Here is a 288,358-nt window from a genome sequence, read left to right as displayed (position 1 = left end):
AATATATCTGTGATGGTGGGGTCCATTTGTAGATGGTTGAAATGGCAGATATAAATGCATTGTATCTGGAGATTAGTGGGGTGGAAAGTGAGGACTGGGAGGGTTCTATCCATCTTGTGGTTGGAGGGGTGGGGTTTAAGGGCGGTGGTGCTGGAAGTGGAGGAGATGTGCTGGAGGACATTGATGACAACATGGGAGGGGGAAATGACTATCCTTCGAATAGGAGGCCATTTGGGATGTTCTGGAGTGGAATGGCTCCTCCTGGGATCAGATACAGCGGAGGCGAAGGAATTGAGAGTAAGGGAGAGTGGTTTTACAGAAGGTGGGGGTGGGAGGAGATGTAGTTCAGGTAGCTGTGAGAATTGGTGGGTTTGAAGTAGATGCCTGTGCTAAGTCGGTTACTGGAGATGGAGACAGAGAGGTCCAGGAAGGGAAGGGACGTGTCTGAAATGGTCCAGGTGGAAGGTGTTTGTGAAGTTGATGAACTGTTCAACTTCCTCGTGGGAGCACGAGATTTTAATATACATAACATACAGTAAGGGTACCAGCACTGATCCCTGTGGTGCTCCACTGGTCACATGCTTCCAATCTCCACCATTACCCTTTGCCTCACATCTGTAAGTCAGTTTTACTAACTTGCCTTGGATCCTGTGGGCTCTTATCTTTTGAACTAGCCTTCAATATGGGACTTTACCAAAGGCCTTACCAAAGTCCAGGTAAATCACATGAACTGCACTAACCCCATGAATATATTCAATCACCTTTTTGAAAAACACAACTAAATTAATCAGACAGGCCCTCTCTCAAACAAATCCGTGCTGTCTATTCCTGATCAATCCCTGCCTTTCCAAGTATTGATCACTCCTGCCCTTCAGAATTGTTTCCAAGAATTTCCCTCCCACTGATGTCAGACGAACTGCTCTGTAATTAACTGGCCTATCCCTGCTGCCCTTCTCAAACAAAGAAGCTCCATTAGCTATCCTCTAGTCATCTGGCACCTCACCTGCAGCCAGCAAAGTATTAAATACATCCATCACGACTCCAACAATCTCCTCCCTCGCCTCACTTAACAGCCTGCAATCCATCTTATCACCACCTGGGAGTTATGTACCTTTATGCTTGCATTAACAGCTACAATGTTTTTCTTGTCCGTGAATACAATGAGATAAATTCATTTAAGATTTCATCCACATTCACTGACTCCATGTACAGGTCGACCCTTTGATCAGTGGTTAGCTCTGCTGCCTCACAGCGCCAGAGACCCGGGTCCAATTCCCGCCTCAGGCGACTGACTGTGTGGAGTTTGCACGTTCTCCCCGTGTCTGCGTGGGTTTCCTCCGGGTGCTCCGGTTTCCTCCCACAGTCCAAAGATGTGCAGGTCAGGTGAATTGGCCATGCTAAATTGCCCGTAGTGTTAGGTAAGGGGTAAACGTAGGGGTATGGGTGGGTTGCGCTTCGGCGGGACGGTGTGGACTTGTTGGGCCGAAGGGCCTGTTTCCACACTGTAAGTAATCTAATCTAATCTAATCTAAAACGTCCCACTCTTGTCCTGGTAATCCTCTTACTCTTCATATACTTAGAAAAGGTCTTGGAACGTTTCTTAATCTGATCTGCCAAAGATATTTTGTGCCCCCCCTCCCCCCCAGCTTTGTCCTCCTAATGCCCTTTTTAAACAATCTCCTACACACGCTACAACCTTAAAGGGCTCCCCTGTTTTTAATGCTCATTTCTTCCTTCTTTATTTTTACCAAACTCTTGACCTCACTTAGCATCCAGGGTTCTCCAGACTTGCTGCTCTTGCCCTTCACTGTCAGAGGAGTATGCTGGCCCTGAATTCTCACTACGTCACTTTTAAAACACTCCCAACTTTCGAGATGTAGACTCCACCTGCAGGGAGCTGCTCTCCGTCTCAGTTTGCCAGATCCTGTCTAATGATATTGAAATTGTCACTCCCCAGTTTAGACCCTTAACCTCGGCACTATCTTTTGCACAAGGACTTGCACACTTACAAAGTTATGGTCATTATCACTGAAATGCTTGTTCATTGAAACTTCAACCAGCTTAATTTTCGAGAATCAGCTCTAGCACTGCCCCATCTGATATTGGCACAGAGTTCTCCTGGGTGTACCTTAAAAATTCCACCCTGTATAGTCCAACTAAGGCAATCCCAGTTATTATTAGCAAAGAAATCCCCTACAACTATAACCCAGTTTCTCTCACATATTTCTATGATTTTCTTATATGTCTGCTCTACTATCTCCCTCTGGCTGCTGGGAAGCCTGTGGTATAACCCCAGCAACGTAATCACCTCGTTTTTTTTTTATTTCTAAGCTCTACCTGGTTGGCCTCATGTGAAGACCCTTCTCAGATATCCTTCCTCATTACTGCAGCAATGGTTTCCTTCATCAATAATGCAATGCGCTACCTCTGTTACTCTCTGACTTACCTCAGGGTCATTGTTACCCTGAGCTTCCAGTTGGCTGCCACTTCAAACACCCCACCCTGTTCCCTGGCCAACATCCCTGTCTTGGGCTCGCTGCAGTGCTCCTGTGGAGTTCAGCACAAGCTGGGGAAAAAAAAACAGCACCTCATTTTCCACTCGGGAACTCTGTAGGCCTTATAGAGTTCAACCATTTTAGGGTTTGAGGCACCTTCTCCCATGTCCTTACCCCAAACCTCAAATACAGCTCTTGTCATCAGATGGGCTGCTACCATAAACAGTCTCTTGTCAGAAACTAATTTTTTCTTCTAGGCTGACCGTTATCCATCCATTGTTGGTCCAACTATGTCTTTCTCTTTTTTGGCTCTATCTCCACCTTTTAGTTATTCCACTCCCAGCCCACCCACTCCACCTTCAGCATATATGCCAACATCTTGCTAGCTGCCATCAGTTCTGAAGAAGGGTCACTGAACCAAAACATTAAGTCTGATTTCTCTCCACAGATGCCACCAGATTTGATGAGCTTCCTCAGCAATCTCTGTTTTTGTTCCTGATTTCCAGCATCCTCACTTCTTTCGGTTTTTCGGAAGCCCACAGAATCGAGGGCAAGCCACTGACGTAGATCGGAAAATTGGTGGAGTGACAGGAAACAGAGTCGGAATGATGAGTAAGTACTCAAATCAGCAGGATCTGACTGGTATACCACAGGGATCTGTGCTGGGGCCTCAATCATTCACAGTATTCATCAACAGCTTGGATAATAGCATAATAAGTCAAATTGGCTGGTGGGACGATTGGGCAACGTTGTAGACAGTGTTGATGACAGCATAAAATTACGGCAGGACATTAGTAGATTAGGTGATTGGGCAAAACTATGGCAGGTAGATTTTTAATATAAGCAAATGTGAGATTATCTATTTCAAACCAAAAGAATAGATTAGTGTACCTTTTTAGAAGGGACAGTGGATGTCCAGCGGATTTTGGGGATTCAGATGCACAGCTCTTTAAAATGCCATGAATTGCTGCAGAAAATAGTCCAGAAGTCCAACAGAATGCTGGGTTCATCTTTAAAGGGTTGAATTACAGGATCGCGACATTATGCCGCAGTTGTACAAAATGCTAGTTAGATCCCACTTCGCATACTGTGAGCAGATCAGGGCTTCAGGAAGTGATGTGGAGGGAGTTCAAAGCAGATTTATATGGATGATATCGGGACTTCGGTGGTCGATTTATTAGGAGAGATTAGACTACAGTTATTTACGTCTTTATTCTCAATAATCTAGATTAGGTTAGATTCCCTACAGTGTGAAAACAGGCCCAACCAGTCCACGCCGACCCTCCGAAGAGTAACCTATCCAGACCTATTTACCCCACACTAATGCACCTAATACTACGGGCAATTTAGCATGGCCAATTCACCTGACCTGCGCATCTTTGGACTGTGGGAGGAAACCTGCGCGGACACAGGAAGAGTGTGCAAACTCCACACAGACAGTTGCTCAAGGCTGGAATTGAACCTGGAACCCTAGTGCTGTGAGGCAGCAGTGCTAACCACTGAGCCACCATGCCACCCAGCATTTAGAAGGTTAAGGATGATCTAATCAAGGGTTTTAGGCTATTAAAGAAGTTGAACAGTTCATCAACTTCCACCCCGACCTTAAATTCACCTGGACCATCTCAGACACCTCCCTCTCCTTCCTGGACCTCTCCATCTCCATCAATGGTGATCGACTCAACACTGATGTTTTTTACAAACCCACTGTCTCCCACAGCGACCTGGACTACTCCTCTTCTGAACCTGCCTCCCGCAAAAATGCTATCCCTTCTTCCCAACTCCTCCGCCTCTCCCGCATCTGCTCCCAGGAGGACCTGTTCCACCACAGACCACACCAGATGGCCTCCTTCTTTATGGACCGCAATTTCCCCTCCCACATGGTTTTTGATGCCTCCAGCATATCTCATCCACTCCCTGTCCCTCCGCCCTCGAACTCCACCCGTCCAACCACAACAAGGACAGAGTCCCCCCACCCCCTGGTCCTCACCTTCCACCCCACCAACCTCCGCATAAATTACATCATCTGCTGACATTTCCGCCACCTACAAACAGACCCCACCACCAGAGAAATATTTCCCTCCCCACCCCTATCCGCTTTTGGAAAAAGCCGTTCCCTCCGCGACTACCTCTTCAGCACCACACCCCCCCAACAACCCACCCTCCCCTTCTGGCACCTTCCCCAGGAATTGCAAAACCTGTGCCCACACCTCCTCCCTCACCTCCTTCCAAGGCCCCAAAAGGAGCCTTCCACATCCATCAATGTTTCACCTGCGCTTCCACACATGTCATTTCCTGTCCCTGTTGCTCCTTTACACTGGGGACCCAGGACACCCACCCGCAGAGCGCTTCAGCGAACATCTCTGAGACACCTGCGCTAACTAACCCCACCGCCCCGTGGCCGAACGCTTCAACTCCCCCTCCCACTCTGCCAAGGACATGCAGGTCCTGGGCCTCCTCCATCACCACTCCCTACCACCTGGAGGAAGAACGCCTCATCTTCCACCTCAGGACCCTCCAACCCCATAGCATCAAGTTGAACTTCACCAGTTTCCTCATTTCCCCTCTCCCAACTTATCCCAGTTCCAACCTTCCAGCTCAGCACCGCCCTCATGACCTGTCCCACCTGTCCATCTTCCTTCCCACCTATCCACTCCACCCTCCCCTCCGACCTATCACCTTTACCCCCACCTCCATCCACCTATTGCACACTCAGCTACCTTCCCTCCAGACCCACCCTCCTCCCATCTATCTCTCCACCCCCTAGGCTCCCAGCCTCATTCCTGACGAAGGGCTTTTGCCCAAATCTTCGATTTTCCTGCTTTTCAGATGTTTTCAGATCTGCTGTGCTTTTCTCGACTCTAATCTCCAGCATCTGCAATATTCACTTTCGCCCAGTAGATAAAGGCAAACTACTTCCACTGGTTGAAGATTCTTGTACAAGAGGTCAATGAACATCTGGATTTGTAAGGGATAGGATTTATGAACATCTGGATAGGAATATTGTGATCAAGGATAGTCAGCATGGTTTTGTGAAGGGCAGGTCGTGCCTCACAAACCTTATTAAATTCTTTGAGAAGGTGAGGTCATGTTGCAGTTGTATAAGACTCTGGTGCGGCCGCATCTGGAGTACTGTGTGCAGTTTTGGTCGCCATACTATAGGAAGGATGTGGAGGCACTGGAACGGGTGCAGAGGAGGTTTACCAGGATGTTGCCTGGTATGGTAGGAAGATCGTATGAGGAAAGGCTGAGGCACTTGGGGCTGTTTTCATTGGAGAAAAGAAGGTTTAGGGGTGACTTGATTGAGGTGTACAAGATGATTAGGGGTTTAGATAGGGTTGACCATGAGAACCTTTTTCCACGTATGGAGTCAGCTATTACGAGGGGGCATAGCTTTAAATTAAGGTATAGGACAGATGTTAGGGGTAGGTTCTTTACTCAGCGAGTCGTGAGTTCATGGAATGCCCTGCCAGTAGCAGTGGTGGACTCTCCCTCATTATGGGCATTTAAACGGGCATTGGATAGGCATATGGAGGATAGTGGGCTAGTGTAGGTTAGGTGGGCTTGGATCGGCGCAACATCGAGGGCCAAAGGGCCTGTACTGCGCTGTATTCTTCTATGTTCTATGTTCTAATGTAGAGGAATTCGGGCCAGGCTATTCAGGAGAGATGTTAAAAAGCATTTCCAATGTGCAAGGAGTAGTGGAGGCTTGGAACGTTTTCTGATGCTAATTCAATTGCGACATTTAAATCTGAGATAGACAAAGCTTTATTCAGCGAGGATTATGTGCCTCATCTCAGGATACTCCAGAGGTAGCTGGGCCCACCCCTGTAAGTCTTGGAAATTCGAGCCGAGTCAAGTCTGCTTTCCCTCGAGCAGGAAGACCCGCAGCAGAAGGGTCACTGGACCTGAACAAATATAGAATCCCTACAATATGGAAACAGGCCGTTCAGCCCAACACGTCCACACCGACCCTCCAAAGAGTAACCCACCCAGACCCATTCCCTTACCCAATTGCTCTGTATTTACCTCTGACTACTCACATAACCTACACATCCCTGAACACTGTGGACAATTTAGCGTGGCCAATTCACCTGACCTGCACATCTTTGGACTGTGGGAGGAAACCGGAGCACCCGGAGGAAACCCACGCAGACACGGGGAGAATGTGCAAACTCTACATAGACGGTCGCCCAAGGCATGAATCGAACCGGGTGCTAACCTCTGAGCCACTGTGCCGCCCTGAAACATTAACTCTGCTTTCTCTCCACAGAGGGTGAACATGAGGATTGCAGATGCTGGAGATTAGAGTCAAGATTAGAGTGGTGCTGGAAAAGCACAGCAGGTCAGACAGCATCCGAGGAGCAGGAAAATCAATGTTTCAGGCAGGAGCTCTTCATCAGGAATCATCCTGATGAAGGGCTCCTGCCCTAACCGTCAATCTTCCTGCTCCTCCATTGCTGCCTGGCCTGCTGTGCTCTTTGTCTCCACAGATGCTGCTGGATCTGCTGAGTTCGCTCCAGCAATTTCAGCTTTTGTTTCAGAATGCACCATTGATCCATGTCTATGTTGAGATGTTGCTGCACAATGTCAAAGCAAGATGAACCAGGCAGATATTGGGTAATGGGTGCTGTTGGTACCATTACTCCTCAGGGCCGTGTCTTACACCCTGTCAAATAGCATTTTGGTGAATGAAGTGGTCAACAGTGTTTGGATGGGAAGGTGGACAGTGTACAGGAGTTAATGTATTAGGATCTCCAGGAGTCACAGACACCTCCGTGTCACCTGTTATCATCCACACCCCTCCAGACTGCCTGTTACCGCACCCTCACCTCCACACTGCCTGTTATCGCCCCCTCACCTCCACACTGCCTGTTATCGCCCCCTCACCTCCACACTGCCTGTTATCGCCCACATATCTCCACACTGCCTGTTATCGCCCACACACCTCCACACTGCCTGTTATCCCCCTCACCTCCACACTGCCTGTTATCGCCCACACACCTCCACACTGCCTGTTATCGCCCCCTCACCTCCACACTGCCTGTTATCGCCCACACGCCTCCACACTGCCTGTTATCACCCCCTCACCTCCACACTGCCAGTTATCGCCTCCTCACCTCCACACTGCCTGTTATCGCCCACTTGCCTCCACACTGCCTGTTATCGCCCACACGCCTCCACACTGCCTGTTATCACCCCCTCACCTCCACACTGCCTGTTATCGCCTCCTCACCTCAACACTGCCTGTTATCGCCCACTCGCCTCCACACTGCCTGTTATCGCCCCCTCACCTCAACACAGCCTGTTATCGCCCACTCGCCTCCACATTGCCTGTTATCGCCCACACGCCTCCACATTGCCTGTTATCGCCCACTTGCCTCCACACTGCCTGTTATCGCCCACTCGCCTCCACACTGCCTGTTATCGCCCCCTCACCTCAACACTGCCTGTTATCGCCCACACGCCTCCACACTGCCTGTTATCGCCCACACGCCTCCACACTGCCTGTTATCGCCCTCTCACCTCCACACTGCCTGTTATCGCCCCCTCACCTCAACACTGCCTGTTGTCGCCCACTCGCCTCCACACTGCCTGTTATCGCCCACTCGACTCCACACTGCCTGTTATCGCCCACTCGCCTCCACATTGCCTGTTATCGCCCAAACGCCTCCACACTGCCTGTTATCGCCCACACGCCTCCACACTGCCTGTTATCGCCCACACACCTCCACACTGCCTGTTATCGCCCTCTCACCTCCACACTGCCTGTTATCTCCCACACGCCTCCACACTGCCTGTTATCGCCCTCTCACCTCCACACTGCCTGTTATCGCCCCCTCACCTCAACACTGCCTGTTATCGCCCACTCGACTCCACACTGCCTGTTATCGCCCACACGCCTCCACACTGCCTGTTATCGCTGACACGCCTCCACACTGCCTGTTATCGCCCACACGCCTCCACACTGCCTGTTATCGCCCACATGCCTCCACATTGCCTGTTATCGCCCACACGCCTCCACACTGCCTGTTATCGCCCACACGCCTCCACACTGCCTGTTATCGCCCACATGCCTCCACATTGCCTGTTATCGCTGACATGCCTCCACACTGCCTGTTATCGCTGACACGCCTCCACACTGTCTGTTATCGCCCACACACCTCCACACTGCCTGTTATTGCCCACATGCCTCCACATGGCCTGTTATCGCTGACACGCCTCCACACTGCCTGTTATCGCCCACACGCCTCCACATTGCCTGTTATCGCTGACACGCCTCCACACTGTCTGTTATCGCCCACATGCCTCCACACTGCCTGTTATCGCTGACACGCCTCCACACTGCCTGTTATCACTGACACGCCTCCACACTGTCTGTTATTGACCCCTCACCTCCACACTGCCTGTTATCGCTGACACGCCTCCACACTGCCTGTTATCGCCCACACGCCTCCACACTGCCTGTTATCGCCCACTCGCCTCCACATTGCCTGTTATCTCCCACACGCCTCCACACTGCCTGTTATCGCCCACACGCCTCCACACTGCCTGTTATCACCCACACAACTCCACACTGCCTGTTATCGCCCTCTCACCTCCACACTGCCTGTTATCTCCCACACGCCTCCACACTGCCTGTTATCTCCCACACGCCTCCACACTGCCTGTTATCGCCCACACGCCTCCACACTGCCTGTTATCGCCCACACGCCTCCACACTGCCTGTCATCGCCCACATGCCTCCACATTGCCTGTTATCGCCCACATGCCTCCACATTGCCTGTTATCGCTGACACGCCTCCACACTGCCTGTTATCGCCCACACGCCTCCACACTGCCTGTTATCGCCCACATGCCTCCACATTGCCTGTTATCGCTGACACGCCTCCACACTGCCTGTTATCGCTGACACGCCTCCACACTGTCTGTTATCGCCCACACACCTCCACACTGCCTGTTATCGCCCACACGCCTCCACATTGCCTGTTATCGCTGACACGCCTCCACACTGCCTGTTATCGCCCACATGCCTCCACACTGCCTGTTATCGCTGACACGACGCCACACTGCCTGTTATCACTGACACGCCTCCACACTGTCTGTTATTGCCCCCTCACCTCCACACTGCCTGTTATCGCTGACACGCCTCCACATTGCCTGTTATCGCTGACACGCCTCCACACTGCCTGTTATTGCCCACACACCTCCACACTGCCTGTTATCGCCCCCTCACCTCCACACTGCCTGTTATCGCCTCCTCACCTCCACACTGCCTGTTATCGCCCACTTGCCTCCACACTGCCTGTTATCGCCCACACGCCTCCACACTGCCTGTTATCGCCCCCTCACCTCCACACTGCCTGTTATCGCCTCCTCACCTCCACACTGCCTGTTATCGCCCACTCGCCTCCACACTGCCTGTTATCGCCCCCTCAACTCAACACTGCCTGTTATCGCCCACTCGCCTCCACATTGCCTGTTATCGCCCACACGCCTCCACATTGCCTGTTATCGCCCACTTGCCTCCACACTGCCTGTTATCGCCCACTCGCCTCCACACTGCCTGTTATCGCCCCCTCACCTCAACACTGCCTCTTATCGCCCACACGCCTCCACACTGCCTGTTATCGCCCACACGCCTCCACACTGCCTGTTATCGCCCCCTCACCTCAACACTGCCTGTTGTCGCCCACTCGCCTCCACACTGCCTGTTATCGCCCACTCGACTCCACACTGCCTGTTATCGCCCACTCGCCTCCACATTGCCTGTTATCGCCCACACGCCTCCACACTGCCTGTTATCGCCCACACGCCTCCACACTGCCTGTTATCGCCCACACACCTCCACACTGCCTGTTATCGCCCTCTCACCTCCACACTGCCTGTTATCTCCCACACGCCTCCACACTGCCTGTTATCGCCCTCTCACCTCCACACTGCCTGTTATCGCCCCCTCACCTCAACACTGCCTGTTGTCGCCAACTCGCCTCCACACTGCCTGTTATCGCCCACTCGACTCCACACTGCCTGTTATCGCCCACACGCCTCCACATTGCCTGTTATCGCTGACACGCCTCCACACTGCCTGTTATCGCCCACACGCCTCCACACTGCCTGTTATCGCCCACATGCCTCCACATTGCCTGTTATCGCCCACACGCCTCCACACTGCCTGTTATCGCCCACACGCCTCCACACTGCCTGTTATCGCCCACATGCCTCCACATTGCCTGTTATCGCTGACATGCCTCCACACTGCCTGTTATCGCTGACACGCCTCCACACTGTCTGTTATCGCCCACACACCTCCACACTGCCTGTTATTGCCCACATGCCTCCACATTGCCTGTTATCGCTGACACGCCTCCACGCTGTCTGTTATCGCCCACATGCCTCCACACTGCCTGTTATCGCTGACACGCCTCCACACTGCCTGTTATCACTGACACGCCTCCACACTGTCTGTTATTGACCCCTCGCCTCCACACTGCCTGTTATCGCCCCCTCACCTCAACACTGCCTGTTATCGCCCACACGCCTCCACACTGCCTGTTATCGCCCACACGCCTCCACACTGCCTGTTATCGCCCTCTCACCTCCACACTGCCTGTTATCGCCCCCTCACCTCAACACTGCCTGTTGTCGCCCACTCGCCTCCACACTGCCTGTTATCGCCCACTCGACTCCACACTGCCTGTTATCGCCCACTCGCCTCCACATTGCCTGTTATCGCCCACACGCCTCCACACTGCCTGTTATCGCCCACACGCCTCCACACTGCCTGTTATCGCCCACACACCTCCACACTGCCTGTTATCGCCCTCTCACCTCCACACTGCCTGTTATCTCCCACACGCCTCCACACTGCCTGTTATCGCCCTCTCACCTCCACACTGCCTGTTATCGCCCCCTCACCTCCACACTGCCTGTTGTCGCCAACTCGCCTCCACACTGCCTGTTATCGCCCACTCGACTCCACACTGCCTGTTATCGCCCACACGCCTCCACATTGCCTGTTATCACTGACACGCCTCCACACTGCCTGTTATTGCCCACACGCCTCCACACTGCCTGTTATCGCCCACATGCCTCCACATTGCCTGTTATCGCCCACACGCCTCCACACTGCCTGTTATCGCCCACACGCCTCCACACTGCCTGTTATCGCCCACATGCCTCCACATTGCCTGTTATCGCTGACATGCCTCCACACTGCCTGTTATCGCTGACACGCCTCCACACTGTCTGTTATCGCCCACACACCTCCACACTGCCTGTTATTGCCCACATGCCTCCACATTGCCTGTTATCGCTGACACGCCTCCAGACTGTCTGTTATCGCCCACATGCCTCCACACTGCCTGTTATCGCTGACACGCCTCCACACTGCCTGTTATCACTGACACGCCTCCACACTGTCTGTTATTGACCCCTCACCTCCACACTGCCTGTTATCGCTGACACGCCTCCACATTGCCTGTTATCGCTGACACGCCTCCACACTGCCTGTTATCGCCCCCTCACCTCAACACTGCCTGTTGTCGCCAACTCGCCTCCACACTGCCTGTTATCGCCCACTCGACTCCACACTGCCTGTTATCGCCCACACGCCTCCACACTGCCTGTTATCGCTGACACGCCTCCACATTGCCTGTTATCGCTGACACGCCTCCACACTGCCTGTTATCGCCCCCTCACCTCAACACTGCCTGTTGTCGCCAACTCGCCTCCACACTGCCTGTTATCGCCCACTCGACTCCACACTGCCTGTTATCGCCCACACGCCTCCACATTGCCTGTTATCGCTGACACGCCTCCACACTGCCTGTTATCGCCCACACGCCTCCACACTGCCTGTTATCGCCCACATGCCTCCACATTGCCTGTTATCGCCCACACGCCTCCACACTGCCTGTTATCGCCCACACGCCTCCACACTGCCTGTTATCGCCCACATGCCTCCACATTGCCTGTTATCGCTGACATGCCTCCACACTGCCTGTTATCGCTGACACGCCTCCACACTGTCTGTTATCGCCCACACACCTCCACACTGCCTGTTATTGCCCACATGCCTCCACATTGCCTGTTATCGCTGACACGCCTCCACACTGTCTGTTATCGCCCACATGCCTCCACACTGCCTGTTATCGCTGACACGCCTCCACACTGCCTGTTATCACTGACACGCCTCCACACTGTCTGTTATTGACCCCTCACCTCCACACTGCCTGTTATCGCTGACACGCCTCCACATTGCCTGTTATCGCTGACACGCCTCCACACTGCCTGTTATCGCCCACACGCCTCCACACTGCCTGTTATCGCCCACTCGCCTCCACATTGCCTGTTATCTCCCACACGCCTCCACACTGCCTGTTATCGCCCACACGCCTCCACACTGCCTGTTATCGCCCACACGCCTCCACACTGCCTGTTATCGCCCTCTCACCTCCACACTGCCTGTTATCTCCCACACGCCTCCACACTGCCTGTTATCGCCCACACGCCTCCACACTGCCTGTTATCGCCCACACGCCTCCACACTGCCTGTCATCGCCCACATGCCTCCACATTGCCTGTTATCGCCCACATGCCTCCACATTGCCTGTTATCGCTGACACGCCTCCACACTGCCTGTTATCGCCCACCCGCCTCCACACTGCCTGTTATCGCCCACATGCCTCCACATTGCCTGTTATCGCTGACATGCCTCCACACTGCCTGTTATCGCCCACACGCCTCCACACTGCCTGTTATCGCCCACATGCCTCCACATTGCCTGTTATCGCTGACACGCCTCCACACTGTCTGTTATCGCCCACACACCTCCACACTGCCTGTTATCGCCCACACGCCTCCACATTGCCTGTTATCGCTGACACGCCTCCACACTGCCTGTTATCGCCCACATGCCTCCACACTGCCTGTTATCGCTGACATGCCTCCACACTGCCTGTTATCACTGACACGCCTCCACACTGTCTGTTATTGCCCCCTCACCTCCACACTGCCTGTTATCGCTGACACGCCTCCACATTGCCTGTTATCGCTGACACGCCTCCACACTGCCTGTTATCGCCCACACACCTCCACACTGCCTGTTATCGCCCCCTCACCTCCACACTGCCTGTTATCGCCCACACACCTCCACACTGCCTGTTATCGCCCACATGCCTCCACATTGCCTGTTATCGCTGACACGCCTCCACACTGCCTGTTATCGCCCACACGCCTCCCCACTGCCTGTTATCGCTGACACGCCTCCACACTGCCTGTTATCGCCCCCTCACCTCCACACTGCCTGTTATCGCCCCTTCACATTCACACTGCCTGTTATCACCCCCTCACCTCCACACTGCCTGTTATCGCCCCCTCACCTCCACACTGCCTGTTATCGCCCACACACCTCCACACTGCCTGTTATGGCCCACACGCCTCCACATTGCCTGTTATCGCTGACACGCCTCCACACTGCCTGTTATCGCCCACACGCCTCCACACTGCCTGTTATCGCCCACACGCCTCCACATTGCCTGTTATCGCTGACACGCCTCCACACTGCCTGTTATCGCTGACACGCCTCCACACTGCCTGTTATCGCCCACACGCCTCCACACTGCCTGTTATCGCCCACACACCTCCACACTGCCTGTTATCGCCCACACACCTCCACATTGCCTGTTATCACCCCCTCACCTCCACACTGCCTGTTATCGCCCACACACCTCCACACTGTCTGTTATGGCCCACACGCCTCCACATTGCCTGTTATCGCTGACACGCCTCCACACTGCCTGTTATCGCCCACACGCCTCCACACTGCCTGTTATCGCCCCCTCACCTCCACACTGCCTGTTATCACCCACACACCTCCACACTGCCTGTTATCGCCCGCACGCCGCCACACTGCCTGTTATCGTCCACACGCCTCTACACTGCCTGTTATCGCCCCCTCACCTCCACACTGCCTGTTATCGCCCACACACCTCCACACTGCCTGTTATCGCCCCCTCACCTCCACACTGCTTGTTATCACCCCCTCACCTCCACACTGCCTGTTATCGCCCCCTCACCTCCACACTGCCTGTTATCGCCCACACACCTCCACATCGCCTGTTATCATCCCCCTCACCTCCACACTGCCTGTTATCACCCACACACCTCCACACCGCCTGATATCGTCCACACACCTCCACACTGCCTGTTATCGCCCACACGCCTCTACACTGCCTGTTATCGTCCACACACCTCCACACCGCCTGATATCGCCCACACACCTCCACACTGCCTGTTATCGCCCACACACCTCCACACTGCCTGTTATCGCCCGCACGCCTCCACACTGCCTGTTATCGCCCACACGCCTCTACACTGCCTGTTATCGCCCCCTCACCTCCACACTGCCTGTTATCGCCCACACACCTCCACACTGCCTGTTATCGCCCCCTCACCTCCACACTGCCTGTTATCACCCCTCACCTCCACACTGTCTGTTATCGCCCCCTCACCTCCACACTGCCTGTTATTGCCCACACACCTCCACACTGCCTGTTATCGCCCCCTCGCCTCCACACTGCCTGTTATCCCCCTCACCTCCACACCGCCTGTTATCACCCACACACTTCCACACTGCCTGTTATCGCCCCCTCACCTCCACACTGCCTGTTATCGCCCACACACCTCCACACTGCCTGTTATCGCCCCCTCACCTCCACACTGCCTGTTATCACCCCCTCACCTCCACACTGTCTGTTATCGCCCCCTCACCTCCACACTGCCTGTTATTGCCCACACACCTCCACACTGCCTGTTATCGCCCCCTCGCCTCCACACTGCCTGTTATCCCCCTCACCTCCACACCGCCTGTTATCGCCCACACACTTCCACACTGCCTGTTATCCCCCCTCACCTCCACACTGCCTGTTATCCCCCCTCACCTCCACGCCACCTCTTATTGCCCACACACCTCCAGACAGCATGTTATCCCCCACACCTCCACACTGCCTGTTATCCTCCCTCACCTCCAAACCACCTGTTTTCCCCTCACCTCCACACTGCCTGTTATCGCCCACACACTTCCACACTGCCTGTTATCCCCCTCACCTCCACACTGCCTGTTATCACTCCTCACCTCCACACCGCCTGTTATCGCCCACACACCTCCACACTGCCTGTTATCGCCCACACGCCTCCACACTGCCTGTTATCGCCCACATATCTCCACACTGCCTGTTATTGCCCCCTCACCTCCACACTGCCTGTTATCGCCCACACACCTCCACACTGCCTGTTATCCCCCTCACCTCCACACTGCCTGTTATCACTCCTCACCTCCACACCGCCTGTTATCGCCCACACACCTCCACACTGCCTGTTATCGCCCACACACCTCCACACTGCCTGTTATCGCCCACATATCTCCACACTGCCTGTTATCGCCCCCTCACCTCCACACTGTCTGTTATCACCCACACACCTCCACACTGCCTGTTATCGCCCACACGCCTCAACACTGCCTGTTATCACCCACACACCTCCACACTGCCTGTTATCGCCCACACGCCTCCACATTGCCTCTTATCGCCCACACGCCTCCACACTGTCTGTTATCGCCCCCTCACCTCCACACTGCCTGTTATCGCCCACATACCTCCACACTGCCTGTTATCGCCCACACACCTCCACATTGCCTGTTATCGCCCACATATCTCCACACTGCCTGTTGTCGCCCTCTCACCTCCACACTGCCTGTTATCACCCACACACCTCCACACTGCCTGTTATCGCCCACACACCTCAACACTGCCTGTTATCACCCACACACCTCCACACTGCCTGTTATCGCCAACACGCCTCCACACTGCCTGTTATCGCCCACACGCCTCCACACTGTCTGTTATCGCCCCCTCCCATTCACACTGCCTGTTACCACCCACACAATTCCACACTGCCTGTTATCACCCACACACCTCCACACTGCATGTTATCGCCCACACACCTCCACACTGCCTGTTATCGCCCACACGCCTCTACACTGCCTGTTATTGCCCGCTCACCTCCACACTGCCTGTTATCGCCCACACACCTCCACACTGCCTGTTATCGCCCCCTCACCTCCACACTGCCTGTTATCGCCCCCTTGCCTCCACACTGCCTGTTATCACCCACACACCTCCACACTGCCTGATATCCCCCCTCACCTCCACACTGCCTATTATCGCCCACACACCTTCACACTGCCTGTTATCATCCCCCTCACCCCTACACTGCCTGTTATCCCCCTCACCGCCACACTGCCTGTTATCGCCCACACACCTCCGCACCGCCTGTTATCATCCCTTTCACCTCTACACTGCCTGTTATCCCCTTCACCTCCACACTGCCTGTTATCACCCACACACCTCCAGGCTGCCTGTTATCCCCCCTCTCCTCCACACTGCCTGTTATCCCCCCTCACCTTCACGCCACCTGTTATCCCCTCACCTCCACACTGCCTGTTATCGCTGACACACACCTCTACACTGCCTGTTATCACCCCCTACCTCCACACTGCCTGTTATCACCCCTCACCTCCACACTGCCTGTTATCACCCCTCACCTCCACACTGCCTGTTATCGCTGACACACACCTCTACACTGCATGTTATCATCCCCCTCACCTCCACACTGCCTGTTATCGCCCAGACACCTCCACACTGCCTGTTATCGCCCCCTCACCTCCACACTGCCTGTTATCGCCCACATGCCTCCACACTGCCTGTTATTGCCCTCTCACCTCCACACTGCCTGTTATCTCCCACACGCCTCCACACTGCCTGTTATCTCCCACACGCCTCCACACTGCCTGTTATCGCCCACACGCCTCCACACTGCCTGTTATCGCTGACACGCCTCCACACTGCCTGTTATCGCCCACACGCCTCCACACTGCCTGTTATCGCCCACATGCCTCCACATTGCCTGTTATCGCCCACACGCCTCCACACTGCCTGTTATCGCCCACACGCCTCCACACTGCCTGTTATCGCCCACATGCCTACACATTGCCTGTTATCGCTGACACGCCTCCACACTGCCTGTTATCGCTGACACGCCTCCACACTGTCTGTTATCGCCCACACACCTCCACACTGCCTGTTATTGCCCACATGCCTCCACATTGCCTGTTATCGCTGACACGCCTCCACACTGTCTGTTATCGCCCACATGCCTCCACACTGCCTGTTATCGCTGACACGCCTCCACACTGCCTGTTATCACTGACACGCCTCCACACTGTCTGTTATTGACCCCTCACCTCCACACTGCCTGTTATCGCCCACACGCCTCCAAATTGCCTGTTATCGCTGACACGCCTCCACACTGCCTGTTATCGCCCACACGCCTCCACACTGCCTGTTATCGCCCACTCGCCTCCACATTGCCTGTTATCTCCCACACGCCTCCACACTGCCTGTTATCGCCCACACGCCTCCACACTGCCTGATATCGCCCACACAACTCCACACTGCCTGTTATCGCCCTCTCACCTCCACACTGCCTGTTATCTCCCACACGCCTCCACACTGCCTGTTATCGCCCACACGCCTCCACATTGCCTGTTATCGCTGACACGCCTCCACACTGCCTGTTATCGCCCACACGCCTCCACACTGCCTGTCATCGCCCACATGCCTCCACATTGCCTGTTATCGCCCACATGCCTCCACATTGCCTGTTATCGCTGACACGCCTCCACACTGCCTGTTATCGCCCACATGCCTCCACATTGCCTGTTATCGCTGACATGCCTCCACACTGCCTGTTATCGCCCACACGCCTCCACACTGCCTGTTATCGCCCACATGCCTCCACACTGCCTGTTATCGCCCACTCGACTCCACACTGCCTGTTATCGCCCACACGCCTCCACACTGCCTGTTATCGCTGACACGCCTCCACATTGCCTGTTATCGCTGACACGCCTCCACACTGCCTGTTATCGCCCCCTCACCTCAACACTGCCTGTTGTCGCCAACTCGCCTCCACACTGCCTGTTATCGCCCACTCGACTCCACACTGCCTGTTATCGCCCACACGCCTCCACATTGCCTGTTATCGCTGACACGCCTCCACACTGCCTGTTATCGCCCACACGCCTCCACACTGCCTGTTATCGCCCACATGCCTCCACATTGCCTGTTATCGCCCACACGCCTCCACACTGCCTGTTATCGCCCACACGCCTCCACACTGCCTGTTATCGCCCACATGCCTCCACATTGCCTGTTATCGCTGACATGCCTCCACACTGCCTGTTATCGCTGACACGCCTCCACACTGTCTGTTATCGCCCACACACCTCCACACTGCCTGTTATTGCCCACATGCCTCCACATTGCCTGTTATCGCTGACACGCCTCCACACTGTCTGTTATCGCCCACATGCCTCCACACTGCCTGTTATCGCTGACACGCCTCCACACTGCCTGTTATCACTGACACGCCTCCACACTGTCTGTTATTGACCCCTCACCTCCACACTGCCTGTTATCGCTGACACGCCTCCACATTGCCTGTTATCGCTGACACGCCTCCACACTGCCTGTTATCGCCCACACGCCTCCACACTGCCTGTTATCGCCCACTCGCCTCCACATTGCCTGTTATCTCCCACACGCCTCCACACTGCCTGTTATCGCCCACACGCCTCCACACTGCCTGTTATCGCCCACACGCCTCCACACTGCCTGTTATCGCCCTCTCACCTCCACACTGCCTGTTATCTCCCACACGCCTCCACACTGCCTGTTATCGCCCACACGCCTCCACACTGCCTGTTATCGCCCACACGCCTCCACACTGCCTGTCATCGCCCACATGCCTCCACATTGCCTGTTATCGCCCACATGCCTCCACATTGCCTGTTATCGCTGACACGCCTCCACACTGCCTGTTATCGCCCACCCGCCTCCACACTGCCTGTTATCGCCCACATGCCTCCACATTGCCTGTTATCGCTGACATGCCTCCACACTGCCTGTTATCGCCCACACGCCTCCACACTGCCTGTTATCGCCCACATGCCTCCACATTGCCTGTTATCGCTGACACGCCTCCACACTGTCTGTTATCGCCCACACACCTCCACACTGCCTGTTATCGCCCACACGCCTCCACATTGCCTGTTATCGCTGACACGCCTCCACACTGCCTGTTATCGCCCACATGCCTCCACACTGCCTGTTATCGCTGACATGCCTCCACACTGCCTGTTATCACTGACACGCCTCCACACTGTCTGTTATTGCCCCCTCACCTCCACACTGCCTGTTATCGCTGACACGCCTCCACATTGCCTGTTATCGCTGACACGCCTCCACACTGCCTGTTATCGCCCACACACCTCCACACTGCCTGTTATCGCCCCCTCACCTCCACACTGCCTGTTATCGCCCACACACCTCCACACTGCCTGTTATCGCCCACATGCCTCCACATTGCCTGTTATCGCTGACACGCCTCCACACTGCCTGTTATCGCCCACACGCCTCCCCACTGCCTGTTATCGCTGACACGCCTCCACACTGCCTGTTATCGCCCCCTCACCTCCACACTGCCTGTTATCGCCCCTTCACATTCACACTGCCTGTTATCACCCCCTCACCTCCACACTGCCTGTTATCGCCCCCTCACCTCCACACTGCCTGTTATCGCCCACACACCTCCACACTGCCTGTTATGGCCCACACGCCTCCACATTGCCTGTTATCGCTGACACGCCTCCACACTGCCTGTTATCGCCCACACGCCTCCACACTGCCTGTTATCGCCCACACGCCTCCACATTGCCTGTTATCGCTGACACGCCTCCACACTGCCTGTTATCGCTGACACGCCTCCACACTGCCTGTTATCGCCCACACGCCTCCACACTGCCTGTTATCGCCCACACACCTCCACACTGCCTGTTATCGCCCACACACCTCCACATTGCCTGTTATCACCCCCTCACCTCCACACTGCCTGTTATCGCCCACACACCTCCACACTGTCTGTTATGGCCCACACGCCTCCACATTGCCTGTTATCGCTGACACGCCTCCACACTGCCTGTTATCGCCCACACGCCTCCACACTGCCTGTTATCGCCCCCTCACCTCCACACTGCCTGTTATCACCCACACACCTCCACACTGCCTGTTATCGCCCGCACGCCGCCACACTGCCTGTTATCGTCCACACGCCTCTACACTGCCTGTTATCGCCCCCTCACCTCCACACTGCCTGTTATCGCCCACACACCTCCACACTGCCTGTTATCGCCCCCTCACCTCCACACTGCTTGTTATCACCCCCTCACCTCCACACTGCCTGTTATCGCCCCCTCACCTCCACACTGCCTGTTATCGCCCACACACCTCCACATCGCCTGTTATCATCCCCCTCACCTCCACACTGCCTGTTATCACCCACACACCTCCACACCGCCTGATATCGTCCACACACCTCCACACTGCCTGTTATCGCCCACACGCCTCTACACTGCCTGTTATCGTCCACACACCTCCACACCGCCTGATATCGCCCACACACCTCCACACTGCCTGTTATCGCCCACACACCTCCACACTGCCTGTTATCGCCCGCACGCCTCCACACTGCCTGTTATCGCCCACACGCCTCTACACTGCCTGTTATCGCCCCCTCACCTCCACACTGCCTGTTATCGCCCACACACCTCCACACTGCCTGTTATCGCCCCCTCACCTCCACACTGCCTGTTATCACCCCTCACCTCCACACTGTCTGTTATCGCCCCCTCACCTCCACACTGCCTGTTATTGCCCACACACCTCCACACTGCCTGTTATCGCCCCCTCGCCTCCACACTGCCTGTTATCCCCCTCACCTCCACACCGCCTGTTATCACCCACACACTTCCACACTGCCTGTTATCGCCCCCTCACCTCCACACTGCCTGTTATCGCCCACACACCTCCACACTGCCTGTTATCGCCCCCTCACCTCCACACTGCCTGTTATCACCCCCTCACCTCCACACTGTCTGTTATCGCCCCCTCACCTCCACACTGCCTGTTATTGCCCACACACCTCCACACTGCCTGTTATCGCCCCCTCGCCTCCACACTGCCTGTTATCCCCCTCACCTCCACACCGCCTGTTATCGCCCACACACTTCCACACTGCCTGTTATCCCCCCTCACCTCCACACTGCCTGTTATCCCCCCTCACCTCCACGCCACCTCTTATTGCCCACACACCTCCAGACAGCATGTTATCCCCCACACCTCCACACTGCCTGTTATCCTCCCTCACCTCCAAACCACCTGTTTTCCCCTCACCTCCACACTGCCTGTTATCGCCCACACACTTCCACACTGCCTGTTATCCCCCTCACCTCCACACTGCCTGTTATCACTCCTCACCTCCACACCGCCTGTTATCGCCCACACACCTCCACACTGCCTGTTATCGCCCACACGCCTCCACACTGCCTGTTATCGCCCACATATCTCCACACTGCCTGTTATTGCCCCCTCACCTCCACACTGCCTGTTATCGCCCACACACCTCCACACTGCCTGTTATCCCCCTCACCTCCACACTGCCTGTTATCACTCCTCACCTCCACACCGCCTGTTATCGCCCACACACCTCCACACTGCCTGTTATCGCCCACACACCTCCACACTGCCTGTTATCGCCCACATATCTCCACACTGCCTGTTATCGCCCCCTCACCTCCACACTGTCTGTTATCACCCACACACCTCCACACTGCCTGTTATCGCCCACACGCCTCAACACTGCCTGTTATCACCCACACACCTCCACACTGCCTGTTATCGCCCACACGCCTCCACATTGCCTCTTATCGCCCACACGCCTCCACACTGTCTGTTATCGCCCCCTCACCTCCACACTGCCTGTTATCGCCCACATACCTCCACACTGCCTGTTATCGCCCACACACCTCCACATTGCCTGTTATCGCCCACATATCTCCACACTGCCTGTTGTCGCCCTCTCACCTCCACACTGCCTGTTATCACCCACACACCTCCACACTGCCTGTTATCGCCCACACACCTCAACACTGCCTGTTATCACCCACACACCTCCACACTGCCTGTTATCGCCAACACGCCTCCACACTGCCTGTTATCGCCCACACGCCTCCACACTGTCTGTTATCGCCCCCTCCCATTCACACTGCCTGTTACCACCCACACAATTCCACACTGCCTGTTATCACCCACACACCTCCACACTGCATGTTATCGCCCACACACCTCCACACTGCCTGTTATCGCCCACACGCCTCTACACTGCCTGTTATTGCCCGCTCACCTCCACACTGCCTGTTATCGCCCACACACCTCCACACTGCCTGTTATCGCCCCCTCACCTCCACACTGCCTGTTATCGCCCCTTTGCCTCCACACTGCCTGTTATCACCCACACACCTCCACACTGCCTGATATCCCCCCTCACCTCCACACTGCCTATTATCGCCCACACACCTTCACACTGCCTGTTATCATCCCCCTCACCCCTACACTGCCTGTTATCCCCCTCACCGCCACACTGCCTGTTATCGCCCACACACCTCCGCACCGCCTGTTATCATCCCTTTCACCTCTACACTGCCTGTTATCCCCTTCACCTCCACACTGCCTGTTATCACCCACACACCTCCAGGCTGCCTGTTATCCCCCCTCTCCTCCACACTGCCTGTTATCCCCCCTCACCTTCACGCCACCTGTTATCCCCTCACCTCCACACTGCCTGTTATCGCTGACACACACCTCTACACTGCCTGTTATCACCCCCTACCTCCACACTGCCTGTTATCACCCCTCACCTCCACACTGCCTGTTATCACCCCTCACCTCCACACTGCCTGTTATCGCTGACACACACCTCTACACTGCATGTTATCATCCCCCTCACCTCCACACTGCCTGTTATCGCCCAGACACCTCCACACTGCCTGTTATCGCCCCCTCACCTCCACACTGCCTGTTATCGCCCACATGCCTCCACACTGCCTGTTATTGCCCTCTCACCTCCACACTGCCTGTTATCTCCCACACGCCTCCACACTGCCTGTTATCTCCCACACGCCTCCACACTGCCTGTTATCGCCCACACGCCTCCACACTGCCTGTTATCGCTGACACGCCTCCACACTGCCTGTTATCGCCCACACGCCTCCACACTGCCTGTTATCGCCCACATGCCTCCACATTGCCTGTTATCGCCCACACGCCTCCACACTGCCTGTTATCGCCCACACGCCTCCACACTGCCTGTTATCGCCCACATGCCTACACATTGCCTGTTATCGCTGACACGCCTCCACACTGCCTGTTATCGCTGACACGCCTCCACACTGTCTGTTATCGCCCACACACCTCCACACTGCCTGTTATTGCCCACATGCCTCCACATTGCCTGTTATCGCTGACACGCCTCCACACTGTCTGTTATCGCCCACATGCCTCCACACTGCCTGTTATCGCTGACACGCCTCCACACTGCCTGTTATCACTGACACGCCTCCACACTGTCTGTTATTGACCCCTCACCTCCACACTGCCTGTTATCGCCCACACGCCTCCAAATTGCCTGTTATCGCTGACACGCCTCCACACTGCCTGTTATCGCCCACACGCCTCCACACTGCCTGTTATCGCCCACTCGCCTCCACATTGCCTGTTATCTCCCACACGCCTCCACACTGCCTGTTATCGCCCACACGCCTCCACACTGCCTGATATCGCCCACACAACTCCACACTGCCTGTTATCGCCCTCTCACCTCCACACTGCCTGTTATCTCCCACACGCCTCCACACTGCCTGTTATCGCCCACACGCCTCCACATTGCCTGTTATCGCTGACACGCCTCCACACTGCCTGTTATCGCCCACACGCCTCCACACTGCCTGTCATCGCCCACATGCCTCCACATTGCCTGTTATCGCCCACATGCCTCCACATTGCCTGTTATCGCTGACACGCCTCCACACTGCCTGTTATCGCCCACATGCCTCCACATTGCCTGTTATCGCTGACATGCCTCCACACTGCCTGTTATCGCCCACACGCCTCCACACTGCCTGTTATCGCCCACATGCCTCCACATTGCCTGTTATCGCTGACACGCCTCCACACTGCCTGTTATCGCTGACACGCCTCCACACTGTCTGTTATCGCCCACACACCTCCACACTGCCTGTTATCGCCCACACGCCTCCACATTGCCTGTTATCGCTGACACGCCTCCACACTGCCTGTTATCGCCCACACACCTCCACACTGCCTGTTATTGCCCACATGCCTCCACATTGCCTGTTATCGCTGACACGCCTCCACACTGTCTGTTATCGCCCACATGCCTCCACACTGCCTGTTATCGCTGACACGCCTCCACACTGTCTGTTATTGACCCCTCACCTCCACACTGCCTGTTATCGCCCACACGCCTCCACACTGCCTGTTATCGCCCACACGCCTCCACATTGCCTGTTATCGCTGACACGCCTCCACACTGCCTGTTATCGCCCACACGCCTCCACACTGCCTGTCATCGCCCACATGCCTCCACATTGCCTGTTATCGCCCACATGCCTCCACATTGCCTGTTATCGCTGACATGCCTCCACACTGCCTGTTATCGCCCACATGCCTCCACATTGCCTGTTATCGCTGACATGCCTCCACACTGCCTGTTATCGCCCACACGCCTCCACACTGCCTGTTATCGCCCACATGCCTCCACATTGCCTGTTATCGCTGACACGCCTCCACACTGCCTGTTATCGCTGACACGCCTCCACACTGTCTGTTATCGCCCACACACCTCCACACTGCCTGTTATCGCCCACACGCCTCCACATTGCCTGTTATCGCTGACACGCCTCCACACTGTCTGTTATCACCCACATGCCTCCACACTGCCTGTTATCGCTGACACGCCTCCACACTGCCTGTTATCACTGACACGCCTCCACACTGTCTGTTATTGCCCCCTCACCTCCACACTGCCTGTTATCGCTGACACGCCTCCACATTGCCTGTTATCGCTGACACGCCTCCACACTGCCTGTTATCGCCCACACACCTCCACACTGCCTGTTATCGCCCCCTCACCTCCACACTGCCTGTTATCGCCCACACACCTCCACACTGCCTGTTATCGCCCACATGCCTCCACATTGCCTGCTATCGCTGACACGCCTCCACACTGCCTGTTATCGCCCACACGCCTCCACATTGCCTGCTATCGCTGACACGCCTCCACACTGCCTGTTATCGCCCACACGCCTCCACACTGCCTGTTATCGCTGACACGCCTCCACACTGCCTGTTATCGCCCCCTCACCTCCACACTGCCTGTTATCGCCCCTTCACATTCACACTGCCTGTTATCACCCCCTCACCTCCACACTGCCTGTTATCGCCCCCTCACCTCCACACTGCCTGTTATCGCCCACACACCTCCACACTGCCTGTTATGGCCCACACGCCTCCACATTGCCTGTTATCGCTGACACGCCTCCACACTGCCTGTTATCGCCCACACGCCTCCACACTGCCTGTTATCGCCCACACGCCTCCACATTGCCTGTTATCGCTGACACGCCTCCACACTGCCTGTTATCGCTGACACGCCTCCACACTGCCTGTTATCGCCCACACGCCTCCACACTGCCTGTTATCGCCCACACACCTCCACACTGCCTGTTATCGCCCACACACCTCCACATTGCCTGTTATCACCCCCTCACCTCCACACTGCCTGTTATCGCCCCCTCACCTCCACACTGCCTGTTATTGCCCACACACCTCCACACTGCCTGTTATCGCCCCCTCGCCTCCACACTGCCTGTTATCCCCCTCACCTCCACACCGCCTGTTATCGCTTTCACACTTCCACACTGCCTGTTATCCCCCCTCACCTCCACACTGCCTGTTATCGCCCACACACCTCCACATCGCCTATTATCATCCCCCTCATCTCTACACTGCCTGTTATCCCCCCTCACCTCCACACTGCCTGTTATCCCCCCTCACCTCCACGCCATCTCTTATTGCCCACACACCTCCAGACAGCATGTTATCCCCCACACCTCCACACTGCCTGTTATCCTCCCTCACCTCCAAACCACCTGTTATCCCCTCACCTCCACACTGCCTGTTATCGCCCACACACCTCCACACTGCCTGTTATCCCCCTCACCTCCACACTGCCTTTTATCACTCCTCACCTCCACACCGCCTGATATCGCCCACACACCTCCACACTGCCTGTTATCGCCCCCTCACCTCCACACTGCCTGTTATCGCCCACACACCTCCACACTGCCTTTTATCCCCCTCACCTCCACACTGCCTGTTATCACTCCTCACCTCCACACCGCCTGTTAACGCCCACACACCTCCACACTGCCTGTTATCGCCCACACACCTCCACACTGCCTGTTATCGCCCACATATCTCCACACTGCCTGTTATTGCCCCCTCACCTCCACACTGCCTGTTATCACCCACACACCTCCACACTGCCTGTTATCGCCCACACGCCTCAACACTGCCTGTTATCACCCACATACCTCCACACTGCCTGTTATCGCCCACACGCCTCCACATTGCCTCTTATCGCCCACACGCCTCCACACTGTCTGTTATTGCCCCCTCACCTCCACACTGCCTGTTATCGCCCACATACCTCCACACTGCCTGTTATCGCCCACACACCTCCACATTGCCTGTTATCGCCCACATATCTCCACACTGCCTGTTGTTGCCCCCTCACCTCCACACTGCCTGTTATCACCCACACACCTCCACACTGCCTGTTATCGCCCACACGCCTCAACACTGCCTGTTATCACCCACACACCTCCACACTGCCTGTTATCGCCAACACGCCTCCACACTGCCTGTTATCGCCCACACGCCTCCACACTGTCTGTTATCGCCCCCTCCCATTCACACTGCCTGTTACCACCCACACACCTCCACACTGCATGTTATCGCCCACACACCTCCACACTGCCTGTTATCGCCCACACGCCTCTACACTGCCTGTTATTGCCCCCTCACCTCCACACTGCCTGTTATCGCCCCCTCACCTCCACACCGCCTGTTATCGCCCACACACCTCCACACTGCCTGTTATCGCCCACACGCCTCTACACTGCCTGTTATCGCCCCCTCACCTCCACACTGCCTGTTATCACCCCCTCACCTCCACACTGCCTGTTATCGCTCACACACCACCACACTGCCTGTTATCGCCCCCTTGCCTCCACACTGCCTGTTATCACCCACACACCTCCACACTGCCTGATATCCCCCCTCACCTCCACACTGCCTATTATCGCCCACACACCTTCACACTGCCTGTTATCATCCCCCTCACCCCTACACTGCCTGTTATCCCCCTCACCGCCACACTGCCTGTTATCGCCCACACACCTCCGCACCGCCTGTTATCATCCCTCTCACCTCTACACTGCCTGTTATCCCCTTCACCTCCACACTGCCTGTTATCGCCCACACACCTCCAGGCTGCCTGTTATCCCCCCTCTCCTCCACACTGCCTGTTATCCCCCCTCACCTTCACGCTACCTGTTATCCCCTCACCTCCACACTGCCTGTTATCGCTGACACACACCTCCACACTGCCTGTTATCACCCCTACCTCCACACTGCCTGTTATCACCCCTCACCTCCACACTGCCTGTTATCGCCCACACACCTCCACATCGCCTGTTATCATCCCCCTCATCTCTACACTGCCTGTTATCCCCCTCACCTCCACACCGCCTGTTATCGCCCACACACTTCCACACTGCCTGTTATCCCCCCTCACCTCCACACTGCCTGTTATCCCCCCTCACCTCCACGCCACCTCTTATTGCCCACACACCTCCAGACAGCATGTTATCCCCTGCACCTCCACACTGCCTGTTATCCTCCCTCACCTCCAAACCACCTGTTATCCCCTCACCTCCACACCGCCTGATATCGCCCACACACCTCCACACTGCCTGTTATCGCCCCCTCACCTCCACACTGCCTGTTATCGCCCACACACCTCCACACTGCCTGTTATCGCCCACATGACTCCACATTGCCTGTTATCGCTGACACGCCTCCACACTGCCTGTTATCACTCCTCACCTCCACACTGCCTGTTATCGCCCCCTCACCTCCACACTGCCTGTTATCACCCACACACCTTCACATTGCTTGTTATCGCCCACATGCCTCCACACTGCCTGTTATTGCCCCCTCACCTCCACACTGCCTGTTATCACCCACACACCTCCACACTGCCTGTTATCGCCCACACGCCTCAACACTGCCTGTTATCACCCACACACCTCCACATTGCCTGTTATCGCCCACATATCTCCACACTGCCTGTTATCACCCCCTCACCTCCACACTGCCTGTTATCACCCACACACCTCCACACTGCCTGTTATCGCCCACACGCCTCAACACTGCCTGTTATCACCCACACACCTCCACACTGCCTGTTATCGCCGACACGCCTCCACACTGCCTGTTATCGCCCACACGCCTCCACACTGTCTGTTATCGCCCCCTCACCTTCACACTGCCTGTTACCACCCACACAACTCCACACTGCCTGTTATCACCCACACACCTCCACACTGCATGTTATCGCCCACACACCTCCACACTGCCTGTTATCGTCCACACGCCTCTACACTGCCTGTTATCGCCCCCTCACCTCCACACCGCCTGTTATCGCCCACACACCTCCACACTGCCTGTTATCACCCCCACGCCTCCACACTGCCTGCTATCGCCCACACACATCCACACTGCCTGTTATCGCCCACACACCTCCACACTGCCTGTTATCACCCCCTCACCTCCACACTGCCTGTTATCGCCCCCTCACCTCCACACTGCCTGTTATCGCCCACACACCTCCACACTGCCTGTTATCGCCCACACGCCTCTACACTGCCTGTTATCGCCCCCTCACCTCCACACTGCCTGTTATCACCCCCTCACCTCCACATTGCCTGTTATCGCTCACACACCACCACACTGCCTGTTATCGCCCCCTTGCCTCCACACTGCCTGTTATCACCCACACACCTCCACACTGCCTGATATCCCCCCTCACCTCCACACTGCCTATTATCGCCCACACGCCTTCACACTGCCTGTTATCATCCCCCTCACCCCTACACTGCCTGTTATCCCCCTCACCGCCACACTGCCTGTTATCGCCCACACACCTCCGCACCGCCTGTTATCATCCCTCTCACCTCTACACTGCCTGTTATCGCCCACACACCTCCAGACTGCCTGTTATCCCCCCTCACCTCCACACTGCCTGTTATCCCCCCTCACCTTCACGCCACCTGTTATCCCCTCACCTCCACACTGCCTGTTATCGCTGACACACACCTCTACACTGCCTGTTATCACCCCCTACCTCCACACTGCCTGTTATCACCCCTCACCTCCACACTGCCTGTTATCACTCCTCACCTCCACACTGCCTGTTATCGCCCCTCACCTCCACACTGCCTGTTACCTCCCCCTCACCTCCACACTGCCTGTTATCACCAACACACCTCCACACTGCCTGTTATCGCCCACACACCTCTACACTGCCTGTTTTCCCCCCTCACCTCCACACTGCCTGTTATCACCCACACACCTCCACACTGCCTGTTATCGCCTCATCGCCTCCACACCGCCTGTTATCGCCCACACACCTCCACACCGCCTGTTATCATCCCCCTCACCTCTACACTGCCTGTTATGCCCCTCACCTCCACACCGCCTGTTATCACCCACACACCTCCACACTGCCTGTTATCGCCCCCTCACCTCCACACCACCTGTTATCCCCTCACCTCCACACTGCCTGTTATCGCCCACACACCTCCACACCGCCTGTTATCACCCCCTCACCTCCACACTGCCTGTTATCCCCCCTCACCTCCACACTGCCTGTTATCACTCCTCACCTCCACACCGCCTGTTATCGCCCACACACCTCCACACTGCCTGTTATCCATCCACGCCCCCGTTAACACCCACATGCTTCCTGTTATCGCCCCATCGCCTCCACACCGCCTGTTATCGCCCACACACCTCCACACCGCCTGTTATCATCCCCCTCACCTCTACACTGCCTGTTATGCCCCTCACCTCCACACCGCCTGTTATCACCCACACACCTCCACACTGCCTGTTATCGCCCCCTCACCTCCACACCACCTGTTATCCCCTCACCTCCACACTGCCTGTTATCGCCCACACACCTCCACACCGCCTGTTATCACCCCCTACCTCCATACTGCCTGTTATCCCCCCTCACCTCCACACTGCCTGTTATCGCCCACACCCCCTACACCGCCTGTTATCACCCACACGCCTCCACACTGCCTGTTATCGCCCACACACCTCCACACCGCCTGTTATCACCCCCTACCTCCACACTGCCTGTTATCCCCCCTCACCCCTACACCGCCTGTTATCACCCACATGCCTCCACACTGCCTGTTATCACCCACACCCCCTACACCGACTGTTATCACCCACACGCCTCCACACTGCCTGTCATCACCCACATCCCTCCACACCACCTGTAATCTCCCACTCCCCTCCTCTCCGCCTGTTATCACCCACACCGCCAGTTATCACCCACACCCCTCCAGACTGCCTGTTGTCACCCACACCCGTCCATATCGCCTGTTTTCGCACACACCACCTATTATCACTCACACCCCTCCACGCCGCCTGTTATCACCCACACTGCCTGTTATCTCCCACACTGCTCCAGACTGCCTGTAATCACCCACAATCCTCCACACATCCTGTTATCACCCACACCCCTCTTGACTGCCTATTATCACCCTCAGCCCTCCAGACTGCCTGTTATCACCCACACACCTCCTCATGCCTGTAATCTCCCACACCACTCCATACTGCCTGTTATCACCCGTGCACCTCCACATTGCCTGTTATCACTCACACCCCTCCACACCACCTGTTATCACCCGCACCGCCTGTTATCGCACACACACCTCCACACCACATGTTATCACACAGCACTCCTCACCGCCTGTTATCCCCATACCCCCCTACACCGCCTGTTATCACCCACACCTCCACACTGCCTGTTATCACCCACACCCCTCCTCACCGCCTGTTATCACCCACACCCCTCTACACTGCCTGTTATCACCCACATCCCCTACACAGCCTGTTATCACATGCCTACCTCCACACCGCCTGTTATTACCCACATCCCTCCTCACCGCCTGTTATCTCCCACACCCCTCCAGACTGCTGTTATCATCCACACCTCTCCACATGGCCTGTAATCACCCACACCCCTCCAGACTGCCTGTAATCACCCACACTCCTCCACACCACATGTCATCATCCACACTGCCTGTTATCACTCACACCCCTCCAGACTGCCTGTTATCACTCACACCCCTCCAGTCTGCCTGTTATCACTCACACCCCTCCAGTCTGCCTGTTATCACACACACCCCTCCACACGGCCTGTTATCACCCACACCCCTCCAGACCGCCTGTTATCACCCACACCCCTCCAGACCATCTGTTATCACCCACACCCCAATCACTGCCTGTTATCACCCACACCTTTCCAGATTGCCTGTTATCACCCACACCCCTCCAGACCATCTGTTATCACCCACACCCCAATCACTGCCTGTTATCACCCACACCTTTCCAGATTGCCTGTTATCACTCACACTGCCTGTTATCATCCACACCCCTCCACACTGCCTGTTATCACTCACACCCCTCCACACAGCCTGTTATCACCCACACCCCTCCACACTGCCTGTTATCACCTGCACACCTCCACACTGCCTGTTATCACCCACACCACCTGTTATCACCCACACCCCACCAGACTGCCTGATATCACCCACACCCCTCCACACTGCCTGTTATCACCCACACCACCTGTTATCACCCACACGCCACCAGACTGCCTGTTATCACCCACACCCCTCCAGACTGCCTGTAATCACCCACACCCCTCCAGACTGCGTGATATCACCCACACCCCTCCAAACTGCCTGTTATCACCTGCACACCTCCACACCGCCTGTTATCACCCACACCACCTGTTATCACCCACACCCCAATCACTGCCTGTTATCACCCACACCTCTCCAGACTGCCTGTTATCACCCACACCTCTCCAAACAGCCTGTAATCACCCATACCCCTCCAGGCTGCCTGTAATCGCCCACACCCCTCCACACTGCCTGTAATCACCCACACCCCTCCAGACTGTGTGATATCACCCACACCCCTCCAAACTGCCTGTTATCACCTGCACACCTCCACACCGCCTGTTATCACCCACACCACCTGTTATCACCCACACCCCAATCACTGCCTGTTATCACCCACACCTCTGCAGACTGCCTGTTATCACCCACACCTCTCCAAACAGCCTGTAATCACCCATACCCCTCCAGGCTTCCTGTAATCACCCACACTCCTCCACACTGCCTGTTATCACCCACACCCCTCCCCACCACATGTTATCATCCACTTCCCTCCACACCACCTGTTATCACCCACACCGCCTGTTATCACCCACACCGCCTGTTATCACCCACACCCCTCCAGACTGCGTGATATCACCCACACACCCCCATACTGCCTGTTATCACCCGCACACCTCCACACCTCCTGTTATCACCCACACCGCCTGTTATCACCCTCACCTCTCCAGACTGCCTGTTATCACCCACATCCCTCCATACTGCCTGTCATCATCCACACCCCTCCACACTGCCTGTTATCACCCACACCGACTGTTATTACCCACACCGCCTGTTATCACCCACACCCCTCCCCACCACATGTTATCATCTACATCCCTCCACACCACCTGTTATCACCCATACCGCCTGTTATTACCCACACCGCCTGTTATCACCCACACCCTTCCAGACTGCGTGATATCACCCACACACCCCCATACTGCCTGTTATCACCCGCATACCTCCACACCTCCTGTTATCACCCACACCGCCTGTTATCAGCCTCACCTCTTCAGACTGCCTGTTATCACCCACATCCCTCCATACTGCCTGTCATCATCCACACCCCTCCACACCACCTGTTATCACCCACACCGCCTGTTATCACCCACACCCCTCCAGACTGCGTGATATCACCCACACACCCCCATACTGCCTGTTATCACCCGCACACCTCCACACCTCCTGTTATCACCCACACCGCCTGTTATCACCCTCACCTCTCCAGACTGCCTGTTATCACCCACATCCCTCCATACTGCCTGTCATCATCCACACCCCTCCACACTGCCTGTTATCACCCACACCGCCTGTTTTCTACCACACCCCTCCACACCGCCTGTTATCACCCACACCCCTCTACACTGCCTGTTATCACCCACATCCCCTACACAGCCTGTTATCACATGCCTACCTCCACACCGCCTGTTATTACCCACATCCCTCCTCACCGCCTGTTATCTCCCACACCCCTCCAGACTGCTGTTATCATCCACACCTCTCCACATGGCCTGTAATCACCCACACCCCTCCAGACTGCCTGTAATCACTCACACCCCTCCAGACTGCCTGTAATCACTCACACCCCTCCAGTCTGCCTATTATCACTCACACCCCTCCACGCCGCCTGTTATCACCCACACTGCCTGTTATCTCCCACACTGCTCCAGACTGCCTGTAATCACCCACAATCCTCCACACATCCTGTTATCACCCACACCCCTCTTGACTGCCTATTATCACCCTCAGCCCTCCAGACTGCCTGTTATCACCCACACACCTCCTCATGCCTGTAATCTCCCACACCACTCCATACTGCCTGTTATCACCCGTGCACCTCCACATTGCCTGTTATCACTCACACCCCTCCACACCACCTGTTATCACCCGCACCGCCTGTTATCGCACACACACCTCCACACCACATGTTATCACACAGCACTCCTCACCGCCTGTTATCCCCATACCCCCCTACACCGCCTGTTATCACCCACACCTCCACACTGCCTGTTATCACCCACACCCCTCCTCACCGCCTGTTATCACCCACACCCCTCTACACTGCCTGTTATCACCCACATCCCCTACACAGCCTGTTATCACATGCCTACCTCCACACCGCCTGTTATTACCCACATCCCTCCTCACCGCCTGTTATCTCCCACACCCCTCCAGACTGCTGTTATCATCCACACCTCTCCACATGGCCTGTAATCACCCACACCCCTCCAGACTGCCTGTAATCACTCACACCCCTCCAGTCTGCCTGTTATCACTCACACCCCTCCAGTCTGCCTGTTATCACCCACACCCCTCCACAAGGCCTGTTATCACCCACACCCCTCCAGACCGCCTGTTATCACCCACACCCCTCCAGACCATCTGTTATCACCCACACCCCAATCACTGCCTGTTATCACCCACACCTTTCCAGATTGCCTGTTATCACTCACACTGCCTGTTATCATCCACACCCCTCCACACTGCCTGTTATCACTCACACCCCTCCACACAGCCTGTTATCACCCACACCCCTCCACACTGCCTGTTATCACCTGCACACCTCCACACTGCCTGTTATCACCCACACCACCTGTTATCACCCACACCCCACCAGACTGCCTGATATCACCCACACCCCTCCACACTGCCTGTTATCACCCGCACCACCTGTTATCACCCACACGCCACCAGACTGCCTGTTATCACCCACACCCCTCCAGACTGCCTGTAATCACCCACACCCCTCCAGACTGCGTGATATCACCCACACACCCCCATACTGCTTGTTATCACCCGCACACCTCCACACCTCCTGTTATCACCCACACCGCCTGTTATCACCCTCACCTCTCCGGACTGCCTGTTATCACCCACATCCCTCCATACTGCCTGTCATCATCCACACCCCTCCACACTGCCTGTTATCACCCACACCGACTGTTATTACCCACACCGCCTGTTATCACCCACACCCCTCCCCACCACATGTTATCATCTACATCCCTCCACACCGCCTGTTATCACCCATACCGCCTGTTATTACCCACACCGCCTGTTATCACCCACACCCTTCCAGACTGCGTGATATCACCCACACACCCCCATACTGCCTGTTATCACCCGCACACCTCCACACCTCCTGTTATCACCCACACCGCCTGTTATCACCCTCACCTCTCCAGACTGCCTGTTATCACCCACATCCCTCCATACTGCCTGTCATCATCCACACCCCTCCACACTGCCTGTTATCACCCACACCGACTGTTATTACCCACACCGCCTGTTATCACCCACACCCCTCCCCACCACATGTTATCATCTACATCCCTCCACACCACCTGTTATCACCCATACCGCCTGTTATTACCCACACCGCCTGTTATCACCCACACCCTTCCAGACTGCGTGATATCACCCACACACCCCCATACTGCCTGTTATCACCCGCATACCTCCACACCTCCTGTTATCACCCACACCGCCTGTTATCAGCCTCACCTCTTCAGACTGCCTGTTATCACCCACATCCCTCCATACTGCCTGTCATCATCCACACCCCTCCACACCACCTGTTATCACCCACACCGCCTGTTATCACCCACACCCCTCCAGACTGCGTGATATCACCCACACACCCCCATACTGCCTGTTATCACCCGCACACCTCCACACCTCCTGTTATCACCCACACCGCCTGTTATCACCCTCACCTCTCCAGACTGCCTGTTATCACCCACATCCCTCCATACTGCCTGTCATCATCCACACCCCTCCACACTGCCTGTTATCACCCACACCGCCTGTTTTCTACCACACCCCTCCACACCGCCTGTTATCACCCACACCCCTCTACACTGCCTGTTATCACCCACATCCCCTACACAGCCTGTTATCACATGCCTACCTCCACACCGCCTGTTATTACCCACATCCCTCCTCACCGCCTGTTATCTCCCACACCCCTCCAGACTGCTGTTATCATCCACACCTCTCCACATGGCCTGTAATCACCCACACCCCTCCAGACTGCCTGTAATCACTCACACCCCTCCAGTCTGCCTGTTATCACTCACACCCCTCCAGTCTGCCTGTTATCACCCACACCCCTCCACAAGGCCTGTTATCACCCACACCCCTCCAGACCGCCTGTTATCACCCACACCCCTCCAGACCATCTGTTATCACCCACACCCCAATCACTGCCTGTTATCACCCACACCTTTCCAGATTGCCTGTTATCACTCACACTGCCTGTTATCATCCACACCCCTCCACACTGCCTGTTATCACTCACACCCCTCCACACAGCCTGTTATCACCCACACCCCTCCACACTGCCTGTTATCACCTGCACACCTCCACACTGCCTGTTATCACCCACACCACCTGTTATCACCCACACCCCACCAGACTGCCTGATATCACCCACACCCCTCCACACTGCCTGTTATCACCCGCACCACCTGTTATCACCCACACGCCACCAGACTGCCTGTTATCACCCACACCCCTCCAGACTGCCTGTAATCACCCACACCCCTCCAGACTGCGTGATATCACCCACACCCCTCCAAACTGCCTGTTATCACCTGCACACCTCCACACCGCCTGTTATCACCCACACCACCTGTTATCACCCACACCTCTCCAGACTGCCTGTTATCACCCACACCTCTCCAGACTGCCTGTAATCACCCATACCCCTCCAGGCTGCCTGTAATCGCCCACACCCCTCCACACGGCCTGTAATCACCCACACCCCTCCAGACTGCGTGATATCACCCACACCCCTCCAAACTGCCTGTTATCACCTGCACACCTCCACACCGCCTGTTATCACCCACACCACCTGTTATCACCCACACCCCAATCACTGCCTGTTATCACCCACACCTCTCCAGACTGCCTGTTATCACCCACACCTCTCCAAACAGCCTGTAATCACCCATACCCCTCCAGGCTGCCTGTAATCACCCACACTCCTCCACACTGCCTGTTATCACCCACACCCCTCCCCACCACATGTTATCATCCACTTCCCTCCACACCACCTGTTATCACCCACACCGCCTGTTATCACCCACACCGCCTGTTATCACCCACACCCCTCCAGACTGCGTGATATCACCCACACACCCCCATACTGCTTGTTATCACCCGCACACCTCCACACCTCCTGTTATCACCCACACCGCCTGTTATCACCCTCACCTCTCCGGACTGCCTGTTATCACCCACATCCCTCCATACTGCCTGTCATCATCCACACCCCTCCACACTGCCTGTTATCACCCACACCGACTGTTATTACCCACACCGCCTGTTATCACCCACACCCCTCCCCACCACATGTTATCATCTACATCCCTCCACACCGCCTGTTATCACCCATACCGCCTGTTATTACCCACACCGCCTGTTATCACCCACACCCTTCCAGACTGCGTGATATCACCCACACACCCCCATACTGCCTGTTATCACCCGCATACCTCCACACCTCCTGTTATCACCCACACCGCCTGTTATCAGCCTCACCTCTTCAGACTGCCTGTTATCACCCACATCCCTCCATACTGCCTGTCATCATCCACACCCCTCCACACTGCCTGTTATCACCCACACCGCCTGTTTTCTACCACACCCCTCCACACCGCCTGTTCTCGCCCACACCCCTCCAGACTGCCTGTTATCACCCATACCCCTCCACAACGTCTGTTATCACCCACACCACTCCTGACTGCCTGTTTCACCTATCTCTCCACACTGCCTGTTCTCACCCACACACATCCATACTGCCTGTTATCACCCACACCCCTCCACAATGCCTGTTATCACCCACACTGCCTGTTTTCTACCACACCCCTCCGCGCCGCCTGTTATCACCCACACCCCTCCACACCGTCTGTTATCACCCACACCGCCTGTTATCGCCCACACCCCTCCAGACTGCCTGTTATCGCCCAAAGGCCTCCACATTGCCTGTTATCCCCCTTACCTCCACGCTGCCTGTTATCACCCTCACCTCCACACTCCCTGTATTCCCCCCACCTGTCCAGACTGCCTGTTATTATCCATACCCCTCCTCACTGCCTGTTATCACTCACACCTGCTACACCACCTGTTATCACCCATATTCCTCCACACCATCTGTTATCACCCACACCCCTCCTCACGGCCTGTTTCACCTATCCCTCCAGACTGCCTGTAATCATCCACACCCCTCCTGACTGCCTGTTTCACTGATCTCTCCACACCGCCTGTTATCACCCACACCCCTCATGACTGCCTGTTTCACCTATCTCTCCACACCGCCTGTTATCACCCACACCCCTCCTGACTGCCAGTTTCACCTATCCCTCCACACTGCCTGTTATCGCCCACACCCCTCCACAATGCCTGTTATCACCCACACCCCTCCACACTGCCTGTTATTACCCACACCTCTCCTCACTGCCTGTTTCACCTATCCCTCCAGACTGCCTGTTATCACCCACACCTCTCCCCACTGCCTGTTATCACTCACACCTCTCCTCACTGTCTGTTTCACCTATCCCTCCACAACGCCTGTTATCACCCACACCCTTCCTGACTGCCTGTTTCACCTATCCCTCCACACTGCCTGTTATCACCTGCACACCTCCACACCACCTGTTATCACCCACACTGCCTGTTATCACCCACACCCCTCCTCACTGCCTGTTATTACCCACACCCCTCCAGACTGCCTGTTATCACCCACACCCCTCCAGATTGCCTGTTATCACCCACACCTCTCTACCCGACCTGTTATCACCTACACCCTATTACACAACCTGTTATCCACCCTCACCTCCACACTGCCTGTTATCCCCCCTCACCTCCACACTGCCTGTTATCCCCCTCACCTCCCCACCGTCTGTTATCACCCACACACCTCCACACTGCCTGTTATCCCCCCTCACCTCCACACTGCCTGTTATCCCCCTCACCTCCCCACCGTCTGTTATCACCCACACACCTCCACACTGCCTGTTATCCCCCCACACCTCCACACCACCTGTTATCCCCCTCACCTCCCCACCGTCTGTTATCACCCACACCTGCTACACCACCTGTTATCACCCATATTCCTCCACACCATCTGTTATCACCCACACCCCTCCTCACGGCCTGTTTCACCTATCCCTCCAGACTGCCTGTAATCATCCACACCCCTCCTGACTGCCTGTTTCACTGATCTCTCCACACCGCCTGTTATCACCCACACCCCTCATGACTGCCTGTTTCACCTATCTCTCCACACCGCCTGTTATCACCCACACCCCTCCTGACTGCCAGTTTCACCTATCCCTCCACACTGCCTGTTATCGCCCACACCCCTCCACAATGCCTGTTATCACCCACACCCCTCCACAATGCCTGTTATTACCCACACCTCTCCTCACTGCCTGTTTCACCTATCCCTCCAGACTGCCTGTTATCACCCACACCTCTCCCCACTGCCTGTTATCACTCACACCTCTCCTCACTGTCTGTTTCACCTATCCCTCCACAACGCCTGTTATCACCCACACCCTTCCTGACTGCCTGTTTCACCTATCCCTCCACACTGCCTGTTATCACCTGCACACCTCCACACCACCTGTTATCACCCACACTGCCTGTTATCACCCACACCCCTCCTCACTGCCTGTTATTACCCACACCCCTCCAGACTGCCTGTTATCACCCACACCCCTCCAGATTGCCTGTTATCACCCACACCTCTCTACCCTTCCTGTTATCACCTACACCCTATTACACAACCTGTTATCCCCCCTCACCTCCACACTGCCTGTTATCCCCCCTCACCTCCACACTGCCTGTTATCCCCCTCACCTCCCCACCGTCTGTATCACCCACACACCTCCACACTGCCTGTTATCCCCCCTCACCTCCACACTGCCTGTTATCCCCCTCACCTCCCCACTGTCTGTTATCACCCACACACCTCCACACTGCCTGTTATCCCCCCACACCTCCACACCACCTGTTATCCCCCTCACCTCCCCACCGTCTGTTATCACCCACACCCCTCCACACTGCCTGTTATCACCCACATCCCTCCTCACTGCCTGTTTCACCTATCCCTCCACACTGCCTGTTATTACCCACACCCCTCCACACTGCCTGTTATTACCCACACCCCTCCAGACTGCCTGTTATCACCCACACCCCTCCAGACTGCCTGTTATCACCCATACCTCTCCTCACTGCCTGTTTCACCTATCCCTCCACACAGCCTGTTATCACCCACACCCTTCCTGACTGCCTGTTTCACCTATCCCTCCACACCGCCTGTTATCACCCACACCCTTCCTGACTGATTGTTTCACCTATCCCTCCACACCACCTGTTATCACCCACACCCCTCCAGACTGCCTGTTATCACCCACACCTCTCCTCACTGCCTGTTTCACCTATCCCTCCATACCGCCTGTTATCACCCACACCCTTCCTGACTGCCTGTTTCACCTATTTCCTCCACACTGCCTGTTATCACCCACACCCCTCCAGACTGCCTGTTATCACCCACACCTCTGCCCATTGCCTGTTATCACCCACACCCCTCCTCACTGTCTGTTTCACCTATCCCTCCACACCGCCTGTTATCACCCACAACCTTCCTGACTGCCTGTTTCACCTATTCCCTCCACACTGCCTGTTATCACCCACAAACTTCAACACTGCCGGCTATTACTCACACCCACTACACCGCCTGTTATCACCCATATCCCTCCACACCACCTGTTATCACCCACACCCTTCCTGACTGCCTGTTTCAGCTATCCCTCCACACTGCCTGTTATCACCCGCACCCCCCAGACTGCCTGTTATCACCCACACCTCTCCCCATTGCCTGTTATCACCCACACCCCTCCTCACTGTCTGTTTCACCTATCCCTCCACACCGCCTGTTATCACCCACACCCTTCCTGACTGCCTGTTTCACCTATTCCCTCCACACTGCCTGTTATCACCCACACACTTCCACACTGCCGGTTATTACTCACACCCACTACACCGCCTGTTATCACCCATATCCCTCCACACCACCTGTTATCACCCACACCCTTCCTGACTGCCTGTTTCACCTATCCCTCCATACTGCCTGTTATCACCCACACCCCTCCAGACTGCCTGTTATCACCCACACCTCTCCACACTGCCTGTTATCACCCACACCCCTCCTCACTGTCTGTTTCACCTATCCCTCCACACCACCTGTTATCACCCACACCCTTCCTGACTGCCTGTTTCACCTATCCCTCCACACTGCCTGTTATCACCCACACCATCCAGACTGGCTGTTATGACCCACACCTCTCCACACTGCCTGTTATCACCTGCACACCCCTCCTCACTGTCTGTTTCTCCTATCCCTCCACACCACCTGTTATCACCCACACCCTTCCTGACTGCCTGTTTCACCTATCCCTCCACACTGCCTGTTATCACCCACACACTTCCACACTGCCTGTTATCACCCACACACTTCCACACTGCCTGTTATCACCCACACCTCTCCACACTGCCTGTTATCACCCACACCCTTCCTGACTGCCTGTTTCACCTATCCCTCCATACTGCCTGTTATCACCCACACACTTCCACACTGCCGGTTATTACCCACACCCACTACACCGCCTGTTATTACCCATATTCCTCCACACCGCCTGTTATCACCCACACCCCTCTACATTGCCTGTTATTATCCACACCCCTCCATACTGCCTGTTACCCCTTGCGCTGGAGACAGTGTAGCCGATAAGGGTCTGCCTGTTTCAGGGCAGTTCATTCTTCACATGTCCAGGCCCTCTAACCAGAAATGCCCCTGGGCCTGTCTGTCCAAGTTTTCCAGGCCAATGGAGTCCAGTATAGAACATGCTGCCTTTACCCCAACTGTGGACCCTGGGACAGCTCCCAGGTGTCGTGAGAGGATAAGGAAAATAAATACTCTGAGGACACATGAGTGACTCTTCATTGTAAACAAACCTTCTCTTCTGTCACCATGCCTGCACTTTTAACCAGCTCCTGTCTGATGGACTGCCACTTTGTGGGCGGACCACATTACCTAGTTACCATCTCAGAGTTAGCAGCCCCCTTGACTCCTCCCAAAGAGTCAGGGGAGGGATCGCTCATCTCTGAGATAGATCCTGAAGATCAGTAGGTTTCAGACTTCCTTCGTCCTTGAGTGTGGTCTAGATTGAACTGAGGAGATCACCGAGTATGAAGTTCTTCTGAGTGTCGCTGGCTGTGCTCATACCCCACATTTGTCTTGTTTTGTGAGATGATGCGATCATTCAAGACCCAAGGGTTCATTCTATTCAAGTGTTTTATAAGTGAGCACACACTTTGTCAGGCCATAAGCTGGAGGAACAGCACGAGGCTATTCAGCCCATCTAGTCAGCTCCAACATTCAAACAGATCTTGACATGTCCAATAAGCCTCCACTCCACTTTCCTGATTTTGTTTTCATAACTCTGGATTCCCATACATCTATCTCAGCCTTAAATGTACTGACTCAACCTTGACAGTTCTCTGTAGTAAAAAAAAAGCCTCTAGGAGAGGATATTCTTCCTCATCTGTCTTAAATGGTTGACCCCTTATTCTGAGATGGTGTCCTCTGGCCCTAGACTGTGGAAACAACAACCTTTCCATATCTACCCTGTCAAATCCCCTAAAATTCTTGACTGTTTCAATAAGATTGCCTCTCATTTCTGTAAACCTCAATGATTACAAACCCCGTCTGTTCAACTTCTACTAAGAAGACAGGCCCTCCAATACCTAGGATGAGCTGGGTGAACATTCTCTAAACTGACTCTAATAACATGACGTTTTTCCCTACATAATAAGCCCATGTCACGGACTGATGTCCCCACGGTTTTCCATCTTCTGCAGCCGTAATCCCTGGACTGTTTGAGGTCGATCTGGAGTCTAGGCCACATCTGTTTGCAGTTGAGGTCACCGCACTGTCAGAAGGATGTGTTTGCACTGGAGAGGATGCAGAGGAGATTCACCTGGATATTACCTGGGACGGAAAAGTTTCAGATGTGAGGAGAGACTGGATAAGCTGGGTCTGTTTTCCCTGGAGCAGAGGCGGCTGAGGGATGATCTGACAACACATATCAGCAAGGTTATCACAAGACTTTGCAACAGTAATTGCAATGCTCAGTATTCAGACTGTTTGTACCAGATAACTGGTGCAGCCTTTGAAACCCTGAGTCCAATATTTAAATTTTGACTGACAGTCACCCTTCTCAGAAGAAGAATATGATGTGATTGAAGAAAAGGGACACACCGAGTGGTTTTGTATATGAGGAAGCAACTAGGGAAGGAATTGTTAACATGAGAATGATTAGATTAGATTACCTACAGTGTCCACACCGACCCGCTGAAGCGCAACTCACCCATACCCATACACTCACCCCTTCACCTAACACTACGGGCAATTTAGCATGGCCAATTCACCTGACCTGCACATCTTTGGACTGTGGGAGGAAACCGGAGCACCCGGAGGAAACCCACGCAGACACGGGGAGAATGTGCAAACTCCACACAGTCAGTCAGTCGCCTGAGGCAGGAATTGAACCCGGGTCCCTGGTGCTGTGAGGCAGCAGTGCTAACCACTGTGCCACCATGCCACCCATGGTGGAAATAATATGAACTGCCAATATATCAATGTCACCATGGTGAAAACTGTGGTTAAAGAGCACTAGAACAGATTGTCAATTGACTTAAAGCTGGAAAACAATTTTGTACGAGAATGAATGTTTAAAGAAAAAGATTACGAAACTCACAAAAAGCAGAGGTGACGATCTCAATTGTTGGAACTAACATCAAAAAAATGGGAGATGTTTCTGCATTTGGCCACACCCTCATGGAAGCTGCTAAATTTGAAGAATTAATGTTCCAACAGAATGGATTTACTTCTGATAACAATGTGGACACTTATTATTCTCTGGGACTGGGACTGCACGGATCAGCCAAGCAAAAGAGTGAAACGAGAGCACACGGAAGTTTTATAATATTCTGGAGAGTGTCTGAGGGCGAGAGAAGACCAGATAGGTATTATCAATAGCCAGGATGGTCATCGGATACAGTTCAATAATTACACACTGAACAAGAGAAATAAAAACAAAAGGCAGAAATAAAAACAAAAAGCCTCCTTGATCAGTAACATCAAGGATTGAGCAAATGTAGCCTATCAGAAGAGAGTGAGGAAAGCTTAAACTGGATATTATCCCCCATCCCACCTCCAGCTAGTGATAAGGTCCTGGGAGGAGGATGTAGGGACAGCAGGGATTGTTGATTGAGCTTAGAGGTAGAATTCTGACTGTCTCAATAGCTCTCAAGTTGAGAGCATGAGAAGACTTCATTTGAGAACTTAAGGCTCGGAGCAGGAGAGGCCATTCAACCCCTCGAGCTTGTTCCACCATTTAATATGATCATAATTGATCTCATTTTGGCCTCAACTCCACTTTCCCGTTCACTCTCTATAACCCTTCAACCCATTACTAATGAAAAATCTTTCCATCTCCTCCTTAAATATACTTAATGCCCCAGCGTTCACTGCACTCTGGGATAGGGAATTCCACAGATTCACCATCCTTTGATTGAGGTGATTTCTCCTCATCCCTGTTTTCGATGTTATCCCTTATTGACCTTGCGTTCTAGTTTGCCTCACAAGAGGAAGCACCCTTTCTACACCTACTTCATCAATCCCTTTTAACTCCTTATATCCCTCAATTAGATCTCCTCTCATTCCTTTAAACTCCAGAGTGTATAGGCCTGAACTGCTCAATCTCTCCTCATAGGATAGGCCAAGTGCGGGGTACACTTTGAGGCTAGAAGCTCCCTGATGGGTGCAGACAAAAATGGGGTTATAGAGTCATATAGAGTCACGTAGCACGTCAACAGACCTTGTGGTCCAACTCATCCGTGCTGACCAGATATCCTACATTGATCTAGTCCCATTTGCCAGCATTTGGCCCATGCCCCTCTGAACCCATCCTATTCATATACCAATCCAGACGCCTTTAGAACCCTTTTCACATGCATCCAAGTCTTAGGGATGCTTGGGCTTCCTCAACTGTGAAGTGAGTGAGGGGGCAGAAAAGAAGATCACTCAAGATTGACAGTTCTTGGAGGAGATGGAGTGAAATGAAAACCAGAAGGCAGATTATTTGCAATGTGCTCTTTATTAATTTGAATTGATACTACATTAGCTAAATCAAACCTGTACAGGGTAATTACATTGGAGCATCGCCAAAGGGACGGCTTGTTTTAGAAAGGGTCTGAGCTTTAAAAATAATTGGGGAAGGTTGGGGGGGGGTGTGCGGGTGAGGTACTAGACAGCCGGGTGGATTTTAGAGTGTACGATGCCCTGATAACCTGACAGTGTGGGAGACGTACTGTCACTCTTGTTATTGTCACAAAGCTCAAGATGGAAGGATTCATTCTGTTCAAATCTTCACCATGCAGATGAAAAGTTCCACTATTTTAGAACGCTTGGACTTGTTTGGAAATCGCGGTCCTTTGAATCTCAACGAGACAGATTTTTATTTTGGAAATTTCAGCTTCAACACCGCATGCCAACCTGGGCCTGGCTTGAGTTGGACAAGCTGGCGCGTTACGCAGGCGCGACCTGACTGGACGAAACTGATGAAGCCTCAGTCTTACTGGCACTAGCTGAGGCGGACTCGTCCTCTTCGAATGGATTCTTGCCACAGCAGAGGGTGGTGATCATACAGTTACGGAACTGGGAAAGAGCGAGAGTGAGGGAGAGAGAGAGAAGAACACAATCGAGTCACTCTGGGCTTGCACAAGTCTAACGACACACACCCTGAGCCACCCATCATCCTCCGCACTACCTACCAGAGAGTGAAACCTGCAAGTCCCAGAGCCTTCCCTTTTGAGACTATAATGATGTAGCCTATGATGGTATATACAGACACTCGCAGGACATTACAAGGATTCAACATCTGGACTGTAGTCATTCAGAAGGAGGCAGAGAGAGAGAGAGAGAGAGAGAAAGACAGAGAGAGACAAAGAGACAGACAGATAGACAGACAGAGAAAGACAAGTAGAGACAGAGACAAACAGACAGAGAGACAGACAGAGAAACAGAGAGGCAGAAACTTTCAGACAAACGAGGGACAGAGAGAGAGAGAGGCAGAGAAATAGAGGGAGAGAAAGAGAGGCAGAGAAATAGAGGGAGAGACAGGGAGAGAGGGAGAGAGGGAGAGAGACAGAGGGAGAGAATGAGAGAGAGAGAGATACAGAAGGAGATAAAGAGATAGAGAGGGAGAAACAGAGGGAGAGAACAGCATTGTGAAGGTGTAAACGTCTTTATACACATTATTTGCCTGATTAAAAAGCTCTTCTGCAGGGTGCACTATTGAAATCAAGATCTGATGGTGTGAAATATGCTCATTGCTTTCACTTCCTTCCTCACAGACACACACACTCACTCACACGCACACTCTCACTCAATGTATTCTATCACTCACACTGTCTGGCAAATGCAGAATCTTTCATTCAATCTCACACTCACGCTCACTGTCTCTCCATCTCACACACACACGACGCACATGCCTGTGTACATACATGCATAAATACAGACAGTGACTGAGAAACCTTCACATACACATTCATGCTTATACAGACACACATACAGATTGAGAGACAGCAACACCTACAAATAAACAGTGAGACATAGAAAGAGAGACTGTGAAACTGAGACACCTTCACTAATGTATACACTCACATACAGACACACACACACTCACCACACATAGATAGACACACAGACTGAGAGATAGCAACACCCAAAATACAGAAAGATGTGGACAGAGAGACTAAGCGACTGAGACAAGCACAGTCAGATGTACATCCACACTCAGACAAACACCCACACACAGCCAGAGAGACTGAGGTACAATAAAACACGTATCCAGATTTTAAGAGAGAGAGAGATAAATGAGACAGACACAAAGAGAGATAGAGAAAGAGACAGAGAGACGGAGTGTTTGAGTGAGAGCGAGTGTTTAAAGACTGAGGGACAGTCGGCCTTACCTGTTTGTTCATCAGAATGTAAATGAGAGGGTTGTACAGAGCTGAGCTTTTGGCAAAGAAAGCTGGGATGGTCATGAAGACCGGCCCAAATTCACTGCCTTGATTGGTGAAGATGTAGAACGCCACAGAGGCATACGGCAACCAACAAATGAGGAAAGCAAACACCATGATGACGACCATTCGAGTGACCTCCCGCTCAGCTCTCTGGGTAGTTTCTGATTCCTGTTGCTGAGCTGCAGCCTGGGGACAAGAAGGGAGTATTAGTGAGTGAGGATCAATGTCAGTTGAGGAACAAACATCGAATGATGGTCAAATTTACAAAGCTACAAACTGCAGGTGACAGGCTGCTGGGTTATAGTATCCTCAAGCCCAGAATTGTGGATAAACAACATGACCGAACTTCCATGCTGGCAAGCAAGAAAACAGAACTTAGCAAACCGGGGAATTTACAGGTTAACAGCAGGCCAGAGAAACCCAGAGAACTGCAGCTGGTATAAGTCAAAAATTAAAACAGAAATTGCAAGAAAAACTCAGCAGCTCTAGCAGCATCTGTGAAGAGAAATCAGGGTTAACTTTTTGGGTTGACTTCTAACTCTGATTTCTCTCCACAGATGCTGCCAGACCTGCTGAGGTTTTCGAGCAATTTCTGTTTCTGTGTTAGAGAAACCCTCTGGTACCCACATATCCTTCAAAACACAAGGAGGGGATGATGTCTTTCATGGAATGTAGGTGGAAAACGTGGGTAAGAGGGTAAGTGGGAATGTGGAGTAATCAGATCAAGTTTTGTTGAATGGAAGAGCAGGTTTAAGGACCAAATAGCCTACTGCTGATCTTGCTTTGTATGTTCATATGTCCCCATGAGTCAATGCTAGTGACAATGACCTGGCTAAATTGCCCATAGTGTTAGGTGAAGGGGTAAATGTAGGGGAATGGGTCTGGGTGGGTTGCGCTTCGGTGGGTCGGTGTGGACTTGTTGGGCTGAAGGGCCTGTTTCCACACTGTAAGTAATCTAAATTGCTTATTTTGGTTTGGATCTTGGATGGAATTTAACCCTGATAAACATGAGGCAATGTACTTAGGAAGAAGGAACAAAACAAGGGAGTACTCAATGAATGGCAACACTCTAAGAAGCTCAAAGGAACTGAGGGAACTGGGGTGCTTGTGAAGGCAGTAGGACAGGTTAATAGTTGTTAAGAAGGCATGTAGGCCACTTACCTTAATTAGTCGAGACATAGCTTATAACAGCAGGGAGGTCATGTTGGAACTGTAGTGTTTTAGGCGAACCCACAACTGGGTGCAGTTCTGGTCTCCGCACTACAGCAAGGATGTGATTGTACAGGAGGGGGTGCAGAGGAGATTCACCAGGATGTTGCCTGGGATGGAGTGTTTTAGCGATGGAGAGGGGCTGGATAAGCTTAAGTTGTGTTCTTTGGAGCAGAGAAGATTGAGGTGGCACCTGCCAGAGGTGTATAAGAATGTGAGGGGCGTGGACAGTATGAATAGAAAGCAGTTTCCCGTAGTTGAAGGGTCAATAGCAAGGGGGCGTCATTTTAAAATGAAAGAGGGGATTTAAAGAAAAACCTTTTCACCCAGAGGGTGGTATGTGCCTGGAATGCACTGCCTAGGAGGGTAGTTGAAGCAGAACATGTAAAAGGTATCTGGATGACTATTCAAAGTGTCATAACCATTTAAGGCTATGGGTCTCATACTAGAAAGTGGGACTGGTGGAGGAAATCGTGTGTCTTTGGCAGTACTGGTTTGATGGGCTGAGGGCCCTCTTCCGGGGCTCTGCTGTATGGGGTTATGACAGATTTAGATATGGCAGCCAAGAGAGAAAAAAAACACCCTTCATATTCGTTGATGAGACAAGGATTTGGGGATAAGATTGAAGGTTTCGGACAAGAAATAAAGGGAGGGAGTGAGAAAGATCTTACTCAGTGAGCGAGAGTGATCCAGAATTTATTGCCCAAGAAATTCGAGATGATCAATGACTTCAAAGGAACTCAAATTGCTGGGACCACGGAGATAGAGGGGGAGGCATGAGACTGACCAGATTTCTCGATGGCCATTGACTTAATGGACTTAGCCTCCTCTGTGCCATGAATGACTTTTGATGATGCTGCTCTTTTAACAAGGTTATGTTCTCCTTAGTTTTTTTTGGGGGGAGGGAGGGGGCGGGCAGGCATTTAAAACATAGGTTCCGAAAAGTCTGGGTTTGGGTGGGTTTTAGGGCCAATTTGATTATAGCTAGCAGATACTACCTCAGACAAAAGGCAGCTTTGCTCTGGTTTGATTTGGTTTGAGCAGTCTGGCTATTCACTGAAAGCTGTCAGGTAGTGTTTGAGGTTGCTGATGCAAGAAACAGCTCTTTGGAAGAGGGTGTTCCATGCTGCCATATCTCTGTCTCCGGTAAGACCCTGTGTTTGATTTTACCTTTTGTGCCAAGGGGAGTGTATGGAGATTGCTGCAAGTATTTGGAACAGCATCATTAAGTTGGGATAATCTGTTGTGTTTTCGGATAGGTTACGTTTTCTTGTATTCTGTTCTCTTCTGTTTGTGTTTCATTCGGTAATCTTGTAAATAAACCCTGTTTTGTTTAAAACTAAGTGGTTTGACCAGCTGCATCACTCCTGGAATATCCACTTTACACCTGCTTAAAACAACTAGCAAAGTTAGGGTCGGGGCTGCTTTCATGAAATTTGTGGAGGCCTGGCCTAGTCCATAACATACAATGGAACATGGCATTATATGGCTCCAGCCTTCGTTATTTCATAAAATTAGGGGGAGGCAACTTCATCAGCGTTATTTGTATTCAGAAAGGTATCTTAGAAAAGTATGTGACTCCAATGCGACACAACATCAACTTAGAAATAAAAAACATTGGGTGCACTCAGCAGGATGAGAAGAGAAAGTAATGGCTCAGGCTCAGACCTTTTAACAGAACTGGGAAAAGTGAGAAAACGAACAGACTGAAGCAAGTGAAAGGAGGAGGGTATTAAAAAAAAAGAAAAGTCTAACAGGGAGAGAGAAAGGCAGGAGGCGTTTCGTGACAAACAGAAAGAGCTGGTGGAGAAGTGCTGAGGGAATGATATGGGGACAGACAGAGATGTTCCATAAAGTGGTTACCAAGTCTGTGTTTGGTTGAGGGATATGCAAAAGGGCTCCATCTCTTTCGCAACACAATCAAGGTCTCCAATTTGTCTGCCATTTGACTTCATTTGCACCTCTTCTGTGCACATATACCTCGAGCTTCCATTTACCTCAACCTGTTGTGTTCTGACATCTTCCTAGCACGGTTTCTCATCCCCACAGCCACTACCCGACCTGCTGAGGGGGGTAAGTGCCGAGCAATTCCCCATACTGCTCTTCTTTTATTCTGGACATGCCCTACCAACCCCCCACAGTACTTTCCGCTTTTTAGAAATGACACAAAATGTACTTTCAAAATTACCTCTTTGACTGTGCAGACGAGGCGGCCATAGCAAAAGAAGATAACAGTCAGGGGGATGGAAAAATGTACGGTGAACATGTAGATGACAAAGGATTCATTGTTCACTTCAGGCTTCAGGGTATAGTAATCGATCCCACATGAGCACTGCATTCCCTCAGGGATGTATCTGCAAAGATAAAGAAACCTTCAAGATGAAAAAGGACCAAGGGATTTCATCAATGGAATGCCATTGGCAAACGCCATGCAAAAATGTGTTGCATTTTCCACTCTCCATTTCCCACTTGCTTCTAATCGCAACTCTTTATTAGAGTCCATCGAGCCCTCAGCCCTCTCTTCAGTCTCCTAATCCACCTTCCCCACTTTTCCAAAACGTTAAACCTACCACCTTGTCAATTCCTTCCATATTGTAAACCAGGACCTTTTGCCACCCTACACTTTGGCCTCCCTGGGGCCAAACTTTACCTTGCCTCCTTCCCCTTGTCACATTTGTCTACAACTTTCAGTCCCAGCCTTCCAGTCACCATCACCTCCCATAGGCCACCATTCTCCTGGGAGCTCAGTAAGGAAAGCCATAGAGACTTCAAACAATTGTGAATATGGTACCACAGGATTCTTGTGTGCTCCATGACTTTATCTTGAGTGAGGGATGAGATTTTCAAAGACTTTTGAAGCTATTCAGGGCATCAGGTAGGCCTCAGGCTCTATCGTACCATGGACTCACTTCTGTCTTCATCAACATTCCAGTTCATACCTCACTTGGGCATCGTCACGTTTCATAGAAACCCAAAGTGCAGAAAGAGGCTATTTGGCCCATCAAGTCTGTACCAATCCTCCAAAGAGCACCACCCCTTAACCCTGCATTTCCCATTGCTAATCCGTCTAGCCTACACATCCTGGGTGGGGCAATTTAGCATGGCCAATCCACATCTTTGGACTGTGGAAGGAAACTGGATCACCCTGTTGACATGAGGACATGACAGACACGAGGAGAATGTACAAATTCCACGCACAGAGTCACCCACGACTGGAATCGAACCTGGGTCCCTGGCGCTATAAGGCATCATACCGCAAGATAACTCAGAAATAAAAAATGGTGCACTTAGCAGTATCCGCAGGAAAGAAATACCTCGCACTTGGAGCTTTAACAGCCTGCAAAACACACCCCACCCCCTTTATGCACACACGTGTACACAAACACACACACACAAACACACACCAAATTTATACTCCAGTAATAATATTTAATTGATTTTGACTGGTAGTTGCAGGTCTGGACTGGTTTTTCATCCAGGCTCTGGGATTTAAGGCAAATCCCCATGAGAGTTGGTACATGTTGAAGTGTGACTTCTCTGAAGGTGAAGGTGTCATTTGCATTGATCAGTGAAGGAAGGGTGGGGTGGATTGCAAATGTGATTACCTGGACCATCCGACTAGTGGGGGGAAGGCACAAGCCAATGCCATGATCCACGTGAAGGCTACACCCATAAAGGCATGTTGACTGCCAAATCGGAAGTTGCTCATGGGCTTACAGACAACCACATATCGTTCAATTGCAAGAACCACAAGTGACCAGAGAGAGACTTCACCTGGTGGAGAGAAAGGGAGAGTCAATTCCCCTGACACAGCAAGATCCCAATCAGTCACAATATCAATTGGAACAAGGTCAGTTCAAAACAAAATCCGCAAAAGATTCCCAATGAAAAGGTCACATCCGGCAAATTTAGTCTCACATTAATATCCAAAGAACAAGCATCCCATACAAACACAGTGGATGGACTACTTGGAGCAAGGTCAATGGTAACGTCAACATAAATCCAACTGAAACGTTCCTTCCAAAAAATGTTAGTATGTATCAAATTCAACAAAATGAATCAGGACACTAAATACGAATAACTTAATAAATCCAGCGCTTCAAAAGAAATGACCTCATTGCAGTCAGCAAACTGAATAACATTCATACATTATCTAATTTAAGTAACTTGTATGTAATTTAAGCTATGTTTGTAGTTTAGTTTTAGTTAAGTAGATAGGTTTGTTTTGGTTGAATAGTAACAATGGTACTATGTTATGGCCTTGTTCTTTGCACTTTTGTTTCCTGTTTTGATGGGTTTTTTATATATAAATGTTTTGTAAAAGATTTTAAAAAGCTTTTCAATAAAAACATTTATTAAAAAAAATTCATGGTTTCCAAAGAACCCAACGACATTATCATGGAAAACTCAATGACAATTTGAGATCAGCAACTCCACGAACTTCCCTTCCTAAAAGTCCTAGGACATCCTCTGCATCAAACCTAGTGATATCATCAGCATTGAACAGAAAGACATCAGCAATTAATGTATTCACATCATCACTGCCAACAAATTCAGTGACATCATCAGTCTCCAGCAGGCCAAAAATAATGTCACAATAAACACAACAACCTCATTGGCAACAAAGTGATATTACTGCCTCCATTTCCAATCACGTCATTATTTCCATCAAAGACATCTGAATGTTGGTTTCATGATTGTCAAATGTGGACGTTTTTCTTGTTCTTCTCTCTGTCTCTTACCCACACTATGAAATGGAGTAACTTGGACAAAGTTCCAAAAACGGGCAAGGATTTTTTAAATCAATCTATTCAGGAATGTTTTCCCACTCTCCTGGAGGAGGCGGGACTTGAACCTGGGGCTGTTGATTCAAGCAATAGGGAGACCACCAAGAGCCTCCATTATCTCCATCAAACACATTCACATCATTATCCCCATAAACTCGAGCACATATTATCCTCATCAAAACCAAACAAATCATTATCTCCCTCAAATCCAATAACATCGTTATTCCCATTAAACTCAATGACATCATTATCCCCACCAAACTGAATGATTTGGAGATGCCAGTGTTGGGCTAGGACGTACAAAGTTAAAAAAAAATCACACAACACCAGGTTTATTTGGAAGCACTAGCTTTCAGAGCGCTGCTGGTTCATCAGGTGGTTGTGGAGAATAAGATTGTAAGACACAGAATTTATAGCAAACGTTTACAGTGTGATGTAACTGAAATTATATATTGAAAAAGACCAGGATTGTTTGTTAAGTCTCTCATCTTTTAGAATTCTAAGAGATGACATCATTATCTCCATCAAATCCAATCACAGTATGATCCTCATCAAAACTAAAGAAATCATTATCTCCCTCAACCCAATCACATCATTATCTCCATCAAATCTAAACACACCATTATCGCCATCAAACCCAATCACATCATTTTCTCCATCAAACACAATCACATCATTGTCACCATCAAATCCAATCACATCATATCTCCATAAAACCCAATCATATCATTACCCCAATCAAATCCAATCACATCATTATCTTCATCAAATCCAATCTCCATTAAATCCAATCACATCATTATCTCCATCCAGCTCAATCACATCATTATCACTGTCAAACTCAAACACATCATTAGTCTCAACAAACCCAATCACAGTATTATCCTCATCAAAACGAAACAAATTATCTTCATCAAACCTAATCACACCATTACTCCATCCAATGTAATGACATCATTATTGCCATCAAACACTATGATATCATTATCACTAACAAACCCAATGACATAATTTTTCCCAACATACCCAATCACATCATTATCCCCATCAAACCCTATGACATCATTATCCCATTCAAACCTAATGACATAATTATCCCCAACAAACTCAATGACATCATTATTGCCATCAAACCCAATCACATCATTATCCCTATCAAACCCTATGACATCATTATCCCCATCATACCCAATCACATTTATATCTCCATCAAATCCAATCACGTCATTATCCCCATCATGCTCAAACTCTTCATTATCCCCATCAGGCCCAATCACATCAACATCTCCAACAAACTCAATCACATTACTATCCCCATCAAACTCAATCACATTATTATTACCAACAAACGCAAGGCAGTAAAGCAACATGATCATTAATTTAAAAATAATACAATTACATTACAATCTCCAAAAACAATGACGGCATCTGAGACAAAACAAGAAATCCTAACACATCACCATCAACTAATCAATTTACACCATCAAATATCATTACTATAAAAAATCCAATTACACCAATTCTCATTACTTCAATAAATCAAATTACACCATAAAATGGTGCATCCAATTACATCATTATATTACTTTTAAGAGATTCCAGTTATATGATCAAATACCATGACTTCAACAGATCCAATTGCAACATCAAATATTATTACTGTGATCACTTTAATTATACCCCGATTCAATTATACCCTGAAATACAATTACTTCAACAGATCTAATCACACCATCAAATATCATCACTGCAACAGATCCAATTATGGTAAGTCCCATTACTGCACTCACTCCAATTACACCATCAAAAATGATGATTTAAACTGATCCAATTACACCCTAATGTGCAATTACTTCAATATCCTGTTGTGCCATCAAATATCATTTTAGTAGATCCAATTACACCATCAAATACCTCACGTCAATTAGATCAAATACATCACCAAATATCATTACACCAGTAAATACCATTATTTCACTTATCCAATTATAGCTAACACCATTAATTCAATACACCTAATTACACCATCAAATACCATTTCTTCAACAGATATGATTACACCATTACTTAGTAGATCGAAGTGCACCATCATTAACCTTTACCGCAACGGATCAAATTATACCATCAAGTACAATTGTACCAACAGATCCAATTTTCTCAAACACCATTAATTCAATTACTTCAGTATATCCAATACAAGTACCATCAAATAGTAGTAATTCATTGAGCCATTCATACCATGAAATATAATTACTTGAACAAATCCAGTTGCATGAACAAATGCTATGACTTCAATAAGTCCCAGTCACATTCCATTGTAGACCCGATTATGCCATCATAAGTCATTACTTCAGTCAATCCAATTGCATCATCAATTACCATTACTTCAACACATCTATTCACACTTCAAATGCTATAATTTTTGCCGATCCAATTAAACTATCAAATACTGTTACTGCATTTGATCAAATCACACTATCAAAAACCATTATACCAGTACTTCAACACATCCAAATACATGGCAGAATCATTTCTTCAACAGATTCAATTACACTATCAAATGCCATTACTTCAACAGATCCTATTAAACTAAAAACAATTATTTCAGTTGAACCAATCTGTGACCTGTAACAAGGTTATTCTGTCCTAGGTTTCTTTCAAGCGGCGTCGTAAAGGCAGAAGTTCTGATATATCTGGAAATATTTATTTTGAAAGTCTTTTAAGTATTTTATAAAACACTTGTACAATGAAGGGGAGGTGGCCAGTTCTCCCAGTTAATGGGTTTTGTTTCTAGTTTTGGGTTTAGTTTTTAGCTGGGGACCCAAAAGAACAGCTCCACTCTGTTTCTATCTCTCTGCAATCTCTCTCCCGTAAGAACCTATGTTTGAATTAACATTTTTGCCAAAGGGTGTGTTATGGGATGTTGCAGGAAATCAGAACAGCTCTTTGTTAAGTTGCGTTTTCACATCAGTTGGGCTTTCAAATAGTTATGTTATTCTAAGTTCAGTTTTCTTTTGTTTGTGTGTGAATAAATTCTGTTTGTTTAAAACCGCGTGGTTTGACCAGCTGCTTCGCTTCTGGAATTAATGCAGGTTAAAACAACTAGAAAAGTTAGGGTCTGGGCTACTTTCATAAAATATTTTGAGGGGTCTGGCCTGGTCCATAATAGATGACACCATAAAATTCTGTTACTTCAACAGATCCAATTACACCATCAAATGCCATTACTTCTAAAGATCCAGTTAAGTCATCAAATATAGTTACATCAACAGATCCAAATACACCAAATATAATTACTTGAGTAGATCCAATTACACCATCAAATACCATTACATCAATACATCTAATAACACAAAGTCCCATTATTTCAGTAGGTTCAACGACACCATAAATAAAATTACTTCAAAAGATCCAATTACGCTAAATGTGACTACCTCAATAGATCCAAGTACATCATCAACTACTATTAGTTCAATAGATCTAATTAGACCATGAAAACAGGAATTGCTGTCATATTATCACCATTAAAACTCCAATACCATCTTCAACAAAGACCATTCAATCCAACAAACTCAATACCTTCATCACAAGTAACCCCAATGAGATCATTCAATCCAACAAGCTCAACAACACCTTCAACTCAGATCAACCCAACAAGGTGAATAACTCCAAGAAGTTCAACCACATTTTTCATCTCAAACTACACCCACAAGGTCACTAAAATAAACAAATTTAAAAACATTGTCACATCAATCAATGCTAATGTTGTTATTAACTTACAAAGAACAAGATCTCCTCATCTCAACACACTCAGAAAGATCACTAACAAACTCAGTAACCTCCTCATTTCAAAAAGCACCAGCAAAATCACTAACCTCAAACACTAGAGTTTTATTTGCTCTCAGGAATTCATTAATAGAGCATATGTTGTCATAATTTTCAGTTCTGATATGCCGTAACTGGCATTGGGTCTACTTTGTGTCCACAACCACTGTAACTGTCCAATCAAACTTTTTAACTGCTCTTGATCTTTTTTGGATACAAAATCACTATTTTATAAGGGCTAAGCCATCAGAAAGCCATTAATTGCTCTAAGTATGAAAGTTGTCCAAAGTAATTCCTGACCTTTTCTGTTTAATTTCTTACACCAAATGTTTAAAGGTCGATAAGTCTGATTTCTAATCTTAAATTTCCTTTTCACCTTATCCATCACAAATCCCTCAAATTCTGAAGTATCTCTCCATAAATAAAATCAACATGCATCATAAAGGTGCCTTAGATGAAACCTCCCAGGTCACCTTTAAACTTAATACTGCCTATTCCAACTGGAGGTGCCTGACTGAGCAATATATTCTTGATGCAATAAGCAACCCATAAACACATGCAAAACTATCATAGTTTCCCTTCTATATTACTTTCTTGAAATTCCTTTTGACATTTTGCAATCTGCATAAATGTAACTTTGTTATTAATCGGATTTTATACTAGGCGGATAGTGCTAAAAGACCTGAGAAAATGTTCAAAATTGTTTTTCCTGTAGGTAAGGTCATTTTACTCCAGGAGGAAAAAGGTCCACAAGAGGGTAGAAAGAGTCAAGACAAATATTCAAGACCTGATATTTGGTTCCTAAACCCCTATAAGGAGAGGACCCTTGCTGTGAGTGGCAACTGACCATGCGAAAAGCCCTGGACTGATATTGGACAATGCCCTTGACTTACTATGTCTGGATGGCACTGTGGCTTAGCACTGTTGTCTCACAGCACCAGGGACTCAGCTTTGATTCCAGTCTTGAGAGATGGTCTGTATGGAGTTTGCATGTTCTCCCTCTGTCTGTGTGGGTTTCATTCGGGTGCTCGTTTCCTCCCACAGTCCAAAAGTACGTAGGTTAGATTAGATTACATTACAGTGTGGAAACAGGCCCTTCAGCCCAACAAGTCCACACCGACCCGCCGAAGCGCAACCCACCCATACCCCAACATTTACCCCTTACCTAACACTACGGGCAATTTAGCATGGCCAATTCACCTGACCTGCACATCTTTGGACTGTGGGAGGAAACCGGAGCACCCGGAGGAAACCCAAGCAGACACGGGGAGAACGTGCAAACTCCACACAGTCGCCTGAGACGGGAATTGAACCCGGGTCTCTGGCGATGTGAGGCAGCAGTGCTAACCACTGTGCCACCATCTCACCACTATGATTTAGTTATGATTCTCATTTGATCTCGACATTTTCAGCCTATATCTGGGCAATCTTGCATTGCGGCTACATTTGAATCCTCCATTTCTTTTTGGATTTGTGCTGAATGTTCCATTTCAACCACGAAGGCTGTTCAGAATTAATGCTTTCCCAAGAATTTATTTAAGGCTTGGACATGTATTCCAAAAAAATGTGGTTCTTTTGAAAAACCTAACTCTATACTAAGAGCCTACCAGCCCCCAGCCCCATGTGCAATGCTTTAGTAGCGCCCAACAACTTAAAGGCAAACGCTCAATTTTGGAATCGCAAAGTAGAAATTTTGAAATGTTTAATACAGTCCATTAAATTCCATTTATTGTTTAGAAACATTAGAAAGATAGACAACAGTAGCACAAGAAGGCCATTCTGCCCATCAAACCCAGTTTACAATTCTATATGATCATGGCTGATCCTCTATCTCGACATTGCACATTCATGCTTGCACTATACTTATTGACATCTTTAGATTACAGTCATAGATTCATACAGCATGGAAACACACTCTTCAGTCCAACTTGTCCATATCGACCAAGATTACCAAACTAAGCTAGTCCCATTCACCTGAATCTGGTCCATATCCATTTAAACCTTCTCTGTCCCATGTCTCTGTCTCGCATTGTCTTTTAAATGTTGTAATTGTACTCACCTCTACCACTTCTCCTGGCAGCTCATCCCATACACGGACCACCCTCTGTGTGAAACAGTTGCCACTCAGGTCCCTTTTCGACCTTTCCCCTCTCACCTTAAACCCATACCCTCTAGTTTTGGACTCCCCTACTCTGGGTAAAAGACCTTGTCAATCACCTTATCTATGCCCCTCATGATTTTATAATGCTCTATAAAGTCACACCTCAGCCTCCTATGCTCCAGAGAAAGACATCTCAGCCTATCCAGCCTATCCTTACAACTCAAACCTTCCAGTCTTGGTAACATCCTTGGAAATCTTATCCCCTTTCAAGTTTAAAAACATTCTTCCTAATGCAGGGCAACCAGAATTGTATGCAGTATTCCAAAAAAGGCCTTGCAAGTCTATCTATTTATTTCTGAAATATATACAGTGACTTGGCCTCCACCTGATGTCTGTAGTAGAGAATTAAGCAAATCTAAAACACTTTATTCCACTTTCTAAATTTATCAAAGTCTGCTCATGGTTGATTTGTTTTTAATAGACCATTTTTAGTTTTACTTATAAGGTTTTGCCCATCAACTTTAATAGAATTTCCAAGCCTTTCTTGGTGTCTAGTTGCTGGGGCAGTTTCCCCTTGCTGACCATCTTGCTGTTTGGCAGTGTATTTCAATCTCACATTGCACTATGTGCTAGCAGCTAATATAGCAAACACCCTGCACAAGCAGGAAGTCTAAAGTGAGTAGTCTCAGTGAAGTCTGCATGAGGAGTTAGGGGAGTCCTAGCACAATAAGTCAAAGACAGCCTCCGTTCCCAGTCCAGGGGATTGGCCATAACTCAGTTGTAGGGTCTGTGCCTCTTCAAGTCTGTGGAAATGGTTACAGATTCCATACATGATTCCATACTGGCCCATCCTGAGGAGTAGGACAAGCACCATTGAGGAGACCAGTCAGAGGTTTTGGGTTCTTACTGGATGGGGCTGCTCGGTTAGGTTGCTCGAGGGATGGGTCAGTTCATCAGGTTTGTCAGGAACCCAAGGGGAAAGGGGAAATGTGGGTGAATGAGGGGGACCACTGCTGTGGAAATGAGATTCAGGAACAGAGTCTTCGGGATTGAGGCTGCAGGTTGGGCGTGCGGGGAATAGGAATTAAAGGGCGGCATGGCAAAAACATTTAAAAGGGAGATACATAGGTGGGCTGGGGTCATGCAGGAAGGAGCATGTCCACAAGAATGACCTCTCCTGGCACACTAGAAATAATATTCAAGCAATAATATTCAGATAAATTATTATTATTATTATTATTATTACCATCCTCTGGATATAGGTCAGATTTGAATATGGGCCTATTGACCCAGAGATAAGAACGCTACCACCGTGCCACAAAATTACCACACCTGCCTTAGTAACCCTGTATGCCAGGACTGGGATGGGGATGGGGGTGGAAATGGGCCGATGCAGGCTCATTTGTAAAAGTTGGTGGGATCTTGGTGAGGTTCACTGGAATAGCTACCAGACAAGGACCATGGACACTTGGGACCTCACTGATATTAGAAGATAGAAGCTGCAAACCAATAGCCAACGTCTCGTGTCATTTTCAATTGTGCTGGAAATCGTAAGTCATAGAGTCATAGAGATGTACAGCATCTTAATGCACTCACTCCCTGTTTGCTATGCACCTCCCTGTCCCAGCCATCACTTTATTCATATCATCTCATTCACACCAATACTTTTGGATACAGAGACCAGGGAAAGAAGAGGGATAAGGGCTAACGGTATCCTGTATACACCATGTTCATCTTGCAACCCCCTTTTGCAGCAGACTCTCAACTCAGATATCATATCTTGTGCATCCATGAGTCAGGATTAGAGTTAATTTCTCACACCAGATGCTTAAAGACCCAGAATTCTAATTTCTAATCCTAAATTCCCTTGCTATTTTATTGATCACATAACCTTCATGTTCTGCAGAATCTCTCCACAAAACCATCAAGATACATCATAAAGATGCCTGCCAGTTTCTCTCTGTGGTATTGGGAGAAGGTTTCTGGGTCTGCTTTAAACTGAATGCAGCCCACTTTCAGCTAGAGGTACCTAAGTGAGCAATATCATATTCTTGCAACAGGCAACCCATAAACTTACTTGTATAACTTTCATAACTTTCTTTCTATATCACCTGGCAGTTACATTTGGGAGTTCAGAGACTCAAACATAAAGGTACAAAGTCAAAACAGTGAGATTTATATAAATGTAACAAATAACATCCAGTGCACTGTCACCTGGCCCCCAAAGTGCCCTCAAAATGTTTTCTTCTTTCTCTCTTTCCCATTACAACTTATTGTAGTGCCTTGTTCCACAGCTGGGGGAAGAAGCCTGCTCAGCAATGAAGTCCATATTCCCTAAGCGTTTGACTGGGCAATTCCCGGGTATTTGTGCTTGGATGGCCCAAATGTACCAAGAGTCCTCTTGCCAGAGGCAAGTGAATCCTCTCCCCCTTCACCTTCCGAATGTGGGAAAGGGACAAGCAGGGTGGAGACTGAGGGCTCGGCTACCTCTGTAATGTCCTCAGCGGAGACTTCCAAGGATAGTGCTAGTGATTCGCCAGCTTCTGGGCAATGAGGATCAATAAAGAGCAGAATGGGCACCTTGCCTCTGGCAGGTCCTCCCAGCTACAGCGTTCTCTCTTGGTCAGCTGCAGAACTGTCACCAGATCATGTTCCCAACCCTTTCTAATGTAATTAATTGATTGATAAATGCAAGACCAAAACTGGACACAATATTCCAGATATAGTTGCACCATGCTGTGTCCAACAAATTCAATTTATATCACATTTGATTTGCACCAAATTTTATGTGCACTCTGACTGATTAACATCAAACAATATTCACACTGAGTTTGATTGACGCTATCATCGACTGGCCTGTCCTGCTTAATATACATCAAATTGGATACACTTCTTGCACTGTTTGCACCAGATATCTAGTTAACAAAGAAACTGGTCATCGACTTCAGGAAATGGAGTAGAGGTCACGTCCTTGTCTGTATTAATGGTGCTGAGCTGGAAGTGGTTGAGAGCTTCAGGTTCCTAGCAGTGAATATCACCAACAATCTATTCTGATCCATCCATGTTGATGTTATGGTCAAGAATGCCTCTACTTCCTCAGAGGACTAAGAAAATTCAATATGTCCACAATGACCCTTCCCCAGTTATATAGATGCACCATAGAAAGCATTTTATCTGAATGCATCGCAGCTTGATATGGCAACTGCTCTGCCCAAGACCCGCAAGAAATTACAGAGAGTTGTGAAGAGCCCAATCCCTCCCAAACACCAGCCTCCTTTCCATTGACTCCCTGTATACTTCTTTCTGAGTTGGGAAAACAGCCAACATAATCAAAGACCCCTCCCACCCCAGTGATACGTTCCTGCAGAGAGCAGAACATATAAAAGTTTGTTGTACCAACAGATTCAAGAACAGCTTCTTCCTTGCTGTTATCAGACTTATGAACAGACCTATATTTTAAAGATGATCTTTCTCTGCATCTTCTCTGTTTTTTTTAATTTAATATATTGTCACTTGTGCCTAGGTACATTTAAAAGTGGATAATGTTGCCATGTCTTGGCAGCATCTTGGATCGCAGAATAAATTACTGAATAAATTACTAAGTGGTAAAATACTAAATAAATTAATACTAAATTGATATCACTAAATACTGAAACATCTTCAAAAGTTCATCTTTCTTCCTTCATAGAGTTCACCCTCAGAGTTCCTCCAGCCGCCACCATCCAACATTGTTGCTGAGGTCTTGGCAATGTGCTCCTTTATTGCCACCATTGCCACCCGGCGCTTCTGCAATCGCCACTTTCGAGCTGGAGATGGTCACCCCGCATGGGTACCATGCCTCCTCCAATGCTAGGTGTCAACTGCTGGGCTCCAAGGCAATCAATGGGGTCCTGGCTTGTTTTCCGATGCCTCCACCCAAGATGGAACAGGGATGGAGATACACGGGGCCCCAAACTCCCACAGGAGGACACCCCAGGGCAACAAAACAAAAAATAAGAACTCCCGACCTGGAAAGACAATGATGAGGCTGTGTGGAGGTGGCAGAGCCTGCCACAGAAGCCATGAACAGTCGGGCCTCTCGTTCAGGAGCCAAGCGCTGCCAACCCCACTGCCACCATTTAGTAATTTTCACCACCCTGCTGTCAGGGGGCTTTCACACTGAAAATAGCTGTAACACTATATTCTGCATTCTGTTATATTTCCATGATGTACTAACATCAGGTATGACTTATTTGGTTAGCATGTGAAACAATATTTTTCACTGTATTTTGGCACGTGACAATAATAAATCAAATCAAATCAAATGCTGCATGCAACATGAAGTGTACAGCAAATTCAATTATCATCCAATTCAATTCCCACCATATTTGACATCCTCTCAAGGCTTTGCTCTACCTGAAATTACATTTTGAGCAAATTTGATTTGCAATTTATTTGATCTGTACCCACTTCAATCAATACCACATTTAATTAATGTCATTTCCCATTTACATTCGGCTCCACGTCCACCTTCCTCCACCAGCATGAAGCATGATTTACACTAGTATTTACTCCCTGCCTCATCACTAAATCACAGTTTGCACTATTTACATGTCCCACTGCATGTATGGAATTTACTGCTCAGCAGGAATTTCACCAGGTTCCTTTATATGCTCTCATGATTTATTCCATCCCTTGTTTATAGCCTGTCTAACATTGCACCCATTTAGTGAAACCACATTTACATTACTGTCACAGGATCTGCCCCAAGGTCCCCAAAATTATGTTATGCATATTAGGAAACTTGATCTTATTAAAATCATGGATGAAAAATCGTCACGTCATATTCATGTGTACAGATCTTCAAAATATCCTGTCCCTGCTTATTCCCTTTCTTGATCACCAATTATCCAAGCATTTCCAGTATAGCTGTTTTAAATTTATAAGGTTCTTTTATTATCTTTGGTCCCTTTGAGGAAAATTTATGCATCTTCAGGGTGGAAATGGGATAAGTTCATTCACACATTGTTCTCTCACCAGGCTTTTAACATTGTTTTTTCTGGTTGACTTGTCTCAAATCCCTCAGCAAACAGATTTCTTCACACGACCCATTTCTGCTCCTGAGATTTTACTTCTGATGGTGTCCCTATCTCTTCTTTCATTTGGTTATTGTGAGAAGAATGTTTCTTATCGTCTTTTTTACTGGCTTCCGATCTCTCCAGTTGCCTTCACTCTAGAATATTGTGTTCAATATTTTTACTACTGGACTTCCAATATCATATCAGAGTATGAAATGCAGTTGAAAACAAAGAACATGGACAAAAGGAGCAGGAGTTGGCCATTCTGTCCTTTGAGACTTGCTCTGCTATTCAATATGATCACATTTGATCATCCAATCCCGTTTCCTACTTTCTCCCCATTTGATCCCTTTAGCCCCAAGAACTATTTCTAACTCCTTCTGGAAAAAAAAATAACGTGACCTCAACTACTTCCTGCAGCAGAGAATTCCACCACTCTCTGGGTGAAGACATTTCTCCTCATCTTAGTCCTAAATGGCCTACCCCATATCCTTAAACTCTGGACCCTGTTTCTGGACTCCCCACATTAGGAACAGCCTTCCTGCGTTTACTCTATCTAGACAAGGATAGATTTCCCGACCTTAAATCAGGGACTCTGAACACACTGTTTCAATGATTTCGTCATTTCCCCCTTTTTGATTTTAAGATTGTACAGAGATTTCTCTCCCCCAGGATTAAAGGATTGAAGTTTGCGTTGGATGCCAACTTCCATTGTTTTACCCTTGTTGATATCCAGGAACGTTGATCTTCAAAGGTGTTGAGGATCCAATACAGTACAACTCGATGCATGATTTTGTACCTTTAGTGTAGTGGTTATCACATTCTGCCCAGCACACAAAAGCATCCTACTTCAAAATAGGCAGAAACATCACTAAAACTCACTCTCCTCCTGTGCGGCCAGTCTGACTTGCTCCCGCTTGCTTAAATGCTAACAGCACTTATGTTAAGCGTCTTGTGACACAATCGTAGTTTTAGTGCCTCTGGGGCAGAAGGTCTGAGTTTAGCACACTCTTAAAAGGAATAAGAAAGACCAGGGCACGGACTTAAAGTGATGTCCAAATGAGAAAAGCCTTTTCCACACTGCAAGTAGTTAGGGTCTGGAATGTATTGCATAGAAATGTGATGGAGACAGGTTCAATTGAGGCATTCCAGTTGGTGTTGGAAATGGTGCGCAGGGATATGGGGATAAGGCAGAAAATTGGCACGAGGTAATAGAACCAGCACAGGCAGAATAGACTGAATGGCCTCCTTCTGCACCATTACTATTATGGAATTCTGTGGAAGTCCCAAACACGGCTGGGAAATGTACCCATACCTTATCTGATTATAATATCTGTAACTCAATATTCTAGCCCCAAGGTTTTGATGCCAGCTCGTGAGCAACGTTTGCATTAAATAACGTAAATGGCCGATCAAGCCACACATCTTAACTTACGCTTTATCAAATCTACAGTAGAAAATTAACTTCAAGCCTTGTTACTATCTATCCTTGGAATGTCCCATCGAATTTTTCCCACAGACGCTTCTGAGCAAACAAGGGCTTGGACTGGTAATAAAATCACGTCGCCTAGCCTCCTGACACATGGAGTTGGACCAAGCATTGAACCAGTGGCTGAAAACATATCCAGAACTTACCTCCAAGTGTGGCGAAGAAACCTTCAAAGTTACAACCGGTCGGTCCGAAGATGAAATAGCCATTCATTGAGGTGATGATGGTGGTAGTGAATCCACCAAAAACCATGAAGAGATCAGAGATTGCCAGGTTGAGGAGGATGTAGTTAAGGGGTTGCCGAAGTTTCTTGTGCTGGATGGTGACATACAGGGTGAGGAAATTGACGGGGAACCCTGTTATAATGAGGAAGAACATGTAGGCTGCCAGCACTGAGAATTTCCAAGGATCAGCCAGGTAGTACTGCGGGTACTCGAATGGGCTCCTGACTATGCCCGTCTTATTGGACATGGGCACATAGAAGTTCTCTCCTTCTGTGCCATTCATGGTTGCAGCTTGTCGTGCAGGTCAGTCGAAGCAAACCCCCTTTCCCTTCCTTTCCCTCGATGATGATCCTCTCTGAACCAGACCCGACCCAGCACAGGAACTGACTGACTTGAGCAATGACTGGCCAGAATCAAACCCCCCCACCCCAGGTCTCTGAGCCCCCTTATAAAGCCTTGGATTAATCTGGCCCTGCCTGTCAGCAGAAAGCAATTAAGCCACGGTGAAAGCATAATAATCCAGGCTGGAGCTGAGACGGTATCGTGAACTCATCCAGTTATTAACACTCACACTGCTGGAGTGGATGGTCAGGCCTTTGCTGAGAAAGCTCATTCAGAAATTGGAAGGAATAAAAGCACAAGGTCAACAGAGGTCAGGATCAGTGGACATGGTGTGCAACTGTATCCATATTTAAACATCATTCCATCTGGATGGACCAGTACATCTATGGATACAGGGAACTGAGCCAGGTCTATTGAACGGATCTTTAGAACCTCAGAATTGCTTGCATTATTTTACAGGCTAGAACATGTATAATAGCGAGCATTAGATGCTGTATGATAGGACTGTGCTTGCAGTTTACATAGAAACATAAAATAGGTGCGGGGTAGGCCATTTCACCCTTCTAAAAATATTTTAGAAGGCTGATCATGTAATCTCAGGATCCCACTTTCTCTTCATGCCCCTTGATCCCTTTAGCCACAAGGACCACGTCCAGCTCTCCCTTGAATATTTCTAATGAACTGGCCCCGAAAGCTTTCTGTGGGAGAGAATTCCACACATTCACAACTCTCTGCGTGAAGAAATTCTTCCTCATCTCAGTCCTGAATGACTTACCCCTTATTTTTAGACTGTGACCCCTAGATCTGGACTTTCCCAACATTGGGAACATTCTTCCTGCATCTAGCCTGTCCAGTCTCCTTAGGATTTCATACGTTTCAATGGGATTGCCCCCCTCATTCTTCTAAATTCCAATGAGTACAAGCCCAGTCAATCCAACTTTTCTTCATATATCAGTCCTACCATCCCAGGAATCAGTCTCGTGAACCTTCGCTGGACTCCCTCAATAGCAAGAATGCCCTTCCTCAGGCTTGGAGGCCAAAACTGCGCACAATACTCAAGGTGTGGCCTCACCAAGGCCCTGTATAACTGCAGCAAGGCATCCCTATTCCTCTACTCAGACCCTCTTGCTATGAAGGCCAGCATTTCATTAGCTTTCCTCATCGCCTTATGTACCTGCATGCCAACCTCCATCATGACACCTGGGATTCATTGCACATCACCTTTTCCTAAACTGCCACCATTGCGATAATAATCTGCTTTCTTGTTTTTGCGACGAAAGTAGATAATTTCACATTTATCCACCTAATATTGAATTTGCCAAGTATTTGGCACTCAGCTGCCCAAGTCATCCTCCAGCCTCTTAGCACTCTCACAGCACACACTGCCACCCAGCTTAGTGTCGCGCAAATTTGCAGATATTGCATTCTATTTCTTTGTCCAAATCATTAAATTTATATTGTGAACAGCTGGGGTCCCAGCACTGAACCCTATGGTGTCCCATTCATCACTGTCTGCCTCGCTGAAAAGGACCTGTTTATTCCAATTCTCTGCTTCCTGTTTGCCAATCAGATCGCTACCCACGGCAATACATTACCTCCAATACCATGAGCTTTAATCTTGCTTACTAATCTCTTGGCTTGGACCTTGTCAAAAGTCTTTTCAAAATCCAAAAACACAACATTCACTGATTCATCCTTGTCCACTCCACTGGTTACATCCTCAGAGAATTCCAGAAGATTTGTCAAGCATGATTTCCCTTTAGTGAATCCATAGTGATTGGGCTGATCCTGTCACCGCTTTCCAAATGTTCAGTTATTACATCCTTAACAACTGACTCCAGCATTTTTCCCAGCATTGATGTCAGGCCAACTGGCCTATAAATCCCTTTTTTCTCTGTCCCTCCTTTTTTTTTTGCAAGAACAGGGGTCATGTGAGCAACGGGAGTGAATTTCTGTGAGGAACTATCATGGTTCTGCATGAACTGTCCTTGAGTATCGCATGCCCCATGCAGAGCCAGGCACCGCTGAATCAATATCTCTGACATTCGACTCTATTGTGTCAGCCAAGGCCCCTGGATTGGTACAGATTCACAGCCCTAAACAGGAAATCAAGTCCAGCTTGCTGACCATGTAACAGCCACAACAGGAACAGTGTGTGTTTCAGCAAGGGCCTGTTTCCACACTGTAGGGAATTTCATCTAATGGGAGTGAATCTCTGTGAGGAACAGTGTGAGTGTGAGCAATCAGAGTGAATTGTCGTGAGAACAGTATGTTTAGAACCAAAGAACATAGAACCCCTGCAGTGTGAGGCAGCCATTCAGCCCATTGAGTCCATGCTGACCCTCTGAAGAACATCCTATCCAGACCCACCCCCACCCTATCCCTGTAACTTTGCATTTCCCATGGCTAATCCACCCAGTCGGCACATCCTGGCAATTTAGCATGGCCAATCTACCTGACCTGTACATGTTGGAAGAAACCGGAGCACGCAGAGGAAGCCCACACGGACATGGGGAGAATGTGCAAACTCCACACAGACAGACCGCCTGAGGCTGGAATTGAACCCGCGTGCCTGGTGCTGTGAGGCAGCAGTGCTAACCACTGAGCCAGTGTCCAAAAACAAAACACAATTTATTCAAACACTATGGTTAAAATACAACAAAAGAAAGAATAACTTGGTATAACTTAACTCGATTAGAAAATTTAACAGAATAATATATTTAAGATGCATTACTAATTAACTGTTCCAAAGACACCCTTGGCAAAAAGACAAATTCAGAAAACAGATAGTCTCACATGTAGTTCTGTAATCCAGGAGGAAAGAACATCAAAAGGCATTTCTGAGAGGCAGAGAGTAGTAGCTGGGAGATATTCATTGTCCTCCAACCCTGCTGAGACCCCAGCAACTGCTGCTGAAAACTTAAAACTAAAAAAACATGGTTCTGTGGGCGGGAGTTTGACCACCCATTCAGGCTGCTTCTATTGTTCCAGCTTTTAAAAATTACCCAAGGCTACACAAGATTTTTCTCTTCTCATAGACTTCTCATCATTTATTCCCCAATCTCTCTCTTTTATAAAACAAAACAGGACAAATAATCTCTTAAAGTCACAAAACCACCATACCTAGGTGTACAGCTGATCTGTGGGGTACACCAGGAGGTTTGTTTGCTCCTGTTTCTTCTGCTTTTGAATGCAATTTTTTTAAAATACTGTTCACTTTCTCAGCCATTTCAGAGGGCAGCTGCTTTAACCAGATTGGTGCGGGTTTGGCATCTCAGATGGGAGAATATGGCACAAGCAAAAGCAGTGTTGGAAGAATGTATGAAGAAAAATAGAGAAATTACATCGATGTTAATTAATTTCTCAGTGTTTGTTATCGCTGAAGTAGTGTTTTTCATTCAATCACAAGATGAGGGGATTGTCCACTGGGCCAGTATTTATTACCCATCCCTAATTGCCTAGAGGGCAGTTAAGAGTCAACCATATTGCTATAGATCTGGAGTCACATGAAGGCCAGACCAGATAAGAATGGCAATTTCCTTGCCTGAAGGTCATTAGTGAACCAAATGGGTTTTTCCAACAATCAATAGTGGTTTCACAGGCATCATTAGGCTTTTCCAGATTTTTATTGAATTCTGCCACAGGTCCCCAGAACACTACAGGGTCTCTGGATTAGCATTCCAATGATAATACCACTAGGCCACTACCTCCCCCATTTACAAGAAATTTCCCAAAACTAGAGATCGAAATGACTGCCAAAAATGAGGCATTGTAGGAAATTAGTCTTAGTAGGAAGATTGTAATGCAGAAATGAATGGGGCTGACAGTTGATAAATCCCCAGGACTGATGGCTATGGATATACCCAAGGTATTGCTGATCTTCCAAAATTCTACAGATTCTGGAACGATTGCTGCAGATTGGGAGGTAGCAAGTGTCACCCCACTATTTAAGAAGGGCATGAGAGAAAAACCAACAAAGTACAGACCTGTTTGCATTATGTCAATAGTAAGAATATGCTAGAATCTAACATAAAGGACACTCAGATAACAATGATCTAATTTGGCATTTGTTGGTGTGGATTTAAAAATGGGAATACATGCTTACTGACGTTGCTAACGCAATTGATAAAGAAGAGCTGATGGATGTAGTACACTTAGATTTTCAGAAGATCTTTCATGAAGTCCCCATTGAGGTGAAGTAGAAAAATTAAAAACATGGAACAGAAGATGATGTACTCTGTGCTTTGCAGACATGGCATGGATTAATGATTCACTAACAGATAGAAAACAGAGAGTAGGAATAAATGGGTCATTCTCTCACTGGCAGCTTGTGACAAGTGGGGTACCATAAGAATCAGTACTTGGGGCCTCAGCTGCTCACAATATATTTTAATAATTTGGAGCTGCGAACAAAATGCAATACTTTCAAATTTGCACATGACACAAAGTAAAGAATGTGTAACAAGAATGTTGTGTCTGTTTGGAATTCTCTACCATAGCGGGCTGTAGAGGCTCAACCTTTGAGAATGCTAAAGTAGAGGTTAAGAGATGTCTGATTGTAAGAGGGGTACAGGGTTTTGGGGGTAGGGTGAGTAAAAGACATTGAAATATTTGGTCACCCATTAGCATATTGAATGGCGGGGCAGACTCACTGAATTGAATGCCTACTCCTATTTATATATGCCTATGTTCCTGTGTCCCTATGTAGTTGTGTACCACAATCTCCAACAGTTTGCCCTCCACCTGCTGAATACCCCACAGCAATTCAGTGATATCCTTGACCCTGGCCCTAGGGAGCCAACACTTTGTCCTGGAGACATGTCTCAGGCCGCAGTATTGCCTGGTCTGTAGCCCTCGTTATTGAATCACTGACCATACAAAGTGCATTAGGGTAATAGAACAGAGCAAAAAGTACAATGTTAAAGTTGCAGGCAAAGTGCACAAAGAGCAAGATCAACATTAGTTGCAGCCTGATTGCCGTCCGTGGGTCAGGAAGTCAAGGATCCAGTTGCAGAGGGCAGAGTAGAGACATCAGTCACGGAGTTTGGAGATTAGTTTGGTTGGAATTATGGTGTTGAAGGCAGACCATAATTAGTCAATAAGTAGGAGCCTGACATAGGTATCCTTGTTATCCAGATGTTCCAAGGATGACTGTAAGGCCAGGGAGATGGCATCCACCATGACCCTGTTGCAATGGTAGGCAAATTGCAAGGGGATCAAGGCAGGCTCTCAGGCTAGACTTGATGTGAGCTATGATTAAACTCTCAAAGTACTTCATAACTATGGAGGTCAGAGCCATCTGGTCGTCATTAAGGCATGCTGCAGAGTTTACTTTGGCATGTGGATAATGGTGGTTTTCTTGAAGCAGGTGGGGATTAAGAATTTAGTAAAGAGAGGTTAGATTAGATTAGATTCGATTCCCTGTAGTGTGGAAACAGGCCCTTCGGCCAAACAAGTCCACACCGAACAGTAACTTACCCAGACCCATTTCCCTCTGACTAATGCACTTAACACAATGGGCGATTTAACATGGCCAGTTTTGGACTGCGGGAGGAAACCGCTTCCCTCAAGGTTGGGTGCCGTTCCTGAGGTGGTTGGTCCTCTTTTGGGATCAGGGGGGGCCTCCCCAGGATCAGGTTACTGCGGGTCAGGTTTTGGTCCTGGGCTGGTTAGACCTTGGTTCCCAATTTCCTCAAGGTCAGGAAAATCAGGCCTGAGGGAAGCCAGTAGGTTTCTGTTCACTCTGTGCTTTGCAGACATGGTAATTGGGCCTCATCAATGATAGAATCTTCAAACCTGTAAGTAGCTTTAAAACAACATCGTTAATAATTATAACAGACTTAGAATTGAGTTTTAAAAGAACGGAACAACTGTAAGTTACGTAAGACTAAGATCTGCTGTAAGAGATTGTAAAGAGTTGCCATGCTTAGGTGCCATCTTGGAATTCTTTAGAGGGGCATTAGGATGGCAACCTGTAACTAGTGGTGTGCCACAGGGATCAGTGCTAGGCCCACAATTATTTACAAAATATATTAACGACTTGGGTGAGGAAAGTGCATGTACTATAGCCAAAAATAGGTGGGAAGGTAATTGAAATTGTAAAAATGAAAATAAGTCTGCATAGAGATATAGATAGGTTAAGTGAGTGGGCAAAAACTTGGCAAATAGAATATAATGAGGGAAAATGTGAGGTCATGTACTTGGGTTGGAAGAATCAGAGAGCCAAATATTATTAAGTGGAGAATGGCTGCAGAAAACTGCAGCACTGAGGGAGTTTGGAGTCCTCATGCATAAATCACAGTAAGCAAGGATCCACGTTCATGGGTAATAGGGAATGCAAATGGAATGCTTCTTTCAACAAGAATGGAGTGTAAAAGTAGGGGATTTTGCTAAAACTACACAAGGCACTGGTTAGACCACAGCTGGAATTCTCTGAGTTTTGGTCCCCTTATCTGATGAAAGATACTGGAGTCAGTCGAGAGAAGGTTCACTGGGTATGGAGTGATTTTCTTATGAGAAGAGGTTGAGTAGTTTTGGTCTGTACTTATTACAGAAGAACAAAAGGAGGCCTTTTCGAAACATACAAGTTTCTTTGAGGGGTTTGACAGGGTAGATGTGGAGAACTAGTTTACGCTTGTAAAGCCTCGGACCATAGGGCATAGTCTTGGAACAAGGGGGTCGCACATTTATGACAAAGATGAGGGGGAATTTCTTCTCTCAGAGGGTAGTAGACCTGTGGAAATTTTAAGAAAGAGTCAGGATAAATGGGTCATTTTTGGCATGGCAGACTGTAACAAGTGTGGTAGCACTGGGATTAATTATTCATGACCCATGTTAATTAATTGGTAAAAATGCCAGACTGTATTGTACCCACAATTATTGATGACATAAAAAAGGGGCAGAAAAGGAAATGGTTGGAGGAGGATACGTTGAGGGTGCAAAGTGGTACAGACAGGATAAGAGTATCGCAAACAATTGGCGAATGGAGTCCAATGTGTAGAAATGTGAGGACGTCGACTCTGGCAGGACAGAAACAATATTATTGAGATGGCTAAAATACAGAGGAATCCAGGTGTCCTTGTGCATGAATCATGAAATTCCAGTACCATGCCCAGTAACAACACATTCTACTCATGAACATAAACTGTTGTGTGGGATCTTCTGGAACAGGCTTTTCCTTTTACAATTAGACAAAAGATAGCTGACAAAAAACCAGCCAACATGATCTGTTGGCTCAAAACTGCCCATACTATCTCAAAATGGCAAAAAGGTTCCTTTAAGATTCCAGGTGTCACCGCCCATCTCCCAACAGCATTTCCTGACTGGAATAGATTGCTCTGAAGCCAAGATGAAGATCCTCTCAAGCCTCCAGGATGAATGTTTACAAACAATGAACAAGTGTGGGGTCAAGTTCACCATATTTAGAAAGAGTACTGATATCGTGAGGAGTTGGTTTGACCGTACCATCAGGACCTGAGGAAGCAGAGGCCATAACTTCACAAGGTTTCCAAGTTGGTTCCAATTTGAGGCCATTGATACAACAGGCAAATCTCAAGGAAAGAAACAATTTTGTGATTTGCAGAAATTCCATTGCTCTGAGAATCCTGCAACCACCTATCGATTTCTCCTTATTACTCTTCATCCTCAGCCCAGCTTCCAAAACAAGACAACCCCATGAATTACAAAACAATTCTCCATCAATGAAAATGTGTTATTTTCTCAAGTGTACTTTCCACTGATGTGTGTGTGTCTATATGTGTGTATCTGTGTGTATATGTTTACTTGCATGTGTGCATGCGTGTGTATATGTTTATTTGCATGTATGCATGTATGTGTATATGTTTACTTGCATGTATGCATGTGTGTGTATACGTTTACTTGCATGTGTGCATGCATGTGTGTGTGTATATGTTTACTTGCATGTGTGCATGTATGTGTGTGTATATGCGTGTGCAATGTATGTGCATGTCTTTTTTGAGATGGATGTATGACTGAATAATTCTCTTGATTTAAACCAACAAATAATTTGCTGCTGATCTGTCAAATAGTTCACACAAATCTTCCTTCTTGAAACCTCGCTGATTGTATACAGTGGGCAAGGGAAACAGGGGCTTCAGCTTTTTCTCATCCATGTAGCAAGTGACTAGGAAGGCAAATGGAATGCAGGCCTTTAATGAAAAGGGCTGAAAATGTGTTGCTGGAAAAGCGCAGCAGGTCAGGCAGCGTCTAAGGAGCAGGAGAATCGACGTTTCGGGCATGAGCCCTTCTTCAGGAATGAGGAAAGTGTGTCCAGCAGGCTAAGATAAAAGGTAGGGAGGAGGGATTTGGGGGAGGGGCATTGAAAAGGTGGAAGGAGGTCAAGGTGAGAGTGATAGGCCAGAGTGGGGGTGGGGGCGGAGAGGTCAGGAAGAAGATTGCAGGTTAGGAAGGCAGTGCTCAGTTCGAGGGATTTGACTGAGACAAGGTGGGGGGAGGGGAAATGAAGAAACTGGAGAAAGTTGAGTTCATCCCTTGTGGTTGGAGGGTTCCTAGGCGGAAAATGAGGCGCTCTTCCTCCAGCCATCGTGTTGCTATGATCTGGTGATGGAGGAGTCCAAGGACCTGCATGTCCTTGGTGGAGTGGGAGGGGGAGTTGAAATGTTGAGCCACGGGGTGGTTGGGTTGTTTGGTGCGGGTGTCCCAGAGGTGTTCTCTGAAACGTTGCGCAAGTAGGCGGCCTGTCTCCCCAATATAGAGGAGGCCACATCAGGTGCAGCGGATGCAATAAATGATGTGTGTGGAGGTGCAGGTGAAATTGACCTCCACTCCCGGCACCTTCCCCTGCAACCGCAAGTCCCCTATCAGCGTACCGAAAAGACCACTCCCTCCGTGACTCCCTCGTCAGGTCCACACCCCCCACCAACCCAACCTCCACTCCCGGCACATTCCCCTGCAACCACAAGAAATGCAAAACTTGCGCTCACACCTCCCCCCTTACTTCCCTCCAAGGCCCCAAGGGATCCTTCCATCTCGGCCACAAATTCACCTGCACCTCCACACACATCATCTATTGCATCCGCACACATCATCTATTGCATCCGATGTGGCCTCCTCTATATTGGGGAGACAGGCCGCCTACTTGCGGAACGTTTCAGAGAACACCTTTGGGACACCCGCACCAACCAACCCAACCACCCCATGGCTCAACACTTCAACTCCCCCTCCCACTCCACCAAGGACATGCAGGTCCTTGGACTCCTCCATTGCCAGACCATAGCAACACGACGGTTGGAGGAAGAGCGCCTCATCTTCCGCCTAGGAACCCTCCAACCACAAGGGATGAACTCAGATTTCTCCAGTTTCCTCATTTCCCCTCCCCCCACCTTGTCTCAGTCAAATCCCTCGAACTCAGCACCGCCTTCCTAACCTGCAATCTTCTTCCTGACCTCTCCGCCCCCACCCCCACTCCGGCCTATCATCCTCACTTGACCTCCTTCCACCTATCGCATTTCCAATGCCCCTCCCCCAAGTCCCTCCTCCCTGCCTTTTATCTTAGCCTGCTTGGCACACTTTCCTCATTCCTGAAGAAGGGCTCATGCCCGAAACGTCAATTCTCGTGTTCCTTGGATGCTGCCTGACCTGCTGCGCTTTTCCAGCATCTCTAATTTAGCCACTGGTCAGGGAGAGGAGGGTGTGGCTGTGAGTGAGGGAGGTTGAGGGATCCAGGAGGTAGAGTTGCAGGAGCCTCAGCCCCTTGTCCAACAAATTCAAGAGTTTTGCTCCCTGTGTGGACAGGAATGGGGACTGCAGGGAGGATGAGCTGACTGACCACAGCACTGTGGTGCAGGGAGCCATTCAAATGGGGGGGAATGAGAAGAGAAATGTTGTTGTATTTGGGGATTGTATAATTAGGGGCAGAGACAGTGTTCTCTGTGTCCAGGATCGAGAGTCCCGAAGATTGTGTTGCCAGCCTGGTGCTCAGATTCAGGATATCTCATCTGGGCTGCAGAGGTACTTGGAATGGGAGGGTAAATATCCAGTGGTTGTGGTCCATGCAGGTACCAAAACATAAATAAAACCAGGACAGAGGCTCTGCTAAGGGAATATGTACAGCTGGGAGCTAAGTTAGGAAGCAGAACCAAACAGGTAATAATCTCTGGATTCCTACCTGAGCCACGCGTTAATTGGCACAGGGTCAATAAGATTAAGCAGGTAAATGCTTGGCTTAAAGATTGGTGTGGAAGGAATGGGTTTGAATTCATGGGACATAGGCATCAGTACTGGGGAAGAAGGGACCTGTTGTGATGGGACGGTCTTCATCTGAACCGTGCTGGGACCAGAGTCCCAGTGAATCGCATACCCAGGGATGTAGACAGGGCTTTAAACAAAATTGGTGGAGGGTAAGGGGAAATTCAGTTATAGGGGAAATTAGAAAACCCAAATTAAACGATGAGGTAAGAGTCCAGGTTAACGATGTGGTGGATGTTTACCAGACAATAAAGATGAGGGACAGAACAGGTGAATATCTTTATGCAACAAGGAATTATAAAAAAAAGGGAAATTTACCAGTTGAACAAATTTAAAAGCTTTAAATGCACGAAGCATTCCAAATAAAGTGGATGAACTAATTGCGCAGATAGATGTAAGTGAGCACAATATAATTGGGATTACGGAGATATGGCTGCAGGGTGACCAGGGATGTCTCAGATTATTCAGTATTTGGGAAGGACAGACAAAAAGGAAAAGGTGGTGGAGTGGCATTGCTGATTAAAGAGGAAATTAACACAATAGTGACAAAAGATATTAGTTCTGGCAATGTGGAGACTGAATGGGTTTTGTTGAGAAATAGCAAGGAGCAAAAAACATTAGTGCATGTCATATATAGATCGCCCCCCCACCCCGCAAACTGCAGAGGTGATGTTGGGAATGGCATTGAGCAGGAAATTAGAGATGTGTGTGATAAGGGAAAATCGGTGATCACGGGTGATTTTAACCTGCACATAGATTGGGCAAATCAAATTAGCCACAAGGCTGTTGAGGAGGAATTTCTGGGATGTATATGGGATGGTTTTCTTGATCAATATGTGGAGGAACCAACTAGACAGCAGGCCATCTCAGACTGGGTACTGTGAAATGAGAAGGGAATCATTGCCAATCTAGCCGTGCGAGACCCCTTGGGGATGAGCAACCATAACATGATAGAATTGTTTTATCTAGATGGGGAATGACATAGTTGAGTCAGAGACTAGGGTGCTGAATCTTAATAAAGGAAAATTTGAAGATATAAGGTGTGAGTTGGCCTTGATAGATTGAGGAGGGTTACTTAAAGGGATGACAGGGGATAGGCAAAGGCAAACATTCAAGGAATGATGTGGGAACTGCAATAACTGTTTATTCCTGTTTGACACAAAAGCAAAATGGTTAAGAGGGTCAATCCATGGATTACAAAGGAAATTAGAGATAGTATCTGATTTAAGTAAGAAGCATACAGATTGGCCAAGAAAAATACAAAAATACTAGGTCTTAGGATTGGGAACAGTGTAGAATTCAGCAAAGAAGGACCAAGGGATTGATAAAGAAGGGGAAAATGCATTGCGAAAGTAAGCTTGCAGGAACATAAAGACTGACACTATAGGTACACAAAGAGAATGAGATTACTGCCCCCTCCACACAAATGGGGGAATGTATAATAGGAGATAAGGAAATGACTGAGCAACTGAATACATACTTTGGTTCTGGCTTCACAAAAGAGGACACAAATCAGCTACCAGAAATGTTAGGGAATGCAAGATTTAGTGAGAGCGAAGAACTGAGGGAGATCAATATTTGTACAGGAAAGGTGCTGGGAAAATTGAGGGGACTGAAGGCGGATAAATCCCCACAGCCTAATAATCTACATCCCTGAGTACTTAAGGAAGTGGCTCTAGAAATAGTGAATGCATTAGTGGTCATCTGCAATCTTTGAGATGTTACATTTTTTTCTCTGTGGCATCCCACTAGCTAGACTCTGTAGACTCTGGAAGAGTCTCTCCAGATTGGAGGGTAGCTGATATTACTCCAATACTCAAAAAGGAAGATAGAAAGAAACCAGGGAATTGTAGACCAGTAAGCTTAACATCGGTAGTGGGGAAAATTCTCGAGTCCATTATCAAGGACTTTATAGAGGAGCATTTAGAAAGGATTGGCAAAATCAGATCGAGTCAGCACGAAGACATAGAGTTAACGAGGGGAAATCAGTTGATGTGGTATATTTGGATTTTCAGAAAGTGTTTGACAAAGTCTTGCATAAGAGATTATTGTGCAAGATTAAAGCACATGGGATTATGGGAAGTCTATTTAGATGGTTATAAACTTGGTTGGCAGAGAGGAAACAAACAGTGAGGATTCATGGGTCCTACTCAACTTGACAGGCAGTAACTAGTGGGATGCCACAGGGATTAGTATGAGGACCCCAGCTATTCTGAATACATATTAATGATTTGGATGAGGGAAAAAAATGTAACATCTCAAAGGTTGCAGGTGATGCCAAGTTGGATGGGAGGGTGAAATGTGATGAAGATGCAGAGATCCTTCAGCATGATCTGGACAGGTTGGGTGAGTGGGCAAATTAATGGCAGATACAATACAATTTGGTTAAATGCGAGGTTATTCACTTTGGAAGCAAAATCAAGGCAGATTACTATCTGAATGGCAGTAAATTGGGAGAGGGAAGTGTGCAGTGGGACCTGAGTGTCCTTGTGCATCAGTCGCTGAAGGTAAATATGCAGGTGCAGCTGCATGTGGTAAATGGTATATTGACCTTCATTGCAAGAGGTTTCCAGGAGCAGGGATGTGTTGTTGCAGTTATACAGGGCCTTGGTGAGGCCACACCTAGAATATTATGTGCAGTTTTGGTTTCCTTTTCTGAGAAGGATGTTCTTGCTCTCTTGAGAGTGCAGTGAAGGCTTCCCAGGCTGATTCCGGGGATGGCGGGACTGACGTATGAGGAGAGATTGACTAGGTTAGGATTGTTTTCGCTGGAGCTCAGACGAGTGAGGGGGGCAGGGATCTTCTAGAGATTTAAAAAATTGTAATAGGACTAGACAGGGTAGATACAGGGAGGATGTTCCTGATGGTAGGTGCTTCCATGTTATGGGCAAAACAGTGGCTCAGTGGTTAGCACTGCTGCCTCACAGTGCCAGGGACCCAGGTTCGATTCCGGCCTCGGGCGACTGTCTATGTGGAGTTTGCACATTCTCCCCGTGTCTACGTGGGTTTCCTCCGGGCAGCGCCGATACAGTATCCGCTATATCGATAACATTAACCGCCTCAACTTCTCCACCCCTCTCACCCACTCCAACCTCTCACCCTCGGAACGTGCAGCCCTCCACTCCCTCCGTTCCAACCCCAACCTCACTATCAAACCAGCAGACAAGGGATGCGCGGTAGTAGTTTAGCGCACCGACCTTTACACCGCTGAGGCTAAACGCCAGCTCGCAGATTCCTCCTCCTACTGCCCCCTTGACCATGACCCCAGCTCCCACCACCAAAACATCATCTCCCAGACCATCCAGAACCTCATCACCTCAGGTGATCTCCCATCCACCGCCTCCAACCTCATAGTCCCACAACCCCGCTCCGCCCGTTTCTACCTCCTGCCCAAAATCCACAAACCTGACTGCCCCGGCCGACCTTTTGTCTCAGCCTGCTCCTGCCCCACCGAACTCATCTCTGCATACCTTGACACGGTCCTGTCCCCCTTAGTCCAAGAACTCCCCACCTATGTTCGGGACACCACCCACGCCCTCCACCTCCTCCATGATTTTCGCTTCTCCGGTCCCCAACTCCTTATCTTCACCATGGACATCCAGTCCCTGTACACCTCCATCCCCCATCACGAAGGACTTAAAGCCCTCCGCTTCTTCCTTTCCCGCCATACCAACCAGTACCCTTCCACTGACACCCTCCTTTGACTGACTGAACTGGTCCTCACCCAGAACAACTTCTCTTTCCAATCCTCCCACTTCCTCCAAACCAAAGGAGTAGTCATGGGCACCCGCATGGGCCCCAGCTATGCCTGCCTCTTCGTAGGATATGTGGAACAGTCCATCTTCCGCAGCTACACTGGCACCACCCCCCACCTTTTCCTCTGCTACATCGATGACTGTATCGCTGCTGCCTCGTGCTCCCACGAGGAGGTTGAACAGTTCATCCACTTTACCAACACCTTCCACCCCAACCTCAAATTCACCTGGACCGTCTCAGACTCCTCCCTCCCCTTCCTAGACCTTTCCATTTCTATCTCAGGTGACCGAATCGACACGGACATTTACTATAAACCGACTGACTCCCACAGCTACCTAGACTACACCTCCTCCCACCCTGCCCCCTGTAAAAACGCCATCCCATATTCCCAATTCCTTCGTCTCCGCAGCATCTGCTCCCAGGAGGACCAGTTCCAAAACCGTACAACCCAGATGGCCTCCTTCTTCAAGGACCGCAATTTCCCGCCAGACGTAGTCAACGATGCCCTCCACTGCATCTCTTCCAATTCCCGCTCCTCCGCCCATGAGCCCCGCCCCTCCAACTGCCACCAGGACAGAACCCCACTGGTCCTCACCTACCACCCCACCAACCTCCATGTACAACGTATCATCCGCCGTAATTTCCGCCACCTCCAAACGGACCCCACCACCAGGGATATATTTCCCTCCCCTCCCCTATCAGCGTTCCGAAAAGACCACACCCTCCGTGACTCCCTCGTCAGGTCCACACCCCCCACCAACCCAACCTCCACTCCCAGCATCTTCCCCTGCAACCGCAAGAAATGCAAAACTTGCGCCCACACCTCCCCCCTTACTTCTCTCCAAGGCCCCAAGGGACACTTCCATATCCGCCACAAATTCACCTGCACCTCCACACACATCATCTATTGCATCCGCTGCACCCGAAGTGGCCTCCTCTATATTGGGGAGACAGGCCGCCTACTTGTGGAACGTTTCAGAGAACACCTCTGGGACACCCGGACCAACCAACCCAACCACCCCGTAGACCAACACTTTAACTCCTCCTCCCACTCCACCAAGGACATGCAGGTCCTTGGACTCCTCCATTGACAGACGATGGCAACACGACGGTTAGAGGAAGAGCGCCTCATCTTCTGCCTGGGAACCCTCCAACCACAAGGGATGAACTCAGATTTCTCCAGTTTCCTCATTTCCCCTCCCCCCACCTTGTCTCAGTCAAATCCCTCGAACTCAGCACCGCCTTCCTAACCTGCAATCTTCTTCCTGACCTCTCCGCTCCCACCCCATTCCGGCCTATCACCCTCACCTTGATCTCCCTCCACCTATTGCATTTCCAACGCCCCTCCCCCAAATCCCTCCTCCCTACCTTTTATCTTAGCCTGCTGGACACACTTTCCTCATTCCTGAAGAAGGGCTTATGCCCGAAACATCGATTCTCCTGCTCCTTGGATGCTGCCTGACCTGCTGCGCTTTTCCAGCAACACATTTTCAGCTCTGATCTCCAGCATCTGCAGTCCTCACTTTCTCCTCCTAAATTAGAGTTAGTAATTCTAAGGGGTGTGACTGTCTCCTGAAACACAGCATCCAGGTAACTCTCCCCCTCCCTGATGTGTTACAATATTTGAATCTCAGACTCGAGTTCATCGACTCTGAGCCGGAGCTCCTTGAACAAACAACATTTGCTACAGACGTGGTCACTGAGAACCACAATGGGGTCCACCAGCTCCCACATCATGCAGGATGTGGAAGTGGTCATGGGTTTTGAAGGTGAATGTTGGGAGGTGGACACAAAAGAGACAGATATTTTTAATATAACACACTTCTGGAGTAGGTGGGACTTGAACCCAGATCTTCTAGCTCAGAAGCAGAGACACTATGGGTGGAGTACAGGAGCCTATTGCAAAGAGATCTAAGTCGGTTAAGTGAGGTGAAAATTTGGCAGATGGTCTATATTGTGATGTAGCCAGTGAAAGAGGAATTACATCTCATCTTTCAATGAATCACTTCACAGCCTTTGGAACTCAACTTTGAGGTAACAACTTCAGAGCTTGAACTTTGTCCTCCATTTTGATGGATTTTTTTTCCTCCCCCCCAAGGGCTGTTCTGAATCTTGTCATCATGTTTTTACTGTCAGATGGTGCTGTGCATCATTCTGCCATTAACACTTGCTCCGGAACCAATACTTTGTGTTTTGCTACAACTTTTACCACTCCCTTTGTCGTTAGCTCCAGGTCATCCATTATTTAATAGTCATACAGCAGAGAAACAGGCATTCAGCCCATACTGTCTATTCTGACCCACAAACACCAAGCTACAGTAATCCCACTCCCTTACACTTGGTCCATAGCCTACTATGCCCTGGCATTTTAAATACTCACCCAGATGTTTCTTAAGTGTTGTGAGAGTCCCTGCCTCCATCACCCTCTCAGGCACCACCTTCCATATTTCTACCAACCTCTTGGGTGAATAAATATTTCCTCAAAACCCCTTTGAACCCCATTTTCTCCTCAGCATAGACATGTGCCCTCTAGTCTTAGATGCATCTGCCATGGCGAAAATATTTTGCCAATCCCCTCTGTCTGTGCCTCTCACGTACCTCAATCAGATTCCTCCCTCAGCCCCCTCTTCTCCCAGGAGAATAAATCCAGTCTATCCAGACTCTCCTTACAACTGAGACTTTCCATTTTAGATTAGATTACATTACAGTGTGGAAACAGGCCCTTCGGCCCAACAAGTCCACACCGACCCGCCGAAGCGAAATCCACCCATACCCCTATATTTATCCCTTACCTAATACTACGGGCAATTTAGCATGGCCAATTCACCTGACCCTGCACATCTTTTGGACTGTGGGAGGAAACTGGAGCACCCGGAGGAAACCCACGCAGACACGGGGAGAACGTGCAAACTCCACACAGTCAGTCGCCTGAGGCAGAAAATTGAACCCGGGTCTCAGGCGCTGTGAGGCAGCAGTGCTAACCACTGTGCCACCGTGCCGCCCACGGTAATGTCCATCCCAGGTAATGTCTCCTACCTCTTCCTGACTTTTCCTTTTGTTCTCCCTCCCACGCCCATCATCAACATAAAATCCACCACAACTCCAACCCCCTTCAGTTTTGGAGTCATACCTGACTCAAATCATTCACTCTGTTTCTCTGTCCATAGCTGCTGCCAGACCTGCTGAGTTTCTGTGGCATTTTCTGATTTTTACCCATAGTATTTGATCCACAGTATCTGATGCGTATGCATACAGTCACCCCCCATTGTAGCAGCCGATCCCAGAATTAATAAAAGCATAGATTGATGGTGTTGGAGGGAGATTGTGTTGGTTAGGGAATGTGATACTGAGCTCCAGTTTAGGAAGAGGCTTCTTCAGCCTGAGATAATGGTCAGAGAGGAGAATGGAGCCAGTGTCTACAGAATGGAGATTGGTGGATGAAATTGTCAGACATTTTGTCTCATTAACTCTGACCTGAAGATCATGTTGGCATTGGAAATCAAAATTACTGTCTTAAAATTCTCCTGGACTCATCTGTGGTGTATTGAGGAGGTTGAATTGTTACTGAGAGTTTAATTCCTTGAGAAAGCAAAGTACATTTTAACCATGACTGTCAAAAGTTTAGGAGTAGAAATAAGCCGCAAGTATTGTAGCTTACTGGTTTCCATGGGATTGATGACAGAGGAGATTCATTATGCTCTCTAGTGAGAGTAAATTTTGCTGTCCCAGTTTTCACATGTTCAGCTGCACGGGAGCATTACTAACACTCTGATTATGGTCTTACTGCAAAGCAGTTTCCAAAGTAATCCCATGCTGAGAGTTAAGTGGTAATTAATTGAGACAATTCTGTAGCTGATTGCTGACTTAGCAGCAGGCAACCAAAGCTGAGATTTGGGATCTGGCTGGGTTAGCAATGGACACCAGAGACAGAATTCTGTGCGTGTTCGAATCTTCAAGCAATTATTTGGCAAGGCACCCAACATGTTGTTTTGTTGTTAATTAATCAGACAGGTGATTTAACTGATAAATCTGCTTGACTGCTTTTGAATGTTTGAGGAGGTCAGAGAAGCAGGGCACTTCTTCTATACTTGGCCCTAGGCTTTTCACTTTTTAAAAATCTTTCCCAGAATATTCAGTGTGTGTGATGATGGGTGCATAGTGGGATCAGGGAATGAGGAAGTATCTTATTATAATCCTCCAGACCTCCCAGAATGAAAGACAAGCTTGATGGCTGTTCACTTCCCATCAACGCACTCTCGTGTACTGTTTGGAACATAGAAAATAGGAGCTGGAATAGGCCATTCAGCCCTTCAAACATGCTCCACTAATCATTATGATCATAGCTGTGGATCCAATTCGGATACTCTTCCTGATTTCTTTGATGCCTTTAGTCCTAAGAAAGATAGTGGGCGGCACGGTGGCACAGTGGTTAGCACTGCTGCCTCACAGCGCCCGAGACTCGGGTTCAATTCCCACCTCAGGCGACTGACTATGTGGAGTTTGCATGTTCTCCCCGTGTCTGCGTGGGTTTCCTCCGGGTGCTCCGGTTTCCTCCCACAGTCCAAAGATGTGCAGGTCAGGTGAATTGGCCATGCTAAATTGCCCGCAGTGTTAGGTAAGGGGTAAATGTAGGGGCATGGGTGGGTTGCGCTTCGGCGGGTCGGTGTGGACTTGTTGGGCCGAAGGGCCTGTTTCCATGCTGTAATGTAATCTAATCTAATATCTATTCAGATGTTTTCTGTGGCAGAGAGAGTTCCATAGGTTCACCATTTTTCTGGGTGAAGAAATTTCTCTTCTATCCTAAATGGCATACCCTGTATGCTTACACTTGAGTCTGGGCCCCTGGTCATCAGGAAAATCCTTCCTGCGTTTACCCTATATAGCCCTGTTAGAATTTTCTACATTTGTATGAGAACCCCTCTCATTTTGTCTATACTCCAGTGAATATAGTCCCAGCTCTCTTCTCACATCAGTCAAAATCCCTTTGAAGGCCAAAGTTTGAAGAACTGAGTGCCAGTGTGAACATCAAACTTCCTTCTACATTCTCTACCCCTGTCCCCAACAAAGTGCTGATGGCCCTCCTCACCTGGTCTTCACTCTAAGACCCACCTCCTGCCGCATGAATCCAGCGACCCAAATTCTGAACATTTACAGCCCATCAGAGCAATGATCTCTCAGACCCGGTTCTAACTGACCGCAAAATTGTTGCATCTCCCTCTTATTCCTTTACAGTCTTGGTTCAAACCCAGACAATAGAGCTGAGTAACAGAGGTGAGATGAGAGTGAATGCCCTTGACATCAAGGTCATTTTGACCAGGAGTGGCATCAAGAAATCACATATAGTCCAAATTGTTAAAACAACAGCTCCCTTTCTCTAAATGCTTTAATTGAATGAGTTATGTGGTTTTTTAAGGAGAGACAGAGGCAAAGAGAATGCTCAATGATGATTATCCATTTACCCGTCCCATTTAAAGGTAGTAAAACACTTTGAGATGATCTACTGAGCCATTTGAAACAATGTCAGTAAGAACATGTTGAGGAAGCCATTCAGACATTTGAAAAAAAGGATGAAAATTTTTAAATCATGACATTGCTTGACTGGGAACTGATGTAAGTCAATGAGCACGGGGGTTATGGAACAGGACTTAATGTGATTTTGATAAAATAAAATTCTCAGAGGGTAGAATGTGGGATCCCCCGGTAACAACTTCCTGGAGGTTATCATTGACTAGGAACTGGACTAGCCATGCAAGTCCATAGCTCCCTGAAAGTGGAAACACTAAGTGATAAAGTAGTAAAGCAGGCACAAGCATGATTGCCTTCATTGGTTGGGGCATTGAGTATAAAAGTTGACCAGTCATGATGCAACTGTAAAAAACTTTAGTTAAGAGTATTGTCTGCAGTTCTGGTCACAACATTACAGAATGATGTGAAGGCTTTGGAGATGGTGCAAAGGAGGTTTACCAGGATTCAGAGTTGTTTGGAGTGTATTAGCTTTAAGGAGAGGTTGGACAAATTTGGATTGATTTCACAAGTGCATCATAAGCTAAAGGGCAACCTGATAGAAGGATATAAAATGATGAGAGGCATGGATAGGGCGGATAGTCTTATTTCCGAAGATAGAAATGTCAAATACTAGGGAGCATAGAGTCATAGAGATGTACAGCACAGAAACAGACCCTTCGGTCCAACTCGTCCATGCTGACCAGACATCCCAACCCAATCTAGTCTCTCAGTCAGCACCCAGTCCATATCCCTCTAAACTCTTCCTATTCATATATCCATCCAGATGCCTTTTAAATGTTGCAATTGTACCAGCCTCCACCACTTTCTCTGGCAGCTCATTCCATAGACGTACCACCCACTGTGTGAAAAAGTTGCCCCTTACATCCCTTTTATATCTTTCCCCTCTCACCCTGAACCTATGCTCTCTAGTTCTACACTCCCCCACCCCAGACTTTATCTATTTATCCTATCCATGCCCCTCATGATTTTATAAACCTCTATAAGGTCACCCCTCAGCCTCTGATGCTCCAGGGAAAACAGCCCCAGCCTGTTCAGCCTCTCCCTGTAGCTCAAATCCTCCAACCCTGGCAACATCCTTGTAAATCTTGTCTGAACCCTTTCAAGTTTCACAACATCCTTCCGATAGGAAGGAGACCAGAATTGCACGCAGTATTCCAATAGTAGCCTAACCAATGTCCTGCACAGCCGCAACATTTTTAAGATGAGAGGGGGGAAAAGTTTAATGGAGATGTGTGAGGCAAGTCTTTTTACACAGAGGGTGGTAGGTGCCTGGAACGCACTGCCAGGGCAGATGGCAGAAGCAGATATGACAGCAATATTCATTTTGACACATGAATAGGCAATGAATAGAGGGATATGGACCATATCCAGGCAGATGGGTTTAGTTTAGAATGGTATCATAACCAGGACAGGCACGATGGGCCAAAGGGCTTGTTCCGGTGCTGTAATGTTTTACATTCTATGTAAACACAGAGCAAGTCAGAGGCTAGGAATCCTCATTTCTGACTCCTCAAAGCTTATCCACCATCTATAAGACACAAGCTGGGAGTGTGGTGGAATACTCTTTACTTACCTGGATGAGTAAAAGACACCATCCAGGACAAAGCAGCCCACTTGATTGGCACCACATGCACAAACATTCACTCCCTCGATGCTCAGTAATAGTAGTGTGCTCTATCTACGAGATGCATTGCAGGAATTCACAAAGATTTCACTCAAAGGAACGTTAGAGAGCCATTTGACCCATTGCGCTCTCTCCCAAGATCCCTGCACTTGCTGCTTCTTCAGAGAGAACACTTAGAAAATAGAGAAGGATTGATGGTACAGAAAGAAGCTATTCTGCTCATAATGTCTGTGCTAAATGAGAAACCAGCCATGCAATCTAACCCTATTCTCCAGCACTCGTCCTAATTTCTGTAAGTCATTGGACTTCTGATGCAGGTCCTTTTGAGCGAGTCATGGGCTTCTGCCTACACGCTCCTTTCACGCACTGAGCTCCAGACCCCTGCCACCATCTGCAGGGGGAGGAAAAAATCTTCCTCTCCGCTTTAAGCCTTTGATGAATCTCTTTAACTCTATGACCTCTATTAACTGACCCCTGTGCTAAGAAAAATATTTCCTTCCCATCCACTTTATCCGCTTCCCTCTCAACTTTATACATTCCATCATGCCAGTTTCCTGTGTTCAAAGGAAATTAATTTCAGTCTATTGGATCTTTCATCATTGTTGCAATTTCTTAAGGTCTGGCAACATCCTCAGAAATCTCCCTGATACCCTCTCCAGTGCAATTACATCCTAATGGTAATGAGGAGACCACAACTCCTCACAGATTCAGTCCAACTAATTTTTTAATGCAGTACAGCATAACGTCCTTGTTGTATGTTCAATGCATTCCCAATATGTGAGTGGAGATAGTTTTTGCTCACCCAGTACTGGATGGTTTATCCGCTGCCTGACAATATAGCTACAAGTGAAGTCTTTAAGACAGGTGGTGCTGAGGTAGAGCTGCAAGACGTCATAGTACATGTGAAAATAACTCTGCTTTTGGAAGGAGGCAAGGGCAGCACAGACATGAGAAAGCAAGGGAGTTTTCCTATGAGAGGTGATTGAGTTGGTTCAGTCTGAACGCTTTGGGATTTAAAAGAATGAACAGAGATTGCGTTGAGACAGGTAAGATCTTTCGTGAGTTTGGCAGCATAGGGGTCATTAAGTATATTCAAGGTTGAGATAGATTTTTAGAACACAGAAGATTAGAGTGCAGTACAGGCCCTTCGGCCCCCGATGTTGCGCCAACCTGTGAACCTAATCTGAAGCCCATCTAACCTACACTATTCCATTCTCAACCATATGCCTGTCCAATGACCATTTAAATGCCCTTAAAGTTGGCGAGTCTACTACTGTTGCAGACAGTGCATTCCACACCCTTACTACTCAGAGTAAAGACCCTACCTCTGACATCTGTCCGATATCTATCACCCCTCAATTTAAAGCTATGTCCCCCAGCCATCACCATCCAATATGTCCCCCATCATCACCATAAGATAACCCTCTGATTATCTTATGTGTCTCAATTAAATCACCTCTCCACCTTCTTCTAACGAAAACAGCCTCAAGTCTCTCAGCCTTTCCTCGTAAGATCTTTCATCCATACCAGGCAACATCCTAGTATATCTCCTCTGAGTCCTTTCAAAAGTTTACACATCCTTCCTATAATGCTGCTGTCTGCAATACTCCAAGTGCGGCCGCACCAGAGCTTTGTATAGCTGCAGCATGACCTCATGGTTCCAAAACTCAATCCCTCTACCAATGAAAGCTAACACACTGTATGTCTTCTTAACAACTGTATCAACCTGGGTGGTAACTTCCAAGGATCTATGTACCTGGACAAAGAGATCTCTCTGCTCATCTACACTACCAAGGATCTTGTCATTAGCCCAATACTCTGCATTCCTGTTACTCCTTCCAAAGTGAATCACCTCACACTTTTCCACATTAAACTCTATTTGCCCCCTCTCAGCCCAGCTCTCCAGCTTATCTACGTCCCTCTGGAACCGGCAACATCCTTCGTCACTATCCACAACATACACAACCACTTGATGAAGAAGCAGCGCTCTGAAAGCTAGTGCTTCCAAATAAACCCATTGGACTATAACCTTGGTGTTGTGTGATTTTTAACTTTGTACACCCCAGTCTAACACCAGCACCTCCAAATCACAACTCCACTGACCTTAGTGACATCCACAAATTTACTAACCCATCCTTCTCTGCCCTCATCCAGGTAATTTATAAATATGACAAACAGCAGTTGGCCCCAAAACAGATCCTTGCAGTCCCCACTAGTAACTGAACTCCAGGATAAATATTTCTTTCAGCTAGCCAATTTCTGATCCAGCAAGGATCAGCTAGGAAATCAAAGATTATGGAGAAAAGTCAGGAAGGTGGAGTTAAGGATTATTGGGTATAGAGCGCTGTTGCTTCATCAGGTGAAATGAAGAATAGACAGGTACAGGATTTATAATCAAAGAGATCAGAAGGTCAAATAAATGGTGTTCGTGGAGTTCAGCAGATTGAATAGAATGTGCAGGTGATCAAGAGTGTCAGACAGGTGTGAGAAAGTGTCAAAGTGTGGCGCTGGAAAAGCACTTTAGGTCAGGCAGCATTGGAGGAACAGGAGAGTCGACATTTCAGGCATAAGCTCTTCATCAGCAATGTGAGTAAAGTGTAATAGCAAGTGAAGGAATGACCTATAATTTGATTAATTGAGGCAGAGAGATAATTACAAAAAATTAAAACAAGGTGGTGCTGGAGACAAATCAAATGACTGGAATAACATGATAGGTATAAGAAGCTCAAGAAATCCAAAACTGTGCAAACTAATTAAGGTAGATCATAACAAGTTCTCAAGGTGATGGTGTCAAAACAGGACAGTGAGGAAGATTTTGCAGAAACAGAATAATATGGTGTCTTTCTTGGATACATACATTTCCATCAAGGACACTCACCTCAGTACCTCACCCTACCACAAGCGCACAGATAACCTTGTGATGCTGCACATCTTTCGCTTCCACCCATGCTAAAGAAGTCATCCCTTACAGACAAGCCCTGCACATACACAGGATCTGATCAGATTAGGAGGGACGCGACAAAAACCTAAACATGTTAAAAGATGCCCTCGTAAGAATAGGATACAATGCTCAACTCATCAACTGCCAGTTCTGATGTGCCACAGCGAAAAACTGCAGCAGCCTCCTCAGAAGGCAGACACAAGACACGACCAACACAGTACCCTTCGGTCATCCAGTACTTCCCCTGAGTGGAGAAACTACACCATGTTCTTCACAGCCTTCAACATGTTATCGATGATGACGAACATCTTGCCAAGATCATCCTTACTCCTCCACTTCTCACCTCCAAACAACCTCCAAACCTTAAACAGACGATCGTTCACTGCAAACTGCACAGCCTTTAGGCCAACATTGACCACAACACCACAAAAGCCTGCCACAGCAATCTCTGCAAGATCATCGACATGGATACTACCATAACACGTGGCAATGCTACCCATGACATACATGGCAGATACTCATGTGACTTGGTCTATGCTGCCTGCCTGATACGCTGCAGGCACGGATGCCCTGAGGCATGGTGTGTTAGTGAGACCATGCAGACACAGCAATGGATGAATGGACACTATGCAACAATCGCCAGACAGGAATATTCCCTCCCAGTCGGAGAACACTCCAGCCATCAAGGACATTGGGTAAAAGCATCCTCCAAGGCGGCCTCTGAGATACGCAACAACATAGAACCACTGAGCCGAAACTGATAGTGAAGTTCCATACCCACGAACCGTGATCTTGAGTTCATGTCATGCTGCATGTGACCCTACCATACTGTTCTGTTTCTGTAAAATTTTCCTCACTGTCTTGTTTTGACACCATCACCTTGAGAACTTGTTACGATCTCTCTACCTTAATTAGTTTGTACAGTTTTGGATTACTTGTTACTTTGGTTAGACCCTGGCATGCGACTCTTATACCTATTGTATTACTCCAGTCATTTGGTTTGTCTCCAGCACTACCTTAATTTTAACCTTTTGTAATTAACTCTCTGCCTCAATTAATTGGACTATAGGTCATCCCTGCACTTGCTATTCAGCCTGTCGATACTCCACTCGGACCATTTGTTTGATATTTTGATTATAAATGTTGTGCTTGTGTGCTTCTCTTCACTTCACCTGACAAAGCAGCAGCACTTGAAAAGCTCATGATTTCAAATAAACCTGTTGAACTATTATCTGGTATCGTGTGACTTCTGACCTTGAGGATTATCACCTCAGCAATGATCTCACTGAATCGCAAGGGAAACTTGCTGGGCTGAATGGCCTACTCCTGCTCCTAATTCTGACGATCTATAAGGGTAGTTTTGTGGGGGTGCAGGGATACCTGTGCAGGAGCAGAAAGACAAGCCATTTTTAGGTGATTGTCTGGGTACGAAGAATTAGATAAGAATTGAACCATGTGAGAGCAGTCCAACCTAGATGGACAATAGGAGAGAGCTGTCGGAAGAGAATGGTGTAGTCAAATGTGCCAAAGGCTGCAGTCAGTTGACAGCATCAGAAAGCAAAAGCTTACCTTTGCCTCACTTTCACAGGATAGATCTTGTGACTTCAGTAAGACCTATATGTTCACTGTGACCTGATTCAAGTGGTTCAAACATACGGGCCTGGTCAGAGCAACTTTGGGAAGTGACAACACCTTCAAGGGTTATGGAACTGAAAAGAGGTTGGAGGTGTGATGGTAGTTTGCAAGAATGGTAGGGTCAAGGTTAGATTTTTTTTTAAAGGTGGTGATGAATGGCAGATTAAAATAACAGAGGGGTTTGCAGCCAAGCAAATAAGCTGAGGATGTCTTTGCATTTTGAAGCGATCTAGGAAAAGTGAAAAGCTTTAGTAAACAAAGAGTGGGACCTGATAGTATGGCCAGATCTTATTGTGGACATCTAAACATGTTCGCTGCCATATCCTTCCAAGCCTGTATTCAATGGACTTGAGGAATTGGACACGAAAGCCAGTACATGAAAGTAGGATGACCAGAGTTAGGCACAATCATGGTAGATGTGGAGACGCAGTTGAAAAAAAAAATCAGTAAGTGGTGGAATTGTTGTGATGAACATAGGGCCAGGAGCTGGAGATTTTGTAAGTGATTTGAGGTCTTTTTTGATCCCCAGGGACTGATATAAGAAATAGAGTTGGGATCAATCTTCTCTCCAAGCTGGGGAGCTCTGCATGCATTGATCAATGCATCAATGGATAACTCCCACTTTCAGGTGTGGCTGCCACATATGGACCTCACAGGGCGGCACGGCAACAAAATAAAACTACAATGAATATTGGTTGGGTTATGGAAGTGGGCAGATGCCATTGGAGACTGAGATAAGGAAGTGATCAGAGATAGTCTCATAATTTTGAGGTTATCAAGACCACATTAGATGATAAGGTCAAGATGAGGTGATATAAACTATTTAATATCATTCATTTTGGGTTCGTAATGTAAGGGTTCTCTGTGTGCCTGAAGTTAATAATTGACTTGTATGTAGTTCTATCGCCATGGTGATTTTCAACTATTTGAGAAAGCTTCTTTCACAGCCTAATGGATTGTTGTTTACTTTCGGATTTTATGACTTAACATGGCAGAAGAATTCTGAGAGAACTTTCTGGACTTGGGGTTTTTGCTAAGCTTAAGGGAAACACCCAGATTAGAGAGACTGACTTTTATTTCAGTTTTACTTTGGTTTTGGCAGTTCTGTGAAATTCTTACACATGATCCTGAGAAGGGAATTGTACAGTAAACTCTCTTAGATTACCTTAGACTAAGAACTCCCTAGAGGTGTTTGGTTAAAACCCTGACGAGTACTGGAAACGGAGTTGGTTTAAACTTAGGTGTACAATAAATACATGAATAAGCTATCACAGTGTCTCCAAACTTGGAGATAAAGTCACATCTAGCTTAAATTTATTGAGGTGTTAGATAAGAGGATTCTACTCTGAATACTGTTACAAGGCTTGCTATTGTGTATTGTATAAGGAATTTCTTTTTACACTTGCAAAAGTGTGTTTTGAGATTAATGGAATTGTGCTTTTACTGTGTTGAAAACTTTAACTTATAAGTTTTCTTTACTATTTCTTCCCAAATTCACTCAACCCTCTGAATGAGGAAGAAAACAAATTCTTCATCTCTGTCTTCCCTGGCAATCCCTTAATTTTAATTACCAAATTCTTATTAAGTTGTTTTATTCTTGAAACAAAACCTGTAACATCACGTGTTTCTGTCTCAATGACAGTGGGCCTTGTTGAAAAACAAAACAAAACAAATTATGACCTATCAAGCCAGATTTCTGTCTGGGATCTGACTTGTCCAATAATAACATCAGGAGGAGATCATAATGGGGTGGACACAGGCTGGGGAGTTTTGCAAATGGTAGGATTTATGGAGGACGAGAGAGGCAGCCACTCATTCAGTCGATAGAGAGAGGGCCTGAAGCTGTTTCCATTTTGCTGGGTGAATGCTGGACATTAGACCAGCTGCCGTGTCCAGGGGCCTAGTGCTACAGAAGTGGACCATCAGCTTGGGATTGCAATGAGGGAAAGATCTCTGCCAGAGCCATCAGGTACCCTCAGCATTAAAACCCGTGCTGTACAAGCCACGCTTTGTTCCCTCCCCATCAAGATCTGGCCAGTTAACTGCAAATGAGTCCAGCAACTCCACTTCCACAGGTGAACTGATCCAGCACCAGAAATACAACAAGGCTGTTTATACCCCAGGAAAAACAAGGGCTTTGATTTGGATGAAATTGAACTTTAACACATTCCCACAGCCGACAAACATACTAAGTTCATGTAATTATGAGTAAAATTAATTGTGTTTGAACTTTCCATACACAGAAATATTTTCAAGGAAACCATATTGTACAAACATTTTTAGTAATGTATATATGAATTTACATCAACACAAAAAACAGGGAGAGAAGACTTTCAGAATCCATTTGTAGTGAAATTAAACACTTCCTTGACAGTTTTAATTTTGTAACAATAAACATAGAAGAAAAGTGTGTTCACTTCTGGCAACATTCTAACAAACTCCTTCCATCAAAGAACTAAGCTGCCCCTGTACATTTCGCATGATGTCATTTACCTTCAGAGGCCAAACCTTAAATCAGTTTATTGGACAATGAAAGGAGCACTCTTCGAACTGTATACCCAAGGCATAGCTACTGCCATTACACAGCTGCCCCTCCGCAGTGTCCCTCTATTCAATGAGCTGTGATAAAAGGAAATCACAAGAATAACAATAAAACCTAAACCTTTAGTCTCACATATTTACATTTGCACATATTTGTACCGAGCGCAATCTGCTTCATGTGGGTCCAATTAAAACCTGATTGTCATCTTAGAAAGCAAATGTTGGTCATCACTATATTATTGGTCTGACATCCTCTCAACTTCTAGATCTCCTTGCATACAAGGTCAAAAAAATAATTCTTATAATCCTTCTTAACATTGTGAACATAATGCTCAACACTTTAGCCGGGGGAGGGGTAGGGCAAACACTTTTCCGTAAATGAGGTCAGGTGGTGCTGCCATTGGAAAATTATTGCAGTCAGTAACAAAATCAGTGTTTCAGATACATTGTTGACACTATTCCCCTCAAACACTCAGTGACAGCTGCAGCATGGTGTTAGGTATAGTGCAAAATGCCGTCTAAACTTTAGAAACTGAAATTAAAGAAACAGTCTCCATTAAACACTCTGGATAGGTGCAGCACAGGCTTAGATACAGGGTAACCTTTTGCACTTAAAGTAAACCTCCCCACACTGTCCACAACCCAAACACTCCCAAGACAGGGACAGCAGGAAGTTACAGAGCAAAGATTCATCTCCACTCTCCCCATCAAACACTCCCAGGACAGGGATAGCATGGAGTTCGATACTGAGTAAAGCTCTCTCTACACTGTCCCTATCAAATACTCCCAGGACAGGGATAGTCTGGAATAGGCCAATCCCAGAGTCAAATTCCCTATACACTGTTCAGGCAATTATGCCCTAATCCAAAAGTCCCACTGCATCAGCCTGAGATATTTAATATCTACTAAAATCCAATTGGAATCAGACTGACTAGTTAAAAATATGATCCCACTTGGTAATATTCTTAGTACAAAGCTCAGGTCAGCAGGAAGTATCAGGATGAGCTTTCTTATTTTGTACTTATGTTGTATGATCTCCTGCTGTGCTACTCTGGTAGATGATGCTCAGTGTTAGAAGTATGCAACCAAAAAATTGACCCCATAATTAAATAGTGGCGGTTGTTATAAACTTGTGTTCTCTGAAAAGTGGGTTGTGATCGTCCAAAGCTTATTTCATTCACCGAAAAGAGACTATTACCCCAGTGGTCTGACCCAAACCACTGGTATGCTGCGGGGAATATCATCATCTGTCAGATGGACTCCTGTAATGTTTAGGTACAACTACAATATCATTACAAAGCTACCTCTCAGCACAGACTGTAAGACCATCAAACACTGTACATAAATGAAAAGATCATGTTAGGCCTGTGACGTTCTATGATCTATGTGCATGTTTGATGTGAAAAGGAAAACCATTCTAGGCATCATTTAATAATCAAGCTTCAAACCTGCTAATTAAATTTACTGAGAATATAAATTCCATCTTCACTCCACACACATTACTTTGTTCCTCAACCGATGTAAACATGGGGCCTTGTTTTTAGGATAATTTTTTGAAAATATTTTAGTAATTCTTCTTATATACTGTAGGTAGGTTTCAAATTGGGTGGATGTGATCTCATTTTGGTTCACGTGGAATGTTTTAATTTATCTTTGAGGTAACTGGATGTAAATTGGCAAACACAACGGAAATGCATACTATGGGAAGTGGGGGAGTGCTGTAAATCTATTCTGGTTCTGCAATATACTTCAAATCAATGGGAGGAATATTGCTCCCCAAAGTCGAAGCTCTTTACCAGTGGTGCATACTTACTTAGTTAGCCCACAAACACGTATCAATTGTGATGTATGCAGTTATAGTCCAATGAGATTTTCCAACATGTCTCCTGGAAAACCATCTACTCAAGGGAGGCAGCTGGAGTTGGGAATGGGACCAAACTCTTAATACTGAGGCTAATTGAAACAATTGGGGATAATGAATGAACCAGTATCACTCATCTGTATCATATACCATGGGGGGGGGGGGGGCGGGGGAAGAAGAGGGGCAGGATTGTAGTTAAAGAACTGGTCACATCATAAATGTGTCACCCATGAGAGTTTTTAAGTTAATATCCACATTTCTTATATCGTGTACAGTCCTCAATAGTTTCATTTTCTGTTCACTCAAGAACTGAATGCTAGAACTGCAGATTAAGATAGTGACTATTTCAGGTACTTTTATGTTCAGTGTTCTAAATGAAGGTATTTGTCTCCAGGACACCACAATACAACCAGCCTGGGCTGGAAGGTCAGCATGAAGTAGACCAAGGTACAACAGATGATGCCACTAACATTAGTAGCAGCTGTAAAGTTCTTCAGCTCGATATTTCCATACCCCAGGAATGGCATGTGGTGATCAGACACTGGGTTCATCTATTGGGCGACGACAGTATGGGCAGCAATTGTGCTGGAGAACAAGCAGCTCATAGTCTTCACTGTGAAACATCTGTTGGTGAAGGAGAACTGTGTTAACATAGCGCTGAGCAAAGTTAGCTCTGCCAGGTAAGAGTCAAGGAAACTACTAAATCTGGAGAAATCCAAGATACATCTGTGGGCAAACATGAATGTAGCCATCAGAAATATTAAAGAGTGTGAATGAACAGAGACAGGGGGATTCAGGCATCTAATTCCCTGACAGTACAAGAGCTAGTGGATATTTTTGGGAGTTACATAAGTCAAGGCATAAAGCACAAAGGTGGAGAGACAGTTGATATTGGAGAAAATAAGCCGACGGTTTATTGTAAATGATTATGAAGTAATATACATTTGCAGCAGACTACAGTGAGGTACCAAATGATTTGCTATAGTCCGAGGGGATCAGAGTCATTGAGGTTTGCTTATATTTGTCTGGAGACAGTGAAGATGAGGCCAGGAAGGCTGAACAAAATAGAAATCAGGTCTACAGTTGGCTCTGCTATAACAGTAGTTCCACTATCCCCTGTGTTATGAAAAAATTGTGTAATAGCAGCACCATTTAAACTAATGGGGCCAGAATCGTATTATAACCAATAAATGCTTTAAAAGTTTATGCTTCAGAAACAGTGTCCCCAATGCGTCAATCATGTTATAGCAAATTTGCTTTAACGAATTGTGTGTTAAAGCAGAACGACCTTCGTGGGCGGCACGGTGGTACAGTGGTTAGCACTGCTGCCTCACAGCGCCAGAGACCCGGGTTCAATTCCCGCCTCAGGCGACTGACTGTGTGGAGTTTGCACATTCTCCACGTGTCTGCGTGGGTTTCCTCCGGGTGCTCTGGTTTCCTCTCACAGACCAAAAATGTGCAGGTTAGGTGAATTGGCCATGCTAAATTGCCGGTAGTGTTAGGTGAAGGGATAAATGTAGGGGAATGGGTCTGGGTGGGTTGCGCTTCGGCGGGTCAGTGTGGGTTTGTTGGGCCGAAGGGCCTGTTTCCACATTGTAAGTAATCTAATCTAATTGTGGGCGGCACGGTGGTTAGCACTGTTGCCTCACAGCGCCAGAGACCCGGGTTCAATTCCCGCCTCAGGCGACTGACTGTGTGGAGTTTGCACGTTCTTCCCGTGTCTGCGTGGGTTTCCTCCAGGTGCTCCAGTTTCCTGCCACAGTCCAAAGATGTGCAGGGTCAGGTGAATTGGCCATACTAAATTGCCCGTAGTGTTAGGTAAGGGGTAAATGTAGGGGTATGGGTGGGTTCGCTTCGGCGGGTCGGTGTGGACTTGTTGGGCTGAAGAGCCTGTTTCCACACTGTAATGTAATCTGTAATCTGACCTTAGGCAAGAACTTTCGAAAGCTGATTGGGGGCAGATGTTCACAGGTAAAGGGATGGCTGGAAAATGGGAAGCCTTCAGAAATGAGATAACAAGAATCCAGAGAAAGTATATTCCTGTTAGGATGAAAGGGAAGGCTGGTACGTATAGGGAATGCTGGATGATTAAAGAAATTGAGGGTTTGGTTAAGAAAAAGAAGGAAGCTTATGTCAGGTATAGACAGGATAGATCGAGTGAATCCTTAGAAGAGTATAAAGAAAGTAGGAGTATACTTAAGAGGGAAATCAGGAGGGCAAAACAGGGACATGAGATAGCTCTGGCAAATAGAATTAAGGAGAATCCAAAGGGTTTTTACAAATATGTTAAGGACAAACGGGTAACTAGGGAGAGAATAGGGCCCCTCAAAGATCAGCAAGGCGGCCTTTGTGTGGAGCCATAGAAAATGGGGGTGATACTAAATGAATATTTTGCATCAGTATTTACTGTGGAAAAGGATATGGAAGATATAGACTGTAGGGAAATAGATGATGACATCTTGCAAAATGTCCAGATTACAGAAGAGGAAGTGCTGGATGTCTTGAAATGGTTAAAAGTGGATAAATCCCCAGGACCTGATCAGGTGTACCAGAGAACTCTGTGGGAAGCTGGATATTTGTATCATCAATAGTCACTGGAGGTTGGCAAATGTGGTGCCACTGTTTAAGAAGGGCGGTAAAGACAAGCCAGGGAACTAAAGACCAGTGAGCCTGACCTCGGTGGTGGGCAAGTTGTTGGAGGGAATCCTGAGGGACAGGATATACATGTATTTGGAAAGGCAAGGACTGATTCGGGATAGTCAACATGGCATTGTGCATGGGAAATCATGTCTCGCAAACTTGATTGAGTTTTGTGAAGAAGTAACAAAGATGATTGATGAGGGCAGAGCAGTAGATGTGATCTATATGGACTTCAGTAAGGCGCTCGACAAGGTTCCCCATGGGAGACTGATTAGCAAGGTTAGATCTCATGGAATACAGGGAGAACTAGCCATTTGGATACAGAACTGGCTCAAAGGTAGAAGACAGAGGGTGGTGGTGGAGGGTTGTTTTTCAGACTGGAAGCCTGTGACCAGTGGAGTGCCACAAGGATCAGCGCTGGGTCCTCTACTTTTTGTCATTTACATAAATGATTTGGATGCGAGTGTAAGAGGTGCAGTTAGTAAGTTGGCAGATGACACCAAAATTTGGAGGTGTAGTGGACAGCGAAGAGGGTTACCTCAAATTACAACAGGATCTTGACCAGATGGGCCAATGGGCTGAGAAGTGGCAGATGGAGTTTAATTCAGATAAATGTGAGGTGCTGCATTTTGTGAAAGCAAATCTAAACAGGACTTATACACTTAATGGTAAGGTCCTAGGGAGTGTTGCTGAACAAAGAGACCTTGGAGTATAGGTTCATAGCTCCTTGAAAGTAAAGTCGCAGGTAGATAGGATAGTGAAGAAGGTATTTGGTATGCTTTCCTTTATTGGTCAGAGTATTGAGTATAGGAGTTGGGAGGTCATGTTGTGGCTGTACAGGACATTGGTTTGGCCACTGTTGGAATATTGCGTGCAATTCTGGTCTCCTTCCTATCGGAAAGATGTTGTGAAACTTGAAAGGGTTCAGAAAAGATTTACAAGGATGTTGTCAGGGTTGGAGGATCTGAGCTACAGGGAGAGGCTGAACAGGCTGGGGCTGTTTTCCCTGAGCGTCGGAGGCTGAGGGGTGACTTTATAGAGGTTTACAAAATTATGAGGGGCATGGATAGGGTAAATAGACAAAGTCTTTTCCCTGGGATCAGGGAGTCCAGAACTAGAGGACATAGGTTTAGGGTGAGAGGGGAAAGATATAAAAGAGACCTAAGGGGCAACTTTTTCATGCAGAGGGTGGTACGTGTCTGGAATGTGCTGCCAGAGGATGTGGTGGAGGCTGGTACAATTGCACCATTTAAGAGGCATTTGGATATGTATATGAATAGGAAGGGTTTGGAGTGATATGGGCCAGGTGCTGGCAGGTGGGACTAGATTGGGTTGGGATATCTGGTCGGCATGGACGGGTTGGACTGAAGGGTCTGTTTCCATGCTGTACATCTCTATGACTCTATGACCTGTAGTGCAAATCTGGCATTAGATCTGAACCATTCCTGTTCCTGTCAGGTGGGTGTCATTAAAATCAGTATTTAAGAAGTTAGATTTTATTAATTTAGCTGTAAATTACTTGGGGAACATCTTGTATTTCTTTGAGCTGATGCAGAAGGAGGCAATGGGTTTTGGGTGTGAGAGTTATAAGCATGTGATTAGAAGTGCATTTTCCAGTAAGTGAGGTATAGGAATCATGGGAGGAGAGAAAGGAAAGGAGATGAGAAGCCCAAGGGAAGAGGGTGTGAATATAAAAGCTGATATACAGGTAGAACAGCAGGGAATTGAAAATCTTAGGAGAATTGTCAAGAGAAGGTGATAAACTGGGAAATAACTGGGAATAGAGAGTCACTCAGGGCACAGAATAGCAGAGGAGAGAGGGAATCTCTGGAAGAAACTTGATTAAGACTTGAGGAGACAGAGAGTGGAGAACAGGATTATAAAGGAGTGTATAATGACATTCTCACCTGGAAACATGTCGGGCACATTGTGATGGAGACATCAGGTAACAGTGATCGATAGTAGTGCCACTTTAATGGCTTTGGCCAGCGTTTAATCAGAACATCCCTCCTGCTCATTGACTGCAGAACCTCCCTGTTCACAACCACAGGAACAAAATCTGAGCCACCTTGCTGCAAAAAGTGAAGGGAACAGAAGTTTGTCATCATTGGACTGGTCTGCAGATTTTTGCAAGACTTAGAAGTAATGCTTATTTGATTTCCAGACTGTGACTGCCCCAGTTCTGCAATCTGTAGAAAGTGCTACAGGAAAAGGTAAGCAGAATGCGGAAATCACTGTCAAACATTGCAGCAGTGTGTACTATCTACAAGATGCACTGCAGAAATTTACCAAAGATCCTCAGACAGCACCTTCCAAACCCATATCCAGTATCATCTAAAAGGACAAGGGCAGCAGATACATACCACCACCTTCAAGTTCCCCTCCGGAAATATATTGCTGTTCCTTCACTGTCATTGGGTCAAAACTCTGGAATTTTCTCCCTAATGGTATTGTGAGTAATCCACAGCAGGTGAACTGCAGGAGTTCAAGAAGGCGGCTCACCACCACCTTCTCTGGGGCAACTAGGGACAGGCAATAAATGCTGGCCTGCCAGCAACCCCCACATCCCACAAATGAATAAAATTTTTATAAACAGGCAAAGGTATAAGGAGATTTGATATTGTAAGTGTACAAAGTTATGACCCGTTTCAGAAAGACAAACGGAAGCTGTTCCAACAAACAAATAGTACAAGGACTCAGGTATAGCTTTACAGTCATGGGACATAGCTGCAGGGGTGCAAGGAAGAACAATTTTACACAGCAGACAACAATTACTCAGAACTCACTGCCTAATGGATGGTGGTAATAGAGACTCCAGAGCAGTGAGACTGACTGGATTGCTCTACAGAAAGTCAAAAATTGACTTGATACAGCGAATGGAGAAAGTGAGGACTGCAGATGCTGGAGATCAGAGCTGAAAATGTGTTGTTGGAAAAGCGCAGCAGGTCAGGCAGCATCCAAGGAACAGGAGAATCGACGTTTCGGGCATAAATCCTGAAGAAGGGCTTATGCCTGAAACGTCAATTCTCCTGTTCCTTGGATGCTGCCTGACCTGCTGTGCTTTTCCAGCAACACATTTTCAGCTTTGATACAGCAAATGGCCTCCTTCTGTGCTGTAAAAACTCTAACTATTCAGTAAGTAGTCTTAAAATGAATGACAACAATTAGACCTTACTGAGTTGGTAACACCATCAAATCTACAGGCAATCATAAATTAAGACTGCGGTTTTGTATTAGGCGTTTAGATTTCATTGTCATCACGTGTACTCAAGTACAGGAGTACAGTGAAAAGTGCATAATTTTGCCACACATGGCGCCATATTAGGTACTAAAGTACTTAGGTACAAAAAAAGCTTAGGTACACAGTAGTAAGAGAAATGAGAGTTAAAAAGTCAAGCACTATTTCATCGAAAAATAAAGAAATAGATCATAGCTCACAATAAAGTATTTTGTAGTTTAAACTAGGAAAATAAAGGATTAAGCTAAAAGTTCAAAATTCTTTGATGAATCCTCTGCTTATCTTGCTCTGCTGTCTGATCTCAAAGCCTCCAAGAAACTGGTCTCAGTGCTGTTGAAACTGCTGCCACTCCGATCTCAGGAATATACCCAGGAAGGATCTACTCATATGCCAAGCCGAGACACCACCACAAGCTGCCAAGAGACTGACTGACATACACCATCAATAGACCAGGCTGAGTGATGCCAAGCCACAGAGAGACAGGATCCTGGACTTGTCACAAGCCACCGGGAGACTGGGCCTTGACCCACCGAAAGATCAAAGTGAGGGAGAAAAGAGAAAGAAACAGAAGGAGTGGAGGAACTCCAGTTGGAGCATCCTATTCCAGAATCTTGACCGGAAGATTAAAGTTTTGGCTAAATTCCAAATTGATGTTTTAATAAAAGGGACAGCGTACTTGAGAAGTATACTTAACCTGTGGCTGCAAGGATACAATTCGTCATTCACCATGCTATTGAAGACTGAACATTGGTTTTGTTTCCTACACATGCTGCAGCATTCTCTGACTATGAAAACTGCTCTTACAATCTTGTTCTTGCTCAATTGCTTGGAAATATGCTACTTTGAATTCAGTCTGTGACACATCCTTCACAATAGGTTCAATAAACTAGACAGTGAAGCTGCAGACTCTGATCTGTTTCCTCTCACGCTCAGTGGGGAAGCTCCTTCACTCATAAGATAACACACTGAGGTGAGGAACCTGACAAATGCTGAAATTGCATGCAGTCTTCAGAAATGTCACAACGAGATGGTTGATCCAATCAAACTGTCTTTCTAAAACAGTGTTGGCTATCACTTAAGACATATTTTCATGTCGATGTCCCAGAGCTTTGCACCTAGAGATGGGTTCTATTATTTTGATTATTGCTAATGTAAGACTAATAATATGATCTTTTTTGAAAATACCATATTGGTATCAAAGGGTTTTCACTTGTCCTCATAGACATACATTTTCATTCCACCCACTGTGTAACACTAAGCTGGAGTGCCAGGACTCGAGTATCCGAGCTATATCGGAGCACATTTGGTAGACAGGGCAGCAGAACCGCCATGATGTACATTTGTATCCTCAACATATGCTGTGCTTAAAGATTTTTCAATATTTTTGTAAACCCAGCAACAGATACTTGCAAATTTAAATTTTCCACAGAAAAACGCCACCAACAACGACCCTTTCAACAGACCGAGAAGTTCATGAGATGTGCTGAAAGGAGTTGTGCCGATACGAGACTGACACTCCACATGAAGCCTGGATGGTATTTTATGAGATGTAGTTTCATTCTACACTGGCACAATTCTCAGGAGATGAAAAATCAGTCAAAAAGCACTTTGCATAATTTTTCCTATTTGTTTGAAAACAAGTAGTGCCCAAGCAAACATTGGTTATACAATATCTAATATAAATAGGAAGGATCACTCAATCTCTACAACCTGCTGCAACAGTTAATTTGATTATCATTATTGTTACTTCAACTTCATTGATACATTTAATGCTCTCATCCAATTACAATATACACATTTAGTTTCAGAAGTTTCAATCAATATCCAGCATCCAAAGGCTCCAAGGGAACAGTTTCAGATCACAATCCCCATCAGTATCAGAATTTAAATAAAATGGATGGAAGCTAAGTAACATAAAAATAAACTGGCTTCTATAACAAAGTGAAAAAGAAAAGATTAACAAAGACAAATCTGGGTCCATTACAGGCAGAGACAGAAGAATTTATAACAGAAAATTTCCAAACAGCAGAGAATTAAATAATTGCTTAGTGCCTGTCTTCATGGAGGGAGAATGAGAAATCTCCACAAAATACAGATCCAAGAGACAAGTGAGAACAAGGAACTGAAAGAAATTAACATCTGTAAAAAAAGTAGGAACTGGAAAAATTAATGGGACTGAAAGTTGATAAATCCTTGGATCTGTTGAACAACATGAGGCTTCAAAGAGCTGGCTATAGAGATAGTGGATGGATTGGTGGTTACCTGAAATGGAGGTTTCATATTAGAAGGTTGCAAATGTAAGCCCACAATTTAAGAAAGGAGGAAGTGAATAAAAACAGGGGATTACAAACCTGTCAGCCTGACATCAGTAGTAGGGAAAATACTACAAACTATAAAAAAGGATGCGATTTTTGGATACTTCAAAAATAATGATCTGACTATGAAGACACAACAGAGACTCAAGATTAGAGCATGTTAGTAATCCACTGTAAAGAAAACAGACTATAGGAACACAGGCTGGTGACTCTCGGGTTGGTGGCCCGTGACTGGTGCAGTACTGCAAGAATGTTGAATTGTTACAGTGTAGGAGGATATTTGGCTCATTGTGTCTGCTCTGGATGGCACAAAACAGGTTTGAATATGAGTTGTGAGGAGGACGCAAAGAGGCTTCAAGCGGATTTACACTGGCCAATGGGCAAGAACATGACCGATTAAACATAAAGTGGTTAAGTGTGAGGCCATCCAGTTTGTTGGGCAGAATGAAAGTGCAGAGTATTCAGAAGCTTTCACATCCAGTGGTTGATAAGCCACTGAAAATTAGCTTGCAGGTTCAGTGCAGAAGCAAAGAACTCTTTGTTTCAACTGTATAGAACCTAGGTGAGACTGAACCTAGAGTATGTTGTGCATACTGATTCCTTTTCCAAAGGGAGGGGGGAGACTCATTGGAGGGAATGTAGTAGTGGTTCACCAATCTGATTCCTGGGATTGTGGGACTATCCTGTAAGGAGAGTTTGAGGAGACCAGATCTGTGGATTTTAGAAGAATGAAAGGTGCTCTCAGAAAACTTCTCTGAAATCCTCAACCATCAATCTAACCCCATGACTTTGGGCACCTTCCTACCAACACTGTTCTTTATACACCCCGACCTGGGCAGAACAGGAATGGAAGGAGTGTGAGCAATGTTGGGGCTCAGAGGAACAGAGCTTGGGCATGGAGTCTGGGTTTGTTGGGGAGGAGTAGTGTCTGAATGTGACTAGGGAATGAACAGCCTAAGGAGGTGAGTGGTCAATTTCACTGTTGGCGGACAACTTTGACACTCTCCTTGATTTAAAGGGCTAAACTGAGCAAACTTTACTAATGTTGTGAACAGTAGTAGAAAACAGGAGGACTGTCCACACAATCTCTGATTTGTGCTGAAGCAAGAGGTCCAGTGTAAATCAGCTGTTCAGCTCAGAGCTCACTGTTATTGTGATGGGAAGATTTGGGTTGTAATTTTAAAACATTGAATCACAGGTTTCTATTGTCTCATCTAAATTATTGAAGTGGTGAAAAGGACACTGCACAGTTTTCTGCGGTCCACCACTTGTCACTTCTTTGACAAAGATTATTCCAACATTCTGTTTCCAACCATTTCCAACCCATGTGGCACAGCTGCTCCAATTTTGTTGTCTTTCATGTCTTTTTTTGTGCAGAATCTTGCATATCCACATAGGTATCATCTATAGACAATTCCTAACCTATGCCACTGGCCTCTGGAAGTCAGACATAACCTATCGTTAGTAGATCTATTCTGGCTTTGAGGCCAAGCCAAGTACTCATTCACCTTCCATTGCACTAATGATGTCATTTCTTCCCAACTACTAACATGAAATTGACAGATCTTCCCATCTATAATAAAAAAAGTGAACACTGCAAGTCTCCAATGCAATGGTATAATTCCTGAATCAAGAGAACTTTGGAAGATAATGGACAGCACCCCTGCAATTACCTCAGCTGCATCCTTTAACGCTTAGAGCAAATCCACAAAACCTTTTGGAGATTTGTCTCATCACTTTCACTAGCGTCATTTTTTTATATAAAGAAAAGTTTTAATAAATTCAGTTAGATCTTTCCTTGGATTTATTTTTAGTTTCCCAAAGTTATTTTGCACTCTTCCTCCATTGTAAAGTCATATGGAAATTGTTGTATTGCTGTATGTGAATTTAACAACATAAAATTACCTCAAAGCTCAGTTTTGCAGTGAATGGGTCTGTCTCAATCTTGGTCACACTGTCATCAAGCTGTAGAGTTTGTATATCTACAAAAATGGTAAAGAAATACTTCAAGGTTTGTTGGAAAATACAACAAGTTCAAAAACACAAGTGATTTAGTTCAGCAGCCTCCACAAGTATCCACTCTCTTTATCACTAACACTCAGTATCAGCAGTATGAAATATTGACAAGACGCACTGCAGAATATCACCAAAGATCCTTAGACAGCACCTTCCAAACCCATGATTACATCTAGAAGGACAAGAGTGGCAGATACATGGAAACACTACTACTTGCAAGTTCCCCTCCAAACCACTCATCATCCAGATATGGGAATATATTTCTATTCCTTCACAGTCACTCTAAAATGGGTACTGCCAAAATCCTGAAATTCCCTCCCTAACAGCATTGTGGGTCAATCTACAGCACATGGACTGCAGTGGTTACCCTTCTCAAGGGTAACTAGAGATAGGCAATTAAGGCTGGCCACTCAACAATGTCCACATCCCACGAGTGAATAAAAATCTATCAGTCACAGCACCAGGATGTGGTTTAACATCTTATCCAAAAGTTGACCCCTCAGTAGTGCAGCACTTACTTAATACTTAGTGCTGCACTAAGTAAATCAACCTAGATCATATACTTAACTCTCTGGAGTATAGCTTGAACCAGCAATCTTCTGGTCTAGATATGAGAGAGCTCCAACTGAGCCAATGTCCTTCATTGCTACCTATGGATGACCTTTGATTACATACACCTAAAATGAATTCACTGGATGTGAGCTGCAATGGGTTGGAGCTTACATCTGCAGAAGTTGCAGTTGTGAGCCTTGTTGTCAATGTAACCGGTTGAAGGTAAACTGCATATAAGCCAATTCATGTTTTTGACAACAGTAATAAAGTGGTGAACTTTCCTGGCATCTGCGACTGTGCCTTGAAAATTTCCAATGACAGTGATCACAATGTTTTTGCCATGATTAATTGTGCCAATGAGCCCAACAGCATCAACAGACTGCATTATAATTAGTGCCACACGCCTAGGTGGCATAGGGTTGGATTTGCGCCAGCAGAAGGCACAACACACATTGGCAAAGGCCAATTTTTCTTATTAGCAACACAGGTTTTTAAAACTCCAAAAGTACAGAAATTAAGTCAATAGCATACTTATAATTTCTCTTCTTCTTCCACTAAAAAGTTACCTGATCCTCATGCTCTGGACAACATATACACATAACCAACATAATCCTCATTCTAACTGAAGGTGCATAAGTCAGAGGGGCACATGATGTACAGAGGTGACTTTCCCACTCATTTTTTGGTCTGATCTTGTCATTGTCCTATTGCAGTGTAATCAGGTGGGTGGCCACATTCTGTTATGGTATACATTAGTGTATCAATGTGCCACTCTATTCACATTATTAGTAATACAATAAAATGGGTACCGCCAATATTCTTTTCCTGCCATCCATCCTTTTTCAGTTCAATGCTGGGCACTTCACGATCAATTAGGGCCACTGCTTCTTCATCCGTGATCCCTTCTTCCAAATAGAACTGAACAAGCGGCAGCACCTCTAAAAACACAGTAAAAGAGAGCTCATAAGATGAAAGCCCTGTGGAACTCAGCGTGTAGCTCATCTGATTCAAATCTTTCTGAATTTAGATCTAAATCTGGTAATTGCTTGTGAAGCTCAGTTTAATAATGAATAATGACTTCCCTGCTCTATCCTTAAACAATATTTTGCCAAGCCCAATGAAATCAGAATTTTTTAATATTATAGGCCTTTTGAAACAAGTAGTTTAAGGAAAGACTGCATCGTTGTAACAATTCTTACTCTTTTCCCAACTTTCGCCTTCCCTTCTGTCTAGCAGGGTTTCAGAACATTATTTAATTGTCATTCTTCCTTTCTATTTCTGGACTGCGATTTTTTGAATAAGATCCTGCATTTACTACAGCTTGCCTCAGAGCCTTCAGAGAAAGATGAGAATAGGATTTCATCATCTACCCAAACTCCAATCCTGGTTTATGCATGTGCTTGGCGTTGGAGAACAAAGGAAGTGGGGGATGTGGGGAAGACTTCCAATGTCTGCTTCTCAACAAACATAACAAGCTGACAAAATCTAGGGCAATAAAATAATCATACATCCTCAGAAGACAACCAACAGAAACATATGAGAAATGCAGCACAAAGAGCCCATAGGCCAATTATGTTTGGGTCAACTTTTGTTCAGTCACTCCATTTCAATATTAATCTCATTATTCCAACTTCTTCTGCTAAGTTTGTATTAAACTAAACCAATCCCAATATCTAGATCATTCTCCTGTTTCAACCTTTTTTGTGGGATTTTCTTTCAGAAGAGGCAAGAAGCTCTGCTTTATGCATTCCAATGGTAGAATATTTCATATTCCAAAACCAGTTTTTGTAAAGAAATTCTTCATTAGCTCTTTTACTGATAATTATAAGTGAAAGCTAACATCACAACTCCCTTGAAGTTGACCTTCACAATTTTAAAACAAGCTACTATTTTTTTCTTATTATTCATGGGACATGTATGCTACTGGCTATTATTATCATAATTGCCCAAGAGCCAACGACATTGCCACTGAGTCTGGAGTCACATGTAGGCCAGATGTAAGGATGGTAGATTTCATTCCAGAAAGGACATTAGTGAACGAACTGGGTTTTATTTTAACAACAAATCAACATGGTCGCCATTAAGCACACTTTTTATTGAATTCAAATAATACCATTCGCCATAGTGGGATTTGAATCTATGCCCTTAGAACATTAGTCCTGGATTCTATACTATTAGTCCAGGAACATTATTCTCTAGAACACGCCTCCCAAAAAAAACTGTTCGCACAGCCTTCTCTGTTGCTGTGGTAACAGTCCTTCATAAGTATACCCGTAATCATAATTCTTAATCATTTACGTCATACTCACTATGGCTTTAATATTCTTCCCTTAATCGGACTCCCAATACTCTAACTGCCTTGATCCACATTTCTCATAAATTTATCCTTGTTTTTACCTTTGTCTTCTGTGTCCTTACTTATATAACCTAAATGCAGGCAGCCTTTTTACATGGCTATATCTACCTGCCATCTATTTTGAACCTAGGTCTCTGTACATTCGCATCTTTCTAATGTCTGTAAATTCAGGTACACATTCCTCCCAAAATACATTGTATCCATTTGTCTAATACATTGCATCTACCACTGTTTATCCAAGCTAAGTTGTGCCAATTGAAGTACACACATACATACATTAAATTATGTATGACAGGATCCTATGTTATCATGGGATTTTAATAAACCAAATTTCTCAAGGGCTCCACAACTGGCCTCTACATTCCTGGATCAGAGAAAGGTGAAAAAAACCATAACCCACTTTCCTGTTCCTAAGCAATAGTCCCATTCATATGTGTATGGACCAAGGGCAAGGCCAAGACCTGATGCGGTTGTGATGGTAGCTATCATATGACAGGATGATCAAAGTCTCAGCACTGTTCCCAATTCACACATGATGCGTTAAGCAGGTCACCCCAATTGCTGTGTAAATGCCATTTAAGAAAGGCAATCATTCTAAATGACCATGACATGTTTTCTGTTCCTCAAGCACAGCGTCTTCTGGATGATACACTAAGGTCATTCAGTTCAATCACAAAATGAAATAGCTCAAAGAGAGGTACAAATCCCCAGCAAGGGAAAGATATATTGTACATAGAGTTGAGAATCTTCATATAATCTAGGTTACTCCAGGGCACAGATGCATGCTGGATCAATGCTTGGCAGCAGACTACATCTGTAAGCAAAATGTTGAATTGTATGTGAACTTTATAACACAAAGTGATTTCTCTCTAGAATGGGTGTTTCAAGTGTGGATTTTGCCTTAAGATGTATGTTTAAAATATGCGCCCATAGACATTCACAAACAAATCCCAGATACATATATGTCAGACTCTTCAAATGGTCAAGTAGATCTGCTAGAAACAATGTTAGATCTCCTTATGTTCTTAAAAGATCTGTATCCTAGCAACTAACAGGATCTGACACTTTACAATAAGTCTAAGGTCGATTACATGAAGGGCTCCTGATTCAGCAGAACTTTGCGATAACACAAGGATACAAGATTCCTTACAAAATAATGTAATACAAATTCTAAAACAAGAAGGCTAAGACTGAAAGTAAATTATAGTTGAGATCTGAGATCCATCAAGTCCTCACTTTTGGAAATACAGTCTTGGACAGAGATGAATTAGGCGAAAATGAAATTGTTTAATTTTTAAAGTTTTTGAAGAATTATTGTTTGAAAATGAGAGAGGAACTAAGTTCTTAAGATCAATTACACAAGAATCCATCTGATTAATCACCTCCAACAGGATAAAATGGGAATGAAAAACTAAATGTACATTCACGCTTGGAAGAGACTTCACTTCAGCATTTCTTTACCAATGTGAAACTAAAATAGTTTGGCTAAAAGCATTAAAATTAGCCAATGTTATGATCATCTTCATTATTCTGTAAATGATAGACTGGGAAAAGCAAAATCACAGTTTAAGCATAAAAAGGGAAAACCCAATGTCAATGTAACCTGGATTAAAGTCTTTAATCTGTTAGATCCGGTTAACAGTTTATCTTCGGTTGATAGTGGATATATTGAGTAAGATTATGTTTCACTATATTGTTCCTTACATTAAAAGAAAACCAGTCCAGGAGGTGTAAGTTGCAGCAATAAATTGGGTTAAAAGACAAGATACTTCAAATGATAAACTTGCATTTACATGGCACCTTTCAAGACCTCAGGATGTATCAAAGCACTTACAAACAATGCTATTATGTAATCACAGCTAATAATACAAAGTGCAGGAGCTAAACTGTGCCGTGCAAGTTTCTGCAAACAGCAAGGAAACAAGCACCAGCCTCAAAATCAAAACACTTCTTGTCATAGTTCAAATAGTACCACGGGATTTTCAGTTCACATGACAGGTGACTAGAGCCACAGTTTTAACGTTTCTGTTTGCGGATGTTGATAAACTTATTATTACCGTTCAAGAATATTCCCTCAGTACTGCTGTGAAATATAAGCCTGGATCATGCATTGTATTTCTGGAGTGAACTACAACTCCAGAAATACTTGACTCAGAGATTAATGAGTTCCCACTCATACAAGCTGACATTATCGTTGAATCAATAGAACTGAAGAAACAGTCAAAGCTGTAAAAGATTGCATTAGGATGTGGGTAGAATAAAAATTTACAAACATATGAACAGCTCTTCTTGCAGGTCAAAATAAGTGAGATAAAATGGCTGAGCTAGTCAATGCTGTGAATAATGGAGTCTGAGACCACGAAGATCTCAGAGTCTGTGGCCAGTCTGTTCTGATCTTAAGCAGAATCATCACAAATGAACTCAGGTCCTATTAGTTAAAGATCATTAAAGATTGTTTGAGCAAGTTCCTACTTGTGCAGAGATTCTGAAAGTACAATGGGCTTTGGATGTGAAGCTGGGCAACTCACTGTGTAGGCTCACAAATGAATGGTCACTTGGGTAAAGTATGGGACAGTGCGTACATCGATAAGAGCCAATACTTTTGATTGGGGAATGGCAAGGAGAGATTAAAAAGGATAGAAGAAGCAAGGAGAAATAAAAAAACCAATGACCATTGGTCAACCCAAGCACTAAATGCTTAATAGGCAGTATACTATATTACGTTACAAAGCCTCTTTGGAGCAAGGCAGCTTTTCATAGGCTATTAATTCAGTAAGTAAACATGTATGAAGTCAATAGGAGAGGTCATCCAACCTGAATCTGAAATGTTAACTCAGTTTTATCTGGCTTCACCGAGTTTACTGATGATTTACAGATAATTCTGATACTTGTCGTTACTAAATTCATTTCCCAACTCATTACAAAGTTCACCTGCCCAAAGTTCCAGCACTCAACAACTTCAGAGCTGTTTACTGTAACAAGGAGCTCCAATATTTCAGGATTTACATGGCATGCTTGATGCATTGCAACATATGCAGTAACTATGCATGACTAGAAACTGTAGTTTTGGTTACCTTATTTAGGAAAGGATGTATCTTCATTGGAGGAGGTTTACTAGATTAATACTTGGATGCCTTATGAAGACATGTTGTACAGGCTGGGCTTGTTTGCACTAGAGTTTTGAAGATGAAGGATAACTTGTTTGAAGGTGCAAGATCCTGAAAGGTCTTGACAAGATAGAATATTAAAATGTGTGTCCTCTTCGGGGTCAATTCATACCCAAGAGGCATGGTTTTAAAATTAGAGATCACCCTTTCAGGCCAGAGATGAGGATTTTTTTCTCTCTCAGAGTTCACAACTTTGAAACTTGGCCTCTGAAAGTAGTATTGGCAGTGTCATTTTGAATTGTTTCAAAAAAACTTGGATAGATTCTTGTTAGGCAAGGAAATTAAAGGTTATTGGGGATAGATGACGATGTGGAATTCTAAACTGAAACAGATTAACCACGATCCTACTGAATGGAGAAGAAGGTTTGAGGGACCAAATCGTCTACTTCTGCTCCTGTTTTGGATGTAGAAGAAAGCAGCTCAACAAGGGGTGTAAGCTATTTGGCAGAAGTGTTTCCAAAGAGAGGCTCCAGTTAGAACCATAAATAATCAGCTGAACTGTTTTCTACTATCTTTCATGCTTCCCCGTTGCCTGTGTACTCCTTACCCCTTTAGCTAGTCTTATACATACATTATTTCTCAAATATGGCTACTATATCTTCTCCTTATGCTGAACAGTGTCACATGTTGATATCTCAATCAATACAAATCTGTAAGCTCACATTCCTATGACCCTCTCCTCTCTATTTCCTCTGCTTCTTTGCAAATGTTGTTGATGTGTAGCATCAATTTTCCACCAATACTGTAGAGTTATTACAGCACTTTCCTCCTTTGCTTGTGTTTCAAGGAGGAACGCTGCTCCAACAATCTTTGCTGGTCAGTTGTCAGACAAGCTTCTATCAAAATTCAGGGGTGTTTTCGGTTAGGCAAAAGTGAGGACTGCACATGCTGGAGTTTACAGTCAAGATTAGAATGGTCTTATGCCCGAAACGTCGATTCTCCTGTTCCCTGGATGCTGCCTGACCTGCTGCGCTTTTCCAGCAACACATTTCCAGCTCTGATCTCCAGCATCTGCAGACCTCACTTTCTCCTGGAAATGTACAGCAGGTCAGGCAGCATCCGAGGAGCAGGAAAATCGACATTTCGGGCAGGAGCTCTTCATCAGGAATGTCTTCATCAGGATTCCTGATGAAGGGCTCCTGCCCGAAACGTCGATTTTCCTGCTCCTCGGATGCTGCCCAACCTGCTGTTTTTTTGTTGCCAGCTCTGTGGAGTTGTATCATCTTCCTTGAAGCTATTGATCAGTTTTGCTACCATTTTACTTTGTTATATGTGCAAACACCAGCCATTTCTTCTTCCACTTAACACTTGCTGATGGGGCTTATTTCTAGGTGGAACTGTGTTTGATTATAAACGGTCCACAGTAAAAGAAAAAAAAAATAAACTAACTACAACAAGACTTCAAAGTAATAAGTGTAAGCAAAGTATGCTAGCATCAGCAGAGAGTAAACTCACCATAAGAGGAAGCAGAGAACACAAAAGGCTGTCGACAGTTAATGCATACGTTTCCCTGGTTATTGAGCAATGGATTATTAGTTGAACACCTGTAGCACATTGGTACAAAGTCCTGTATACACATATAGCAGATGGTTATACAAAACATATACACATAAAGTGATGAGAGTTTGCAAGTTAAAAATAAATTACAAAAACATTAATAATGTTGAACAATAGTTCTTAAACATAACTCGGCTACTGGGCAATTAGAACTTATTTTGATTTGTCAAGCAAGAGAACACTTCCTGTCTATCTCGCCAACCCACTTTTCCACAAGATTGCTATGGTACTACTTGTTAAGAAAGGTCTGTTTCATCCTTTTCAAAATCCATTCACATTTCTTATTCCACCTCCAGTGACAGTTTTATCTGAAACCTTAACGTCATGAACTTTAGTCAGAGAACATGGTTATGAAATAACAAAATATATGTTCATAAAAATGAGATCACCCTTTATAGCGAAGCAAAAATTGCAATATACTCTCAGGGATGTTAAAGACAAGAAGCATGCAAAAGAAAGAAACAAAGAAATGATCACTTGTTAGCAGGGAACTAAAGTATTTCTGGAAAGAAGAAACATTCTGTTGAAGCCTTCTGTCTTGTACTCATTGGTGTACTTCATTGTCAGTATGTGTTAATATGAAGGAAAATTGCAAGGATACCAAATTTCAAAGGGAACAACAATTTATACTACATGAGAAATAGGTGCTTGTGACTGGTCAGCAGTTTAACACTGATTGGTCAAGATATTGCCAAGGAGAATGCTTAAGGAAACGATTGTACCTCATGCTTTCCTTTAATTCAAGAAAGATGGTTGTAGGCCCTGGTACCAGTATTTGAGTACACAGAACACCCAGCAAATGAGCCACATTGCTACAATGACGGCTACAAGATCAGTGATTCAAATCTGGTTATCCAAACACCAGATAAACTGCAATGATATCCTTTAATTCTTATTAAATAAGTAAACTCACACAGTGGATTGTTCAGCTAGGTGCTATATTGGTGCGGTATATTTTAGACGACTTACCAGCTCTGCATGGTGGTTTTTCCCCCACACCCCAAGTGATTTCAGACCCCACCAATGTGCCTGACCCAAAAACCAGTAAGATCCAAAAGTCAACGGAGACTTGTTCCCAAGGTTGTTGGTTTTGAGACTCTGTACCTGCAATCTTAAATTGGTTATCGGTGTAATATGTAGCACATCGAAGATTGGCCAGCACACCTAAACAATCAGGATCATATTTAACATTAGACATGATGTTCTCAGTTGCACAAGTGCAGTCACCATTCTACTTATTATGAAAAGCTGAAGGAATGTGCTGTTAGATACCCTATGACCTGCAAAATCAGCACGTCACCAGCATTATATTACCATTCCGCATTATTTATGTGGGATAGACAGACTGTCATTTTGGTTTGACACAGGACCCTGTTGGTAGAGAATACCACTGAAGTTATTATCACATAGTCGCATCACCTGAAGCTGTTAGTCGGTTTGCTGAGCTGGTTGATTTTTTTGCGAACGTTTAATCCCCTGATGGCTGTCATCTTCAGTGCTGTGTAGTCTCCAGATGAAGTGCTTTGTTGTGACCTGCCCAGAATTTATACAGTTCTGTCTGTCAAGGAGCGTGGTTCTATTTCACCATGTTTGTTTATGCAACCAGGATGAACACCAGATCTCCAGGAATTCCTAAGATTGTCTTTGTTTTGGGTGTCCCAGTATTGTAACGTTGTCTCAGTTGAATTAGTGTCCTTCATTGTCAGTGTGTATTGATATGAGGGAGAACTGGCCATGTCGTTTTGGTGAAAGTTGATGTTCATGTATTCTGGTGGCGAGTTTCCTGCCTGTTTGTCCTGTGCAATGTTTCTCGCAGTTGCTGCATGATAACATCACCTATTTTGCAATTTTTGAGATATAAGACATACCGGGCATTGTTCAGGTCTGAAAGCGATGGCCATAGGCTCACTTCTGAGTATGCAACAATTGTGACTGTGCCAAGAATTACACTAACAATTAATTAGCGTAGTCAGTCACGTTCAGCATGTGGCTCACTTATGATGTTAGAGGTTATATATATTCAAATGTAGGACCCTGACCTCTAAGTGGGAAGGAAGTATATAAAGTTTTGTGCCTTTTTAAAAACGAAACAAAAGTGCAGGGGCAATATTTCCCTGGTGCATTCATCATGCCAATAGCTTATTGACTTGTCAATCATGCAACATAAATTGTTATTTTTTTTAAATTTGGCATCCTTACATCTGTCCTGATAAGTGTAAGTCAAAAAGCCTTGAAGGCATGTCTCTTTTCTCAGCAATAAACAAAAAATGGAAAAGGAGGGAAAAATTATACTTATTCCACTCAGATGTAAGGTTTCTCCCTTTTCCTCAGTGGTCAGAAGTATTCTCAGTCCTTTTAGAGCTGCGAATACTTTTTGGAGCCGTATACACTTTGTTAGTTAGACATCTCCCATTTCCTTTACACTGTTTCAATTTATTAATTCAATTATCTAAATATAGTCTGATCTACAGCCTGGATTTACCGATTCTATACTTCCAACTTCATCTTCTTCAAAGGAATTACAGTTTGAAGGAAGGCCACCAATTGTTGCAGCCTTGTCACTCAATCTATCTCCTGTCCAGTGTGACTCAGATCTGGCAGCATTGAATCAGTATATTTAACTGTAAATTTACATTTACCAATGTAAAGAAGTTACTTTTCACTTATAATTCATTTATTAAAATTATTTATACTCCTTAAAATAATTTATTCATATACTTCTGATGTCTGTGCCTAGTGTAGCAGCTGGTACTTACAGAAACATAGAGGTAAAAACAATGACTGCAGATGCTGGAAACCAGATTCTGGATTAGTAGTGCTGGAAGAGCACAGCAGTTCAGGCAGCATCCAAGGAGCTTCGAAATCGATGTTTCGGGCAAAAGCCCGAAACTCCTTGGATTTCGAAACTCCTTGGATGCTGCCTGAACTGCTGTGCTCTTCCAGCACCACTTACAGAAAAATAGTCAATAAAATAATGGAATAATTCAACATAGACACTCAGTCCATTGTACTTATGCAGGTTATTTGAAAGTGGTATCCAATTGATCTCATTCCCCCCTAACTCTTTTCCCATCATCAAACAAATCTTTCTCCAAGACCTTCCCATTCAAAATGTAGTATTGATTGATCACCCTTTCAGGCAATGTGTTTCAGTGTATGACAAACACTGCTGAAGTATTGTTTTCACAGGTACTTCTGGTTTTTGTGCCAATCAAAATCTGTCTCTACTAACCTCTCTATCACTTTAGTAGTATGTTCTATTAATGTTATTGAAATCCTTCAAGATTTTGAATGCCTCCATTAAATCATCCCTTAATCTACCTGGCTTCAGAGAGAACAAAGCATTCCGCCTCCCAGAGTCTTTTTCTCATTCATGGGATGTGAATATCACTGGCTAGTCAGTATTTATTGCCTGGTCACTATTTTTTCAAAACAAAGTTCAATTTTTAATACTTCAATCCACTTGCAGCCAGTAGCTGATGAAGTTCCTCACCTCACTGTCATGGAATGGCTTAGATCGAATTGTCAGGCTACCCAGCTCAATGGACTTCTGGAACCTAGCAGGAATGCGAAGACCCTGTAGTTTGTCATAGGCATGCCGGGCCAGTTTGTATGCACCAAGCGCTTTACTTTGTTTGGCTAGAGCATATAAAGTATTACTGATAACAGTTAAGGAATCAAAAATACAGTCATTTCTCATCAGAAACTCTATGGAACTGAAGTTAGTCATGCTGCATAACATTAGTCATTGAAACCTTAATACATCTGTATGAATGCACATTGTGATACTGAAAAATATACTAATGGTAACTTTCGTGACATGTTCAGTACTAATATCATAGTGTGATTTCAACATATACAAGAACTAATCACGTGATTCAGGGTGAGTTTGCCAGTTGGATACAAAATTGGTTTTATGGTAGAAGACAGTGAGTGATGGTAGAGGGTTACTTTTCAGACTGTACATAGAACATAGAACATAGAAGAATACAGCGCAGTACAGGCCCTTCGGCCCTCGATGTTGCGCCAATCCAAGCCCACCTAACCTACATTAGCCCACTATCCTCCATATGCCTATCCAATGCCCGCTTAAATGCCCATAATGAGGGAGAGTCCACTACTGCTACTGGCAGGGCATTCCATGAACTCACGACTCGCTGAGTAAAGAACCTACCCCTAACATCTGTCCTATACCTACCCCCTCTTAATTTAAAGCTATGCCCCCTTGTAATAGCTGACTCCATACGTGGAAAAAGATTCTCACTGTCGACCCTATCCAAACCCCTAATCATCTTATACACCTCTATCAAGTCACCCCTAAACCTTCTTTTCTCCAATGAAAACAACCCCAAGTGCCTCAGCCTTTCCTCATACGATCTTTCTACCATACCAGGCAACATCCTGGTAAACCTCCTCTGCACCCGTTCCAGTGCCTCCACATCCTTCCTATAGTATGGCGACCAAAACTGCACACAATACTCCAGATGTGGCCGCACCAGAGTCTTATACAACTGCAACATGACCTCAGTACTCCGGAACTCAATTCCTCTACCAATAAAAGCCAGTACGGCATATGCCTTCTTCACCGCACTATTTACCTGGGTGGCAACTTTCAGAGATCTGTGTACGTGGACACCAAGATCCCTCTGCTCATCCACACTACCAAGTATCCGACCGTTAGCCCAGTACCCCATCTTTTTATTACCCTTACCAAAGTGAATCACCTCACACTTAGCTACATTGAACTTCATTTGCCACCTTTCTGCCCAGTTCTGCAGCTTATCTATATCCCGCTGTAACCTGCCACATCCTTCCTCACTGTCTACAACTCCTCCGACTTTCGTATCATCCGCAAACTTACTCACCCAACCTTCTAACCCCTCCTCCAGGTCATTTATAAAAATGACAAACAACAATGGTCCCAAAACAGATCCTTGCGGAACACCGCTAGTGACGGCACTCCAAGATGAATCTTTGCCATCAACTACTACCCTCTGTCTTCTTCCAGCCAGCCAACTCCTAATCCAAACCTCCAACTCACCCTCAATGCCATACCTCCGTATTTTTTGCAGTAGTCTACCATGGGGAACCTTATCAAACGCCTTACTAAAATCCATATACACCACATCTACTGCTTTCCCCTCGTCCACCTCCTTAGTCACCTTCTCAAAGAATTCAATAAGGTTTGTGAGGCACGACCTGCCCTTCACAAAACCATGCTGACTATCCTTGATCACATTATTCCTATCCAGATGTTCATAAATCCTATCCCTTACAATTCTCTCTAAGATTTTGCCCACAACAGAAGTGAGACTCACCGGCCTATAGTTACTAGGGTTATCCCTACTCCCCTTCTTGAACAAGGGAACCACATTTGCTAGCCTCCAATCTTCTGGCACTACTCCTGTAGACAACGAGGACATAAAAATCAAGGCCAATGGCTCTGCAATCTCCTCCCTTGCTTCCCAGAGAATCCTAGGATAAATGCCATCAGGCCCAGGAGACTTATCTATTTTCACCCTTTCCAGAATTTCCAACACCTCTTCTCTACATACCTCAAAGCCATCCATTCTACTTAATTGTGACTCAGTACTCACATTGACAACAATGTCCTGTTCCTGATTGAATACTGACGAAAAGTATTCATTCAGTGTCTCCCCAATCTCTTCAGCCTCCACACGCAACTTCCCACTACTATCCTTGACTGGACCTATTCCTACCCTAGTCATTCTTTTATTCCTGACATACCTATAGAAAGCCTTAGGGTTTTCCCTAATCCTACCAACTAAGGACCTTTCATGACCCCTCCTTGCTGCTCTTAGCTCTCTCTTCAGGTCCTTCCTGGCTACCTTATAACTCTCAATCGCCCCAATTGAACCTTCACGCCTCATCTTTACATAGGCCGCCCTCTTCCATTTAACAAGGGATTCCAATTCCTTATTAAACCACGGCTCCCTCACACGACCCTTTCCTCCCTGCCTGACGGGCACATACTTATCAAGGACACTCAATAGTTGCTCCTTGAACAAGCTCCACATATCAATTACACCCTTGCCTTGAAGCTTACTTTTCCAGGCCACACATCCTAAGTCATGCCTCACAGCATCATAATTTCCCTGCCCCCATCTATAACTCTTGCCCTGTAGTGCACACTTATCCCTCTCCATCACTAGAGTAAAGGTCACCGAATTGTGGTCACTGTGCCCAAAGTGCTCACCTACCTCTAATTCTAACACCTGGCCTGGTTCATTACCCAGAACCAAATCCAGTATGGCCTCACCTCTTGTTGGCCTATCTACATATTGTGTCAGGAAACCCTCCTGCACACATTGGACAAACACTGACCCATCTAACGAACTTGAGCTATAGCTTTCCCAATTAATATCAGGAAAGTTAAAGTCCCCCATAACAACCACCCTATTACTTTCACTCTTCTCTTGAATCATCCTCGCAATCCTTTCTTCTACGTTTCTAGGACTATTAGGAGGCCTGTAAAAAACTCCTAACAGGGTGAGCTCACCTTTCCTATTCCTAACCTCAGCCCAAACTACCTCAGATGGCGAGTCTTCATCCATCGTCCTTTCCACAGCTGTAATACTATCTTTGACAAGCAATGCCACACCTCTCCCTCTTTTACCCCCACCTCTGACCCTACTAAAACATTTAAACCCTGGAACCTGCAACAGCCAATCCTGTCCCTGTTCTACCCATGTCTCCGTAATAGCCACAACATCGAAGTCCCAGGTACCAACCCACGCTGCAAGTTCACCTACCTTATTTCGTATACTTCTTGCATTGAAGTATACACACTTCAAACCACTGTCCTGTTTACAGGCACCCTCCTTTGAAATTGATGCCATGTTCCCAACCTCCCTACATTCCACGTCCTGCACCCTAAAGCTACAGTCTGGGTTCCCATGCCCCTGCAGAGTTAGTTTAAACCCCCCCCAAGAGCACTAGCAAACCTCCCACCAAGGATACTGGTGCCCCTCAGGTTCAGGTGTAGACCATCCTGTTTATAGGATCCTGTTTAAATGACCACTGTAGTCCTGTGATCAATAGTGTTTCATAGAGATTGATACTGGGTCCACTTTTGTCATTTATATAAATGATTTTGATGAGAATACAAGAGGTATGGCTAGTAAGTTTGCAGTTGACACCAAAATTGGTGGTATAGTTAGCAGTGAAGAAGATTATAGGAGAAAGTGAGGTCTGCAGATGCTAGAGATCAGAGTTGAAAAGTGCGGTGCTGAAAAAGCACAGCCAGCCAGCCAGGCAGCATCTGAGCAGCACGAGAGTCAATGTTTAAAGCATGAGCTCTTCATCAAAAATGGGGTGGTGTTCAAGGGGCTGAGAGATAAATGGGAGGGGGGTGGGATGGGGATTTGTGGAGGTGGGGGGGGGGGGGGAAGAAGGTAGAAGGCAGTTGACCGGGGGGTGCAGCGAGAGAGAGAACTTCTTCAAGGTGGGCATCCTTGGAAGAGTAAGGTTATAATCAACTAGCAGAAGGTGAGGACTGCAATGCTGGAGATCAGAGTCATAAAGTGTGGTGCTGGAAAAGCATAGCTGGTCTCTCCTGCTCCTCAGATGCTGCCTGACCGGCTGTGCTTTTCCAACACCACACTTTTTGAGTCTGATGTCCAGCATCTGCAGTACTTTTCAAATTTCACAACATCTTTCCACAAGAAAAGATTTACAAAGATGGTGCCAGGGTTGGAAGGTTTGAGCTATAGGGAAGAGGCTGAACAGGCTGGGGCCATTTTCCCTGGAGCGTCGGAGGCTGAGGGGTGACCTTACAGAGGTTTATAAAATCATGAGGGGCATGGATAGGGCTGGGGAAAGAGGACGTCCTATAGGATTCATGGACCAAATTACTTGGCTAGAGGTAAGGAACAAAAAGGATGCAACTACATTGCTTGATGTAAGCTACAGATTGCCAACCAGTGGGAAACATATGCAGGAATAATTTTTTAAGGAAATTACAGGGGTGAAAAGTCCTCAGGTAGTTCTAAAGGGAGGGCAGGTTGTGGGAGGTGGAAATGGATCAATATAGACTGGAATAGTAATAGTGTGAAGGGCAGTGAGAGGCAAAAGTTCCCAGTGCACATTCAGGAGTATATTTCCAGTTTAATGAGAAAGGACAAAGTCAGAAGTCACATAACAGCAGGTTAGTCCAACAGAATTACTTGAAATTAAAAGCTTTCTAAGCACTGCTCCTTCATCATCATATTTCCACAAGACAGCCTGCACCGGTATCTCAACTTCACCTGACAAAGGAGCAATGCTACAAAAGTTTGTGATTTCAAATAAACCTTTTGGACAATCACCTGGCGGTTGTGACTTCTGACTTTGTCCATTCGAGTCCATATATCACTGCTAGACCTAGTTCTTGCGAATGAAACCAGTCAAGTGGATCGAACATCTCTGGGAGAACCTATAGGGGACAGTGATCATTTATCAAACATTTAGGCTGATGATAGAAAGGAAAAGGAACAAGCCAAAGTAAAAGTAATAAATTGGATGAAAGCCAACTTCTCCAGGCTTCTCAGTCCCAACCCTCGGACTCAGCACCGCCTTCTTGACCTGCAATCTTCTTCCCGACCTCTCTGCCCCCACCCCCTCTCCGGCCTATCACCCACACCTTAACCTCCTTCCACCTATCCCCAATGCCCCTCTACCAAGTCCCTCCTCCCTACCTTTTATCTTATCCTCATTCCTGAAGAAGGGCTTATGCCCGAAACGTCGATTCTCCTGCTCCTTGGATGCTGCCTGACCTGCTGCGCTTTTCCAGTGCTTTTTCTTCTCAAGGAAAGAACCTTGATCTAGTAACCTGGACACAGTAGAAGGCAAAGGTTGGCAGGAAAACTGGCAGCCGAATAAAGGAATACCTTAAAAGAGGAAATATTTTGGGGACAGTCAAGATTTAGTCAGTTAAGTTAGGAGAAACAAATCCAGAGACCGCCAATGAAAGACATAGGACACAGTAGAACAACCAATACATCCTAACACTGGCTACCGTCATATGAAACTTTGTCAGTCTGATGAAAGGTCACTGAACTGTAACTTAAATGCTGTTTCTCCCTCCACATAAGCCTTACCTGTGCAATCTCACCAGCATTTTGTGGTTTTTAGTGTTAGCCATATGAAATAGCTTGCTTGACAAAAGGATACACTTTGGAGATGCCTAAAGGGGTTTCCTTTGTAAGATTGTGAAGTAAAAATCGGGAGATATTGAAGAGTGCTTCGGGTAAATGGGAACTAAAAGGTTCATCCTGCAAAGAAGATAAAATGAGATACATTTTGGCTTTATGTTCTTATTCATTATATTCCTAATAATACTCAGGGGTGAATAAGAAAATCAGAATAAATGTAAATTGCTGTAAAGTGATATGTAAGGCATTAAGATTGTCCAATTCAGTCTAGAAAATTAGTTTTAAGCAGAATTAGCGCTCACGTTTTATTCCGTCTGCTAACAAAATAGAGTCATAGAGATGTACAGCTTGGAAACAGACCCTTCGGTCAAACCTGTCCACGCCGATCACATACCCCAACCCAGTCTAGTCCCACCTGCCAGCACCCTGCCCATATCACTCCAAACCCTTCCTATTTATAAACCCATCCAAATGCCTCTTAAATGTTGCAATTGTACCAGCCTCCACCACTTCATCTGGCAGCTCGTGAAAAGTTGCCCCTTAGGTCTCTTTTATATCTTTCCCCTCTCACCCTAAACCTATGCCCTCTAGTTCTGGACTCCCGATCCCAAGTAAAAGACTTTGTCTATTTATCCTATCCATGCCCCTCATAATTTTGTAAACCTCTATAAGATCACCCCTCAGCCTTCGATGCTCCAGGGAAAACAGCCCCAGCTTGTTCAGCCTCCCCCTGTAGCTCAAATCCTCCAACCCTGACAACATCCTTGTAAATATTTTCTGAACCCTTTCATGTTTCACAACATCCTTCTGATAGGAAGGAGACGAGAATTTCACACAATATTCCAACAGTGGCCTAACCAATGTCCTGTACAGCTGCAACATGACCTCCCAACTCGTGTACTCGATACTCGGATACCAAAGCATACCAAATGCCTTCTTCACTATCCTGTTTACCTGCGACTCCATTTTCAAGGAGCTATGAACCTGCATTCCAAGGTCTCTTTGTTCAGCAACACTCCCCAGGACCTTACCATTAAGTGTATAAGTCCTGCTAAGGTTTGTTTTCACAAAATGCAGCACCTCACATTTATCTGAATTAAACTCCATCTGCCACTTCTCAGCCCATTGGCCCATCTGGTCAAAATCCTGTTGTAATCTGAGGTAATCCTCTTCGCTGTCCACTACACCTCCAATTTTGGTGTCATCTACAAACTTACTAACTGTACCTCTTATGCTCACACCCAAATCATCTATGTAAATGACAAAAGGCAGTGGACCCAGCACTGATCCTTGTGGCACTCCACTGGTCACAGGCCTCCAGTCTGACAAACAACCCTCCACTTCTACCTTTGAGCCAGTTCTGTATCCAAATGGCTAGTTCTCCCTGTATTCCATGAGATCTAACCTTTCTAACCAGTCTTCCATGGGGAACCATGTCGAATGCCATACTGAAGTCCATACTGATCACATCTGTCACTCTGCCCCCATCAATCTTCTTTGTTACTTCTTCAAAAAACTCAATCAAGTTTGCGAGACATGATTTCCCACGCACAAAGCCATGCTGACTATCCCTAATCAGTCCTTGCCTTTCCAAATACATGTACATCCTGTCCCTCAGGATTCCCTCCAACAACTTGCCCACCATCAATTTTGACGGTATTAGGCAAGAACTTTAAAAAGCTGATTGGGCACAGATGTTCACAGGTAGAGGGACGCTGGAAAATGTGAAGCCTTCAGAAATGAGATAACAAGAATCCAGAGAAAGTATATTCCTGTTAGGGTGAAAGGAAAGGCTGGTAGGTAGAGGGAATGCTGGATGACTAAAGAAATTGAGGGTTTGGTTAAGAAAAAGAAGGAAGCATATGTAAGGTATAGACAGGATAGATCGAGTGAATCCTTAGAAGAGTATAAAGGCAGTAGGACTAAACTTAACAGGCAAATCAGGAGGGCAAAAAAGGGGACATGAGATAGCTTTGACAAATAGAATTAAGGAGAATCCAAAGGGTTTTTACAAATACATTAAGGACAAAAGGGTAACTAGGGAGAGAATAGGGCCCCTCAAAGATCAGCAAGGCGGCCTTTTTGTGGAGCCGCAGAAAATGGGGGAGATACTAAACTAGTATTTTGCATCACTATTTACTGTGGCAAAGGATATGGAAGATATAGACTGTAAGGAAATAGATGGTGACACCTTCCAAAATGTCCATATTACAGAGAAGGAAGTGCTGGATGTCTTGAAATGTTTCAAGGTGGATAAATCCCCAGAATCTGATCAGGTGTACCCTAGAACTCTGTGGGAAGCTCGGGAAGAGATTGCTGGACCTCTTGCTGAGATATTTGTATCATCGATAGTCGCAGGCGAGGTGTTGGAAGACTAGAGGTTGGCTAACGTGTTGCCACTGTTTAAGAAAGGTGTAAGCACAAGCCAGGAAACTATAGACCAGAATGCTGCCAACTAAAGCTTTTTGGCAATGACTAGCATTCCAAGCTCCCTGGTTTAGATTTCCTCACAGTCTGTTTACTGTAAGGGCTCCATTCCATTCTCCCATCACTGGTCTGTTTTAATGATGCAACCTACTGTACCAACTCTTCTGTACATTTCACTTCTTTTTTAATTGCAGATCCCCTGGCCTCCACCACTATTGTAAGGGGTCTCAACTGCTTCTGTCCTGTTTCCTGCTTTATCACCATTCCCTCCCTTCTAGAACCAAAATAGGATTCCCCTTGTCTTCACCTTCCAATCTACCAATTCCCACATTTAATGGATCGCCCTTTCTTTTACCTCTAGGATGATGAAGGGTGATCGCCTTGTTTGTTCTGCCCAAGTGCCTCACTTCACACTTATTCATTTGCCACTGATCAACCCATCTGACCAGCCTACCTACATGCTCCTCACTATTTACCACTCCACCAATTTTCATATCATCTGCTAACTTACTGTTCAACTCTCTTACATTCAAGTCTAAATCATATATTTATACCAGCTTGATAGCCTTTATTCCCATTTGATCTGGCAGTATCTGTGGAGAAGGAAATAGCATGAATGTTTCAAGTCAGGTGTGCCTATTCTTCAGAGGCAAATTGGACTCAAAACATTACCTCTGTTTTTGTCTTCACAGATCTACCAAATCTGCTCATTTTCTCCTGCATTTTCTGTTTTATATTTCCAGCATCCTTAGAATTTTGCTTTTAGTTAGCCCTATTAGTTTGTCCAGTACACTACTGCTACTGGTAACAATTGTTCAAAGTTGTTTCCTCCTTTTTTCTACCTTAATTAAAAGAGAACCTTAAGTGTGCAATATCTAATTAAAAGGTAGCAAGGTCCCTTGTGTGTTTTGGATCACACATGTTGCCATCTTCTTCCCTCTTACTGTCTTGAGAAGCCACGGAAAGACAATCTGGTGAGGTGAAGCCAATTGCAAAGCCACATTCTGATTTACTATACATGAAGGAATCAATCAAATATAGTAAATCTCCTTTAATAAGATTTAAGGATGTTCTCTTGCTCATCCTAAAAAGACAAACTATCCGCCTGATAAAACTTACTCATATAGTAAGCAATCGACAAACTAAATCCTAAATCTTGGCACATTTCAGAAAGATGATTGTTTTTGGAAGGCAATCTGAGCAGTTTCTCACCGTGTATCTCTGGATCGAGTGGTATGCATGGTAAAGTTCCGCCAGGTGCTGGAAATGGTGAAACATTTTAAGCATCTCCAGTTGCTTCTCTGCCTTTTCTGTTAAACAGATGCAAAAGCTGTTAAACTTTATCATGCCAAAGTAAATAAGAACAAACTAAATTTCAGACAGATGCCCATTCTTAAAATTTACATCAATAAGGGTCCAGTTCGTCAAACACACTCACCTCTGTTTCATGCAATTCCTTATCAGTCTTCCCAGACATGTACTGTATCTAATTAATACTCAAATTAATTTAACGTGTGATAAATACTCTGGGCCCAGTAGTGAGGCTGGAGGGCTAATGCATTGAGTTGTTTTCACAAAGGCTGGAAAACGTACCCCTGGGATTAGCCCTCAATGAATACTTACACAAACTCAAAGCATTTCAAGGATTTGAAATAAAATGGAACAGCGCAGTCACAAAAAAAAAATTGATAACAAAAGAAAGGAAAATGCCAGAAACAGAGCTGGTGAGCAAGTGATAGGGCAGCCCCTAAACGACTATTTGATGGTGTCATCAATGCAAGTTGCACAAAATGGAGTGCAAGTCAGGGTCACAGATGTACAGCACGGAAACAGACCCTTCGGTCAAACTCGTCCATGCCGACCAGGTATCCCAACCTAAACCAGTCCCATTTAGAGTCATAGTCATAGAGTTGTACAGCATGGAAACAGACCCTTCGGTCCAACCCGTCCATGCCGACCAGATATCCCAACCCAAACTAGTCCCACCTGCCAGCACCCGGGCCATATCCCTCCAAACCCTTCCTATTCATATACCCATCCAGATGCCTCTTAAATGTTGCAATTGTGCCAGCCTCCACCACTTCCTCTGGCAGCTCATTCCATACACGTACCACCCTCTGCGTGAAAATATTGCCCCTTAGGTCTCTTTTATATCTTTCCCCTCTCACCCTAAACCTAGGCCAGATAGTTCTGGAAAAGACTTTGTCTATTTATCCTATCCATACCCCTCATAATTTTGTAAGCCTCTAGAAGGTCCAGGGAAAACAGCCCAAGCCGGTTCAGCCTCTCCCTAAAGCTCAAATCCTCCAACCCTGGAAATACATGTACATCCGGTCCCTCAGGATTCCCTCCAACAGCTTGCCCATCACCGACGTCAGGCTAACTGGTCTATAGTTCCCTGGCTTGTCTTTACCGCCCCTCTTAAACAGTGGCACCACATTAGCCAACCTCCAGTCTTCCGGCACTTCACCTGCAACTATCGATGATACAAATGTCTCAGCAAGAGGCCCAGCAAACACTTCCTTAGATTGCCACACCTGATCAGGTCCTGGGGATTTATCCACCTTGATGCGTTTCAAGACATCCAGCACTACCTCCTCTGTAATCTGGACATTTTGGAAGGTGTCACCATCTATTTCCTTACAGTCTATATCTTCCATATCCTTTGCCACAGTAACTTTACTGATGCAAAATGCTAGCTTAGTATCTCCCCCATTTTCTGCGGCCCCACACAAAGGCCGCCTTGCTGATCTTTGAGGGGCCCTATTCTCTCCCTAGTTACCCTTTTGTCCTTAATGTACTTGTAAAAACCCTTTGGATTCTCCTTAATTCTATTTGTCAAAGCTATCTCATGTCCCCTTTTTGCCCTCCTGATTTCCCTCTTAAGTATACTCCTACTGCCTTTATGCTCTTCTAAGGAGTCACTCGATCTATCCTGACTATACCTTACATTTGCTCCCTTCTTTTTCTTAACCAAACCCTCAACTTCTTTAGTCATCTAGCATTCCCTCTACCTACCAGCCTTTCCTTTCACCCTAACAGGAATATATTTTCTCTGGACTCTCGTTATCTCGTTCTGAAGAGCTTCCCATTTTCCAGCCGTCCCTTTACCTGTGAACATTTGCCCCCAATCAGCTTTTGAAAATTCTTGCCTAATAACGTCAAAATTGGCCTTTCTCCAATTTAGAACTTCAATTTTTAGAACTGGTCTATCATTTTCCATCATTATTTTAAATCTAATAGAATTATGGTCCTGCCATGCCTTATTTCCCAAGAGTAGTTCAAATTTTGCACCTTTTCTAGTAGGTACATGCATGTACTGAATCACACACTTAACAAATTCCTCTCCATCTAAACTCTTAACACTAAGGCCGTCCCAGTCTATGTTTGGAAAGTTAAAATCCCCTACCATAACCACCCTATTATTCTTACAGATAGCTGAGATCTCCTTACAAGTTTGTTTCTCAATTTCCCTTTGACTATTAGAAGATCTATAATACAATCCCAATAAGGTGATCATCCCTTTCTTATTTCTCAGTTTCACCCAAATAACTTCCATGGATGTATTTCCAGGAATATTCTCCCTCAGCACAGCTGTAATGCTATCCCTTATCAAAAGTGCCACTCCCCCTCCTCTCTTGCCTCCCTTTCTATCCTTTCTGTAGCATTTGTATCCTGGAACATTAAGCTGCCAGTCCTGCCCATCCCTGAGCCATGTTTCTGTAATTGCTATGATATCCCAGTCCCATGTTCCTAACCATGCCCTGAGTTCATCTGCCTTTCCTGTTGAAATAAATGCAGTTTAATTTATTAGTCCTACCTTGTCCCTGCCTGGCCTGACTGTTTAACTTGCTTCTGTTCTCAACTGCACCAGTTTCAGATTGATCTCTTTCCTCACTATCTCCTTGGGCCCTACCTACTCTGCATCCCCCCCCCCCCCCAAACCTTACTAGGTTTAAATCGTCCCGAGCAGCTCTAGCAAATGTCCCTGCCAGTATATTAGTCCCCTTCCAATTTAGGTGCAATCATCCTTCTTGTTCAGGTCACTTCTACCCCAAAAGAGATTTCAATGATCCAAAAATGTGAATCCTTCTCCCATACACCAGCTCCTCAGCCATGCATTCATCTGCTCTAACCTCCTATTCCTGCGCTCACTAGCTCGTAGCACCGGGAGTAATCCAGATACTATACCCTTGAGGACCTCTTTTTTAAATTCCTGCCTAATTCTCTATAACCTCCCTTCAGAATCTCAATCTTTTCCCTTCCTATATCGTTGGTTCCAATGTGGACAATGACCTCTTGCTGGCCTCTCTTTCCCCTTGAGAACACTCTGCATCCTCTCTGAGACATCCTTGACCCTGGCACCAGGGAAGCAACACACCATTCTGCTTTTTTGCTGCTGGCCACAGAAATGTCTGTCTGTACCTCGGACTAGAGAATCCCCTAACACAATTGATCTCTTGGAATCCGACATACCAGAAACTTAGCTGTTCGTGTTACGTTCCCCTGAGAATCCATCACCCCCCTACATTTGCCAGCACTTGGCCCATATCTCTCTAAACCCTTCCTACTCATATACCAATCCACATGCCTTTTAAATGTTGTAAGTGTACCAGCCTCCACCACTTCCTCTGACAGCTCATTCCATACACACACCAACCTCTGCTTGAAAAAGTTGCCCCATAGGTCCCTTTTAAATCTTTCCCCTTTCACCATAAACCTCAATGCATACAATTCTGCAGTGTACACGCACTGAAACCAGGGACGAACTGCTACGTCATAGAGCATGGAGCACTGCTATCCAGGCACTTTATACACAATATCCAATAAAAATACTAGCCTTACCTCGAGCTATGTCCAGACATTGCATAGACAACATCCAATAATAATAGGCAGCATCATTGAAACGACTTTCCAGAACCGCATTGTGAGTCAGTTGCTCCAGAACCTTGACTGCCTCATCTTGCCGCCCAGCCTTGTGAAATGCTGGAAATAGGAGTAAAGGAATCCAAATCAAACCTTTAGCAATCTTTCATAAATGTATAAGTAAGTAACAAGCTGCTCATTACTGTCCTGAAAATTGTCAGGCTGCAGGAAGCTGATCGGTATTCTTGGTACCGCATTAGGACTGGCCCAGCAGGGCAGCAATGATTCCAGAGGTATGTATCTGGCAAATATATCTTAGAGTTTGATACCTCCATATAATTGGGTGGGAAAGGTTCAACCTCAGCCTGGTTTACTTATTTTTCTTCCACCCATGGAAGCCTTCTTGCAGCTAGTTGAAGGATGATTTTTTTTTTGTCTCTGTCTCTCAGCGTACCAATCTCGGGTACAATGAGAGTTCAACCAAACCAGGGATATAGCAACTCCCACAACTGGCACTTCCACTCCTTGACACTATTTGTGGGGGTGACCCTGACATCATCTACATTTTAAGAAGTGAACAAAAGAAAGAAGAAACTTGCAATAATGCCTGAGTGAGTGGAATTTCCACCCCCATACGACTGAAAGGAAAATCTCCAGGTTTGTGGGACATTACACTATAATGTCACTCCCCAGTTTTAGTCAGGAGCATTGAATAGCAAAAGCACAGTTAAGGTACTTTACAGCCAATGTTAAAAACACAGCCAATGACTCGAAGCTGCACTTTCTTTTACATGTCATTTCTCTGGTAAGCAAAATAACAATTTCCCACTTACAAACTTACATGGAAAATCAGAAAATGTGCTCACAAACTGTTATTTTAGTCACAAGAGAAAAGACAGCTTCAACAATTCCAGATTTGGGTAAAATCACTTCCCTTGCCTAACATGAGTGAGCCCTGACAATACGTCGCCAAGTTTAACAAATTCTTACCTTTTTGGGCTTCTTCAAATTGATCATTTTCTGCTAGCCACTGTGCATATGGCACATACACAGTGTCTTTGAATTCTGGGTGCCGAGCCACCAAAGCAAAGGCCTGAACAGAAATAAACAAAAGTTCACACCAAACGGAACATGAGCACTACGTGGTCCAACAGTACACACAAGGTTGCTAATCAGACGTTGTCCATCACAGACGCCAACCCAATTAGTCGCTTGGTGTAAATGGGAAAGGCATGAGAATAAATAAGCAAGGAGGATTCTGAGATAGGGTGTAAACAGAACTATAGCACAGACATAAATTGTCCCCAATTAATGGAAGGAACAAATTCTGACACCTGACCTAGATGCTGAGCAAAATAAACAAAGGTGGAGAACTCAGTCAGTGTCCCAAAAATATGGAAAACATTGCTCTGGGGAAAACTGTCAGTAGCTACACTGTAATTGATCCTATGAAACGTTCCTGTGAATATTTATTTCTTTAGGGCAGTACAGTGGTTAGCACTGCTGCCTCACAGCACCAGGGTCCCAGGTTCGATTCCAGCCTCGGGTGACTGTCTGTGTGGAGCTTGCACATTCTCCCTATGTCTGCGTGGGTTTCCTCCGGGTGCTCCGGTTTCCTCCCATAGTCCAAAGATGTGCCGGTCAGGTGAATAGGCCATGCTAAATTGCCCATAGTGATAGGTGCATTAGTCAGCAGGAAGTGGATCTGGGTGGGTTGCTCTTCAGAGGGGCGGTGTGGACTGGTTGGGCTGAAGGGCCTGTTTGCACACTGTAGGGAATCTAATCTAAACATACTTATGATTTCACTAGAAATACTGAACAGAGTAAATCTTTCTGAAATACATTTACAGTGTTGCTACATCATATGACTAGAACAATATTTCCCCCAAAGTTCCTGAACTTAGGCGTTGGAATGACATTTAGGTGATATTTCAATTCCTTGCACCAACTGCCTGATGCAGACCAAACCTATGGGCAGTTTCACTTTATGGGTCAAAACCTTGCAGAACTAGTACAAGTCTGCACCGATGCTTTCACAACTTTTCAATTTTCTTAATACTACATAATTCCTAACATCTTGCGAATGCTGTTATCTCTCTTCACTACATACAAACCCAGTCAGTGCTGAGCTTTCTGTAGACAGTGATCATATTTATTACTTGCTAGTTCTATAAAAATCTGGCAAGTTATATCATCTATAACCATCTATGGTACATAAACCTTTCCTGGGGTTGCTATTATGTCAAGGTTGCACTTTTTCAAACCATTACTTCTCAGTAAGAGCAGATAGTAAACATCCTCACCTCTTCCCAGTGCCTGGTCTCCACATGCAGCAGGACCTGGGCCTCAAGGTCTCCCATTTTCATATATGTCTCTGCTGCGTATCCAGGATGCTGAAGCTTCTTTAAAAAATAGGCACACCTTGATAGGGGTTCCCGCTCAGCTTTGTCTAATTTGCGAGCTACATCAATTAACCTGTATAAGGAAAACAAAAGCTGCTCATTAAAAGTTCAATAGAGTTTTGTTGCAAATATAGAAACAGAAATGTATACGTTCTTTCATGATTTAATCCATTCTTCGTATTGTTTCATGCTTAGGTTAGTGTGCAATTTGGTGATGGTTTGTGTTATGATCAGCATATATCTGTGTTCGATTTTTTTGGTCAGTGTGTGTGTCTGCATTGGTTGATGGCTTAGTCAGGGGGTGTATCTGTATTGGTTGGTTGCTTAATCAGGGGATGTGTCTGTATTAATTGGTGGTCAAAGTCAGTTTTGGTGCACATCCTCAGGTATTAGTGAGATAGACTTTACAAAGTCAATTAACAAGGATGTGGCTTTGGCACTTCTAGTACCTAGGTCAATGACCGATTGTTCATACAATTGCATTCATATGATATTAATGGAAAAGGGTAGCACCAGTGACTGAATACATTACTGGAATACAAGGGACCAGTGAATTAAGGCTTTAATAGAACATAGTAAAGTTGCTGTAGTCCTATCAGATCACATGACTGCCCTCTCATTAGAGAGATGACTGGTGGGGAATTAACTCGAGGATCACCACAGAGGCAAGGGGAGAGGCTGAGAAGGAGGCTCTTTCATAGTAGTCCTAACCAATGTGGAAACTGAATCCACATTGTTAGCATCACAAAATGGCAAACCAGCCGTCCCACCAACTTATTTAAGCTAAGTACCTTGAAGCTCTGGTATTTGATAGCTCCAGGAGGAAGCTATCAAACTTCTAGTTTAATAATTGAAGCACCAAGTGACTAAACCAAGGTGTTAAATGTAGGGGTAATGGTTTAAGTATTATATAAGTGGTGATTTGGGGACTGAACTATAGGTGGCATTTTAGGAACTTACCAGTGGCTTTTCTACACAAACGCTGCTTTGTTTCTTTTCAATTTATAAAGGAGCATGCTAGGGTTAATGGGATTATACTCAGAGTCATACAGTCTATAGTACGGAGACGGGCCCTTTAGCCCAAACTGGTCCATGCTGACCAAAATGTCTGTCCATGCTAACCCCATTTCCCTGCACTTAGCCCATATCCTTCTAAGTAAAAAAGGTAAAAACAATGACTGCAGATGCTGGAAACTAGATTCTGGATCAGTGGTGCTGAAAAAGCACAGCAGTTCAGGCAGCATCCGAGGAGCAGTAAAATCGACGTTTCGGGCAAAAGCCTTTCATCAGGAATACAGGCAGAGTGCTTGAAGGGTGGAGAGATAAATGAGAGGAAGGTGGCGGTGGGGAGAATGTAACATAGAGTACAATAGGTGAGTGGGGGAGGGGATGAAGGTGATAGGTCAGGGAGGAGGGTGGAGTGGATAGGTGGAAAAGAAGATAGGCAGGTAGGACAGGTCATGGGGACAGTGCTGAGCTGGACGTTTGGGACTGGGGTGAGGTGGGGGAAGTTGAAGTCCACATTGATGCCCTGGGGTTGATGTGTTCCGAGGCGGAAGATGAGGCGTTCTTCCTCCAGGTGGTGAGGGAGCAGCGGTGAAGGAGGCCCAGGACCTCCATGTCCATATCCTTTCCTATCCATGTATTTGTCCAAATGCCTTTTAAATGTTGTTAATGTACTCACCTCAACCATTTTCATGGCAGCTCATTCCATATGCATGCCACCCTCTGTATAAAAATGTTGCCCCTTAGTTTCCCTTTTATTCTTTCCCCCCTAACCTTAAACTGATGCCCTCTAGTCGTCGAAATCCCAACTGTGAGAAAAAGACTGAGTGCATTCACCCTATCCATGTGTCTCATGATCTTATACACCTCTAAAATATCCACCCTCGGTCTGCTATGCTCTGAAGAAAACAATCCTGGCTTGTCCAACCTCTCCCTACAACTCAGATCATTGAGTCCACGCAACACCCTTGTAAATCTCTTCTGCACTTTTTCCAGTTTAATTACATCCTTCCTATAACAAGGTGACCAAGCTGAACACAATACTCCAAGTGCAGCCTCACCAACACCCTATGCAACATAACGTCCCAACTTCTATACTGACTGCCCTGACTGATGAAGGCCAGTGTGCCAAAAGCCTTCTATCTGTGACTCCACTTTCAGAGAAGTGTGAACCTGAACTCCAAGATCCGACTGTTGCATTACACTCCTTAAGGCCCTACCATTCACCATGAAACTCCTATCTTAAATTAGATTCCCTACAGTGTGGAAACAAGCCCTTTGGCCCACACCAACCCTCCAAAGAGTAACCCACCCAGACCCACTTTCCTCTGACTAATGCATCCAACATTACAGGCAACTTAACATGGCCAATTCACCTGACCTGCACATCTTTGGACTGTGGGAGGAAACCAGAGCACCCAGACGAAACCCACGCGGAGGGAGAATGTGCAAACTCCACATATACAGTCGCCTGAGGCTGGAATTGAACCCGGCTCCTGGCGCTGTGAAACAACAGTGCTAACCACTGAGCCACCGTGCCAGCCTATATTGATTTGACTTTCCAAAATGCAAGACCTCACACTTATCTATATAAAACTCCATTTGCCATTTCTCAGCCCAATTCCCCAGCTGGTCAAGGTTCTGCTGCAATTTCTTTTAACCTTCCTCACCGTCCACGATACCACCCATTTTAGTGTCATCAGCAAACTTACTAATCATACCTTGCACATTCTCATCCAAATCATTGATATAGATAACAAACAGTAATGGGTCCAGCACTGACCCTGAGGCACTCCACTAATCACAGGCGTCCAGTCCAAAAGCATCCTTCCACGAATACCCTCTGCTTCCTACTATCAAGCTAATTGTGTATCCAATTTGCCAACTCCCCCTGAATTCCATGCCATCTAACCGTCTAGAGTAGCCTACCATGTGGAATCTTATCAAAGGCCTTACTGAAATCCATATAGATTATGCTCTGCTCTGATCAATATCCCTGGTCACTTCATCAAAGATCGCTAATAAATTTGTGAGGCATGATTGCCCATTCACAAAGCCATGCTGACTCCTAATCAAACCTTGTCTTTCCAAATGCATGTTTATTTTATCTCAGCTTCTTCTCAAGTAACTTACCTATCACAGATGTTAGGCTTACTGGTCTATAGTTCCAAGGCTTTTCTTTGCAGCCCTTCTTGAATAACGAAACAACATTTGCTACCCTCCAGTTTTCCAAGACCTCATGCACGGCTAATGATGATTCAAAAATATCAGTCAGTTCTTCTCTAATTTCTTCTCGAGCCTCTTGCAGCATTCTTGGATATATCTGGTCAGGACCAGGAGATTTATCCACCGTCATATATTATAATACATCCCACACCTCCTCACTGTGATATGGACTGTCATCAAGATATCATCACTAACTACCCCAAATATCCAAAACTTCATGTCTTTCTCCAACTCTTCACGCAGAGAACAAATATTCATTGAGAACCTCGCCCATCTTGTGAGGTTCAACACATACATGTCCACATTAGTCCCTGAACAGGCCCTATTTTCTCTCCAATTTTTTTTTCCTTTAATATACTGGAAGTACCTCTTTGAATTCACCCTAATATTCTCAGCCAAGGCTATCTCATGCCCCCTTTTTGCCCTCCTGATTTCCTTCTTCAGTAAACTCCTGTATTCCCTGTATAGCTCCAGGGATTCCCTTGATCCCAGCTGCCTGTACCTGAGCTATGCTGCCTCCTTTTTTCTGGTCAAAGCCTCAATTTCACTTGTCATCCAGGGTTCTCTATTCCTACCAACATTATCCTTCACCCTCACAGGAACATATAGACCTTGAACTCTAGCTATCTCACTTTTAAAGTCCTCCCACTTGCCAGAAGTCCCTTTGCCTGCAAACAAACTACTCCAATCAACCCCTGTCAGCTCCTGTCTAATTCCATCAATATTCACCTTACCCTAATTTAGAACTTGAACTTGTGAACTGTGGGCCCATATGGGTTCAAGATCTTTGTATTATGAGCAGATTGTTGGGATTATTCTAGTTTAATTTCATTCTTTTTGTAATAAAGTTCTGTTTTATTGTTAAAGCGAAATCTATAGCATCTACATCTATACTAACGTGTCAGCATGTGACCACTTCACTAAAACTAAACCAATATGATCCATCAAGCCAGGTCTCTGCCTGGGATCTGATTTGTCCAATAATTACACCAGCCGGGAACATAAAAGTAGTGCATGCTGCAACATTGCTAATATTATGTAGCTGCATTTTAAGGAAGGAAAACAAGGAATCCAGCAATCTCTTTCCTTTACTTTCAAGTACACAAATGGCTATTTAAATCCATGTCACAGACTTACATATCAACCCAACCATGGTCCCCGATGATCTCAATTGCTTTTAGATGCTCCCCTGCAGACAGGTACATTTCTGCAGCTGCTTTTGGTTCATTGATATTCCTGGCCCAGTCTGCTTGTTTAGTAATCAACATCTTTGTATCCTTGGGATCACCTGAGCCAAGGAAATCCTGAGGAAATTATGATAAAATGGATCATTAATATTTCCTCTGATAAAGATCTGGAAAAGATAAGTTAAATGTAAACCATTCATATACAGTACATTTTTAACTCCAACCAGACAAGAGGGTTCTTGTATAAAATAATCTGGCTTCCTTTAACAAGCTATTAATTTGATCTAAATTATTTAATTGCACCTACTTCTGGTTCATCTCTGACATATTGCTTCTCTTCCTTGACTTCACGGTTTCTATTTGAGTGTAGAGGACATCCCAACGATATCCAATATAAGCCCACTGACACTCAAAGTTATTTTGATTACACCTCCTCACTCCCTGCTTCCTCCAAGGATTCCATTCCAATTTCCTCATCTCTGTCGCATTTGATCCAAAGATGCCACTTCCACCGGGCTGCCTCCAATATCAGTGTCTTTTTCCTCAACTGGGGATTCAAGTACTTCCACCATCACCCCTTCCCCTCCTTGCTAGAACAATGATAGGATCTGTCTCAGCCTTACTTTCGACCTCACAAGTCTCTGCATTCAAAGGATCATCCTCCACCACTTCCACCACCTCCAGCAGGATGCTACCATTAAATATATCTTCCCCTGCCCTCCACTGTAAGCATTTCACATGGACTGTACCTTGGTCCACTTCTCCATCACTCTGAACACTTCATGCTGCCCAACAGCATCCTCCCATATAAGGTGTAACACTTCACCTCCTCCCTCCTCACCGTCCAAGGTATCAAACCCACGTGAAGCAGCATTTTGCTTGTACTTCTTCCAAGCTAGTCCAATGTATTTGCTATTCACAACATGGTCTCCTTCACATTGGCGAGATCAAATACAGACTGGATGACTACTTTTGCAGAGTACCCCCACTCTGTCTGTAAGAATAATCCTGACCTCCCAGGTGTTTTCTATTTCAATAAACCACCTTGCTCTCATGCTAACATTTCTGTCCTCGTCCTGCTACAATGTTTCAATGAAGCATAATGTAAGCTCAAGGAACAACATTTAATTTTGCACTGAGGCATTTTTAGCCTTGAAGTTTCAATATTGAATTCAACAACTTCAGAAACTAGCCACATTATGCCTGTTCTCCATTTTTCTTAGATTCTCTACCACCAACTCCGCAATCTTGCAATGTGTTTACTTTACACTTATTAATTTTTAAAATTAGATTAGATCCCCTACAGCGTGGAAACAGGCCCTTCGGCCCAAGTCCACACCGACCCTCCAAAGAGTAACCCACCCAGACCCATTTGCCTCTGACTATGAGCAATTTAGCATGGCCAATTCACCTGACCTGCACAGCTTTGGACTGTGGGAGAATGTGCAAACTCCACACAGACAGTCACCCAAGGCTGGAATCGAACCTGGGACCCTGGTGCTGTGAGGCAGCAGTGCTAACCACTGAGCCACCGTGCCGCCAATTCTTTCCTCCTTTCACATCTTAACTTACACTCATTCACACCAGTGGTTAGCACTGCTGCTTCATAGTGCAGGAACCCGGGCTAGACTGCAGCCTCGGGTGACTACACATTCTCCCCATGTCTGCATGGGTTTCTCCGAGTGCTCCGGTTTCTTCCCACAGTCTAAAGTTATGCAGGTTAGGTGAATTGGCCATACTAAATTGTCCACAGTGTTCAGGGATGCAGGTTAGGTGCATTATTCAGGGGAAATGTAAAATAATAGGGTAGGGGAACGGGTCTGGGTGGGTTACGCTTCAGAGGGTTAGTATAGACTTGTTGGACCGAAGGGCCTGTTTCCACACTCTAGGCATTCTATGATTACATTTCACATCTCTTTTCTTTCTTCACTATTAACAACCCCCTATGTCCTTTGCACTGGGCTTCTACGCCATTTGCTCTATTGCTCTTCTCGGACTCTGTCAAAAATATATTAAACAAACACCTTTAATTCTTCAGAAGTCATACCGGACTCGAAACGTTAACTCTGTTTCTCTTTCCACAGATATTGCCACACTGCTGACTTTTCAGTATTTTCTATATTACCTAATTTGCTAATATTTTTCCTTTTGATTTGGTGGGACATTGATGACAGTGCCAAGGTCATATCAATTGCCTCCTTTTATTGCCTTAAGATCATTATGATTTAAATAAGTAGTATAAATGGTTTCTGTAGAACCGGAAAAGGTATCAATTCCCTTCACTGAAGAATATGGACAAGTCATCTGGGTCGTCACAATTCAGAAGCTTTCATGGTCATTTTGCTTTCGGTGCCAATCTTGTGGAATTAAATTTCATAACTTACTATAATAGGACTTGAACTCAAGGCTTCTCATGGTGCTCATTTAGAACCAGAATCATCAATATACTTAACCCAAATTCACTGTTGTCTAATAATGAAGCTTTTAGTGACTATAAAACATGCAAAATTTTATTTCACTTCCTGTAAGGTGTTACCAAGACTCAGCCCTGTACAACAGAGAACAGGAATGTATCACATCTAGGGAAGGTGCCAGCGTCACACTGTTCCAAAGTATGCACTCTGGTGTTCAAAGTTAGTGATTGGTATTATGGCACGTCATGTCATGCTCCACCCTCCTCCTCTCCAGTTGTTTAAACTGCTCATGCATTCATACCAGAATGTTGACTTAGCAGAGAAGATTAAAATCAAATTACAACAACAGAAAATGCTGGACAAACTCAGCTGGTCTAACAGCATCGTTGGGGAGAGAAACAGAGCTAACATTTTGAGACCTACATTATTGTCCTTCCGAAGAAGAGTCATATTGGGCTCGAAATGTTAATCCAGTTCCTCTCTCCACAAACTGCCAGACATACTGAAATTCTCCAAAACTCTGTTTTATTTCAGACCTCCAGCATCAGCAGTACTATGCTGTTATCAAAATCAAGTTACTCTTTTAGGGCTTTTGATATGTGGCTTTTCAAAATATATATATATGTTTTTGTTGGAAAGCAGGCTAAATGCTTTTTTGCTTATGCCATTTAAGAATGTCTGAGATGGTGACAAGATCCTAATGCACAAATAAAAAGGCCAGCCATAAGTTTAGAGCTACATTCAAAGAAGTGCAAAGTAGGCAAAAAAACTGCTCTCACCATGCTCTATCGATGTTGGTGCATGTTAAAACTTGAAACTACAAGAACTGAAGTTTAAAACCATCCTAAAGATTATTAGCAAGATAGTACCTTGGCATAATCAAACATGCATAGGTCAGTATACATATTTAAGGCACGACTATTATTTCCAGTCTTCTTGTACAGCTTAGCTGCCTCATGGAACTTGGCTTGGTAGGCATGAACATCTGCGAGGAACAGCTCATTGTCATTTTCACCATGCTTCTTACGCTCCTGTTAAGGAAATAATTCAATTAGTAATAAATTCAAACACAGATAGAAATTATTCAACACATTTTGCACTGAGTTAATTGTATAATTGAAAGGGAACAGAAGAGATTTGGGCTGACAGGAGATATCCTCCGGTTTAGTAGGATCAATCACTCTGGTAAGTGGATGCCCAAGCTTTTCATGTTTCTCAAAGCTGGCTTTCATGGAACAATGCCAACATAATCCAAAATGCATCTCCTTAGCATAAGAAATTATGAATTCTGAATGTCATCAGCTGGATTGTTGCAAACTTTCCAAAGGCAGGCCAACAAAACACCTTAAAATGGGGGCAAACATCAATGAGTTGGCTGCTTTACCTTGACATTAATGGCATGCACGAATGCGGCAAGATCTGGTCAATATCCAGGTTTGGGCTAATAAGTGGCAATTCATAGTTGCACCATGGAAGTTCCAGGCAATATCCATTTCCAGAAAGAGAGATTGAACCTTTGCTCATTGCCATTCAATGGCATTATCATTGATGAATTCACCACTATCAACATTCTGGGGATACCAACTGACTAGAAATTGAATTGGAATAGCCATGTAAATGCTGTGAGTACAACAGTAAGCCAGATGTTGGGAATCCTACGATGAGTAGCTCATCTCCTGTTTACCTTAGGCCTGTCAACTATATATATGGCATAAATCAGGAGTGTGATGGAAAACTCTCCACACCTCGAACATAAGAAACTCAATACCATCCAGGACAATGCTTCATTGGCATTCGGACACCACTTTCAGCATTCACTCCTTTCAGCAACGATGCACAGTTGCATCACCCACAAGATTCACCAAGGTTCATTCAACAGCATCTTCCAAACATATGATCACCTTCCACCTAGAGAAGGACAGAGCAGCAGATACCTGGAGACACCACTGCAAGTTGACGGCACTTAATCAATCAATCTTCTGAACCACACACTGCAAGTTCACACATAAGCACCCCAATTTAACTGAGAATTTCTTAAATTTTCTGTGACCCCACTTAATTAATTATCACTCAGTTCTCTATGCAGCCTGTTTCTATTTTTTTAACATTATACTTTGGTGCTCAAACTTCTATCAAATTAATTTAAATTTTCTCCCATAAGACTAGTTAATTTCCCCGTAGTCTAATAAGGAGAAAGTGAGGACTGCAGATGCTGGAGATCAGAGCTGAAAATGTGTTGCTGGAAAAACGCAGCAGGTCAGGCAGCATCCAAGGAGCAGGAGAATCGACGTTTCAGGCATGAGCCCTTCTTCAGGCTCATGCCCGAAACATCGATTCTCCTGCTCCTTGGATGCTGCCTGACCTGCTGCGTTTTTCCAGCAACACATTTTCAGCCGAAATCTAATAACCCAGGACTCTTGAGCTCTTCCATTGCAGGATGTCTCTAGCTATGTATAACCTTGCAATATCCTTCTATGCCTGGCTTGTGGCACTGGGAGTAAGCTCTGAGGTTCTGCTTTTTAACTTGCTTCTTAAACTCTAGCCTCTCCAATCTTCCTTCCAATGGACTGTGACTGCCGGTCCTTCTCTTTCCTGTAAAATGGTCTGTACCCTTTCCAGGATAGGTAACACAGCATATTGATGGTCGAATAACAATCTGTCTCCAACTCCGAGTTAGACTTCAGAAGGTTCCAACTTATTTATCAGGATAATTGATGAGGAAACATTGGACAGGTAAAACTCATGTCTAATTCCTGCGTAACTATATAACTGATCCTTTGACACCCCCACTGGACCTACTCCACCAACACGCTCCCCACATCCCCAACCAGAAAGGAGAAAACACTGGCAAAAGGGCTGCAGCAATCAGCTAACCACAAGCTGAACCAGCTTATGGAACCATTAAGAAACAAGAATCAGGCTGTGCCAAAATTAACCTGGTTATCAAAAGGCATAGAAACTCAGATCTGTAACTCCTGCTTGAGTTACACCTTGACAGGTAAATTCACATATTGGGATGAAAGATTTGCCTGCAAATTATTCAGCTTGGAAAATCAATTGTGTCAGACACATGAATAAACAAATTACCTATATTTCAAGCAGCTGCATTGGCAGAAAGGATAAGTAACAGTGGGACTTGGTCCCTTTTATCTCACCCAGTAACAAAACAATCTGGAGAACATCAATTTTCCAAGGAATATATCTACAAATTTTGCTACTGCTGAGAATATAAGACATTGATTAAACAAGTAGTAAGTAGTTCACCTCCTGACTCTCCAAAGACTGTCCAACATCTACAAGGCACAAGTCAGGAGTGTCCAACATTACAAGGCACAAGTCAGGGTCACAGAAAATTTAAGAAATTCTCAGTTAAATTGGGGTGCTTATGTGTGAACTTGCAGTGTGTGGTTCATATCCACAAGCATACACTCCCTCCACCACCGATGCTCTGTAGCAGCAGTCTGTATTATCGACAAGCTGCACTGCAGAAATTAGCAAAGATCCTCAGACAGCACCTTCTAAACCCATGGACATTTCCATCTAAAAGGATGTGGGCAGCAGATACATGGGAATACCATATTCACAGATTCCCCTGAAAACCCCTGAGATTCAAGAAAGCAGCTTACCATCACTTTCTCAAGGGCAAATAGGCACAGACAACAGATGCTGCCCTAGCCATCAACACCCACAAGCCATGAGAAAATAGCTGTGGTCTCAGATTAAAACGTACCAGCTCAGGGACTTTTAAACTGAATATTCTTTTATTTTGTACTAGACACTATCCACTTCTTAAATTTATATCTGTTTTTGCATATGTTTAATGTCACGTTTTATTCATTTTGTTTGGAGAGGTTAGTAAGCTCCTCTTTCTTTCATTCAAGAAAACCTTATAATTTGCTCCTTAATTTTGAACTTGTGAATGTTTTAATTGAAGTGTAATATGCTGAAAAGAAAAGCACATTAGTATACTGAAAAGAAATGAAAACTATGCTATGGTCTACCAAGGGTATTAAAAAGAAGGGAGTTGATTCATCCCTGCTCACTTAGTCATAATGCCCTACACACTAACCCTTCTCTTTGTTGTTTCTCAAAGATGTTCTGGCCATTTATACTCTTTACTATGGCAGCTACAGCCATAAAAAGTGGATATGTCTTTACCAATGTTCTCTCTGCTGTCCTCTAGGATGATTTCTGTGCTGTGCAATTTCTGCACAATTTTCCATCAGAACAGTCCAAAAAAAAAATCAAAGTTAGGAAGTATGTAACCTTTTGGCTGATCTGGCTTGAAAATAAGGATCCCCACCTAGAATGAAAGATTTAGGTCAATGTGAGACTATAACCTGCAAGAAGAATCCTGCTATTCCAGCCTCAAGTCCAGATCGACCACTGTTTTGAACTTTAAGCAGGTTCATGGTGAAGTTAAACCACATCAAATTCAACTATGAAAACGCAAAAAAAAGTACCTGTGTTTTCAAATTGCTAAATCCATTCAATATATGATATGATAATAATTATAAGAACATTAAAATGATTCACAAAGTAATTTCCTTACCTCAATGCTGCTGATAAGCTCCAGGTAGCGGAGATCCCGCACTCTGATAAATGCCTGCCAATCAATTATAACATTAGATTTAGGCACACAGGTGAATCCTACTCCACTTCAGCACATAACCAATCCAAGCTCATGCGTCACTGCTGTCCTGATATACACTCATGTACTTATGTATTGCTGCATAAAAGAGATGCCAGACTTGCAAGTTAATCTGAGGTCCACCTCAGATAGAAATAAAATGCACTGCAATTATTCAAAGAACAGCAAGGAGTCCTCCCCAGTGTCCTAACCAACATTTATCCCACATCACTACTATGCAAGTTTTTCATTTTCTCTATAAAACTTTACTGAAATACAGATACAGGTAAGGACGGCATCGTGACTCACTGGTTAGCACTGCTGCCTCATAGTGCCAGGGACCTGGGTTCGATTCCATCCTCAGGAGTTTGCACATTCTCCCCATGTCTGCATGGGTTTTCTCTTGGTGTTCTAGTTTCCTCCCACAATCCAAAAGATGTACAGGTTGGGGAACTGTCATTTTAAATTGCTCATAGCGTTCAGGATGTGTAGATTAGGTGCATTAGTCTGGGGTAAATGTAGAGTAACAGGGTAGGGGAATGGGTCTGGGTGGGTAACTCTTCGAAGGGTCAATGTAGATTTGTTGGGCCAAATGGCCTGTTTCTACAATGTAGGGATTCTATGATAACAAAATATTGCACTGCTACTTGCTAGAGATCAAATATGCAGCTCCAAAGAACTCCATCCCGTACCTATTCCAATAAATCCCAAAGAGGAGACACCAAATTGAGGCAAAATCTTTCCTTGAGGCAGATGTGACAAAAATAATTCAATTGCTATTGTGAACACATCTTGCTTAAAAGTAGCACACAGCATGTTAAAACATGGTCTCCCAATGTCAGTCTGACACTTCCTGCTTGTAAGTAAGAATTACACATGGTGAGTCAGAGGTTATAAAGGAGATGCACATTTCCTCCCCTCACATATATTCTAGTGTTGCAATTATATATGTTACTTATACTATAATTTAGGAAACATGATTTCAAATCATGTTACATTTGAAGCCAAAACTGGCAAAATGTGAAAATAAAAAACTAATGCTTCAGTTCAATTTATAGGGCGGCAGTGGTTAGCACTGCCGCCTCACAGTGCCACGGTCCTGGGCTCGATTCTAGCCTTGGATGATTGTGTGGAGTTTGTACATTCTCCCTGTGTCTGTATGGTCTTCCTCCAGGTGCTCCAATTTCCTCCCACAGTCTAAAGATGTGCAGGTTAGGTGAATTGGTCATGCCAAATTGCTCATAGTGTTCAGGGATGTGTAGATTATGTGCATTAGTCAGGGGAAATGTAAAATAATAGGGTAGGGGAATGGGTTTGGATGGAATAGTCTTCAGAGGGTCAGTGTGGATTTGTTGGGCCAAATGGCCTGTTTCCACACTGTATGGATTCTATGATCTGATACATGCTTCTCCATCTCTGTTGAATGCTCCCACTTGGGCTTTGCCCTCAGTGCAGGACACTATCCTTCTCCAGTCCAGTCCCTCACTGTAGGACACCCACCCACTTAAACTCTGTCCTTCAGTGTAGAACACACTCACTCAGGCTGTGTCCATCACTGTAGAATACTTACCTATTCAGGCTCCGTCTATCACTGAAGGACATTCACCCTCTTCAGCCCAGTCCCTCACTGTAGGACATTCACCCTCTTCAGCCCAGTCCCTCACTGAAGGACATTCACCCTCTTCAGCCCAGTCCCTCACTGTAGGACATTCACCCTCTTCAGCCCAGTCCCTCACTGTAGGACATTCACCCTCTTCAGCCCAGTCCCTCACTGAAGGACATTCACCCTCTTCAGCCCAGTCCCTCACTGTAGGACATTCACCCTCCTCAGCCCAGTCCCTCACTGTAGGACATTCACCCTCTTTAGCCCAGTCCCTCACTGTAGGACACTCCCCTTACCCAGACCTGTTTCTCACAGTAGGACATTCACCAGCTCTAGCCCTATGCATCACTGTAAGAAACCCACCTTCTCCATCTCTGTCCCTCATTGTAGGACACTTATCCTCTCCACCCTGCCCTTCATTTACACAGAGCAATCAGTAAAGACAAACTTTGCAATCTCTGTTGAAGTGTTGGAAGGATAAACATATTTTGGCAAACTGATAGTGACAGGACTAAAACTGCTTTGCTTGCTTTGCAATAGCAGTATTTTATATGAATAAGTGCCACAAGAAAAAAATAAGCCAATGAAATGGTCTGATTAGATTAGATTAGATTCCCTACAGTGCAGAAACTGGCTCTTCGGCCCAACAAGTCCACACTGACCCTCCGAAGAGCAACCCACCCAGACCCATTCCCCTACATTTATCCCTGACTAATCCACCTAACACTATGGGCAATTTAGCATGGCCAATTCACCTAACCTGCACTTCTTTGGACTGTGGGAGGAAACCGGATCCCCTGGAGGAAACCCACGCAGACACGGTGAGAATGTGCAAACTCCACACAGACAGTTGCCCGAGACGGGAATTGAACCCGGGTCCCTAGCGCTGTGAGGCAGCAATGCTAACCACTGAGTACCGTGCCGCCCTCACTGTAGGACACTCCCCTTCTCCAGACCTGTCCCTCACAGTAGGACACTCACCAGCTCTAGCCCTATGCATCACTGTAAGACACCCACCTTCTCCATCTCTGTCCTTCATTGCAGGACAGTGGTTTTAGAATTAAAACCATTCCTCCTTTGCAAAATCTGCTCAGACATTTTCTGCTCATTTGTACTAATTTAATGAATCCCTTTAAGAAGCTGAACTTCATACTCTATTTATCTGCATACGCTTGCAGAGTTGTGTGTGTTACTGGTACCTTTTTAGCAGTGTCGAAATCCATCCCTTCCAAAGCTTCTATTGCTAGGTCTCTCCAATCATTCTCTGTTACACCCAAGCACGCAATTTGATAGGCTTCCTTATACATCTTCTTCTCCAAGTACTGGTACATGGGTGCAGACTTATTTTTAAAACAAGAAAGTTGTATGTTATTTATGAGCAAGTCTAATTGCATCTGTGAAACAGAACATTTTTTTTTAAACATTAGCCACCATCCCATCTCCTAATCTTGCTCTGAAGGAGATAACACACAACCACAGCATACCTGTGGACAATGCAATGCCTTACGATAAGTTTATTAGGTGATTCAGGATGGGGTACATGGTAGACAGACTTGTTTCCCCCATTAGCCAGTCTGATTCAGGTCCTGTAATATACATTTCATGAGATCCTGTCTAATTAACTCAAATCAAACTTTTCACTTTCCCTTCGGTCACTGACGAACATTGCCTTCCCAAGTCCAAGAGATTAAAAAAACTGCAGATGCTGAAATCCAAAGTACATGAGCAGGAAGCTGGAAGAACACAGCAAGCCAGGTAGCACTTGGAGGTGGAGAAGTCGACATTTCGGGTATAACCCTCCTTCAGGAATGGAGGTGGGAGTCGGCGGCGGGGGGGGGGGGGCTGCAGATAAAGAGAGGCAGAGGAAAGGGTTATGGGTGGGGAGACAGGCAGAGTGGTGAGGTTGTGATAGGTGAACACAGGTGGTGGGTACAACCTGGTTGGTCGATGGGAGGAATGAATCCGGTTGGTATTTGGAAGGAAGGGTCAGTTGGAGGAAAAGAGGAGGCGGGGCTAGAAAGGGAGTCAGGGAATGGAAGTGAAGGTTATTTGAAATTGGAGAACTCAATTTTGACTCCTCCCGGCTGTAGGCTACCCAGGCGAAAGATGAGGTATTGTTCCTCCAATTTGCAGCCTGATTCACTGTGGCAATGGAGGAGACTGAGGATGGGCATGTCAGAGAGGGAGTGGAAAGGGAATTAAAATGGGCAGTGACCAGGAGGACAGGCTGGCCCTTATGGGCCCAGCTGAGATGCCTGGCAAAATGTTGCCTAAGTTTATGTTCTGTCTCACCAATGTAGAGATGACCACACTGGGAGTACCGGATACAGTAAATTACATTGGAAGAGAGGCAGGTGAATGTCAAACAGTCCTTCCAGGTAAAACATCAGTGAGACCAAATGTAAACATAGGCAATGTTTCACTGAGCATCTCAGCCGAGCCCGCAAGGACCTGCCTGACCTCTCAGTCACCGCCCATATCAATTCCCCTTCCCACTCCCTCTCCGACATGTCCGTCCTCAGTCTCCTCCATTGTCACAGTGAATCAGACCGCAGGTTGGAGGAACAACACCTCATCTTGCGCCTGGGCAGCCTACAACCCGGAGAACTCATCATTGAGTTCTCCAATTTAAAATAACTTTCCCATCTTCCCCCAATCCCTTTCCAGCCCTGCCTCCTCCCTTCCATCACTCCGACCAACCCTTATTTCCAGCTACCAACCAGATTCATTCCTCCCATTGACCAACCAGGTTGTTACCACCACCAGTATTCATCTATCATTACCTCATCACTTTGCCTCCTCCCCAGCCATAACCCTTGCCCTCCCTCCACTTTTACCTGCAGCTCCCCCTAACCTCACCTCCATTCCTGAAGGAGGGTTATACCCGTAACGTCGACTTCTCCACCTCCAGGTGCCACCTGGCTTGCTGTGTTCTTCCAGCCTTATGCTTGTCCTCCCTAGACCAAAGCAGTTTAATGTCTTTTGAGTGAATTTCTGTATTGTGGTAATGTGAATTGGAAAGCTTTAAGTAATTCTAGAGCCTACTAAAGATCTATACAGAACAAAGCTCTCTGCCCTGTCCAAGCAATGGGTCTCAGTCTCATTCCGGAAGAGGACTCATTCTATCACACCTTTTCATTTCATTTGTTTCATCAATCATCTTATTGGGAGATTACCACTTTAACACTAACAGTAGTAAATTAAGGACATTTTTGAGCCACAGATCACTGCCTATCAGGAACTGGACTGAGTTTTCTTAGAATTATTTGACATGAAAACTTCAAGCTTTTGCCTTCAGACAGCAGCACACCTGTTTTAGGCTCACTTTTTGTTTCTTTGTTTCTTTTCTTTCCCCAGCACTATTCCCCTTGATCCTGTGAGCTAAACATTTCCATCATACAATCCCTCCTGTCCTTCATGCAATCACAGACCTTCCATTTGTCCCTGGCCCACTAATCCCTTGGTCAAAACTTACTACATCTCTAGCTTTTCCCAGTTTTGATAGAAGGTCAGAGTCCTGCAACATTAACTCAGTTTCTTGCTCCACAGATGATGCCTGAACTGCTTCATACTTCCAGTATATTCTTTTTTTAAATTTTCAACCTTATCTTTATCAGGCGTGCATTTTAAACAAGTGTATTAATGACTACTAAATCTATTTTGCTCTCAATGGCATTGAAGTCAAGTAAACAGATGCAGTTGCTGCCTTGGCTGAGTTTAGCTAACAATAATCAGAAATATCCCTATTCTCAGTGCCATACACAATCTACTCAATAATGCATCAGCGAAACTCTATGTTCACTGATCATATGCACACTGTGACCATATATCAAACCATACAATGAGACATACCTGCGGGACCTCAACCGCTGACATGGCGTATACATGTAAGCAGAAGATTTTGGAGCCATTATATCCCACCACAAAGCCCTGAAGCTTCTGTTGGTGCACTGGAAAATTACTGGCTTTGATGTTGAGAAAACCACCACCAGAAAAACAAAGCATATCTTCGCACTGGGTGTTCCAAGCCACACTATTGGCATTCGGCTCCTACAGAGGACATTGAGTGGAGGAATGTCCACAGATTATTAGCCAGCATTAATTTTCAAAAAGTACCATTTTCCAACAACTATAACAATTACTACTGATTGTTGCAGGCACTGAAATACAGAATCATCAGTAATTTTGGATATATTGGCCTTGGAAAGAATACTAAGTAAGTTAACATGAATGATACCTGGAATTCAGGGATAAAATTATGAGGAGAGATTATACAAATTAGGCCTTTATTCTCTAGAATTTAGAAAGTTAAGGGATGACTTGATTAAAGTCTTCAAGGATAGTAACAGGAAGATAAAGATAAAGATAAACTATTTCCACTGGTTGTAGATTCTAGAACTAGGGGGCATAGTCTGAGAGTTAGGAATAGACTGTTCAGAGAGATGTTAGGAAACACTTACACACACAAAGGGTGGCTGAGGTTTGGAACTCTCTTCCATAAATGGCAGTTGATTCAAGATGAGTTATTAGCATTAAATCAGAGATAAATCAATTTTTGTTAAGTAAGGGTATTAAGGGATATGGACCAAAGGCAGGTTTATGGAGTTAGACCACGGTGCAGTCATGGTTTCCTACGTTTGCTCCTATATCCCTATAATTATTGGCTATGAATGAATATAGTAGCGGGGGTTAGAAAGAGACAACATCACCAATGAATGGGAATAGTTTATTTACTGAATTTCTAACTTTAAATCCAACAATGGAGCAATGGCAGGCTGACTGAGAAACACATCCAAAAAATGGAATAATCAAAATTGCTACCTTTCCTTATCCCACCTAAATGACTACAATGCTAATGCTCCACGCCAAATACTGCACCACATTTCAATTTGTAATAATCATATTTAAAGCTACAGGCAAAGCAATGAAAGACTGTATTGGATTTGGAGCCTCAATGAAACAGTCTGACACTAGCCGTCACCCTGAAGCACAAAGCCAACTTTTTAAATTTTTCAAGGACATTGTTGCTCATGTTTTCACAAAATACTGCAATAAATAGAAGGCACTTCTTCAAAGAATATCTACACCATGATTACATCCAACTTACCTGGAAAAGGAGTTCTTTTGTACTTATGTCATATACCAGACAAGTGTTGTGTTCATCCACTACAGCCAGTTTGTTGCGTGATGTACTCATGTCTAAACAGCGTACAGATGTGGCTTGCTTAAGAAGTACAATGGCAAATGGGTTGTCAACAAATATTTTCAGAATCTATAAGTGATAAGCAAACAGATACATATTCACTTTTCTAAAATATGCCTGATTTGTGATTCATTTTAATACTGTAACATTATGTGCCAATACCAGAAGTGATTCTGAAACTGTTGGTGTATAATCTCCTATTTTCCTCTAAAAATGAATGACGGTGGTGAGCACCCGTGTCCTTACACTTCTGGGATTGTTTTTTGATTACAGTTTAAAGCTTTGGAATAAAATCTCAATTTTCTGTCAATCCAGGTGAAATGTGTTTGGCAGCTGCAGTCCAGTTCACTACAGCATTGGTTTACAGCACAGAATATTATGCCATTTAAATTTAATTACATTTTAATATAAAACTTAGCTGAAACTTTGTTGATTCCTGCAAAACAAAAGATCAGCATTTCATGCCTTTATATGTTCTCGCCTTTAAGTCCATCGCAAAATCCTCAACCATTGCCAAAACAGCAAAATAGCAAAACTCAATGGAAAGATGGGACGGGATTAGTTAAAATGCTCCAAAGAATGATGGTAACAAGGAAGACAGCGTAGATGGGAACAACTGCTCTCTTTGGTTAAGGATCAAGACAAGGTGGCACAGATTAAGGTAACTGGCAAAAGAATCAATGGAGAGATAAGGAAAAACCTTTTCATATAGCAATTGTTTAGGGTCTGGAATGCACTGCCTGAAGGTCAGGTGAAAAAGGGTCAATCAAAGCTTCCAGTAGGAAATTGGATTTTCTACCTGAGAAAGAATAATGTACAAGATTCCAAGGAGAAATCTGGGGAATGGCACTAGGATTTGGCACAGACTTGCCAAACACAATAGTTTCCTTTTGTACTGTAGCAATTATGTGATAACTTTCACCATTCAGTATTATTTGTATGCTGATGGAGTCATGCGAAGGCTGTACCAATTTAGAAGAAAGAAAATTCTAGCTGAGGAACTTCAAACTTCATTGTCAAGGAAGTTAAAAACCACACAATACCAGCATACAACAGGTTTATTTGGAAGCACTAACTTTTGGAGCACTGCTCCTTCATCAGGTGGTTGTAGAATATAAGATCATAAGACACAGATTCTATAGCAAGAGTTTACAGTGTGATGTAACTGAAATTATACATTGAAAAAGACCCGGATTGCTTGTTGAGTCTCTCATTTTTTAGAATAAACTTGTTGGTTTCAGTTCTTTCATGTTTAAATCTCAGAACTTTTTTAAAGTTACATTCTCAAGTGAACTTTAACAATTAGCATCATGTCGGCCCAGACAATGCATTTAAGGTGTGAGGTGCCCTGTGTGAGACTGTCTGTGCCTCAATGTTCAGTCTGATTCTAATCTAAAAAAGATTTACAGAATCTTACATGGATTCATTAGTTTTTGAGCAAAATAAAATGTAATTCTGCAAGTACAAATTCACCCCAAAAACCTATATATGTGTGTGTGTGTGTGTGCATGTGGGTGTGTGTGTGAGGAGAGGGGCTATGAGTGTCTGTGAGACAGTGCGTGTATGTGTGTGAGTGTAAAGGGGTATAAGTCTGTGAGAAGGTGCATGTGTGCATGTCAGTGCGGTAGAGTATGTATGACCGTATGAGAGAGAGCTTGTGTATGAGAGAGGGTCCGCGTGATTGTATGCGCGTGTCTGTAGCTGTGTGTATATCTGTGTGTAGGAGTGTCTGTGAGTGTAGGAGTGTGCATATCTGTGTGTGTGTGCATGTGTGATATATATATATAGTGCAGTGGGGTCCCCTCTAGTGTGACGTGAACCCAAGATCCCAGTTGAGGTCATCCCCATGGGAACTGAACTTGGCTGTCAGCCTCCTCTCGGCCTCTCAGCGTTGTTGCCTGTCCCAAAGTCCGCCTTGGAGGATGGACACCCGAAGGTCTGAGGTTGAATGTCCCGAACCACTGAAGTGTTGACCGACTGTTGTGCGGTGTCCATTCAACCACTGTGCAAAGTGGCAGAGCAGACGCTGATAGCTAAGTTCAGTACTCATAGGGATGGCCTCAATCGGGAACTTGGGTTCATGTCACACTACAGGTGATCCCACTGCACTACACACACGCACACAGAAGCGCATATATGCACACACACACCTACAGCCCCATACACTCACACAGACTCTCTCTCATACACAAGCTCTCTCTCAAACGCTCACACATACACTCCCAAACTCACACATACCCTCTCAGATTTATATTCCTTGACACTCACACATATACACATACACACATTCTCTCACAGACACTCATAACTCTCCCCCCCATCCCCCACCATACACAGACACACACACATAATTTGTGGAGTGAATTTGTACTTGCAGAATTACATTTTATTTTGCTCAAAAACTGCATGAATCCATGTAAGATCCTGTAACTCCATTTTTTTAAGATTATGATCAGTCTGAACATTAAGGCACAGACAGTCTCACACACACTACATCACACCTTAAATGCATTATCTGGGACGACATGACATCAATTGTTAAAGTTCACTTGAGAATGCAACTTTAAAAAAGGTTCTGCGACTTACATATGAAAGAACTGAAACCAACATAGTCATTCTAACAGATGAGAGATTTAACAAACAATCCAAGTCTTTTTCAATATATAATTTCAGTTACATCACACTGTAAACTTTTGTTATAAATTCTGTATCTTACGATCTTCTACTCCACAACCATCTGAAGGAGCAGTGCTCTAAAAGTTAGTGATTCCAAATAAACCTGTTGGACTATAACCTGGTATTGTGTGATTTTTAACTTTGTACACCCCAGTCCAACACCGGCATCTCCAAATCATGACTGCAGAAACATGATAATTTGTAATATGCAAATTAAGGATTCATTAAAGGAAATTAGAGAGCTTAACATAGCCCCAGTCAAGATGTTACCAAAGCAAATTTGACAAACGATTGCCCACAGGTCTCCAGAGAAGTGACAGATGAAATAAACGAGATACAGATTGAGTCAATTTTTCAGAGACAAGATAAATAAGCAAATTCCATTTGAACAGGGCTTCAGTACCAAGACAGACTGGGCTTATATTTACAAATCCAGACACATAAAGAAGAAATCATCTTAAGGAAGTCAATCTATAGACAAGTGAAGACAGCATCAAGATTTCAGCTAGCAAAATGTGGACATGGAGAAATGGGATATACTGAATCTCCGAAAATACGGAATTCTGAGCTTCAAGATCAAATTTGCAAATATATACACAACCTGGAACAGTTTTACAGAAATACAAAGGATATTAAGTGATCAGCAGCACTGCCTCAAAGTGTCATGGACCGAGGTTTAATTCCAGATTTGGTATGTCTGTGTGGAGTTTGCTCATTCTCCCCTTGTCTGCATGGGTTTCCACTAGGTGCTCCGGTTTCCCCTCTCTGTCCAGATATGTGCAAGTTAGGTGGGCTGGCCATGACAAATGCGGGATTATGAGGATAGGGTGAGGAGGGCTAGGTCTGGGTGGGATGCCCTTCACAGACTCGATGGATCAAACGGCCTCTTTCTACACTGTAGAGATTCTATGATTCAATGATTAATGTAGTAGAAAGGGTTCAGCGGCAGAGTTGCTAGGTCTGAAGAGACACCATATGAAGAATATCTCAGAAAGATAACACTTACTTTCACGTGAGAACAGATATATCTGATTTGGCAAGGGGAGGGCAAGCAAGGTTAATCTCTGTTTTACATTTACCATAGTTAGAACTCAGAGTACTAAAAGACATAGATATGGTTCGAGAAACAGTTCTAGAAAGGCAAATTATTAGTGAGATTTATCAAATTAGATGATACCTTGAAACTGACATCTTACAAAGGCTGGATCAAATCAATCAAATCCTATGCAAAATGGCCTAGACAATCAGCATTGTGGCATGTTTATCAGATTTACAGGCACAGCCTACAGTTAAAACATAGAATAGAACATAAAATCCCTCCAGTGTGGAAACAGGCCATTCGGCCCAACAAGTCCACACAGACCCTCCAAACAGCATCCCACCCAGACCCATTCCCCTACCCTATCCCTGTAACCCTGCATTTCCCCTGGCTAATGCACATAACCTACACATCCTTGAACTCTATGGGTAATTTAGCATGGCCAATCTACTAATATGCATACCTTGGACTGTGGGAAGAAACCAGAGCACCCAGCGGAAACCCATGTAGACATGGGGAGGATGTACAAACTCCGCACAGTCACCCGAGGGTGCAATCATACCTGGGTCCCTGGCGCTGTGAGACAGCAGTGCTAACAACCTAGCCACTGTGCCGCCCAGTTCATGAGGAAAAGAGCAAAAAAACGGTAAACTTGGAAATCTTTCCAATGACTGGAACAGTGGATGCCATTGTGGCTATTATTTTCAAAACTTTGGCCACTTGTTCCTTAAAATAGCAGAAGACATCTGTCACATCTGCTGTGGGCAAATACTAGTCTGGAGTCAGGAACCTTTGACATGTAAGTCAAAGATGTTGACAACTTCTAATGTCATAACTGAAAAAAACTGTATAAGATACATTTTTAATACAGTGATTGACAATAGAGGTGTGTTCTTAATCAGCAAGTGACCATTTAACTGATAGTATTGTGAAAATCCAAAAGATTTCAGATGCATTATAGCGTCGGAGGCTGAGGGTCAACCTTATAGAGGTTTATAAAATCATGAGGGGCATGGATAGGATAAATAGACATAGTCATTTCCCTCGGGTGGGGGAAGTCCAGAACTGGAGGGCATAAGTTTAGGGTGAGAGGGGAAAGATATAAAAGAGACCTAAGGGGCAACTTTTTCACCCAGAGGGTGGTATGTGTATGGAATGAGCTGCCAAAGGAAGTGGTGGAGGCTAGTATAATTGCAACATTTAAGAGGCATTTGGATAGTATATGAATAGAAAGGGTTTGGAGGGATATGGGCCAGGTGCTGGCAGGTGGGACTAGATTGGGTTGGGGTATCTGGTCAGCATGGACGGGTTGGACAGAAGGGTCTGTTTCCATGCTGTACATCTCTATGACTCTATATTATCCAAGAGATAAAATGCTCTCATGCATTGGGCAGTATTGATATTCAGATTTAGCTGTGTCAGATGTTGCCTTTGATCTAATCTTTTAATTGAATGGCTGTTCAGACATCTGTTTCATTGCTTTCAAAATTGAACTCGTGCACAAGCTCTTTTAGTAATTTTAAACATTTTAATTTATCTATCTCTGGAAGTTTTGTTGGCATAGCTGTGCAATGGAAGTCCCAAGGAATGCCGAAATGCCTTCTAACTCCCACTAACAGATGCAGATCTGCAAGGTTTGTTGACACAGTCATTCAAGATAATGTAATTCTATATGTGTTGCTGAGCTCTAAACTCCACCAATGGATTCAGTTCAGCAGAGGCTGTGGACACAGCTGTCAAGGGTACTATCTGTTTGCGATTTTTGAGAAGATTTGTAGCTCAGGTTGAGGTTCAGGTTGTAAGTTTGCTTGCTGAGCTCTAATGTTTGTTTTCAACCTCTCAGAGGTTGGTAAGTGGGGTCCAAATCAATGTGTTTATTGATGGAGTTCTGGTTTGAAAGCCAGGCCTCTAGGAATTCCTGTGCATGTCTCTGTTTAGCCTGTCAGAGGGTGGATGTGTTGTCCCAGTCAAAGTGGTGTCCTTTTTCGTTGGTATGTAAGGATACCCAGTGATAGTGGGTCATGTCTTTTAATGGCTGGTTGGTGTTCGTATATCCTGGTGGCTAGTTTTCTACCTGTCTGTCCGATGTAGTGTTTGTTACTGTCCAAGCAAAGTTGGCTTGATATTAAAGGACTAGAGTGATGCAAATGTTACACTCTTTTACTGGGCAAGAATGCATAGATAAACCAAGCACTTTCAGTTTAATTTCAGTAGTGGGGAAGTTCTAAGAAACAGTAATCCTGGACAAAATTAACAATTACTTGGACGTGTGTGAATTAATTAAGGAAAGACAGCATGGATTAGTTAAAAATAGATGGTATTTAATTAAGTTGTCTTGTTAGGTAATTTAGAGTTAATGACAGTAACGTGGTTGATAGGGTGTACATGGACTTCCAAGGATAATTGAAGTCTCAAATAATATGCTTCCCAGCTCAATTTGAAGCCCTTACACTAAAAGGGACAGTGACAGTGTGGATACCAAATCAGAAACAACATGATGAAATGGCATTTTCTGACTGGAGGAAAACACACAGTGAGGTTCCTCGGGAGTCAGTAGTAGGATCACTGCTTTATTTGATCTCTATGAGTCAATTATGTTCTGCAACAGCAAAGAATCTAACCATCATTTATATGAATGATTTGGATGTGAACATAAGAGGTACGGTTAGTAAGCTCATAGATGGTATAGTGGACAGCGAAGCTAACCTCAGAGTACAACGGAATCTTGATCAGATGGGCCATTGGGCTGGGGAGTGGCAGATGGAGTTTAATTTACATAAATGTGAGGTGCTGTGTTTTGGAAAGGCAAATCAGGACAGGACTTATACATTTAATTCGATTCGATTTGATTCGATTCTCTACAGTGTGGAAACAGGCCCTTCAGCCCAACAAGTCTACACCCACCCTCCGAAGAGTAACCTACCCCCCTCTGACTAACGCACCTAACTATGGACAATTTAGCATGGCCAATTCACCTGACCTGCACATCTTTGGAACATGGGAGGAAACCGGAGTACCCGGAGGAAACCCACGTAGACATGGGGAGAATGTGAAAACTCCACACAGACAGTCACCCAAGGCTGGAATCGAACCTGGGACCCTGGTACTATGAGGCAGCAGTGCTATCCACTGAGTCACCATGCCGCCCACTAATGGTAAGGTCCTGGGGAGTGTTACTGAACAAAAAGACCTTCCAGTGCAAGTTTATACTTCCTTGAAAATGGAGTCGCAGGTAGGCAGGATAGTGGATCATGAAATAGTTTTAGCGGGCAGAATTAAGGAGAATCCCAAAGCCTTTTATTCTTATATAAGAAGCAAGCGGGTAACTAGAGAAAGGATTGGTCCACTAAAGGATAAGGAAGGAAGGCTGTGTATCGGACCTGAGAAAATGGGTGAGAGTTTGAATGATTACTTTGCACCAGTGTTCACTGAGAGGGACATGATGAATGTTGAAATTAGAGATAGAAGTTTGATTACTCTGGATCACACTGAATAAGTAGGGAAGATATGTTGGGTAGGCTAGAGGTTAAGGTGGACAAATCCCCAGGACTGGATGGGATCTATCCCAGATTGCTGAGGGAGACGAGAGAGGAAATAGCTTGGGCCCTGACAGATATCTTTGTAGCGTCCTTAAACATAGGTGAGGTGCCGAAGAACTGGAGGGTTGCTCATGTTGTCCCCCTATACAAGGAGAGTAGTAGGGATATTCCAGGTAACTACAGAGCAACGAGCCTGACGTCAGTGGTGAGAAAGTTGCTGGAGAAGGTACTGAGGGACAAAATCTATTTATATCTGGAAAAGAATGGGCTTATCAGTGATAGGCAACATGGTTTTGTGCAAGGGAGATCGTGCCTTACCGACTTAATGGAGTTCTTTGAGGAAGTGACCAAGTTTATAGATGAGGGAAGGGCTGTAGATGTCATATATATGGACTTTAGTAAGGCATTTGATAAGGTTCCCCATGGTAAACTATCGGAGAAAGTGAAGTCACATGATGTGCAGAGTGTTCGAGCTAGGTGGATAAAGGACTGGTTGAGCAACATGAGCCAGAGTAGTAGTAGTTGAAGGGAGTTTCTCGAAATGGAGAAATGTGACCAGTGGTGTTCCATGGGGATCAGTGCTGGGGCCATTGTTGTTTGCGATATACATAAATGGCTGGAAGAGGGCACTGTTGGTATCATCAGCAAGTTTGCAGATGACACAAAGATTGCTGGAGTAGCAGAAAGCATAGGGGACTGTCAAAGAATACTGGAGAATATAGATAGACTGTAGAGTTGGGCGGAGAAGTGGCAGATGGAGTTCAATCCAGGCGAATGTGAGGTGATGCATTTTGGGAAGTCTTAATTCTACAGCGAATTATATAGTAAGTGGAAGAGCCTTGGGAAAAGTTGATGAGCAGAGAGATCTGGGAGTCCAGGTCCATTGTATCCTGAAGGTTGCTGCACAGGTGAATACAGTGGACAAGAAAGCATATGGTATGCTTGCCTTCATCAGACAGAGAAGAGCTGGCAGGTCATGTTAAAATTGTACAAGACATTGGTTCAGTCGTAGTTAGAATACAGTGTATAGTTCTGGTTGCCACATTACCAAAAGGATGTGGACGCTTTGGAGAGGGTGCAGAGAAGGTTTACGAGGGTGTTGCCTAGTATGGAAAATGCGCACTATGAAGAGTGGTTGAGTAGGTAAGGATTGTTTTCATTAGAAAAAAAGGAGATTGAGGGGGGAACCTGATTGAGGTCTACAAAATCATGAAGGGTATAGACAGGGTTGATAGAGATAAGCTTCTTCCCAGGGTGAAGGATTCAATAACGAGACATTATGCTTTCAAGGTGAGAGGTGAAAAGTTTAAGAGGGACACATACAGAAAATACTTTACACAGAAGGTGGTAGGTGCCTGGAACGCGTTGCCAGCAGAGATAGTACAGGCAAGCACAGTAGATGTGTCTGGACAGATGCACGAGTAGGTGGGGATCAGAGGGATACAGATCTTAGGAATTGGGCGACAGGTTTAGACAATGGATTTGGATTGGCTCAGGCTTGAAAAGCCGAAGGGCCCGTTGCTGGGCTGTAATTTTCTTTGTTCTTTCTTCCTTTAAGACACTACTTAAAACCTACCTTTTTGACAAATATTTTTATCACCTGACCTAATACATTCTTATGTGACTCAATGACATTCTTTATTCTAATGCTACTGTGAAGCTTCTTTAAGCCTTACAACATTATGAGTTGGAAATGTGTTGCTGGAAAAGCGCAGCAGGTCAGGCAGCATCCAGGGAACAGGAGAATCGACGTTTCGGGCATAAGCCCTTCTTCAGGAATTCCTGAAGAAGGGCTTATGCCCGAAACGTCGATTCTCCTGTTCCCTGGATGCTGCCTGACCTGCTGCGCTTTTCCAGCAACACATTTCCAGCTCTGATCTCCAGCATCTGCAGACCTCACTTTCTCCTCAAACATTATGAGTTGTTGTTGCTGGAATGTACAGTGGTAGGAAGGAGTAGGCTGCAATATCTATAAAGGGTACAACTTTCAATAGGGTGCAGGAACAGAGACCTAGGGGTATGTGAGCATAAATTGCTGAAGGTGAGAAGGCAGGTTGAGAAAGTGTTTAAAAAGCTTCCTGGGCTTTATAAAGATAGGCAAAAAGTGAAATCGTGAGAAAGGGTACAACGAACAAGTATAAAACCATGCTTTAACTAAAACTACAGTATCCAATTCTAAGCACTAGAATTATAAAGAACATGAACACTTTAGAGAAGGCTTCATGAGAAAAGGTTTAAGAATAACTGCAGGGATAAATAATTTTAGAGGTAAGGAAAATTAGAGAAGTTGAGGTTATCATCTTTGAAGAAGCCTGAGAGGAGATTGGACAGAGGTGTTCAGAATTGAGAAGGAACTAGACAAACGGGTTCCAATGTGTGGATCATGACTTCAACTGGGGTCATGGGAAATAAACTCTCCCTGCCCTTTACATCATCCCAGCAGTCCAAATGACCAATTATGAGACAAACTGCTGGCTTTGGACACTGAGAAACTGTGGCAGCACTGACCATTTGTACTGTGCAGTCATTATACATTTCATTAATATGTCAGATGCTCCTGAAGAAACAGACATGATTCAGTGATCCAGTCGCCAAAGGTTCACATTACAAATTCTCCGTATTACATGTGTATTCATATTACATTATCTTTAAGAACTTTATACTAAAGGTTATTACATAGAACAGTATAGCACAGTACAGGCCCTTCGGCCCTTGATGTTGTGCCAAGCTTTTACCCTACTTGAAGAGCAAACTAACCTACATACCCTTCATTTTACTATCTTCTATGTACTTTTGCAAGAGTCGCTCAAATGTCCCTAATGTCTCTGACCCTACTACCACTGCTGGCAGTGCATTCCATGCACCCACCACTCTCTGTGTGAAGAACCCGCCTCTGACATCTCTCCTAAACCTTCCTCCAATTACCTTAAAATTATGCCCTTTGTGATAGCCATTTCTGCCCTGGGAATAAGTCTCTGACAATTCACTCGATCCATGCCTTTCATCACCTTGTACACCTCTATCAAGTCACCCTTCTTCGCTCCAATGAGAAAAGCATTAACTCCCTCAACCTTTCTACATAAGACATGCCCTTCAGTCCAGGCAGCATCCAAATAAATCTCCTCTGCACCCACCCTAAAGTTTCCACATCCTTCCGATAATGAGGTAACCAGAACTGAACACAATATTCCAAATGTGGTCTAACCAGGGCTCTATAGAGCTGCAGCATAACCTCATGACTCTTAAAACTTAATTCCTCTGCTAATGGGGGCCAAAATATTATATGCCTTCTTAACAACCCAATATTCTTGGGTTGCAACTTTGAGGGATCTATGGACATTTACCCCAAAATCCTTCTGTTCCTCCACACTGCCAAGAATCCTGCCTTTAACCTTGTAATTCTGCATTCAAAGTCAACCTTCCAAAATAAATCACTTCACATTTTTCCAGGTTGAACTCCATCTGCTACACAGCCCAGTTCTGCATCCTGGCAATGTCCCATTGCAACATATAACAGCCCTTCACACTATCCACCACTCCACCAACCTTCGTGTCATCGCAGACTCACTAACCCACCTTTCCACTTCCTCATCCAAACCATTTATAAAAATCACAAAGACCAGAGGTCCCAGAGCCGATCCCTGTGGAACACCATTGGTCACAGAGCTCCAAGCTGAATATGTTCCATCTACTACCACCACACACTGTCTTCTATGGGCCAGCCATTTCTGTATCCAGACAGCCAAATTTCCCTGTACCACATGACTCCTTACTTTCTAAGTGAGCTTACCATGGGGAACCTTATTACATGCCTTGCTAAGATCCATGTAACATCACATGCTCTATCTTCATCAATCAGTTTTGTTACATCCTCAAAGAATTCAATAAGGCTTGTGAGGCATGATCTGCCCCTCTCAAAGCCATGCTGACTATCTGTAATCAAACTATGATTTTCCAAGTAATTGTAAATCCTGTCTGTCAGAATCCTCTCCAATAATTTGCCAACCACCAACGTAAGACTGATTGGTCTGTAATTCCCAGGAGTATCCCTTTTCCCTTCCTTGAACATTTGCTACCCTCCAATCATCTGGCACTACTCCAGTGGACAGTGAGGATGCAGAGATCATCGCCAAAGGTGCAGCAATCTCTTCCCTTGCTTCCTGTACTAACCTTGGGTATATCCTGTCTGTCCCAAGGGACCTATCTATCCTTATGTTTTCAAAATTTTCAGCACATCCTCCTTCTTAACATCAACCTGTTTGAGCACATCAGTCTGTTTCACTCTGTTCTCACAAACAATAGGATCCCTTTCATTAGTGAATACAGAAGCAAAGTATTCGTTAAGGGTTTCCCTTAACTCCTCCGACTCCAGGCACAAGTTCCCTCCACTATCCCTGATCAGCCCTACCCTCACTCTGGCCATCCTATTGTTCCTCACATAAGTGTAGAATGCCTTAGGGCTTTCCTTAATCCTACCCGCTAAAGCTTTCTCGTGTCCCCTTCTAGCTCTCCTAAGTCCATTCTTCAGTTCCTTTCTGGCTACCTTGTAACCCTCTAAAGTCTCATCCTTGCCTCCTCAACTTTAAGTATGTTTCCTTCTTCCTCTTGACTAGATGTTCCACATCCCTTGTCACCCAAGGTTCCTTCACCCTACCATCCCTTCCTTGACTCAGTGAGACAAACCTATCCAGCATTATCAGCAAGTCCTTCCTAAACAATCTCCACATTTCTGTTGCACATTTTCCTGACAACAGCTGTTCCTAATTTAGGTGCCTCAATTCCTGCCTAATCGCACTGTAATTCCCCCTCCGTCAATTAAATACTTTCCCATACCATCTGCTCCTATCGCGCTCACTGACAATAGTAAAGGTCAGGGAGTTGTGATTATTATTATGCTGTTTTACTTCAGCCTTGTTTTTGTTGGTGTCTGGGCTCACTTTAATTTTCGATATTAAAGTAGGGTTGATTTGAAAATAGTTTGGGAAGTACAAATCAGAGCAAATTGGGAGAAATTGCTCTCATTGGAGAAGGGTCAAGAACTAGAGAACAATTTAAGATGACCAGCAAAAATGCCACTGGTGACATGAAGCATTTATTTTCAGCAGATTCCACTGTTAAGCACTTGAAGGGAGCATTTTTGAAGAGCAAGCTCGTGGAGAAAGAGTTGTGGCTTGGGATCAAAGAGGGTCAGTCCAGACTCAACAGGCCAAATGGTCTGTTTTAGTGTTGCAACCATTTGATGATTTTCCTATGTTGTGTTGCAATGACACTACTGAACTTTTCTAATATGGTATCTATTTTATTAGTTTACAGTTCTGTATTGAGACATTTCTTTAAACTAATTGTGCGATCTATTTTAAGTCATATGTGCTGAAATTGAATATTTAATGATAATAAACAACTACAGTCTCTCCATCTGCTGCAACACAGCTTGATGATTCCTTTTCCTCCCATGCTGTTCACACACTCCAAGCTGTTGAATGTCTCCATTCCTCTTTAAACAATAGATAAATGCTGACTAGCATTGTTAGCCTCAAGCAATACAGGTAACAACTCAATAGATGACCTAACTATACTGGGCAGCACAATGGCTCAGTGATTAACACTACTAGCTCAGTGATTCCACCATCAGGCAACTATCTGTGTGGAGTTTGCACACAGTTCTCCCTGTGTCTGTGTGGATTTCTGCTGGGTGCTCTGGTTTCCTCCCACAGTCCAAATATGTGCAGATTGGGTGGATTGGCTATACCAAATTGCCCCTAGTATTTAGTGATGTGCAGGCTATGTGGATTAGCCATAGGGAATGCAGGGTAGCATGATGGATCTAAGTGGGATGCTCTTCGAAGGGCAGTGTGAACTCAATGGAGATTCTATGATTTAAGATTAGTGGTAGCCTAGACAGATACTATTATATTACATGGGTGACATGGTGGCACAGTGGTTAGCACTGCTGCCTCACAGCGCCAGAGACCCGGGTTCAATTCCCGCCTCAGGCGACTGACTGTGTGGAGTTTGCACATTCTCCCCGTGTCTGCGCGGGTTTCCTCCGGGTGATCCGGTTTCCTCCCACAGTCCAAAGATGTGCAGGCCAGGTGAATTGGCCATGCTAAATTGCCCATAGTGTTAGGTGAAGGGGTAAGTGTAGGGGTCTGGGTGGGATGCGCTTCGGTGGGTCGGTGTGGACTTGTTGGGCCGAAGGGCCTGTTTCCACACTGTAAGTAATCTAATCTAATCTAATCTAAATGTGGTCAATTTTAAACAGATAGTAAAGATGCTGCCATAAAACAAAAAAAAGCTGGAATTACTCAGTAAATCAAACAACATCTGTGGAGACAGAAATATCGACTCACTGTCTCAGGTTCATGACCTTTTGTCAGTCTTGAAAAATTAACTCCAGGCTAAATCTTATGCCTTTTTGGCTCAGCGTCTGTTTCATTGAGTTTTACGGAGGCTGTCTCTCTGTGAGGCCAAATTCAACTCATTAAATATCTACCCTAACCCATGTACATCCCTCTCAGCTAATGCATAGTCTTAATTTCCAGCACAATGGAAGGCGATAGCAACTGTTCTTTGGGCAATGGTTTTCAGTTTCCACCCCTACATGTCAGTGAGGTACTGAATATTAAGATCCCCCTACCAGGAGCCATTCCAATGAAACCCAAAGGCTTCACACCTTCCCATGTCCCCATCCTGTCCATCTATATGGGCCTACGCCTGCCCATCTTTCCACTTCAACCCTGGACATACGAGGTAACCATACCAGCTACAGTCATACACTACTTCCTCACTTTGAAGCCAGGAGGCTCTTGACTATAAATAAGTACTCCCAACATTTCTTAAGTATGCTTGTCACATAAGCTGCTGGCATATGGGGTAGGTATGAAATTGACATGTCTCTATGCTGCACAGCAAGATGTGGGCCCCCTTCAATCAGACTCCTGACTAGCAAGGCCAGCTGCTTGGTTGTGAGACTGTACTAAATGGCATGGCAAGGCAGGCAAAGAAAAGCAGGGATATGATGAGCTTCCAGGTGGGCATTAAGTGAGGGAGCATAGAGTCATACAGAAGGGAAACAGACCCTTCAGTTCAACCAGTCCATGCAGAATATAATTCCAAACTAAATTAATCCCACCTGCCTGCATTTGGGCCATATCCCTCCCTCATTCATGTACTTATCCAAATATCTTTCAAACATTGTAACTATTAGCCCTGAGATGTAGCCTGGTCCAATGTATGAACTGGGTGCCTGACCTCGGCACAAAATGCCCTTGTTGCAGCCTTTCAATGCCATGCACGTCTCAACTTCCTAGGCATCCTGCAAGTGGATCAGAGAGGTGCCTGAGGATGCTGAAGAGTTGGCAAATACTGAATGCTAATGTCCATGGACAAGGGATGTGTGTGATTGGTGCCCATGGGTTGTGCCTTGAGATGCTGTTATGTGGTGAATAAAACAGAGGTTCTTCACAGTCAGCTGAAATTGCCAGACAGCCATTCTGACTTTCCATGTTGGGAATTCCTGGCATCTTATTTGCCTACTGCAGATGGTAAGATAGAAATCAGCACATCACTTAGGTGAGATGTGCAGTTAATAAGATTGTTAACAAGTAATAATCCCTATTAATAGGCAACTCACCACTGTGGAGTGAAAATCTCGCCTCCACATTCAGAACGGAGTTTAAAAATGCAGCAAATTGCTCCCAATTTCGAGACAGTCCTCATTGGACCTCTTGCGTGATTTTATCACTTTTCTTACCATAATCCATGTCATTCAGGCCCCTATAAGATTCCATCCTCTATTTCATTCTCAACTGACATTGGTTGTTCTGTCAGTATTAACAGATTTTGCTGTTTTTATTTTGGATTCCCAGCATCTACAATACATTTTTTCTGTAGTCAGCGGAACCTATATTTCAAATCGAGGTATGTGCTAACCTGCTATGGATACCTTTCATGTCAAGTTTAAAATGCTGGCATGCATTTACACTTGGTGACAAAGTGGTTGGCAGCCACTTCTAGGATATGCAATGTTAAAAATCAAGTTGTGTAAGCAGAGAATCCTAAATATTCAGTCATTGGAGAAACTCTCAAACTTGTTAATCAAAAGGTTGTCTTCCTTTTCATTTCATTTTGGCCAAATAATAGCACTTATGCCTCAATGTGCCAGAGACCCGGATTCGATTCCAGCTTTGGGTACTGTCTGTGTGGAGTTCACATGTTCTCAGTGTCGGCGTGGGTTTCCTCCAGGTGCTCCGGTTTCCTCCCACAGTCCAAAGATGTGCAGGTTGGATGGATGGGCCATGCTAATTTGTCCTGTAGCATCTAGGGATATGCAAGCTAGGTCGATTGATAGAGGTCTGGGTGGGATATTCTTTGGAGGATCAGTGCGTACTCTATAGGCTTGAATAACCCTCTTCCAGCGAGTTTTGAGAAACATAAATAGAAAGCAGGAATTTTCAGCATTGCTTCGCATGAGGCCCACTGAAGATGTTACCTAGTAAGGTAACAAAATGTCTGGAAATGAACCTTTCAGCTCAGCGAGCAAACCTACATCTAACCCTCTTCCAAACTGTAGGGATTTTATGAGATAATCCGATTTCTAACACCAGCATTTTCTGAGTAGCTTGCCAAATGTCTGATGGCTTAATGTGCTGTATAGTGGTTAATAATTCTACAGAGCTCAAAAAAGAGCAGTGCTCACCACTGTGATAATATTACATTCTTGGCCCCTTATGTTTCTGAAAGCAATCAATATATTGTGATGAAAAAGAAAGCCCACGGTAAAGAAATGGTACATGATTCTAGACTAACCAACTGAACTTAAGTTTTTGCTCATCTCAGAGTCACTTACTTCACGATATAGCATGGCTTGAGTACATATAACTTCAGTCGGTCTCTAAGCTACGCTGTGTCTGACAGATGAGTTTAATGCTTGATTCGCTGACCGCAGTGGTGAAAATATTGCATTCCTTAGGACCAACATTTTACATTTATTACAAAAACCTTAAAGTGCATTAAAAAAAAAGTCTTAAATTTCTATTTTGAATCATCATTTTCCATTTACTCATTCATGCTCTTTGTGTTAATTACGATTTTGTAACAAATATGGCACTGAGCCATCCAACTGCAGGGATGCAGACTGACTGCCTAACCTAGAAACAGGATGCAGGAAGGTGTCAACGGGGCCAGATGGCACAAAAGTGATTAGAGGTCGTAAAGAGTGTTACAAAATATTGACACACTAGAAAGCGGAACTACAAAAGACAGGAAAGGCTAGATGATGTAGGGAAGGCCAATGTGAATAAGTGTAAGCAAGGTGAAAGTGGGGTGAGACAATGGATGAGTCAGAGAACATGAAAGAATCTGGAATGGATGAGGGGCTAGAGGAGTTTATTAGTTTTCTCCTCCTGGTTAAAACCTCTCCTCCTGTGTTCTGGGTCTTCCCCAGTGATAAAGCTAAGTACAGGAACACATTTTTTCTAAACTCGTATGCAATTATTTGCTTCAAATTTTCTACCTTCTCTGGTGTCCCATCCTATGTTCAAACTTGCTCTTGAAATCTTGCTAATTTTAATAAACCACAGGAGCTTCAAGAATCAATTTGCCTTGTCCAGTGGGGTATAGTTATCTGAAAGCAGTGATCCATCAAATTGGAAAGCAGTGATCCATCAAATTGGAAAGAAGTGAAAATAGCGATACTGTCCCTTCCAGTTTAATGCAAATTGAACTTTGCCAATGATTCAGCATTAAATCATCTTGCTCAAACATTAAGTGTGTTATATGTTTCTTTCTCAATCGTGCCTATCATAAAAATATTACTGAAAACAAATGCAAATGGTTGGGCTTTTATCTCCACAGGAGCTGATATAATTCAGCCAAGACGTAAAGCAACAATCTCAGAATTATTATTCCATTCAACTCAGTGATATAAAGTAAAGCTGAGGGGTAAAAAAAAAAGGTCCCCTATAATCTTATTAAAAATGTGCTGCATTAACAGTACCTGACCATTCTTCAGACCAACTAACAGGCCTTCTCTTCCTGATGGTCCTCCGATGACCTTAATATAGCGAATAAGTGATTCCATGAGCCATTCTCTCTCCTTCACACCACTAAATGACAAGCACTGCAATCTCTTTTCCTACATGGGACATAAAGAAGGCATTAATAAAGTTGCAAATGGCTGGCAAGAGTGTCATCAATTGAAAAGTACCCAATTTAATTTAACTGCGCAAGGCTCAAAATCTGGATTAAACACAGTCCAAGCAGAACATAACACTTAGAAGTCTCAACTGGGGCAAACTTCTTTCCTGGTCCTAGTGGAACCTAATTTCTACCTAAGTTAGCCAGAAAAGACCTAAAGAGAGGACTAAGAAGAGCCAGGAGGAGACATGAGAAGTTGTTGACGGATAGGATCAAAGAAAACCCTAAGGCCTTCTATAGGTATATCAGGAATAAAAGAATGACCAGAGTAAGATTAGGGCTAATCAAAGATAGTAATGGAAAGTTATGTGTGGAATCTGAGGACATAGGGAAGCACTTAATGAATGCTTTTCATCAGTATTCACATTGGAAAAGGGCAATGAGAGTGAGAATAAGGAGGTACAGGCTACTAGATTAGATGGGCTTGCGGTTGACAATGAGGAGATTTTAGCAATTTTGGAAAATCTGAAAATAGATAAACCCCCTGGCCCGGATGGGATTTATTCTCAGATTCTCTGGGAAGCCAGGAGGAGATTGCAGAGCCTTTGGTTTTGATCTTTGTGTCATCATAGTCAACAGGAGTAGTGCCAGAAGACTGGAGGATAGCAAATATTGTTCCCTTGTTTAAGGAGGGAAGTTGAGTCAACCCTGGTGATTATAGGCCAGTGAGCCTTACTTTGGTTCTGGGTAAGGTGTTGGAAAAGATTATAAGAGATAGGATTTATAATCATCCGGAAAGGAATAATTTGATTAGAGATTGTCAACATGGTTTGTGAAGGGTAGGTTGTGCCTAACTAACCTTATTGAGTTCTTCGAGAAGGTGACAAAACAGGTGGATGAAGATAAAGTGGTTGATGTGGTGTATATGGACTTCAGTAAGGCGTTTGATAAGGTTCCACACGATAGGCCATTGCACAAAATATGGAGTTTCAGGATTGAAGGTGATTTAGCGAATTGGATCAGAAATTGGCTAGGTGAAAGATGGTTGATGAGAAATGTTACTAGTTACTAGTGGTGTGCCGCAAGGGTCTGTTTTGGGGCCACTGCTGTTTGTCATTTTTATAAATGATCTGGATGTGAGCATAGAAGGATGGGTTAGTAAATTTGCGGATAACACTAAGGTAGGCAGAGTTGTGGATAGTGTCGAAGGATGTAGTGTGTTACAGAGGGACATAGTTAAAATGCAGAAGTGGAGAAGTGGCAAATGGAGTTTAATGCAGAAAAGTGTGAGGTAATTCACTTCGGAAGAAAGAATAGGAATGCAGAGTACTGGGCTAATGGTAAAACTCTTGGCAGTGTAGATGAACAGAGACCTCTGTGTCCAGGTGCATAAATCCCTGAAAGTTGCCACCAAGGTTGGTAGGGTTGTTAAAAAGGCATATGGTGCGTTGGCATTTATTGGTAGGGGGGTTGAGTTTCAGAGTCACGAGCTCATGCTTCAGCTGTACAAGACACTGGTAAGGCCATACCTGGAATATTGCATACAATTCTGGTCACTGCATTATAGGTAGGATGTGGAAGCTTTGGAAAGGGTTCAGAGGAGATTTACTAGGATGTTCCCTGGTATGGAGGAAAGGCTAAGGGAACAGAAGCTGTTTTCGTTGGAGAGAAGAAGGTTGAGAGGTAACTTAATTGAGACATATAAGATAATCAGAGGGTTTGACAGGGTGGACAGTGAGAGCCTTTTTACTTGGATGGTGAAGGCTAACATGAGGGGACACAGCTTTAAATTGAGGGGTGAGAGATTTAGGATAGATATCAGGGTTAGTTTCTTTATTCAGAGAGTAGCACGGGCGTGGAACAGCCTGCCTGCAACAGTAGTAGACGCGCCAATGTCAAGGGCATTTAAATGGGCATTGGGCATACATACAGATAATAATAGAAGGGTGTAGGTTAGATGGGTATCAGATTCATTTCACAGGTTGGCGCAACATTGAGGGCCAAAGGGCCTGTACTGCATTGTAACGTTCTACGTTCTAATCCAATGGACACAACAGCTCAAATTCAAATGGCAAATGGTTTAATTGATGCCCAAAACTCTATAAAATAATTTACTTTCAGTTTCTACACTGCTCACAAAATTCTTTGTAAATTTGAACTTTCGGATCAATTCTAATCTAAATATGCTGCCTTCACACTAAGTTTCTGTCAGAGAGAGTCAACCAAAAGCCAATCTTTCCTCTAAGCTCAGAACCGTGATTCAGTAAGTGAATGAAATAAATAATCAAGGCAGATTCACCTTAAAAATGGGGAAGAGGAGAAATATAAAGTAACTTTTTAACTGTAACAAGCAAATTAAAAATGAACTTTCCCCTCAAATTCAAAGTCACAAAGTTTACTTCAATTGCTAATTCCATTTTGTAAAAGTGGGGATACATAAAACTTTTTCCATTTTCTTTCTCCTGACCTTTACTAGGGCACGACTCCATGAGTATAATGCTATCCCTTCCTACCTTGCCATAAAGAGACCCTTCATATGAGAGAATGGACAATGAGCCTCTTATTTCACCAAATCCCTTCAGCTCAGTTTCGGCTGCCTTTTAAAATCACTCCAAATGTGGCATTCAATATGTCACTTTATGCTTCCCAGCTGTGAAACAGATCTGAGAGGTTTTCAGACATGGTAATGTAATTCAGTGTCTAGTGATTGACCCAGTTTAGCTATTAACCTTCAAGGGCATGGTGCGAACATATTTTCATACCTTGTCTAGAACTACAGATTGACATTTCAACGAGAGAGACAATTTGTAACAACTTTCAGATTTGATTTTGTCATTTTAGAATATAGTGAATATGAAATTACTTCATGTTCCCATATGTTCTGTCACTTATAATTTTTAAATATTCAGCATTCTAAACCTACAGGACAAGCATTTAAAAGTTAAAGACAAAGACCACCAGTAAATGCATTGTGTGTAGAGAAGCACCATATAGACTTCAGCCTGACCCCTCGCTGGGTTAGCTGGTTTTTGTTGAGGCAAAAGTTTAGCTCCTATAATTAACCCACACATTTCTAATTGGAGCAATTGGTTAGGACAGGGGTGATGAAAATCAGCTTGGATGTTCCTTACTAATTGTTTTAAGAGACGCTGCCTGGAAACTAATCTGTGTTGGCATTTGGTAAGGGCAGGGCTGATTTCTGATGCTTGCCCAAGTTGATAGCTTGTTAGCTTTCATTGTTTAGACTCACACATGGTGGTGTGTGTTAGGCCATAGTCACTAATGGCATGAGAGCATTACTAAAACAGAAAGCAAACGGGTTTATATATGGAAAAATATATCACTTCCAGAGCAACCCAAATACAATCACAGTATAACAAATTTTTAATTTTGCAATTTCTACTTGTGTATCTGGATCTGGCCAAGGAGTTTGAATGTAGACACTTTTGTTATTATTACATTATTTTGGCAATAAGAAAATGGGCTATATCATAAACATATGAAGAAAAAGAGTCTGGTATTTTAAAACTAAAGGACAAGTGTATGAGGTTATTAAGAAACAGATTGCACAGCATGTGTACTGTATTTGGGTGGTGTAAACACAATGTGCTACAGAGTGGTATGACAGGAGTTTCCACCTGCAGTTCCTCACACAGTGATGTCTTAATTTTGGTTGTTTTGGCTGGCAGTCTGAGGGCAAAGTTGGAGGGCAAGGATTCTCAGAAAGCTTAGGTGCACCCAACATGTGACTGCAGTAGAATAGAAGGAGCCTGCCTGTCCTTGGAGTGAGTCAATTCTGTTATAATAAAATCACGCTCCTTTCAAATCTATCAGATGTTTAATATCTACTGTAACAGAAAAGAAAATCAAAGAACAAGCAAATCTTCCTCACACAGCTATTCCAAAGTAAGCAAGTTACTTTGTAGTCACTGTTGTGGCAAAACCAGCTGCCAATTGACACACATCAACAGTGGCTGAAGCATTAGCAGTGATTGCTTACATTTATAGTTATTTCTAATCAACATGTTCACATATGAGTCATAGAGTCATGCAGCACGGAAATAGACCCTTCGGTCCAACCAGTCCATGCCGAACAAAGTCCCAAAGTAAACTAGTCCCACCTGCCTGCTTCTGGCCCATATCCCTCCAAACTTTTCCTATTCATGTATCCATCCAAATGTCATTTAAATGTTGTAATTGTACCCGTATCTACATTTCCTCAGGAAGTTCATTCCACATGCAACTACCCTCTGTGTAAAAAATGGCCTGTTATGTCATTTTAAAACTCTCTCCTCTCACCTTAAAAATGTACCCCTTTGTTTTTGAAATTCCTCATCTTAGGGAAAAGACAACTACCATCAACTCTATCTATACCTCTCATTATTTTATAAACTTCTACCAAGTCACCTCTCAACCTCCTATGCTTCACAGAAAAATGTCCCATCCTATCCAGCCTTCCTTTTTAACTCAAACCTTCCATATCCAGCAACATCCTGGAAATTCTGTTATGAGACATCTCGGAGCAAATGGGATTTGAACCACTTAAAGTAATACAGCACAGAAACAAACCCTCTAGTCTAATTCGTCCATGCCGATCAGATATCCAAAACTGATCTAATCCCATTTGCGAGCATTTGGCCCATATCCCTCTCAACCCTTCTTATTTGTGTAATAAATGATGCCTTTTAAATATTGTAATTGTATTGCCCTCCTCCTCTGGAGCTCATCCTACATGCATCACTCTTCTGCGTGAAAGCATCCCTCAGATCCCTTTTAAATGTTTTCCCTGTCATAGAATCCCTACATTGTGGAAGCTGGCCATTCTACCTATCTAGTCCACACACTGACTCTCTGAAGTGAATTTTTTTAGATTAGATTAGATTACTTACAGTGTGGAAACAGGCCCTTTGGCCCAACAAGTCCACACCGACCCACCGAAACGCAACCCACCCAGACCCATTCCCCTACATTTACCCCTTCACCTAACACTATGGGCAATTTAGCATGGCCAATTCACCTAACCTGCACATTTTTGGATTGTGGGAGGAAACCGGAGCACCCGGAGGAAACCCATGCAGACACAGGGAGAATGTGCAAACTCCACACAGAGCCAGCTGGAATCGAACCCAGTTCCCGGGTGCATTGAGGCAGTAGTGCTAACCACAGAGCCACCGGATTGCACCCAAACCCTAAGCCTAAACTGAACCTTAAACATTTGCCCTGTAATTTTGGACTCTCCTATCCTGATAAAAAGGCCTTGGCTATTTATCCTATTCATGCCCCTCATGATTTTATAAACCTCTATAAGGTCATCCCTCAGCCTCCAACGCTCCAGGGAAATAGGCCCCATTCTATTCAGCCTCTCCCTATAGCTCAAATCCTCCAATCCTGGCAATATCCTTGTAGATCTTTTCTGAATGCTTTCAAGTTCAATAACACCTTTCCTTTAGCAGGGAGACCGGAATTGAACATAGTATTCCAAAAGTGGCCTCATCAATGTCCTGCACAGCTGCAACATGACATCCCAACTCCTATATAGGTTAAAAAGTGTGGCACTGGACAAAGCACAGCAGGTCAGGCAGCATCAGAGAAGCAGGAGAATCAACATATTGGGCATAAGCCCTTCATCAGGAAAGTCAGGGGTGGGGGAGTGCTGAGAGATTAATAGGAGGATGGGGTGGGGGATGAGGTAGCTGGGAAGGCAACAGGTAGATGCAGGTGGGGAGTAATGATGATAGGTCGGAAAGGAGGGTGAAGCGGATAGGTAGGAAGGAAGATGGACAGGTATTTTCCTGCTCATCCAAACACCTCATCTACTGTGTCTGTTACTCTCAACATGATCTCCTCTACATTGGGGAGACAGGACACCAACTCATGGAACGTCTCAGGGAACATCTCTGGGACACACACACCAAACAACTCCACTGATCTGTGGCCACTTCAACTCCCCCTCCCACTCCACCAAGGACATGCAAGTCCTGGGCCTCCTCTACTGCCAAATCCAAGCCACCCAAGAGCTGGAGAAAGAACACCTCACCTTCCGTCTTGGGACACTCCAATCAGATGGCATTAACGCGGCTACACCAGTTTCCTCATCTCCCACTCACCACCCCTGCACCTCCCCAGGATTCCACATGATCTAACCTTGCTAACTAGTCTACCATGCAAAACCTTGTTGAATGCCTTGCTGAATTCCATATGGACAATGTCTACTGCTGTGCTTTCATCAATCTTCTTTGTCACTTATACAGTCATACAGCACGGAAACAGACCCTTCATTCCAACCTGTCCATGCCGAAGATAAACTTAAGCTAAATTAGTCCCACCTGCCTGCTCCTGGTCCATATCCCTCCAAACCTTTCCTATTCATGTATTTAGCCAAATGTCTTTTACACTTTGTAATTGTACCCACATCCACCATTTCCTCAGGAAGTTCATTCCATACACGCATCACCTTCTGTGTAAAATATTTGTCTCTCGAGTCTTTTATAAATTTCTCTCCTCTTATCTTAAAGATTTGTCTTCTAGTCTTGAAATCTCCCATCCCCCATCCTAGGGAAAAGACAACTACAATTAACTCGATCTAAAACCCTCATTATTTTATTAACTTCTATAAGGTCACCTCTCAACCTCCTATACTCCAGTGAAAATAATGTTCCAGCCTATCTAATAACTCAAACCTTCCAAACCCTTTAAAAAACACTCAACCAAGTCAGTGAGATAAGATTTCTCATGCTCAAAGCCAATCTGATTATATTTACATACAGCTTTCCTTGGAATAAAATGCCTCAAGGAACAGCACAGAAGTGTGATAAAGCACAATCTTACACTGAGACACTAACAGAAAAACTTTCACCAACATTTATACAGTGCTTCCCATGACTAGATGTGTCAAATGGGAAACTGGACAACCAATTTGATAATAGTAAAATAATCTGTTCTTGTAATGTTGATTGAAGGATAAATATTGGCTAGAACTGGGAGAACTTTCCTACTCTTCTTGGAAGTAAGCTCACGTATTTTCTCACATCCACTTAAAAATGTACACATGGCTGGGTTTACCCAAAAGACACACCACAGACAGTGCAGCACTTCCTAGATACCACATTAGAGTGTCAACCTTGACATTTGTGCTGACATCCTGTAGTGGGACTTGAACCCAGAATTGTCTCAGAGAGGGGGCTACAAACTAAACCCTAGCAAATACTAAAGGAGATATTGGGCAGGTGACCAACTCTCTCTAAAAGAGATGGATTTTAAGGTGCCTCTTAAAGCAGAACAGAAAAGTAGAAAGAGGAAGAGGTTTAGGGGCGGAATTCCAGAGCTTAGGGCCTTGGCACAAGGCAGGGTCACTAACTGCTCCACAATTGAAATTAGGGTTGCTCAAGAGACCAGAATTAGAGGACAGCAGATATCTCAAAAGGTTATTTAGGACTAGAGGAGAGAAAAAGGATGAGTATTTTAAAATTGAGAATTTGACTGCTTGTATAATTTAGCAAATGCAGAAGTGACAAGTGGATGAAACTTGGTGCAAGTAAGGATGAGGACAGCAGAAAAAAGTACAGCGGTTAGAATGTGGGAAGCCAGTCAGGTGTCTATTTAAATCATCTACTGTCAAGGTAACAAAGGCATGAATAAGAACTTCTTACTTACATTATGAGTACGTGGTCAGAAACATATTTCTGGGTAAAACATAACACAACGATATGAAGTTTGGGTCAGTCTCTGCAATTATCAGGCACAAAAAGAAATCTAGCCTGTAGTTTCTGCCTCAATGACTCCAGGCACCAAACATTTCCATGTTCCATGCACTTCAACAGATTTTGATTAGGGGAATGGAAGAGAATAGGAAAGATGCAGATGAAACAAAAGGCTTTGTGTATGCTGTCATGCATATCGTTTAAGTATGTGGGTTCTTTTGGGATTTACATGGTCCACTTTGTAAGGGTAGCCACCTTTTTTTCTAATAAGGAGAACCTCGTAGCATAAACAAGATGTAGTTTATTGCAATTCTGCAACCACTCACATGTTACAAGGAAAGGCTCTATATTACTACAAAACCTGTTGAGGGAATGTGCCTTAGGTCTTACCAGCTCCTACATTACTCTCCCATCAAGTCCTCATCACGTTCACAAAGTGAATGCTGATTATTGCACTCAATCACGTAGTAACCCATCCAGACCTTCCCTTCAAAATCCACCAGTGACCATGTCGAATGGTGGAGCACACTCAATGGAACACCTTATCCATGCATATTCTATGCTCTCTGATTAGAAATAATTCTTCTAACCTCTCTCCTCACTTTCAGCAATGATTTTCAATAAACTACTTTTCAATCAAAGAAAATTATTCATCCTGTAATACCCTTCAGCATTTAAAATCTACTAAAAAACAAGCATGCATCAGTTTTCTCTGCTCCAATGGAAATAGTGCCAGTATGTCAGTTCTCTCCTCATAATTCGACTTCCTCACACCCCAGTGGTATCCTGATCAAGCCGCACTGCATGCATTCTTCATTAAGCATTTCACATAACAATTTCCCATATCTTCCTTACTCCTCAACAAAGAGTTCAATTCCTTTCCACTATGATTGATCTTTGACCATACCTGACCTCTCCCATACTCCATCCCCTTCCTTCCAGAACCAGGATAAGTTCCTCCTGTATTCATTTTGCATTCTTCTGGGCTCAATATTAGTTCAGCAATTTCAGGCAATAACATCAATTCCAACTTTTACAGACAACAGGCTTGTTTTATTATTCAATAATGGGATGTGGGTGTAGCTGGCTATACCAACATTCATTGCCCTTACCTACTTGCCTAGAATGTAGCTAAGAATCAATCATGTTGTGAAGATCTGGAGTCACATGTAGGCCAGGTAAGGACTGCACATTCCGTCTCTAAAGGACATTACTGAACCAGATGGGTTTTTACAACAATTGGTGTAGTTACATAAAATCACTGCAGTATTAAACCAGGCCTTTTAGCCCATCAAGTCCACACCAACCCTCCAAAGAGCATCCCACCCAGACCCAGCTCTCCACCCTATCCCTGTAACCCTCCATTTCCCATGGCTATGGGCAATTTAGCTTGGCCAATTCACCTAGCTTGGCCAATTCACCTAACTGGAGCACCCGGAGGAAACACACACAGACATGGGGAGAATGTACAAACGCCACACAGGCAATTGCCGGAGGGTGGAATTGAACCCAGATCCTTGGCACTGTGAAGCAGTAGTTCTAACCACTGAGCCACTGTCCTGCCCAGCACATGGTCACAATTAGATTACTTTTTAATTCCAGAGTTTCAGTGAACTCCTCTGCATGGAGGGGTTCAAAGCTATGTCCTCAGAACATTAGCCCAAGGTTCTGAATTACTAAGCCAGTGACATTATCACTATGTCACCACCTCTCTTAAAGTTACATTTAATGATTCTGCTATTATCATTCACACAATCTCTAGATCCATATTTTGCTTCAACTGTTTCATTACCACTTCCTAATGCCTTGCATGATCATCCCTTTTGGCATAAAATCATTCCTGCCTACTAGTCTAACACAGGGTTTCCCTTTTGTTCATTCCTTCCCTCTGCACTGTAATGTCTCTGCCTAAATCTCATATTTGCGCTGCCTGCTGAAAGTTCCACAACTTTAAGTGGTAAACTCTGTTTCTCATGCCAAAGAAGGTCAGTAAATTCAGAATTTTCTGTTCTTACTTCAAACTTCCACCATCCACAGTAATTTAAGCAAAGTTCAAGATTTCTACCTGACAATGTCAGGCAATTTGAAACAATGCCTGAAAGTACTTTATTATTTAAAGTATTTAGAGAAAGACATTCTTTATAAACCTAGCCAAGTTGACTGCCTCCTATAAAGGAAATAAACTATATACTGTATATTATACCATAATAAAACTATGAACTGACATTTTAATTAGTCAGCATACCAGGCACAAGATAAGGTGCTGTGAGCATACAACTAAAAGGTTGCATTCAAATTTCTTAGTAATCTTCTCCTTTACACGGTAATGCATGTCAGTATTATCTTCTGAAAAGAGCTCATAGATCAGGATTTTTTCCGGCAGCTGGATTGCTAGTCTGTTCTTATAGATAGCAATCTTCTTCACGAGTTCCCTGCATCTGATCCGCACTAGGAAAGAGGAAAAGGTACATGATAAATGCACAGACTGGCCATTATCAATAGCATGCACTTGGACTGATTACACTAACTGCTAAATGTATCACTAACTACATTAGTATGAGAAACTGCAATATCCCAGTTATAATTACTAACACCTTTGTTTAAAAACTCACCTTTCTGTTCTGTGATGAGATGTTGGACAATGACATCAGTCATACTGTCTCGATAGGCATAGCGGTCCTTATATAATCCATGCACCGTGCTAAAAATTATTTGGTAAAAGGCAATTGTACCATCTTGACAACCTACGACCTTGTAAGAAGAATACAGAACCATTTGCACTTGCTCATTATCCACAGAGTAATAATACAAAGAAACAAAGTGATATGTAACCCTCTTCAGTAATAGCTGAACCACACTCAAATGGCAAAATAGAACTAACAGACTGAATGACTTGTTCCTGTTTCTTTGAAATACGAATGATTGAAATTTCATTTTGATACACTGATAGAATTATGTCAACAGTTAATTTTTAATCATTACTGTAGCTTTACACTCATTTTAACAATACTGAAAACTGACGATAGGTGCCACCAAGTGGTTCAACATGTGAGTGCATTCACCTTCACAAGCTGAACAAAAAAAACTGAAAAGTCTTTAAACTTCACCTGTTCTCACAGTTCTGTCTAAGTATGCATTCAACAAATAAATAAGTGCACAAATTGAAACTTCGATAATTATTACATTTGGATTAGTGACAAGTCTATTTTCCACAATCAAATATAGTGAGCCAGAAATTAAAGGATGGTCATATTTGACAGGTGCAAGCAGTAGGCCCGAGGTTTAGGGTGTTCTTGATTTTGGGCTTCAGGCCTCATTTTGACTGAACTACGGAGAGTCAGACGAAGATTGTCCATAAAAATATGTTCAAAGATCAGGTTGCTACCGCAGTGATTGTAACGAAGTCAGCCAGGTGCACCTCACAGCATATCAGTTCCTTGACTGGGGCTATTAACCTGTTCCAATCAGGGAGCCCTGGCTGACAGATATAAACAAGAGTGTCAAAGGCTCTGTTCACTCTGAAAGCTGGCTCTGAGAAGTGAAGGAACAGGTGACATCCTTCAAGGTGTTGGCGCACTATGATCCCAAGCGAGATCTGGTATTGACATACAATGCTGATCCATATAGCATCAGGGTTGTATTAGCTCATAGGTGACCCAATGAAGGGGAACGCACAACAGCATTTGCATCCAAGACTTCGGCTAATGCAGAGCGTAAATATGCCTGGATAAAGAAGGTAGGTGTGGTGGTCATATTTGAATCAGGAAGTTCCACCAATACCTTTACAAATGTAAATTTGTAATAATAATGAACCACAACCCCTGCTAGGTCTGCTTAAGAAAACAAAACAGTACTGCCCATAGCTTCAGGCGGAATTCAGCAAAGGGCCCTTGTACTAAGTGCATATAATCACAAGTTGGAACACCGTTCGAGAGGCCAAGTCGTGAATGCAGCCTCCCGCTGACAAATACACTACCGGTGACACTGCCACTAGAAGGATCTGTCATGGTTTTAAATTTTCAGGACACACTTCCTGTGACAGCTGACAATATCAGACTTCGGGAGATCCAAGATGGCGGCAACCCAGCAAGTCTGAGTCTGTAGTTCTCTGCCCAAGACTCAGGCAAAGTGGGCTGCCTGCCTCCACCACACCTGTGTGAAATATGCCCTTTAAACTTTAAGACAGCCAGAGGATTGGGGCAACATGAAAGGCATGTACATCCCATCTTGAGAAATGAGAAGAGGAAAAAAGGACAGACAGAGACTAAGGATAAGTTGGAAAACAGAGAGGGAAATAAGAGGGGAATATGGTCTAAGGAAGACGTGGAAAAGTTGCAACAATTAGAAGTAGAGTTTAGTGGCTGTAAAAATATTAATAAAGTTATCGCGGAGAAATATGTTTTATCGACCTTACTTTGTATTCGATAAAATACGTACAAACGATCACAAAGGTGACTACGCAGGCATCGGTCGGAGACCAACAACCTTAAAAACACTGTAGTCACATCCCCTAAAGTCAGCAGATACTAATTAAGTATAGTAACACAAAATAATAGGGGGAAAAAATCCCGCTCTAAAAGAAAGAGATACCCCACCTCACCTGAATCAACTAGACCACCAGCCGATATGTATAAAACAAAAAGGAAAATCGCAAAGTGGAGAACAAATAAGCCCCCTCCCTAACCCCCAGAGATAATATTAAGCAATAAAGGTAATAAGAGAAAAAGGATATCTTAATAAACAAGACAATATTATCAAAAGCGCAGTTAAAGAAATTTTACACCTCCTGCAATCCGTCACGGATGGAGTGTTATATGCCAAATACCGTGATGGTGACCTTGCTTTAAAAAGACTGTCAACCTTTACTCCAATTTTGATTATGAGGAAGTATGGGACGCTACATAAATCCGAGGACGAAATTTTGCATGCATCGTTTCGGTTCGAGGATGATAGTGTGGCTGTGAAAATGCACAAATTGAGTAAATTAAAAGTATTGGAAAAGATCTGCAACCCTAATATTAATCGGCAATTGGATGAAGAGGATATTATCATGGAAGATAGTGAAGATGAGATGGAAGAGTTTAAGAGTACCAACTATGCTAATTGGAGATCCATAGAGGTACAGAGGTGGATGGCCCTCCCCTGTCAAGGGGCAGGTGTTCATTACTATAAGAATGATAATATATCCAACAACTGGTTGACAAAACTACAATTTATGAAGATGTCCAAAGTTATTAATTCGATCTTGCTGAGATCAAATTTATTTCCAACACAGGCGTCATTGTCATACGGAAGGCCATTTAATAACAAGAATTGCAGAAGATGTAATGATATTTCGGAAACGTTTGCGCATATTTCTGGGTGGTGCCCTTACATTAAAAACATGAGAATTAAAAGGCATAATAGGATAGCAGAAGAATTAGCCAAGTTTGTTAGGAAGAACGGGTGGACTATATATATAGTGCCGCGAATTAAAGATGATGCCGGAAAACTTTGGATACCGGATTTAATCTTTAAGAAAGAACATCAGATTGTTGTGGTGGACGTGACTATTAGAACGGACCTTCAGATCAACTCTCTTGACTCGGCTTGGGAAGAAAAGATAAATAAATATAAACATCTAGGAAAAGAGATAATGGACCTCATTGGTGGAGGAAAGATATCTTTTTATGGGTTTGTGATAGGAGCTCGAGGGAAGTGTTCGAAAAGAACACTGAGTTAATGAAAGAACTCGGGATTTTGAAATTTAAATCTTTTGCACAGAATATCACAATCCTAGCTTTATCTTTGACCCTTGAACTTCTACGGGTATTTATGGACTTTTAATATCTCCTATTGACGTATTTTAATAAGGTTTTAGGTATTTTAATAACTTTAAATAATGTTTTAAATAGTTTTGATTTTAATTAGTTTTAAATTTTAAGATTTTATGAATAAAATTGTATTATTTTAGATCACTTAGTTAATTGGTGGTGGGTAATTCGAGGTGGTAAATAATTAAAGTGCCCGCTATGGGGGGATCCAAGATGGCGGCCACCCAGCAAGTCTGAGTCTACAGTGCTCCTCCCAAGACTTGGGTAAAGTGGGTCACCCACCCCCACCACACTCACCAAATCATTTATAATAGTTGTTTAATTTAATTAGTTGTTTAAACAATCTAATCTTTAGTTAAAATGACTAAAGGGAAGGGAGCCCGCAGCTCTCAACAAGCAGGACCCCCTCCCCCACCCTCTCCAGCTGCAGCTGAGGCGTCCACAGCCACCCCAGGGGACTTACCTACAGTAACAAGCCTTGTGGAGATGATCTCCAAGCTGGATACGAAGATCGACGCTTTTATCGAGGAGTCACGAAATCGATGGGACTCACTCTTGGCCGCGCTGCAGGAGCACGACCGAGACATTAAAGAAATCGAGCGCCGAGTCGGAGGGGCGGAGTTAAAGGCCGCGACCTCCGAACCTACAGCACAATCGGCCGTGGATCAGGTCCGGACTCTCGAACAGCAAGTCCGGACCTTAGAGAATTACGTTGATGATCTCGATAATAGTTTGCTGGGCCTTCCCGAACGGGAAGAGGAAGGCCAGCTTACAGCATTCCTCCAGCAGTGGCTGCTACAGCTTTTAGATCTGGAAGCTGGATCAGGCCAGGTAAGGGTGGAATGGGCCTACCGGGCTCGAACCAGCGCCCACGCCCGGTCCTGTTCCGGCTGCAGAGCTACAAGGAGAGGCAGATACTTCTAGAAGCCTCTAGAAATCTCGGAAAAGACCCCCAAGCTATGACCTACAAAGGATCCAAGATCATGTTATTCCAGGACTTTTCCCCGGCTCTGGTTCGAAAGAGGAAGGCATTCGACGAGGCGAAGAAGCGTTTAAGGGACTTAAATATTCAGTACTCCTTACGCTACCCAGCGACGTTACGCTTTAACCATGAAGGATCCGTATATAACTTCGGATCGCCAGAAAAGGCTAAGGAATTCTTGGACTCTCTTAGATAAACTGTAAGACATAATGGATGTTGGTTTGCCTTTCCCCCCACTTTGGTTTATATCCCCTTTTTTTTCTCTTACCTTACTGTTTAATATTATCATGGGGGATGGGGAGAGGGATTTGATTTTCTCCCCCCCCCTTGGGGTTGTTTTCTTTTATTATTTTATGTATATATGAGGGATGTATGTATGTGTGTATGTGTATATATATGTATGTATATATATATATATATAAGCTGGGGGGGTTTGGTTAATGTTGGTGGGGGGAGGTGGTTACCTTATTCAATTTTACCTCTGTATCGGATTGGCCCAGATGATTATGGTTGATCAGTCGGTTAAGTGGTGCACCTGGAATGTCAAGGGGAGTAATTCGCCAGTCAAAAGGAAGAAAATGTTATCAAATCTTAAGAAGGAAAGAGTTGATATAGCTCTCCTACAGGAGACACATCTGTCGGATAAAGAACACTTGAAATTACGACAGGGTGGATTTGATCAGGCCTTTTTTTCTTCTTTTAGCTCAAAAAGCAGGGGAGTTGTTATTCTTGTTCGAAAGAACTTCCCTTTCAAAATCCTAAAGCAGATAAAAGATGAATCTGGATGATATATCTTGATTAAAGCCCTCATAAATGGAGAGGAATAATGGGATTTTAAATTTGTACTGCCCCCCGGCACACCCCTTTAAATTTATAACGGAAGCCTTTTCAAAATTGATGGCTTTTGGTGCCCATCATATAATTATAGGGGAGACTTTAATTGTATTATGGATCCGGAAATAGATAGGATTCCCAAGAGTACTGCAGGAGTATCTCCCAGATCTAGACAATTGATGGATCTGAACAAAGAATTAGGATTAGTAGATGTATGGAGATGTCTTCATCCACAGGGCAGAGATTTTTCTTTCTACTCTAATCCACATAAATGTCATACCAGAATTGATATGTTTTTTTGCCCCCTCGATTTTTTAAAATTCCATATCATCCTGTAAAATAGGTAGTATAGCAATTTCCGACCACGCTGCTGTATATATGGAAACTAAGGCGAGGAACAATGGGACATCCCCTCGGCATTGGCGTTTGGACCCCTTCCTAATGAAAGATAGTAAATTTGTAAAGTACTTCTCTCAAGAATTTAAAACTTTTTTAGAAATTAATTCAGGTACAGCTAGCAACCCATCAATGATGTGGGAGACCATCAAAGCTTACACGCGAGGTTTGATCATCTCCTATTCAGCGACCCAGAAGAAATTGAAGGGAGAACAACAGCGTCTGCTTGAAGCTCGCTTAAAAGCAGCTGAAACAGCATACACTGATAGACCTTCTATTATTAAATTGCAAAGGATTACGGCTCTTAGGACAGCTCTAAACACTACGCTTACTCAAACGGCTAAGAGGGAAATATTATTTACAAAACAAAGGTTATATGAATATGGCGACAAACCGGGTAGATACTTAGCATTTCTTGCAAAGAAAAAAAAGGCCCCTCAGACTATTACATCTATCAAGGAAAGTACGGGTATTTTGACTCATAAAATCATAATCATAAAAAGATTAATGCGATCTTTAGAGAATTTTATTCTGAGTTATATAAATCGCAGGATTGTGAAGATAGGATGAGGAGGATGCAGTCATTTTTAAAAAATTTGACCTTTCCAGGCCTAACTCCGGAACAAGTATCAGTCCTAAATGCTCCTCTTACAGTCCAAGAAATACTTGATGCAATTAGGCAACTTCAGAGTGGTAAGGCACCGGGCCCAGATGGTTTTCAAACTGAATTCTATAAAGAATTTACAGAAATATTGGCTGGTCCACTTATGGACATGTATAACTATGCATATAGTCAGGCTGTCTCCCGCCTTCGCTGAAAGAGGCAAATATCTCTCTTATCCTTAAAAAAGGAAAGGATCCAGAAGATTGTATATCATATAGACCAATATGTAGATTTTAAAATCCTTTCTAAAACGTTAGCACTGAGACTAGAAAGGATACTGCCACATATTATAAAGGAGGATCAGACGGGGTTTATTAAGGGCCGTAGATCATCCAATAATATTAGAAGGGTTTTGAATATGATTCAAGCCTGTCATCAGGGAAAGATACCAGGAGTATCTTTCATTAGACACAGAAAAGGCATTTAATAGGGCTGAATGGTCATATTTGTTTTACACATTGGAAAGATTTGACATTGGACAGGTGTTTACCAAATGGGTCTCAACATTGTATAGTGATCCCAAAGCAGTTGTGGTTACCAATGGATTAGGTTCGGATAGCTTCAGTGTGGGTAGGGGCTGCTATCAGGGATGTCCCCTCTCGCCATTGTTATTTAGCTAATAATTGAACCACTAGCAGAAGCTATACGAGCTGATCCTAATATAATGGCCCCGAGGATTGGTACAGGTAAACATAAAATTACCCTTTATGCAGATGATGTTCTTCTATTCCTCAGTAATCCTCTGATGTCCGTACCTCGCCTAATCCAAGTTATTAATACATTTAGCGCATTCTCAGGCTATAAAATTAATTTTTCAAAATTGGAGGCTATGCCAATGGGTGGCCTTGCTATGATACCCCACTTAGTGGACAGATCCCTTTTTCCCTTTCGTTGGTCCCTGGAGGGCTTCTTATATTTAGGCATTTTTATTACTCCAGTATTTGGTCAGTTGTATAAGGCTAATTTTGTGCATTTACTGGAAAGGATAAGGCAGGACCTCCAGCGATGGGGAGACCTTCCAATTTCCTGGTTGGGTAGAATAGCACTAATCAAAATGAATGTCCTGCCCCGTCTCCTATATCCTATGAGAATGCTCCGGTGATGCTGCCGAGGACGGCTTTATGTAAATTATATGGCTGGCTGGGTTCCTTTATCTGGAATCATAGGCGGCCCCTCATTAAGCTGAAGAAGCTACAGCTTCCACAGACAAGGGGAGGATTGGACTTCCCTGACTTTAGGAAATATCAGTTAAGTTCCCTATTAAGTTACATAGCTGATTGGGTCTTGTCTGATCCACAATCAATCTGGTTGGACATCGAGGCCTCTCAAGTAAAATACCCACTTATTAACCTTTTATTTTCAGACAAGAGGAAAATCATTACAGATCACTGTAAAAACCCTATAATACTAAATACAATTAAGGCTTGGAATATAATGCGGCAAAATGAGGGCAACTCACATAAAACATCCCCCTATACACCGATAGTGGGAGCATGGGTATTCCAACCGGGGTTTACAGAGGCCACTTTTAAACTCTGGAGATCCAGGGGTATCTCATGTTTAGGGGATCTATTTAAGGATGGGGTCCTGATGTCTTTTGAACAGCTGCGTCAGAAATTCGGATTACCTAATGGAGACCTCTTTCGATACTTCCAAATTCGAGATTATATACAGAAGAAGACTACGTTATTAGATAGTCTTTATAAATCAGATAGAGAATGTAGTGTCCTACGACCAGTGGGGGTATCTTCCGTCAGTACTATTTATCATTTACTACATGATGAAGTATTGGGAGATATGGATAATCTGCTTAAAACACGGGATCAGGATTTGGGACTAGAAATCTCTATAGAAACGTGGAATGATATTTGGGAAAATGCTAGAAGAATTACTATCTGTAACAGAACCCAGGCTATCCAGCTGAAGATACTTCATAGGGCCCATATAGCACCGGTTCGACTGGCAAAATTTAAGGCAGGAGCATCTCCAATGTGTCCTAAATGCAAAATAGAGGTGGGCACTCTTGTACATTGCCTATGGACCTGTCATAAGATCCGTAGATATTGGACTAAAGTAGCAAGTACCCTGACAGAAATTTTAGGAACGGAAATAAAAGTGGACCCCGTATCTCTCCTCTTGGGCTTTTCGAACTTTCCCTCCCTGGACACGTACGGGAAGAGACTATTTTCTATGCTTTCTTTCTGTGCAAGGAAAAATATTTTGGTGAACTGGGTGGTTGGGGGCCCCCCTGGACTTTCAAATTGGCACATTTTTATGGAATTATGGAATGTATTCCTCTTGACTTCCTCACAAATATGGTGCACCGAAAGACCGAATTATTTTATAAAATATGGCAGCCCTTCTTGAATTACATAAATACAGATATTTCGGCTATCCTAACAAGGGCTTTTATTTAATTGAGATTACAAACCTGGCTGGTCCGGGGCACCTCGGGAGAGGAATCCCGCACGAATACGGGTTTTATTACATCTGACGTTAACACATTCCAAGCATGTAAGAGACTTAAATATACACTCTGGTTAGTTGTAGGTTAGATTAGTAGATAGTTGAGTTTTGTTTTTTTTTCTTCTTTTTTGTTTTTTTTTCTGTCTCTTGTTAAATTTTTGGCTATTGTGCATTTGAGTTAATTGTATATCAATGTTTATATCTGAGAGTTTTGTTTATTTTTGTAAACTTGTAAAAATGTTAAATTTCTAATAAAAATATCTATTAAAAAAAAGTGCCCGCTACACACAAGTGATGAGTGGTAATTTAGTCTAACGGTTGATAACCTCAGCTCATCCCTTGCCTCGCTGAAATTCTGATTCACAATGTTTTATACCGTCCCCTTAAGATCATCTGGCTGTGGTTTTCCTAGGTAGGGGTATTCATTCGTCGACGAGTGACGTTAAAATCTCGAAAAGGACACGATCCATTGCGTATGGTGACTGCATAAAATTAGCTTTATAGTACACTTGAATTTTCTTTATTTTATTTTGGGATGCCTGGGTCGAGGATGGGGTACTAGTTGGGAGAGGATATGATGGGTTTTCGGTTAGGAAGTGATGCCCCCTGGAAACAAGGGAGAAAATCTCCGTTTAAATATGTTCTACACATTTTCTATTTAAAAATAGTTTTTTATTATATTGTGTGTGTATTGAAGAATCTCTATTTTTGTGAATTTTCTATGGTCTATGCTCGGGATGTTTTGGATGGGGTTCCTTCTCCTGGGGGGTCTTGGACTTGCCTGGACGATTATGATTAGTCATTCGATTAAATGGTGCACCTGGAATGTCAAGGGGAGTAATTCACCAGTCAAAAGGAAGAAAAAACTATCAAACCTCAAAAAAGAAAGGGTTGATATAGCTCTCCTACAGAAGACACATTTACTGGATAAAGAACACTTGAAATTACAACAGGGTGAATTTGATCAGGCCTTCTTTTCTTCTTTCAGCTCAAAAAGTAGGGGAGTAGTCATTCTTATTCGGAAGAATCTCCATTTCAAAATCCTAAGTCAAACAAAAGATGAACCTGGACAATATATACTGATTAAAGCCCTTATAAATGGAGAGGAATATGGGATTTTAAAATCTGTATTGTCCCCCAGCACATCCTTTCAAATTTATAATGGAAGCCTTCTCCAAACTGATGGCTCTCGAGGCTCGTCACACAGTTATAGGGGGAGATTTTAATTGCATTATGGACCCGGAGATGGACAGGATACCCAAGAGTACTGCGGGTGTATCCCCCAGATCCAGACAATTGGTGGATTTGAATAAAGAGCTAGGATTAGTAGATGTGTGAAGGTGCCTTCATCCGCAAGGCAGAGATTTCTCTTTTTACTCTAATCCACATAAATGTTACACTAGAATTGATATGTTTTTTGCCCCCTCGACCTTTTTGAATTCCATATCATCATGCAAAATAGGTAATATAATAATTTCTGATCACGCAGCTATGTATAGGGAAATCAAGGCTCGGAACAATGAGGCATCCCCCCAAACATTGGCGTATGGATTCCTTCTTAATGAAGGATAGTGAATTTGTAAAGTATTTTTCTCAAGAATTTAAAACTTTTTCAGAAATTAATTCAGGTACGGCTAGTAACCTGTCAAAGATGTGGGAGATCATTAAGGCTTATGTGCGAGGTCTGATCATTTCATACTTGGCGACCCAGAAAAAACTAAAGGGAGAACAACAGCATCTACTTGAGACTCGCTTAAAAGCAGCTGAGACAGCGTATGTTGATAGACCTTCTATTGCTAAATCACAAAGGGTTACGGCCCATAGGACAGCCCTGAATACCGCGCTTACCAAACGACAAAGAGGGAAATATTATTTGCAAAGCAAAGATTATATGAATTTGGCGAAAAACCTGGTAGATACTTAGCATTTCTCGCAAGGAAAAAAAAGGCCCCTCAAGCTATCACGTCCATCAGGGAAAGTGCTAGTACTCTGACTCTCCATCATAAAAGGATCAACACAATCTTCAGAAAGTTTTATTCTGATTTGTATAAATCGCAGGATTGCGAAGATAGAGCCAGGAAGATGGAGTCCTTTTTTAAAAGCCTGGCCTTTCCAGACTTTACTCCGGAACAGGTATTGGTCCTGCATGCTCCCCTAACAACCCAGGAAATACTTGACGCAATCAGGCAGCTTCACAGCAGTAAAGCACCTGGTCCAGATGGATTTCAGGTTGAATTCTACGAAGAGTTTACAGGAGTATTAGCTGGTCCACTTATGGACATGTACAACTACTCATATAGTCAGGGCTGCCTCCCGCCTTCGCTGAAAGAGGCGAATATCTCACTTATTCTCGAAAAAGGAAAGGGCCCAGAAGATTGCACATCATACAGACCAATGTCTTTGATTAATTTAGATTTTAAAATTCTTTCTAAAACATTAGTATTGAGGCTGGAGAGGGTATTGCCATATATCATAAAAAAGGATCAGATGGGGTTCATCAAGGGCCGTAGATCATCTAATAACATTAGAAGGGTTTTGAATGTGATTCAATTCTGTCACCAGGAAAAAGTACCGGGAATAGTAGTCTCATTGGATGCGAAGAAGGCATTCGACAGGGTTGAATGGTCATACCTGTTCTATACATTAGAAAGGTTTGGCGTTGGAAAGGTATTTGCTAAATGAGTCTCAACATTGTATAATGATCCCAAAGCAGTTGTGATCACCAATGGATTAGGCTCGGTTAGCTTCAGTGTGGGTCGGGGCTGCCGTCAGGGATGTCCTCTCTCACCGTTGCTATTCACACTAATAATTGAGCCACTAGCGGAATCTATATGGGCTGATTCTAATATAGCGGCCCCGAGGGTTGGTACAAGTAAACATAAAATTACCCTTTCTGTAGATGATATTCTCCTTTTTCTTAGCAATCCTCTGATGTCCATTCCTCGCTTAATCCAAGTTATTAATATATTTAGTGCATTCTCAGGCTACAAAATTAATTTCTCAAAATCGGAAGCCATGCCGATGGGTGGCCTCGCTAGTATGTCCCACTTATTGGACGGATCTCTCTTTCCCTTTCGGTGGTCTCTAGAGGGTTTCTTATATTTAGGTATTTTTATCACCCCAGTATTTGGCCAGCTGTACAAGGTCAATTTTGTGCATCTACTGGAAAGGATAAGGCAGGACCTCCAACGTTGGAGGGATCTTCCAATTTCTTGGCTAGGTAGAATAGCCCTAATTAAAATGAATGTCTTGCCCCGTCTCTTATACCCTACAAGAATGCTCCCGATGATGCTGCAGAGGCCGGCACTGCACAAATTGTATGGTTGGCTGGGTTCTTTCATCTGGAATCATAGACGGCCCCTCATTAAGTTAAGGAAGCTACAGCTTCCACAGGCAAGGGGAGGGCTGGATTTTCCAGACTTTAGGAAGTATCAGCTGAGTACTCTATTAAGCCACATAGCCGATTGGGTCTCGTCTGACCTGCAATCAATCTGGCTGGACATCAAGGCTTCTCAAGTAAAGTGCCCTCTTACTAACCTCTTATTTTTAGATAAGATGAAAATCATTATGGACCACTGTAAAAACCCTATAGTATTAAACACAATTAAAGCCTGGAAGATAATGCGCAAAACGAGGGTAATTCACATAAAACATTCCCCTATACTCCTATAGTGGGGGCATGGGGTTTTCAACCGGGGCTCACAGATGCCACATTCAAATTCTGGAGTTCCAGGGGTATCTCCTGTTTAGGGGATCTGTTTGAGGAGGGGGTCCTGATGTCTTTTGAACAGCTGCCTCAGAAATTTGGACTACCTAATGGTAGTCTTCCAAATTCGAGATTACATACAGAAGACGACCACGCTATTTGATAGCCTTTATAAATCAGACAGAGAACGTAGAGTGCTGTGGCCAATGGGTGTACCCTCGGTCAGCACTCTTATTATTTATTACATAATGAAGTATCGGAAGACATGGACCCTGCTTAGAACATGGGATCAGGAATTGGGGCTCGAAATTTCTACAGAAATGTGGGATGACATCTGGGAAAATGCCAGAAAAATCTCCATTTGTAACAGAACCCAGGCCATTCATTAAAGATACTCCATAGGGCTCATATAGCACCGGAACGACTGAGCAATATTTAGGGCAGGAGCATCTCCAATGTGTCCCAAATGCAAAACAGAGGTGGGCACTCTTTCACATTGCTTATGGACATGTTATAAGATCCACAAATACTGGACCAAAGTAGCAAATGCCTTGACAGAAATCTTGGGATCTGAAATTAGAGTATATCCAGTACCTCTTCTCCCGGGCTTCTCGAGTTTACCTTCTCTGGATGTGCACGGGTGGAAATTATTTTCCATTCTCTCCTTTTGTGCAAGGAAAAATATCTTAGTAAACCGGGTGGCTGAGGGCCCTCCAGAACTTGCGAATTGGCACAGATTAATCATGGAATGTATTCCCCTTGACTTCCTTACAAATATGGTGCACCAAAAAAACTGAATTATTCTATAAAATATGGCAGCCCTTCTTGAATTATATAGATACAGGTATTTTGGCCATTTTGTCAAGGGCTTTCATCTAGTTGAGGTAACAGTTCTGGCTGGTCCGGGGCCCCTTAGGGGAGGAATACCGCATGAATATGGGTTTTATTAAGATTTGATGTTAATTCATTCCGAGCATGTACTTCACTATTTAATTACTATGTTATCCTTTTTTTTCTCGAGTAATGTAAGATATTTGATCATACACTGATTAGTTATAGGTTAGATTAGTAGTTAGTTGAGTTTTGTCTTTTTCTTTATTTTTCCTCTGTATCTCTTCTTTTTGTTTGAAAGATTTTGGCTATTATTTATTTAAGATTTAATTGTATATTAGTGTTTGTTCTTGTGTTTTTTTTATTTGTAAGCTTGTAAAAACATGTTAAATTTTCAATAAAAATATCTATTAAAAAAAAAGACAATATCAGACTTCAGGCGCAGAAAGATCCGGTCGTAGCAAAACTGAAACAGCTGGTGGTAATGGGGAAACTAAAGGGCTGTCACAAATACAACTGAAACCTCTCTGGACCCAGAAAGAACAGATCACAGTAAAGGATGGGGAGCCAGAGTGATTGTCCCAAACAATAGTCGCCATCAGATACTCGATAAATTCCACCAGGGTCATTCAGGTTTTCCAAAATGAAGATGTTGGCAAAAAGTTATGCCTGGTGGCCAGGAGAGGATGCAAGCATAGCTGCATTGGTGGGGCAATGTCCAGAGTGCCAACAAGGGAAAATTTACTGCCAGCAGCTCCCCCACATACATGGGAATGGCAGGTAAATCCTGTTCGCGGTTCCACGTCGACTATACCAGCACTTTCATGGGCTCAAGTTTCTTAGTCATTGTGAACACCCAAAGTGTTTGGGCATGCATAGAGTTCAGTTGTTAAACATGGAGATGATGACATAAAAACAGTGAGCATTTTTTGCAGTACATGGGCTACCAGAATGGTTGGTCACAGGCCATCATTTTATCAGCAGGGAATTTGAGTATTTCCTAAATTTGAAAGGCATTTGGCATGTAAGGACAGCTCCATACCATCCATTGTCCAGTGGTCGGGCAGACAAAACAGTCCAAATTTGAAGGCAGGCTTAAAAGAAAGCCTACAGCTTGACTCGATACCAAACTGCCCCAGTTCCTATTTTATTATCAGACCACTCATCATGCAACTACAGGCATAGTTCCAGAACACACAAAAGCAGGAGTTGCTGGAAAAGCTTGGCAGGTATAGCATCATCTGTGAAGAGAAATCAGAATTAACTCAGGGTTGAGTGACCCTTCCTCAGAACTTAGTACAGTTTTTGTTTCTGATTGTTTTTTTTTTAAAATAGCTCCAGCAGAGTTGCTAAATGGGGATAAATTTTGGCACCAGGTTAAAACTGATTGCCCAGACCTGGGGTAGGGAGGGTGAAACAGCATCAGGACCGCCAATGCCAGCACAAGACTCCTCTGAATGGGAGAGACATTTTATTTCAGGGTACAAAATTTGGTACCACAGAAAAAGCCCTGCATGGGTAAGAAGCATGGTCAACGCAAGGTCAGGTCCTAGGACATACAAAGTTCAGATAGATGAGGGGGTCCTGAACAAGGACATGGACCCACATGAAGGTTGCAAACAAGGAAACGAATCAGGAGCAAAACATACCCGGTCCCTCAAAGCATCCAGAAAGGCTGTCAGAACCCATGGGCTGCCCACCTTGATCCAGCATCAAAGAAACCTCTGAGTCTGAGATGGACATGGCATATGTCGCAGCCTCGACACCTTTACAATCTGAAGAAAAAGATTAATTTCTTCCAAGTCGCTCCAGGCACAATAGGTGGACAAAAGTCTAGTACACATCACACGTATTCAAGACTGAGTCGGAGGAACCAAACTTGATGAGAAAACGCCTCAGAAGAGGCTACAAGAAAAAGAACAGACCTACATCCCTGCATTTAAAGGGGGTGTATTTGTTACAAGGTCAGCCAGATGGGCCTCATAGAATACTAGTTCCCTGATTGGGGCTGTTAACCTAGTCCAATCAGGGAGCCCTGGCTGACTGATATAACAGGAGATTCAGAGTCGTCTCAGTTTCGGGAACTGACTCTATGCTGGCTGGTGCTACAGTCAGTGTGTTACTGTTAGTTTCTGCTTCTCTTTTTTTTGGAGGGGGAAACCTGATTCCTGAACTGGCTGAATTATTTGGCCAGTTTGTTAACTGGCATTCCTTTTAGTGAGGACTGATTGTTAAACTCCTGATGCACATAATGTGTTTCAGGTGTAACTCTGTTCTCATTAGGGAATTGTTGTTTCACTGGCTGGTTACAGCCTGTATGTTACTCTTTTCTCTCCTTTTTCTCTTTCTGAGAAAAGGACAATGTTAATTTTGTGGTAGGGCATAGCCCTTGGACTGTAGTTTTCTTTGTTTTTTTTTTGTTTTTTTTGTATGTGTCTTCACTTTTTATTGGTGTTTTGGACTGAGTCCTGTGGAAGACATGCATTTTACCAGAGGAGCTGTTCCTGTGGGGAGGCCTAGCCCTGGACTGGGCCTCTGAAGATTGAACACCTGTATGTGCGCTGGGAGGTGAGCAGTTGCTGTATCCTGGAGTTTGGGAGAAGACCTTTCCTTCAGGAGTGGACCAAACCCCTGTGAGTTAACTGCACCTGTACTATGTACTATGTTCTTGTGAGTGGGCCTGGCTCTCCAAGGCTGGACCAGGACTCTGTTGAGACTGAACATCTGTGCTATGGGGTGTGCATTTGCTGCCTCCAGGAGTGGACTCTGCCCTTGATTGTGGACCGTCTTTTAACAACGGATTCTGCAGTTTGGAGCGGCCTCTAATTCTGACTTTGCACATTGTATACTGGAGTGGACTCTTCCTGAAAATGGATTCCATATCTTGAAGACTGTATAAATTTGGACTGTGTACCAGAAGGGAGTTTTTTTTTTTGGGTAACTAACTGTATTGTGGTGTTTCCTGGGTCTATCACCCGCACTGTCTTGCGTGTCCCTGGGTCTGGCAGGCCTTGCTGTGAGCTGGGAGGCTCATGGGTCGTCCTGAAAGCTGTCACCCCGAGAGCCGGAGGGTGGGTAGGCCATGCTGTGAATCTGAAGGTTGGTAGGCTGTCCTAAAAGCCGGAGGGTGGGTAGGCCACCCTGATGCCAGTCACCCCGAGAGCTAGATGGTGGGTAGGCTGTTCTGAGCACTGTCGTCCCGATAAGGGGTAATCGGGACGGGCTGTCCTAGAGGTGGTCGAAAGGTGTCAGAGCAGCCGAGAGCCAGAAGGCACGTAGGGGCGGGCTGAGATCCGGAAGGCTTGTGGGCTACCCTACACGCTGTCGTCCCAGGGAAGGGGACGGGCTGTCCTAGAGGTGGCCGAAAGGTGTGCCAGGATAGCCCACTGGTCGGAGGTGCAACGGGGTGGGTGAGAGCCCAATGGTACCTAGGGGCAGACCGAGAGCCAGAAGGCGGGTAGCCGTCCTCGGCGCTGTCACCCCGGGCAGGTACCGGGGCGGGCTGCCCCAGAGGTGGTCGAAAGGTGCTGAGGGTGGTTAGTGAAGCTGGAAGGTGGGTAGGCTGTCCTGACTGCTGTCACCCTGGGCGGGTACCAGGGCGGGCTGTCCTAGAGGTGGTCGAAAGGTGTGTCAGGGCGGACCGAGAACTGGAAGGGGCATGGGGTGGACCGAGAACCGGAAGGTGGGTAGGGGCGGGCTGCCTTAGTGGTCGGAAGGTGGGAGGGGCGGGGGCTTGCTGGGTCTGTATTGTCTGCACTTTTGTATGTAACGGTATTGTCTAATGTACAAATGTCATTGTCACTGTCTTGTATGTGGAACTGGGATTTGACGTTTGTCCTCCTCTCCCTGTAAATTGGTTGAACGGTAGGGTTCAGGGCCCAGCTTTGCTGCTCCTCTCCCTTGTAAAATTGCTGTCTTTTGTGTACAGCTATCAATGTTTTTTTGTAAACTGTTTTGTAATTTGTTTAATAAAATAAAAAAATAAAAAAAATAACAGGAGATTCAGAGTCGTCTCAGTTTCGGGAACTGACTCTATGCTGGCTGGTGCTACAGTCAGTGTGTTACTGTTAGTTTCTGCTTCTCTTTTTTTTGGAGGGGGAAACCTGATTCCTGAACTGGGTGAATTATTTAGCCAGTTTGTTAACTGGCATTTCTTTTAGTGAGGACTGACTGTTAAACTCCTGATGCACACAATGTGTTTCAGGTGTAACTCAGTTCTCATTAGGGGATTGTTGTTTCACTGGCTGGTTACAGCCTGTGTGTTAAGCCTATCGAGAAAAGGACAATGTTAATTTTGTGGTAGGGCTTAGCCCTTGGACTCTAGTTTTCTTTGTTTTTTTGTATGTGTCTTCACTTTTTATTGGTGTTTGGACTGAGCCCTTGTGGAAGACATACATTTTACCAGAGGAGCTATTCCTGTGGGGAGGCCTAGCCCTGGGACTGGGCCTCTGAAGATTGAACACCTGTGTGTGTGCTGGGAGGTGAGCACTTGCTGTATCCTGGAATTTGGGTGAAGGCCTTCAGGAGTGGATCAAACCTCTGAGTTAACTGCACTTGTACAATGTACTATGTTCCTATGAGTGGGCCTGGTTTTCCAAGGCTGGGCCAGGACTCCATGGAGACTGAACACCTGTGTGCTGTGCATTTGCTGCCTTCAAGAGTGGACTCTGCCCTTGATTGCGGACTCTGTTTTTAGCAATGGACTCTGCAGTTTGGAGTGGACTCTATTTCTGACAATGCACATTATATACTGGAGTGGACTCTTCCTGGAAATGGATTCCATATCTTGAAGACTGTGTATAAATTTGGACTGTGTACCAGAAGGGAGTTTTTTTTTTGGGTAACTAACTGTATTGTGGTGTTTCCTGGGTCTATCACCCGCACTGTCTTGCGTGTCCCTGGGTCTGGCAGGCCTTGCTGTGAGCTGGGAGGCTCATGGGTCGTCCTGAAAGCTGTCACCCCGAGAGCCGGAGGGTGGGTAGGCCATGCTGTGAATCTGAAGGTTGGTAGGCTGTCCTAAAAGCCGGAGGGTGGGTAGGCCACCCTGATGCCAGTCACCCCGAGAGCTAGATGGTGGGTAGGCTGTTCTGAGCACTGTCGTCCCGATAAGGGGTAATCGGGACGGGCTGTCCTAGAGGTGGTCGAAAGGTGTCAGAGCAGCCGAGAGCCAGAAGGCACGTAGGGGCGGGCTGAGATCCGGAAGGCTTGTGGGCTACCCTACACGCTGTCGTCCCAGGGAAGGGGACGGGCTGTCCTAGAGGTGGCCGAAAGGTGTGCCAGGATAGCCCACTGGTCGGAGGTGCAACGGGGTGGGTGAGAGCCCAATGGTACCTAGGGGCAGACCGAGAGCCAGAAGGCGGGTAGCCGTCCTCGGCGCTGTCACCCCGAGCAGGTACCGGGGCGGGCTGCCCCAGAGGTGGTCGAAAGGTGCTGAGGGTGGTTAGTGAAGCCGGAAGGTGGGTAGGCCGTCCTGACTGCTGTCACCCTGGGCGGGTACCGGGGCGGGCTGTCCTAGAGGTGGTCGAAAGGTGCTGAGGGTGGTTAGTGAAGCCGGAAGGTGGGTAGGCCGTCCTGACTGCTGTCACCCTGGGCGGGTACCGGGGCGGGCTGTCCTAGAGGTGGTCGAAAGGTGTGTCAGGGCAGACCAAGAACTGGAAGGGGCATGGGGTGGACCGAGAACCGGAAGGTGGGTAGGGGCGGGCTGCCTTAGAATGGTCGGAAGGTGGGAGGGGCGGGGGCTTGCTGGGTCTGTATTGTCTGCACTTTTGTATGTAACGGTATTGTCTAATGTACAAATGTCATTGTCACTGTCTTGTCATATGTGGAACTGGGATTTGAGGTTTGTCCTCCTCTCCCTGTAAAATGGTTGAACGGTAGGGTTTGGGGCCTAGCTTTGCTGCTCCTCTCCCTTGTAACATTGCTATCTCTTGTGTACAGCTGTTAATGTTTTTTGTAAACTGTTTTGTAATTTGTTTAATAAAATAAAATATAACAGGAGATTCAGAGTCGTCTCAGTTTCGGGAACTGACTCTATGCTGGCTGGTGCTACAGTCAGTGTGTTACTGTTAGTTTCTGCTTCTCTTTTTTTTTGGAGGGGGAAACCTGATTCCTGAACTGGGTGAATTATTTAGCCAGTTTGTTAAATGGCATTTCTTTTAGTGAGGACTGACTGTTAAACTCCTGATGCACACAATGTGTTTCAGGTGTAACTCAGTTCTCATTAGGGGATTGTTGTTTCACTGGCTGGTTACAGCCTGTGTGTTAAGCCTATCGAGAAAAGGACAATGTTAATTTTGTGGTAGGGCTTAGCCCTTGGACTCTAGTTTTCTTTGTTTTTTTGTATGTGTCTTCACTTTTTATTGGTGTTTGGACTGAGCCCTTGTGGAAGACATACATTTTACCAGAGGTGCTATTCCTGTGGGGAGGCCTAGCCCTGGGACTGGGCCTCTGAAGATTGAACACCGGTGTGTGCTGGGAGGTGAGCAGTTGCTGTATCCTGGAGTTTGGCGGCAGACCTTTCCTTCAGAAGTGGACCAAACCCCTATGAGTTAACTGCACCTGTACAATGTACTTTTCCTGTGAGTGGGCCTGGTTTTCCAAGGCTGGGCCAGACTGAACACCTGTGTGCTATGGGGTGTGTATTTCCTGCCTTCAGGAGTGGACTCTGCCCTTGGTTGCGGACTCTGTTTTTAGCAATGGACTCTGCAGCTTGGAGTGGACTCTATTTCCGATAACGCACATTGTATACTGGAGTGGACTCTTCCTGGAAATGGATTCTATATTTTGAAGACCGTATAGCGGAGTGGGAGGTTCTTGGCCTCCTCCATCGCCAGACCCTGGCCTCACGATGGCTGGAGGAAGAGCGCCTCATCTTCCAACCACATGGGATGAATGTAGATTTCTCCAGCTTCCTCATTTCCCCTCCCCCCACCTTATCTCAGTCCCAACCCCCGGATTCAGCACCGCCTTCTTCACCTGCAATCATCTTCCCGATCTCTCCGCCCCCACCCCCTCTCCGGCCTATCACCCTCACCCTCACCTCCTTCCACCTATCGTATTCCCAGTGCCCCTCCCCCAAATTTCCACCCCCCATCTTATATCTCAGCCCGCATGGCACACCAGCCTCATTCCTGAAGCAGGGCTTATGCCCGAAACGTCGATTCTCCTGCTCCTTGGACGCTGCCTGGCCTGCTGTGTTTTTCCAGCACCACATTTTTCAACTCTGGTCTCCAGCATCTGCAGTCCTCACTTTCTCCTTAGCCCTTGGACTCTAGTTCCCTTTGTTTTTTTTGTATGCCTTCACTTTTTTTTGCTGTATCCTGGGGTTTCGGCGAAGACATTGCCTTCAGGAGTGGATCAAACCCCTGTGCAATGTACTGTGTTCCTGTGAGTGGGCCTGGTTTTTCAAGGCTGGGCCTGGACTCCATGGAGACTGAACACCTGTGTGCTGTGCATTTGCTGCCTTCAGGGGTGGACTCTGCAGTTTGGAGTGGACTTCATTTTGGACCATGCACCTCAAAAACTGGAGTGGACTCCATTCCTGGGAATAGACTCTATATTTTGAAGACTCTATTTGGACTGTGTACCAGAAAGGACTCTGTTTTTCGGTAATTAACTGTGTTGTTTGTTGTGTCTATCACTTGCACGGTCTTGTGTGTCCCTGGGTCTGGCAGGCCTTACTGTGAGCTGGGAGGTTCATACGTCGTCCTGTAAGCTGTCACCCCGAGAACCGAAGGGTGGGTAGGCCATCCTGTGGACCTGAAGGTTGGTAGGCTGTCCTGAAAGCTGGAGGGTGTGTAGGCCACCCTCATGCCAGTCGCCCCAAGAGCCAGATGGTGGGTAGGCCGTTCTGAGTGCTGTCGTCCCGAGAAGGGGTAATCGGGACGGGCTGTCCTAGAGGTGGTCGAAAGGTGTGTCAGAGCAGCTGACAGCCAGAAGGTGCGTAGGGGCAGGCTGAGATCCGGAAGGTTTATGGGCTACCCTGCACGCTGTCGTCTCAGGGAAGGGGACGGGCTGTCCTAGAGGTGTCCGGAAAGTGTGCCAGGATAGCCCACTGGCCGGACGGCGCATCTGGGTGGGTGACAGCTTGCTGGGTCTGTATTGTATGCACTTTTTTTTATGTAACTGGATTGGCTTTTTATGTACAAATGTCATTGTTGCTGTCTTGGCATATGTGAAACTGGGATTTGAGGTTTGTCCTCATTTCCCTGTAAACTGGTTGAACGGTAGGGTTTGGGGCCAGGCTTTGCTGCTCCTCTCCCTTGTAAAATTGTTGTTGTATACAGCTGTAAATCTTAACTGTTTTTCTGTAAACTCTCTTTTTTTTTAACTAAACAATTACAAGAGTTCCAGAGTGTTCATTCAGAGTCCTGGCTCTGATGAAGCCGGACTTGTGTCAAGTACTATGCACATGTAAGTAAAGGGTAACTTTATTTACTGGTCTGGTCTCTACAGTATTATTTCAGCTACAATATTGGATAAATATGAAATTGCAGCAATTAGGCTGGGTGGGGGTGATGGGACTGTTGCTGTCATCAGGTTAGAAGGTGACAGTGGGTGAACATGGATGTAAACAATGATGATCAGCAATAGCCAACATTGTTTCAACATGGGGTCAAACAGTAGCAATTCCATTACAACATTCAAAATAAACATGGTTGAAAACCTACTTCATTCATTCCCACCTCCACAATATTTTTAAGGACCAATATTAGGCTCCATGTAGCCTCATTTCCCTGTGTGTAGCTAACACCAACCACAGTCAACACTTGTTCCAGATATGGACCATGCACATGGAAAATCATGGTTTGCCAACTCACACTTGGTAATGTTTTCCTGACCTCCACATTAGAGGCTTTACAAAGCCACTAGACAATGTAAAGCTGGTGTTGCTTAGCCCAGCTTCCAAGTCACTGCTATGCAACTGGATGAACTTGAAAATGAAACAATGGTTTCAATGAATACTGTGGTTAAAGCAAAGATTTTGGCAATAGTCTTCAATCCATGATTCTCCCAGGACATATAGAGATATAGATGATCTCATGAATGCTGCTGGACGAACAAAACTAAATATTTAGCATTGTTATTATGATAGAATATTGACAGGGCTGGAGGTTTATAAATACTGCTTAAAGACTACATTTAGCGAAGATGAACTGAAAAAGGTCTTACTACATAATTGGAGTCTGGCTTCACCCTGCAAGTCCACACCCAGGATTGCTGTTCCCCAATGCTACCGAGACGAACTCCATCCTTTGTGTACAAAGAGACTTGTTTATCAGAGCCTCCCATCACAATATACTCCCCTTTTGAGAAGTAACTGACACAGCAGGGGTCAAAGTTTAGTGCTCTGTCTTTTCCAATCTGGAATGGAGATAGAATTCAATATTATCAAAAATGTAATCAATTCTATTAGCTACAGTTTTTCAACTGTAAACAATTTAAATATACAGGAAAACAATATTTCAAGTGTAACTAACAGCTCCACCTTGATAAGAATTTCTGAAAATTAAAGTTCTGTAAATTTAAAATAAGGAGTATACTCCAACAGTCCATGGCCACTGATGAAAATTACCTTTATTAGAACGACTTTTCAAGAATGAGGAAGTACAAGTCCTGCGTTGTAACCACCTTTAAATGATCCTATCCGTTATATATAAAAAAAAAGGTTAATTGAATATTGCCAGCAGGAAAGACACATTGCCAAAGGTATTAATCTTGTGCTCTTCAGACCAAATATGAGCTTATTAAATTTCAAACCAACAACAACATACTATTGCAGAAGAAAAAGGGTGGTTTTTGTGGTGATGGACTGAAATTGGTCATTCTTGTGTTTTTCCTAATGAATATAAGATGAAAAGCTTCAGCAATGTGCCTGTTATTTTGGCAACATCCAAGTTCTATACTACCAAGCGACTATTTGTAATCAAAAAGTGTTACCTGTTCAACTAATACTGCACAGCACAACCTGGAATTAGAGTTTCCAGTGCCATTACGTAATTCTCAATTAACAGCCCCGTGCGATCACAACTTTAGGACATCCCAAAGAAAATTACAGCCAAAGAAGTACTTTAAAGCATGGAGCAGCTTTGTAATATGTGTGGACAAATGACATTTACCATAAAGTGAAATATTTGTAATTTTCTTTTTGTTCATTCATGGAGGAAGGGCATCATTAGCAAGCCCAACAGCTACTGTCCTCAGTAATTGCCCTCAATGTGGTGGTGAGCTGCCCTTATAAACTAACTGCAGTTCAAGTGGTGAGTCGTCCTAACTGTAACATAAGGAGATCCATGATTTTGATGAATGAATGAGGAAGCTTCCAAAAGATGGTGTGTTCACTTTAAGGTCTTGTTCCCATGCATCTGATGTTCCTGTTCTTCTAGTTGCATGTGGTTGCAGATTTGCCAGAAGAAGCCATGAAGTATTATTACACTTTATAAAAGGTGCACACCACAACTACACTGCACTAATGGTGAAGGGAATGAATGCTTAAGGTAGTGGATGGGACAAGTGTTATAGAAAATGTACTCATCCAGGGAGTACACCTTAATACTGTTGACTTGCCTGTTGCAGATGTTGTAAATATTTTACTGAATTGAGTCACAATGAAATTTCAATTTGCTCTTCAGTCACAGTATTTATGCAAGTGTTCAGTTAAGATTCCGGTAAACGTAATCCCCAACCATCTCACATTTGATAGTATGACAGACGGAAGGTCAATAATGAAAGAGCAGAAGATAGTTGAGCCTAGAATATTACCCTAAGAAACTCCTGCAGAGATGTGCTTTGACAAATATGATTAGTCACCAACAATTACAACCAACTTCTTGTGTGCTAGGTATGACTCCAACCAAGGTAGGCTTTTTCCTTGATTCTCATTTCACTTCCAATTTTGCTCCTTGACCCTAAGGAGGAAAGCCTGCTTTTGTATCAAGGGCAGCCATGTGCCCCAAACTCTGGAATTCAGCAATTCTGTCCAAATTTGGGTCACCACAATTCAAACTGCCTTGGCTTTCAGCGTGCAGGCAGTTTGAATCGTGGTGAATAAATGCTGCTTGATTGCACTGGATTGTGCCTTCCATCATTTTGCTGATGATTAAGATTAGGCTGATGGATGCTAATCAGCAAAACTGAATTATCCTACTTTTTGTGGACAGAGCATTTTCCTATTTGTGAGGCAGATAGAGCTGTAGGTGTACTAGAACAACTTAGCGCTTGAGCACATAAATAATTTAGCATGACAAATGGGATATGATCATGATCATATCTTTTACATTTCCAGTGTAATGAACTGTTCCTTGATATCACGTGGATTGCACTAACTTGGATAATTTGGATAATTTGCAACTAAAACATGCTTTACCAAATTGGCATTTTTAAGTATGGCTGAGGATATTTCTGACATGCTCTCTATGCTCTTCAATTCAGTGTTCCCTCTATTTTCTGTATGCTGCAACGGACCAGCTTATTGTACTATGAGTTCCTTTAAGATTGGTACGGACATGCATATCAAGAAAGAACTGTTGCTTGTTTGCACTCTTTTGATTCCCTATGCTGCACATTCAGGGTTCTGGCATGCCCACACACCTACATACATTAATCCTAATTTAAACATGTTAATGTTTGTTAAACCAAATTAAATTGAGAAATATACATTCCATCAGGTTATATATCGTAGTGGAATACAATTATGCCACTGCTGATAGCCTCAGCTCATTATAAATGCCCGATTTTGAACAGCTAGATCTAATCTGAATTATTCCTATTTGAGAAGGACATTTGCCATGCACAAAGATATTGAGGGTATTCTCTGTGTAAACAAGAATTCACCTCCACAAGGTGAGTGTACAAGTAAATCACTTTGCTCGGCTAAAGTAGGATCCTCCCCAACAAACTGCCACAACCTGATCCAACAGATATTGCCTTCAGAAATCAGCCAGCTAGATCAATGCTGGTGCTTTTTATGATTAGATTAGATTACTTACAGTGTGGAAACAGGCCCCTCGGCCCCACAAGTCCACACCGACCCGCCGAAGCGCAACCCACCCACACCCCCACATTCACCCCCGACCTAACACTACGGACAATTCAGCATGGCCAATTCACCTGACCTGCACATCTTTGGACTGTGGGAGGAAACCGGAGCACCCGGAGGAAACCCACGCAGACACGGGGAGAACGTGCAAACTCCACACAGTCAGTCGCCTGAGGCGGGAATTGAACCCGGGTCTCTAGCGCTGTGAGGCAGCAGTGCTAACAACTGTGCCACCGTGCCGCCCATGATGGACATTCATATTTTGCCATGCTCAGTATTTGCCAAAGTTTTATCTGGTGCCATGAGACTACATTGGTTCTGGAGACTATGTTGAGATTTCCCAGATGCTTTGTTTCTGCTAGTTGTACACCATTATGCTGCTGCACTTGGAGGTTGCCACTGATGATGTTACCTAGCCAGGTAATGAAACGTCTGGATATCAAACCTACAGCTGAGTGAGCAAACCTACACCCTAAACCTCAACCTGAGCTACAAATCTTGCATTATGCTGCTGCCACGTGAGCTTCAGTTCTCTGGGTAGGGAAGGGTCAATTGGAAGTCTTGGTTGTGAAATTAAACTTCTGGGAAATGAGCCTCTGGTGGGTTGCGAGGGAATCATAAGCTACTTGGGAGATCAGAGTTTAGACTATGGTTAGAACAAATGAAGGAGCATTACTGTTCAAGATGTTTTAGCCAGTCCTCAGAACAGGAGTATAGCTGTAAAACATTGTCCATCTGTTTCAGTGTACCAACAAATAGGAAGAGAAATTTCTTGATGTTATTGAGCAAATGGTACTGCAAAATCAGGTGAAGATTAATCAGATGGTCAAATGTAAATAACTAAAAGTTGCTATCTGAATTGTGCCAGATGGAGAGATTGTGGTATAATGATAATGCCACTGTACTAAAAATCTAGATTTTGTTGCCAAGGTCTGCACTTGGGTTCAAATCTCACAATGCCTTCTAGTGGAATTTTATATTTAAAAAGTATTTAGACGATCACTTGAAGTGCCTTAGCATGCAAAGTTACAGGCCAAGTGCTGGAAAATGGTACTAGAGTAGATAGGTGCTTAAAAACTGGTACAAATACGATGGGCCAAATGGCCACTTTTCATGCAACTCTGATTCTCTCTCGTCTTAAGCCATATCTTTTGCCTTTTTCTAAGGGCTAGTTTTTGTTGCTAATCAAACTTGCCAGCAAAATTAAGTGCCCTTTTAAAGTAATTTTAAACTCTAATTCCTCCTCAACTCTTGCAATAAAGATAAACTTTCTATGCTTCATCATTTCAAGTTTGAACTTGCGAGATTTTAAGAATCTCTTTTTTTGTTAATTTTGCTCTCTTGATCCATTATTTTTCCTTTCCCTCCTTTCATTTCCCTTTTAAAAGATGTTGTTATATTAAAAGTTAGTGTTTTTATTCATCCCGAATTTAGTTATGTCAGATTTGTAAAATGTTGTAAGATGCCCTGTTTACTTCAGCCTGAAATGCCCTATTTCCACCCCACTGTTACTATGAGAATTTACCAGGACGTTGCCGGGTACGGAAAGTTCAAATTATGAAGAAAGGTTGGATAGGCTGGGACATTTTTCACTGGAGCATAGGGGGTTGAGAGGCGATCTGATAAAAGTTTATAAAATAATGAGAGGTACAGAGTTAATAGTAGTTGCCTTTTCCCTAGGATGGCAGATTTCAAGACTAGGTGAGAGGTCAGAGACTTAAAAAAGACATGAGAGGCAATTTTTTTTTTTAACAAAAGGGTGATTTCCTGAACTTCCTGAGAAAGCGGTGGTTGAGAGTACAATTACAACATTAAAAGACATTTGGATAGTTACACAAATAGTAAAGGTTTGGAGAGATATGGGCCAGGAACAGGCAGGTGGGACTAGTTTAGTTTGGGATTACGTTTGGCATGGATTGGTTTCCGTGCTGTATGAGTCTATGACTCTATAACTCACATTTTCAACAAACTGGGCCATGATTCTTGTTTCGAGCTGCTGGTGCATGGATAGTTTTAACTAACAGAAGACACCATTAGATTTGTTTATTCTTTCATGTGAAGTAGATGTCACTGGTAAGGCCACCATTTGTTGCCTTTCCCTAAATGCACCTGAAATGAGTGACTTATCATGTTATTTCAGAGGATAGTTAAGAGTCAATCTTGCTACTGTGGGTCTGGAGTCAGTCCAGATAAGAACAACAAATTTCCCTCCATTAATCAAATTCCTGGATTTTACTGGCGAATGCTTAGTTCAGTACGCCTTTACTGTGAGTTCAATCCCCACACCAGCTGAGATTACGATGAAGGACTCTCTTTCTCAACCTCTCACATTGCCTGAGGTGTGCTGGCTCTCATGTTTAACTATCACCAATCCTTTCTCTATAATGAGACAGCAGCTCTATGGTCTGATAAGACTACTGCGACTTGACTTGACACCTTTACTGGGCTCAGTAGTTAAACTGATACTTAACCTGTATGCTTCATCTATTTCATTTGATTAAATGTTACTTTCTGACTAGGAAAGAAAGCTGTATATTTGTATTTATGACAGCTAAGTGTGACATAGGAGCTGTGTCAAGAGGGACATTATTTTTCATAAATGATGTATGCAACTTCCAAAACTCATCCTCTGTAGCATTCTTTCAGAAATGCTTCCCAGACATACCTGTTTCCCACTCAGTTGGTAAAAGGAAAGTCGCTGCCCCCAGTCCGCCACAGCTAAGATGTCTGTGTGTTCATCTCTGTACAAACCAAAATCAAAAGTCAGAAGAACCTCACTGACTAATATCTATGACTCATGATCGAGTTATTCCATAACCACTTGTCTTATTTATTGAGGCACAAAAAGAAATCCTTCTGAAAGACAACAAACCTGAACTTCAGATGAAATAGGAAATAAGTTTGAATGTTCCAGAATGTTTAAATCTGACATTCTTAAATATTGTGAAATAAATACAGAATTAAACTGTTACTGACAGGAGACAATGATTTGGTTGTATGGAAGAGATATTCACTGCAATCGTTTTGCAGCATTTCTGAGGAGAGAAAGGAAACATTGGATGCACAGTTGCTCCTTTCCCAATGTATCCACTGTCAGGATGTAGAATGGGTAAATCGAAGTACTGTGAATAAAAAAGGGGTTCATGTGTGAACTCCCTTTTTTTATGAACTGTCTTAAAAGAAAGCATGTCAGTTGAAAATGACAACTGTCTTTCAACCTGTCGCCTTTAGATAATATCAAGTGCTCTCACTTCAGTTACATCACATACTATTGGACAGCAAAGTTCTCCCTGCTTTGCATAAACAAAATACAACTTCAAAACTGCATTAATATTTTCTCATTTTCAATGTCATTCACTATCATTGAGTTTAAATTTCCTGCTCAGTGCTGATTAGGGTTCAACTCTGGATTTTATTTTCTTCTGAAAAATTGTGTAATTGACTGATACATTTGGTTGAGACTATCCAAACACAATTTCTTATCCTCTAATAGCCAGGAAATAAAGAAGATTTTCATCTCATTCATCTTAAGCTAAGCCACTTTGTGATCTAAAGGCATTTCTGGTAACCTGCATAATCCACAACAAAAAGTTTTGTTTTTGCTATCTATAATTCACATTAATATAAATCAAACAAGGTATTGAGCTTTGAAGAGGAACCATCTGAAAAGCATGAAAAGGGTTTGCTCCAATTCACTAGAGTGCACTTCATTACTTACTTGGATGGATTCCAGCAAATTGACCAGATTGGGACAGCACCAGGTCGCTCAATTCTCACTTTCTCTTCTCCACTCTTACTTCGAATGCTGACAATACCATTAAACAGGCTAATGGCCAGATACTGACCATCATTTGTCCAACTAGCAAAGAAGCAGAAATAAGAACAAGTTTAGAAAGCAGTTTCAAGGGGGCAAAGTTAGTGATAGCATTTTAAAACTGCTGTTACTGAATTTTGAAAAGATTTCTATCTTGTCTTGAAGTCATTGACCCCCTTCTGGGATATGCTGTGATCTATACAGGCTATTGGATGGGTAGTGTTCCATACTGGGATCATTTGGTGGCTTAGTGGCTCAGAGGTGAGCACTGCTGCCTCATAGCACCAGGGACCCGAGTTCAATTCCAGCCTCGGGCAACTGGCTGTGTGGAGTTGCACAATTATCCCTGTGTCTGTTTCGGTTTCTTCCAGGTGCTCCGGTTTCCTCCCACAATCCAAAGATGTGCAGGTTAAATGGATTAGCCATAGGAAATACAGGGATTTTGGGGGGGTGGGGGTGAGTCTGGGTGGAGCGCTGTTCAGAGAGTTGGTGTGGACTTGTTGGGCAGAATGGCCTGTTTCCACACTGTAGGGATTCTATGACATTTGGCTAGTATATAATAATCTGGTACCTATTACAGCTGCCTGCTACTCCACAGCCAGCATGTAGATCCTTTGAAGTAGGAGTAAAGCTCGATAGCCCGATTGAAATACAACATTTTCCAAATACAAAGCAAAGCCAAGTGGTGTATTTGAATTAGTGGTCCAGAGACAAAAACCACTGCTCTGGGAACATGAGTTCAAATCCCACCATAGCAGATTCTGGATTAGTGGTGCTGGAAGAGCACAGCAGTTCAGGCAGCATCCAAGGAGCTTCAAAATCGACGTTTCGGGTAAAAGCCCTGTTCTTACCTCCCACCATAGCAGATCCCACCATTAAATATATATACCTGAAAGAAGAGCTGCCATCGTCACTTTATCTGGCTGACATGTGACTCCAGATCCACATCAATGAGTGTTCTGAAATGGTCTAGCAAGCCAATAAGTTGTAGCAAGCCACTAAGTTGTACCAAACCAGTATAATGTCTGATGAAAGTAATGAAAATGGATAGACTACCTAGTGCTGATCCATGCACTGGAACAATAATGGCACACATCAGTTGGAGATATAAACATCCTCTTTACTAACATCTAGAACTGTTGAAACAACAGCCTAACAGTCATTTTCATGGAATGATACCTCATAGGCAGTGTCCCAGAACCCACCATCAGCATCCCAGGTTATGTCCTGTCCCAATGGTGGGTCAAACCCAGAGAGGTGGCCAGCTTAGTGATATACAATCTTGACAGGACTGGCGTGGGGCTCCTAACACAGACTCTGGACCCAAGTCATGTGGTATCAGGTCAAACATTGGCAAGGAGACTGCCTGCTGATTACTGCTTGCTATCATCCACTCTACCCTGCCTTGGTGATGAATCAGTACAGCATTTAGAGGAAGCACACAGCGAGCATGCAGAATGTACACTATGTGGGGAACTTCAACATCAATTACTAAGGTTGGCTTGGTAGCACCACTACTGACTGAACTGGTCAAGTCCTAAATGACATGCACACCTGGCAATGACAGTATCAGTGAGAGTGACCACTGCACAATCCTTGTGAAGGCAAAGTCTCACCTTCACATTGAGGATACTCTTCATCGATTTATCATGCTAAATCAAACAGATTTGACACTTCCAAATTGGGAAACCATGGGGAGCTGTGGGCCATCAGCAGCAACTAAATTGTATTTAATAACCTCATGGCCCTGCAAATCTCCATTCTACCATTACTAACAGTGATCAACCAAACTTGAATGAAATGAGCAGGAGAGCATGCCAGGAGCACCATGAAGCATACCAAAAAAAGGAACAATATTTTGGTGAACCTACAATACAGAACCCCTGCATGCCAACAGTGGAAGCAGCATATAATAGACAGATCTAAATGATCGCTAACCAATAGATTAGATCTTAGCTCTGTATCCCTATCACATTCAGCAGTGAATGATAGTGAATAATTAAAGACCTCAGTGGAGGAGGAAGCTCCACAAATATCCTCAACTCTCAAAAATGGAGCAGCACATGACAATCGTGCAAAAAAGCAGGCCAAAGTTTCTGTGGGGACAACTTTCAGTCAGCAATGTTGCGTGGATGATCAATCCTGGCCTCCTCGAAGTTCCCAGAATCAAAGATGCCAGTTTTCAACCAAGTTAAAAATCACACAACACCAGGTTATAGTCCAACAGGTATAGTCAAACCTGTTGGACTATAACCTGGTGTTGTGTGATTTTTAACTTTGTACACCCCAATCCAACACCGGCATCTCCAAATCATGACAGTTTTCAACCAATTTGATTCACTCCATGCTCTACTAAGAAATGGTTGAAATGCAAAGGTCATTATTTTTGGATAAAATCTTCAGCTGTTTCATCAATAACCTTCTCTCCATTAAAACTAAACTACTCCCAACTACCTGTTCCTGGCCTATATCCCTCCAAACCTTTCATATTCATGTACTTACCCAAATGTTTTTCAAACATTGTAAATGTACCCACATCCAGCACTTCCTCAGGAAGTTCATTCCACATGCAAATCCTTTTAAAATCTCTCTCCTCTCACCTTAAAAATGTGCCCCCTATTCTTGAAATCCCCTATCCTAGGGAAAAGACAACTACCATTACCTCTATCTATACCCCTCATGATTTTATAAACGTCTATAAGGTTGACCCTCAACCTCCTAGGCTTCAGCAAAGTAAGTCCCAGCCTATTCAGTCTTTCTTTATAAAAGGCTTCAAACCTTCCATATTCGGCAACATCCTGCTAAGTCTCTTCTGAACCCTCTCCAGTTTAATAATACCTTTCCTCTAACTGGGCGACCAGAAGTATTTCAGAAGAGCCACCAATGTCCTGGACAGACAACTTCAGCATAACTTCCCAACTTCTATACTCAAAGTACAGAGCAACGAAGGCAAGCGTGGTAAATGCTTTTTTTAACCACCCTGTCTATATGTGATGCAATGGCATGCCGACATTAGTCAAGAAACTTGAGAATTACTGCAAGTGTTACAAAAGTCTTTTCACACATTTTTTTTCATACATGGGGTGTGACCATTTCTGATGAGGCCAGTGTTTATTGGCCATCCATAAATGATCTGAAGAAGGTGGTGCCTTCTTGAGCTGCTGCAGTCCTTGTTGTATAGATACACCCACAGTGCTTTTGGAGAGGAAGTTCCAGGATTTTGACCCACTGACAGTGAAGGATAGGACAATAATTGTAAGTGAAGATGGTGTGTTACTTGGAGCAGAACTTGCAGGTTGTTCATTTTGGAAGGGAGAACAAAAAAGACTTATTTAAATGGAGAAAAACTGCAGAAAGCTGTAACACATTGGGACTTTTGGTGGGGGGGGGGTGGAATGTGTACATGAAACACAGACAGCTAGCACACAGATGCAGCAGGTATCAGGAAAGCTAATGGCCCTTATTTCCATTGGATTGAAGTATAAGAGTAGGGAAATCTTACTACAACTGTACAAGATACTGGTGAGATCATATCTGGAGTACTGTAAGCAGTTTTGGTCCTCTTCTTAAAATATATTTTAAGAAAAAGAATTATGTAACTGAACCCCTATTTGAAACAAAACAGAATCCAACCTGCTTCTTGATATTCACTGGCAATGCCAACATAGATTTCACCCATTATCAACATATTGGATGCTACTACTGACCAGAAACTGAACCAAACCACCTTTACAAATACAATGGCTACAGTACAATATAGTGCAATATGATAGCAGTACAAATCCAACCTGGCCAATTTCTATGTTAATTACCCATACTGTCATTGGCATTGCACCAGCTGTAGAGCAGATTAGGAAGCAGTTATGTCCTTTAGTACTGAACCAGCTTGGCCAGTACTGATGCTACTGCTCCAAAAACTCCAACCAATGTAAAATCTGCATCCTTGCCACCTCTGTGCTTTCTCCAAGTGTTGCTCAACATGGAAAAGTACTGACTTGATCCTTTCAATAGTTACAATAGTTGCCAGAGGCTGAAACTTTTGCAGCAAGTAAGTCACACCCTGACAATGCAAAGCCTTCTCCATGATCCACAAGGTACAGGTCAGGATCACTTGATCGGATGATTGCAATACTCAAGAAGTTCAACACCATTAAGATCAATGCAGTCCACTTCATTGGTTACAAAAACTGAAAGAACTGCAGATGCTGGAGATCAAAACCACTATCTAAAGATATGATGCAGTAATTCAAAAAGGCTCCTTCAACAGCACCATCCAAACTTCTACCAGCTAAAAAGATAAGGGCAGCATACTCATGGCTGAAATAGGAGTAGGAGTAGGAGTTACCTGCTCTATCAATCAACAAGCTCGTGGCCCAGGTCCACATTCCTGCATGTCCTAAGTCTGCTACTAGTCATGGGTGGGTGGGTGGGTCTGTCTGTCTGTCTGTCTGTCTGTCTGTCTGTCTCAGTCTTGAATATATACAAGGACTTGGCCCCCCCAGCTCTCTGCGGCCAGAGGATCCAAAGAGTCACACTCTGAGAAGTAATTCCTCTTCATCTCAGTCTTAAGTTGGCATCTGCTACTTCTGAGATTATGCCATCTGGTCCCAGACTCTCCCATGCCAGATGATGGGCTCTTGCCTGAAACATCAATTCTCCTGCTCCTTGGATACAGCCCTGAATTGCTGTGCTTTTCCAGCATCCCACTCTCGACTCTGATCTCCAGCATCTGCAGTCCTCATTTTGTCCATGATGGAAAACATCCTCTCAGCATTTATTCTGTCAGCCCCTTAAGAATCTTATCATCTTTCATCCTTTCAAATTCTAATGAGTAGAGTCCCAATCTGTTTAGCCTTTCCTCATAGGTCAATCCCTCCATACCAGAGATCATCCTCGTGAACTTTCTCTGAACTGCTTTCAATGAAATAATATATTTTCTTAAATAAGAGAACCAAAACTATTTACAGTACTCCAGATGTGATCTCACCAGCATCTTGTACAGTTGTAGTAAGATTTCCCTACTCATACTTCAACCCAATGGAAAGAAGGACCATTAGCTTTCCTGACACCTGCTGCATCTGTGTGCGAGCTTGCTGTCTGTGTTTCATGCACACATTACCCCCCCCTACCCCCAGTGTTACAGCTTTCTGCAGTTTTTCTCCATTTAAATAAAATACTTTTTGTTCTCCCTTCTAAAATGAACAACCTGCAAGTTCTGCTCCAAGTAACACACCATCTTCACTTACAATTATTGTCCTGTCCTTCACGGTCAGTGGGTCAAAATCCTGGAACTTCCTCTCTAACACTGTGGGTGCACCTATTCAACAAGGACTGCAGCAGCTCAAGAAGGCACCACTTTCTCCAGGTCATTTATGGATGGCCAATAAACACTGGCCTCATCAGAAATGGTCACATCCCTTGAATGAAAGAAAAAATGTGTGAAAAGACTTCTGTAACACTTGCAGTAATTCTCAAGTTTCTTGGCCAATGTCGGCATACCATTATTCAAGTACTATGACTAAAAAGCTCCAGAAAATGCTATTTTTAAGTCTGATATATTTTTCTCAATGGTGGATGGGAAGGTAGAAGTCCCAGACAAGGTCCAAACTCTGTCATTTTCATGTGCTGGTCCTAGTGAGAACCATCTTAAAACTGAAGGTAATTTTTGCTGAATGATTCTCCAATGATCCTGGAATAAATTTGCTTCATTAGAAGTTGCAGAACCCTGCACACTGTAACTTGCTGTATGCCAATCCAGTGAGATTATGACAGCTATGTTTCTGATTTTAGCCAATTTAAGAAGCAAGAAAATTTATTTAAAATCTGGATGTATTTTTATAACCATACATGTGCTAATCATGACGTTCATGCATGTCCTACGCACAAATGTATTAAATGTTTCTGAATCACTCTGATATAAACACAGTTTCTTTTAAAGTCGTGACTGTAGCAAAGATATTGCACAGTATGATACATTTGTGATTCTCTTTACAGATGCACACAGTAATCCTTCAGCCCATAATGAAAAAAACTGTCTAGAATAAGCAAATTGAATGATGGATCTGTGGTGTTTAAATGGAATTGGATCAAAGGAGATGCAGACACCCAGTTTATAATTACAACTCTGAAGCTCAATTTGCAATCAGCTTTGGGAATATGTTTAAAGCCAAAGGCAGCAATGATATGAGCAGCAAAGACTGGATTACCTGCAGCAGGTGATTTTGCTGTTGACTTTGTGCTTGGAGACAGATTTCTGCTCTGGCGACCACAAACCTGCAATTAATTCATTTTAAATAGAGGCAAAGGAAATCAAATTCAAAATTTTTACAGACTCTAAATTAATTCAACCATTCTTTGAGCTCAAATTTTTGTCTCTAGTCTTTCTGCAGTACTCATTTCAAAACAGGGATCTGGCAAACAGCAAAGAAGGCTGAGAGAATCATAGAATCCCCACAGTGTGGAAACAGGCCATTCGGCCCAACAAGTCCACACCAACCCTCTGAATAGTATCCCACACAGACCCATTCCCCCACCATATTATTCTACATTTCCCATGACTAATGCACTTAACCGACACATCCCTGAACACTATGGGCAATTTACCATGGCCAATTCACCTGAGATTTCAGAAAGTGACAGACAATTTTGTGGAAAAGACAGAAAAGTATCAGATGTAATTTAATATCAAGAAGCATAAAGGAATGAACTTTGGAAGGAAAAATTGAGAATGGGTGTATACACTAAATAGGAAGACACTGAGGATGTCAACTAATTTAAAATGACTTGGTCTGAAAGGTAGACGAAGGATGTAAAGGCATCGAATTCCTACAATATGTACATGAGTCCTTTTTAAATTAGTATGTAAGAAGCCCGAAAGTTTTGTGAATAATTCAGAAATGAAGAATGAACCAAAGCAGATAGAGGAATAAAATACGGGGCGTCTCGGCCACAATGACCATAATAACATAATCCAAATGAAATAACTCCTTAGAGGCTGGTATCCCAATCAGGGAATTCATATTCTACCTGACGTCCACCTGGCAGACCTCATTACAATCGCTAAAGTAACATACTTTAAAATAATACCTGAGAAGGATGGAAGCAAAAGACAAAGACTCAATAATAAACTGCAGAAATGCCTATTTTGAAAGTCTAAAACTTGGTAAAACTGGGAAACAACAATGGAGAACAGTAATGAGAATCATTTAAAGCAGTTTATAAAGCAGAACAGCTATACTGACAAAGGGTGATTAGAATCAAAATTAAACTTTTTAGACAGCATCTTCCAAATCCACGACCACTACTGTCTAGAAAGACAAGAGCAGCAGATACATAGGAGCGTCACCATCTGCAAGTTTCCCTCCAAGCCACTCACCATCCTGACCTGGAACCATATTACCAGGTACTAGAATTTAGAGAATTTGGAGTCACTACAGTGTGGAAACAGGCTATTTGGCCCAACAAGTCCACACCGGCCCTCCTAAGTGTACCCCACTCAGACCCATTCCCCTCCTCTATTACTTTACATTTCCCCTGACTAATGCACCTAATCTACACATCCCTGAACACTATGGGTGATTTTAGCATGGCTAATTCACCTAATCTGCACATCTTTGGACTGTGGGAGGAAACCGGAGCACCTGGAGAAAACCCACGCAGACACAGGGAGAATGTGCAAACTCCACACAGACAGTTTGCCAGAGGCTGGAATCAAATTCGGCTCACTGGCGTTGTGAGGAAGCAGTGCTAACCACCTAGTCCCCCCCTCCCCCCCCCAATCAAAATCCTAAAACTCCCTCCCAAACAGAAGATTGAGGGTGTACCTACACCAAATGTCTGCAGCGGTTCAACAGGTCACTCTCACCCTCAAGAGCAATTAAGGATGGGCAATAAATGCTGGCCCAGTCAGAGAAACCTACATTCTATGAATGAATAAAGAAAACCTGCCCTGATTATTTATATATTAATTCTGCCCACTCACTTTGGATTAGACAAATTGCTATTTCCAACAAAAAAAAATTACATAAAGCTAAATTAAATCATTAACATATAATAAAAACACAAATGTAACAATTTTCTAAATTTTAAAAAAACATTGAAAGAGCAACTTACCAAAGTCACTGGAGGAACAGGATGCCAGTTGGTGAGTGACTGGGTTGTATGCGATGCACTGAATGGAATCATTATGTCTGTAAGTAATAAACTCAGTTATTGCAAATTATAAAGTTACAGAGATATACAACACAGAAACAGGCCTTTCCATCCAACCTATCCATGTCAACCAGATATCCTAAATAAATCTATTCCCATTTGCCAGCATTTGGTCCATATACCACTATACCCTTCCTATTCATATCCCCATCCTGATGCCTTTTAAATTAATTGTTCCCACCTCCACCACTTCCTCTGGCAGCTCATTCCATACATGCACCACCCTCTGCATGAAAAGGTTGCCCCTTAGGTCACTTTTATATCTTTCCCCTGTCACCTTAAACCTATGTCCTCTAATTTTTGACTCCCCCACCATGGAGAAAAGACCTTGTCTATTTACCCTATCCATGCCCCTCATTGTTTTAATAACCTCTATAACATAATCCCCCAGCCTCCAACACTCCAGAGAGAATAGTCCCAGCCTATTCAGCATCTCCCTGTAGCTCAAACCCTCCAACCCTGGCAATATCCTTGTAAACCTTTTTTGAACCCTTTCAAGTTTCACAACATTCTTCCTATAGCAGGGAGATCAGAATTGCATGCAACATTCTAAAAGTGGCCTAACCAATGTCCTGTACAGCTGTGACATGGCCTCCCAACTCCAATAAAGGCAAAGTTAAATGATAAAGGGTCTTCTCTAATTCTGAGAAACATGAAATAAGAAGTGTCCACAGGTGCTTCTGAGCTGCTGTATGTTTCTATTACAGAAAGTTATCTTGGAGTCTCGCTCTTGATAGCTCCATTACAAATTAACACACATACTCGTACAGTTTCAACATACAACTTATACTACCTCTGCCCCAGAAGATGGATGGAGATACTGTTTTTGTCTGTTGTCTATAAACAATGTACCTCAAAAGCTAATGGCCAAATATCAATGAAATATGGTACATCGATAAGGTACTGCCCAAGGATGAAATGTCTAGTTTTTGACACAGATAGAGATTCAGATTCAAATCCTGTATTGACAGATGGAATAATTTTTCTTTAGAATGCTCTGGATTATCCAGGTGCTTTGGTAGAGCTGTCACATCTGTCAAAATGTGAGAAGAGTTTCAAAAGTAGGTTATTAGATTGAGAATTGGTCTGAAGCCTCCTCAATGTGATGAAAGCTCTTAGAACATAGAACATAGAAGAATACAGCGCAGTACAGGCCCTTTGGCCCTCGGTATTGCGCCGATCCAAGCCCACCTAACCTACACTAGCCCACTATCCTCCATATGCCTATCCAATGCCCGCTTAAATGCCCATAAAGAGGGAGAGTCCACCACTGCTACTGGCAGTGCATTCCATGAACTCACGACTTGCTGAGTAAAGAAAATAATAAAAATATTTATCTTCTCCACATTTTAGTTGTTCAACAACAACCAGGTAAAGGAAATCTTCAAGGTGTTGAGTTAACACAGTGTGATGCAGGTATGCATCGTAATTAGCCTGAGTTAACATTCATACCTCAAACAGCTATGCAAAAAAAAAAAAGGTCACTATCATTTTGCAGATTGAGAAATCTTCTGTGTACAAACGGACTTGTGTGGTTCCTAAATTACAACACTGATTAACTTCAAAATTATTTCACAGGGTACTTCACAGGGTGTAAAATGCTTTGAAACATCTAATGTTCTTCAAGAGCACAAAATAAGTTATCTTTTTTTCAAGCACATAGCATGTCCTTAAATGTTCTGATGATGACAACAGTTGGTGGAATTTGAATTCAACTCAGAAAATCTGGAATTTAAAAAGTTAGGCTGAGTAATGGTGACCTTGAAACTATCGTTGGCTATACTAAAAGTCCATATTGATTGCTGTAGTCCTTTAAGGCAGGAAATATGCTGTCCTTACTCGGACTTTTATGCAATGGTTTCACACAATTCAATGATTTGCTAGGATATTTGAGAGAATGCTTAAAACCAATATATCTGAATTCATGTATCGACCAGACTAGCTATGGCAGATTTCACTCCCCAAAAGACATTACTGAATCAGTAATGGGTTTTCAATAGTTTTCCAGTAGTTTCATAATTATCATGACTGAAACTGGAATTTATTGCAGTTTATTTACTTAATCGAATTCAAATTCTCCAGCTGCTGTGAAATTTGAATTTGTGCCTTCAGATCATTAATCCAGATCTCTGGATTACTAGTCCAGTAAAATAACCACCATGCTAATTTACCCACTGATTCTCTATTCTTCACTTCCCTCCCACTTTGGATCTATAACCCTTGGCTCACTGCTCCTTGGAGAGTTTCAGCCTGAGACTATCAATTGTTTTGGTCTTCCACTTTCTGCCCCAACTTCCCCTGGACCTGTCAGCAATGCTGAGGGAAAGTTAGTGACAATTTTTATTTTATTTTTGTTTCTTTTTACAGAAAGATCCAATAATTGCATTAATGACACCAGCTTTAAAGTCATAATCTGCTTTTCACTTGCATATAAATATTTTCAGTTTAGGAGAAAAATAAATAAGTAAAACTCACGTATATTTCAAGATGCCTTCCAGTTTTGAAGTCCAGATTATAATGCTCTTGTCAGTGGAACCCGATGCAAATCGTTTACCTGATGAAAGATTGCAGAATCTAAGTAGGGTAATTTCTGTCCAATGTGCTATCACCATGATGAATGAAGGTAGCCCAACACATCTGCACATATGTTCATAAGTGGGCTCTTTATGTAAGCCATATGATATCACAAATTAGCATGAGCAAATCTGCCTGAAGGTAGAGCACAAGGATTAACAGAATTTCAGGCCAGTTCTGGGTATAGTGTCATACATCTCCTTGCACAGAATCCAGGGACTTTGTAAATAAGTGAACCGTCTAAACTCATAGCAAAGAAACATTATGGGAAGGAAACACAACAAAATTAAAATCAAATCAAAATAATTGTCAGTCTTGATTCAGACTGAAAAGGTTTATATGCTGGGAATGTCAGAATGTAAATGATAATGAGGAGTGGCAAGCTTCCCAAATCAGTTTGTGCTGAAATGTTTGCTTAGCCAAACATTGATGCATTACAATTGGCTTCAAGGAAAGGAAAATAAATATGTTGAGGGCCCTGAGAATGATCATTACCCATTTAATGGAAAGTGCATGTCTACATTTCATACAAGACCAGCTGAATAGTCTGCTAACACACTCACTCTTGGTATAAGTTATCAGAGAACAACCACACCCATGGATCCACACACAGCCTTCAGTACACAAATTTGATATTGGTTCACTTTATACTTCTGTACAGAGTGCTCCTAATAGACACAACTGTCACAGACTGGGCCCTAATTGGAGCTCGTGTACTTTGATATAATTAAGAGAAAATTGAACGACGATCAATATGTATCATCAATGCAGGTGGAGGCGTTGAGAGGGGAACAAAACATGGTACTTCAAAACACGACTCTATTAAATTGCTACAAGAAATATAGGTACATAACTCTCATCACCTACCATCTTTAGCATAGGCAACACAGTATACAGTGTCCCTGTGTCCTTTGAGTGGCTGAATAAGAGTGCCATCAGAAGTATCATATACCTAGAAATAGAACACAGCAATTTTTACTTCATACCTATACATGTATTTTACATTTTAATCCATTTCATCAACTCTACAAACACACAGTTAGACCTGCACATCTCTGTCTATATTCTCAATGGTACAACCTAAACACAGGGTGAGGGGCTCCAACTAACTTGACATGCAAAGCCAGGTTCAGTCCATATCTCAAGAACAGGCCTATCTCTTCAGTGAGGCTGATGCCCACATCAAAGGTGGAAATACAACAACTGCTGCAGATCTCTGGGGCTTACAGCAGTACTGGCTGCTGACACAAAAGCTTTTTAGGTCCCTATGTAGAAAAGTGATCTACTTTTAGGTTACCATTGCCTTGCCTTCTCAAATAACCCTACTTAGAGCTGAGGGGGCAGATTCAATCTAATGTACTACAGAGAAGGGTCATTCTCTCTAGGACCCTTCTCTCTAAATGACATTGTTGGTGCAATGAATAATGTCCTCCCTCACCTACCTCGTGGATCCCAGAAATCCTCCTCCTATCCTACCTGGGAACTGAGCACTTCCAAGAACAGCACTGAATTATTGCTGAGATTTGTCCATTTGCAATTAGTGACATATAGATGGCTATTGCTATGTTATAAAACACACTCAAGACCAAATGTAAATGACCAAATATCAAGTCTGTCTGCATCATCTAAGGCTAACTGGATGGACTGAAAGTTGGTCAAATCATGTTATTCAAACCTGCGCTATAGTCACAGCTGTTTGCTGATCTGAACATCTTAACATGTTGATTAAAAAAAAATCATAAAGGAGCATCCAGAATGCCCTAAGTTTTAAACTAATCAGAGAGGGGGTATGGTTGGGGAGAGAGGAAACGTTGATTTACAAAGCAAAAGGATATGGCAAATTATAGTGCAGCTATTTGGATAATAATACCTGGAAGGGGACTGGAAGGAAGCCTATTACAAACATAGAAAAATGATATTAAGTATAGTAGAAAGAGGAAAAATGATAGAAAGACCAAATTAATGGCTCTTTATTTAATTGTTGTATTATTTGGAACAAAATAGATTAATTAATTGCATTAATACTGGTTAATGGGTGTGATCTTATAACAACTGCAGAGACATAGTTACAAGGAGATCAAAGGTGGTAGCTAAATATTCAGGGGTACTTAATTTTGCAAAATGACCGAACAAAGAGTGGCATTGAGAAGTGCCTTAGGAGGATTCTGGGAGAAGTCAGCTCGCTCACCTTGACGGAGAAGTGGATCATGGAGGACCCGATGCTCAACAGTAGGAAGACCATCCAACACAGGATGGCACTGAAAAGCTACTGAGGAGAATTCTGGAAGAAATTGGCTTGCTCACTACAACAGAGAAGAGGGTCACAGAGGACTTGGTGTCAATGCAAGGAATTCCAACATGTAAGGCAGAGCCTGGATTAGTAAACGGAACTACGATGCTGTAGCCATTACAGTTCAGCACCTCAACATTCCAGGGTTTAAATGTTTCAACCATGATTGAAAGGAATGTAAAAGGAGTGGGGGAGTTGCTTTACTAATGATGGAGAATGTCACATGTTGGAGGGCTCATCCAGTGAGGCTATATGGGTAGAACTCAGGAATAAGTAAAGTACAATTACTCTGATGGGTTGTGCTATTGACCTCCCAATATCCAGTGGGAGATAAAGAAACAGATATGGAAGCAGATCATGGAAAGATGTAAAAGCAATAGGGTTGTCGTAGTGGGTGATTTTAACTTCCCCAACATTGACCGAGACTCCCTTAGTTCCAGGGGCTTAAATGGGGTAGAGTTATTTTGGTGTGTCCAGGAGGGTTTCTTGAAATAACATGAAGACAGTTGTACTAGGAATGAACCTGAGTAAGTGATTGAACTTTCAATGGGGGAGCACTTTGGAAACAATGATCATAAATCTGTAAATTTTAAGCCAGCTATGGATAAGGATAAGACTGATCCTTGGGCGAAAGTGCTAAACTGGGGAAGGCTAATTACAACAATGTTAGGCAGGAATTGGAGAAATTAGACGGAGGGTGGCTGTTTAGGGTAAATCCACGTCAGACATGTGGGAGTCTTACAAAGGCCAGTTGATCAGAGTTCAGAACCAGCATATTCCTGTGAGGATTAAAAGATAACGATGGCAAAATTCAGGAATCCTAGGTGACATGCGATTTTGGAAGATTAGTCAAAAAGAAAAAGGAAGCATATATAAGATTTACAAAAAGGAAATCAGATAAGGCTTTTGATGAATATAAAGAAAGCAGGAAAGAACTTAAACAAGGAATTGGGGGGCTAGAAGGGGCCCTGCAATGCCCTTGGCAAGTAGGATTGAAGACAAATCTCAAGATATTTTATACTTACATTAGAGCAAGAGGTAGCTAGGGAAAGGGTGGGTCCACTCAAAGACAAAGGAGGGCATTTATGTATGCGGGAGGTCTTTAAGGAGGACTTTGCATCAGTATTCACCAAGGAGAAGAACATGGATGATAGTAAGATTGGGGGGTATGTTATATATTCTTCAAGAAGGAGGTGATGTTGATTGTCTTCAAAGACATTGAGATAGGTAAGTCCCCAGAGCTTGATAGGATCTATCCCAGATACCAAGGCAAGCAAAGGAGGAGATTGATGGAGCCTTGACAGAAATCTTTGTAACCTCTTTAGCCACATGCAATGTTATAAAAGACTGGACAATAGCCAGTTCCTTTGATAACCCAGGAAATTAAAGGCCTGTGAGCCTTACATCAGTAGTAGAGAAGTTATTACAGAAGATTCTCAGGGACAGGATTAACTTGCATTTGGAAAAGAATGAACCTATTAGGGATAGTCAGCATCAAATCTGATTGAGCTTTTTTTGAGGAAGTTGAGGATGGTTGATGAGAGTAGGACAGTAAATATTGTCTACATGCACCTTGCTAAAGAATTTATCAAGTTCCCTCATGGTAGGCTGGTCCAGAAAATTAAATCACATGGGATCCACGCTGAGCTGTTAGGTTGGATACAAAATTGGCTTGCTCATAGAAGACAGAGGGTAGTTGTGGAGGATGTTTTTCTGACTGGATGCCTGTGACTAGTGCTGGGACCTCTTGTTTGCAATTTGGATAAAAATGTGTCTGATTAAGTTTGCAGACATCACGATAATTGGTGGAGTTATGGATAGTGAGAAAGGTAATCAATGGCTTTGGATATAGATATCTATATAGGTTACAGATCCGTGGGAAAGTTGGGTGGAGTGTGAAGTGAGAGAGTGAGTGATCTATTGCCTCACATATCGAGGGAGATGCATTGAAAAGTGATGCATTTTGGGAGATCAATGCAAAAGCAAAGCATACAGTAAATGGCAAGATTCTTAGGACTACAGAGAAGCCTGGGGGTGCAAATACGCATCTTCCTGAAAGTGGATAAGACGGTAAAGAAGGCATATGGCACGCTTGCCTTCATCAGTCAGGACATTGAATACAAAAGTTGGCAAGTCATTGCAGATGTACAAAATTTTAATTAGGCCAAATTTGGAGAACTGTGCACAGTTCTGTTGCCACACAATAGGAAGGATGTGCAGACTTTGGAGAAGGTGCAAGGATGGAGAAGGCTGCTGCATGGATTAGAACATATCAGCTATAAATGGGAGGTTGGACAAACTTGGATTGTTTTTGCTACGAAGGCTGAAGGGCAACCAGATAGAAATCTGTAAAATGATGAGAGGCATGGATAGAATGGATAGTCAGAGTATTTTGTCCAGCGTAGAAATGTTAAATACAAGGGGGCACAGTTTGAACTAAGGAGGGGAGAGTTTAAAGGAGATGTGCAAAGCAAGATTTTTTATGCAGTCAGTGTTAGGTGCCCAAAATGCACTGCATGATAGCAACATTTGAGAGGTATTTAGACAGATACAGAATGGCAACATCCTGGTCAGCACAGACATGACGGACTGAAGGCACTGTACTCTTCTATGTTCTATGATTGTCAGAAAGAAAAGGGTGCTGATGTAGCATTGTTAAAACGGGATGGAATAAGTGCAATTGCAAGAAATTACCTTGAATCGGAAGATGTGGAATCCATATCAGTGGAAGTAAGAAACTAATATATTATCATCACTAAGGAAAACACACTGAGCAATCTACTGGGATTGAAGGAATACAGGGTACCTAGGCCCTGATGATCTACATCCTAGAGTTTCAAGAAGTGGCAGCAGAAATAGTGGATTACAATATTCAAAAAAATTCCCTGGATGTGGGAAAAATTCCAGTGAATTGGGAAAATGCTAATGTAAGATCTTTATGCGAAAAGGGAGGAATGTAAAAAGTAGGAAACTACAGACAAGTAAGTTTAACATGTTGTTGGGAAATTGTTAGAATCCACTATTATTGAAGAAATAATACAACATTTGGAAAGTCAAAATCTAATCCATCAGAGTCAGCATGGTTTTATGAAGGGTAAATCATATTTCACTAATTTGCTAGATAAAAAGGGTAAAAACAAGGTCTGCAGATGCTGGAAACCAGATTCTAGATTACAGTGGTGCTGGAAAAGCACAGCAGTTCAGGCAGCATCCGAGGAGCAGTAAAATCGACGTTTCGGGCAAAAGTCCTTCATCAGAATGATGAAGGACTTTTGCCCGAAACGCCAATTTTCCTGCTCCTCGGATGCTGCCTGAACTGCTGTGCTTTTCCAACACTATTCTAATCTCTAATTTGCTAGAGTTCTTTGAAGATCGAATAAGAAATGTGGATAATGGGGATCCAGTAGGTGTAATATCTCTGGACTTCCAGAGGCATTTGATAAGGTGTATCACAAAGGTTAAAACACAAGGTAAGATCATATGGAGTTGGGGTAATTTTTTTTTAGCTTGGATAGAAGGTTGGCTAACAAACAGAAAGTAGAGAGTTGGGATAAATGGGTCTTTTTGTGATTGGCAAGATGTAACTAGTGGGGTGCCACAGAGTTTGGTCCTCAGGTCCCAACTATTTTCAATCTATATTACGTTTAGATGCAGAAATGGAAGATATGTAGCCAAATTTGCAGATAAGTAAGTTGTAATGAAGAATTAAGAAATTTACAAATGAATAAACTTTGAGGGTAAATTTGCAAACATGATCAAGACAGACACCAAAAGCTTAGTTCAATATATAAAATAGAATAGAGAAGTCAAAGTGAACCCTTAGAGAATGAGGCTGACAAAATATTAATGAGAGCAAGGAAATGACAGAGGAGTCGAATACATACTTTGCATCAATCTTCACAGTAGAAGACACTAATAACATTCCAAAATTACTAAATAAATAAATCAGCAAACGGTAGAAAGTAAATACAATAGCTATCACTAAACAAAACGTGCAAAGGAAACTATTGTGTATAGAGACTGATAAAGACTTAGGGTATTAAAAGAGGTGGCTATAGAGATAGTAGATACACTGGTAATAATATTCCAGAAATCTATCAATTTACAAATTGGAAAACTACCAATGTAATGCCTTTATCTAAATAAGTGCGAGGACAAAAAATAAAGCAACTATAGGCTAATTAGCTTAACGTCTGTTATTGGCAATATGTTGGAATCTATTATAATAGCATAGCGTGGATTTGTTCACCGAGCCAGTATGTTTTTCTGCAAATGTTTCATTCCCTCGCTAGGTGACATCATCAGTCTTTGATAAGGTGTTGGTGGTGTGTCCTGCCTTGTATTTCTACATTCCTGCTGAAAGGCTCCGGCCCGAAACATTGATTTTCCTGCTCTTGGATGCTGCCTGACCTGCTGTGCTTTTCCAGCAACACACTCTCAACTTGTATTTCTGTGTCTCTGTTTGTTGATAATTCCGGTTCTGTAACTGAGTGGTTTGTACACGGGGTTCAGTTCAATGTGCCTATTGATTGAAGCCTGGCACTCCAGCCAAAATCAACAAATTTTCTGGCGTGTCTCTGTTTTGCCTGTGCTGGGATGGTTACATCGTGCCAGTTAAATTTGTGTCCTTTGTTGTTGGTTGGTTGGTTGGTTGGAAATGAGAGTGTTGGCCGTGTCTGGCAGTGGTGAGCTCATGTTTGTGCACACATATGGTCAGTTTTCGTCCTGTTTGTCCGATGTAAAGTTTTTCCACAGTTTTTGCAGGGTATTTTGTAGATAACATTTGTCCTGTTGGATCTTTAACCTTTGTGAGGAGCTGGTGGAATGTGTTTACTGGTTTGTGGGCCACTAAGATTCCCAGGGGTCTGAAGGGTTGGGCAGTTATCTCTGATATGTCTTTGATTATTGGTATGGTCATTATCGTGCTGCGTTTTCTTCTTTGGGTTTGTCCCAGAAGTACCTGGAGGATAATGCTCTTGGGGTATCGGTTTCATTCAAATCCTTTGAATAGGTAATCCTGTTCTGCCTTCTGGAGTTCTGGGTTGCTGCAGTGTGTTCTTGCCCGTTTAAATAATGTCCTAATGCAGGTCCATTTGACAGTGTTGGGTGGTTCCTGTTATAGTCCAGTTTCTGGTCATTATGTCTGCTCTTCCAGTACACACTGGTCTGGAGTTCTCTGGTAGGAGTGCATTTCACTAATACATCCAGGAAGGGGAGTCTGCTGTTTTCCTCCTCTTTAGAGAACTTTCTTCTGGTTATGATTTGGATCCCAATGAGCCCACTGATGAACTGGAACAGTCATCACAGGGATCTTCAGAGGAGCGACCAAAGAAGGTGTCAACTTGGACCCCACCGGAGGGCCGTTGTCCTGGGCTTGACATATATGCTCAAACCGTCAGGAAACATATAAATGCCAGATTCATCAGCCGTACCCACAAGGTAGAGCAAAACATCACCCGTTCACAACGCAATGCCATCCAGATTCTCAAAACCAATCACAACAGTCATCAAACCAGCAGATAAAGGAGGAGCCATTGTCATTCAGAATAGAACATATGACTGCAAGGAAGTGTACCGACAACTGAACAACCAGGAACACTACAGGCAACTACCAACTGATCCGACCAAAGAACACACCCGTGAATTAAACACACTAATCAGAACTCTGGATCCAGTCCTTCAGAGTTCCCTACACGCCCTCATCACAAGTACTTCTTGTGTAGACGACTTCAAAGGGTATGGGAAGAAAGCAGAAACAGGGTATTAAGTTGGATGATCAGTCATGATCATATTGAATGGTAGAACAGACTGGAAGGGCAGAATGACCTACACCTGTTGATACTTCCTGATTCCATATAAGCTATCTGATCTAAGACACCATTATGAGTGTCCCATGATCATTCCCAAATCTGGCTTCCCAAAGCATCACAATGAAAGGCAATTTACTGAGAGCAGTGTGACCTCTGATAATATACATTGTAAAAGGTGAGAAGTTGAGAAATGTCTTGAACATACCAGGACTCTGTTTCCTGCTGCTACTATCAGCTGAGTTCCATCCGGCTTGAATGCAATATCATAAATACTGCAAAAATGTGAATAAAGAACAGACACAGTTCTGTAAATTTAGAAGCAATGAACTGATTATGTGCAATCTTAAAATGAATCACTTCCAGTAAGAACAGAACACAAACACATTTGGCCAAAGTATTAACCATCCTCTCACTTCTTATCCTGTCAATGTACTGTTTCCTTCCCACGGATTTATTTCAGTACATTATCCACTCCCCAGTGTATTATCCTCCTTCTGGTGTATTATTGCCAGAGTGTTACCCTACCCCATGAATTATTCACTTATGTATTATCTAGTATGAGTCTTCTTCAGAACTGAAGAAATCATGTCAGACTCAAAACATTAACTCTGTCTCTCTCTACAGATGCTGCCAGACCTGCTGACTTTCTCCAGGGTCTCTGTATTTGTTCAATATTTATCTGCTGCTTTCTGGAATATTTTCAGCGTCTCAGTTTCCACAATCTTCTGTGGTAGAGAATTTGACAAATCCACTGACTTTTAAAAGCAGAAATATTTTCTCATCTCAATTCTAAATGTCCCCTAGTTCTACACTCCCTAAACATGGAAAATATTCTCACTGCATCTTGTTTGTCCATTAGAATTTTATATATTTCAACCAGATCTCCTCTCATCCTCCTAAAATCTAGTGAATTCAGACCCAGTCAAACCAATTATACAATCCTGCCATCCTCAGTGAACCCTTTACGGCAAGTATATCCTTTCTTATATTGGGAGATCAAAACTGCATGCAATTTTCCAGGTGCAGTCTCACTGAGGCTCTGTATAACCACAGTAAGCTGTCCCTACTTTTGAACTCAAATCATCTTGCAGTTAAGGCCAATATACCACTTACTTTCCTAATTACTTGTTACTTGTCTGCTTTCATTGACTAGTGCATGAGGACACCCAAATCCCTTTGTACAACCACAATTCCCAATATAGCACCATTTAAATAATACTCTTATCTTTCTTCACTTTAATTACACCGCAAATGCCATATGTTTGGCCATTCGCCCAATCTGCTTAAATCATGGATATCACAAGCACCAATCCCAACAGTAACCCACTAGCACCGCCTACCACCTGAAAAAAGACTCACCTATTACTGTTCCCTGATTCCTGTCTGTCAATCATTCAGAACCCATGCTTAAATATAACACTATCCCAAATGCATTAATTTTGTTCACTTTTTCTAATGTGAGACCTTATTAAAAACCAATAAAAAATCCAAATACACCACATCCACTGCTTCTCCCTGATCTAATCTACTCCTTGCAATCTCTCAAGTTTAAGTAGGCTAGTCAAGCATAATGTGCCTTTCATAAACCTCTGATGGCCTTCTCTAATTCATCAATGCTTTCCATACATACTGTTACCGTGGCTTTTATGACAAACTCGAGTATTCCCACCACATCACCCACTCCACCCAGTACTGAAGTCAGACTAACTGGTCTAGAGTTTTTGTGTCTCCCTCATTTTTAAACTGGGGGATTACAATTGCCACCCTCCAATCTCTAGGAACTGCTCCAGTCTATAGCATTTTGGAAGATATCTACTATCCATCCAATATTTCTCAGCTTCTTCCTTTAGTACTCTGGAAATATGTTATCAGGACCTAGTGATTTGTCTGCCACAAACCCCAATCCCCTTGGCACAATTTTGTTCTTGATATTATTTCCTTCAATTCTGCCCCCTTACTAGAACCTTGGTTACCTAACAATTCTGGAAAAGCACAGTAGATCCAAGGAGCAGGAGAGTTGATGTTTTGAGCATAAGCTCTTCATCAGGAATGAGGGGGTGGCTGAAGAGGGCTGAGAGATAAATGGGAGGAGGGTGGGGGTGGGGCTGGGGAGGTAGCTGGGAATGTGATAGGTAGATGGAGGTGGGGGTTAGAAGTGACTCATATAAGGAGGACAGATTGCACCTGAATTGCAAGAGGACTAATGTACTGGTGGGGAGATTTGCTAAGATGCTTGGGAGGGCTTAAACTAGTAAGAGGAGGGTGGGACCCAGGGAGATAGTGAGGAAAGAAATCAATCTGAGACTGGTACAACTGGGAAAAGGAACAAATCAAACAGTCAAGAACAAACAGAGAACAAGGTAGGACCGATAAATTTATGTATATTTATTTCACTGCAAAAGGCCCAACAGGGAAGGCAGATGAACTTAGGTCATGGTTGGGAACATGGGACTGTGATATCATAGCAAATACAGAAATGTAGCTCGGGATTGGCAGCTTAATGTTCCATCGTATAGATACTATAGTTGAAAAATGTGGTGCTGGAAAAACACAGCAGGCCAGGCAGCATCCGAGGAGCAGGAGAATTGATGTTTCGGGCATAAGCCCTTCTTCAGGAATGAGGGGGTGCTGAAGAGGGCTGAGAGATAAATGGGAGGAGGGAGCTGGGAACGTGATAGGTAGATGGAGGTGGGAGTTAGAAGTGACTAGTATAAGGAGGACAGATTGCAACTGAATTGCAAGAGGACTAATATACTGGTGGGGAGATTTGCTAAGATGCTTGGGAGGGCTTAAACTTCCTGAAGAAGGGCTTAGGCCTGAAACGTCGATTCTCCTGCTCCTTGGATGCTGCCTGGCCTGCTGTGTTTTTCCAGCACCACATTTTTCAATTCTGGTACTCCAGCATCTGCAGTCCTTACTTTCTCCTATAGATACTTTAGGAAGAGTAGAAAGTGGGGGCAGGAAATGTGTTGCTGGAAAAGCGCAGCAGGTCAGGCAGCATCCAGGGAACAGGAGAATCGACGTTTCGGGCATAAGCCCTTCTTCAGGAATTCCTGAAGAAGGGCTTACGCCCGAAACGTCAATTCTCCTGTTCCCTGGATGCTGCCTGATCTGCTGCGCTTTTCCAGCAACACATTTCCAGCTCTGATCTCCAGCATCTGCAGACCTCACTTTCTCCTAGAAAGTGGGGGGAAGAGAGGAGGAGCATTTTTGATTAGGGAATACATCTAGGGAGGTTAATTTGGGTAGAACTGAGAAAGAAAAAAGGAATGATCACCTTGGGATTGTATTATAGATCCCCCAATAGCCAGAGGGAAATTGAGAAACAAATTTGAAAGGAGATCTCAGTTATCTAGAAGAATAATAGGGTGGTTATGCTAAGGGATTTTAACTTTCCAGACACGGACTAGGACTGCCATAGTTTTAAAGGCTTGGATGGAGAGGATTTTGTTGAATGTGATTCAGTATGTGGATGTACCTAGTAGAGAAAGTGCAAAATTTGACCTACACTTGGGAAATAAGGCAGGGCAGGTGACTGAAGAGTCAGTGGGGCACTTTGGGGCCAGCAACCATAATTCTATTAGTTTTAAAACAGTGATGATAAGGATAGGCCAGATCTAAAAGTTGAAGTTCTAAATTGGAGAAAGGCCAATTAGGCAAGAATTTTCCAAAGTTGACTGGGGGCAGATGTTTCAGGTAAAGGGGTGGCTAGAAAATGGGAAGCTTTCAAAAATGAGATAACAAGTGTCCAGGGACAGTATATTCCTATTAGGCTGAACGGCAAGGCTGGTAGATGTAGGGAATGCTGGATGAGTAGAGAAATTGAGGTTTTGGTCAAGAAAAGGAAGCCTATTTCAGGACATTCAATTTCTAATTGAATCCTTAGAAAAGTACAAAGGCAGTAGGAGTATACTTAAGAGGGAAATCAGGAGGGCAAAAAGGGGACATGAGCTAGCTTTGGCAAATAGGGGTAAGGAGAATTCAAAAGGGATTTTATAAATACATTAAGGACAAAAGGGTAACCCGGGAAAGAATTTGGCCCCTTAAAGAGCAGCAAGGCCACCTATGCGTGGAACTGCAGGAGATTGGGGAAATATGAAATGAGTATTTTGCATCAGTGTTTACTGTGGAGAAGGATATGGAAGATTTCATACATTGGGAAGTAGATAGCTATATTTTGAAAAATGTATATTAGATTAGATTACAGTGTGGAAACAGGCCCTTCGGCCCAACAAGTCCACACCGACCCGCCGAAGCGAAACCCACCCCTACCCCTACATTTTGCCCCTTACCTAACACTACAGGCAATTTTAGTATGGCCAATTCACCTGACCCTGCACATCTTTGGACTGTGGGAGGAAACCGGAGCACCCGGAGGAAACCCACGCAGACACGGGGAGAACGTGCAAACTCCACACAGTTAGTATATATTACAGAGGAGGTGATGCTGGACGTCTGAAAATGCATAAAGGTGGATAAATCCCCAGGACCCAATCAAGTGTACCCTACATTTCGATAGAAAGTTAGGGAAGTGATTTCTGGGCACCTTGCTGAGATACTTGTATCGTTGATAGCTACTGGTGAGGTGCCTGATGACTGGAAGTACCACAATTTAAGGAAGGTGGTAAGCAAAAGCCAGGGAACTATGGACTGGTGAGCGTGACATCAGCGGTGGGCAAGCTGGTGGAGGGAATCCTGAGGGACAGAAATTACATGTATTTGGAAAGACAAGGACTGATTAGGGATAGTTAACATGGATTTGTGCATAGGAAATCATGTCTCACTAACTTGATTGAGTTTTGAAGTAAAAAAGAGGATCAATGAGGGCAGAGAAGTGGACGTGATCTATACGGACTTCAGTTTGGCGTTCGACAATCTTCCTCACAGTAGACTAGTTAGCAAGGTTAGATCACATGGAACACAGGGAGAACTAACTAGTTGAATACAGAATTTGCTTGATGGTAGTGGTGGAGGGTTGCTTTTCAAACTGGAGGCCTCTGACCAGTGGTGTGCCACAAGAATCTGTGCTGGGTCCGTTGCTTTTCATCAGTGAAATAAATGATTTTGAAATTAACATAAGAGGTATAGTTAGTACGTTTGCAGATGACACCAAAATTGGAGGTGTATTGGACAGTGAAGAAGGTTATGTCAGAGTACAACAGGATCTTGATCAGATGGGCAATGGGCTGAGGAGTGGCAGGTGTTGCGCTTTGGAAAGGCAAATCAGGGCAGGACCTATATACTTAATGGTAAGGTCCTGGAGAGTGTTACTGAACAAAGAGACCTTGGACTGCAAGTTCACAGTTCCTTGATAGTGGAGAAAGTGTTTGGTATGCTTGCCTTTATTGGTCAGTGCATCGAGTCTAGGAGTTGGGAGGTCATGTTGCGTCTATATAGGACATTGGTTAGGCCACTTTTAGAATACTGGGTGCAATTCTGGTCTCCCTGTTATAGGAAGGATGTTGTGAAACTTGAAAGGGTTCAGAAAAGATTTACAAGAATGTTGCCAGGGTTAGACAGTTTGAAGTATAGGGAGAGGTTAACTAGGCTGGGACTATTTTCCCTGGAGCAGTGCAGTCTGAGGGGTGACCTTTATAGAGGTTTATAAAATCATGAAGCATGGATAGGGTAAATAGAGGTCTGTTTCCCAGTATGAGGGAATCAAAACTAGAGGGCATGGCTTTAGGGTGAGAAGGGAAAGATTTAAAAGGGACCTAAGAGGCAACTTTGTTCATGCAGAGGGCGGTGTGTGTATGGAATGAGCTGCCAAAGGAAAGGTAGCGGCTGGTACAATTTAAAAGGCATCAAAGTGGACATGTGAATAGGAAGGGTTCAGAGGGATATGGATCAAATGTGGGAAAACGGGACTAGATTTATCCAGGATACCTGGTCGGCCTGGAGGAGTTGAACCAAAGGGTCTGTTCCCATACTGTACAACTCTATGATTCTAAGTATTATTAGTTGATACACTGATTTGGTGATATAATTCCAAGTCAAAATGGTACAGGACTGGGAGAGGAACTTGAAAGAGTTGGTATACCCATTTGGAACGTGTTGTTGGAAGGAACCTTTTGAGATGCAGCACTGCATTTTGTAATTTTTAATTTGTTCATGGGATGAGTGTGTTGCCAAGGACAGCACTTATTGCCCATCATTAATAAATGTTGGCTCAGCCAGCTCGCAATTACACTCTGCTCCATAGTTTACATTATTATCCCTGCTTGTTTACCCCCCCTCCAATGTATTTTCCCCTCAGCGTGTAATTGATCTCCTGTTGCTTTGAGTCCCCATGATGCAGTATGACTCCTCCAACTGTATTACTGTGCTCCGCAGCAAATTATTTCCCCTAGTATAACAGTTCTCCACCTCAGCATGTTATTGCTCCCCCAGTGTACTATCGCCCTTCCCACGCATTCTCTCTGGGCTCCCAATCCATGTTAGCTCTCCGCCACCCTCTCCCCCCCCCCCCCCCCACCCCATTTCATCACTCTAGCCGCTCAGTATATTATTGTTAAAAATCACACAACACCAGGTTATAGTCCAACTGGTTTAATTGATATTCCTGATGAAGGGCTTTTGTCCGAAACGTCGATTTTTACTGCTCCTTGATGCTGCCTGAACTACTGTGCTTTTCCAGCACCACTCTAATCTAGACCTTAATTGAAATCTGTTGGACTATAACCTGGTGTTGTGTGATTTTTAACTTTGTACACCCCAGTCCAACACCGGCACCTCCAAATCATGAGGTATATTATTACTTTTTCCCCCAAGCCCCCTACTTTTTTTTCCCTCTGTCCCTTCACACTCTTCCCCGTATATTATCTCTCTCTCTCTCCCCCCTATTTATTGTCACTGTGTACCCCCCATCCCCACATTTTCTAACAGTGAAGCGTTGCCCCAGTGGATGTCAGGCCTGTCTGCCTGTTTACATTAGAAACCACGTTGCTATGTGGTAACCAGGGCAATGGCGGGGTGAGGGTAGCCCGGCCGCAGCTCCTTACCACTGTTCGACCTTCTCCCTGTCGTGCACCCTGTCGATCCAGGTGGGGACGGCTCGCATTTTCCCCTGTGAAAGTGAGGGTGAGTGCGTGCGTGTGTCCGCCCGGGCTTTACGGACAGACGGCGCACTCAGGCCTCCCTGTGGAGGAGCGCCCAGGTGCCGGTCCCTCCGACGGCCATCTTCCTGCGCGAGTCTCGCGTGATGTCGAGCGAGCCGCCCTGGAATGGCGGGCTGGGGGGGGACGGACTGCCCACTGGATCAACCACCTCAGACTGGGACTCTTGACTCGCCCAGAGGGAGTCCAGCTTTACTAACATCTCCCTGACTTTTACCGCATTCCCCGCCGCAAGAGTCTGATCCCGAAGGGAAATGTAGTCATTGGCGGTTCCTAACCATCACAGGCCAGCAATCAGCTTGAATAAGGTAGAGAGAGAGAGAGACACACACAATGAATTGTTTTCTCTTATTAATATGTATGCCAACATTCATGAAGAAGGGTTGTACCCAAAACTTCCTGGTGCTGCCCGGCTTGCTGTGTTCTTCCAGCCTCCTGCTTGTCTACTTTGGATTCCAGCATTTGGATTTTTTTTTGTCTCCAGCATTTATAGCCCAGCGGGCTGTTAAAAGTTTCCTGATGGAGGGCTTTTGCCTCAAAGGTCAATTTTCCTGCTCCTCAGATGCTGCCTGACCTGCTGTGATTTTCCAGCACAACTCTAATCTTGACCCTGATCTCCAGCATCTGCAGTCCTCACTTTCGCCTAGTTAAGAGTCAACCACTTGGCAATGTTATGTGGTCTGGAGCCACATGTAGCCCAGACCAGGTTAGGATGTCAGTTTCCATCCCGAAAGGACATTAACAACCAAATGGGGTTTTTGCAACAATTGGCAATGAATTTATTGTCACGTGTGCTGAGGCACAGTGAAAAGCTTTGTGAATTTATGATTGTCATTAGACTCTTAATTCCAGATTTTTATTGAATTCAAATTCCAATGGTGTGATTCAAACAGGTCCCCTGGGTCTCTGGATTAACCACTCAGCCATTGCCTCTCCATGTTGTTCTAATTAGCTAATGATAGAAGGACAAGAGGGGAACATATTTTTCCTGAATCGATGATAACGAGACAAAAACAAATTCAGTTTGGACAAAGGGTCTCTAGACCCTGAAATATTAACTCAGAATTCTGTACACAGACACTGCCAGACCTGCTGAGTTTTTCCAGCAATTTCTGTTTTTGCTTCAGATATTCAACATCCATAATTCTTGTGAGTTTTTTTGTTTGATGATAATGAGTTTGCGTTCACCATCTTTTGTGGGCAATGCAAAATAAGACAATGAACAATTTTGAAAATGAACAGGACCAGCAATTGAGAAGTGATAGAGTTTAGCAGAAAGAACCAGGGAGACAATATAAAATGGAGTTCCAATCAAGAGTCATATAGGACTCTCTCTCTATCCTTTCTCCACAGATATTGCCAGACCTTTTCAACCTCTCCAGCCCTTCTTTTTATGTCAGATCTCCCGCATCCACAGTACTTCCCACCAATACACTCCTCCGCCTCGCCGAACTGGCCCTCACCCTTAATAACTTCTACTTTCACTTCTGCCATTTCCTCCAAATCTTGAGGGTAGCCATGGGCACCCGGATGGGCCCCAGCTACGCCTGTCTTGTCCACCTCCTGATGCTGCCTGGCTTGCTGTGTTCTTCTAGCCTCCTGCCTGTCTACTTTGGATTCCAGCATCTGCAGAGTTTTTGTCTCCACAGTACTTTGTTTTCATGAAAATGAAGGTTATTGTTTTAAAGAGAGTTGAGGCACAGAGACTAGGGGTTACATGCGTTATCATTGAATGTGGTATGTAGGTTGAGACAGTAACTAATAAAGTAGTTGGGACCTGAGGTTTTCTAATTCATGGGGAGATGGTAGTTTACTTGTAATGTTACTGGATTAGTAATCCAGAGGACCAGGCTAATGCTCCAAAGCATTTCAAATCCCACCTTGCTTGCTGGTGAAATTTAAGTTCAATTAATAACATTTAGTACTGGAAGCTAGTGTTAGAAATAGTGACGATACTTGTAAAAACTCACCTTGTTCATGAATGCCCTTTAGGGAAGGATATCTTTTGTCCAATATGTGACTCCAGACCAATGGTAATGTGATTGATTCTTAACTGTCCTCTAAAGTGGTCAAGCAAGCTATTCCGTTCAGGGGCTATTCAGAGGAATAGAGGGAATAGTGTGCATGTGCAGTGGTCCTTAAGGTATCAGGATAGGTGGATAAAGTGATTCAGAAGGTATGTGCTATTCATGCCTTTATTCATCAAAGCAGAGTGTTTAAGAGCTGGAAGGTTAGACCGAAACTGTATAAGATGCTGGCCAGGCCACAACTAGAGAACTGTGCAGATCAGAAATCCACATTATAGGAAGGGTGCAATAGCACTGGAGAGGGTGCACAAGAGATTTACTGGGCTGGAGAGTTTGAAGAGACTGGCATTGTTTTCCCTGGAGCAGAGGACACTAAGAGTGAGAGATGATTGTGATGTATAAAATTATGAGGGGCATAGTTAGAGTAGACAAAAAGAAACTTTTTCCTGTGAAGGCTTAGAGAGCTGTGAGGAGAATTATTTTCACCCAGTGAGATCTGGAACCCACTACCTGTATTGGTGGTCGAGGCAGAAACCCTATATTGAAGAAGTATTTAGATGTGGACCTGCACTGTCAAGGCATATAAATCTATTGGCCAAAAGCTGGAAAATGGGATTAGAATAGTTGTTTTTGTGTGGATGCAATGGACTGAAGTGCCCTTTTCAGTGCTGTCAATCTCTATGACTAAAATTCATGATGGGCAACAAATGCTTGTTTTGCCAATAACATCCATATCTATGAAATAATTTTTTTTTCCAAAGTATAGCATATAAAAACAAAGGAATGATGATAAAGCTTTACAAGTTTGACCTCAACTGGAATATGTTGTCCAATATGTACGCCAGGAAGCTTTTAGAGTAGATGCAGAAAAGAAATCATACAAACGGCTCCAGGAATTATAGACTTCAGTTACATGGATTGAGCTGAAAAGCTAGGGTTCTATTCCTAAGAGAAGAGAAAGTTACAAGGGAATTTTATGTAACAGTCACTAGAGTTCTGGTTAGAGAAGAAAGTGGCATCAAGATCAATGAAACGTCATGTGTCCAGTGTCAAAGCTGAAGACTCTTAGGGCCTCACAGCTGTTTATCACTGTGCTGTCATCTCAGGGATAGGTGATTATAAGGTATGATTTTATAAGAATGATTATGTCAGACTGTGGCTTGATTAGTCTGTGGGCCAGTTCTTCCACTACAGTGAGGAGGACTTTACACGGTAGGTGTATGTGCCATTGTCATTTTTGCCTATCACCACCCCGCCCCTCAACTGAGGGATTTGGGGATCCTGGTGCATGATTCACAAAAAGCTAACATCTAAGTTCATAGAGAAGGTAGTTGTTGGGAAAATGCAGGAAAGTGGAGTTGAGGATTTTCAGATCAACCTTGATCTCGTTGATTGGCAGAGCAGACTTGATAGCCCAAGTGGTCTACTTCTCCTGTACAAACTTATGGCAAAATCCAGAGGATACTTGTGTAAAATGGCTTACAAAAGAGCCCCCATAACAATCAGGGAAGAACTTTTTTACCCTGTGAACAATTAAAATCTGAAATGCAGTACCTGAGAGAGTAGTGGAGTCAGATGCAACTGTAGCTATCAAAAAGCAGTTGGATACGCATCTGAAGTGAAGACTTGTGCAGGGCTTTGCAGAAAGAGAAGAGGTAAGAAGTCAAGTGGTTCTAGTAGAGAACTGGTGTGGACACAGTGGCCTGTTCCTGTGCTGCAACTATTCTGTGATTCATTTGATATTTAAGTCTGTGCAGAGTCAAACCCAAAGGCTGGAAATAGGCAGGAGATCAGGCGGCACTGGAGAGAGAAAAGCACAGTTTCACGTATATAACTTTTCATTAGAAATGAAAAATGTTGAAGTAGAAGTGTAAAAATGATTACTGAGGTGGAAATGGATTCAGGGATTAGGAAAGAATAAAGAAGAAGCAGCCCTAAGATGATTGATAGATGTATTGGAATACTTCCCAATTGCCTGGAAGATGCAATTCCAACAATACTCAGCAACTTATTCCATGCAGTACAAAGTAGCCGCTTGATTGTGGCCTCATTCACCACCTTCAAAATTCACTTCCTCACCCACAACAATTTGGATCAGTGGTTAGCACTGCTGCCTCACGGCGCCAGGGACTTGGATTCAATTCCAGCCTCAGGCAACTGTTTGTGAGGAGTTTGCACATCCTCCCTATGGCGAACGTGAGTACTGCAGATGCTGGAGATTAGAGTGAATAGCGTGGTGCTGGAAAAGCACAGCAGGTCAGGCAGCATCCGAGGAGCAGGAGAATTCCTGATGAAGGGCTTTTGTCCGAAATTTCGATTTTCCTGCTCCTCAGATGCTACCTGACCCACATTCTCCCCATGCCTGCATGGGTTTCCTCCAGGTGCTCCAGTTGCCTCCCACAATCCAAAGATGTGCAGGTTAGGTGAATTGGCCATGCTAAATTTCCCACAATGTTCAGAGATGTGTGGGTGAAGTGCATTAGTCAGGGGTAAATCTAAAGGAATGGGTCTGAGTGGGTTGCTGTTCAGAGGGCCGGTGTGGACTTGTTGAGCCTAATGGCCTGTTTCCACACTGTAGGGGTTCTGTGAACCACAACAATATGTTAAGAATGTTTTGATAATACCTTCTGAACCTGCACCATTTGCTATCTAAATAAAAGGTCATAGGCAGCAAACCACACACCATCTTGACTTGAAATCGTATAACTGTTACTTCACTGTCACTGCATCAAAATCCTTGAACTCCAGGACAGTGCTGTGGGTGTGCCTACACCCCAGAGACTGCAGCCATTCAAGGAGACCTGCTCACCATCACTTTCATTGGACATTTCAGAATTGTCATCAAATACTGACCTGGCCAGTGACGCTGACATCCCACGAATGTTTAAAAAAACTATTAGAAGGTATGATGGTGAGATCGGAGGAATAATATTAAAAGAACAAAAGGTTGGCCCAGGGAAGATTTAAATGGTAAAAGCGGAACCATTGCAAAGTAAGTTTGGAAAGTTAGGCCAAAAAGTAGTTCTCTTCTAGAAGTGCCTATAGTTTAATGTTAACACATGGAGAAACTGCAAGAAATTGATGAGTCATGCCGTTATTTCCTGGATTTATTGGAACATACTTTTGAGGCAACATCAAAGTTGTTTCTGACTACCTATTATGTGAAACATTTTGCCAGAGAGCATTTGTGGCGGCACAGAAGTTGCCCATAATGTGCCTGCACAGACCTCATGCCTCCAATATAAATAACATTTTCATTGCTATTGAATACCCATAAATACAAATCCAGTGGGAAAAATACGTTTTTGAAAATGGGAAAAGCAAAATATGAATGTAATTAATTGTGCTGTATTTTTGGCAGGGAAAAGGATTTAAAGGAAACTTTCCGAATGGAAGTATCTCCTTCTGGTGTGGTCAACAACAATGAACACTGTTTCCCAAATGGAACTATCAAAAGAGAATATCTTAAACCCTGAAATGGAAAGCACAGAAAACACACAGTCTTTGTCTGAAACTGGGCCTATCATTCATGCTTTGGATAATAAAATAGCCCAAGACTGTTACCCTGAACTTCCTAAAGGATGGAAGAGAATAGTGAAAGAAAGAAAAACTGGGAAGTCAGCAGGAAAATCTGATGTTTACATTGTAAGGTGGGAGATATTTTTATTTTTAAAACACAGTTGGTAACTTTAATCTTTTCACAAGATGGTGAAGGAATGAAATATTTTTACAGTTAGTTTAGAGGCAGCTAAAATACCTGACTCACTGATTCACTAATCTCAGTCTTTTAACACCAGAAACTGCACCAGACCCGAGACTTACACAAGTACACGTGAAAAAATTAGGACTTGGACATTCAGCCTCTCGAGCCTTCTTCATCTCTTGATAAAATTATCTGTTTGTGACCTGCACACTTGTGACCTTAAAGTCGTGAACCATTTTCCTGTGTATCGCAAAACCCTTTGAATCCCTCATCAATCAAGGATTGATCAGCCCTAAAATTCTTCAATAACTCTGCCTCCATTGCACTCTCCGAAGCGAATACCACAGACGAACTGACTTGACACCTGGGACAAAGAGTTGGACAGGTTGGACCCATATTCATTGGAGTTTAGAAGAATGAGAGGCAATCTTTTTGAAACATATAAGATCTAGCAGGGACTTGACAGGGTGAATGCTGAAAGCAAGTTTCTCCTTGTAGAAGAGATTATAATTCTGTGGGAACTAGAGAGACTGACGGTTGGTGTGTTGTCTCCCAGTTGCCAGGGTTCGTGATGTCTCTGATTGTGTTTTTGGGATCCTTGAGGGGGAGGGGGTGCAGCCCCAGGTCATAGTCCACATAGACACAGATAGGAAAAGGGATGGGGATTTAAGGCAGAAATTCAGGGAGCTAGGGTGGAAGCCTAGTGCGAGAACAAACAAAGTTGTTATCTCTGGTTCATTGCCCGTGCCACGTGCTAGCGAGACGAGGAATAGGGAGGGAGAGGAGTTGAACAAGTGGCTACAGGGATGGAGCAGGAGGAGGGTTTCGGGTACCTGGATATTTCAAGATCATTCTGGGGTAAGTGGAACCTCTACAAATAGGATGCTCTAAACCTGAATCAGAGGTGTACCGAAGTTCTGGTAGGTGAGTTTGCTAATGCTCTTCGGGAGGGTTTGAACTAATTCAACAGGAGATGGGAACCTAAATTGTACTTCCAGTGTCCAGGAGGTTAAGAGCAGTGAGTTCATAAATGAGGTTTCAAGGTCACAAGAGTTCACCGACAAGCAAGAAGGTTTGAAGTGTGTCTGCTTCAATGCCAGGAGCATCAGGAATAAGGTAGATGACTTTGCAGCTTGGGTTGGTACCTGGGACTTTGATGTTGTGGCCATTTCAGAGACAGGGATACAACAGGGACAGGCATGGTTGTTGCAGGTTCCGGGATTTGGATGTTTCAGTAAGAACAGAGATGATGGTAAAAGAAGGGGAGGTGTGGCATTACTGACTGGTCTGTAATTGCCAGGGATTTCCCTATTACCCTTCTTGAAAAGAGGAACAACATTCACCTCCTTCCAATTCTCCAGAACCACTACCGTGGAGCCTGAGGAGGCAAATATCCTCGCCAGTGGCTTAGCAACCTCCTTTCTCGCTTCTCGGAGCAACCTAGGATAAATCTGGTCTGGCCCTGGGGACTTATCAATCTTAATGTTTTCCAAAGTTTCCAGCACACTAACTTCATCAATCTTGATCTGGTCAAGACTGTATCCCAGCTCCTCAAAGTTCCAATCACAACATGGTCCCTTTCCTTGGTGAAAACCGAAGCAAAAAACTCATTTAGGGCTTCCCCTATCTGCTCAGACTCCACGCACAAGTTCCCTCCGCTATCCCTGATTGGCCCTACCTTCTCCCTGATCATTCTCTTATTCCTCACGTATGAGTAAAATGCCTTTGGGTTCTCAATAATCCTTCTTGCCAACCCTTTTTCGTGGCCACTCCTGGCTCTCCTCAGTCCATTTCTGAGCTCCTTTCTAGCAAGCCTGTAATCCTCTAAAGCAGTGCTAGATCTTTGCTTCCTCCACCCTTTTTAGTTGCCTTCTTCCTTTTAATGAGAAACTCCTCTATTCTCATCATCCTAGGTTCCTTAATCTTACCCCTTCTTACCTGTCTCAGAGAAACAAATTCGTGCATCACTCCCCACAACTGCTCCTTAAATAGTCTCCACATGTCTGCTGTGCCCTTTCTGTGGAACAGTTACTCCCAGTCTATACTTCCCAACTCCTGTCTGATAACATCATAATTTCCTTTTCCCCAATTAAATATCTTCCCTTGGTAACTGCTCCATTCCCACTCAAGGCTATGCTAAATGTGAGGCATTTTTGATCACTTTCACTAAAGTGCTCTTCCACCACGAGATCTGACACCTGTCCTGGCTTGTTGCCGAGCACCAAATCCAAAATGGCCTCTCCCCTCGTTGGTCTGTCTACAGACTGAGTAAGGAACCCTTCCTGAACACACCTGACAAAAATGGCTCCATCCAAACTATCTGTACTTAGGAGGTTCCAGTCAATATTGGGAAAATTGAAATCACCCATAACAACAACAGTGAGCCTTACTTCAGTTGTGGGTAAAGTGTTGGAAAAGGTTATAAGAGATAGAATTTATAATCATCTAAAGGGGAATGAGTTGATTCAGGATAGTCAACATAGTTTTGTGGAGTGTAGGTTATGCCTCATAAACCTTATTGAGTTCTTTGAGATAGTGACCAAACAGGTGGATGAGGGTAAAGCGGTTGATGTGGTGTATATGGATTTCAGTAAGGTGTTTGATAAGGTGCCCCATAGTAGGCTATGGCACAAAATATGGAGGCATGGGATTGAGAGTAATTTAGCGGTTTAGATCAGAAATTGGCTAGCTGATAGAAGACAGAGGGTGGTGGTGGATGGGAAATATTCATCCTAGAGTTCAGTTACTAGTGGCGTACCGCAAGGATCTGTTTTGGACCACTGCTGTTTGTCATTTTTATAAATGATCTGGATGAGGACATAGAAGGATAGGTTAGTAAATTTGCAGATGCCACTAAGGTCGGTGGAGTTGTGGATAGTGCTGAAGGATGTTGCAGGTTACAGAGGGATATAGATAAGCTGCAGAGCTGGGCTGAGAGGTGGCAAATGGAGTTTAATGTGGAAAAGTGTGAGGTGATTCACTTTGGAAGGAGCAACAGGAATGCAGAGTACCGGGCTAATGGTCAGATTCTTGGTAATGCAGATGAGCAGAGGGATCTCAGTGTCCATGTGCATAGATTCCTGAAAGTTGTCACCCAGGTTTATAGGGTTGCTAAGAAGGCATACGGTGTATTAGCCTTTATTGGTAGAGGGATTGAGTTTCGGAGCCACAAGGTCAAACTGCAGCTGTACAAAACACTGATGCTGCCGCACTTGGAGTATTATGTACAGTTCTGGTCACCACATTATAGGAAGAATGTGGAAGGTTTGTAAAGGGTGCAAAGGAGATTTACTAGGATGTTGCCTGGTATGGAGGGAAGGTCTTATAAGGAAAGGCTGAGGGACTTGAGGCTGTTTTCATTAGAGAGAAGAAGGTTGAGAGGTGACTTAATTGAGACAAATAAGATAATCAGAGGGTAAATAGGGTGGACAGTGAGAGCCTTTTTCCTCGGATGGTGATAGCTAACACAAGGGGCATAGCTTTAAATTGAGGGGTGATGGATATAGGACAGATGTCAGAAGGTAGTTTCTTTACTCAGAGTAGTAAGGGCGTGGAACGCACTGCCTGCAACAATAGTAGACGCACCAACTTTAAGAGCATTTAAATGGTCATTGGATAAACATATGGATGTAAATGGAATAGTGTAAGTTAGATGAGCTTCAGATTGGTTCCACAGGTCGGTGCAACATTGAGGCCTGAAGGGCCTGTACTGTGCTGTAACGTTCTATGTTCTACTAATTAGGAGATACAGTTTAAGATTAAAGGCGTCTCCCTTTTAAGACAGAAACAAGGAGAATTTATTTTATGTTATTCTGTTTGTCTCCCTCCCTTTCACTGCTTGTTTTCTAAGCATTTCTGGGATATTATTTATGCCCTGTACAAGATGTGAAGAAAGATTTAACATATCTGTTCAACTCTTCCACCATTTCTTTATTTGCATTACTAATGTCTTGCCTCACTGAATTGTGATCCTGCCTCATGTACTTGAGTACATGTGACAATACACTTAATTTTAATTCTAGCAATGTGACTCCTGATGGAAAAGGAGTGAGTTACTACGACACATCAAAACATCATAAGACATCTCCCAAGATTTCTACAGGTGAAGAAGATTAATTCAACTTAAGTGATGCCCCCCTTCTCTCCATAATCTCATATCTAGGTCTCCTCCTGTTGTTCAGTGGGTAAGATTTGGAACTGAGCTATACTGTTCAATGAGATGCAGGTTTAATGCACATTTGTTACATTTGCTCACTCAGTGGCACTGGATTACTATAATTGGATTCAAGTATGGCGTGGGACTTAGAAAAATCAGCTAGGCTTTGATTTCTGATCATTGGTCTGGTGAATGTCTACTGAAAAATGCCAATACATTGATGCTAGATCTGGAGAACTAGGTTTGATTGTGATAGTTCTGTGGATGATCTGTTTGCAGGCGGTTACTGTCAAACAAGTAGCTAAGAAATATAAGGGCAGATAAAGCATGAAGAAAGAGCAGAATATTGAGAAGGAAGAAGTGACTTTTCCTTGCCTGGTACAAGCTAGTTTTAGTTCACTTCCGCTTGCAAACCAGCCAGCCTTCCAAACCTGCAAGTATTATAACCTATATGTAAATCATTGAGCAAATTCCTAGGGATTCTGTCCATAAACTTTGTCCTCCTTCCTCTTGGCTGTAACCACTATTTCATTAACTGTTACATTTTTCATTTTAACCTGCCCATTTCTATCCACAGTTGTTCTGCTCCTGCAGGATGGCAGTAGCTAAAAGGTATTCAATTTCAGTCTTTGTTCTTTGCTGTTAGTTTTAAATCTCTTCTTCCTAATGTCAAGCATTGGAAAGGAACATTTCATTAAACATTTGTAGTGCAAGAGATCCAGACAACAGCAGGTGGGATGGTAGTCTTGAGAGATTTTTATAAATATTTTTCGTTCATGGGATGTGGGCATCAGATCCATTGCCCTTTTGCTCTTGAACTGAATAACATGTCAGGACATTGCAGAGTGCAGCTGATAGTCAATCAACCACGTTACTGTGGGTGGGGAGCCACATGTAGGGTAGACTAAGTAAAATGACAGATTTTTAACCCGAATTGCATTGAACAAGATGGGCATTTACAATAATGGGCAGTGACCTTTGATTCCAGATTTTTATTGAATTCAGATTTTTTTTCCCATCTGGCTTGGACTGATTCAAACTTAAGACCCTAGAATATGAGCCTAGGGTCTGGATTACTAGTGACAGTGATATAACCACTACAAGGCCTGTTTGGAGGGGCAAATCAGGAAGACTATGATCTGTATAGAGAGGCGTGGAAGAGAAACGCTTCTGCTCCAGGAGTGGCAATCAGGAAGCCTGGACTAAAGAAGTAAAGTTTGCACATTTTGATTCAGTTTTATTTCAGGTCAGGTATTAAAGAACTGAGATTAATAAATGACAATAAAGCTGATATTTTGTTCTAAAACTAGCACTGCATTTCAAATTTTAGATTTGCTCGTGCATCCCATTTACCCACAGTGCCATCAAAACAATACAGTGAGGACTGGCACTGAGCAAATAGTGATCAGTTCGACAACCCATCATGTTTAAAATGCAATTTTGATAGGCAGGTCTCATCACAATATGACAGGTTTAAATAGGAAGTTTCCATTATAGTACAGACATAAATGTTTACAACTGTAATAGAATAACCCTGCTTCACACAAGTCTTGATCTTGACAGCCCTGTGTCTGATGCCATTGGAAATCAATTAGTCTTCATTATTTAATTGGAGAGCAATTGAAGAAGCAAATGTTCCTGTGGGGGATAAAGCTGTTTTTGTTTTTATGTACATTCATATTCCTTTGTTTAGTCCTCAGGGGAAACTATTTCGATCCTCAAAGGAACTTAAAAATTACTTTCAGAGAAGCACCAGAGAGGAAAACCTGAAGCCTGAAGACATTAGTGTTTTCTGGCGAGGCTCTACTCGGGAAAGGATCACCCTTGATAAACAGACAAGTCAGCTACAGGCCACCACTCCCATAACACAAGACTTCAACACATTGACTGTTGACATTCCACAAACTGTGTTGCAAGATCCTGGTAGAGAGGAAGGATGTGAAACCGAGGGTGGTTGCAGTAAAAGGCAGAGGCAGACAAAGGTTAAAAATGCCTCAAAGCAGAAAGCTAAAAAAGGTGCAAAACTGCAAAACTCTAACAGGCAGAGGTTGTGTTCAAGAAGATTGTCTGCAAAAGCAGACCAGAAAGAACTTCCTCCATCTGAAGAAAAGAAGCTGGGTGATGGGACTCCACTTGATGGAAGTCAAGAAAGTTCCAAAGCTAAGAGGAAAGCCAGTAGCAGAAAGTCTAAAGAGCAAGCAGCAGACAACAAAAAGCAGTCTCGAAAGGAGCAGGCATTTCTAAGCAAAGGATCACCAGAAGTACAAGTGGAAGAAGCTGAAGAATCTGTTTCTGAAGTATCAAAGTTTAACAGGCAGATGGCACTGTCAAGCAAGGAGGACAGTGCTGCTGATAGCGCAATCTCTGGAAGATCTGAATTATGCACCAGCCCCTCACATTGCTCAGAATCTGAAATTCCCTCTGAAAACACTCGCAGGGACACAAAGGAATCCAATGGGGACAGTTTTACATTGCTTAAAACCCAAGGTACTTCATTTAAAGTAAAGTTAAGTATTTACGTGTAAGTGTGAAGTATGTGTGTCTGCTTTTAATTCTGTTATATTTTCTCAAAAAGCAGAATAAAAAGAGTGAAAATCCCAGCTAGCTGAAGCCACTGATTTCCAGCATCTAAGATCTTCTTCCAAAACAAGTAAAAACAGAATGGCAGACTATTAATAATAAGAATGTTATAGCCAGGGTCGATTCTGTTCTTCTCCAAACTGCACATTCCTGTAAGGGAGTCCAGAGTTGTTTAGACAGGAAGGAATGTTGAGTAAAGGACCCAGTCAGATCAACCATATTCTTACTGAATGACAGAATAGACTGAAGGGTCCAGATGGCTTACTCCTGCCCCTATTTTTCATGATCTTGTGCAGAGATTGTGGTTTAGCAATTGAATAAGACTCAGGCTATTTCCCCCTCCCTAACCTGGGGACATTAAGGTTAATTATCCTTCCTCAACAATTGCTGTACGTGAACTCAGCCCAGCACAGGTCAGCAACTGGAACTGAAATTTCTGATCTACGTTTCTCAGCTGTTCTTTATTCTCACTAGCCTAATGTAATTATACTCTATTCCATTTCTGCAAATGTGCCAACTCCATCCCCCACTACCCTGCATGTCCTGCATCAGAAAAGTCATTCATTGCTGAGCCATGGAAATCCTTGTAAAAGGCATCAGGAGATGACACAAGATTTGAACTCTGTGTTTGATTTTCCAAAGTAATATCCAGCCTTTGATGAAATCTCTGCTCTGTACTTAGGCCCTTTCTCGTGACCCATTCCCCCACCATACCTTGCTGCTATGCGACTTTGCTGTATGGATATTGATGTGAACAAAAGCTGAAACTAGTAAGTCAGCTGGGATAATAGAGTAGGAGACAATCAAGTCTATTGTGGAAGAATATGGGAGAAGGAGTAAGCTGCTCAGCCCCTTGAATTTACTGCATTAGAACTGAGCTGAGTCATTCAGCTCATCAAATTTGTTGCACAACAGCAGGAGATGCATCCTATTTATTTGATAACGGCTGGTATACAAGTCAACACCATTTCTTGTGCCTCTGCATCTGATACCTTGGCATTCTTGCCTGACAAAAAAGTCTTGTGATCTTCGATTTGAAAATTTCAATTGATTGTATCTGTGTTTAATCAGGAACACTAGAGATCTCATAATTCCTCATTTTCTGCTGGATTTCATTTTTTAAGTAGACAATCAACCTGCTCCAAGAGTGAAGATGGATAAAAGGAAGACTAGTCCATACTTTTCAAGGAAGTATTCCGAAGGAGGTATGGAGTGTGAATCTTTATCCAGGTCTAAGCTTGTTGTGTGCTGTGAAATGGTGCTAACCAGTAAGTTGACCCTTTGGTTTGTACTTGCAGCATCCAGCCCACCACGGCGTAAAGCCTTTGCCAAGTGGATTCCTCCTCGATCCCCATTCAAACTGGTCCAGGAGACTCTCTTTCATGATCCTTGGAAACTTCTTATCGCAACCATACTTCTGAATAAAACCTCTGGTGAGTAAGCCTCTAATGTTAACAGAGAAAACTGGGTGTTAGCAATGAGAAATTCAACTGCGGCTACTATTCGGACAGTTCTGTTGACTGGTTGAATTGAAACTGATATCAATACTAATTGAAAAGTTCCCACAATTTTGAACTTTAGTCCTGGTGTTCTCACTCACGCACCCTGCACCCAAACAGTAAATTGCACACTTTGAGCAGGTTAGAAGACATAGATGCCTGGTCATCTCCTTAAAAGGAATCCAGGAAGTCGGATGACACTGGTTCACTTGTGCACATCCTGGGTGCCATTTGCCAGGGAGCAGACTCTTCGGAGAAGATTTTCTAACCCAGTTATTCTGTCAACTAATGCTGTGTGCCAAAAAGTTAAAGGAGAGAGGGATATCCCCTTCATCAGGATGCAGTGATTGAGGATAACAGCTCACTACCATCATCTTAGGCTAATTAACAATAGCCATTGTGTGGAATCTGAAAAATAAAAATGATTAGACTGCAAAGTAAAATATAAGACATTATATATTAATATAAATCATAGTAATGCTGTGGAATATTTTGCCAACTTGAACAATATCTGTTTCGAAATCATCTTATAAAGAGACAACTAGTGAGCACACTATCACTTCATCTCTGGCCCAGTTCAAATTACACTACACTACTTATTAACACATATTTTGAGTGATTTAATTCATTTTCTAAAGTGATACACAACTGGACAACAGAAATGCTGCCAAATATTTTGCACACAACTTATCAGACTTGTGTGGCTTTTGTGGAAAATGGAATGTAAAGGATTTCTAAGGCAGAAAGGAGGGGTATGTAATCTGCCTTTTCTAGGAACTTTGATGTAAATACTGTAGTGCCATTCCACAACCCAGCTTTGCTGCCAGTATCTGAATCATCAGAAGTATTTAGGTACTAATTTGAAACTGCTCCGGTCATAGTTTTTTTTCTTGTATCAGGTAAAAAGGCCATTCCTGTGTTGTGGGATTTCCTGGAAAGATACCCTTCTGCGGAAGTTGCCCGTGTAGCTGATTGGAAAGAAGTAGCTGCACTTCTGAAGCCACTTGGCTTATATGAGCTGAGAGCAAAAGCTATCACCAAGTTTTCTGGTATTATTTCAGTACTTAACCCTGTTGTGTTTACCTTTATTTGCTCGGTCTGTTGATAAAATTATCCATCTGCATTCTTTCCAGTTATTGTTATCTGAGAACCATAGACAGTTACAGCGTAGAAGGAGGCCCTATGTAGTACATTGCCATTCTATGCTGGTCCTTTCAAAAGGATATCATTTCACATCTCTTCTCATTGAACTCCATTTGTCAGGCTACTACTCATGTTGTTATTCTGTCTGTGTTGACATGAAGTCATGGATTTCTGAGTTAATTTCTGTATCATTTGCAACCTTTATAATGCAATTCCCTTCACCTGAATCAAAGTTGTTCATAAAAACAGAAACGTTGTGGACTTAAAATTAATCCTTGGCGAATCCCTCTACTTTCCACCTCACATTCTGAAAAGCATCCATTCAGCTCTAATTGTTGACTGAACCAACTTTATCTCTCTACAGCCATTTTCCCTATAGTTTTACCATCTTACCAGGTGTCCTGTCGGACACTTTGTTGAATGGCTTCTGAAAGTCCATGTGTCCAACATCAATTTGTGCTCCCTTGATCAACCTTCCCTTAACTCATGAGAGAAGTCAATCAATTTGGTCAACACATGGTAACCAGCAATATTAAGAATCTTTTGCTGGTCTTGTTTGAATTGTGCCACTTAATGCAGTTATATCATTATATCAACTCCTTCATGTTGAACAACACTTGGAAGAAGCACCGAGGATGGCAAGGGTGCAAATGTACTCTGGATGGGGGATTTCAATATCCACCACCAAAATTGGCTCAGCAGCAGCACTACTGATCAAGCTAGTCAGATCCTAAAGTATACAGCTGCTGGATTAGTTCTGTGGCAGGTGGTGAGGGTAACAACAAGAGGGATAAACATATTTGATTCCATCCTTAATAATCTGCTGGCTGCAGATACATCGGTCCCTTGACAGTATCGGTAAGGGTGACCACCGTGCGCACCTTGCGGAGACAAAGTCTCGCCTTCACATTGAGAATACCCTCCATTTTGTTGTGTGGCTAACTGAGAAGTGTTAAACAGATTTAGCAACTCAAGACTAGGCATCCATGAGGTGATAAGCGCCATTAACAACAATAGAATCATACTGTAACATAGTCTTCAACCTCGTGGTGGGAAGTCCAGAACTTACCGTATGTGGCAGTTAATTCAACTCTTGAGCCAAGCAGTCTACAATAATTTAGAGTCCTGTTCCAATTGCCAGTGAGTTGAATCTGTCACTGGAAGACTGGCGCATGTCCCACAGAGCATTTGGATTAAAAAGTAACAGAAATAATAGGAAAAGATTAGGTGATGTAGAGTGGGAGAGGAGGAGTTTCCAGTGCACGGGTCCTTTCCACAAATATTCATTTCTCAATAGTTTGATTTGGTGATTGTACAGCATAGTGATGTATTCCTGTGAGAAACCAAAATGACATTTCAGCAAAGATGTGTGGTATATGATGATTGATCCAGAATTTGCCCTTTCCCTCTCCTCAAGTTGTATGTTTCAACTTACTGCAATGATGTTCTGCAATATGTTTACATTGTTTTTATAATCCATGTGACAGACGAATACCTAACCAAACAATGGAGATATCCGATTGAACTGCATGGCATTGGGAAGTACGGGAATGATTCCTACAGGATTTTCTGTGTCAAAGAATGGAAGGCGGTAAGAGTCAAAAAAGGTTTTATCTGTTAACAAGGCTTCTATATTCAACATACATGTGGCAATGGTAAATGGAGTTGGCAACTTCCATATAATTTACAGCAAAAAACTGGCAACTCATGGTGACAAGTCCATGTCTGTGTTACTGCTCCATACAAACCTTGAGCCTCCCTTCAGCTCACCCTATCAGCATATCCTTCTCATATTTTGGGCATTAGTTCACTACAGCAGTTGTGCCTGAAGAGGCCTTTACCCTAGTTATTCCACCTGGCACACTGACACTTCAAATGAATGTACTGGTTTAAAATCTGGATTAGTTTATACATTGAAAACTGGGTGTGTAGGCATAGAAAGAGATTGAAATACAGCCAGCCCCAACATCTCCAATCCTAGTGAATGAAGGTGACTATCCCAGTGCCAATAATTCAGTAACACTATTGCTTAGCACCACTTCCAACCCTTGAGCTATATGATACAAGTCAGGAAGGTTAACCCCCTGCTTAGATAGTGTCCCACCCTTATGTGCTTTTAGGAGAACCACAGTTTACATTGGTCCTGTAGAGCAGAACAACAGAAAGATCAGTAATGGGTCTTGCTCTGTCAGAAGCACCTTTTTGAAAGTGTACTTTAGCCTTATGAATCACATCCTCCATTCAACCACAGTTATAAAGCCTGCAAAGCCCGTAGTGAAAAGGCTAATACATAAGATGCATATCAGGGTGTGTGGAGGGCAAAAGGATAAATCTCTCTCTCTCTCTCTCTCTCTCTTCCCCCCCCTCCCCCCCTCTGTGGGGCCGCCAGGATTTGATTTATTGTAGTCACATGTATGGGAGTGCAGTGAAAAGCTTTATTTGCAAGCAGTGCGGGCAGATCATAGTAAGCAAGGACATGCAGATCATAGGGTGCTTAGATAGAGTGAGGCATGCAGTGCGTAAAGCAAGATCAATATTATTTGAAGTTAGAGAGTCCATTCATCAGTCTAATAACGGCATTGAAGAAGCTGTTCTTGAACCTGTTGGTGCATGCATTCAAACTTCTGTATCTTCTGCCTGATGGAGGAGGTTGTAGGAGAACGTTACCAGGGTGGAAAGGGTGTTTGATGATGTTGGCAGCCGTTCCTCGGAAGTGAGAGTTGTAAATAAAGTCCATGGATGATCTGGGCTGTGCACATAACCTTCTGTGGTTTGTTAAGGTCCTGGGCGGAGCAGTTGCCGTACGAGGCCATTATGAACCTGGACAGTATGGTTTCTGTGGTGCATCTGTAAACGTTGGTGAGGTGTCCTTATGGACATGCCGAATTTCCTAAGCCGCCTGAGGAAAAAGATGTTGTGCCCTCCTGACTGTAGCATCTTGACACTTGTTTGAAACATTCTTTTCTTTCTGAGTTGTGTTGAAGAGGTGATGACGATCCAAATTAGTTATATAGCTCTGCTTGAAAGATTTCTCGATGATTTTGTGGGTAAATGCAACATATTTTTACCAAATTAAAAAATGGTCACAATAGGGCCCTGTTGAAAATGTGGGTGTTGATGGATAAAGAAGAGATACTAAAAAGCCTGGCAGCACTCCAAGTGGAGAGGTCACCAGACCTGAATAAGATGCATATTACATGCTCAGAGTGGTACAGGAGCAAATTGCAGAGCCATTGACAAAACTTTCGCAGCCTGTCTGATCACAGAATTAATCTCGGGGGACTAGATTACTGCAAGTGTGAGGCTGTTGTTTAAGAAAGGGGCAAGGGCAAACCTAAGAAACTACAGACCTGTGAATTTGATATCAATAGTGAGAATCTGGATTAGTGGTGCTGGAAAAGCACAGCAGTTCAGGCAGCATCCGAGGAGCAGTAAAATCGACGAAGAGAAAAAGTAGCATAGAGTGGGGGAGGGGATGGAGGTGATAGGTCAGGGAGGAAGGTGGAGTGGATAGGTGGAAAAGAAGATAGGCAGGTAGAACAAGTCATGGGGACAGTGCTGAACTGGAAGTTTGGAACTGGGGTGAGGTGGGGGAAGGGGAAATGAGGAAGCTGTTGAAGTCCACATTGTCCTACCTGCCTATCTTCTTTTCCATCTATCCACTCCACCCTCCTCCTTGACCTATCACCTCCATCCCCTCCCCCATTCACCTATTGTACTCACCCTCCCCTCAGGCTCTCTGCTGGTATCCCTGATTAAGGGCTTTTGCCTGAAACATCAATTTTACTGCTCCTCGAATGCTGCCTGAACTGCTGTGCTTTTCCAGAACCACTAATCCAGAATCTAGTTTCCAGCATGTGCAGTCATTGTTTTTATCCATCAATAGTGAGAAACTGGTGGAGGCCATAATGTCGCATGAGATGACTATGTACTTAGAGAAAAAGCAAGTTAATACTTGACATGGCTTTGTCAAGAGCAGGACATGTCTGACAAATTTAATTGAGTTGTTTGACGGGGTGACACAAGCAGTGAATAAGGGTAATGCTGTCATAGTTATACATGTGGACTTTAAGAAAGCATTTGATATGGTGCCACGTGGCAGGCTGATTAGCAATTTAGAAATGTTTGGGATAGATGAGTCCTTGACAACATGGATTAAAGTTGGCCAAAAGATAGGGAGTAGGATATTAGCGAGCTTTGAGACGATTTACAACTCAGGTTGAGGTTCTGGATGTAAGTTTGCTCGTTGAGCTGGAAGGTTCATTTTCAGATGTTTCGTCACCATACCTAGTAACATCAGCAAGCCTCCGGTGAAGCACTGGTGTTAGTGACCTACTTTCTATTTATGTATTTAGGTTTCCTTGGGTTGGTGATGTCATTTCCTGTTCTTTTTCTCAGAGGGTGGTAAATGTGGTCCATATCGATGTGCTTGTTGGTAGAGTTCCGGTTGGAATGTGTTGTCCCAGTCGAAGTGGTGTCCTTCCTCAGCTGTGTGTAAGGATACTAGTGATGTCTTTTTGTGGCTAATTGATATTCATTTATCCTGGTGGCCAGTTTTCTGCCTGTTCGTCCAACATAGTGTTTGTTACAGTTCTTGCAAGGTGTTATGTAAATGACATTAGTTTTGCTTGTTGTCTGTATGGGGTCTTCCAAGTACATTAGCTGCTGCTTTAGTGTGTTGGTGAGTTTGTGGGCTATCATGATGCAAGAGGTCTGAGTAGTCTGGTAGTCATTTCCAAGGTGTCTTTGATGTAGGGGAGAGTGGTTAGGATTTCTGGATGCATTTTGTCTGCTTATTTGGATTTGTTGCTAAGAAATTGGCAGGCTATGTTCATTGGGTATCAGTTTTTTTTGAATATACTATATATGTGGTTTTCCTCTGATCTTTGTAGTTCCTCTGTACTGCAGTATGTGGTATTGAAATAATATTCTAATGCAGCTTCATTTGTTGGGATGTTGTTTCTGTAGTTCAGAATTTGGTCTGTATGTGTTGTTTTTCTGTAGATGCAAGTTTGAAGTTCCCCATTAGCTGTTCACTCTACTGTGACATCCAGGAATGGCAGTTTGTTGTTGTTTTCCTCCTCTTTAATGAATTTTATGTCAGTAAGGATATTATTGATGGTCTTGAAGATTTCCTCTGATTTGTTTTATTTTCCAGCCTTGGGCGACTCTCTGTGTGGAGACTGCACATTCTCTCCATATCTGCGTGGGTTTCCTCCGGGTGCTCCGGTTTCCTCCCACAGTCCAAAGATGTGCAGGTCAGATGAATTGGCCATGCTAAATTGCCCATAGCGTTAGGTGCATTAGTCAGAGGGAAATAAGTCTGGGTGGGTTACTCTTCGGAGGGTGGGTGTGGACTTGTTAGCCCGAAGGGCCTGTTTCCACACTGTAGGGAATCTAATCTAATCTAATCTAGTGATGACAAAGGTGTCTTCCACGTAGCAGACCCAAAGTTTGGGTTGGATATTTGGCAGAGCTGTTTGTTCGAGTCACTGCTTAACTGCCTCTGCTAAGAACCCTGATATTGGAGATCCCATGGGTGTTCCATTGGTTTGTCTGTATGTTTTGGTCCTACCATCTTGGAAATGACTGTCAGACTACTTAGACCTCTTGGCATCATGATAGCCCACAAACCCACCAACACACTAAAACAGCAGCTAATAAACTTGAAAGACCCCATACAAACAGAAGCAAAACTAATGTCATTTACATAATACCTTGCAAGGACTGTAACAAACACTACATTGGGCAAACAGGTAAGAAACTGGCCACCAGGATACATGAGCATCAACTAGCCACAAAAAGACATGACCCACTATCACTAGTATCCTTACAAACAGATGAGGAAGGACACCACTTTGACAGGGACCAAATATCCAACCTAGGACAGCCAAACAGAGACACGCACGAGAGCTCCTAGAAGCATAGCATTCCAACTAGAGCTCTATCAATAAACACATCGATTTGGACCCCGTTTACCACCCTCTGAGAAAAAGAACAGGAAACAACATCACCAGAACAAATGACATCACCAACGGAAATGACATCACCAACTTAAGGAAAACTAAACACATAAATAGAAAGTGGGTCACTAACACCAGTGCTTTACCAGAGGCTCACTAATGATGTTACCTAGTATGGTGACGAAATGTCTGAAAATTAACCCTCCAGCTCAGCGAGCAAACCTACATCCAGAATAGAATCTTTATAGATGGGCATTTCTTAGATGGAGATGAGGGTAAGCTAGCCAGTAATATAAAGGAAGACTGTATGAGTTTCTTTTGATATATAAAGGGCAAAAGAGAGGCAAAATTGAATATTGGGCTGCTGGAATATGATGCTGGTGAGATAGTAGTGGGGAACAAGGAAATGGCTGCGGAACTGATTTGTGTTAATTGTCATGTTGGAAGACGTGAGTAATATCCCAAAATTTCAAGAGTGGGGCAGAGCTCAGTATGGTCACCATCATCAAGGAGAAGGTGTTAGAAAAATTAAATGGCCTGAAGGTGGATAAATAACCTGGGCCAGATGGACCACACTCCAGAGTTCTAAGGAAGATAGCTGAAGAGATAGTGGAGGCGTTAGTGGTGATCTTTCAAGAATCGCTAGAATCAGGGAGGGTCTCAGAGGACTAGAAAATCACTAACTGACTTTGCGCTGTTTAAAGGGGAGTGAGGCAATTTCCTTGGTCGTGGGTAAGATCGTGGAATCCATTGTAAAGGATGGGATTTCTGAATATTTGGAAGTGTATGGTAAAACAGGGCAAATTCAACGTGGTTTCATCAAGGGGAGGTCATGCCTAACAAATCTGCTAGAATTCTTTGAGGAAGTTATGAGCAGGTTAGACCAAAGATAACCAAAGGATGTTATCTCCCTGGATTTCAAGAAGACCTTTGGACAAAAACAAGGACGTATTTTGTATAGCCATATCTCTCATTCTGGTTTTGATGGTAAATGCACAATTTATTTTAACTGACATCAGAGGGTACTGAGTAAGATAGGGCCCATGGTGTTCGAGGCTAGGTGCTCGCATGGATAGAAGTTTGGCAATCTGGCAGGAAGCAGAGAGTGGGAATAAAAGGGCCATTCTCAGGTCGACAGCCAGTGACAATTGGTGTTCAGCAAGGCTCCGTGTTGGGACCACAACTTTTCGCTTTACACATTAATGATCTTGATGAAGGAACTCAGGACATTCTGGCTATGTTGCCAATTATACAAAGATAGGTAAAAGTACAGGTAATACTGAGGAGGTGGGGAGGCTGCAGAAGGACTTGGGTTAAGAGAGTGGGCAAAAAGGTGGTAGATGGAATACAACGTGGGAAAGTGTGAGGTCATGCACTTTGGTAGTAAAAATAGAAATATGGACTAATTTCTAAAAGAGGAGAAAACTCAGAAGTCTGAAGAGCAAAGAAGCTTGGGAGTTCTAGTTCAGGATTCTCTCAAGGTAAACTTTCAGGTTAGGAAAGCAAATATAGTGTCAGCATTTATTTTAAGAGGAGTAGAATATAAAAGCAGGGATGTACTTCTGAGGCCTTATAATGCTCTGGTCAGACAACATTTAGAATATTGTGAGTAATTTTGGGCCGCATACCTAGGAAGTATGTTCTGGCCCTGGACCGTGTTCAGAGGAAGTTCACAAGAATGATCCCACGAGTGAAAGGCTTAACATATGAGGAATGTTTGAGGACTCTGAATGTCTACTTAACAGAATTTAAAAGGCTGAGCCGGGACCTAGTTGAAACTTACAGAATGCTGAACGGCCTAAACAGAGTGGATGTTGAGAAGATTTTTCCATTAGCAGGAGAGACTAGGACCCAAAGGGAAGACCCTTTAGAACAGAGAAGAGGAGAAACTTCTTCAGCCAGAGAGTGGTGAATCTACGGAATTCATTGCCTCAGAAGGCTGTGGAGGCCAGATCATTGAGTACATTTAAAAAGGAGATAAATAGGTTCTTGATTGCCAAGAGGATCTAAGGTAACAGGGAGAAAGTGGGAGATTGGGCATGAGAATTTAATCAGCCATGACTGAATGGTGGAGCAGACTCAATGAGCCAAATGGCCTAATTTCTGCTCCTATGTCTTATGGTCTTGTGATCCCAGTTGTGATCAGGTATTGACATGCAATGCCTCCCCATATAGCATTGGGATAATATTAGCTCATAGGTGGCCCAATAAAGAGGAACGCCCAGTGTTTACCTCCAGAACTTTGGCTAATGCAGAGCATAAATTTGCCCAGCGAAAGAAGGAAGCTTTAGTTCATATTTGGAGTCAGGAAGTTCTACCAATACCTTTACAGATATTAATTTGATATAATAACGGATGGCAAACCTTGGTAGGTCAACTTAAAGAGGATGAGGCAATGAGCTCTCATACTAGGTTCAAGTTATTACTTAACTACAAGTCGGACCAACATCCGGGAAGTCAATGCGGATGCAATGAGCTGCCTCCTGCTGGCAGACGAGAGACTGATGTGAATGCCATTGGAAGAGTCTGGATTAGTTTTCAATTTTCCTGACACACTTCCAGTCACAGCTGGCAATATCAGACTTTGGACACAATAAGATCCATTCCTGGCAAAACTGAAATAACTGGTGGTGATGGGGGAAACTAGAAGTCCATCACAACCAGAATTGAAACATTTTTGGACCTGGAAAGATCGCAGTAGAGGACAGCATATTATTATGGGCAGCATGAGTGATTGTCCCGAGCAAAGGTCACAGCCAGATACTGATTGAACTCCTCCAGGGTCATCCAGGGGTTTCCAAAATAAAAGTGTTGTCAAGAAGTTATATATGATGGCCAGGATTGAATGCACACATACAGCATTAGTGGGGCAGTGCCCAGAATGCCAACAAGGACAAAAATTATTGCCAGCAGCTCCCCCACATTAGTGGGAATGGTCAGATAAACCCTGGACTTGGTTGCACGTGACTACTCGGGTCCTTCCATGGGCTCAGTGTTATGAACATGTGTAGGCTTTATTCATCAAACACACAGACAATGACAGAAAAACTGTGAACATCTTGCAACATTCAGACTCCAGAAGTGTTTATCACAGACAACAGGCCATTGTTTACTAGCAGGGAATTTGAGTAGAGCATAGAATATTACAGTGCAGCACAGGTCCTCGATGTTGCGCTGACCTGTGAAACCAGTCTGAAGCCCATTATTATCCATATGTTTATCCAATGATGATTTAAATGCCCTTAAAGTCAGCGAGTCTGCTACTGTTGCAGGCAGGGCATTCCATGCTCTTACTACTCTCTGAGTAAAGAACCTACCTCTGACATCTGTCCTATATCTTAACACCCTCAATTTAAAGCTATGTCCTCTCGTGCGAGCCATCACCATCAGAGGAAAAAGGCTCTCACTGTCCACCCTCTTTAATCCTCTCATTACCTTGTATGTCTCTATTAAGTCACCTCTTAAGCATCTTCTCTCCAATGAAAACCGCCTCAAATCCCTCAGCCTTTCCTCACAAGACCTTCCCTCCATACCAGGCAACCTTCAGGTAAATCTCCCCTGCACCCGTTCCAATGCTTCCACATTCCTCCTATCATGCAGCGACCAGAATTGTACGCAATATTCCCAGTGTGGTCGCACCAGAGTTTTGAACAGCTGCAACATGATCTCGTGGATCCAAAACTTTAACCCCTCTACCAATAAAAGCTAACACATTGTATGCCTTCTTAACAACCTTGTCAACCTGGGTGGCAACTTTCAGGGATCTATTCACAAGGACACTGAGATCTCTCTGACATCCACACTACCATTAGCCCAGTACTCTGAATTCCTGTTACCCCTTCCAAAGTGAATCACCTCACACTTTTCCACATTAAACTCTATTTGTCCCCTTTCAGCCTAGCTCTGCAACATATCTATGTCCCTCTGTAACCTGAAACATTCTATTGCGCAATCCAAAACTCCACTGACTTTAGTGTAATCCACAAATTTACTGACCCATTCTTCTACATCCTCATACAGGTCAATTATAAAAATGACAAACAGCAATGGACCCAAAGCAGATCCTTGCGGACACTACTAGTAACTGAACTCCAAGGTGAATATTTCCCATCAACCATCATTCTTTGTCTTCTTTTAGCTAGCTAATTTCTGATCTAAACTGCTAACTCACCCTGAATCCCATGTCTCTGTATTTTCTGCAATAGTATACCATGGGAAACCTTATCACATGCTTTACAGAAATCCATATACACCACATCAACCGCTATACTGTCACCCACCTGCTTGGTCACCATCTCAAAGAACTCAATGAGGTTTGTGAGGCACAACCTACCCTTCACAAAACCATGTTGACTATCCCTAATCAAATTATTCCTTCCTAGATAATTATAAATTCTACCTCTTATATCCTTTCCAACACTTTACCCACAACCGAAGTAAGGCTCACTGGGTGATAATTAACAGGCTTGTCTCTACTCCCCTTCTTGAACAAGGGAACAACATTTGCTAAAAAATGTGTTGCTGGAAAAGCGCAGCAGGTCAGGCAGCATCAAAGAAGAAGGAGAATCGATGTTTCGGGCATAAGCCCTTCTTCAGGAATGAGAAGGGTGTGCCAAGCAGGCTAAGATAAAAGGTAGGGAGGCGGGACTTGGGGAAGGGGCGTTGGGAATGCGATAGGTGGAAGAAGATGAGGGTGATAGGCCAGAGAGGGGGTGGGAGCAGAGAGGTCGGGAAGAAGATTGCAGGTCAAGAAGGCGGTGCTGAGTCTGAGGGTTGGGACTGAGAAAAGGTGGGGGGAGGGGAAATGAGGAAGCTGGAGAAATCTGCATTCATCTCTTGTGGTTGGAGGGTTCCTAAGCGGAAGATGAGTCGCTCTTCCTCCAGGCGTCGTGTTGCCATGGTCTGGCGATGGAGGAGGCCAAGGACCTGCATGTCCTTGGCGGAGTGGGAGGGGGAGTTAAAGTGTTCAGCCACGGGGCGGTTGGGTTGGTTTGCTATCCTCCAATCTTCTGGCACTAATCCTGTAGTCAATGACAACATAAAGATCAAAGCCAAAGGCTCTGCAATCTCATCCCTGTGTCCCAGAGAATCCTAGGATAAATCCCATCCAATATGACTCTATAGTCTAATAGCCTGTATCTCAGTATCTCCTCAACAAAATGTCTTTTTCCAGTGTGAATACTGATGAAACATATTAATTTAGTGGCTCTCATCTCTTCGGACTCCATGCACAACTTCCCACTACTGTCCTTGACTGGCCCTAATCTTATTCTAGTCTTTCTTTTATTCCTTACATACCTATAGAAAGCTTTGGGTTTCCTTGATCCTACCTGCCAAATACTTCTCATGTCCCCTCCTGGCTCTTCTTAGCTCTCTCTTTCGGTCTTTCCTGGCTAACTTCTAACTCTCAAGCGCCCCAACTGATCCTTGACCTCTCATTCTAACATAAGCCCTCTTCTTCCTCTTGACAAAAGATTCAACTTCTTTAGTAAACCACGGCTCTCTCACTTGACCACTTCCTCCCTGCCTGACAGGTACATGCTTATCAAGGGCACGCAGTAGCTGTTCCTTGAGCAAGCTGCACATTTTAATTGTGCCCATCGCCTATAGTTTCCCTCCCCATCCTATGCATCCTAAATCTTGCCCAATCGCATCGTAATTTCCTTTCCCCCATAATTGCCCTGTGGTATATACTATCACTTTCCATCGCTAAAGTAAACATAACCGAAATGTGGAGGGATGAAGGGCTTATGCCTTTTCCAGCACCACACTCTTGACCACGATAACCGAATTGTGGTCACTATCACCAAAGTGCTCACCTACCTCCAAATCTAACACCTGGCCGGGTCCATTACCCAGTACCAAATCCAATGTGGCCTCGCCCCTTGTTGGCCTGTCTCCATACTGTTTCAAGTACTCGAGCTATAGTATTTCCAGTCAATATTTGGAAAATTAAAGTCCCCTATAACAACTACCCTGTTACTTTCGCTCCTATCCAGATTTATCTTTACCTCTACATCTTTGGAACTTTTCAGAGGCCTATAGAAAACTTCCAACAGGGTGATCTCTCCTTTCCTGTTTCTAACCTCAGCCCGTACCACCTCAGTAGACGAATCCTCGTCAAGCATCCTTTTTGCTAGTGTAATACTGTCCTTGACTAACAATGCTACACCTCCCTCTCTTTTACCAACTTCCCTGTCCTTACTGAAACATCTAAACCCCGCAACCTGCAACAACCATTTCTGTCCCTGCTAAATCCATGTATTTCCTTAGGTCAAATGGTATTCAACATATAAGGACAGCTGCAGATGATCCATTATCTGATGGTCTGTCACAAAGAGCAGTTCAAAGTTTGAAGGCAATCTCAAAGAATTGGCCTACAATTTCTCTCGATACCAAACTGCCCCAGTTCCTATTTGATTGTAGGAGCACCCCTCATGCATTTATAGGAAGGCCTCCTGCATAGTTACTAACGGGGAAAAGACTGTGCACCAGGTTAAATCTGATCTTCCTGGACCTGTGGGAAAGAGGGTGAAATGGCACCAGGAACATTAATGCTGACACAAATCTCCGATAAGTGAGAGAGACAGTTTATTTCAGGAAGAAATTTAGTGTAGAAACCATGGAAATGGCTCCGCATGGGTCAGAGGCATGGTCAACCTGAGGTCGGGCCCAGTGACATAATGTTTGGGTCAGTGCAATGGTTCTGAACAAGCACACGAACCATATGAAAGCTGCAAACTCCCAAACGGTGTGAGAGCAAAATGCCCAGGACCTCAAAAGCTATACCAACTGTGCCAGAACCCATGGATTTTCCCCCTCTGTCAAATATTGAAAATACTTCAGAATCTGAGATGAACACAGTGAATGTCGGCCCTTGACACCATTGCGGCCTGAAGAAGAGAATGAATTTCTTTCAACATGCTCTGGGTGCAAGAGGCAAGCTACTGTGCGTTAGACACTGCCTGTATCCGAGGCAGAGTCAGGGGAACCTGATTTGGTGCGAAATTGGTCCAGGAGAAGCTTGAAAACAAAAAGAACCAGACTATGTCCTTGTACTCAGAGGGGGAGGGATGTAGTGAAATCACAAGGTCAGCCAGTGGACCTCGTCGAATATGAGTTCCCTGATTGGGACTGTTAATCTGGTCCAATCAGCGAGCAATGGCTGACAGATAAAAAGGAGTGTCAGACATGCAGTTCACTCTGAGAGCTGGATCACTATCAAGGACTCTCCACACGTTTAAATAAAAGGGTGACTTCATAACAGGCTACCTCGATGGAGTTATTTCAGTTTGATCATCAATGCATGAATTGATGCAGAATACAGAATGGAAATTTGTATGTAGATTTTACAACATAATTCAGAAACAAGGGGATGTAGACATCCTAAAATTGTTAGGCAATGAAGAAGCTATTTGGAGTAAAAAAAGCAAAGGAATTTTGGGTTTATAACAAGAAATAAAATGCAAACCACAACCAGGAAGCTATGATAGACTCAGGAAAGGCAGATGCTCCTGACATGTTTAGAATACTATGTTCACGTTATGGGCTTCTCAATACTGTCGAAAAAAGTACCTTGAAGTAGTGATATTTATCAGCCATCTTTGTGAATGGAAACTCAAAAACACAAAGCTATTTCCTCAGTTTTCCTAATTTACTTTCCTCCAACAGAGAAAATCAAAAGGATGATTTTTGGGTGTTCAAAAAGGCGAAAACAAAGGCAGAAAAAGTACAAGCAATTTACAGCCAATAATTGACAAATCAAAGATGCATTACAAGCACAATTTCAAGGGAGAGGCGATAAAAGGATACATTTTAAAAATCTTCTGCGTGCATAATATACTAAGTATATTGTATAGAGTCACTTTTTAACAAGTGTTTCATCTGCTCACCAAGTGTAATAGTGACTGAACAGGTTGGATAGAAAATATCTCTGGTCACTTGTTAATGCTTTGTTAGCAATTTCTATGGCACAGTTTTGACATGCTATTTATCACTTCTTCCATTTTTGTCAATCATTTGTTCATATTTGCCTATGATTCATTGTGATTCTCTCCAGTCCTTTAGACTAGCCCCTTTCACTGGTTTAATTCTGAGCCTGGTATTTTGTGACAACCACGTTACATCTACTAAAAAATAAAAACAAGCGTCAGGCTATTCCACCTGTTAAAGTTTGAGTCTATCGAATGCTGTCCAGTTGTTACATTTGTAAAATAACAGTAAATCTCAACTGAAAACACACAAAGTGGGAAAAAATATTCAGTCTGTCCTCCTGTTCTGTGGTCTGGAGGTAACTTGACTGTTTCTTGAGATAGCAAGATTAGCCAAACAGCTAGTGATCGAGAGAGAATTCTGAATAACAATAACTGAACAATTATCTTAAAGGCTCAGTCAATTCCCTAACATTCCAATTCCAAATCAGGCACCCTGTGAAAACATGCCAAGTCTCATCTTTGTGCCTGTACTCAGTGACAAGACAGTAACAGCTCGGTATGTTGAATTGTGCATTGAACTACCTTCTTACGACACTCCAAACGCACAAAAACAGAAGTGCTCTGAAAGTGTGTGAGCACATTCTCTGCTCATTCATGTTTTTTTCTTTGTTTTTGTTTCCCAGGTGAAGCCTCAAGATCACAAACTCAACAAGTACTGGGAATGGCTTTGGGCAAATCAGGAGTCGTTGGGCCTGTCCTAACCACTCACAATACTGCTGATTCCTCATAAAGTGTATTAGTTGGAATTTGTTGCAGCCTGATAACTCTCAGAGGTATGATTAATGCACAGGCGAGAAATGTGCATTCTGTTTATTACGGAAATGCAGACCCAGCAATTAGTACCTTGCAGTGGTGGATAATGATATTGCATGGAGCAGTGTCAATCATGGCAAGCCAAGTGGCAGTAGTTTTAAAAGTGCAAAATTAGCTGATCTTCATCATGTGCTCCAATTAGTCTCATTATGTCTTTCAATAAGAAAAATGAGGGTTGGGATCAGGGATGAAAAATGTCACCCAGAGTCCTGCTTCTCACTATCTTAAAAGAAGTTGGACATTGAATGAAAACAAGGCTGTAGATCTGATTTTAAATCAGAATTATGTTAGCCAAAATTTCTGGCCATGTTGCTGTTGGTTCAGTTCTCAGACATAATGTTCCTGAAATACAACATTGAAACTGATATTGGCACAACTCCTTATTGTGCAACACATCTGCTTCATTGCACAATGATGAACTCTTATCATGTGGGCAGTACAGTTCATCCATTGTGTCAGATAAACTAATCTAAGCAGCTTTTACACAAGTTCCAAGCAATTGTACTTGGCAATACAAACTCAGCATTCTTTGCTCAGCCTGGAACACTTGATGTACATTTTTGCTCGACCGATCAGCTAAGGGAGCATGTGTTTAACAGTTATCTCTCCTTAAATTACCTCAATTAATTTTACAACTTCACAGTGACAATAAGCTGCTACTATAACTAATGTGATTGATTAATATACAATAATGTTGAGCTAGTAGTCATAATTTGCGAAATGCCACAGAGGAAATATAGTGAGAAACTAATAAGGGAGAACTATGTTTACCTCTCCTATAATTTGGTGTGGTGCTGTGTTGATCAGTCTTTGCAACACTAAAGAAATCCTGGCTTCTTTCTCCCTTGCATGTTTTCTGCCCCAACCCCCAACCTCAAACACCTTCTCCTCTAAAAAAGTTAAAGAATTAAGCAACACGTTGTAATGTCCTGCTTCATGTGTAGTACTGTACTTACTGGCAGTCTCTTCTACTGGAACATTTTGTCTTAATCTATTTTCTCTCACTTCTGGAATTCCTCTCATGGGGCAGTGTTACTTTTTCACTGCCCTTTTTTATGACTTCAGGAAAATTTGGAGTGGACTCCCATCATTGTCTGCAAGACTGGAAATGTTATTTTCATTGTATTGAGATGTAACAACATGAATTAGGTTTTAGAAATTTGAGTACATACATTGGATTTCTTATGGAGTTTTTTAAAATTTTTCATATTATTTCAAGTTAAATAAAAGTTAAAAATACAAAATAAATTGTTACTTTGGTCTTTGTTAATGTTCTAATCTCATTTAGAATTTAAAGGAGAGGGCCAAATTGTAATTCGTTTCTTTTCCGCCCTTATTGATCCTGAGTTAACCACATCACCCTGTGCCACTGCCTTGTCTCCAATATGAGCAGGATGAAAGAGCCGGGGATTCCGGGTGGAGACAAGATTGTGGGTGGACTGACAAAGGCTGAGGGAGCGAACTGAGCAGTGCTGGGACTACAGAATGAGGTGAATGGAAGAGTAGTGAGCCGAACTTTCTGTATCAACATGTAGATGGTCATACCAAGGGACTGTGCAGTGCTGGAGCCAATTCTGGGGAATGAAGCCAAACAGGTGGTCGGAGTGACAGTGGAGGAGCATTTTAGTGATAGTGACCACAACACTGTTCCTTTTACGTTTGTTATGGAAAAGGAGAAAGATGGTCTGCAAAAGAAGGTTTTGGATTGGCGGGGGAATGACAGCTTTTATTAAAATGAGGCAGAAACAAGCCAGAGTAAGCTGGGACCACCTCCTTGTGGGCGAATCCACAGAAAAGTGGGGAGGCGTTCAAAATTATATTGGGGAATAAACAGACTCAATATGTTTCCTTTAGGGTGAAACATAGGAGCAACAAGTCCACAGAACCCTGGATGCCTCGAAATATTCAGGACTGGATTAAAAAGAAAAGAGAGACATAGGGTACAAAGGAGAAAAGCAATGGAGGCCCGAGAGGAGTGCAGAAAGTGCAGGACAGAACTTAAAACAACCAGGAGAGCAAAAAGGGGCCATGAGAAAATGTTGTTGGGCAAGACTAGGAACAATTCCAAGACATTCTACAAGAATATCAAGAGGAAGAAAATAACCAGAGAAAGAGTAGGATCCATCGGGGTGAAGGCAGATATCTGTGCACGGAATCAGTGACATTGGTAAAGTGTCACATGAGTTTTTCAAAAGGAGGAGGATGTTGGTACAGAATTCGAGAAGACGATGGACTGTGAGGTTCTTGAACAGTTTAATAAAGGAGCATTTCAACTATGAAGAGAGGTTGGATAAGCTTAGGTAGATTTCTTGGGAACAGAGAAGTTTGGGGGGGGGGGGGGGGAACCCAATAAAATTAAGAGGGGCATAGACAAGGAGGATAGAAAGCAGCTATTCCCCTTAGTTGAAGGGGAAGGGGGATCATTTTAAAGTGAAAAGTAGGGACTTGAGGAAAATCTATTTCACCCAGAGGCTAGTATGGCGTGACGAGATAATCTCACAGCCTGTAAAAAGTGCTTGGCTGATCATTTAAATGAGCTGGGAGTTGGGGAGCAATATAGAATCAAAACCAAAAGATATATTTAAGATCACTGAAAGTCACTGAGCTGAAGGAGAAAAGGTGTTCAGTTTGTAATGGAGAAGGTTTTTCATGTGGCCAGAAACATGTCAAACGTTAGCCAAGGGCATTGGGGCTTAATGTTAATTCTGCGCAGACGGTATAACAATTCAAAAAAGCAGATATATATTCAAATGCCAATGTCTCATGGTAATCTGGAAAACTATACAGGCAATTAGGAGATTTCTTAGGTATAGGATTTACGTGCATGACCTAATTAGGGACAATCAGCATGGCTTTGTGCAGGGCAGGTCACATCTTACTAACTTGATTGAATTTTTCGAGGAGGTGACAAAAGTGATCGATGAGGATAGAGCAGTAGATTTTGTCTGCATGGATTTTAGTTAGGCTTTCAGCAAAGTCCCTGGTCACTTGGATTCAGAATTGGCTTGCCCATAGAAGACCGAGAGTAATGGTGGAAGAGTGGTTTTCTGGCTGGAGGTCCAAGACCAATCGTGTTCCACAGAGATCTGTACTGGGACCTCTGCTGTTGTGATATATATATAAATTACTTGGTTGAAAATGTAGATCAATGGGTTAGTAAGTTTGCAGATGATACAGAGATCAGTGGAGTTATGAATAGTGTAGAAGGTTGTCAAAGGATACACAGGATATAGATCAGTTGTAGATATGGGCGGAGAAACGGCGGATGGCATTTGATCTGGGTAAGTATGAGGTGCTGCACTTTGGGTATTAAGGAGAAGTATGCAATTAATGGCAGGACCCTGAGCAGCATGATGCACAGAGGGATCTTGGGGTTCAAGCCCATAGCTCCCTAAAAGTGGCCATGCAAATAGATATGGTGGTAAAGAAGGTGTATGGTGTGCTTGCCTTTAGGAACTGGTACAAGTTATGGTATAAGTAGCTCTTTGGATGGGCTTGTGTTTAAGGGAGAAATGTCTTTGATGTTGTCAAGTCTAGTGGTAACAACGATATGACATGGGTTTCAGCAAGCTGTGAAGAGCCATTAGATGGCCTTGCTTCAGCAAAATTAGGCTATTCATTTCTCAAGTACTGTTTCCAGTAATGCTGTTTAGTATTTTGTCTGTAACAGTCTTCCAGTTGTAGGGTCTTTTTTTTTGTTGACTCATCGAGCATGGGCATCACTAGCTGGCCAGCATTTATTGCCCGTCCCCAGTTGCCCTTCAGAAGGTGATGGTGAGCTGTTTCCTTGAACCTCCTCAGTCCATGTGCAGATGGTGTAAATCTGAAATATAACGCTAGGCTAATGGTGACCACGTAACCACTGCGAATTGTCATAAAACCCCATCTGCATCACTAATGTAATTTAGAAAAGGAAATCTGTTGACCTTACCCTGTTTGGGCTACATGTGACTTCAGACCCGCAGCAAAGTGATTGACTCTTTTAACTAGCCTCTGGGTAATTAGGGATGGGCAATAAGCGCTGGTCCAGCTAGAAAGATCCAATATGTATTTACACTGGGGTCAAGTGAGGCTGCGTCATTGCAGCAATATTCTTTTTCAATTTCCTTGCTGCAACATTCCACTCCATTCACTCCCACTGGAATGAAGATAATCCACCAGATGAGCAGGAAACTGCTTAACCTTGCAGCAGCTCCACAACATGACATGAAAATCTGTCATTGAGCTGCATATTCAGCTAACACTGCATGCAATCAAACTCCAGTTGACAGAATCACTCGAGATATGAAAGAATTAGCCTATAGCAACCATCTAGAAGACAAAAGTCTGCTACAAATATACTCCCACAGCACAACATTGCAAGCTGACTATCAAGATCCAGGTAGGCCATGAAGCAATGAGGATCAGCTCCCAAAACAAAAATACCTCTATGAGCATGAAAAATAGTTTATAGAATCGCTACAGTGTGGAAAAGGCCATTCAGCCCATTGAGTCTGCACTGATCCCCTGAAGAGGATCCCATCCAAACTCAGCCCCCTACCCTATACCCATAACACTGCATTTACCATGGCTAGTCCACCTAGACTGCACATCCCTGGACGTTCTGGGCAATTTAGCATGGCTAATCCATCTACTATATATTCTCATATAGGTCAATCTCATGTGTAAATCAACCCCTTATTTTGGCCAAAAGATTTTGTATTTTCCATATATTTTATGTATAAGTCAACCCTACTATATCGCATTATTAGATTACTTACCGTGTAGAAACAGGCCCTTCGGCCCAACAGGACCTCACCGACCCTCCGAAAAGGAACCCACCCAGACCCATTCCCTTACACCTCACACTATGGGCAATTTGGCATGGCCAATTCACCTAACCTGCACATTTTTGGACTGTGGGAGGAAATCGGAGCACCCGGAGCCCACACAAACACTGGGAGAATGTGCAAACTCCACACAGACAGTTGCCTGAGGCAGGAATTGAACCCTGGCCTCTGGCACTGTGAGGCAGCAGTGCTAACCACTGTGCCACCGTGCTGCCCAACTGACAAAGGAAACTGCACGTTCCCATTAATCCACTTAAACAAAATTGCATTCATTTATTCATCCCAGTAACTCTACTCATCACTCTTTGTTTACTATATCACGTCTCCATTCATTCATTCATCCTTAACTCTACTTACCGCACTTGGTTTACTATCGCACTTTTTGATTCATTCATTCATTCATTCAGACCAGTATTAAGTCTTTCAGTCCTTATCGCACTTTGTTCGTTAAAAAGTTAATTGTGCCATTTTAATTGTGCCATTATATCTGAATAAAAGTGAGATACATTAGCTACATACTGGTATATCTTTAATTCTTTGACAAATTTGTTAATGCTGTTGAGGTTCATAACATACGAGAGTAAATGGGAGGGAAATGGAAGAATTTGGTGGGAAAGTTCAAGACTATTACACATTCAGAATTTAATAAATGTTTCATTTTAAGTGTGCCATTATACCAGGCCATGACGATGTTGAACAGTGTGATTTTACAGGATTGCAATGAATCTTTGACGTGTTAAATTTTTGTACCGGTCTCTTGCTTTTATCCAGTAATTACCTTTACTGTAATTCATTGTATTTTTCTTCTTTACCTGGGATTAGTTGTGCGATCAAATCAATTCTTGCTAATAATATGGTATTTCATATGGGCAAAATGTGACTTCTAGCCCCTCAAAACTTGTGCCCATGTATTAGTCGACCCTATAAATTTAACCTTTAAAAATAGTCTTAAAACTTTGATCTATACACGAGGATATACGGTAACCTGGACAATGGGAGGAAACTGGAGCACCCAGCAGAAACAAAGAGAATGTGCAAACTCCATACAGAGTCATCCAAAACTGGAATCAAACCTAGGTCCCTGGTGCTGTGAGGCAGTGCTAACCACTGAGCCACCATGCTGCCCAAGCAAATCATTAATTTCATTGGTCCTTCCAAGACATCAATGTAATTATATATCAGGGAGTTCTGATCTTTCACTGATACGGTTATCTACACATGTTGAACAGAGATCTACAGTGTAAGAAGTGATTTCTGTCCTCAGTTTTTGTCAATAATTTAGAATGTGCAGATTGTTTAACGAGGTGGTATGGTGGCTCAGTGGTTAGCACTGCTGCCTCGCAGCACCAAAGTCCCAGGTTCGATTCTAGCCTCGGGTGACTGTCTGTGTGGAGTTTGCACATTCTCCCCATGTCTGCGTGGGTTTCCTCCGGGTGCTCCGGTTTCCTCCCACAGTCCAAAGATGTGCAGGTCAGATGAATTGGCCATGTTAAATTACCCATAGTGTTAGGTGCATTAGTCAGAGGGGAAATGGGATTTGGTGGGTTACTCTTCGGAGGGTCAGTGTGGACTTGTTGGGCCAAAGGCCATACTGTAGGGAATCTAATCTAATCTAATTGCAAAATTTCACGTCTAGGCCACTTGACAGCTAGACTGACACTCTACTGTTGGAATTGAAGACAACAGGCTGTCTGAGGCACACTACGCCTCAGTGTCACCATGATCCTAAAGGACTTAGCATTTGTGCAACTCAACTCACTACTTAGTTCAAGAGCAGTTTCATCACGAGAGCACCAGAGCAATGCTCAATAGCTCCACCAACAGGTTACTTAAAATAGCAGCAGATCTTTTCCGTAGCAGCATTGCTAAGGGTGTTGATTAGATGTGAGTTCTATTCAGACGCACTTTGTCAGCCAGCAGTAGGAGGTAATCTTCTTTCTTGCACCAGCCCTGTAGCTAAGTGACTTGCTGTACTGAGTTTTACCCAGAGCTAGGAATACAGGAGTCACCTGATCAATGTGCATATAATGCCGTTGCTTAGAGAATGCAGTTTTTCTTTCAGTGTTAGATTCCAGCATTCTAGCTGCTAAATAACTGGTCAATTCACTTTTTCAGCTACAGAAATAGGACTGAGAGGGCAGGTGTACTAAACAAAAGTACTGTGCATAAGTGGAACACCACAGCTAATTAATTAGCTCCTCAGAAATTAGCTTTTCATCCACTAGTGATATTCAGTTTCTCAAAATACAACGATGGCCAACAATAAATGGCTTGGCACCTGTAAACCTAGCAGAATGTCCAAGTTCTCTGAACCAAGTGGAGAATGAACACAGCAGGATTGAGCAAAATATAAGGGTGCTTGTTGAAATAGGTTTTCAGGAAATCATTGATTATAGGGAGAAATTAAGGTAGCTAAACAAAAAACTCAGATTAGACCACATCTCGAATGCTCTATCCAATCCTGCTCGTTGAAACTGGAATAATGTAAATCCTTGGGCAATTCAAAGAAGAAACACAGAGCCAATCCAAAACATCAATTTTGAGAAGGCTTTTAGAAGGGGAAATAAGGGAGGCTTAGCATAATCAGAGAATTGTTGCACTAAAGGAAGTTACTTGTGTTTTCCAGCTTTAAAAGCTATCCAGCTCCATCTCACTTTTCAGCTCTTAGTCCAGATGCTCCTGGCATTTCAAATGCATATCCAAGTTGAGCTAATGGAGAGGATTCCATACAAGGGAACTAAGAACTCTGAAGAATACACTGGCAATGGAGAGGCAATGAGAGGGTGGAATGAAGTCAGGGGAGTTATAAGGTTGGGGAGATTGTATAAAACCACAAGATGTAGAAGCTGTAGCAGGCCATTGAGCCCATTGCGTCTACCTTCTGAGGGAGAAAGTCCCTCCTCATTTCTGTCTTAAATGTGCAACCTCTTGTTCTGAGATTCTACCGTCAGGTCCTAGACTCTCTCACAAGGGGAAAGAACCTTTTCGCATCTATCCCCCTGAATTCCTCTGAGAATCTTGTATACTTCAATAAGGTCACCGCTCATTCTTCTAAACTCCAATGAATACAGCCCCAAAGTATTCAACCTTTCCGCATAAAACAGTCCCTCTCCAACCTGGTATCAACCTTGTGAAAGTTTTTTGGATTGCCTCTTATGGTAGTACATCATTCTTTGAATAAGGGGACAAAAACTGTTCACCGTATTCCAGATATAGCCTGACTAGAGTCTTGTGTGGTTTTACACTACTTCTATAACCTTTCCCTTTGAAATAACATTCCATTTGCTTTTTCTGTTACCCCTGCTGAACTTGGATGATAAGGTTTTATGATTTATAGATGCCAAGTCCCTCAATTCTCAATGTAAGGTGGAGCAACAAAGTTTGGCAGTGATTTTTAATTTAATATTTTAAGTTTCAAGGATTAAGTTAAAGTCAGCTTGAGATAACAGTTGAGTACAACTGTGCAAGATTAACTATGAATGGTAGAAATTTGGAAGTTATGGAAGGAGAAGAATGGTATCACCGAAGAGAGTATTGGAATTGTCTGAAAGTGATTGACACATCAAAGAGTTCAGGTGACAAAAGAGGCTGAAGCAGAAATGGAGATGGGCAAGCTGAATGGGTCACAGTGAAGGATATTGGTGATAGATAGCAACAAGCATTCAGCTGAAAGTAACAATGCCATGGTGTTTGAATTAATTTGAGTCTGGGTGGCTAAATGGAATTAATGACAAAGCTGCACAATTTACAGTAAGAGCAGATGGTCTACGATTTGTAGCAATACTGTTATCAAACTGTTAGATAGCTGCTATTTATCCATGACTAGGTAACCTGATAAGTAGTCTTGATAGCAAAGAGACAGAAGAAGAATTGAGAAAATAGGCAAAGACGTGACTTCTGTGAATATATTATGAAGAGTCAGTAAGTGAAACAAGAGGAGATTAATGATTTAGCATTTGGAGGCTGAAGGAATGACAGGACAGGGATTAAATATTGCTGGAGATGCAATAGTTGAAACCCTGCAAAGGTAATCGAGGGGGAGACATCTTGAAAGAGAATGGTGTGATCACTCCCTTCAGTGCTTAGATTAGTCAAAGATGAGTAATGCACCGTGATCATAGTCACAAAGGCCACCTTTCCCAACTTTAAATTAGTCCTTTTCAGTGCTTCAAGATTAGAAACTGGAGAGAAGGGATTCAAACATTGGGTTTTAGAGAGATAATCATGGAACGACAGGCATCAACAAATCCCAAAGACTTCAGGGAACATAGGGAGATAGGAAATTGGGCAGTAAAGGAAGAGGATTTCAAAGGTACCTGAAGAAAAGATACTGACAATATCACCTAGCATTGTGGTCAGGAAGAGAATTTGACTGGGGCGAAGTTTAGCAGAGTCTCGTAAATGTGTCCTAGTTGTCTCAATGATGAGGTGAGCTTGGAAGATGAGAGTGTAAAGATTGGAGAGATAAAGGAAGAAGAAGCAGCAGAAGGTGGTCTCAATCATAGAAACGCGTGAGCCCCATGCATTCTGGAAGCACTTTCATGATTTGGATTTGTTTCGGCACCAGTGTCCTGATGAGTCATACGAGCAGGGCTCAGAAATCCAAAGCTAAAAGTCGAGATAATAGCAAAGTATATTGGTGTGAATAAAGACAGACAGCCAATTTCACAGCAACAGTGCTTCAAAGACTATGGTCCCTGAAAGAAATTGTAGTTAAAGAAGATAATGTCATTTTATCAGAATGTGCTGAGCACACACAATAAGACAGATGAACTAGTGGCTCAAACAGAGATAAATGGCTAGATCTAAGCACCATTACAGAGGCATTATTACAAGGTGACTAAGGTTGGGAAATAAATTTTCCAAACAACAGAATATTTCAACAAGAAAGACAGCATAGAAAAGGAGGAGAGAAAGCCTGAATAATAAATAGTAGCATAAGCACATTAATGAAAAAAGGATATGAAAATCACAGTAGAATCAGTAGAGGTGCATATTAAGAATAGCAAGGATCAGAAAACACTCATGGGAGTAGTTTTTAGAACCCTAACAATGATTAAATCATGAGGTATATATGGCATAATGGCTCCTTCTCGTTACAAGATCTTCATGTCATAGAGACCTGCAGCACTTTTCACTTGGAGCTTTGGACTTTGCCAAGTTAACAAGATAGCCTCAAAAGGCCAGGTCTCTAAATATTAGAGAAACAAAGATTTGTGTGTGTTCTGGGTTTCTGAGATAGTGTAGGTACTGTCCCAGCATATACAGTCTGCTTCCACAAACTACTTCAGGGTAGGCTGGGCTTCATGGTTGTAAGTTAGCTCTACGCTGGATATTTGGCAATTTTTCCCTCTGAGAACAGTGAAAATGTAAAAGTGGCTGCTGGCTCATGGATTGAGCACATTGCTTACGGAGAGATGTGGCTATGCTTCTGGCTGAAGTGAAAATCACATTGCACAAGACACAGCCCAGTGTGAACCCCTGACGGTTGAGAGGGAGTAAGTTTCCAGATTTTTATTATATGTCGCACCTAGCCTGGGTTTTGCCTGTTTTTTATTCCCGCCTTTCCCTGGCGATTGTGCAGTTCCACTTGGATGGTAAATGCACAAATTGTGGTATATTCAACATTGCATTGAGTTTGGAGGAAGAGGGGAGGATAGGGGCTCAGTTAGTTGGACAAGCATCTTTTCCTATCCCTTCTTGTTCATACATTACAACAGAAAACACACAACTCAAAATTCGGCTTCGTAGTTCTGCGGGTACTGGGCTCCCATGTGTGCACCAGACACTGATGGTAAACAGCATCAAAGGCTGATTTACAACACAAGCCTCCATGCTGGACTTCCCATTAACACGTAGTTTTTAGAACCCTAACAATGATTAAATCATGAAGTACATATGGCATAATGGCTCCTTCTCGTTACAAAGATATTTTAAATCTTTTAATTTTTTTAACCGTCCCCATTTTAGATCTTCTGGCTGTGGTTTCGCTGGATAGGGGTTTTCAATCCGTCAACGAGCGACTTTTAAAACTCGAAATGGACACGATCCATCATGAATGGTGAGCAGCGCTGTCTGTCCAATCTCTCTTCACAGCTGAAACTTTTTCACAGCCCAGGCAACATCCTGGTAAATCACCCCTGCACCCTCTCTAGTGCCATCACATCTCTACCGAAATGTGAATTCCAGAACTGCACACAATACCCTAGCTGCGGTGTAACCAATATTTTATATAGTGCCAGCATCATCTGCCTGCTCAGTGCCTCGATTAACAAAGGCAAGTATTCCATATGCCTTCTTAATCACTTTATACACCTGTCCTGATTAACTGAAGGGACTCATTTATGTGCACATTGAGGTCCCTCCGATCTTCAGTATTTTCCAGGGACCTACTGTTTATCATGTACTGTCTATCTTGCCTTGTTTGTTCTGCCCAAATATATCAACTCACATTTGTCCACCTTTAAATCTGTTTGCCACTATCAGCTGATCTGACCAACGCATTTGTATCCTCCTGTAAGCCAAGGCTGTCCTCCTCATTATTTACCATCCCACCAATTTACGTATCATCTGAGAACTTACTAATCAATCCTCCTACATTCAAGTCTAAGTCATGTACATAAACCACAAGCAGCAAGAGCACCAACACTAACCTCTGTGGGACCTCACTGAACACATCTCCAGTCAGAAAAACACCCTCTGCTGCCTGCAACTCAGCCAATTGTGGATCCAATTTTCCTTGGACCCTGTAGGCTCTTAACATTGCTGACAGTTTCCTGTGTTAACTTTATAAAAAGCCTTGCTGAAGTCCAAACAGACTGCATCTAAAGTATTGCCCTCATCTACTCTTTGAAAAGTTAAATCAAGTTGGTCACACATGATGTCCCCTTAACAAAACCATGCTGACTGTTTCATCGAATCCCTACAGTGTGGAAACAGGCCCTTCAGCCCAACAAGTCCACACTGACCCTCTGAAGAGTAACCCACCCAGACCCATTCCCTATACTTTACATTTACCCCTGACTAATGTACCTAATCCACATATCCCTGAACACTATGGGTAATGTAACATGGCCAATTCACCTAACTTGCACATCTTTGTGTTGTGGGAGGAAACCAGTGCACTCAGAGAAAACTCAAGCAGACACAGGGAGAATGTGCAAACTCTACACAGAAAGTCGCCCAAGGTTGGAATCAAATCCAGGTCGCTGGCACTGTGAGGCAGCAGTGCTAACCACTGGGCCACCCTAAATGTTCTTTATTAATCCTTATCTCTCCAAATGCAGATTAATTCTGTGCCTCAGAGTTGCTTCCAATACTTTCTCCACAACCGAAGTTAGATCAACTGACATGTAGTTTCCTGATTTAAATCTCTTGCTCCCTTCTTGAATTACAGTTCCATATTGGCGGTCATCCAGTCCTCCAGCACTCCTCGTGTGGCCAGAGAGGAATTGAAAAGTTTTTTTGCAAGCCCCCTGCTATTTTCTCCCTTGCCTCACTCAACAACCTGGGATACATTTCATTCAGCCCTGGTGATTTATCTACTTTTAACTCAGAACCTCCTCTATGTCAATGTTCATTACTTAAGTGTACCACAGACCTTCTTCCTAATTTATGTACTCATATCATCTCTCTCACTAGTGAATACCGATTCAAAGTATTCTTTTAGAACTCCACTTACATCCTCTGGCTCCATGTTCCGCGGTCCTTAATGGGCCTTACTCTTTCCCTTGTTGTCCTTTTACCTTTAATGTACCTGCAAAGTAATTTAGGGTTTTCCTTTATTTTACCTGCCAGTACCCTTTCACATCCCCTTTTTAGCCCTCCTCACCTTTTTATGTTCCTTACTACACATTCCATACTCCTCTAGGCCTTAAACTATTTTGAGCCCTCAGTATAGAAACATGGAAAATAGGCGCAGCAATCGGTCAATTGCCTTTCGAGCCGGCACCACTATGCAATATGATCATGGCTGATCATGCAATTTCAGTATCCCACTCAGTATCTACTATCCTGGATGTATTATAAGAATTCTGCTCCTTCCAACCTTTCACACAATGATTACCCCAGTTAATGTTGGGGAAGTTGAAATTTCCCACAATGACTATCCAATTACCTTAATACTTTCCTGAAATTTGCTTAAATATCTGCTCCTCTATTTTTCTCGGACTGTAAGGTGGCCTTTGTACATTCCCAATGTGATTGCTCCTTTTTGGTTTTTACGTTAGAACATAGAACAGCACAGCACAGAACAGGCCCTTCAACCCACGATGTTGTGCCGACCACTGATCCTCATGTATGCACCCTCAAATTTCTGTGACCATATGCATGTCCAGCAGTCTCTTAAATGTCCCCAATGACCTTGCTTCCACAACTGCTGCTGGCAACGCATTCCATGCTCTCACAACTCTGTGTGCAAAGAACCCGCCTCTGACATCCCCTCTCTACTTTCCTCCAACCAGCTTAAAACTATGACCCCTCATGTTAGCCATTTCTGCCCTGGGTAATAGTCTCTGGCTATCGACTCTATCTATGCCTCTCATTATCTTGTACACCTCAATTAGGTCCCCTCTCCTCCTCCTTTTCTCCAATGAAAAAAAGTCCAAGCTCAGTCAACCTCTCTTCATAAGATAAGCCCTCCATTCCAGGCAGCATCCTGGTAAACCTCCTCTGAACCATCTCCAAAGCATCCACATCTTTCCTATAATAGGGCGACCAGAACTGGACGCAGTATTCCAAATGTGGTCTAACCAAAGTTTTATAGAGCTGCAACACGATCTCACAACTCTTAAACTCAATCCCCCTGTTAATGAAAGCCAAAACACCATATGCTTTCTTAACAACCCTGTCCACTTGGGTGGCCATTTTAAGGGATCTATGTACCTGCACACCAAGATCCCTCTGTTCCTCCACACTGCCAAGAATCCTATCCTTAATCCTGTACTCCGCTTTCAAATTTGACCTTCCAAAATGCATCACCTTGCATTTATCCAGGTTGAACTCCATCTGCCACCTCTCAGCCCATCTCTGCATCCTGTCAATGTCCCGCTGCAGCCTACAACAGTCCTCTATACTGTCAATGACACCTCCAACCTTTGTGTCGTCTGCAAGCTTGCTGACCCATCCTTCAATCCCCTCATCCAAGTCATTAATAAAAATTACAAACAGTAGAGGCCCAAGGACAGAGCCCTGTGGAACACCACTCAACACAGACTTCCAGGCAGAATATCTTCCTTCTACTACCACTCACTGTCTTCTGTTGGCCAGCCAATTCTGTACCAGACAGCTATGTTCCCCTGTATCCCATTCCTCCTGACCTTCTGAATGAGCCTACCATGGGGAACCTTATCAAATGCCTTGCTGAAGTCCATATACACCACATCCACAGCTCGACCCTCATCAATTTTTCTAGTCACATCCTCAAAAAACTCTAAGGTTTGTGAGGCATGACCTGCCCCTCACAAAGCCATGTTGACTGCATTTAATCAAGCCATGCTCTTCCAGATGGTCATAAATCCTATCCCTCAGAATTCTTTTAACACCTTGCAGACGACAGACATGAGACTTACTGGTCTGTAATTGCCGGGGATTTCCCTATTTCCTTTCTTGAAGAGAGGAATTACATTTGCCTCTCTCCAGTCCTCAGGTACGACTCCAGTGGAGAGCGAGGATGCAAGATCTTCGCAAGAGGCGAAGCAATTGCATTTCTCGTTTCCCAAAGCAGCCGAGGACAAATCTGGTCCGGGCCTGGCGACTTGTCAATCTTAATGTTTGACAAAATTTTCAGCATATCAGCTTCCTATATCTCTATCCATTCCAGCATGCACACCTCTTTCTCTTACTTCTTCCCCTGTCTCACCTGAAGACGTTTTATCCTGGAATAGTGAGCTATCAATCCTGCCCCTCTCTTAACCATATTCCAGTGAGAGCAATGACATCTCCTGTGTTTTAATTTTTGCCCTCAACCCATCTGCCTTGTCAGACTCCAAGCATTAAAATAAATACCATCCAACCTTGATAGACTCCCTGGTGCCTTAACTGACCTATAATGTCTGTGCTTTCCATTCATCATCCCCTATTGAATATTCTTGCTGGATCTTTTACCTTCCACAGTATTAGGAATTGATCTGGAGTCTGTACATCTGTTGAAATGAGTGCCTACAATCTCTCAGCACGAGAGAGCAGGCTGATTACAGGTAAGAGTTGTTAGACCCTATCCATCCTTCAGATGGCATGACAGGGTCAATTAATTACATTCACTACCACTCTTGCATTGACATGAAAAGATCACTAGTGGAGTCGGTACTGACAGCTCCAGTCAATTTAAAAAATGTCCTTATGTAGGCAGGACAATATCTTCAACAGACTGAAGTCCTACTAGTCCAAGGGCAGGAGGCAGGGAATTAGCTTATTCTCAACCATACAACTTCCTCAAGTTTTTAAATTGTTAGGAAATTGTTGAACCTGCTTCACAGAAGTAATTCTCGATTTACAGGTTGGAGAATGGAGACTGGTTATATAATATTTTCAATTTCTCAGCAGTGATTCTAAGGGGAGCCATCTCAGAAACTGGTCAGTCTCTCAGCTGAAGTGGATGTCTAGGCAGCAACTACAATTGTTTCAATCTAACAACAGCAAACATTTCACTTATTGAAAATGTCTAGCACTGTGCTCTGCCCCTCAAATTGTTCCTCTTCTGTCTCACCTCTCCCTTAAATCCAGTTTCTCCTTTGTGCTGTATCTTCTCTGCGTGTAGCTCAGCCTATACTTCCCATGCTATCATACAGCATGCTGAGATTCCCCATGTCCATTCCTGTTTTAGTTGCCACTCTGGCATCGGACGCATGACCGCTGTTCCCACTTCTCTCCCTTTTCCCTTCCCTTCCTCACATCTCTTTTCTTCTTTTGGGGTCAACCCAACAAATCAAGGAAACAGACAGCAATTATTTATTTCATGGAAGACTTAGCACTGTGAAGTGTGGAGCTCACTCTGGCAGGCTACAGGACACCTTTGAGCTCTATCCAGATTACAACATGTATATTAGAATTCCTACACTGTAGTGTCCATGTATCTCACATTCTTGTTGTTCTCCCACAGTCCTTCATAGGCATTGTCATTTCTTTAACTCAAAGCCTCTGATAATGTGTCACCTCTGCCACTAGCCTTGACAATCTGAATGTCTTGTTCATTATTCATTTCTCTGTACTAGCCTTCCTTGTTCTTAATTAGATAGCTAAAGCTTTAACCCCTAACTAACCTAACCCTCTCAGCACTCGACGTTCACAAGCCACACCCCTACAGCACGTGTCGCATTTCTTACTCTCCTGCCACTAACCTAGTCGAGACTTCCTCCTATAGTTTCCCACTGCATCCCTCTATCCCTTATTTGGAACCAAATTCCCAATTATTCTTCTCTCTGCCCTACACTTTGACCCTTTGGACTCTGCCAGTGGATCAGCTAACGCCATCACCTTCTGAGCTTCCGCTCAGAATATTCCCTTGTCTAAACTCCCAATTGGCTCAGACTGAGACCTGGTTGGGTTCCCATCTTCTCCCAGCAATGTGGACCCACCAACCTGCGAATGAAAACATTTCAGATGGAGTGTTTGGGTGAAACTCCACCCAATATCTGACTGAAAGCAACAAACAAGGTTCCATGAGGATTATTAATCAGTTGCTTTTGGCCAGGTCTGCACACTCTACTTCTGTCCATTTAGTTCTGAGCACAGTTTGGAAATATTGTGCTCTCAGGACAGTTTTTCACCTGACCCTGCAGTGCTGTCCCTTTCCCACATGGAGCTTTGGACTTTACTGAGACATTGTCTGACTTGACAAGATTGGCTCAAAATGCCAGGTCTCTAAACTTTAGATTACATTACATTACATTACATTACAGTATGGAAACAGGCCCTTCGGCCCAACAAGTCCACACCGACCCACCGAAGCACAACCCACCCATACCCCTACATTTACCCCTATACCTATCACTACGGGCAATTTAGCATGGCCAATTCACCTGACCTGCACATCTTTGGACTGTGGGAGGAAACCGGAGCACCCAGAGGAAACCCACGCAGACACGGGGAGAACGTGCAAACTCCACACAGTCAGTCGCCTGAGTCGGGAATTGAACCCAGGTCTCTGGCGCTGTGAGGCAGCAGTGCTAACCACTGTGCCACCGTGCCGCCCACTTAGAGAAACAAAGATTTGTGTGATCCGGGTTTCTGAGGTGGTGAAGGTACTGTCTCAGCATACACAGTCTGCTTCCACTAACTACTTCAGGGGGTCCTGGGGTTCTTGATTATTTGTTAGATCTACGCTGGATATTTGGCAATTCCTCTTCCCTCTGAGAACAGTGAACAAGCAAAACAGACTGTTGGCTCATGATGCGGGTACATTCCTTGCAAAGATTTGCTTCTGGCTTGAATGGAGGTCACATTGTACAAGCCTCAGGCACTTTATGATATTAATCAGGTCACTGTGATCCCCTGGAATTGTTTTGATCCCTTGAAGGTTGAGAAGGAGTAAGTTTCCAGAATTTTATTTTATGTTCCACCTAGCCTGGGTTTTGCCTGTTTTTCCTTCCATCTTTCCTGGGGATTGTGCAGTTACAATTGAATAGTAAGTGCACAAATTGTGATACATTCAAGGGAGAGGGTAAGGACTCACCTAGAGGGACCAGCATCTTTCATATCTCTTTTTGTTCATACATTACAAGAGAAAGCACATAGCTCAAAATTCATCTCCATAGCTCTGCGGGTACTGGGCTCCCATGCGTGCGCCAGAAAATCATGGTAAACTGCATCAATGACACAAGCCTCCAATTTGGACTTCCCATTAACACCTTAGAGTCACAGAGACCCACATCATAGAAATGGACCTTCGGTCTATTGTGTCCACGCTGATCAAAACTCACCATCTATTCTAATCCCATTTTTTTTAGCGTTTGCCCTATAGTCTTGTATGCCTTGGCATCACAAGTGCTCATCTAAATATTTCCTTAACGTTACGAGGATTTCTACCTCTGCCACTCTCACAGGCAATGAATTCCAGATTCCCACCACCCTCTGAGTGAAAACATTTTTCCTCACATTTCCTCTAAGCCTCCTGCCCCTTACCTTAGATTTATACCCCTGGTCATTGATCCCTCCATTCAGGGGAAAGGTTTTTTCCTGTCGATTGTGTCTATGTTACTCAGAATTTTATACATCTCAATCATGTTCCTTCTCAATCTCATCTGCTGTGAGGAAAACAACCCTAGTCTATCCAATCTCTCTTCATAATTGAAATGCTCAGTCCGGGCAACATCCTACTAAATCTCCCCTGCGCCCTCTCCAGTGCTCCTATATTGTGAACTCCAGGACTACACATAAAACTCTAGCTGTGCCATAACTAACGTTTTATACAATTCCAGCATCACTTCCTTGCTCTTAAACTTTTTGCCTTGACTAATAGGAAAAATGCTTTTAATGTACGTCAGCAAGGCTTTTGATAAGGTGCCACATGGGAAACTAGTAGCAAGGTTAGAGGGCATGGAACCCAAGGAAATTCAATCAAGTTGGTCAGACATCACCTCCACTGAACAAACGTGACTAACCATGATTAGTCCTTGCCTCTCTAAATGCAGATTAATTCTGTTCCTTCCATTTGCTTTCTTAACCACTTAATTCACTTGTCCTGATCATATAAGGATTCTGTTCCTTCCATTTGCTTTCTTAACCACTTAATTCACTTGTCCTGATCATATAAGGAGTCTGGAAACATGGACATCCCTCTCATCTTTGGTGCTTTCCAGAATCAACTGTTCATCATTTAATCCCTTGCCTTGTTTGTCCTGCCCACATTAACTCATTCAGATTGAATTCCATCGGCTACTGATCAGCCAATCTGACCAGACAGTCAATATCCTCTTTTAATCTAAGGTGATCCCCCTCACTCCTTCAATTTTCCACTCATCTGCAAATTTACTGATCAACCCTCCTACATTCAAATCTGCATTGTTTATGTATGCAGCCAAGAATACGGCTCCCAACACTGATCCCTGCAGAACCCCATTGGTCACCGGTTTCCATTCACAATACCATCCCTCAACTATCTGCTGCCTAACACTCAGCCAATTCTGAATCCAAATTCTATGTTTCCTTAGGTTCAATGCCCTCTAACCTTGCTACCAGTTTCCCATGTGGCACCTTACCAAAAACCTCGCTGAAGTCCAAGTAGACTACATCAAAAGCATCTCTTTGAAAAATCCAATCAAGTTGGTCAGACACTGAACAAAAGCATGCTGACTGTTCATGATTAATCCCTGCCTCTCCAAATACAAATTAATTCCGTTCCTTAGAATTGCTTCCAGTAGTTTCCCCACCACTGAAGATAGACTGACTGGCCTGCAGTTTTCTAGTTAAAACCCTTGCTCCTTTCTTGAATAATTATTGGTTGTCCTTCACTCTTCTGGCACCTGTCCTGCAGCCAGAATGAAATTCAAAATTATTGCAATAGGATTTGGGTTCAGAGGAGGCCTATCTTACTGTAGTTATACAGGGCTGAAAATATGTTGCTGGAAAAGCGCAGCAGATCAGGCAGCATCCAGGGAACAGGAGAATTGACGTTTCGGGCATAAGCCCTTCTTCAGGAATGAGGAAAGTTTGTCCAGCAGGCTAAGATAAACGGTAGGGAGGAGGGACTTGGGGGAGGGGTGTCGGAAATGTGATCGGTGGAAAGAGGTCAAGGTGAGGGTGATAGGTCAGACTGGGGTGGGGGTGGAGAGGTCAGGAAGAAGATTGCAGGTTAGGAAGGCGGTGCTGAATTCGATGGATTTGACTGAGACAAGGTGGGGGGAGGAGGAATGAGGAAACTGGTGAAATCCGAGTTCATCCCTTGTGGTTGGAGGGTTCCTAGGCGGAAGATGAGGCGTTCTTCCTCCAACCGTCGTTTTGTTGTGGTCTGGCGATGGAGGAGTCCAAAGACCTGCATATCCTTGGTGGAGTGGGAGGGGGAGTTGAAGTGTTGAGCCACAGGGTGGTTGGGTTGGTTGGTCCGGGTGTCCCAGAGGTGTTCTCTGAAACGCTCCGCAAGTAGCCGGCTTGTCTCCCCAATATAGAGGAGGCCACATCGGGTGCAGAGGATGCAATAGATGATGTGTGTGGAGGTGCAGGTGAATCTGTGGCAGATATGGAAGTTTCCTTTGGGGCCTTGGAGGGAGGTGAGGGGGGAGGTGTGGGCACAAGTCTTGCACCTCCTGCGGTTGCAGGGGAAGGTGCCGGGAGTGGAGGTTGGGTTGGTGGGGGGTGTGGATCTGACGAGGGAGTCACGGAGGGAGTGGTCTTTACGGTCTGTAGTTATACAGGGCCTTGGTGTCACCACATCTGGGCTGTGGCATGCAGTCTTGATCTCCCTATCTTAGAAACAATGCACTCACCATTGAGGGACTGTTGGAGACTCACTAGGCTGATACCGGGGATGGCACAACTCTCCTATGAGGGGACATTGGTTCAATTGGGCGACTTTTACTCACTACTGAGGAAAAAATGAGAGAGGATCTAATTGTAATGTATTAGATCCAAAGAGGGCTGGACAAACTAAAGGCCAAGACAGTTGTTTCCCCTGGTGGGAAGCATTGAACCAGGAGGCACAGTCTCAACTTACAGGGTGTACCATTTAAGATGGAACTGAGGAAAACTTCCTTCACTCAGAAGCTGGTGGACCTGTGGAATTCTCTTATCACAGAAAGTTCTGGCCAGATTACTGAGTATATTTTTCAAGAAAGGCAAAAGAACTGTAGATGCTGTAAATCAAAAACAAAAACTACTAGGAAAGCTCAGCAGGTCTGGCAGCATCTGTGGAGAGAAATCAGAGTTAACATTTCGAATCGAGTGACCCTTCTTCAGAACTGTTCAAAGGAAGGGTCACTCGACATAAAATGTTAACTGATTTCTCGCCACAGATGCTGCCAGACCTGCTGAGCTTTTCCAACAATTTCTATGTTTGTATTCAGGAAAGCGATTGGTAAATGTTTGGATTTGGATGGAATAGAAGTAGATAGGAATATAGGCATTGAGAGGGAGGATCAGCAATGATCATGTTGAATGGTGGAACAGACATGAAGGGCAGAATGGCCTACTTCATCAAAACATCTTTTTGATGTTTCCTTAATTGCTTCCAGTGTTATGCTACAGAAAGGACATCTAACAACCGAGCCAATGGTTTTTATTTTAGAACTTGACAGTGAAGTGCCTTGGACCATTGTTGGCAAGTGTAGAGGGAGTGCAAATCCTGCATTCACTGTCACAGGAAGAGTTTGGAAGTATTTTTAGCTCCTTGAAGGAGATCATCACAAGATTTTGAGCAGGAGCTCAGAGGAGTTGAAAGGTCCCTCAGCGGTAACCCTCCTTTTATGAATGCATGGTACAATAACCATTCCTCTTGGGCTTGCAGCATGACAGACACGTGGCACATGGGTGGCAGAAAGAATGCGTTTAGTAATAGGCCATCCCTACATGAGCAGTCATAGAGAGAAACCTGCCCCTCTCTCCCCCACCGCCCTGCCCCCAGACTCTGACAGGGAAATGCCTGAGGTGGCTGTTACACTGAGGATGTGGTCATTCCTATAGCCAGACCACCAGCCAAACAGTGGGATGAGGACAACACTGCCAGTTGTGAAGAACACTGCCCATTACCGTCAATTTCTGTTTTAGAACCTGTACTGCCATTCAATTAATTAATCACTAATCTTGCTCGCCCACTCCCCTTTTTCTTCAATTCCTCAAGAGCTTCTATCTCGGTCTTAAATATATTCAAGGATGGCGAATCCTCTAGGGTAGAGAATCCCAAAGGTTCACAAATGTTTGAATGAAGATATTTCTCCTCAGCTGAGTACAAAACGATCAAACCCTTATCCTGAAGTCATAGAGCTGTACAGCATGGAAACAGACCCTTCAGTACAACTCATCCACGCCAACCAAATATCCTAAATGAATCTAATCCCATTTGCCAGCATTTGGCCCGTATCCCTCTAAATCCTTTTTATTCATGTACTCATCCAGATGTCTTTTAAATGTTCTCATTGTGCCAGCCTCCACTACTTTTTCTGTAAGTCATTCCATATATGCACAAACCTCTGTGTGAAAAAGCTGCCCCTTGGGTCGCTTTTAAATCTTTCCCCTCTCACCTTAAACTATCCCCTCTCGTTTTGAACTCTGCTACCCTGGTCAAAAGACCTTGACCTATTTAGCCTCTCCCTATAGTGCAAACCTTCCAATCCTTATAAATATTTTCTGAACCCTTTCAAGTTTCGCAACGTTCTTCTTATAGCCATGAGACCAGAATCACCTCGCATTTATCTGCATTGAACTCCATTTGCCACCTTTCAGCCCAGTTCTGCAGTTTATCCAAGTCTCCCTGCAACCTGTAACATTCTTCCACACTGTCCATCACTCCACCGACTTTAGTATCATCTGCAAACTTACTAACCCATCGCTGTGCCTGCGTCCAAGTTGTTTATAAAAATGATAAACAGTAATGGTCCCAAAACAGATCTTTATGGCACACCACTAGTAACCGGACTCCAGGCTGAATATTTGCATCAACCACCACTTGTTGCCTTCTTATCGAAAGCCAATTTCTCATCGAAACTGCTAAATCACCTTCAATCCCATGGTTCCGCATGGTAGTAGCCTACCATGTGGAACCTTATCAAAGGCTTTGCTGAAGTCCATGTACACTACGGCAACTGCCCTGCCCTCATCTACATGCTTAGTCACCTTCTCGAAAAACTCAATGAGGCTTGTGAGACATGACCTCCCCTTGACGAATCCATTTTGATTATTTCCAATCAAGTTATTGCTTGCGAGATGATTATAAATCCTATCTCTCATAATCCTTTCCAAAACTTTTCCTACAACAGACATAAGGCTCACCGGTCTATAATTAACTGGGTCATCTCTACTGCCCTTCTTGATCAAGGGCACAACATTTGCAATCCTCAAGTCCTCTGGTACTAAACCTGTAGACAATGATGACTCAAATATTAAGGCCAAAGGCTCTGCCATCTCCTTCCTAGCTTCCCAGAGAATTCTCGGAAAAATCCCACTTTTGTCTTTAACAGGCCCTGTTCCTACCTTCGTCATCCTTTTACTCCTCACATATCTATAGAAAGCTTTAGGGTTCTCATTTATTCTATTTGCTAAAGACTGCTTATGTCCCCTCCTTGCTCTTCTGTAACTCTCCATCGCCTCATCTGAACCAGCTCGCCTCAACATCACATAAGCCTCCCTCTTCACCTTTAACAAGAGATATGATTTCTTTAGTAAACCACATTCCCTTACCTTATCACTTCTTTCTTGCCTGACAGGAACAAAGCCAGCAAAGACACGCAATATCCGTTCCTTAAACCAGCTGCACATTTCGATTGTCCCCATCCCCTGCATTTGCTGCCCCATTCTGTTGCCTCCTAAGTCTTGCCTAATTGCATTATAATTGCCCTTTCCCCATTTATAACTCTTACCCTGTGGCATGTACCTATCCCTTTTTATTGCTAAACTAAACGTAACCGAATTATGGTCACTCTCTCCAAAGTGCTCACTTATCACTAAATCAAACACCTGGCCTGGTTCATTACCAAGGACCAGATACAATGTGGCTCCCCTCTTGTCGGCCCTTCAACATACTGTGTCAAGAAACCCTCCTGCACACATTGGACAAAAAGTGATCCATCCGACATATTAGAGTTATAGCATTCCAGTCAATGTTGGGGAAGCTAAAGTCCCCCATAATGACCACTCTGTTCCTTTCACTCCTGCCCAGAATCAATTTGCCAATCATCTCCTCCACGTTCCTGGAACTTTGCGGAGCCCTATAAAAAACTCCCAGGAGTGTGACCCCTCCTCTCCTGTTTCTAACCTCAATCCATACCACCTCAGTAGACAAGATTGATAAGTCCCCTGGGCCAGACCAGATTTATCCTAGGCTGCTCCAGGAAGCGAGAAAGGAGGTTGCTAAGCCACTGGCGAGGATATTTGCCTCCTCATGCTCCACGGGAGTCGTACCGGAGGATTGGAAGGAGGCGAATGTTGTTCCTCTTTTCAAGAAGGGTAATAGGGAAATCCCTGATAATTACAGACCAGTCAGTCTTATGTCTGTGGT

At 44.3% G+C, this 288,358-nt stretch overlaps 3 protein-coding genes across 3 annotated transcripts; 1 reads left to right on the top strand and 2 right to left on the bottom strand.

The window, feature by feature from the left end:
- Positions 1-45,826: 45,826 nt before the first annotated feature.
- On the bottom strand, positions 45,827-66,860 carry LOC122559120 (rhodopsin). The gene is made up of 5 exons (XM_043708442.2): positions 66,390-66,860; positions 52,590-52,758; positions 51,173-51,338; positions 47,722-47,961; positions 45,827-46,405 (listed from the first exon to the last, which is right to left on the bottom strand). Exons 1-5 carry the CDS (start codon positions 66,748-66,750, stop codon positions 46,277-46,279), a joined length of 1,065 nt encoding a protein of 354 aa, XP_043564377.1. The 5' UTR covers positions 66,751-66,860; the 3' UTR covers positions 45,827-46,276.
- Positions 66,861-94,861: 28,001 nt separating this feature from the next.
- On the bottom strand, positions 94,862-234,702 carry ift122 (intraflagellar transport 122 homolog (Chlamydomonas)). Its single transcript, XM_043708443.2, has 29 exons — positions 234,397-234,702; positions 227,601-227,667; positions 220,163-220,247; positions 219,197-219,275; positions 216,623-216,699; positions 214,717-214,783; positions 208,415-208,555; positions 207,362-207,437; positions 201,831-202,022; positions 179,580-179,718; positions 179,213-179,415; positions 169,128-169,265; positions 151,781-151,945; positions 150,526-150,723; positions 147,873-148,013; positions 144,993-145,046; positions 141,310-141,471; positions 137,977-138,143; positions 133,510-133,681; positions 132,197-132,299; positions 131,186-131,326; positions 127,553-127,650; positions 123,933-124,033; positions 118,255-118,420; positions 114,660-114,771; positions 108,491-108,619; positions 107,019-107,095; positions 101,468-101,632; positions 94,862-97,544 (listed from the first exon to the last, which is right to left on the bottom strand). Exons 1-29 carry the CDS (start codon positions 234,453-234,455, stop codon positions 97,455-97,457), a joined length of 3,564 nt encoding a protein of 1,187 aa, XP_043564378.1. The 5' UTR covers positions 234,456-234,702; the 3' UTR covers positions 94,862-97,454.
- A 5,224-nt stretch (positions 234,703-239,926) lies between these two features.
- On the top strand, positions 239,927-265,636 carry mbd4 (methyl-CpG binding domain protein 4). The gene is given in 8 exon segments (XM_043708446.2): positions 239,927-239,986; positions 239,988-240,187; positions 246,090-246,883; positions 248,104-248,181; positions 248,275-248,409; positions 249,375-249,524; positions 251,106-251,209; positions 264,199-265,636. Coding segments are annotated over 8 exon segments (1,599 nt in total). The 3' UTR covers positions 264,277-265,636.
- Positions 265,637-288,358: the final 22,722 nt, after the last annotated feature.

Source organism: Chiloscyllium plagiosum, unplaced genomic scaffold, assembly GCF_037043375.1.
Source record: "Chiloscyllium plagiosum isolate Xiang-an unplaced genomic scaffold, Cpla_swu_hap1 HiC_scaffold_14, whole genome shotgun sequence".
Lineage (NCBI taxonomy): Eukaryota > Metazoa > Chordata > Chondrichthyes > Orectolobiformes > Hemiscylliidae > Chiloscyllium > Chiloscyllium plagiosum.
The sequence above is the reverse complement of the archived record's forward strand: the minus strand, read 5'-3'. Positions and strand labels throughout refer to the sequence as shown.

Bases quoted from the DNA above. Each gene is read 5' to 3' on its own strand.
- LOC122559120 (XM_043708442.2), bottom strand. From the start codon at position 66,750: ATGAATGGCACAGAAGGAGAGAACTTCTATGTGCCCATGTCCAATAAG. The intron at 52,759-66,389 runs GTAAGTTCTGGA...TCTCTCCACCAG, and splicing joins TTTCTTCGCCACACTTGGAG to GTGAAGTCTCTCTCTGGTCA. The intron at 47,962-51,172 runs GTAATTTTGAAA...TCTTGTCCCCAG, and splicing joins TCGTCTGCACAGTCAAAGAG to GCTGCAGCTCAGCAACAGGA.
- ift122 (XM_043708443.2), bottom strand. From the start codon at position 234,455: ATGCGAGCCGTCCCCACCTGGATCGACAGGGTGCACGACAGGGAGAAG. The intron at 179,719-201,830 runs GTAAGACCTTTT...TCTTCTTACAAG, and splicing joins AGCCAGACTCCAATTATGTA to GTCGTAGGTTGTCAAGATGG. The intron at 138,144-141,309 runs GTACTATCTTGC...TAATTTCCTCAG, and splicing joins GCATGTTTGATTATGCCAAG to GATTTCCTTGGCTCAGGTGA.